General features: G+C 38.9%; 9 protein-coding genes across 20 annotated transcripts; 4 read left to right on the forward strand and 5 right to left on the reverse strand.

Moving 5' to 3' along the window:
- Nucleotides 1–21,312: 21,312 nt before the first annotated feature.
- mrpl19 (mitochondrial ribosomal protein L19) lies at nt 21,313–24,119 on the reverse strand. The gene is made up of 6 exons (XM_004083463.5): nt 23,967–24,119; nt 23,696–23,807; nt 23,399–23,517; nt 22,383–22,517; nt 22,076–22,257; nt 21,313–21,824 (listed from the first exon to the last, which is right to left on the reverse strand). The coding sequence occupies exons 1-6, from the start codon at nt 24,043–24,045 to the stop codon at nt 21,600–21,602; spliced, it is 852 nt and encodes a 283-aa protein (XP_004083511.1). The 5' UTR covers nt 24,046–24,119; the 3' UTR covers nt 21,313–21,599.
- A 419-nt stretch (nt 24,120–24,538) lies between these two features.
- eva1aa (eva-1 homolog A, regulator of programmed cell death a) lies at nt 24,539–84,936 on the forward strand. 2 transcript variants are annotated; one of them, XM_004083462.5, is made up of 8 exons: nt 24,539–24,869; nt 42,505–42,728; nt 43,422–43,545; nt 45,960–46,112; nt 55,119–55,262; nt 79,368–79,502; nt 81,749–81,907; nt 83,090–84,936. In XM_004083462.5, the coding sequence occupies exons 1-8, from the start codon at nt 24,761–24,763 to the stop codon at nt 83,467–83,469; spliced, it is 1,428 nt and encodes a 475-aa protein (XP_004083510.2). In that variant the 5' UTR covers nt 24,539–24,760; the 3' UTR covers nt 83,470–84,936. The 2 variants fall into 2 exon arrangements, with proteins under 2 accessions (XP_004083510.2, XP_078799190.1); XM_078943064.1 differs by lacking the exons at nt 24,539–24,869; nt 42,505–42,728; nt 43,422–43,545; nt 45,960–46,112; nt 55,119–55,262 and adding an exon at nt 61,765–62,256.
- A 311-nt stretch (nt 84,937–85,247) lies between these two features.
- efhc1 (EF-hand domain (C-terminal) containing 1) lies at nt 85,248–89,140 on the forward strand. Of its 6 annotated transcripts, none has more exons than XR_013654157.1 (10): nt 85,248–85,482; nt 86,445–86,675; nt 86,758–87,042; nt 87,152–87,301; nt 87,576–87,756; nt 87,870–88,093; nt 88,183–88,272; nt 88,384–88,584; nt 88,683–88,814; nt 89,038–89,140. XR_013654157.1 is itself a non-coding variant. In XM_020714889.3 (10 exons), the coding sequence occupies exons 1-10, from the start codon at nt 85,417–85,419 to the stop codon at nt 89,076–89,078; spliced, it is 1,608 nt and encodes a 535-aa protein (XP_020570548.1). In that variant the 5' UTR covers nt 85,248–85,416; the 3' UTR covers nt 89,079–89,140. The 6 variants fall into 6 exon arrangements, 5 of the variants coding, with proteins under 5 accessions (XP_020570548.1, XP_020570545.1, XP_078799189.1 ...); XM_020714889.3 differs by having other exon boundaries at nt 88,384–88,591; XM_020714886.3 differs by having other exon boundaries at nt 88,658–88,814.
- A 118-nt stretch (nt 89,141–89,258) lies between these two features.
- On the reverse strand, nt 89,259–95,953 carry tram2 (translocation associated membrane protein 2). The gene is made up of 11 exons (XM_023952842.2): nt 95,727–95,953; nt 93,628–93,691; nt 93,363–93,472; nt 92,509–92,625; nt 92,307–92,365; nt 91,375–91,459; nt 91,144–91,214; nt 90,853–90,957; nt 90,606–90,749; nt 90,029–90,186; nt 89,259–89,908 (listed from the first exon to the last, which is right to left on the reverse strand). Exons 1-11 carry the CDS (start codon nt 95,844–95,846, stop codon nt 89,832–89,834), a joined length of 1,110 nt encoding a protein of 369 aa, XP_023808610.1. The 5' UTR covers nt 95,847–95,953; the 3' UTR covers nt 89,259–89,831.
- A 190-nt stretch (nt 95,954–96,143) lies between these two features.
- xkr5a (XK related 5a) lies at nt 96,144–100,721 on the reverse strand. The gene is made up of 7 exons (XM_004083581.5): nt 100,472–100,721; nt 99,520–99,703; nt 99,178–99,362; nt 98,891–99,103; nt 98,591–98,760; nt 98,299–98,410; nt 96,144–98,199 (listed from the first exon to the last, which is right to left on the reverse strand). The coding sequence occupies exons 1-7, from the start codon at nt 100,605–100,607 to the stop codon at nt 97,253–97,255; spliced, it is 1,947 nt and encodes a 648-aa protein (XP_004083629.1). The 5' UTR covers nt 100,608–100,721; the 3' UTR covers nt 96,144–97,252.
- A 1,702-nt stretch (nt 100,722–102,423) lies between these two features.
- Nucleotides 102,424–109,144, reverse strand: prdm1c (PR domain containing 1c, with ZNF domain). Of its 2 annotated transcripts, none has more exons than XM_011491478.4 (7): nt 108,987–109,144; nt 107,631–107,873; nt 106,622–106,741; nt 105,613–105,865; nt 103,775–104,769; nt 103,519–103,647; nt 102,424–103,384 (listed from the first exon to the last, which is right to left on the reverse strand). In XM_011491478.4, the coding sequence occupies exons 1-7, from the start codon at nt 109,011–109,013 to the stop codon at nt 102,827–102,829; spliced, it is 2,325 nt and encodes a 774-aa protein (XP_011489780.1). In that variant the 5' UTR covers nt 109,014–109,144; the 3' UTR covers nt 102,424–102,826. The 2 variants fall into 2 exon arrangements, with proteins under 2 accessions (XP_011489780.1, NP_001265739.1); NM_001278810.1 differs by having other exon boundaries at nt 106,622–106,744; nt 108,987–109,119.
- An 8,187-nt stretch (nt 109,145–117,331) lies between these two features.
- On the forward strand, nt 117,332–124,729 carry prep (prolyl endopeptidase). Its single transcript, XM_004083459.5, has 14 exons — nt 117,332–117,559; nt 117,816–117,890; nt 118,723–118,856; nt 118,978–119,108; nt 119,195–119,404; nt 119,500–119,621; nt 119,700–119,805; nt 120,226–120,417; nt 120,530–120,727; nt 121,693–121,796; nt 122,821–123,052; nt 123,154–123,285; nt 123,366–123,522; nt 123,901–124,729. The coding sequence occupies exons 1-14, from the start codon at nt 117,431–117,433 to the stop codon at nt 124,193–124,195; spliced, it is 2,217 nt and encodes a 738-aa protein (XP_004083507.1). The 5' UTR covers nt 117,332–117,430; the 3' UTR covers nt 124,196–124,729.
- A 1,223-nt stretch (nt 124,730–125,952) lies between these two features.
- On the forward strand, nt 125,953–149,664 carry lin28b (lin-28 homolog B (C. elegans)). Of its 4 annotated transcripts, XM_078942756.1 has the most exons (6): nt 125,953–126,140; nt 126,267–126,412; nt 126,575–126,724; nt 132,609–132,805; nt 142,486–142,673; nt 144,456–149,664. In XM_078942756.1, exons 3-6 carry the CDS (start codon nt 126,694–126,696, stop codon nt 144,769–144,771), a joined length of 732 nt encoding a protein of 243 aa, XP_078798882.1. In that variant the 5' UTR covers nt 125,953–126,140; nt 126,267–126,412; nt 126,575–126,693; the 3' UTR covers nt 144,772–149,664. The 4 variants fall into 4 exon arrangements, with proteins under 4 accessions (XP_078798882.1, XP_078798881.1, XP_011489891.1 ...); XM_078942755.1 differs by lacking the exon at nt 125,953–126,140 and having other exon boundaries at nt 126,150–126,412; XM_011491589.4 differs by lacking the exon at nt 125,953–126,140 and having other exon boundaries at nt 126,164–126,412; nt 126,546–126,724.
- A 7,388-nt stretch (nt 149,665–157,052) lies between these two features.
- Nucleotides 157,053–225,644, reverse strand: LOC101173029 (glutamate receptor ionotropic, kainate 2). 2 transcript variants are annotated; one of them, XM_004083458.4, is made up of 16 exons: nt 225,053–225,644; nt 205,283–205,450; nt 203,391–203,648; nt 200,890–201,071; nt 196,635–196,688; nt 194,865–195,038; nt 180,439–180,582; nt 179,605–179,712; nt 179,353–179,466; nt 179,043–179,249; nt 177,653–177,876; nt 173,810–173,928; nt 171,908–172,125; nt 170,747–170,972; nt 167,600–167,850; nt 157,053–159,661 (listed from the first exon to the last, which is right to left on the reverse strand). In XM_004083458.4, the coding sequence occupies exons 1-16, from the start codon at nt 225,174–225,176 to the stop codon at nt 159,497–159,499; spliced, it is 2,736 nt and encodes a 911-aa protein (XP_004083506.1). In that variant the 5' UTR covers nt 225,177–225,644; the 3' UTR covers nt 157,053–159,496. The 2 variants fall into 2 exon arrangements, with proteins under 2 accessions (XP_004083506.1, XP_011489889.1); XM_011491587.4 differs by having other exon boundaries at nt 203,385–203,648.
- Between the last annotated feature and the right edge of the window lie 4,263 nt (nt 225,645–229,907).

Consider the following 229,907-nt stretch of genomic DNA (forward strand, 5'->3'; position numbering starts at 1 on the left):
GCCATGAAAAGACCATAAAAAAGCTGAGTGGTGCTGCTGCTGCATACTTGAAAAGCACCATAAGACACCAAACACAAACATGGGAACAAAAACTGAGAACAAAGGTCCTAAACACAACTTAAACAAGGAGTTTTAACCCTTGTGCTATCTTAGATGACCCCACCCTTACTTTGACGTGTTATTCCTACCATGACAAAGGTGGATAAAGGTGGAAAGATTTCATGTAATCCATGGACACCAGTGAGGATCACAAATCATTGAAGAAAAAAGGTTCAGCGCACTGTCTAGTGGGTCTAAATGACCCAACTCCCAACGTTAAAGTGCCCTGGATAGCACAAGCGTTAAAAAACTCTGACAAAAAAAAAAATACATATTTTCAAAATAAAGTCCTTGAGATTATTGCCATACTAGGTTTAGTTGACAAAAAGACATTAGAAAATACTTGAATTAGCTAGTTTTGTGTTGATGTAATCTTGTCTTTCACTCTTTACGGAATACCTTAAATGTTTTAATTTCAAATTGTAAACAAGTGGAAGGTTGTATAACCATAAAAAAGGCTTCAGTGTGCTTGAATTGGCATCAGTGGACAAAAGAAAATATATTAGCTGATATAAAACACCTCCACAAAACGTTCAGCAGATGTTCTTCATATCAATAGTTCTATGCTATGCTTGACAGCTGAGTACTCTTTTTCATTTTTTTCTTAGTTATAATATATTTTTTTTTCTTTCTTCTTCTGCCACTTTAAACAGCACCCCTGGTAAAATGGTGTTTACAGTACAGAGATTCTTTTCACCACCTTTCATAGGGCTTATGGATTTCTTGGATGGATTTAAAACATATCTATATTGGCTTTTCCACACTGTTAGCTATTAGGAATAGTCATTTTTGTCCTCCAAAATTCTGGTAGATTCTCTTTAGATCAAGCCCTTGAAGTGCCTCCTTTGGTTGCAAGGATCTTCTTTGAGCCAATAATAATTAATCAGCCATGAGTTGGTCTGACATGGAAATAAAATGTAACTGATAATCCATTGACAGTGGCAAAGTAAAGCAAAGTCCTGTTATGTGCTGGTTAGAATAATGTTCAGACTGTTTGCATCATGTGGTATGGCTGTTTGAACACACACCTCTAATCTTTCATGCTGTTTATTTGCGAAGTGTTTTTGTTCTCATCATTATCATCATCATCACTTCCAGCACCTTTTGCCATATCCGTTTCCTCAGTACTTCACAGACAAAAGTCATCCAGACAGCATATACGGCCGACCACATTATGGATTTCCTGAGTCACATTCCAGCCAAACAACCCAGCCGACGGATGCCCTTCACAGTGCATGCGTTCCCATCTAACACTGATCCCCACATATATCCCAACATACTTCCGGGACATTTCCGGAAGCCCAGTGGATCACAGAATGGCGGCTCTTCATGTCTCTCAACCAACTGGCTCACATAATCCGGAGCTTTAAGGAGACACAAGGGAATAGCGAAATTCCCTTGGATATCATTCCCATTCTTGCAAATGTTGCTGTCAGCATGGGTAAAAGGCGCTCAGGTTCAGCGGCAACTACATTAATGGGATGGACAGATGTTCAAATCTTTAGGACCTTGTCACCCTTTGGGGTGCCTGAGGTAGTACAGCCTGACAGAAAGCAATCAGTTAGATGTAGAAGAACTGATTCATGTGCTGGGAATTTACAGTAAAGAGCTGCAACGTGAGCAAGCGGAGAAAGATTTGGATGGAGACAAAAACGCAAAGAGCGTGTTGATGGACATAATTTAAAAATAGCTGAGCAAACTAAAATCAATATGACACAGTTTGAAAAAAAAAGACTATTTGAGCATTTTAAAAAGTAAATTCAAATAAACAGTAAAAATGAATGCTTAGAAAGACCAGAACACAATGAGTCACACTGGCAAATGAGTGAGGGGGAAACAGCTGAGAGGTTCTTGAGTTGTATCCCTGGCTCTGATCACGCTTTTATTTTGGCTGAAGAAAACTGATATTTGCTCGCCATTTCACCAATACACACTCGTTCTCTTTTCCTCTCACCCGTCACCCCTCCTCTTGTCTGTCTCTGCCAAGTACTTTATCCTGGGAGGTGATGTGAGTGTTTCCACATGTGGTAGGCCAGTGCTACTAGTTTGGCTTGTAACACTGACTCGACACAAAGCTCCCCTTATTGGAAGACAAGAACTAACAGGAAAGAGGCTGCGATTAACTAATAGCACTTCACTTTAGGTTTAAAAGGTTCTATTAACAAAACAGGTATAATAAGGATGAGCAGAGATGTCAATTTTCCGTGTGTTTTCATCAATTAATTATTATTATTATTAGCAGTAAATTGTAGCATCTACCACATAAGCTTTTACTTCTTTTATTTTACTTAATTTTGAATAAAATACTAAATTTATTACTGTCAAGAAGTAGTGATGTAAAGCCAAGTTCTCAATGCCGTCAGCAACGTGCGTTCAAGTGACAGCTTTCAATGAAAAGTCTATGTAAACATGCATATATGGGTGTTTTGGGCTTCCTTGTTCAAAACATGCGTATTCACACGTGGTACGTTATGACTGTTTTCAGGCTCCACATACAAAATACGACTCCAATGAACGCGTGTTGCCAGTTAAACCCGGTTGAACAGGGACTCAGATTTGTGGATGTATGAATAGAATTATTTTTTACGGACTCAAGGTCCAAAAAAACAAGACTAGAAAAACAAACAGAAATTCATACATAAAAGGTATGATAAATATACACATAAAATGCTGAAAAAACAATTCACTTACAAATCCAAGTAAAAACACAAATTACAACCTTAAAAACTGAAGGGCTTAAAAATATGTTCATACCAGTACTTTCAGACTGGAGACTGATATTAAAGAATGCTGTGCTCTAAATTGCTGAATAATTTCATCTGAGGCATGAAGACATTGTATTAATACATAAAAAAATGTCTTAAAAGAGCATGGAAAGGGTGAACACCAACTAACAACTCACTAGCACTGCACCATATTGGTCTTTTTAATAAAATCTTCAGAGCATCATTACAAGCAACTTGTAACTTTTGCGTGCTAGATGCCCTGTAGTCAATCCACAGGTGTGGCATGTACAAAGCATGATGGCATGTACAAAGCATGAAGCTTGTCTGCTGTACTTTAAATATGTAGTTGTAGAGTTTGATAAGTTAATTATTCTCTATGAGTTCTGGTAACCGCCTGTCCGTCCTGGGGGAGGATCCCTCCGACTTGTGGGCACCCCTGAGATTTCTTCGTTTTTCCTGGAATACGTTTTTTTTAGGAGTTTTTCCTTACCGCAAAGGGGGGTCTAAGGGCAAAGATGTCCAGTTTAGTTTAATCAGTTTGTTAGTTCAATTTAGTATTTTCCTATTGAATTCTATGTTTACATGACCCTTTTGATTTTATGTTTAACTTTTTCAATTACCTATAAGAAGCCCATCGAGACGACTGTTGTTGTGAATTTGGGCTTCACAAATAAAATTGAATTGAATTGAATTCAGCATCATCATCTTCAAGACGATAACTGGAACAGACATTTAAGAGCTCTTGCACACCGGAGCTACTGGGGCTAAAAACCACTAGATCATCCGCATTATCAAATGATTTACTCTAAAACTACCAATCATACACTCGGTATTCCCTGCAGTCAGTTCGTTTGACAAATCATTGACATAGAGATTGAAGAGGACTGGGGACAACATGCCTCCCTGCCTTACCCCATTGCCCACACCAACGGATGATGAAACACTTGGTCCTGCAATTTCAGTATGATAATATTCTTATTCTTACAATATTCTTACAATTAGCCATGGTACCATTGGTGTTTATCAAATGCCTTTGAAGCATCAATAAAACACATAAGCACAGTCGAGTTGCATATACAATACAAATGTCTGTTGCATGTTTAGCTTTAAATCCAAACGTGTTATCACCAGAGCACATAAAATCCTTTAAAATATCTATTAAAATTACCTCAAAAACTTTACACATTGCTTAATGCTATTGGTCTGTAGTTGTTCATATTATCAAGCTTGCCAGTCCTACTTTTTATAACAGACACTACCAGCACAGAACACATAGAATTAGGTAGTACCATGACTCAGGAATCCAGGGAAGCAGATAGCCAGCAAAGGAATGATTCTCAGGGAGCATATTTAAGGTGCTCAGCTGTAATGCGGTCCAAGCACATGATTTATTTTTACAGAGCTTCTTAATAGCTTTAGAGACTTTTTAAAAGCTTATCCCAATGTTTGCATTACCCTGACCCTTCACTTTACTTTTTACACGATTAAATATGGTAACGCCAGAGCTCAGCAATGTTGTCTGCTCCTGAGAGTCCTTTCAATAGTCACTGGTAGTGATATTTTTTAAGTATTAGCAGCTCCCACCCACTTCCAAAAATCAATAGCAATATCATGTAATAGTTTCTCAACCACAGAATTTGCCCTCATGATCTGCTCATTCTTACAATTGAAACAAAGGGCATACTTACACTGAGCATATGTCATTTTTTTGTGCTCAAAAACCGGCCCTTGTCTGAGTTTTCCTGCTACAACCCATGATTTAAATCCATCTCTTGTCTCAGTATGATCATCAGTAACATGATCATTAGATCCTGGTTTAGCTTTTTTGCCTCTTATATTAAAGATTGTGGTAATGTTAACTGTCTTTAAGTAGAGACTTCATAATTTCCCTATACGTGGCACAAAGTTCTTCCCTGTGCTTATCATTGCTACAATAAACTTTACTGCATAAAATAGCATCCTTAGGAAGATTTATATTACTCAGCAATCTGTCAGTACAAGCATAAATGTGCAGAATAGTTTCCTCCTCAGGAAAGGAAGACCACTCTAATTTATCTAGTGTAGACAGCCGATGACTTTCCTCAAAGTTCCCATCTATTATTGGATGGACATTTAATATTAGTATGGATGGTCCTCCTTTTCACTCATGCAGAAGTAAAATTAATAATTGCGATTTTTGCTCAGCCAGAATTATATGACACCAAGTCATTCATTTATTGGAATAAAGCCGTGAAAGAAAAATTCTGGAGCAAGGTTTGTGAGATTTTCACTGCTTCGACACTTTGCACCAAGACTTTTCCATGTAGGTACAAGCGCTGGTATCAGGTGACCATAGCGTGATGACGAAACGCTTAATGCGTGTTACATGCCTGCTGTGATTGCAGCATCAGACCCCAAATGCAGGAGACTGGGCTTGATGGCAAACACTTAAAATATTTGAACGTTGACATGACCAAGGGAGCAGCAAAAAAAAAGGTGACCAAGCTGATAACTTAACAAGTAAGAACTGAAAACCAAACACTTACATACACTGGGGGGCGTTAACACAATCAAGACAGCTGTGGATGATTACTAAAATGAACCTGGAGTGACTGACAGGTGATGACACAAAACAAAACACGACTAAAAACATCACTGAAGCACCTGACCACAGTGCACACAATTTTTTTGAACTGCATACTGCATATAGATTTTTCCAGTTTTGTCTCAATTCCAAGTAAAATGTTTATGGCAGTTCAAAATAAGTTGTATGTGGAGAAGTAAAACATATGGTGAAATAAACACACAACTTGATTTGAGTTGCATAACTGAATCCCATTTTGTTTCTTCAACGCCAACAGCTCCCTTGTCAGCAATGAAATGCAAAAAAAAAAAGTGCTGAGGTTGGAAGGGTGGAGGTGGAAGCAGTTTCCAAATCGTTTACTTAGAAAAAAACAACTTGAATGCTAAGAATTGTACAACTTATTTGGGAAATAAATTTTCTGGCCTCTCGCCTCCACTTTATGCTTGAATGCAAAACTATTTTTGTGCTGTTTGCACAAGAACAAAGGGGAAATAAATTGCTACACATTTAAGACAACGTTTCTACAATTTAAAGTAAAGTAAGTAAATATTTTCATTAGAACAGTTTTAAGAAAAGGTTTATTGGGAAACCATTCAGTTTCTGGCACATATGATTATTTTAACTACCCAAATTTCCACATTTGCATGTTTTAAATTTAAAACAATGTGTTTTTTAACATGTTTGCATGAAAAGTGAATGATCAAACCAATTCTTTTTAATTTTGTGTCAGTTTGTTTTTCCACGTGAAGTTGAAGGATGTTGGTAGGTGGGGGTGGGATGGTGGGGGGGCATTGAAGCCTGTTGAATGTGATGGAAGCTGATCATAGTGGAAGTGGAGCTGCAGGCAAGGAGGAGGGTGATGAAAGAAAGTGAGAGGATAAGAGTCTCTCACACACCCACACACACACACCTTTTATCTGTTGTCTGTTCATGCCTGCCACCGTCACAGTGGGAGGGGGCGGCAGTGGGGGTGCTGGCCTCTGCAGCCTGAGAATGCTAAAGGCTAATCCTACAGGAATGCTCCAGGAATGTGAAAGTTGAGTCAGGGATCGAAGAACAGAGGGGTGGAGAAGAAATGGTTGAAGGAGGGGGTGCCGAGTGAAAAAAAAGGAGGACTTACAGAAAAAGGGCTGCATTCAGAAACAAATAAAATGAAAGAGAAAGAGAGAAGGGTGAGTAGTGGGGGAGTTCAAAATGAGAGGTGGAGAGAGGAGGACTGGCCCAAAGAAAGGAGAAGCTGAGAAAGGAAACAAAGGCGTAGAGACAGATTGGCTGGAGGACTGATTGTAGAGTCTGTTGTTTAGAGATAAACGGTGGGATGCTGTGATGCTTCATTTGAGATTCAAAAACCTGTTACAGAAACAAAACCTAGAAGGTTTTTTTTTTCACTAAAGCATCCTATCCTGCAGGTACACAGAGATGTGATAGTTTCGACAGAGAGTGTGGGAGCTTGTCTTGTCATGAAAGAAGAAGTGAACTTTGTGCAGGCTTTCGTAACAATGGCAGTTAGGCGTCCACTTTGCAGATTACCTGTTTGGATGAGTTAGTACTTGTCCTTGCTTCCTGGTTGCTGCTGAAGATGGCTGTTTGTCTTTAATGCACGTTGACAAAGGCCTTTTTGGCGCATGCTTGAAGCTGAATCTGTATCAACTTAGTGCTGAGTAATACAAATGAAAACATCCAAATCCACCTTCATATTAAGTCAACCAAATCATTATTTATTTAAGAATATTTAAAAAACTTGCAACACCCAGAGGAAACACAAAAATGGAAATTTTCCTACTCAATCCTCAGTTACCTGAGGGCTAGGTGCGCACGTGAATGTTTTAATGTGCAGAGTGAAGAGAAACTGTCAGCGGTGCAGTTCCGTTTTACCCATTGCTTTTTTTTTTCTTTTTCTGTTGGCTCTTGAGCAATTGTAATTACAGTTGCTGTTTCAGTTAAACTTGCTGACAAAACACAGCAAACAGCAGTTCAGAGTCCCAGCTGCTCCCTGTGTGGGTTATGCAAATGTAGGTGTGTTAAAAAGAAGTTATAACTTTCTTTGGTTTGACCTTTTTTTCTTCTAAAGCAGTTTATGCAACGCAAACAAACAGTAAAACATCAAGGAAAAGAGTGTATGGCCGTTTGTTTTCACTAATTGTGACCTGGACCTTCCAGAACTGTGAGAGAGGGGAGCATCACTGTGGCCCCATACTGTACAGTTTGTACATAAAGGTCTTCCTAGATCAAACACGTCTATGATTGATGTTATAACTCGGAATGCAAAACATAGGAAGTTTCATTTGATAAATCCTGTTAAAACGTGTGAGAGACTTTCCACCAACTGTCATCATGCAAATGTTTTTCAAAGGAGTGGGTGGGATGTTATTCGCAAAGTCATGCAAATGTGTGATCAGGTATATAACAGCAAAGATAAAAACAAACAAAAAAAGTACAACCAAAAGTAAAATGATTATGTGTTTTTTTTGTTTTTTAAAGGAAATAGTATTTCAAAGGCAAATCTGCTTTAATGTATTTTGTTTCATTTCTGTGTCTGATTTGCTACTTTGCACACTGTTAACATGCAAAAGGACTTCTAGCACTTTTTCTTCGAAAATGTCCTCAAATCCCAAGATAAAAAAACAAGTGATGCATGCTCCGATAAAAATTCAGTCGTCCATTACCTTTTGTTTCTGTCAATAAAAACAGGGAACAAAATACTACCAACACAAACACAAGTAGAGGAACCGTTAGTGTTGAAATGTTGTGTTCACAAAGGATCATTTGTATATTTTCAAATGTGCATCACCAGCTTTGCATGACTGCCTGTGTGCGTTGGTTGTCTGTCAGGAAGTCTTCTCATCATTAGCCCAGTTGGCTTTGAGGGGTGATGCTGCAGCTGGAACCCTGCCACATGCAAAATAGAAATCACTCAGAAATTCAAGGACAGAATATAAAACAATACCACTGAGAAAGATGGAGACACTGAGTATCAAAGAAAGCAGAATTAGTGATTAAAATGTTCATGTTTGTAGAGTGAGTAAGAGAGGAAGGGAGCAGATGGAAAATGAGTGGCAATGAGAGTTTTTTAAAGGGGGGTGTGTGGGGAGAGACAATGGGACAGACAGGGATGTTGAGAGTCATGCAGTTGGAGGAAGTCCCCCTAATAAAAGCCTTCCTGTCTCCATGAGTGTCCCTGGTCTCTGATGGCTTTTCACCGCAGCCCGCTTGACACCAATTAAACCTTCTCGGGGACTAAATGAGTTCTCCCCCAGAGGAGCCACCAGACAGAGCAGCTTCCTCTGTAGACGGACAATACAAAGATGGACACATACAGCAATAGGAATTGAGAGAAACTTGAGAGAAATCCACCTTAGAGACCCACTGCAAAAAAAAATTGTTTTTGGTGTTTTTAACATGTTCTTGTGGCATTTTCCTCATGATGGAGTGAAATAAATAAAGTAAAAGACTTAGTTGTGACGTAGAAGCTACAACTAGCAGACAACAAGCTCCCTGGTCTGTTCTTTTCTGATGCATCCACTTATATGTCTGTTTCCTCGTCCGAGCTGCTATCTGGCTCTAAACTGTACAGATGGATAGCTCAGGTATTGCTCACCAATTGTGTTGCAGCGATGAAGTTAGGTTGGTAGTGTGGGGGGCTGTGAGATAGTGGGAGATATGCAGATAGGTGATGGGAGTAGAAAAGAAAGGTTTTTAGGTTTTAGCTAAAAACAGCATAATAATAAAGAAAAGACCGTCTTTCGAAATAACTCCAAAGATGATCAGAGTAGAATTTTAACATAAAAAATGTATTTTGCCAAAAAACTAGAACTACACAGGAGATTTCAGAAGTGTTGTAATCTGTGACCCCTCAAGATCCAGGAAGATCCAAGATGATGCGGCTCAGGATAAAGCTTTGGGACAGAGGATTACAGAAAGGTGTAGGATGGGTGGAGGCAGGGGTTAGGCGAATTACAAATTGGGCCCAAATCCTGGGCACAGCATGCCACGCTCCAGGCTTCATGCAGCCCCGCTTCAAAGGACCCTGAAATCTCTCCAGAGCCACTCAGACAAATTATAGTAATAAACAAGTAACTCCCCCAGCACACACAACACACACACAGAGCAAATACACCTCCCAGGGGGAAAACTAACAGGCCAGGATCCCATCACCCTGACGACTGAACTCTGGGAAGCTCAACTCACTGCTGACTGCCAGTTTCCAGCTTTGTTTGTTTGTTTACTCAAAGACGCCAGGGACAACAGCATTGGAGGCTCTCTTCTCAGAGCTCAGACTGAAAGAAGAGGAAAAAAACAAGAGAAAAAAATCTAATTACATGTGATTTTGTGAGACTGTGTATTTGATTAGCGGAGATAAGACAGTCTAAGAGTGGGCTTTAATGACTGACTGGGCTACGGGAAAGCTGGGTGTGCTTTGTCCAAATGTGTCCTTACTGTAAGTCACAAGTGTCTGAAAAACATGACTTTGTCCTCACATTACTCGGCTTCCGAGATGGCAGAGGAAAGCTCGCTTTCATGTCTGTTCTCAAACAATTCAAAGAAAAAACTGCCACCCACCTTCTTTGCATGAGGTGGGGCGCTCACTGAAGACATGTCAGATGCTAAGCACCTCACCTAAGCACCTTTGCAAGTATTTGCTGAGAGCTCTGTTGTAAAACTCAAAGATTTCAGTGTTGAGTTTCCCTCAAACTAAATTATGGCGTCTTCCACTTATGTGCACACTCCGACATTGTTGCAACCAATCTATGGCAATCATAATGGACAAAAATATAAGGAGATAGAAGACAGAACAGGTAGAAGTTTACATCTGCCCTCTAAGGGTGACATCCTACCAAAGGTGAGGAATTTGGCAAGGCCTTAAATCACAAGCATCTACTGTAGTTCACACAGAGCTGCTACAAAAAACAATGGAGGCTTAGGTGAATTAATCTCAAATCTCCCCTTTTGTCTGGTTTAGCGAATAGCAAAGCCAGATAAAAGCTTTCTGCTGCTGGTTCTTCAAGGTCAATCTTTGTGTGACACGTAAACCTCGCTGGATATGCGCCAGAAATTTAGGTGACACAGAGGAAACAAGACGAGGAAGAGAAAGAGGAGGGTGGACCGAAAGGTCCAAGCTTAAATGCTTGAAGCTGCAGGGCAGAGTGGGGGAGCCTCTTCCAGAGATGTTCCTTGACAGATCAATCTCTCTGATATCAGACAGTTACGGGAGGAATGTCAACAGTGCTCACCTCTAACCTCATCTGTGAAAGCGTTACAGTGGAGCAGTGACCCCCTGATTCTCCTTTTGCCGACCTCCGAGCAGCCCTGTTCTAATGGAGATTTTATGGATGGTGTTTCACTTTATAGAGACTTTGGGCCTGACCGGACAGCTCTGGGAGCCAGATGTGTTGCAAAATGAGTCAATTACTTAAGAATGAAGGAGCGCTGAGATGCTTTTCTCAGGTACAGGCATAAAAATCTCAATTAGATTTCACTGAAGGCTGTCATAAAAAACTAGCTGTCAGTGAGTTGAAGAATCCATTTATACTCAGCAGCTGCTTTTGTGAGTTACATCTGACCTCTGTAGAGCTGGATTCAACAAAGCAGCTGAGAACATAAAAAATGTGCTCTTATTTTACATGAAGAACACATTCCTGTGTTTTTTATGTAAAATAAATGCATTTTTATAATACATGATTAAATTTGCACTAGTGTGGGGTTTCAGCAGTTTATATGACATATCACCGTCTGTTTTCAGTAAGATTGGAGTTTGATGATGTCACGATGGCAATCACCATACAGCTAAATGAACCCAGTGCAAACCTATTGCTAGGGTTTGTTTATGTCTCATAGATGGGACAACAAGTCTTTCCAGGTTTGTTCAACAGCTGACGGTTCAACAATCACCTGTCAGTCAAAAAGCCAGTTTGCCATTACTAACAAGTTAGGCGAGATGAGCGAAAGTAAAAGGAACGTAAATAAGAATGCAAAAATGCACATGCAAACGTAAACATATGTTGACCCACAGTGGAAGTTTTTGAAGCCAGACTGTGAAGTTTTTATCATAAATCTGGGTCATTTCAAATTGGAGAGAAGGGGGTCTGACTTACTTGTGTGTAAAGATTATTCTTTTCTTTTTAGAGTGCCTCAATCAAAAAGTTAAAGGCCAACTTCTCTGCTTTTCATTAATTTATGACTAAACATATTTTTTCTATAAAAGTTGCTTTAATCATTTCTACATGAAATAATCTTTTTAATTGATTTTTATTCCAGTCATCACAGTTATTTAAGGTTGGTTACAGCATCCACGTGATAATTGGGTAATTCTACAATAGTTTAAATGACACATTTTTGTTAGTTTAATTCTTTTTCAGAATACCCCAAAACTAATAACCACTCGGTATGAAATTGAGGAAAAACTTTAATTTCTTTAGGCCATCGGACCCAAACTCTGTCCTCTTGGGAGATCATGAAAGAAAAGCATGAGGCAGACAGCAAGTGTGAGACGGTGAAAGGAATGATGGAGAAAGACAGACAGTTTGTGCAGAGAAAGAGGAGGAGATAAAAGGACAAGAAGGAGGCAGAGAGGGAGAAGAAAGATCAAGTGTCAGGTCCACTGTGGTCCATTTTGCCCGGAGACAGCTGCAGCCACAACTGACAAATCCAGAGGGGCCCCGTCCTCTATAGGCACCGGGAAAGCACCGGGAATGATCCAGCCTCTCGGCTCTCCGCTCCCCAGGGAAGTGCTCTCTCTGTCTTTCTTTAGCTTGCACAGACGATGGCGAGAGCAGGGTCACATCCTGCCCCACTTCCAGGGCTTCCACTGTTACCCAACATTCCGCTTTAGCCCACCTTGTGCTCTTGCAAACCCCAAAACAGTGTAAAACCTCTACACACAATCTTCTCACACCCTCCCAAGACCCCCCACCCCCACCGCTGTACTTCCATATGTCCTCTCATAATGATTTGTATGTGTGTGTTAAAGGGATGTGGAGGGGGACGAGGGGGGGACGAGGGGGGGAAGTGTGAACAGCTGTGATGAACTGTCGTCCGGGGCATGATAATATACCCTCGCCATCAAGGCTCTCCAACATCTGTACGTGTAGGTTTCCGAACAGGCCGGTCACAGTGTAAAAGGAGGCCAAGCTTGCTGGAAAATCCTGATACCTGCTGTGTACGTAAAGCAAAGAAGAATAAGGGAAATGACTGCAGCGTAATGCCAAAAAAAGAAGAAAAAAAAATACACGGGGCAGACTCTGGCTTTATGAGTGTAGATTTGGGGCTATAGGACAAACGTGTTGGGAGGAAAAGGGGGAGCAGTGGCTGAAAGGGTGAGAAAGGTATAAGGAGGTTTTGATGTTTGGGAAAGAAGTGGAGCGGGGAGGGGGGGGGGGGGCTGTAATGTATCTATTGAAGTTCAGGCTTCTGTGTTTGATACATTACATCTGTACCCCATTTCCCTCCTTTCTCCCAGCTGTGCACTCTCACGTGTACAGGAACAATAAGACTCTGGATCATAAATTCCTTCTCTTTGCCTCACCTTAGCCATCTAAGTTTTTAGTTGTTTTTTTTTTTTTTTATCTCTACCTCATCAAACCTTTTTGGGTCTATCTTTCAGATCAGATGAATAGCCCCTCCCTTCTTTTTAATATCAAATTGCAAACTTTCATGCACATATAAAATGATAAATTGATTGATATCCAGAGTGCTTTTGGATACCCTTTCATCCCCACCTTGATCCTCTGTCTTCTCAGCCATTACGCTCTGCATGGCGCTTAGTCTAATTCCTCCACCCCCTGCCACCCCCCTGCAACGCAAGAGGATGGAAGTATCAGTTGGCCCCCGCTGGGTTTCACTAGGGTCTGGGTGCACGGTAAATGAAATATGGTAGCTGTCGTATTAGGAAATCTATTGAAGTTAATGAGGGCCGGTGTTCTCAGTGGAGCCACATCTGCTGCTGGTTAGGCGCCAACAGCCCCCCATCCAGACACTACTATGAGGACTGTGGTGGAGAACAAGAGTATTGGTGTGATATCGATAGGGGAAACTGGACCTGGGGTATTGAGTGGTGCTGGCCAGCAGTTGGCCGGGGATACTGGCAAGGAGGCTGAATAGCTGGATGTCTTGACCTCAAGGTAATTTGTAATAGTGGCTGGATTTAGCATCGAGTAATGGATACTTTGCTGTTATCAGAGCGATCAGCTGGCTAAGCTGTAGTAAAACTTAAGAAACTTGCTGCCATAAAAACACAATATCAACCCTGAGGTTCTCCCAGGACGTGTGTTTCAGTTCGTGATGCTGGTCACTTTTACAGATTAAACAATTAAACTGTCATTTATTATTGACTGGTAATGAGCTGTGCAGTGGATCTTTGTAATTGGGTGGTGTGGGCTATTGCAAGGTAATGGGGCGTAGTTTTGAGATGACAGCTCAGATAGAGTATGAGGATGTAGCATTCATTCAAGGATTGACCCTTTGTGAGAAAAGAACTTGACAGGTAAACTTTGTGTGACAGGGCTGACCTTTGCACAGACAGTAGTCAAAGTAGTCAAACACAACAGGGTCAAAGTTTGATTTTGTCGTATGAGTGAAACATGGCAAATTGGCAGCATATTGACAATGCAGGCAAATCTTTTATAGAGCCCATCAACAATTTTCAAGACAAACTTTTCAGCGATGGCTTAACGTAGTTCAGATGAGGTCTTGAGCGATGTGGAATCTACTGGCTGCTGGAGGATTTGTTTTGATTTGAGGCCTGGGTCAAATATTTGCTAATCAGTTTTACTTTTTTTGTTTTAACATGCTTGAAGTTCCAGATGGTAAAGGGGTTACTGCATTAGAGGAGTTCAAAGTGTGTTTGGTGGGCTGTCAGTCTCAACGTTGTAAGTTGATGTTGAACCATTCATTTAGTTCTTCAAATGGTAACTTAAGATAAGAGGGTGAAATGTTTTTATTTTTGTTTTTTTTTAAACATTTTTACATTCTGACTCAAGCAGAAATTGCACAGTTTTATTTTTCCTAACTTATAAAGTGAAAAGGAACCTTTTTTTTTTTTTGCAGAATACTTATTCACTAAGCCTTTTCATTTGTCCAAGATAAATTGAGAGCAAACTTACAATGGGTTACTCCTTCAAAAGAAAAAGATTTGTAATCAATCTTTTGCTGTGGTGGTGAATAAAAAAGATGAAGAAAGGCTTTCTTAACCTCCCATCAGATCATAAAATAACCCACCCATGGTCAGCTTCGGCAGGGGGTCAGAACGCGCTCAAAAGTGTTTGATCATTTATCAGCTACAGTTCAGTTCAGCGGCCATCTCCTCTGCGTCGTCCATCTTCACTGTGAATTCTAAGTATGTGTCATTGCAGTTTGTGTGCTTCAGGCCATTTGTTACTTTCTCAGGGTGAATCCCCATTCATGCTTCGTCAGCATGGACCCAAAGTAGCAGTCTGTGGGTCTCTGTTAGGTCATTAGTGGTCAGCATGCAGGATACCAAAAAGGGAGAAACAATCAGGATTAATCAATTGGTTGGCAAACAGTTGGCTGTTTGTCTAAAACAGTTTTTTTTCAAGGGAGTGTTCATTAAAAATGTTTATCATCTGCAAAATGAGGAAAATGACACGTATCAGGTAAAAATGTTACAAATACATGTAAAACACTTTATTATTTTGTTGAGTGTGATCTTGTGTCACTCTACAAAGACTAATTGTCAGTAATTTGCTCTCTAAATATTTGAAGTAGAAACCAGAAGACTTTGCAAAGCTATTCCTGGTATGAAAGTTTCCTTTCAAAAAGAGGAAAACGAGAGAAAAACATGCAGTTTTTAAAATATGGTGACTGAGTGTTGCAGTATTGAGGATATAACCGAACCTTTTAGGCCAAAGACTATGCCACCATTTGGGCTTATATGGGATCAGACATAACATAAAATGATAAGTTTAAAATCCACCCCAGTATACTTGCATCAAATAATGTGAAAACAATACTTGAAAAAAAAAAGAAGAAACGGGATTGAAAAATGTGTTTATGTCTGTTTTATGCCTGGATATGTACAATTAAGCACAGATTGCATTGCACCCCACCTAGTGGTTACTTGGCGAGCTGACCACTTTCATTTTAAAAAATGCTTCAACATGGAAGTAAAAGGACTGCCCTTTGATTGATAGTTGAAGGTACCGTATATTTAAAGTAGAAGCCTTTTTTAGTTTGGAAGAAATGACCATGTGTTTTATAATGTTCTCCAAACAGATATTAGAAGTACAGCTGCAGGCTTGCAGTTGCAGTTGTCATTTGAATGACCCTCAGGAGTGGATGTGACGATAAAGTAACGTATTTAAACGGAAAGTCATTTGTTTACTTACGTTTGCTGTTGATTCTTTTTGATAAAGAGCACCTGGCAGTTGGCGTCTTATCAAGCTTTCCTTCAACACAAGTTTGCATTTTCAGACACCAGAGAAGGGAGTCACCTCCACAAACATGTTTGTTACCTCACGACATCTTTTATGAGTTTGTTGAACAACTCGCACCCAGGCGTCACAGTAAACCTTGTCTGAGTTTCTTCTAACTCATTGCTTTGTTTCTTGCAATCAAAAGACAAGCAATTACCAAGAAGAGTGTTTTAAAGAGACTGGAAATGAATATGTTTCAGGAAACCTAACATTTTTGGCAGGACACAATCCTCAGCAGTGGGGCTTGGCTGGGAATCAAATGATTGTGTGCCTCAGTTCTCTCTATGAATATCAGGAGCAATTTCAGTAAATTGCCGTTCAGTTGTAGCTTGATAAAATGAACAGAGGCAGTTAGATGAAGTTAGCGATACCCAGTCCCGTGAATGCCTGCTCAGCCTGCAGACTTGGCATCAGATCAAGGTGAATCTGGTGTGAGCGAGGGAATGAAGTAAAGAAAGTGTGTGCGTGCGTTTCCAGCCCTCATTAGAAAACTCCAGTCCTGCGCTCACAGTATGAACACACTCCTCTTTTCCCTTCAGTCTCTGCCTCTCAACTAAATGAGGTTAATAAACTTGAGAGTTTACTACCATCACTAACACCATCCCTCCTCCTTTGCTTTCTCCTTCATCTTTCCCTCCCTACCTCCACCTCTCTCTGCACTTCTGGGCCCGCACTCCTCCACCTCCCCTCTACTCTTAATCCTCCCTCCCTCTTTCATCTCAGCTGAAATGCTTTCTTCCTCTTTTCCTCACCTCTTTTTTATTGTCATTGTTGCAAGGCGAAAGCTCTGGGATTTCCTCCCTCCTTTTCCCAGGACAGAGCAGCAATTACAGCTCAGGAGAGAAGAACACCAGCTGTATGGAGAAAATTAGAGCTGCTGACAAGATCAGCGGAAAGAAAAAGATGAGGGCGCCCCCCAGAGGCAGGGGAGGCAAACTGGAACGACTTTTCAACCAGTTTTTTCAACTCTGTTCAAAACACAAGCATCATTTCAGATCACACTGTTGTTCCGCCGCCAAGTGGAGTAATAGTGACCAAGCAAAAATACAACTCATCATAACCAGCCATGCATTGTGTTTTGACCCGGCCTACCAGTCCAAGGTTTACTGAACACACACTGGCTTTGCAGGATCGAGCAATAAAATGCAAAGAACACATCAAACAGACTTGTGTGTTTTTACCTTGAAGATTGTGTTGAGAGGGACATTGGAAATGTCAGGCATGGTCACAGCCTCAACAGATCAAAACATGTGAAATCAGAGTTAATTTAACTTTCATTTTAATGCTCCTACCTAAAGGCATGTACCAACGGGTAAAGCCTTTTCCATCTGCGTTCATTCTTTATAGTACTATCTGATTATGTAAAATCCAACAGGATTAGCATCAAACAAAAGGTTTAAGAATCAATTTGGGCTCTGATCGGGTCACAGTGTTCAACCCATCACATGACCAAGGGCGACTTGTGTCTGCAGAGCTGCAAACTCCCCCCACAGGTGTTTTTACAGCTCCTACCCAGACTGAAGAACGACACAACAATGCTCTAACTTCACATGAAATCAAACTGCTGCTAAGTCTGCCAAGGACTCTCCAAGGCTCGAGGATAAGGCTGGTGACTCTACTTATTTTACTGGATGTCAACAAATCCCCTAAATGGACCAAAACGAAGACTGGATTACTGTGCCTCTCAGTACTTGTTACCCCCACAGTCTCTCAGTCCCAAAGCCCATACGTTCCAAAGGCCTTATTTAGCTAACTCAATTTAAACAGAAACGCAGAGTCCAAGTGGATATTTATTAAACCTTCCTTTGATTTTAAATTGATCCTGCAGCTAAAAAGCCATGAACGTTTAAAGTGAGTGGTTTTCTTGGAGAAATGCAGATTGGGACTCCTGTTTTCAAGCCTGCAGTTGACTTAAAACAAGTGTGAGAAAGGCAACAGTAAAGAATTTAGTAACAACCAGAAAATACTAAATGCATGAAACTTGTATTGGCTAATTCTTGGATGCTGTCATCAGTCTTTTAGCTGTAAATGTTTTTCTGTTGTGTTTCTTTCTGAAATTGATTGCATCAACAAAGAAGACATAATCCAAATAAAGTAATATGTTTTCAAATAATTTAAAAAAATGAAAAGCAAATAAGCATTTGTTAGATTTTAACAGTCCGGCAAAAGGAAAAAGTGTCATGGACTGGAGTGTTTTCCAATCTTGAATAAAATCTCAATGAAGCAAAATAAGTAACTTTTTTTAGTTACTATGGTTGTGTGTCTTTCTCTCTCACACATAATTCAATATGCATCTTCATAAATGGTCCATGAATTGAATCATAAACATTTTAATTCACCTTGTGGCGATACGATACAGTCCAATATTTTTACCTAAATGGATACAATCTATTTATTTAATATTCATTTGTCATTCAAATCTATATCTGAAAATGTGTTTTAACAGAGAAACGTCTTTCTTTTTCCCTAACTGGCTGCTTTTACAAAATAAAAATGTCTTGATATAAAAAAACAAAAGTCTGAAAAAAACATAGGTTGTGAGCTGAGCTCAGTGAGAAGACATTCTGGCTTTATTGCTAAGCGCCCTGTCCCTGTCCGCCTGCCCCGACCCTCGTTGGTATTTTGACTACTCTGTCAATCCTCTGATGATCTAATGCCTGATATTGACTCCTGCCTGCCTGACCCTGATTTAGCTTTGTGGACATTTAGCTGAGCTAATAAACCTGCTGCATTTGGATCCAGCCGTCTGCCTGTTCTTGTGACAGTTGTGTCAAAAACACTTTGTTTTTGCTGCTTAAAATAAAAAGGGTCAGTAAGAAAAAGTTTTAAATGCCAACGGAATAAGATTGTATCCACTTAGGTAAAAAGAATGGGACTGTATTGTATTTTCGTACTTTTGGTCTTTAAATTATGTTGCTGTCTGCACACACTGCTGCTGTCAGGAGAAAACAAATGCAGCCAATTTAATTCTTTTATGATTTGTTTAGACTAAAAAACAAATCATGATCATCCATCAAGATTTGGATCATGATGATCATATGGATGATCATCATGATCATCCATAAATTATGATACTTCATAGTTCTGATGAAGCGAACGTTTGGATAACTTTTTTTTTTAAATGCACCACTTTGATGTTTTAAACTGAAATGCCCTCTAACCATTGCTGATCATTATTCCAGAGTTTTATAGAGACTTTGATATGTGTGCTTTGCGTCATCTATCAGTTGCTTCCAATGTAACATTTCATAACAGCTGTCACACAGTCAGGTTGTCTGCTTGTGTGTAACAAAGACAGCGAGGGCAGCAGGAGCTCCCATCAGCCCCGTGGGACAGTGGGAGAGGACCAGACGGCCGTGTCATTTCGCTGCAAACATATGGTGAAACTCAAGTGTGTAATTTACCTAGAACTATGGGTGGCCCCTGAGCTGCGCACATACGCAAGCACGCATGCATGTACACACAAGGACAGGGTGTAATTTACCTGGGGCCAATGGGTGGCCCACTATCCCGTTACACTTGTCATACTTGCAGACGGCTCAAACGCGCAGTGAAGCTGATTTCCGCAGACCTGCAGACACAATGCTGGAGATTACAATCAAAAGGCACACAGGACTGAGGTGAACAAGCCGGGATCTGAGTCTGTGGGAGTTGATTCACACCCTGCATCACATCCTTTCCAATTTATCAAACCTGCCCTGTTTCAAAGCTTAAGCTTGCCCTCCTGGGAGAGAGGAGGCTCTGGGAACACCAGCAGAGGGGAGGGAAACAGATCAGAGGAGCGCATCCCTCCCCACATTCCTGCACTGACCTTCACAGTGCTGTGGCACTGTAGCTATCATCAGCCCTCCATGCTTTACTGCTATCAAGACGTGGGATTATACAAACCTGCATGCTCTGTCCCATTTCACAGCAACCGTGAATGGGGCATATCCAGTTTCACATGAGGACTGACAGACCGGCTGCTCCAGACATTTACAGTTGGCCCTGTTTGAGGTGTCTGGCTGTGGTGTAGGCTGATATGATAGCCTGTCTGCAAGTTGCTCAATATGTGTGGTGGGTGTGTGTGTCTGTAAGTGAGGGTGAGCTTGTGTTTGATCTCCTCTTCCAGCCAAGGGGCTTTAACTTCTCTCCAGGTGCAGAAAAGTCAACCTGAGGGCATAGGAGGCACGTACCGAAGAGGCGAAAACCCAGAAAAGCACAGTGGCAGGAAGCGCCCTGCGAGCCGTAACTCAGGCTGCGTAACCGTGCGGCTTAAACGGGTTTACCAGTCCAGTGGTGTTGCCTTGGAATGCCTCTGAAGACCTGGTAATGTGATGTAGGATAAACATTTGTGTTACCGCCTCCTCATGAGAACATCAATCAGTCCAAAACAGAAATACTGAGAGTGAGAAATGAAAAGGTGAAAGGGCCAGCTGGTTCAGTGGGCAGGGTAATGACAATGTGCAGGATGGCCACTTGGAAGCAGATGGAGTTACTTTTCTTTGCTGCAGGTCAGGTCTGACTGAGCAGGGAGTACATTAGCCGGATTAAATCTGCTGCGTACGACACAGCATGGAGGTTCCGACGTGTCTGTTTGACAGGTGCACGAATTCTCCCAGACACTGAAAAGAAAAATCATTAAAAGCAACAGCTTCCCTGTAAAGCTTCACGTGTACACTTCTGTTGTTTTCCTCCATTCCTACTCAAAGGAATCTGTGTGGTCCGTAATGAGCTCAGCAAACATCTGCTACGCCTGCATTAGAGACCCATTTTCTCCGTCTCATCCTGTAATATGGAGAAATTAGAGTGCAGGGACTCTTTCAGTCTGTTTATATACACACACGTTCACAGAGAGCAGACATAACATAAGGAGTCCAAGTGTTTTTATACTACCCAACTGACGCTACAACTTACCATCCCAACGCCACAATTTTCCATCCACAACAGTAAAACACTACCGGGTGTTTCTGCAGTGCGATCTCTGAATGCCAGAGGAACTGCTTCTCTTTTTGAAGATCAGTGTTATGGGCGGCTCCTCTGAGCAGGTTTGTAAAGCAAAGGTCAATCAGAATGGGATAGTAAATTAAAATCCTTCTAACACAAAATAAATTCCTCTTTTTATTTAACCCTTGTGCTATCCTATGACCAAAGCCTTATTTTGACGTGTTATCGCCTACCATGACAAAGGTGGATAAAGGTGAAGAGGAATTCATGTAATCCATGTACGCCAGTGAAGATCACAAATCATTGACGAAAAAAGCGCAGTCTTGTGGGGTCTAGATGACCCAACTTCCAATGTTAAAGTGTCTAGGATAGCACAAGGGTTAAATAACCCAAACTGAAAGAACCTGCAAGGATAAAACCATCTTTGAGGCAGTTATGCAATCACTGAAGTGTACTAAATGGCTGGCAGAACAGTGCCACCTACTGGCAGAAGTCATAAACTTCTCATTTTAGTTTTGGCTTCAAAATGGCATAAAAGCAGAGCAGAAAAACAAAAAACATTCAGAAACGATGAGGATTTATGAATCTGTGTTTATTATCAGTTTAAAAGATAAATTGGAGAGAAGAGTGTACCATGATGTTGGGTGAAAAGATTCAAAGCTCAGACAGTTTGACAGGTATTATATTAAACCCATTGAAAAACATTAAACAAATTGATGGAAAAAATAAAAAACACATGGCAAGAATAAAGAACAATTGTCCACATTTCCTCCTATTGGTTTAAAAAAAACCACTGAAGCTGGTTTTTCAGTCCTTATTACTTTGAGCAAATGGCCAAACTGAAAAGAAAGATGGCTTTCACTTGTTCATCTCCTGCTGGACCTCGGCGAGGATCTGCTCCTCCAGTTTGGAGGTGTCGTACTCCTTCAGCATGTCATACTCCTCCCACGGTTTAGCATACTTCTTCTGCACAAACTCCATCTGTTTCGGTGTCATGCAGAGGTCGAAGCGGATGCCCTGGATGGCGAACTGCGGCCGTTCCCAGTGTTTGGACCACGGCTTTGGACACATTTTTACTTTCAACTGAAAAACAGTGCGAAAAAAAAAATCAAATGTCACATAATATAATTTATAATATTGTCTATTTTAATGTTTCAGAAAAAAAAGGATTAAATAAATACTTATTAAAGGTTTATTAGACTTATTTTCTCATATTGAATCAAGGCTTAAATACTTGTAGGATGAGATTTGCAACAGTTAAATCAATAACAAGGAATGCATTATTTTTCTACAAAAAAAACATCCTAAAACCGGGAGTTTTTTTTCCCTCTTACCTTGTTGACGGGCACCTCTCCAGTTGGGGAGAAAGGCACAGGCTTCATTTCTGGGTCCACTGTGCTGTACTCAGGCAGTGCATCTCTCAGGTACATCAGGTTGGAATCAAGTCTTTTCTCCAATTTCAAGACTTCGATTGTCTGAATGCGAGGGCTGTACAGCTCATAACAGATCTCCACTCCTGCACAACACACACAAATGTTTGACACTTGGAAACACATTGTGTTCAAAAAGAAAAGAAAAACCTAAACATCTCAACTGATTTGATGACAAGTTGAATTTGAGCATAAACTTATTTACACCAACCTTGACCATTAAGTATGTTCCTGAGAACAAATGTTGCACCCAGCCCTCTCCCGCCTCTCTGGATGCAGATTCCAACAAAGCGGTTCGTTTTTCCACTGGCATTGGCATCAGCCATGGTCACTGCAAGGATGCTTCCTGGAGACAGTCAGTATTAGAGGCAGAAATGTCAAGAGTGACTTTGACTCCAGCCACAGCAGACAAGAGAGAACAGAAACAGCTCTTCTTATAAAAGGGTCATACTGCAAACCCAAGAGTAAAAAAAACCCCGCATGTTTGCATGCGTTTGCATGTTCTCCCCGTGCATGCGTGGGTTTTCTCCGGGATCTCCGGCTTCCTCCCATCGTCCAAAAACATGCTTCATAGGTTGATTGGCAACTCTAAATTGTCCATAGGTGTGAGTGTGAGAGCGAATGGATGTGTGATTGAGGATATTCTACCCTGCGACAGACTGGCGACCAGTCCAGGGCATCCCTTGCCTACACCCAAGTGGCCGGGATAGGCTCCGGCAGCCCGTGACCCCGAAAGGGAATAAACGGTAAAGAAGATGAATGAATGAATGTGGCCAACAAGTTGAAAAGTTTCCCCACCCCTGGTCTGGAAAAATGTATCAGTTCCTACATTTCTTGCCCAACCTCCTTACTGGAAGGAGCTCAGAATTGATAGAAGTTGTGTTAAAGAGTAGATTTGAGATTCAGCGTGTGACTCACTCAGGGTCATGTTTCATAATTTCTTCAGATAAAAACAGATCCTTTAACTCAATTTGAGCCTCTTTCCAACCTTTTCTGGTTTAGTACCATGAACTCAGACTTGGAGGAGTTGATTTTCCTCTCAGCTGCTTCACACTCAGATACAAACTACTATGGTGACACCAGGAGGTTATGGCACAATCATGGGGTTCTGTCCTCAAATATAATAAAATATATATTTTTTTTTAAATAAGCCACAAAGCGGAGTGTAACTCTCAAATATTTCCCAGGGAGGCTGATTAGATTTTGCAAATGGGTTTAGTTTCTTACCCACGTAGAATTCAGGAATATTGAGCGCCTTCCTCCTGCGAACCATGTCCCTCCTCTCCATGAAATACTTAAAGGGGTCTGTTCTCCCCCTGGGAGGAATAAACTCTGGACTCAGAAATCTGATGGGAAGAAATCATAACCTAAGCAAAATCTCATATTAAACGCTGGAAACCTAAAATTTGCTTGGATTTATCGTTGTTATTTTATTATGTAAATCACTTTGATGTGCTGTTTAGCAAGAAAAGTGCTTTTTAAACAAAGTTGCATTTGAATTTCTGGGGTCTAGTCGACTCTTACCTTCGCGTTGACGCTGTCGTCTGCGTTTTGTTTATTATAACCGGTTTGGATGGAGGGACGAATTTAGGCGGTTCGTTATTGGCGAAACGAAGCGCAGACGTACACAAAAACCCTGAAAGAAGAAGAAGTTTCAGTATTTACAGACACGTTTTTATGCTAAAGCTGTAATTTTACACCAGGGCTAGCTAGCTTAGTTAGCTTATTACATTCCGTCTAAAAAGACCTTACAAAGATGTGCTGTGAATTTTGGGATATTTGTTTTCAAACTTACTCTCATCTTGAAACGGCAAAGTACGACAAAACTTGATCGAAGTCAAAAGATTTTTGAGCCCTCTCGTGCAGGCTGCCATGATTGACCTTCTGTTGTCACATTACGGAAGCCGCAATAGCTAAAAAAGGTTTCAAGTGCTATTTATTTCCTGTAGTTACACCAAGTGTCCACAAGATGGTGAAATTGTGTTTTCTTTTAGAGGTACGTGTTTAGGTGATTTGATTTTAGATACAAAATTGGACAGAAAAGGCATTTTATATAATCGTAAGTACTAAATTATTAGGAGTTCAGCCAAAAATTACTGCAATTATATTGTTTTTAAGATGGGTTGTTTAATACATATATAGTAAATAAAAATATGAATCTCAGAGTTGCAGTTCTCTTCTTTAATAAAGATGATGTTGTAAGTATATATATATATATTTAATTATTATTATTAACCTTAATGTTCTATTGTAAATATGGTCTAAAATAGACCTAAAAGGGGTTTAGAGATAAAATGCAACTTTGAACACGTTTTGACGCGTGAGCGCGCACGCCCGGATCTTTGGGAATATGCGCGCAGTGGGAGCGTGGCGCCTGCAGGTGGACTGCTTCCTCAACACAACACGCAGTCGGGAATTATTGCAGTGAGTGGACTGACTCCAGCCTCAGAGGACGCTCGATGCCCGTTTCCCAGCAGGACGGTGGGAGGATGAGGTACTGCGACGGCTCATCTCACACTCTTTGCTGCGGCCGCTGCTTCCTGACTTTCTGATGAATTGGAGAAATTCAAAAACTTTGAGGCTTCAAGGATGATCCTCTCAGATGGGACTGTCTCACCCGTCACTTTTGCTCTCCTATCGGGAATAACCTTCTTGCTCATCATCTGCGATCTCACCAAAGGCTCTGCAGACTTGTCAGGTTGGACATTTTTGGTTGATTACATAAAAAAAGTTGCGTTTTTCTTGTCTCATTTAAAACTGACACCGAGTGGTTTTTCCTATTTCCAGCAAACTGTAACTTTTAAATGTGTGTATATAAAGAAACATCTTTAAAGAAATCCCTAGGTGCAGCTTTAAAACTGTCGAAAAGAAGAAATGAAGAGCTGCGTCGCATCCAGCTCTCCTCTTTGGATGGCCTGTGCCTACGGCGTGCTGGAGCATGCACACTCCAATGTTTGCCTCACAAACCGGCTGGCACACCATAAACACGCGGAAAAGACCCGCATTGTGCTTATCTTTTTTGCAGTGACACAGTTTGTGCAGAATGGGGCTCCTCAAACTGTTGGATTTCACAGATTCTCCTAGCTTCCAGCAACGCAAATGTGTCATCCGAATTATATCTCACAACAACTGTATAGTACTCATGAAAAAGCTTTTTTTGAAACGCATGCAGAGAACATTTGGGTTTCTTTAGTGATACCAAATGTGATGGGTCATGGGAAGTGTGGTTTTTATAGATTAAAACAGAAATTACCTGGTAGTCGGGAGGATATGTGTTTATGGATTAAAATTCAGAAAAACTGAACTGAAAAAATGAATTAAATTAATATAAACGTTTGGGAAATTATAGTTCAAAGCAAACTTCTTGCATGTCCTTCCATCATCTATGATTCATTAAAAGTGAAACCATATATAAAAGTCAGATTGAGCAAAACCAACCATCAATGTAAGATTAACCAGAAAACAAATGAAACAAGGTGTTTTTGAAACGTAAGAGTAAACAATGTTTACATTTAACATTTTGAAAGGCAGACATTTTCTCATCCGTATTTTCTCATCGCCTCTTCCAGGTGAGGTAACAGGACAGGATTTTACGTCTGCTACAAATAGCACATTACCAAACAGAGTTGTTTTGTTTTGGGTTCTGCTGAGCCCAGAGCAAGCCTGCAGGTTTTGTTTATGATGCCGTAAAACAGCGAGGGAGCTCTGTTTGACTGTTAATTGGTCTCTAATGGGTCTAATGCTTGGAAGCAGCAGCCTAACAGTATATAGGGAAAGGTGTTAAAGAGCAGATGTATGTTGCATGCCTCTTGCGTTTTTGCGTCCTTGCCACAGCCTAATGAGCTGCTAAAGATCACAGTAAAACCTTCGCATTGTGAGTTTTTAACTCAAAGTGTACGACTGGGGAGATTACTGATTAATTGAGCAAGAAAGGAAAACTGTAAGGCCGGATGATGCCAGATTTCTCCTGCTTGAACCAAGCTTGAAGCTTGATTATGCAAATCGTACATTTGGCGTGGAGTCTGCTTGGATTTTTAATTTGTCATTCACATTTTAAAAGATGCTGCTTTAGAGAGTTGGAGACAAACTCCTGCTTTAGCAGGATGTCAACCTCCGAGGCCTTTTAGAACTGGCTGAATGGAGTTTTGTTTGCTCAGTGCAACAGGCCTGCTGCATCATTATGAATGAAATTGGGCAGAAGCATCTTTTTGTTGCATTCTTTAGCTCTTTTTGTTGCATTCTTCACCAGCTGGAGTCTCCTGGGAGACCTTGATTGACAGCTGCGCAAGTGACAAAAGTGGTCTAGACCCAGTATCGGTCGGTGTCGGGCTTTGTACTGGTGTTCATTCTGTCATTAAAAATGTCCTGATCCTCTCTGATTCCCTCATTGTGAGAATATGTTTGTCAATTTTGCTCTACATCTCCGTTATCTCTGTTAAAGTCTAGGGTTACAGTCAGGCCACTTTCGTTCTGTTTCACCCTCATAAAAGCCCGTGGGCAAAACCCTTTATAATCTCAGTCAATGGGATGAGAGGTTGTGAGGGGCCATGGGGTCAACTGAGGTCAACCCATAGTATCTTGGAGTGTGAGTTATCATCCGTCTTCTTCTTTGTTTGCCTGCTGTTGACCCTCGGCACACACGTTTTTTTAAAGAGAGCAGATCAAAATAAACACTTATTTTTGGCACGAGCAGGGGCCAAACGATGCCTATTCTAATCGTGCAGACTTTCAGTTGTATGGTATTATGACTGAGCCTTATTTATCCTCAGCGCTTGATTAGCTGGGTGTTTCTGTAATACCAGCAGCTCTGAATCCATGGGAGTAACACACACACTGATGTGCAAATCCATATCCTCTGTTACCCACAGGCAAGTCCTGGATTATGGTGCTCCTCAGCTCTACCCTGCCAACCTCTTAGTCTCAATCTGCTTTAACTTTTGAGTATCTTTGGATGAGCGTCACCCACTAAAGGCCATGTGTCCCCCTCGGCCACACTCTGGTCATTTCGCCTCCCTTTTCTCCATGAACACCACAGCTGCTTCTCCTCCTCCACGCCCTTCTGCTGCCTGGACTCCTCCCTGCAGCTTGCCTGATCACTGTTTCTATGTCTGCATTTGTGCCAGGTGAGCTCTGTCTAAACAACTCCTGCCTCCCACTTGTTTTGTCTGCTGAGATGCAGACGGGAGGCAAGGCGGATGGCGAGGACCTGGCATAATGCTGCTTTTCTTTCAACCTGAATGGGCAGCGTGTCGTTTTCAAAGAGAGGATTCAGTGAAGGATGTTTCCCAAAGGAGTGTTGGCTGAAGGCAGCTCACTACACTAAAGGTTTAGATGCTTGTTAAAGTTCAACTTTCAAATCCATCTAATGCTCAGAGTCCATAAATTGTGTAAGAGAGTAGCTGGATTTAAAGTCCCACTCCAATCATCTTTTGATCTCTTTTAAAAGCGTTTTAGCGTTTTTAGCCAAACGAAGAAAGTTTCTGCTGAGCAACAGTAGTTCATTATTCATTTGCCTCTGAGTTGTGTACAGAACTGTGGGCGTGGAACGCCTTTTTCCATCATCCATCTGTTTACACGCTCTCCTGCTAGCTTACAGTCCCTTACAAACCCATCATAGCATTATGGGTGCAACAAAAATGGCAAGCAATATTGGAGCTATCCAGCCGTACAGTTTTGAGCCAGATACAAGCTCATAGGAGGAAAACGAAGACGTACAGGGATCCATTTGCCTGGAAGTGAATTTATTAATATGGAGCGGAGCAGGGAGCAGTTAATTTTCTTTGGAATGGGTCTTTGATTTTAGAATTGGGTTTAGAATTTTCGGTCAGAATTCAATACAAATCTGCTTAGTTTTTGCTTTCATAACCAGAACACTTTCTCTCTGCCCACAATAATTCTTCTCATAACTGCAGCATTGATGAAAATGTAAATCCGACATCTCAGGGATGCTATAAACACATTGTACTCCAGTGAGGTAAGGTGTGCAGAGTGTGTAATTGAAGGTGGAAGTCTGGCCTGGCATGATGGGGATGAAATATGTGAAAGCTCTTCCCTCAGGATACAATGAGCACATAAATAAACACACACTAAAAGCAGAGCCTTACATCGCGGTGGGAAAACCGAGTGGTGTCAGTGGTGAGAGATGAGTGTTTACAACAGGAAGGAAAGCTCATTTTAAGGCAGGCGAACGGAAATGAAGTTATCTCCATCAGCTGTGCTGAACACAGATGCTGGCTCAAAGTCATCCCATAAAGAACTTTTAAGAAATGTTTGTTTCTCAGCTTTTCAAGGATATTACAATGGATCCAACACATTTTTAAAGCACAAAGAATAAAAATAATTTCATAACAGCCTTTCACACTTTTCTTGTGTTAATCAAGTTATGCCAAGAAAAGCTAATCTTCCCTGGCTATACCTATAAAGTAAGAAATCTGGTTAAATAGCCCAGATATGTTCTAAATGTATCTATTTAAATTTGATTCGTCATTGTCCACTTAAAAATTCAACAGATGGCACAAGACCTTGACTAAATTATCAATACTAATGATGAAGGGCAAAACCATTTTTTAAGCTGCCATAAAATTGGACATTCTGACGTAGGTAAGTGTTATTGTGGTTTAACTGTGTTACATCACCATTAGTTTGAAATTAGTGGCATTAGCACCTTTGCCCAGAAAGTTTTTGCTGCAAATCCGACAAATCGCTTCTTCCAGGGATTGAAATACTGCTTGTTGAATGTGAGAAGCTCAGCGGCTTTAAATAACTGAATGAAGCCTTTAAACCATTGAAGAATAGAATAATGAGCATATAGAGATGAAGATCTTGCATTTTTGTCGGCGTCTTTTTATCCGTTTTTTTGTAAAGTACATTGTAGCACAATCATTTATATATGGTACACACACCATTAATCCCTAATATGAAGATCACTCGCTATCTCTTAGAAGTGTAAGATGCATTTATTATATGGCAAGTGAAATTTTTTTTGTTGGTCGAGGGTTTCGGCCGATGGGTCCTTACGTGAATTCGGTTTTGAGCTGTTCAAAATTTTGGGTTGGTAGAGAATTACGCAGTTTATGCATATTTTACGTAGTTCAAACGCAAATATGATGTAATCCTTATGCACTTGTGTGTGATTTTTGTCAGATGCATACGCAAATTTGTAGCTTTCTACAACCGTTCCACGTTTGTGTAACAGACTTTTCATGCATGTACCACTAATACATGTTAGGACATGTAAGACATTTTTACATGTCCTGTAAAAATTATGCAATTGACGCACAAATCACTAATGGCAGCGCAATAATCACGCAAAGTTCCCGTTCTACGATGATTTAAGTTTTCTTTGTGTTGTTTAGCCTTACTTCTTTTAACTTGGTTCATTTTTGATACATCTGTTACATTTTCAAGTAAAAACCACAACTTTTCTCACTTTTTCCACGTATATTCACTTATGATTAATTTTCATCTGTGCAATATGTGTGTAGTGGCTGTGGGACATGGCCTTTAGATCTTGGTGCTATGAAGGTGCAGAGAATTCAGATACAGAGCCTTCCATCTTTTACCTACAGTGGAAATAAAGCTGTGATGTAAAAGTTAGATGAACCACATCAACTTTTACATCACAGAAACGGGTTACTTTTATATTCCCTGCAGATAATGAACATCATGGTTGCCCAATGCTTGTCCTTGTTTTCTTAAAATTTGCATTTTTGATATTCTCATCAGTTGCTCACAAGTGATCCCATCATTTAACAACAAGTCATGATAGCTGGAAAACTAGCAAAATAAGATCTTTTAAAGACCAGGATTGATGACCCCTGATCGACACTGCTGCATGGAAAATGATGGCCTCCTTTAGAAAGACAATGTGTCATGATATAAAGCAGAATAGATTTAGGAGCTTCAAGATCAGAACAAAAATTAGATGCTGACCTTGTCTCCATATTCAAGAGGTCCTAGCAGCAGACATTAAGAGCCAGAATCAGAATTCCTCAACTGGAACCAGAACTCCCCCATATCTAGGGCTACACGATATGAGGAATACTCACGATATGCAATATTGGTGATCAATATTGCAATGACGATATAACTTTTGGTACATGAACAAACAGCATAACAACCAAAAACATAATTTCCTTTTCACTGTAACAGTTTCATTTAAATAGGAGTCAACATAACTTAAATTATACTCCAAATGACCGTCGTCTACATGGGAGGGGAACATCTAATATAAATGGGCTCTACCCGATTGGTCAACAACGTGAAGGCGTCCATCTGATTTCTCAAATGCATAATTGGGTTTATTTGATTAGTTAAATACTTCACGCTGCCATAAGATTGTTTGAGTTCATTTAAGGTTACCATTTATCGCAATTTTCACCATCTTTTGCGATATGCGTATTGATTTCGCGATAGTGATACATTTACAATTTATTGTGCAGGCTTACCCATAAGATAGCTTTTATTTCTTTATTTATTTATAACTCTGAACACTTTTGGGTTAGAGTCTTCTTCTTTCTGCCCTTTACGCCTTGAGATCTTTAGGGCAGCAACAAAATCTATCCATTTCTGACGGTCATGGGCCAAGTTGTAGATGTTTCCCCAGGTGTGTCCAAATTCTTTCAGCTCGGCTTCCACTCTCTGGGACGTGGTCGTTTTCTTTTTCCATCTGGTGTCCGTTGTAGTGCTGTCTTTATGATCGTATTTTCTTCCGTCTTTCGTCAACCATGCTTTCATGTCCAATGCATGTCTAGCATTTTTTGAAGATAATTGTTGACATGTCTTCTTCATTGCAACGGGACAATAGATCTTCAATGGAGATTTTTTGGGGCCAGAAAATTCTTAACATCCTCCTCAAATTTCTGGTGTGAAGGTTGGTTAGAAAAGCAAGTTCTATGATGATGTCAGGTGCCATCTTGTCTGCAGCCAGATCCCTCTCTTCATATTTCCAAGATGTCAGTCTGACTGAGCTTCCCTTGTATGAACTGGATGAACAAGTCCAGCCCTGGAAGGTTCCACTCACTGAACCTTAAAGAAGCTGTTTCTATGGTGCCACATACCAAAGTGCTCATTGAGGGGTCTGCAGGAGTCCATAGTGGATCTGAGCTTTGAAAGCAAAAGAGGAACCAGCGCAATATTTCGGCATAACATTATTCACGTTTGCGTATGTTTGTTGGGCACTGATTTGCCTCTCACCTGTTCTTGGATGTAAAAAAAAAGACTAACCTCATTGACAAAATTTGGGTCTTTCAAGAATTTGAGAAACACTTGAATTTTTCGTCCTGTTGATATAGATGTCATGCTAACTATGGACTGTAGCGATGGTAGCTGTAAAGTCTGATCCACAGAAATGGTTGCTCTGTCAGCATTAAACTCCACCATCATGGATAAAATGAAAGTTCTGACTGAGTGATGACGCTTGCTGGATTTCAAAGATCACTGTAATTTGATGCAAGTTTTTTTTTTAATATAATGTCTCTCTCATTGCTAATTTTGGGGTAAAACTGTCAATTTAAATCCAAGTTACCTACGTAGGCTGAAAAAGAAGACCATCAACTGTGAAGTACTAGATTGTGAATCATGACTTATTCTGTTCAGAAATACTACTCAAAAAGTTAGCCCTTAATGTGATAATCATTATTTTGCATACACTTTCTCCAACACTCAAAACAACCCAAATTACCCAGTGAAGTGTTGAGTTAGATATTTCTCTATAATAATGATTGTTATTGTGGAAAACCGATGGTAAAATCCTATTAAATCATTTACCTGCAGAGATGTATATACTGACATTGCAGGTGTGTGTTTGCACTTGCCCCTTCTTGCACAAAAAGGAGAAGAAGCCTGAAAAAGAATCTTGAGTGGCACGCTGGTATTGCTGCATGCCGCTACTTTGCACAACTTCACATCTGCGTTTCTGTTTAGGAAACATTGTGGGATCCACTTAGAATGCAGCCTCATTTGTCATGTTTGCACAGACTTTACTTAGTGAGAGCAGCGGGCTGAAAGGGACAAACTGAGGGGTAAATTCAGGGGTGAAACTTTGCGGTAGGAGGTCGATTTCTAAATCAGGTGGGTGTACAGCCTACATATGCAGTTAGGTCAAGCTAAACTGAGTCTCCATTACATACACTTTTGCAGAAACTGGTGCACACACCTTTTTGTGCTACTTGAAGAATGTCAACCATGCTTTGATGCCCCTCCTCCTTCCCATTTTTCTGTCTCTTACTCTGTTTCCTTGGAGCTGATTTATGTTTGGTTTAGTAGTCGACAGGTCCCTCTTGATCTTGCTTCCTTTGTAAATTTGTCTCTACCCCCTTGATCCGTCCCACCTTCAATACCTCAAACTGTCTTTGGCATCAGAGAGTGAAAGAAACATTTTGAACTCTGTTGGTTTTTTATAGTTTGATTAAACCCCTTGAGGCTAAAAAGGGAGACAGCAAGGGAGATGTAGAGGTAGGGGAGGTGGGGCACAGAAGGGCCAGTCTGAACAAGGAGGCATTGTGTTGCCCCCCAACTGTGTTGGACTGACAGTCTGCATTACAGCACGCTACACCAGCCTGCTCCCGAGAGCACTGCTAATCTGTTGCTTACAGGCTCTTCTGACCAGTTCAGGTAAGGGGGAGGGAGCAGGCAGGACGCAGGTTTCTCCCCTTTTCTCAGTTTGGTTCTCTCCATTTTTTTTCCCCATTAAAAACAAACAGAATTTATGGTTTTTGATATAAATAAATACGGCCACTGACCACAAAAAAAAAAAAAATCAAGTAAATGTAAAATAACTTTTTTCCTACATTCTAATAAATATCAGACTTTTGAGATTAAAACTAGAAAGTGTAAAAAAAAAGCATTACTTTGAGATTAAAAACCAAACTCCAAGGTCAACGTTAGAATTCTGTGGAATTTAAATGTACGGTAAAAGTCCGAATGAAAGAAAAAATCTGAATCTTGACAGTCAAAGTCAGGATTATAAAGTTAAAACCAGAATTCTGAAAATGAAAACCAAAATTTTAGGGCTATAGTCAGAATTCCTAAAGACAAAGTCTCATATTTAATAAAAAAAAAGTCAAGATACACTAAAAATTCAGAGAGAAAAAAGACAAAATAAGAAAAAGTTCCCTACTGCGTGTCTCTAATCCATTTTCTAAATCAGTTGGTCTCCAGATTTTCACACTATTTATTAATAATTGAAACTTTTCTATATATCTTTAGACTTAAGGCATCCATAATTGGCCTCACTGTGTTCATGCACAGCACACGGTAAGGCAGTTATGTAGATTTCAATGCAGGACATTCAGATCATTTTGAAGCTTTCAATAAGCCAAAAAAAAAAAAATCTCACACGCAGATAAAGCTGGTAGAAAAACTGTTTTTCTATGTCATTTATTTTTAGGTGAGTGGATGGAATAATAGTTTATTTTATGTCACAGGATTTCTAATTAAAGGTGCAGCTTCCAAACAAAAAAAAACTCACAGGAAGGAGTTTTCAAAACAAACTTTGTAAAACATGTTTATTTCATTTCAATGGAAGCTTTCACATTTTATCTCATAATTCCTGCAGTTCTGTTGCCGCTTTGTTGTAAATGGAAAGAGATCTCCCTGGTAAATCCCCTTTGACACGCTGCGGACCATTTTTTGTCCCCCCAGATCTTCAGGGGTTGTTCAATTGCCTGTTTTCACAGAACAAGCCCCTGAGATAAGCTTGTTAATTCCTCCCAAAGCTCAGCCTCGTCCATGCCCACCCACTCCCATGCTTTTTTTCCCCTTCAATGTCTGTTCTTTTCACCACACATGCCTGAACCTCACTAAATGCAGGTTGTTATGCCGATTTTCCATTAGGGCAGATTGCTAGTGCATATAGAGGCATATATAAATTGTATTTTTTTTGTCATCAGTCAATCAGTACTATCCCATCGTTTTCTAAGTTACAAGTTAATCGATTCAAAAATCAATTCAATAAAGTTGAGAACAATTGTAAAATTAAAAAGGTAATTTGGCCCCCTTTTCTTAAATGTTCAACACCTTTGGTTGTTTACAGCTTAGGAAATGCTCAGGATGAAGGCACATCCATGAATGTCAGCATATTTATGCCAAGTTTTGTTCACTTGGTCCAAATCTTTTGTTTCTGCCTATAAATGTTAACTGGGACGAGGCTGTTTGAAGAAGTTCACATCAGAGTAAAGCTCTTATTGGTGCATCTGTGTGGTGTCTGGACTCTGGGTAGCGATGGACAGTCTGTCTGCCACCCAGCTCTTGCTGCCCATAAAAAGCGACCATTAAAATGACAGATGTGTGTCCTCTTTCTCCTCTCTGTGTCTTGCTCTCTGTCACTCTCTGCATCTGCGGGTTTCTACGAGAGTCTGGACACGAACGCAGACATCATCATCATCATCAAGGGTGTTCCCGGAACCTTTGTGCCCCTCGCTCTTTCACCCTTCAACCACCAGTGATAAGAAACACAACACAGATGCTCACAAACCTGGAGTAAAAGTGTCCTCTTGCCACATGGCCTTTGGCCCTTAAGGGTCACCAGGAAAGGGATGTGCTTACAGAGGTCGTGGGAGGGCTTGGTGTGGACACTCTTTTGGCTAAGGGGACTCCCTGGGGGAGTGTTAGCTGGCGCTGTCAAACTTTGAGCACACAGTGATGCTGGCAGATGTTTTATACCCATTAGCCCCTGAGGAAAAGTTTAAACAAGAGATCCACGGGTGGACATCCCCTCGACGGCGGTAGGGGTCCGTTTATGACACTAATCAGAAGTATTAAGTCTGGTCTGGGGTTAAGATGACCGGGTTCTCTTTAACTGTTTGCTTACGCTTCTAAATTGAATCCCCTGATATATTATTTATTTATTTATTTATTATAAAACATCCCACTAGCATCTCTAACATCTCACTCTCTTCTTCTCTCCTTTTTTTAACATCTGGTCCAGCAAGACATCTATACATAATATTGACTACAAACTAGTCAATATTAATTAAGTTAACCTTAACTACAAAAGGTATTTATGCTAATATAGAACTAGTGTGGCAGAATATTCACAGCCCCCTATTGTAACAGTAAAATCTATGCAACACAAGAGGCCTTCAGCTCTTGTTTGTTTGCTCAGCTGCTGGACAGGACAAGTAAAAAAAAAAAACAGAGTCCCCTTTTAGGCTCAACCTCTGAGAAAATTCTCTCTGGTTCTCTTCTCTTTTTTAATTTCCTTACTTATTTCATTTATTAGAGTAATTAAGAAACATTTATACTTTTAAAAGAAGCTATTACCAACAAAAGGGAGAAATGGGTGTGGATCATCCAGCTCTGTTTAATATCTCTATTTTAAATGCTTTCCCAGTGTTTTTTTTATTTTTATGCCATTTTAAGCTCAAATTCAAAAACTTGTGTTGTTTTCTAGGACATAATTTCTGCAGTAGGAATTTGTCTCTGAGTTGTGGGCAGAACTATTATCAAGGAGCAACTCCACCCCCCAACTATCCCTGTTGTGGTGCCGGGAGCTTGTGGTCCACTCAGTGTTTACTGAGTTTACGCTCTTTTTTACAAACGGCTTCGTATCATCTGCTCCTGATTCACAACAATTTAAATAAAGAAATACTCAGAAATTCAAATTTGAGCTTTATTTTCTTTGTATATGTCCTGCATAATCAGAAAAATGCCACAAGAATATGTTAAAAACATTTTTTTTTTTGAGTGGGTCGTTTCACTTTAGCAGCTGAATAGTTTTAATATTCTTGTCAGCGAAGTAATCAGTCTTTCAGAAGTCTGGCACGCTGCTGCTCTTGATTTCATCTGACATAAATAAAAATAAATGAGCTGTAATCAGGAAAGCAGGGGCCAGAGGTGAGTTCGTGTTTATTATTCATGACCAACAGGATGAAGTTGAAGAGCTCCTCCATAGCCCTGTTGATTTATTTCTGTGCGTCTGCCCTGGGAGGAGGAAAGAACGACGCGTGTTTTACTTCCCAAGTTTTAATGACTTCAGCTGCTCAGGCTCCGGCTGGTTTGCAGCCAGTTAAAGGTAGCTATGGTGGTTGAGTTGGCAGCATAGTCATTTTGGGGGGTTCGGTGACCAAGGCGTGTTGATGGAACCAGGTGAGACGCGCCTGCATCGATGTTAAAGACAAAAGGGGGCTGAACGTGTAAGAACTCATTTCTTCACCCCTCCGAACCACAAAATTTCAGTTCACCAATTAATCTAATCTAAACACGAGTTTATGCCTGCAAATGCTGAAAACAGGCTAAATAAGGGGAAAAGAAATTCAGAGCTCCATCATAACCAAATGTGGAAAGTTTTTTTTATAAAGACATACAAAAAGTAAAATTTCACTATCAGCAAATTGTCCATTGCTGACATCATTTTAAGATGACAGGTTGCTTTTTGCACCACATTTGGCTCAATTTGCCATCCCTTATGACCAGTTGATGGCTAATCCTAACCACACCCCAGCTTTAAGCCACATTGGGACTTCAGAAATTAGATGTATTAATGTCAAATGTCTTCCACAAAGCCAACTGGTTCATATCAGATTAAATTGAATTAGAGGTGGTCCTAATAAAGCAGGAAAAGTCACAGTCTAGGCTTCTTTTATAGCAGTGAGTGGTCAGTTTCACAAATTTGCTGTGTAACAGTGTAGTATGATGTCTGTAGAAGAAGCTGAGGCTGGGAAAAGCATAATTATTTATTTTTACATTGTTTAAATTCTATAAATTAACCTTCTATAAAGTCCCTCTATGATAATGTTTTAAAATAATAATATTCACAGTGGTGTTTTAATTAACATTATGAATTTTTTTAACCAAAACCCCACAGCCTTATAAAGCCATATTTCATATTTGCAGACTGTGTTTAAAGTAGTTTTACAGCTCAGTAAAAAAAAGCAAGTTTCTGCATTTTTCCCCAAATTCCTGCACAAAATCCTACATTTTTTAAACTGAGTTACTGTATGTTAGTATTTAAAAAAAAAGGCCTAATTTGGAATTAAACCGCTTTAGTGTTTAGTGTATCTCCATCCCTCCCCTTTAGAGTGATTAACTGAAAAGTAGGCTAATCCAAGACACGCTCATAAAAGTAAGGCTGATGTATTGTAAGCAGAAGAATCTGATGAATTTTAGGAATGCATCATTGGCCTAGAAGCTGAGTGGCTTAACAAGGAGGAGTGTATTTTGGAAAACCGAAGCAAGTAGTTGATTCTTTAATCCGACAGCATTTTCAGTGGGACTGTGATACTCTTGTGGCATGGAAGGAACTCTTGCTCACTTCAAATACTTGTAGGGTTTATAGTCATGACATTTCTCATGGTTTTGAAAATACAAATCATGTTTGGGAAGATTTACCTCACAAGAACACTTGTTGGTCCTACCACCAATATTACCAAAACATTTTCTACCACTAAAGCAATAAAGGGAAGGATTTAAAAAAAAGGAGACTTAAGCATCACAGCAAAAAATATAAATCAATAAATTAAATAAAAAAACACTATTACAGTGGTGTGAGGATGACAGGATGACCACTCTTTATTAAAACTTCAAAAACTACTAGTTTTTGTAACATTTTATTTTATTTTTTTGCTTTACTTCAAATATTGTATTCTGGTGTTTCTCCTTATAAATCACCTTCTAAAACCAAACACTAGATTTTTTATGCATTTTTATCATCCTCTTTATCAAATAAAATTCCTTCGCTACTGCATTGGATCATCCAGTTTCTGGTACATAAAACCTGTTAGCCATTTCTTAGAGCAAGCCATGGTTGAACAGTCATCCTCTGATCGTAGGATTGCAGGCTTGGTTTCCACCTTGCCTGTCCATCTGTCGAAGTGTCCTTGGGCAAGACACTGAAGCCAACATTGCTCTGGTGGTGGAAGTTGGCACCAGTGTTCGGCAGCGGAGCCGCCATCAGTGTGTGAGTGTGTGTGCATGTGTGAATGGGACTGTAACTGTAAAATGCTTTGGGCCTAATCGAAATAAAAAAAGATTACATAAGTGTATGCCATTTGCCGTTTCCAAAAAACAATACTTGCTAAATATTTCACAACAGTCTTTCTTGTATTGAAGCATTTTTAAAATGCTTTTATTTTGGGAAATACCCTTCATTTAAACTCAGTCAATAGGTCCATTCTTCCAAATTGACTTAAACCTTTTTGTAGAATCATCACATATTGAATATATATAACTTAAAGCGTAACACTTTTCTTTTTGTACTTTCTTTTACTGGTTTAAAAATGTAAACACCTGCCATTGCTGTGATTTAATATGTATTTATTTTGCTTTTTATTTGAATTTGGTTCAAGTTTTCTTCTTTTTTAAATTTACGTAAGGGCAAGATGTTTTATTAAAGTAGGATCTAAATGTGCTTAAATTGAAATAAAAATGTTGTCCTGCTCCAATCACGTGCTCTAATTCTAATAAAAAACATACTTAATTTAAGACCTAAAGCCACCAGATCTGGCCTCAAGACTTTCATTACCACAGCTGTAAGAAGCAGATGTCTAAATGTAGAAAGACGTTTTTGTTTTCTGTCTTTTAATACTATTATCATTATTTAGCAAGTTATTAAACAGAATATTAAATCTTTCCAACAGCTATCTTTCTCCATCATTTTTCTTCCTCTTGACTTTTTACCTTCATCTCCACACTACTTGAGCGGTAACCATTTTGCGCTGTCTTTGATGGTAAACCTCAACTTTTCCCAGAAATTACCACTAAAAGGGAATTCCTTCTCGTGCAGCAAGCCTGCAGTTCTGTGTCTTTGAAGCTGTGTTGGTTTCATGGCTATAATTTGCCTAAAATAATACCAATAAAGTTAAAACGCTGTAAATCCTAAATACATAATTTGCCAAGATGAATAACTCCTTTGACATTTCAGTACTCCAAAGACATTTCTTTATCTTTGTAGAAATGTTTACAAGGGTTGTTGCTGACATACTTTAATTGTATTGCAGTTTATTGCTACTTTATTATGATTTTTTCTAAACTGTACATTAAACAGGTAGTTTCGTGGCATCATTTTAAACTATAATCTTATAATAGTCTGCTTTGTTTTACATTGTATGAGTCCCGCAAACTATACAGGTACATAAAGGAGCAAGGAGCTGAATTAGAAGCTGCACTAAAGCAACATTGTAATAACATGTCAGTTATTCCTAATCCTGCAGCACATTCTTCATGCTAAAGGGTTGACCAATGAGAAAAGAGAGCATTTTTCAAAAGGAATGAAAGCCCCCGAGCCTGAATAACACAATGCCATGTGTTACATCTAACCCCTTTTCTTTTTTGGCTTCAACATTACAATAAACTTATTTTAGAATAAATTCTTCAACTCTGTAGACAAATAGAGGAATCAGCAGATAGAAGAGATAGAAGAGGCAGATAATGTTGGTTCACTTTGGGGAACCCCGGTTTCACTTTCAAACTATCTCACCAATATTTTTTAGGCATGGTTGTACCCGCTGAGCTGTAAACTTGGATTCGAAGGTTGGGAGACCTTCTCACACGGTCTTTTACTTTATCATGTTGACACAACACAGCGGCTCATCTCTAATCCCCATCATTCCCTACCCTCATTTGGTCAGACTTTAAGGTCATCTCATGACCGCAGATGAGGAGCTAACATTCACCAGGGCAACTCATTTGTAGCTTTGAGAAGAGTAGGCAGGTTAAGTTAAAATCATGTGACTAATTCCTAACAACCAAAAAGGCACCAGACAAGTGCAGTTGTCCATCTTTGCCTAAAACAGATCGCTTTGTTCCCCCTGTAGTAGAAGAAAGAGATCTGTTTGTACAAGAACAGCTTCCGACTGTCTTTTAAACAAAAAACAAAAACAAAGCAGCAGACAAAATAGGTCTGTGCTCCTGCCGCTTCTTAACAGATCTTGTTAAGAAAGGACTTTGGCCGCACATAAAAATAGTACGACAAGAAAGACGCCTGGGTGTTTTCACGGCATTGTTCAGCCTTTTCTCTTTGAAGGGGAACCTTTCATTGGTTGGAAAGTCTGCACCGGTGCTTCACCTCTGTCTGATTTGATGGCCTTGAAGGAAGGAGGCCTCAGTCAACAGGTAGCACGGAGGCAACAATAGTGATGAACTAGAAGAAAGAGATGGAAGGAGGAGGGTGGAATGGGGAAGACAGATTCTTTAGAAAGCACCTGAGGGTTGGTGTGAGATAATCTGTTTGCCTTTTCCTTGCAGTCCCATTTTTGTTGGGTGGAGCAAGGTGTGCAGAAGTGTTTGTGGTGCTCAAGCTGTTGCACAAGGACGGCTCTCTTCTGAAACGCCCAGTTGGCAAATTACCTCTTCTGTCTAGAGCCCTGTCTGTGTCAATCCTTTCCAAACCTTTCGGCTTCCATGGTGAATTTACGCAGACAAGAGAATGCTGTTTTATGGCACCGGAGCCAGGAACCCTCTGCAGAGAGTGTGATAGTGTTACACCATCACAACACACCCTGTCTTCAAGAGCCAAGCGTGCTTGCTCCAGCCATGTTGTTTTTGTTGATTGGTTATTGTGTGTGTGTGGTCCTGCTGCCATGGGAAATACCAAGTTCCCTCTTCCCTCGTTTGGAATTTGGCAGGCAAAGCAGACGGGGTGTGTTGTTGGAGCATTACTGTTGACAGGAGAATCAATGGACACCACATGATTAAATAATCTTGGTTGTATCAGTGATGTAATACTTAATTTTTTAGGCTAGAATAACAAAAGTGTTCAGAAAATCACTCATGTCGTTGTGTCAAATTTGGATTAAACACAGTCAATTAAGACAGAATAACCCTTTAGTTTGTTTCATTTTTAGCTCCTGATGGACAAACGGCTTTTGGAGAAACACTCTTTTTGTTTTTGTTTGTGTATTAGTGACCTTCTAAAAAGGGACGCATGTCTTGCTCCTTTAATCTGTGACCATGGTGATAGGAGGACAATGTGTGTCCATTTTGTGTGTGTCAGCACAGCTTGTTTGTTACTTCCTCTTTCTTAAAGATGACTGGAAAAAAAGGCAATTGAATCACAGTGTCTCCACTTTATGAGTCTGTCTGAGCTTCAGCGCCTTGACATTTCTACAAGTTTGTTTGTAAAACTCTTACTTGGGACATTTAAGAAGTAGATGTATAACTTAGTTTACAATGTGATAGACCTAAGAGTGTTTGTTGTTCCTTTCAAGCATAACTGCCGTTCTAATTGTTAACTAAGAAGACGAGATTTCCGTATCTCCTCTTCTCTGTTCATGAGTGAATGTGCTAGATAAGCTCTGGGAGACATTTTATGGTCTAAGGTCTTCTGGCAGATGCAGTTTGATTAGAAGGAGAATGCAACACTTTTTTAATACCTCCATTAAGTGTATTTTCCTTCTTCCCTTACTTGCCCCTCACAACCCCAACCTAACTTTAGCTGTGCAACATAAATGACCAGCAATATTGAAGCTATCCAGCTGTACGGTTTTCCGCCAGATGCAAGTTCGGATGAGCAAAAAAGAAGGCGTACATGGATCTAGTCGTTTAAAAGTGGATGCATCTGAAGGAACTGAAGCAGGGAGGTTGTGGTTTGCTGTTGTTGGTTTTTGGTCGCTGCTACAAGCTTTTTCCGACTGCATTTTTTTGTCTGCTCCTGATTCACAACAAATTAAATGGGAAAAGAATACCCAGAAATGTCATTTTAAGCCTAATTTTCTTTATGTACTATGTCCTCCATCTTAAAAAAAAGGCCAAATGAACATATAAACACCCATAACACAATTTTTACACCAGGATAAGAAGGGCAAATGTGTCCCGGAGCAGTTCCTTGACTGTCATGTTTGCTCAACCTTTACATGATTTGGAATTTGTAATTTAGACGAATCTGAAGAATCAAACAACCTTAAGGCTTTCGGTGGCATTTGTCACTCTTTTGTTTACTTTCATTCTCTTATTGCTGAATAGTCTACCTACATTCATACTGTTGCTAAACTACACTAAAAACCAACATACAAATGAGCCGAGACGCCAGAGTTCGCCCGTTTGACTCTCTAGAGTTCAGACGAGCTTCAAACACATGAATTGTACATGTGTTCCAGATCGTATAGGTTAAATATGCCCCTGCAAAAGCATCTTTATAAGGAAGTCAAGTCACTGGGATTTAAAAAAAATCAAACTACATTTGGAAACTCTCAGAATTTCCATGACCATAACAAGAATCCACACGTGTCATATTCTGAGGCAAACAACAACAAAACAATCTAAAAGGTTTGATTTGACTCGTAAATAAAATTTTGAGCTGTAAATTTGTTTTAGAAATTCATGCAATGTGTGTTTTTATCAAGAATATTATGGTATGTTGGACATCAAGGGCTAATGATCCCTTTTCTTTGTTAAAGGCTATCTGTCCACAGTGTTGAAGAACTACACCCAGCAGGCCTGTGACGGTGAATTCCTGTATGTTCACTGCCCGCCCCGGACCACCATCACCATTCAGTCTGCATTCTATGGAAGAAGAGGTTCCTCCGATCTCTCGAGGTGCCCCCAGACCTACCAGGCCCTCCTGCACTCTCATTACTCTCCAGAGAATGATCCATATTGTTCTGTGTCGACAGCACTACAGGTATATCTTTATTCATAAAAGCTTAGTTTTCTTTCAGTTGTGGGTCAGTGTAGTTAGCATGGATCAACAAATATAAAAACAACTGCAAGCAAGTTCTGCTCATTATTTCACAGTATCTTTCAATTCCATGAAAGAGAAAAAAAGGGAAAATTTTCCAGGTTAATTTGAGCCTCACTGATTTTGTAATGGATTGGGTTATTTTTCATCCGACTGTTTTCTCTTCTGTTTTCTAAATCAGTCGAGCTTAGGTTTTATTTTAGAGCGTTCTATCTTAAATAGGAAAATACACATTTATACTATTCAGAATTCATTTTGTCGACTGGTTCTTTTCTGCTAGATTTTTAATGGGATAAAAGAAAAGAAACTAAATTTTGTGCTTTGCTCCAATGATGCCTTATATTTTGAAGCTGAACTGTAATAAATTCTTCCAGCATTCTGGATTTTAGTCAGGGATATTGTTAAGTACTGGAATGTTCTTACCTGGTGAGCTAAAAGATGATGAAACTGGACAAGGGGAGCAGTGCCAGGAAATGAGAGGAGCAGAGCTTTACAGACTTGTACTTACCTTGGCTTTAAGGGGATATAAGCGGCCTGTTTGATGTGACTCAATGTGTACAGGCTTCTGGTCTTACCATTGTTGCTTTAAACCCATGCTTGGTCTCTCTTACTCTATGCTCCTCTTTCCTTCTTTAGAAAATGCTGGATGAATGCCAAGACAGAAGGAGCTGTCAAGCCCTTGTCAGTAGCCGCATGTTTGGGATGGACCAGTGTCCTGGCAGCAGTAAATACCTCATTGTCTGGTACAAATGCCGACCTAGTAAGTCCCAAAGTCTTGAGGTTTTCTGACACTGATGCACAGTTTCTTCTTTTTAATCACTTCTCTATTGTTAGGAAATAAAAATTTAAGGTGAAAGTTTATTTAGATGCAAGAGAAAAAAATAAATTCATGTGCCGTATTTTTTAAACTAAAGGTTGCTCCGCAGTAGAAGTCGCAGAGGCAAAAAAAAAGCATAGTAAAGAAGAAAAAAATCATACCTATGAGTCGCAGTTTTTGGAGAAATTTCTTTAACCAAATATGGAACGAAGAATGGACATTTCATCTTGAACAGGAAATAATATTAACGTAATAGATAACAATATTAGATTGAATACATGTATGTTTCACTACTGTAACTGTATTTGCCTTTAACAGACATAGAAGGATTCGAGCAAGTGTCAAGTATATTAGCGCAACATAGCATAAAGAAGATGCTGACAAGTCAACTTAACTCTTTATATCAATTCAAATTTCTAAATCCATTGAATGCTTGATAATCTGTCACTTTTGACTAACTCCATCGAGGCTGGTGCTTCTTCTTCATTGCTTTTAGTAGCAAATACTGCTGCACACACCTGCAGTGTCTTCTAGCATTGTCATGGGCAAATAACTAATATATGAGCCTAATTTTTAAATCACATATAAGTCGCATCTATAAGTAGAAATCATTCCACTGGCCAAACTATGCAAACAAATTCAACTTATTCTATGAAAAATGCAGTACTGTTATTCTACTCAAACAAAAAGTACAATATTTCTTTTAATCCTTTCTTAACTTTTCGTACTTTAGATTCTTTTTGTGTTTAAATGGATTTTTATAAAGGAAAATAATTTATTCAGAACTTAAAGACATTTGTGTGACGCTAGGGATTTATGTGTTTTTTCATACTCTTCTGGTTAAAAAATGAACAGCTATTTGGACATGTTTTTTTTAAATTATTGCAAAGAATATGGTCAGAAAATGCTAACTCTGTCAGTACTTTGGCCACTTTTAACAGGAACTGATCTTTCTTATATTTGCTATCACTGCTAAAAAAGAGAGACACTAACATTTTTATATATTTATTCATTTAGTTAAGATTTGATATAAGTTGGAAACAAATACATTGATAATCAATCATTTCCATTTTTTAGTCAAAAAGTTGAATTTGCTTCTCTGGTGGAGAAGTGTAAAGAACATATGTTAAAGTTTTTTTTAACATTACTGATGTTAAAAACACAGTTTTAAACTATTGCACACCTGCTGACCTTTTTTATTTTTGCTACAGTACATGCGGTGCTCAAGTCTATGTTCCGTTAAATTCTTCATTTAATTGTGTGTCACCTTATCCTTTTTAGCTCCTTGACCTCTCAAAAAAAAAACTGTGTGCTTCACTGTAGAGGTGAGCCACAGCAGTTCATTAATCTTAGCCAAATTCTTGCATCCATTCCAGGCTCAAGGCTCTGTTGGGCCAAAATGCACTGAGCTGTGTAGGACTTTTCACTGGAGTGACCACAAGTGAGAGTTAATCCACTGATCCCCTCCTGCTTGATTACATTTTTCTTTCTCCTGGGCCAATCAACAGCTCTTTGTTCAATGTCACTTAACCAGGGACTTCTCAGAGGAAGAAAGAAAGGCAGCGTGGGCTCTAAGTGAGGCGAAACGGGCAGATGTCACTGCCTCTGAAAGGAGAGGTGGATGGAGGAGAGAGGAAGTAAAGGAAAACTGAGAGTGTGTGAGAGGGAACAAGAGCGAATCCATCACCAGGAAATATCCTGCCCATATTATCTTCCCTCTCTTTATTTTGCATTCCTCCACACGGATGGACAAACGGCTGCTGCTGTGTTTTTATTTGCAGGCCATTGGAGCTGCTCTCTGCTGTCACCGGTCGCTTTAGCTGGATGTGTTTGAGGAATGCCTCTGCATGGCTCTACACGTCCACCTCTCCCACCCAATGCTTGCATTGAATGAACCTGCGCCCCCCTTTTTTCCTGCACAATATGTTTGATCAATGTCGCATTCACATTTGACCAGTGGCATGACTCTTTGTTTATTAAAGTCCAAACATCTTTTGATTTGTTTTAAACGTTTTGACAGTGGACTTTTAATTATATTTATAATTATGCTGTTTTTAACCAAAACAAAACAAAAAGTTACTATTTAGGACATAGTTTCTGCAGATTATTAGATAGTTGCCTCTGAGCTGTTGGCAGGGTAACAACCCCGCCCCCTTACCCATCACCTATAACTGAGCTATCTTTTTACAAGCTCTGTTTTTGATTTGAATAAATACTCAGAAATGGAGTTTTAATTTTCCTTATATATATATCCCCTATCATGAGAAAAATTCTACAAGATTATGTTAAAAACACAAAAAGCCCAATTTTTCATCATTGAGTATTTCAAAGACATCAACCCTTTTCCCCATTTACAGGTGAATACAAAAGTAAGGTAGCCTGTGAGGAGGACAGGATGAGGCTGAGCTGCAAACAGGGAATGCAGATTGCCATCTACTCTGCCATGTTCGGCCGCACTCAACAGGGCACGCTGGAGTGCCCCCCTCACCACAGGAGAGCCCCCCCAGTAGGTGAGACATCTTCTCACAATTATTCTAAAGTCCCACTCTTTATGACGGTGCTGTATCTGAACATCCAGTTGTGTTAAAATGTAATTTCTGTGCTCCTACATCCAGGAAAGACTGCTTTTTTGGGCTGGTTTGCTGGGGTGTGTGACTTTATGTATTCTGCTAACAAAATTTCACATGGTCCATAACTCTAAAAAGATTTCATGGTGTAATCAAATTTACAAAATTATGGTTGTTTTATTGCAGTTTAAGATTAGATTTTATGCTTTACAAGATAAACTCAGGCTTCTGAAATAAATATGTAGGAGAGTGTCACACCTTCTCAGCTTTTTTGTTCTCAGACATATCATGGTAAGTGAACCAACAAAAAAAAAAAAATATATATATATATATATATATATATATATATATATATATATATATATATATATATATATATATATATATATATATATATATATTAAAATACAAAGATAAAAAGCAAATACACTTTTTTTTGCTGCTGTTGCAAAACATCTTTAATAAAAAACCCAAAAAAGCCAATTAGAAACAGAAAATCCGAGCAAAAAAACATTAATATTTTCATGCATTCTTAAAAATAAATACGTCTGTACGGTTGTCAAAAAAAAAATTGGTTAACATTGTTGTAATCAAATATTCTAAACATTTAAAGCTAAATAAATGGCCAAAATCGCTACAAGAACCTTAATAAGACCTTTGTGACTGGGTTTGAAGTTGGCTTTAAAGGTGGCACACCCCTGACGCAAACACAAAGATCATGAAGTTTGAACTCATGACTGTGTCTTTTTAAAATCAAGGGTTGTTTTTACTTATTCAAATAATGAGAAAAAAATTACACAGTTGACCCTTAGCATTCCAACTAAAAAGTTTTAAAATTTATTAAAATATATATTTTTTCTTTTACTATTAAACTATTGGTGAAATATACATCAATATACAATCTCTACTAGCATCACTACAAGCCTAGAGTGAAACTACATTTGTAGATGTACGTTTAAATATTTTTTTGTGTTTTTGTTTGAGCTTTAACACACATCATGATGTTAAGGTTGAATCCACTGTTTTCTTTCATCATACCTGGTTTTTTTCATTTAAAAAAAACAAAACACTCTAGACATAGTTGCATCAAGCTGAGAAAACATGCAACTATTAAACTGATGAGTTGAACACGCCAAGACTGGAGCACTTCTTAACAACAAATGCCGTCATAATCTCTACCTAAAACATTTTGTTTAACTCACATTTACTTGTCAGGTCGTTCTGCATTGAAACTATTCCTTTTACAGCTCCTTTGCCTTGGAGGCTTAAGAGGAAACCCACACTTGATGCCAGCACTACGAGCATGTTTACACTTTGGTAATTTGATTTTTAAAAGGATATCACTCCCTAAAACTGCCAGATCTTGTCCAGAACACTTGTTTCGATATATAAAACCAGAAAGAAAAAGATACACACAAGCACCCACACATTGCCAGAGGAAGTGGGTGGGATTAAGATATCCGATGTCAAGCTAAGCTTGTTTTGTTTGTGATTTTATAGTGCAAATGCTTCTTTTATGGATGTGTAGCTTTAAACTGATTCTTGGTTCTGAGGATTTTTGTGGTGTTAGGTTTGGATGTGAGAAATATCTAGTGAGTCCATGGATGTCAATTAGAGATTCGTGCATGAAAAATAATGTTCTGATGGAACATAATTGTTGATACAAAAAGGAGGATACTGGTGGAGTAAAAAATGTTGAAACATGTTGCTCTTTCTAGCTTAGTCTTCGATAAAAAACTATTTAAGGATTAGACAAAAGGTTGTTATGGTTAAGGTGAAATGATGGGGAATGCATTACGTCAATGGCAGGTTTCAACTAATGAAAGAAAAACAAGTGTGTGTGTGATTTTGTGTGCATGCACAGAGGCCTCTTTATGGCAGAGTTGTCAGAATGCAGTTGAAGGCTAAGGCGTTGTTAACCTGTGGGTAATCAGAGCCAGATATAAAGAATGGCTTTGTGTGAGTGTGAGTTTACGTGTGTCTCCATTTCTTATTGTACTCATCCTTAGCATTGAAGCAGGATCCTTCCTGGAGGTAAAACTGAAGTGTGGAGATTTTTTCCCTTGTAAATGGATCATGAATGTGCAACACACGGGTTGTGCATTAATCTGACGTGGCTTGTTTTTTTTTTTAGTTTGAAGCTCAGAATCAAATGTGGCAGCTGGTGTCATCGCTGATAAACTTTTTTTTTCTAAAGTCCAGCTCCAATAATCTTTTGATACACATTTAAAAGTGTCCCCAGTGGTGTCTTAAGTATGATTATGTCGTTTTTCAAAATCCAAAAACCTGTGTAATTTTCTGGGACGTAATTTCTGCAGAAGCATGGAGTAAGCCATCCCCCCATTTCCCATCATCCATCTGTCTACAGGCCAGTTTACAGCACCTTACAATTCTAACTAACATTATTGCTGGAGCAAAAATGGCGAGCAATATTGGAGCTATCCAGAAGTACAGTTTGGAGCCAGATTCCAGCTCAGACAAGGAAAACCAAGACGTAAATGGATCTATTTGTCTCTAAGCAAATGCATGGGAATGCACTTGAGCAGGGACTTTGTGACCTAATGATTGCAGCACCTACCTCGATGCTTTTTCCAACTGCAAGCTTTTGTCTGCTCCTGATTCACACAATTTGATACTCAGAATTGCAATTTTGAGCTTAATTTCCTTTTCAAAGGTCTTCCATCATCAGAAAAATGCCACAAGAACATATTAAAAACACCAAAACCATAATTTTGTATTGGTCTATAAAGGAACAATATGTTGAGGTTGTGTGGACTGGTAGGAGTTTTTGCACCACAGCTACCCACAAACCACCTCTGCAGCCTTTTCCAAACAGCCTCATAGAGTGGGATTTTCCCGGGACTTCTTCACCTTTGATGTGGCCTCATTGTCACCAGTAGTAGGAACATAAACGTGTTTAGCTTTCTGTCATATCCTAAAGTTTTTCTTAGTCACAATATACATCAGTTTATTTAGGATCAACTGAGCAATCATGTTCTTTAAAGACTCGAATAAGGTTTTGTTAATCTAATGATCTCCTCCTCCTTGCCAAGCTTCTGATGTATGAGATGTCGACCTTTTCTCTCAGACTCAGTCTCCACCTGCCCAGGTGAACTGTGCCTAATGATGTAGTGAAAGATTGTACAATAGGTTGCTTGTGAGCTAGATTCCCTGCTTAAAATCTTCTTGTAGAGTTTGTTTTGTCCCCTTCAGAGGCCTTTACTGTACTTTAGCTGTTAAGAGGAGCTATCTGATTTCTTGTTAAATCCATAAGCCCTGAAGAGAATCTAACAAACAAAAACCAGCTTTGACACAGACATGTGCTCACGAAAGGAAAACCGCTTTGATCATGTCTCATTTTTTGGTTTGGGTGGGGGTGTGGTGGCATTGGGGTAAATTCTTGGCGGTAGCAGTGAATCCTCAAAGGAAGTGACCTGCCTCCTCTCTTACCTTCCCCAGAAGCATGCACACATTTTAACATCTTAATACCCCTCCTACAGCTCATGCTGGTTCCAAAATAATGTTATTTTCCTTTTGAGGCGGATGTTTTTGTACTGTTTGTGTTTGTTTTAAGCTTAAAACATACTGATCTGTCTTTTAAACCTTTATTTAAGTTGCTTTTACAGCTTTTTAGTGCATCTGCCCTTAAATTAAGAGTAACTTTGATACAAAAATCAAATGTCAGTGCAGTGTTACAGTCAGAAAATTAACAGTTTGGGTTGTTTAAGCTGTGCTACCATACAGGAACATCCCTGTTAAAATTTTGTTGTAACCAAGAATTTGCAACAGCATAACATTGGTTTACAGGTTCAGTAATATCATATGCATATACAGTTGACCATTTATTTTATTGTTTTGCTTCTTTTCTTGGATTATTTGGTGAATGTGCATATGTTTATCTCTTGTGGTAGACATTTAGTCTAGACATGTCCAATTAGTTCAATATCAAGAGGGCCTATACCAAACAAGACATGATGTCAATACTGCAAGCTAACTGGGAAAGAACAGTTTGAATAATTGACAGTAACTTTGGTAAACACGTATTTAGATGTATTTGTTTCTGTGAAGAAATGAAAAGTATACCATCGCAATAAAATGTTCATTGAAGAGTTTGGATTTAATGTTATTAAAATGGTTCAAAGCATGTCAGGCCTAACGGTTGGCCCTCAAAAATTTTCACGTTACCCAATCTGACCCTCTTTGCAAAACTTTTGGATACGCCTGTATATAAGTGTGTTTCTGCAGAAGTGAACCATCATTCAAGGTAAATTTATGACTGTGAGTGTGTGTGGTGGTAAGGAGTAGTGTCAAATTTCTTATAGGAGTCCACAGAAGACACTCAGCATTTCTAGGCCCTTTTATTGTGTCAGCGTCGCGTCTCTGTGACCAAGTTTTGAAGACTCATATCAGTGTACATGCTTGTATAGCGGATGAGTCAAAGTGAAAGAGGAGATGAGTACTTATGACAAGGTTGTCCGGGTATTGTACTGCGATTCCAGGAAAGATGTGCGTGGGCAGAAGGGATTGGGAGGAGTCTTCTGGTTACATCTATATTGTGTGTTCATACCGGCGAGTCTTGAGGGTGGAAAAACATGAGAAACAGCCAACCAGAGCAGATTTATACATGCACATCTTCCAAGGCTACCAACTCCTATCATCGGGGCTCTGGGACAAGTGAAACCCAGCAGTCAGTGTCAAAACACTTGAGATTTTCCTTCATCTGTAATTGTCATGCTTCATCTTCAATTGAGATGATGGTTGCATTTTAAAATAAATCAGTACAATTTGACAAAGCGTTACTCAAACCAGCATTTTCGGTGGCAACAAGCAGGCAGCAAGTTGGGTATTTTGATCGGATGATTGATGTTACAAAAGCTGTGAGCTCAGGTGCTGCTGGTACAGACTATCAGATCAACAGACTTCAAAAGCATGCAAGATATGGAAACAAACATCTGGAACTGATGAGTTCCCCTTACCTGCTGTTGCCTTTTCACTGTGTGTCAGGAGAAACTCAACAGTCTTCCTTTACATCTTGGTTTCAGCGTTTCAGTCATCAGTGAGAGTAGAGCCTTCTATGTGACATCATCCACATTGTTGGACAAGATGTAGACCTACAATGCAGCTCAGAATGGAGCTGTTTGTGCACAGACTATACAGACCTCTACAGATCACCAGATGTAATTTTCACAACTGTGCCTAATGCTGATAAGCTCACGATGGCTGCATCTAGAGATGGATGGTTTCTGATAAGTTAAAAAGATAACCTCAAAGGGAAATACATACGTTTTCCTTAATAAAAACTTTTCGTGGAACCCATCAATGAGATCCTAGTAAAATTGTTCTATCCATCCATCTTCAGAACCCGCTAAGAAAGATCCCGAAAACCTGAATGAATTTAAAAAAAACTATCATTTTTTAACAGTATATTATTATTCATATTTGAGAAATTCTACATGATATTAATAAATAAAAAAAAATCGGAGTTGTGCTTTTGATATTCAAAATTACAAGTCTTTAAGGCATTTATTAGAATAGCTGACTAGAAATAAAACAATTGGTACACAGTTCATTAAAAAAAAAACACGATCATCCTCAGTGATTGCATGTAGATCTTCCTCCAAAATTCCCCCCAAAATAATTTTGTCAGAGTGATAATGTTCTCTGCAAGAAGACTGTCTTGGTTTTTATTCCCCCTTTTAGGGTATTTATACGTTTTAAAGGTTAAGCTACTATGGCAATGTCAAAAGTGGCTTTTTTGACAAACTTGTTGATTTTGTCTCCATGTTTTGTGACTTTCTAGACCCTTTGCAATAATAAACAAATATTTGTTCAGACAATTTTGAGATGTTGTGTTGCATTACTTTATCCCATTGCAGGAGATTAGCAAGCAAGAGTTGAAAGTAAAATAAATTACTAATTTGATTAAAAAATATACTGGAAGTGCTGCAAAAAATATATATGATTTTATGCCCTTTTTCTTCTCTAACAACTTTCGATAAACTAAGTTCAATCTAGCAAATATGGTAATTGCATGAGAAACTTTCCTTTTAATGACTTGGCAATGCAAGGAATAGCCTCACAGTGGGTGTTTGCTGTGTTTTGTTGTAATGTTGCATGTAAAAGTTCTATAGGTAAGTGCTTGTGTTTGTTTCAGAAACGCCTCCCTTTCCTGAGCTGGAGCTTTTCTTGACTCCAGTCCTTCTTTATTCACTATAGTGCTGCTGTTGTTAGACATGTGGAAGACAGAGGGGCGGTTGCACAGTCTGGGGAAAGATTTTGGGGCAAAGGTTAGGGGTAACAGGGGTTATTCATGCCTTTCTCTGTGCGCTTTTGTGCATGCGTGTGTGAGCGAACACGCTGTTCAATGCTTGTCTATGTTAAAACCACTAATGAGAGCCTGGGGAACTCAGGCCTTTGGGAATTCCCTCTAAATAAATGCTGTGTTGGTGGTTGATATGTCAGACATTTCCATGCTCTTGCTTTGCATCTATCAGAATGTGAGGAGTGAAACCCCCCTGCTGTGTTCTTTGAATCCACTACTCAAATTGTGCCTAAAAATAGCTAACAGAATTATTGTTCAGTTTTAAGTATTTTATATTCACTATTTTTTTAAATGACCATATATACCTAAGTTACACCACAAAAAACAACAATAAAATGTGAAAATTCAATTATTTTAATAGTGAAAAGCTAGCAGCTGTAAAACTTACAGGTTTGACATGAATATATCTAATAACCTTAACATTATCACAAATTTATTTTTGATTTATAATGCATTTATTTTGTAATTCTCAAAACATGACATCAAACTGTACGGTTATGAATAAAAAATAAAAGAGGACAGCAAATAACGTTATATCCCTTGCAGATGATCAGGTTTATGGCGGAAACAATACCCTTGTATTCAATGGTTCCTTGGTTTAGGGTACCTGCTGTCTTAATCCGTCCTCAGGATACATTTCTGCATGTGATTCCAGGTAATGTTCATGCGCAGCTGTGATGTATGTAGATCCTTAATAAAGGAGAAAATTGCTGTAATTTGAGTTAGAATGCAGAATATACTATTGACATAACACTTAAATGCAGTTCTGCTGTTTATCTAACCAGTTATGTGTATTTTATTTACACAAGTTGAGCAAAACATGCATGCAAAAACTGGACATAATATTTATTTTATTGTTGAAATCTCTGACTGTTTCCTTGAAATTCCTATTATTTCTTACTACCTAATTTTAGTTAGTACATACTTTTTACACAGAGTTTAATAGTTAGCTTTCCTCTGTTACAGTAAGTTAAGTCTTGATGTTTTTTTTGTTTTTAACAATTTCTCATGTTTAAGTTAAATTATGTTTATGAGGGTTTAAAAGTTAAATTATCCGTTATAAAAAAACAAATGGTCAACTCTATATGCATATGATATCTAGCATTTAGTCCAGCATTACATTTGAGTCTTGCAAAATCCAACACCCTGAAGTAACTTTTCCTGACTATATTCTGTAATTAAAACAAAAGTGATCAAAATACCCTAATAAGACAATGTTGTACTTCTTTTTAAAACAACAACAGTGATGAAGATGCTTTGTCTGTATTAATTTCCCTGCAAACTAAATAAAATACAACAAAATAATGTATAAAAACAGTTATAGTGAGCTGCAATAAAGCACTCCTCATCAAAAATACTTATGGTCCACTCAAGACTTATTTCAAACCGCAGTAACAATGGGAACTGTGCAACCTTTGAGGTGTGCCGATTGTTATCCAGTTTCACCACAGTTTCCCACAGGCTTGCCCCCACTAGATCTTGGCTGGAAATTCCAGTGCGGCGGCCCCTGCTGAGGAGAGCCGGGGTACCCCCATGAAACACAACTAAGTGGGAATTAGAGCTCACACCAAAGAAAACTTCAATGATTGAAGTGAAAAAAATACTGCAACTTAAGTTATTGATATCAACAAGAAAATGACTTTTTACGATGATAAAGAAGAACCAATACAGCTTTACAGAGACTTTCCAGTGTTGAAAACACGCTTGACCACTAGATTACCCTCCTGACGACGCCATCTGACCTTCGACCCGTGCTGTCATTTTTTTGTGGCTTGTTGACATGTGAGCGTGGTCTTAAGCAGCCCTCTTTTTTTTTAATTCAGCTTTTTCTCTCTTGGAGAGTAACCAGGGCTGACCGTGTGGCACCTTAGTGTCCACTTTCAAAGGCTTGTTTTCCTCTGTTGTTATTGTCCTTTAAAAGAAAAGTGAAGGTCTGAAAGGGCACCCATGCAAAACTCATGCATGTACAGATTCTTAAAAGATACAACAGGAAGTTCCTCTTTTTTGGTTTCAAAGTTCACCAGAGGTTAGTTTGAGAAAAAGAGAGGCAAATTTACAAAAACTTTTACATGATGTGTGCATCTTTATTACCCCCCCCCCCTGCTATTTGAATAAAAAGGTATTGATATGTTCAGCAAAGCGTGTTGAGCTTGGCACCAAATGCAGGTCTTATCTCTGCATTCACGCTCTCCAGATGAGTGCTGCCAGTGAAACGTTCCAAAGAAGCTGCCAGGTTCTTAGTGATGATGTATGAGAGGCCCATCCATTACTTTGTCACACACAAACACACACAAACACTCCGGGATGGATCGGGTATCTCTTTAGACAATGTCGGGCCCCAGGAAGCTTTGCTTTTGTGGGTCTGATGGAGACCCAGCACGAGATGGAAGTGAAAGAAAACTTTTGTGGGTGCAAAAACAAAATAGAAAACATTTCATCTGGCAAATATTATTCAATTTAATGATTAATACATATGCTGATGATATCAGTTTGTGCCTGCAGTCTACAACCTTTAAAAAAAACAGCCTTCTCTTCAGTTCTTACCTCTATATTTTGGCAAATAATGGCATTTCTCACTATTTTACATTGAAGTTTCCTCATAAGAGCTATTCTCTTTGATTAAATAGAATGCCAGTCATCAGTGGCCCTGCAGGTCCTCACAGCACGCTGTCAAGGAAAGAAGAGTTGTCTGATCCGAGCCTCCACCAGAGAGTTTGGAGATCCATGTTACCCTGGCATCAAGAAATACCTCAGCGTCATCTACACTTGTGGTGAGTCCGGTCTCTTTATTCTATTTTCTTGCCACCAGGGGGGGATATTTGCTGGCTGATGTACCACAAACCTGCATTAGCAGATAATTGTTTCTTTAGCAGTTCTGTTAAAGTCAAGGAAATATACTACAGTGCTGGTGCTTTTGGAAGCTTGCTGACTTTTTTCCCCCTCTTAAATGAAACTCAAAACTTTTTGTCCCCAAAACTAGTTTTGGCATTTCAAAATAAAATAATTCTGGCAACTACATAAAAAAGGCTATGATGCTCAAACTTTTATTGTTTTTTTATCTTCAGGTTTCTCTTTGATATTTGCGAATAAGGGAGACTGAAGAACTTCCTTCTTTATCCCTTCTTCAGCCCTGGGGTTAATCCTGAACTATCAAGGCTGTAATTCATTGACCGCAGGGTTAAGAAAAGAAGCTCAAACGTTCACACACTTGCATATATATTATCCAGATGCCTCTAGCAACAGGAACGGATCAATCAGCACAGTGGCATGATGTCTCCAACAAAATCACTGGCCCAAGGACCAAAAAATTATACAAGACTCGCTCCAACACTCAACATGTCAGGCAATAATTCAATTCAAATTTTAGACTGGAGATCTTACTTTGTCTTTTGTTGTTGCCTCTGGGCCCACGCAGATTTATCGGTATTCATCCTCTTGCATCATTAAGCTCCAAATGTTATAATTTAGTTTTTCACCACTATGATTTAGTCTTTATCTAAGAAATAAACAGCCATTTCAGGCAAAGATACACAGACAGGTCAGTGGTGTTTATGCAGCCATTAGGCCGGAATCTTTGTCTGACCTCCCTTATCTGGCTCTGATAGCAGAGCATACTATCCTGACGGCTCTGGTGCTGAGCTGGGTTAGTCGGTGTGTTTGTACAGTCAGGCCAGAGAGCGGGAGGATGTGAAGCTGCTAGAACATACAGGGGAGGTCATGTCGTCCAGGAGGAGTGTGCACACTGTGTTCTGATCTCAGAACTTTGAATCTACATCCGTTTGGGTGATGAACATGCAGTCCCTCGTAGCTTTCATGTCAAGAGCAGTGTTCATTGTAAAGGATGCTTTTTCACAGATGTTATAAGATCTACTACAACGAAAATTGTGTTTTTGGTGTGTTCAACATAATCTTGTAGTATTTTTCTGATGATGGTGGCTACAAACTGAGGGGATGTAGGAACTTCAAGATCAAACTGATAAGAACCACAAAGAAAAGTTTCTGTGTGTCGATGTGTGGCACTAAACTTTGGAACGGGTTAAGTAATGAGCTCAAACAATGTTCAAATATCAAAATATTCAAGAAAATGTATAAAGAAACTCTGATTTCAGGATATGAAGATAGGAGTTAATGATCAACAGGTGTTTGAATAATTCCAAATCCATGCGTGAACTTGATTGTGGTGAAATAATCAAAGCTCTTTTAATTACAACCAATGAGTATTAAATAATAATGTGCAATAATGATTACTGAAATGTTTTAATTCGAATCAAGCTATCAATTGCTGTTTGTTTACTTGGTTTGCAATGTGTAGCAATAATTAATGGTTTATTGTGATAATGTGTTCTAATGATAATCAATGATTATAACATATCGGTACCGTTACTGTTTACTGAAATTGTGAATGAATGTTTTCTGAAGATAATCAATCATCAATAGGCACTGGATTTTTTTACTTGAAGAGAATCTTATCTGACCAGAACCGGATTACAAAAACTGTAAAACTATAAAATGAATTAACTCAGTAGGGGTGGGATTATATAAATTTGCTTCTTCCCACTCCTTTTCAAGCAATAAATCAAGCTCTACTTGACTTTAGTTATTGATCACTGTATTTAATTAAGCAAAATGTGATTTAAGTGACTTTTTTGTTTTGTTTTGTTTTATTTTCTGTCTTTTTAAACTCTGCATTTCAACATTTTTGTAATGAGTTTGATAAATATGTTTAATTTCTTTACTGCTTTGACTACAGTGCTTGATATAAATCAATAAATCAAATCAAAATGGAGCACATATATAAAGAAATTTAAGCTTGTTGTATCAGGAGCAGGCAAAAAAATGCAGTCGGAAAAAGCTTCTATGTTGTGACATACATGCTACAATCGACGGTCCACAAGTTTCCTGCTCCGCTCCATTCCGATGCATCCACACGTCTTCGTTTTCCTCGCCTGAGCTGGAATCCAACTGTACGGTTGGATTGCAACCATAATGTTATATTGGGGTTGTAAGCGGCTTTAAGCTAACAGGAGAGCATGTAAACAGATGGATGATGGGAAATGGGGGTGGCTTACTTGTCATCAACAGTTCCACCTACAATTTACAGCCGAATTTTTAATGAACTACTGCAAAAACTATCTCCTGGAAAATAGCATAATCACGATTAAAAAAACACTGTGAAGGCTTTAAAATTGCTCAAAAGAGGATTGAATTGGGTCTTTAGGTGTGTTGTCAAAATGAGTGATCGTTTGCAGCTTTACAAGTTTTTACTTTCTGGCAGAAGTATGGTTTGCCTCAGTGATTATGTGCATATGCATTAGCAGAGTCACTATCAGCCTCAGCTTTCCTGCAATTCATGAAGCCATCAGCTGACAAGCTCCAGCTTCTTCCTCACACAGCCCCAGGGACAGACTCGCTCTTTAGAAAGAACAGAGGAGCAAATGGCTTGGAACCTGCCATCAGTCTCCGTGCAGATTAAACACGCTCCTCACAGCCGCCAACCGCCAGGCCTCATTTAAATCTCCTTCTCCAGGAGGAAGTCCCCTTGATTGTTTGTCATAAAAGCTCCCGCAGGACTTCAGTAGAAATGTAGCTCTAACTTTTTCTTTGTTTTCAAACGCTGACCTGTGCCTGCAGATGTTGACATGAAAACTGACCTTTTACTCTGTTTGCAGGAATCTCAGAACTTAAATAATATGATGCAATGATGTAATATAGAGATGTAATATAAGTGGATTACCCCGCCAGTGTTTTCTGCTGTCGTGCAGTGTTTTGGTTGCCTCACCATGACGGATTTATAGCAACCCGGGGAAAATAAAGTAAGATAAAGACGTATTTCAGGGGTTTCAGGGTTGGATTTTTCTCTGTTGGTTATATATGTGCACCCACATACACACATGCTTGTGACTCCAGCTGTTCGCACACATTTAAGTCGTTTTAGTTTTGCAGACTGGAGGAAGAAAATGTTTGTTTTGGCTTAACTCGCCTCAGTTTTGCCGACTGTGTGGGCAAATAGCGGCTGGCATCCATCATTCCTCCTTGGGATTTTTCAGTGGTTATGTGTGAGCTGCACTACATTCTACAAACATTAAAACAAGTTCAAAGTATCCTTCGACTCATTGGTTGAGAAAATTAGGTTGAGAAAAACCGTTGAAGCAATGCAGCACCACAAAATTCAAAGGGGGCAAAGATTGAATAAAACAAAACGAAGCAACGAGAGGCAGAGAAAAGATGGCCAATAGTAAACCAGGTCCCTGATCCTGATCCAACCAAGAAAGCGTTTTTGGTGTTGGCTTCACTAAGAGATTACCATCTTTTTGAAAACTGAAGTACTTCAACTGCACTAATTACCATCATGCAATATCCTGCAGCGTTTATGTTGGGACAGTTGACAATCCTGTCTATAATAATTAAAGCTTTAGTCACATTCAAACGCTTGGGGTGCTGCAGGTTTTTAGGTTGTCCAGGTCCATGGAGGGGCCGTAGAAAGGAGGGGCTTAAGGGGAGCAAAGGTCTGTCTTTAAGCTTGTGCTGCCACCTCAAGATATGTCATGAAAATCAAACGTACAATTGTCGTGCGTGTGGCAAGTGTATTTGGAAGTATTTGTAAGAATAATGTAAGTGGCACCCACTGATGGGCGTTCAGGAGACATTGAATACACTATTTTATTTAAGTACACACTATTTACCATTGATACAATTGATATTTCTCTGTCTTTTCCTACTGTTTGTCCGCCACATTCAGTTGGAACAAATGTTAAACAAATCTTACTCCAGGGCTTTTTCTTTCACAGCTCTATTCCGACATATGAAAGACTTTGTGTCATATAATTTCGGACAGTCACAAACTACTATTATTCATTTCTTCTCCATGATCAATTTTCGAACGCTTGCCACTTCCTTGAGTTAAAAGGCATGCCATCCATACGTCACTACCAAATCCAAGCCCCTGATTGGTCAAAGTTCAACCTGGTTTAACTTTGAACGTGCTTTCAATTGTTCCGTGTTTTGTAGATTGAGCCCAAAAACAGGCATAGAAATGCATGATCGCGAGAGTTTTGGACAAAGAAACACATGTTGACACACATTGATATAGACTTTTCATTGTAAGTGGCTACTTGAACGCGCAGACGGTGGTGTGATCATAGCTACGTATGTTTGATAATCCATATGCTACAGATTTATCTGATAGTATGATATAACCTGGAGCAATATTTGCAAGATTTGTTCCGCTTCAACATTTCACACTAAGTCTCTTTCAAATGAAGGGGGCAGACCAAATAGCACAAAAAGAAGAGCAAACGCCTCCCTGCCTTCTTCAATGTTAACACCATAAGCTAAACATGCGTTCAAGAATGCGTGCTCAGCCCGTTTTTGAATACTATTCAAATGCCCTGTGTGTACGTAGCTTTAGGTAGACATCTATCCTTAACCTTTAAGTAAAACCTTTTATTTTAATCTAGTGGTCAATCTTAGCTAGACAAACAGATCCAAACCCTGCAAATGGTTAAAACTGGCAAAAAGAAAGCAAGCAGCATTCCACCTGTACACTTCAACTTTATACACCCAGACAACTCAGTAAACAAAGAAAGGAAGTAAAATCTAGATACAGACAGATAATAGCAGGTGAACTGATAAGTGTGAAAGAATGAGAGCCACTTATACTAACTGGCTGTGACTGATTCACTGAGGCTTTCGAAAGCCCTGCTAGATTCATTTGCGAATATTTCAGCGTGCATTCATAAAGGGAACTAGAGCACAAAAGACAATCTTAGCATGTAAGTCTCTTCCTGCCCGTATGTTTGTCCTGCTAACTCAACAGTAGGAACTTTGTTTAAAATCCTTAGTGCCCTTAACGAGACCGAAGGCCATATTAACAATGATGTCTCCTGGAACTGGTGACAAAGAGTCGCTTCAGTAAACTCTCTTAGGTCTGCCTTTCTGCAGCTGCGAGCCAAAGCCACTTATGTCCAAATCACTGTTCCAGCTCTTTCCAGTGGGGAGGAATGTCCTGCATTCAGCTCGCTCTGTCTTCTTTGGGAAAGTAGCATAATAGTGGCATGCTGTCACACAAACATAAAACAAAGTGTTTGTGTAGAGTGAGGCACTGTGCATAAATAGTTTATCCTTTTATTTTTCTATTTTCCTAAATTAGGAACAGCTTCCTTGTTGAGTTTTTAAAAACGTAGTCTGACGTAAATTGTGTTTTTTGGTGTTTTTAACATGTTTTTGTGGCGTATTTCTTCTAAAAGAGAACATATATAAAGAAAATTGAGCTTAAAATTACATTTCAGAGTGCTTTTTTAAATTCAAAACCAGAAGAAATAATTCCTTTGTATAAAGCTTGTAGGTGTAACAAAAAAAAAATATGGAAAGCCAGCTTCCTGCTCTGCTCCATTCTGATACATTTGCTTCTAGACGACTAGACCCATGTACATCTTCCTCGTCTGAGCTGGCATTTGCCTCAAAACTGTATGGCTGGATAACTCCAGTAGTGCTCACCAGTTTTGTTGCAATGGTAATGCTAGGTTGGGATTGTAAGGGGCTGTAAGCTAGAGGGGGAAAAGTGTAAATAGATGGATGATGGGAAGGGGATGGGCCCACTCCATGCCAAAAGTCCCACTCACAACTTAGAGACAAATTTTGGATGTACTGCCGCTCTGCAGAAACTATGTCCTAGAAAACGACAGTTTTTTTGTTGTTGTTAAAAATGTCATAAATTAAAGACTACTGAAAACGCTTTTAAAATATATTAAAAGATGATCAGAGTAGGAGTTTGACTGCAAATAATCTGATCTCTGGATGACTTCATGCTGCCTAATTTAACTGGCTTCACAAACTGTGTACACCACTGTTTCTGAATCCCTCCGTCAAAACAAACACCCTCCCGCGCTCTTGAGTCTGTCGTTTTTGTTTTCATTTGCGTGGAGTTTTGAATCAGATGGAAGGAGCAGATTAATGCGCTCCAGTTTTTGGCTGGTTTCAGTTTTCTTCCCGCGTTCCAGCACAGCAGCGGAGATTAAGAGAGTGGGCAAACTTTGTGTGTGTTTCTGTGTGTATAGAAACACAAAACAGTAAGTGAATGATCCCCTCCAAAAAGCTTCTAAGTATAGTGAACAAGATTTTTGGTGAGACTCAAGGAAAGTTGAATGAAATGATTTCCTGGAGCTATTCATGTTTTTTTGTGTTTAAATACTTTTCATGTCACACACTCATTATACACAGTCCTCCTCCCCTCCTGACTTTTTTCCCTCCCCTTTTACTCCTCTTTGACTGCTCACTCATACAGCAGAGGAGGTGGACACCACACACTTCCCTCTCTGTCCCTCCCCTCGTTGGCGCTCTCTCCTGCTGTCACATTCCAGTTGTTTAAAGCTGGGTTTAACTTTCACTCTCATCGCGAGCAGGGAAGATAGTGGAGCCAAAAAGAGGGGAACTTTTATTCACTTTGTTGAGAGCAAGAAGGAAGAACAACAGAAATTTGGCTTCAAAGTGGGAGTCACCTTAAAGGAGCGTACCTTCTTAAGGGGGCTTTTCTTTTTTTTTCTTTTTTTGTTTGCCCTCTCTCCTTGAGTTTCCTTTTTCTGGTAAGACTCATGGTGGACTGTTTCATGTGAGCCCCTTGTTTTATGGTAAAGCCAGCTCTCCTGGCGGGACAGCGAGGAGGAAGAGGAGGAGGAGCACGAGGGGGTAGTGTTTGACAAGGCAGGCAGCCGCACACAGGCTCAACAACAAGCCTCATTCTTGGATTTTCTTTTCAGCTATGTGTATGTAAGTGTCACCTTCTGACTGAACCTAATGCTGAGTGTCTTTGCTGTGTTTCTGCTGCTTCTTTAGTGTCTGATATCTGAACTTCATCCTCTAAAACTCAGGTTTAAATAAGTTAATCTTGTGTTTTCAGTTGAATTTCAAGTTCATTGTGTTTGCTGCTCAGATTTCTTCTGAAACTGGAATAGTAAAACTGTGTTCAGGAGCTTTAGAGGAAGATTGGAAAAGTTTGCCTCAAAAAAAGGAAGCTGCTGATTCCACATTCTGACACAGGAGTTGAATTTAGAAGGAGCTAGATAAAGGAGATCTGTTCACACAGATAACCACCTTGATGCCTGTCAGCAGTGGTACCCATAATAGCTGCATGTTGTTTGTGTATTGTTGAATGTGACCATACATGGTCAGCATTTTTCCTTAATGAAACAGCTCTATTTGGCAGGAGTTTAACTCTGTCGTAATCAACCACAGAGAGTTTTACAGCAAAATGTCAGGAGCAGAGAACTGTTCACTCAGCAAAGATGACTGCTGAGTCAGGACAACAAACTCCTTACTAAACATGAGTCTTTATTTTCCTTTTAATTCATCATTATGACTTCTAGTTATTGTTAAACTGATGGGACATCAATTTAGACCATTTTGTTTTCAGTGGTTTGTCATTATTAGTATAGATTAACAAGTTTAAAATATGTTAATAATTCATTCATTCATCTTCTAAACCCGTTTTATCCCTCTTGGGGTCACGGGGCTGCCGGAGCCTATCCCGGCCACTCGTGGGTGAAAGCAGGAGACATCCTTGACAGGTTGCCAGTCTGTCGCAGGGCCACACAAATCACACACCCATTCACACTCACATTCACACAAGGGGCAATTTAGAGTAACCAATTAACCTATGAAGCATGTTTTTGGATATGGGGAGGAAGCCGAAGTCCCCAGAAAAAACCCAGAAAAACATGGGAGAACATGCAAACTCCACGCAGAAAGGTCCCCCATTGGTGTTCTGTTCAAGGTCCCCCAGCCGGGACTTGAACCGGAAGCTGTCAGGCAAGAGCACTAACCACTGTGCCCCCATGCAGCCTAATATCTTAATTATGTGGTTCCAATAACATTATTTATTATCAAAATGATGGCTCATAATGAGCACTTAAGCAATTATTCTTTTTTTTTGTGAGAATAAAAAGTCAGGGGAGAATACTTTTTTTCCTGTGTCTTTTTAGAAGTGATCCTTTTTTCAATTTAACTACAAAATTAAAAGTAAAATTTACAACTGATGTTGCCACAAGATACAGCACAAAGAATGTCAAACCATGCAAACAATACAAATATTTATGAATGTTATGATTTTATTATACGAAACGAAAGCAAAGTTTGTACAGATTGTTCTGGATTGGAATCTTTTTAATCCCTCATCTTAAATATTTTCAAGTGTCAATCATTCACCATATCAAATACCTTAAGTTAGATGATGTATCTGTCATGCAAGATTCTTTCCTGGAATCCAGAGTGTGCTTTTGCAGTAACGTCCCCTGCATACATTGGTGCACCATGTGGTCCAATGTATGGAGCCTTGAGAAAATCCAGAGAGCTTCTGAGAACAGACTATGGAGCAGTCAGGGCCTAAACTCCTAAACGACTAAATGTTTTTGGTGACTGGACTTGTTTCTTGCTTACAATCGTTTTAAATATCAGTATTGTTTGATTGCATTATCTCCTAGAAATGCTTTTTTGTTTTGTATTAGTAATGCATCCCTTCTTCATACAATCTAGTAGTTCTGGCTTTTCCATCACAAACCACAAGGAACAATGTGTTATAATTTATGAATTATTCTGTCATGTGTGTTCAAGGAGGAGAGCAATACGCCAAAGTTTGACGGCACACTATGTGAGGTCACTCAAGTTTTCTTGTTGACCGTTCTTATTAGTGCTTAAAAGACGTCTTTGTTTTTCTGCAACTAGCTCGTCGTCTGCTATTTTCTTCCTCTCTGACAGTTTCTTGATAATCTGTGTGGATCTGTGTCCGGCTTTAGATCCCACATAGCAGTTCATTTGTGATTCTGATGACTTCCTGCAGTTTCATTCTCCTCGCTGGGTTTTGCCTCATTTTTACATCCTTTCACCCTTGTTTTAATCAAGTGGTTTTATTTACTTTGTCTAGTCTGACTGGAACCGGCACTGCATCAAGGTTTGGCCTGGTTCTCTGGCCTCTCGCTCTGTGTTTCTGTCAACCTTTGGGTTGGTTTTCAATCCTTTTCTTCTGAGTTCTGTTTTTAAAACACAGCATGCATCCCTAATGGCTTCAACTCTCCTATGGAGGTATTTTCTTTTCCCGTCTTTGTTACACTAAGTTTCCATCCTTTTCTCCATTTTTCCTAATTCTTTAAAAACTATTTGGAGTGCTAAGGGAGGGTGAGTTGTTGCTTTTCATTCTACATCCGATTTTACAATGCCTGCTTCCTGAAAATACAAAAAATACCTTTACTGAAGATAAGACACATACATTTTCTTTGACAATAGGCTAGTTCATATTAAAAGTTGTTAAAAAAAATAAAAAATCTATGATATTCATTTTTTTACCGTGCCATGTCACATGTCATCCTGCATTAATTTAAACTTACTTTTAAAAAATTCAACCAACATTAAAATATTCTGTAAGAATATTTCAGAAATATTTGCTTGCACTACAGTTATGACATATTTGATAAAAACTGAATACAAATTTAAACTCAATAAAAAAAATTTTTTTAAACTGTAAGGAAACACTTAGAAAATGTCATTTAAAACGACAACAGTTACAAAAAAATGTCATTTATTGACTTAAATGGTCACCTGGGGGGAAAATCTCCATCCTGACTATAGAAGACTTTAAACTTTACTCAGAACATGTAATGTTGATTAACTTAGATGTATAAGAAAAACATTATTTTTTAATTAACTTTAAATTATTAGTCACCCTCGAATTAAGATATTTTATAATGCTTCTTTTTTTAATCACTTTGCAGTTATTGAGAGATAATTTGAAACCAAAAGGTCAAGTTTACAATTATCTGTTGGACTAACTCTGTCGTATGGTTAATCAGTTATTAAAATTTTTATGTATAAGCCTTAAACGTTTTTTTTTTAATTCTCAAATTATTTTTGGAAGTAAGATTTAACCATTTTTGCTATCTAGGAGCAGACTTTCCTTGGAAAGTGTAAAGGCAGACAAGGAACAATCCATTAGACGGATGACATCTCATGATATTCATTTTAAAACACTGAAGAAAAAACTGTTGCAGCATTAATGCATCTATTGGATACATTTGAAAGTTGTTGATGTGAATTTGGTTCTACAATTTGTTCATCTTTTTTGCTGGAAGCTCTTTTGTTAGTCCTGCAAAGTTTTTATGTCTTGGCTTAGTCAATTTCTTATTAAAGATTTTCAAACAGCCTTTCTTCAACAATCCACTGAGCGCTCCAATAAAAGTCTGGCAGCAGGAATATTGGGAGCAACGAGCATCTCCATCTTTGAGGAGAGGTTTGCTTCTGAGCATGTGTTTTTACGTCAGGCTGCTTTACGCATTGTAAACATGTGTTTTGGGTTGCATTGCCTCAGTAGTTTCACCACTGCTGTTTTTTCAGGTTTTAAAAATTAGCAGACACGCTTAATGATGTCTGTAGATTTTATAGGCTGGGCTTTCTAAGTGAAGCATCAAATGACTGTCTTCAGATGTACAGCAGCTTTTCAGATGACTGAAATGTTTTATTGCCAGTAACTGAAGATAAAGGTCTTAGCTTCTAAAATTCCACTGCAATAACTTCAAAAGTTGCTGAGAAACCAAAAACATTTAATGTAGATGTTTAATGTAGATGAAGTTTTGATCATGATTTTTAAGATTAGCCTGTATTTTACGACATAAAAACAACCTTTCAGTGGCTGACTTTGACTTTAGTTAGAATTATACAATCACTTCCTGCACAAATGTTGCATCGCTTTGTGCTCATCTTGAGGAAAGACAGTAAACGTTGCCCGAACATCCCATGATCTTCCACAGTCTCTACTTGAGAGCTTTGGAGTGATAAAGATCTGAGAACTGTGGTTAAGGAAAACAGAGGACATGGAGCTGAAGTAAACATGTGACGGATCGTAACCTCAAACAGACAGTCAGTCTGCTTATCAGCATGTCTTCTGTTGAAGGTGGCTCTGCTCAAGATTATATTGATCCTCTATTGTTGCTTTCAGGGTCAAAGGTTATCTGTAATCAGCAACTAATGCTTCATTCCTCTGCTGGAGGCAAAGGCCACGAGCTGCAGGAAGTTATTTCACAAAGCGAGTTTTTGGTGTTTAGTTATCATTGTTTTCTAATCACTGGAAGGAAGGGTTAAAAGATCATTTTGATGTTAATCAATGTGCAAAAATATTATAATTCATATTCAGACAATGTTTATTAAAATCAAGCTTTTAGGTGATTGTAATATTGTTTCCTGAAGACTTTCAAGTTTTTTCCTCCCTTCAGGATGAGTTCAAAGTCAGCCTGTGAACTCCAAGCTGAGCAGTTGAACCATGCTAGACAGCTTTTCAAATCTCTCCGAGACCTCCATCACTCTGATCCTGAGCCAGAGCTCTCTGATCTGTGCTCCAAACACCAGAAGGGCCTCACTCTTCTCCTTCCCTCCAACCGAGAAGGAAGGAATGATAGAGGGAGGGATCACCAGAGCAAAAGCTGGGAGGCACTCTCAATGGCTCTGTTTGGCATACTCCTTTTTTCTCGGCAGGCCATATGTTTCCTGTCTGCAACATGACACCAGTGCCAGATTGGGCTGTGCTGCTATTGAGGTGTGCCTGTACTATTGTGGGGTTTTATGATAAGTTGCCATACTAATACAGCTATTCATTTATGCTACAGTGTGGTTGCGGGTGATTCATGTGCAGCACATTAAGATATCTTTAAACCAAAACACGTGGGAATATATGACTTCCACTGATTCGTACTGAAGAACGCATCATTTTTTTAAGGAATTTCATTTAGCTATTTTGTCAGTCGATTGGTGTTGCCTTTAATACACTAATAACATCAGCAGATCCGCTTTGATAAACTTGGGTCTGTGGCCACTTAAAAGAGTCTGAAACATGATTTGATTAGATTGTGGAGTGATGTCAGTACTAATACAGTTTAACAGCCAAAACAAACTACTAAAAAATTTCAAATTAAACAAGGCCTCCTCTCTCTTTCTGCTTTAGTTTGTAACTTTTGTGCTTAAAGGCACCAATTGTCTGTCAGATCCCCAATTTAAACCAGGCTAGACTAGTTATATCTTTAGCCTGAACTTGAAAATGTACATCCTTTAAAATGTTTTGCATCCAGCTGATGAAAGTAAACAAAGCAAATCGGAAGTGTAGGTAGAAATATTGAAGATTTTCTTACAGAACATAGTTGGCAACTGCGTGTTTTGATCATCTTCCACCTGCATTAATGTGACTATAACCATAAATGCAAATCAATCTGTAGGAGATCTAAAACTCCATTTTATTTTAAACACTCACTGTAATTCAGTGTAATTCATTAATAAATGTATATGATAATAAAGCTTCAACTTTGCTTTATGTCAAGCATTAATGTTTAAACACATTAGAATTGCATTAAGAATAAATACGTCAAATTTGTTTTGGTATTTTTAAATGCCCAAAGAGGAACCAAAGAAAGAAAAAAAAAGAAAAACAATACTTAGAATAATAAGTTTTTTTTGTCTTGTCACCATTTAACAGGACTGAACCATAGGAAGAGGCACTTCTACATATTTAAAAAAAAAAACAGAGAGGAAATTGTATTATATTTAATAAATCCTATTAATGTATCTCACTTTGGTTTTAAACCTTAATAGATTTCTTGACAGGTGCACATCAGTCAGGCCACCCCTTGTTATAACAAAACGCAGTGTTTTTCAACCTTTTCTGAGCCACGGCACACTTTAACCTTAAAAAAAATCCCGCGGCACACCAGCATCAAAAAATTAAAAAAAAAGGAGAAACTCATACTCTGTATTGATCTACAGCCCCTCCACAATCTCACGTGCATTTTTGAGATAATTGTAGCAGAAAAAGCTGGAAACTGCAGCTGTTTTTTTTCTAAAAGGCCAGAGATCGGTTTTCGGAGCTTCATTGTTTTGTTCACTTGTTCCACGCTCTGATATCGGATTCTGTGGAAAGCTACACCGCTAAAGACGAGCTTTAGCTGCTATTTTTTTTAGAACTGAGCGACTTTACGAGCTAAATCGGGACAAGGAAGTGAAGACTTTAACCACTTCTGATTGGTCAGACTGATGACATGTGATTAAGCCTTCAAGAATGATTGGTGGAGACAGTTAAAGGGACGGGACGTTTCCAAAATACAGCCGAAGGTGCAGCTGAATCGCGGTACCTTATCAAAATGTCTTTATTAAAATAAAATAAATGCAAAGAAAAAGTATTTTATGATCTTTTATATTCCTAACTCCTCAGTGTTTTATCAGGGCCTGTTTGGATGAACAGAGAGCTGAAATCATGGAGATGGTAAATGCTTTTAGATCAGTTAATGAAGGCAATTTCCCAAGGCACACTTAACCATCTCTCACGGCACACTAGTGTGCCGCGGCACACTGGTTGAAAAACACTGACTTAACGTATTAGTTCAAAAAACCCTGAACAGAAAAGAAGAAAGGATGGCTCAATATTCCTCACCACACTCACATCATGTCATCTTCAGATGTCTGTGTAGCATGTCTGTCCTGGTTCTTGTGTTTGTACATCCTGTATGTTTGTGTGACTCTGGCTTAAGGCAAATCTTCTCCGAGCATCGGAAGAATTCAAAACTAATCCAGATCAAATTTCCCATTCTGAGTGCCAGCATTAGACCATTTTCTACAATCATTGTGGCTGGAAAGATTTACAGCCCTCCTGGAATGTAAATACTGGACACTGAGAACAGCGTAGTAGGATCTTCTCCCATGGGTCTGCAGTTTGTGCTTAATTTTAGGTCTCGCTGTCAGCTGGAACAATAAAGAAAGATGGACGAACAACTTTTTATCAGCTATACTAAGGGTGAATAGGGCCTGATAGACCATGGAGGATGCCATCTTTACTTGAAATTTGAAGTCCGAAATGTGGAGGAAGGGGCACAAAAGAGCATGAAAACAACTGCAAAAAAAAGTTTTCTGTCTGCTTTAAGTCACCTCCAGTGCTCCAAATGGAAAACTTTGACAGTTTTAAGTGTTTGTCTATGTCTGAAGAGTACTGACGTTCACTTGGCCTTCAGAAAGGCAGCAGGTGTCTGTTTTAAAGACTGTTGTAAAGATGTCTGAAGCCTCCTTTTTGTCTGACTTTCCTCTCACAGGCGGTCCATCTTTGCGCTCTTAACCTCGGGGATGTGCGTCTGCATCTGTTGTGGCTCGGACTGTTTTAAGACCACAGAGATGGAACAAATTTTGGATGGTTTGAGAAATGCAGGACGGGATGCTGCATTTCACTCCCTGCATTTCTCGTCTGGGAGAAATGCAGGGAGTAACACAGGCCAGTCGGATCCCGAAGGTCTTGAGCGGTAGAGATGCTGTAGACACACATTTGGCTCTATAGGTTTTAAGAAACGCTCTGATCATGTTTTGATCTATTGTGAAAGCGTTCCCAGTGGTCTTTTGAATATGATTATGCTGTTTTTAGCCAAAATTTCTTTTTAAAACAGTTTTTTTCCCCCCTAAATATTTTTTGCAGAGCAGCAGAAGTTTATTAGAAATTCAGTTGTGCCTCACCCAGCTCGTACGAGGAACAGACAGACGTACATGGATCTAGTCGTCTACAAGTGGATGCATCAGAATAGAGCAGAGCAGGGAGCTTGTCGCCCGCTCAGCGTCCTTTCCCCAAAATACAAACTTTTAAAAAAATTAATTTTATATCTGCTCCTGATTCACCATAATTTCAATAAAACAATATTCAAAAATGCAATTTTTGTCTTAATTTTCTTTTCATATGTCCTTCATTATGAACTAAAAATATCAAATAAAAAACCAAAAACACCATTTTCATCGGAGTGAGTCTTTAACTATTCATGCGTGCCTGAAGTCTAAATGGGGGGTTGAGATGTGTATAGAGCATTTTCCCTCCTTTTCTGTCTAATCTGTCCTCTGTTCTCCCTTCCTTTTGATCACTAGCAGCTGCTGAGAGTAGACAGTGGTAGCACCTATCTGAAGTCTAATTTTAGAGTTAGCTCCAATAATAGCTGACAGCAGAATCACCGCAAGACTTCTTTTTAATGGCCTGTTTTACTGCCTGGAGGCTGATATCAAGCAATGTCACTCAATACCAAGCTCAAGTCCACTGTTTAGGCTGCAGACTAAACAGTAGGTGTGCATTTTGCACATTTGCGTATGCTTTGTATATTTACAGTGATAAGACAGATGATAGACTGAGGCTGACCCAGACCTTACTGTCATTATCTTTCTCTAGGCCTGACCACTAGTTTAGGCCAACTCTCTGTCAACACTTGGTGAAAAAAATGTCCTCCCTCCCAAACACGGAGAAAAACTTCCACACTGCATTTTGAGCATGATGCTTGGATTATGATACTTCTCTGTCTATGGACTACAGTAAGGTATTACTTAGCTGTAAGACTGTTGGTTGTAATTCACTCTTACTTATGGTGAGCATAATTGTCTGACAATGACAGACTACAGCAGCACCTGTGATAGACAAGTTAAATGTGATCCAGGTGGTAGTGCTTTACCAGAGTCATAAATAATTGAGTGTGATGGTCTGCATCAAATCATAAAGCACATGAGTAAAGACTAAAACAAATTCCCAGAGCAACTCATGAATGGATTCTCTTTTGTTTAAATAAAACAGCTTATGATTTAATCCAGTTCTTCCGGGTGTTTACTGAGAAACAATCTGTTATGGAGAACCAGAACACTGTGACTGTGAGGACATAGAGTCAGTTTCTCAGATATGTTTCTTTCTTTAGCCCTACTTAACTAGCCTAACAAACAGTACAGGTCATTGCAGTGAAGACGTGAGCTAGATTTTAAAAAATCTTTTTACACCTTTGAGTATCCAGTCCTAGAATTGTGTTTTGATAAGAGATAAATAAGGTGTTCATAATATTTAGAAATTCTTTAATTGTTCTGGTAATGTCATACACAAGAGCAGACAAAGAAATGCTGTTTGGAAAAAATCTTATTTATTTCACACAGCATAAGATTTTTTGAACAAAAAAGATTGTTACCCAGCTGGTGACTGGCTTTAAACTGTTCGTCTGGATATAGCTCCAAGACTGCCCGCCATTTTTGCTGAACTACTATTGTTGAGTTGGGGGTGTGAGGGGCTGTAAGCTAGCAGGAGAGCGAGTTATGGGTTGATGGCAAGATGGGGCGGGGTTGCTTTACGCCAGCAGTCCCACCCACAACTCAGAGGTGAACTTCTAATAAAGTATTGTCGCTACGCAGAAAACATGTCAAAGAAAATGACAGGTTTTTTGTCTTTAGCTACAAACAGTACATGATGCACTCTCAGAAGATCTTGTTTGTTGAGGAGGACGATCTAAGTTCATCCACTCATTGTACATAAATACTATGTCACCTCACATAACACAAGGTTTATGTGTGGCTTGATGATCTGTTTGTTCAGATCTTTGGTCTGTCGTCAGTGTTCGACACAAAAACCTTGTCAGGGTTTATTTTTAGGTCAAACGATTGCATGTGGGTGTTATTATTTGTTATTTTTTTCATAAGTGTTTCCCCCAACAATTAAAGGAACTCTATTTATTTACACTGCTAATTGTCTTGCTGAACCATTACATCTACTGAAGTTTGGAAGTCCTTAAGACGCATGAATAAAGCAATAAAAAGAAAAAAATGCAACAATTTGATCATTGTTATTGTTATCCATCATTATTAAAAATACTGTTCTTTTGGTCTTAAATACAATTTCACCTGTGTGTGGTACATTCCTCAGCTCCAAAAACACCTAAGTGCTGATTTTATTAACAGCGTGGTGTGACCAGTTGTTCTCTGAAGCTAAAGATAGCTTCATTGTTTGCAGCGGTCTTGACATATGTCAGAACATGCTTGCTGAATGTTGTTGCCTTGGAGTTTACACCACTCATGTCCCTTTGTCCTTTTCAGTAACAACAAAGTTATTGTCATTTGATGAACTCAGCAGTTCTTTGTCCTCCTGAAATCTCCGCACCCAATTATCTCATGACTCTTTTATGAAGGAGTGACTTTGGTTAGGTGACTTGATTTGATGATTCAGTGCTTTGTACATCCTTGTTGATCCAGTGTTACATCAGACAATAATGAGGCTGTGCTGATTTCAGCAGTGGAGCGGCTTTTCCCACATTTAGCTAACATAGACGTGGAAGTGCCAGCATTAGGGCTGTTTAGCACGTCCTGACAGACAGCAGCAGGCACAACTTGGAATTGAATCACCAGGAGATCAGTTCCCATGTTGGCACAAAGATGAGACTTGGTGTTTCCTAAAACCTGAGTGGGTGAGGTCTGAGGGACAGCCTCAGAACATAGTGCTTTTCTGATTGATTGTGTAAAATCTATTCTGTCACCAAGATCTCTATTTTTGCCACCATGTGAAGGATGCCACTCATGTGTGGACAGGTGCCGTGCACATGCAGTGTTTAAATAGTCCGGACAGCTGGGGTTTTTAAGTTGAACTGACCGCAGTGGTGATGTGAGAGTGTTCCTCTTCTGGTGTTAGAGCATAACTGGGAGTCTGCATACATTTACATCTGAGGGTATCCAACAGCAGAGGGATGTGTGTTTTTGATTAGTAAGCAGTAGTAAGCAGATAAAAAACCCACTGAATGGAAGACGGGGGTCGAGGTAGCCCAAGTGGGGGTCTGAGGTGTTCCACATCATGGAACTATCAGTCTTTGTTTAGACTCCTGCATACCTGAAATCTATTAAAGAATGAAACCTTAGTCCAACCTTCTTGGACACACTTAACCTTGTCAATGTTTCCTCTACTCCTTTTTAAATTCTACAGAACACTACTACTAGATTTGTGCTCCTTCATTTGGAAGAAGTCTTCATTTAGAAGTTTTTGAACTCTTCCAGCCAGTATTTTCTTTCTGCATCTATAAAGAAGACATGTGAAAAATCACATAGGTTGCTGAAACCCTTGGCTTCTTCATTTGTATACTCCAAATGTTGTTTTTAAAAAGCAGAAATTGTAATATGGGTATTAATATCAGGCTACAATGTCAGACTTAGTTTGATTTTTAAATCTTTATTGGTTTTATTCACTTTCACATTGCACTTTAAAGACCAGTTTGAAGTGTTTCTCAGACGTCACACTCAGAGGCAGCCTGTTTATTAGAGTCCTATCAAAACCGGTACTAAACAAGGAAGAAGAAAAATTATTAGATATAACATGTAAACAACTGAAATACCTTACTGACCCATCATCTTTTGAGGTTTTTCAGAGCATTCCAAGTGTTCTTTTAATTAAGGATTATGCTGTTCGTAGCCAAAATTTACTAACCTGCCTTATTTTCTAGGATACTATTCTCTTTTTCCAGCAGCATTTTTTTGTCTGCTCCTGATTCACAACGATTTGAATAAAGATATACTCAGAAATGTCATTTTTAGCTTAATTTTCTTACTATAAAACCTCCATCATCAGAAAATGCTACAAAAAAGATGTTAAAAACACCAAACATATGATTTTCATTGTAGTAGATCTTTAAAACATGTTTTAACCTTTTTTTTTTTATTTCCAGCAGATGTCTTATTTGTTTTTACTAAAACTCAAGTTAGAATTGACGCCTGCCCAGGTGAAGTGGACAGTCAGTGGATTTGAACTCTGGTTCTGACCAAATCATTTTGGTCTAAATTCACTCCAGATAGGGTCCCTTTCAAAAAGATGATATTTTGTAAATATTTTTAGCTGTTAGAGAAGAAAAATTAACTGGCTTTTCATGACAAAGTTGGAAAATATGGGACACAAAAAACTAAAATCAGCAGCTAGCAATGAAAAAGTTTTTGCATATGCCAATTTAAAGTTTTTCTACAATTACCACAGTCCCAGTGGGAGTGACAGAAATATGTAGTAGAACAAGTTGTGGATCACCAGTTCCTTGGGGTTCAAATTCTTAGCAGTTTACATCATCGGTCTGCCTATAGAAGACGAGCCGAGTGTGTTGCATTTGACTTCGGTCAAACACTTTCCCCTTCAGAGAAGCTTACATGTTTATGACCCCATTCGTTTACACAAGGAGGCAGTTAATTTGAAATACAGTGTAAACATTTTCAAATGCAGTAAATGTGTTGTCTTTCCCTTGGTCAGAAGTGCGTACGCCACCAAGCCAAGTAAGTTATTGTCAGCTGGATGCTGTTTGTAATGCGGTAAGGGAGGGAGAGGAGGGAAGCATTCTCAACACCTTCTGCTGCTGCCCTCTTCACCTCTCATGTTATTCTGCAGGAATGCCATTAGCTAAGTGAAAAATGACTGTCTGTCTGTTTTTGTGGGTTCGTGGATGGATTCATGAGGGAGTGGGTGATATCTGTGGGAAGCTGGAACCAAAATACATTATTTGTTTATTTGTTTCAATCGATGCACCTATAAAGATCGTCTGCAAACCTCACAGAGCTTTGACTTTTGTGTGCGTCAAGTGAACGTTGAGCCTTAACGGGGGACTTTAATGTTTTAGTGGACACCAGCTGTGTGCTTATTGAAACCAGACTGCTTTGCAAATGCTTTCTACATCATGCCAGCACATTGTCCCAGGTATTTTTCTTCCAAAATGTGCCATGTCTCTCTAATGAAAACATTTCTTTCCCAAGGGTTTTAACATTCTGGCACCTTTTGCATATGTTTTGGTTTAAATTAAAGACTCGAAAAGGTTGCCTTTGTTAAAGTAAACCATTGGTAGGATTTGTATTTCTATAGTTTACAGTACAGTGGTCCCTCCCAACATCGCTGTTCACCTTTTGCGTTCTCTCTGTTTCATGCAATTTGCATGCTTTTTTTTTTTTGACAACCCATTATCTGCGACTTGATTGGCTGTTGACCTTGTTAATTAATCTCTTGCGTGTCGTATCTCCTGTGTAGAACTGAATAGAAATCCTTAATCACGATCAGATCTTTATTTTCACTCTATAAGACTGGACTTATTGTTGTTCTGCAAAGGTTTGAACTTTGACAGTTTAAGGTAGAAAAAGTTCATGTCTATCTGAGAAATGTGTGTAGTGAGGGGTTTTACAGCCTTAAAACGTCTATTATCTAGCCCAATTTCAACCTAAAATACAGTTTGAAGATAATAAATCTGCCCTCAAAAGGTAAAAAAAAGGAGCCAAAATGTGTGTAGGTTTATTTCTCTTGTGAGGTTTGTGTTTTTTACTCTGAATCTGTAAAAGGAGCCTTTGAAACCAGCCTCAAGAAGGTTGTATAGAGAGTTCTGTAACACAGCAACTACCACCAATATAAATGTGTGTGGATTTGGCTTCAGTTTTGACCCATAATGGGTGAAGTTAAGTGAAAAACGTCTTAAGGAAAGGCCAATATCCAAAATATTACCTTCCCTACAGCCGTCATAAATTCTCATAAATGGTAAAGAATGTTCAAATTAGTGTCCGTGGCTAGATTTGAGCTCAGATAATGTATGATTTAATATTCCTTTTTATCCCTTATGGCTTCCAGCATTTTGTCTCAACTGGGTTCTGCAGTGGTCAGCACATGGCACACTGACACACACTGACACACAGGCACAACTCCGGTTTGCTAATGGAAACAAAGCTGGCCTCTGCCAGTGTAAACATGAACCATTGTTAGCGGGCACTCGTTCCTGCCTCCTACCTTCGTTCCCTGTGGCAGTCCTGGCCTCTGAGATATGCAGCTTTGTTTGGACCAGGTCCTGCTTAGTACGGTTATAATAGGAAATATGGGAATGCACTTGCCCCTGCATTTATGTGACCATGTCATTATAATGAAATCTGTAGGGTGTGATTTATGTGCTTGGTTTCTCTCCCTTGCACCCCTTTTCTATCTTTTACTGGTTCAGTTTAACTACTTGGCTCTTAAAGTGTGGTTTGTGGCCATTCGGTTCCAGAAGATTTTGCCTTTTGACTGTTATTTTTAGGATAGCAGGAATAAATACAATATATTCCATTAGCTTGTCCAAACGAAAAAATTCTGTGAAAAGCACGAAAAACTATTGTTTTGGTAAGCGTAAACAAATTGTGTTACTGTTTTTACATAGTGGACATTTTATGTGTGCACATGATTTTGTTTGCCCCAGTGTGTCAGTTATAGGTCTACCAACTGGAAAAATGTGTGTGTTGGATAGTGTTTGTGCGTCACATCATGGCGTCTCTCTGCTATGACCCTGGGCCACATGTGCAGCCAATTAGGACGAATCAGAAAGCTGTAATCAGGGGGTGGACTTGGGGACAGTGGCAGCGTTTTAGTGGGGGAGTTGTAAGATCTATGATTTGTGTGTCAGACTGATGGAGAAGAGCAAGAGGAGCTGATCTCTTTGTTTACAGCCTTTTTATGCTCTGAAGTAAAGGGAGGGGGTATTCAGTTTTATCTAAGTGGTCCCAAATAAAACAAAGTTTAAGATGCTTGATATTTTTAATATACTGGTATTTGGTTGATTAACTTGTGTGGTTTGCCATTTGAACTAGCGTAACTACATGGTGGTAATACGACAATGTAATTTGCTCCTGCGGTGCCTTCATTGTAGTGTTTTGGAGCAAATAACAAGCTAAATCTGTCTGTCCGGTCATAGCACATGGGTGCATGTGGATTAAAATAGGGAAAAAAAGTTGGGAGCTATAGCCAGTATCACTTAGAAAAGCCCTTCTCTGCTTTGAAAATGGTAGGACCACGTCTGTTTTAAGGTTTCTGGCAGCATCACAAATAAATCAAACTGTTTCCTGTCATAATCCTTAAACTTGCACATGTAAAATCACGGAACTCCTAATGCAACTCACAGACATTTGAGGTTTAACTATTTTTTTTGGCTTAGCTGAACACAATTTGACCAATATGGAAAAGAAATGTTTGACAGATTCAAAAATCAACTGCCTTGATTTTGGTATTTTACCATGTTTGTTCTAAGAACTCATTTGCAGCATTCTTTTATAGAATATCCATGATTGAAATTTTCCATTTTTATTTTTTTATTTTCCTTTCAACAAGCACTTTTTTATTCCTAATTATTTTAATAATTCCAATTGTGTTTGTTTTCCTGTTTTTCTTTTTTAGGTTTAAACATTATTTTAAGTTACACTCTTCGTTTTTTCTGAAGTTTTTTTTAAGTCTGCCGAGTAGCTGATAGTGTAGAAATGTTGTGTTTTTGTGTAGGTGTAAAGGAGAGACTCAAACTAGCCTCTATTGAAAAACATTTAAGTTCTGCATTCATCTCTTTCACCCAAAACCTATTTTAGCTCAGAAAAGTTTCTGTATTCAGCATCAGAAAGGACAATTACAATAAGCTGAAATATATTATTAAGTATTATTTCTGGTGTCCAAGAATGTAAAGAAGTAGCAGAAAGGTCAAAGCACAAACTTCCCAAAAGGGAAATCTGCAAAACTTAGTGGTTGAACAAACTCCTCCAGGTTTTCACCAACTGGAAAACTCATGTGTGTCCAGCACAAAGATAATATCCAGTGAAAGGGCTGTGATGGGGGGCTCTGTTTTGCTCTCGCCACGCTTTGATTGCCTCTTGACTCACTGCCAAAATACAGCTCTTGAAATTTGATCAGCATGTTTATCCGCTGACAAACGCTCCTTTTTTGCCCAAAATGACATGTCACAGCGTTGCTATTAAAAGTACAGATCCAACAAAAAAAAAGAAAAAATGAGGCAGCAAATTTTTCATTATGGTCAGTTTGTTTGTCCAGAGCCCTAAACATAGCGGAGCAACAGATAGCCGGTCATCTGCGGTCGCTCAGAAAGGATGACCGCAACGTTGCCTGGAATCCAAAACTGCATGTGAGCTGACAGGAATGTATAGCCCACTGCATTGTGGGTTTGTGTCTGGGGGAAGGAGTGCAGACTCCCTGACTCACAGGATGCTGTTATGTTAGGGATTGTAGGTGGAGGCCGTTAAACTTTTGGGAATCAGTGGGCCGCATTGGGAAGAGCGTGAGTCACATTTTATCTCACTCACTGAAGCCCTATTTTAACTGTTGTTTAGTGAAAACCCCGTTCAATCTTCATTACAAGCATCTGTTACTATATGTTTAAATAATTTCAACAATCTTCTACATCATGAAAGAGCACAGAAAATTAGGCTCTAACCATTGTAACTATCGCATTTTAGCTCAAATTATTGTAGACCTTTGAAAGTATAATGAAAAAGGTGATAAAGTGGAAATAAGATGGGGGGAAAACTAAAAAGAGGAGAAGAAAGCGGGAGAACAGTTAGAGCCCAGGAAGAGCTTTTATGAGAGCTACAAGAGTGTCAGATAAGACTGAAGGAGAAGAATGATAAGGTGTGATAAGCCTTGAAGGGTGTTGAACTAAAGGAAAAAAGACAAATATTAAAGGAGAAGAAAATCCGCCTTTGATAAAGTCTTTAAAGGCTGAGAGAGAACCACCAATCTACAGAAAGCTAAGAAGCAAAGAAGGAGGAGTAGGAACCGGTGACAGGAAAGTCCTTTGTTTAAGAAAGCTAAAGAGCAGATGACATTAATCTGGAAAGGAAAAATCTAAGATTATTTCTGCCAAAAATTCTGGTTTATTTGGTTTGATTTACTTCTCAAAAAGTCCAGTAAAAACAGATTTTGTTGTTTGTCATGAATAAGTTGTTTCACAAACTATAAAAGTGAATGTACTTTTATATTAAACACTATCAAAAACATTGCTTTTTTTTCCTAAGGGAAAAAAAAGAAAGCTTTAAAAGAAACTTGTCATTATGACTTTTTAGTTGTTTAAACAAAGCTCTAATTATGCCTTTGAATAAGCAAGAGTGTGACATTTAGGAATAAGAATAATTCTGAAATATCAAAAATGCATCATCCTCTTTTACATGTCTAACCTCAAAGTAAAAATGCCAAATATACATTTTCAATACCACATTATGTAATTGTGCTGTAAGATTTTGTTGCATTTCTTACACAAATTAAAACATTTTTTGTGCTTCCTTTAAAGTCCCGAAGAGATTGCTTCAGGAGCCAGGTCCAAGACCACCAGTGTACCCCCTGGAACCAGGCGCCCATGACCCCAACATAGTGGGAGACAGTCCTCCTTACGGGAGCTCAGTCAAAAATCCTGACCCGGACTCAGGTAAACAAAGCACACATAAACAGAGTGTCAAGTGCAGCTTTACAATTCATGTTTGAGGTCTGAGCATTTATATGTTTATCAAAGTGTTTCATAATATCCCAGTGGGGGGAAAAAGAGAAAATGAAACCATGTGAGATTTTAGCGAGGAAGAAAACTCATAGTTTTTTTCAGGAGGGATGCTGGCTTACATCCAACACCATCATTACTCTGCTCAGCCACCGGATCCTCAAATGAATGGGAAGTTAGGAAAGGTGAAGGGCTGAGGCCGTGTTCTGTAGTGCCGACAGCCCTTATCGGATGAGTGGCTTCTCCTCCCTGCACAGACTTTAAACATTCCACCTACAGTTCGTCTGGGAAAAAAAAAGAAGTTCTCATCTCTCATGTGACTGTGGGAGCACTAAAAACAGAGGATTTCAAAGCTCATTTACAAAAGTTTCATTTATAATCATTTGTGGCATTTCCGGTCAGTCAGACTTGAGCTGAGCAGAGATTTAACTAGAGAAGATTCTGAGAATTGAACACAAGAAGTGACCGTCTGCCGCTGACCTGTAATCCAGTAACACCACCATATGTCTCGTCTTGAATTTGCAAAATTTTGTGACACTGAGCTGATGCAAACTCTTGTGGGCAGACTTTGTTTACATCAAACAAATGCAAACTGCTTGTGAGGTCACTTTATTTGCTGTGGGCGGAGTCTTAGTCTGCTTTAGGTTTGCACACACCTATATTCCTCTATGCATTCTCTGTGCATGCTTCATCTTGCTCAGGTCTGCTGGAGCCCTGAGCAGGTTGACGGTCTTGATTTTGCCACTTTGAATCTCCCAGATATCTGTTTATGTCTAAAACAAAGCATGTTTTATCATTAACATAAGCTTATTAAATCAAAAATATGAAATTATTCGGAAAATTATACAAAAAATTGAAGTGTACAGTAGTCCGGGGCTTTTTTGAGCATATTTATTACTTTACAGTTTATGATTTCCCTTTAAAACAGTTTTTCGTGGCAATCCTTGACCTCCATCTTTTTAGTACAACCCCAGCTTCTTTTTAGTTGATATTTTTTATAACAATACACAATAAATCCACAAAGAACCCAAAACTGTATGAAAAACTTTATTTTCAAATAGTACATTTTGTCATTTTTGTAAAATAAGAATGAAAAAAAAAATACTTTATGTTATACAATCAAGGTCAAATGTCTAAAGGCAAATAAAATTGTAAAAGAATAAAATAAAGACAGTCAAAACAATGTGAAAAATGCCTTAAATTAAAAATGAAAAACAGGCAAACTAAACAACATACAGTGTTTCAAGGATTTATTACAAGGGGTATTACAATTGTGTGTCCTGTATGTTTTAAGGCCAAAATTTCAAAGCGGAAACATTTATTTAAACGTACACGTTACATTTTGATTGATAATAGGGCGCCGGTGTCATTCCTGTGTGTTTTGTGATTACCAAACTCACAATGTTGCATTTTAAGGTTTCTGAATGACTTTGTCTGTTCTGCTGTAAATATAATATATATAAGGTAAATATAAGGTTCTCTTTATAACAAAGCTTTTATTCTATTCTGATTTTCTCTGTTTAGATTAAAATTAAAAAAATAATAATTTATTGTAATTCTTTTTAAGTTAAATTGTTTGTAAAACTTAGTAGCTGTTTCTTTACAGATGTACTGTATTAGGGCTATTTTTATGCATTAAAGAGATTAAGGATGAAAATCAGCTGATCGACTCCACACAGCAGCTTTCCCAGGTGGAAACGTTTACCTGCTCAGTGAGCAATTCTTGTCTAAACTACATTTATCAGATTAGAGGAGGCTGACACACCTTAGAGACTGTGTAATTAGAGGTCACTTGTGTGTGTGTGGTAGCTCACCAAAGCTTGCCTGCCTTCATTTACCAAAAATTAAAGGTATAGCAGCCAAAATCCTAGAAGATTTTTTTTCCCATGGGACTCTTTGTCCCTTAATGACCTGAGTCAGACAACGGATGATGAGTTGCTTTTTAGGTCATACATTTTTTTCAGTATTCAACAGAACTAAGATGACTCAGGTTTCTGACAGACATTATAGTGCAATCTTGTTTTCCTGTAAATTACCTCAATCGTTTTTTTGTTTTTGTTTTTTGTTTTCCACCTCACAGCCTCTTTCTGCCTTTTTAAACCTGAAGCTTTCCGGACAGACTGTAGTTTGTTTTGTGTCATTAAACCGCACTTTTCTGACCTTGCAACCATTCTTAACAGAGAAAAACAAATTTGAAGAGACAGAAAAGGGGAAGCCGCAAGAAAAAGAAGGAGAGGATCCAGAGCAGTCACCAGAAATGAACCCCATCGCCAACTCCACCTCTGGAGCCAACATGGCGCTCTTCAGCAACGCACTTGCAGCCTACAATTACATATCAGGTAGGACGTCTTGTAACATCAAAAATGCTTATTGCTTTAAATCCAGCGGTTCAAGGACAATGGAATACGTCCCAATGCCTGAAACATGTGCACACCAATTTTTTGGTATAGATAAAATCCCTCATTTCCCCTATTTTAATTTGCCAGGACTGAAAGGTGGCCAAATGTGGGCTAGAGGAATGTGGATTTAAAAGAGATAGCGGCTGAGTAGACCATAGAGCTCCAAGCAGCTGCTGGAAGAAATTATCTTTCACACATAAAATACTACCTTATGCACAGTTTTTGAACAATCTATAAGTTGAAGTGGTTATTTATATTTTACTTTTTTTTTTTTTTAAACTGTGTTGTTTTTTAGGACACAGTTTCTGCAGGGATTCATTTGAAATTCACCGTGACTGTTGGGGCAGATCAAGCCCACCCTCCATTCCCATCACCCATAACTGAGCAATTTGTTGACACACTCTCCCGGTGGCTTACAGCCCCTCACGCCCCCAGCCTAACATTTGCGGGGCAACAAAAATATTGAAACAATATAGGAGCAATCCAGCCGAACAGTTTTGAGCCAGAGACCAACTTGGACAAGGAGAACGTTGTCAGAACGGAGTGGCCTGCCCACCATATTGTCTACACAATCTTTTTTAAACTGCATTTTTTTTTTCATCTGCTCCACAATTTGAAAAAAGAAGTACTCTGAAATACAAGTTTGCAAGTTTTTGTTGAAAACTTTTGGCAAGTTTTGATCAAGTTTGTTATTATTGAAGGGTTTGAATGAAAGAATTGACTGAGCCGGTTTTCCAGCATGGTTGACTGAGATTGCGAATATAGAAGATGCTGCCGCTGAGTTAAATGTAAACAGCCAGTAAGAGCCAAACCACTGGGATAATGTTGGAATCTTGCTCAAGGCAAGCAAGGCTGCTGGAGCGGAGAGAATCTGGAAGAGTGGATGTAAAGGGGAAAAATGTGCACTTATAGGAAATTAAGCAATCAATACAAAATGAAGGCTATGCTGCAGAAATACCAAACCAGCAAAGCGAGCCAAATAATTAAATATAGATGGTCAAATAGGTTTAAAAAAAATTGAAGATGCAACATCTTTCTTTCTTTTTTGTCTTTCATGAAAAAATCTAATAAATAAAACTTTTCCCTCCATCATTTGTGTCCTTCCACTCTCCCCTGCACTAGACCACCCAGAGAGGGCTGCCTTGTTCTTCGTCTGTGGCGTGTGTTTGGGCCTCTTCCTCACTCTCTTCGCCCTGGTGGTCCAGATCTCCTGTCGCACCGACTGCCAGCCGCGTGAGCGGCCTCCTGCCAAGAAACGTGCGCGTCCCGCCGACTTATCCTCAGATTCCAGTGATTCGGACTCAGACTGGGACACCACCTCGGACCTCTCGGCAAGGAGACACAGACGCTTTGAGCGCACGCTAAACATGAACGTGTTCACGTCAGCCGAAGAGCTGGAGAGAGCTCAGCGGCTGGAGGAAAGAGAGCGAATCATCCGGGAAATCTGGATGAACGGCCAACCGGACATCCCGGGGACACGGAGCCTCAATCGGTATTACTGAGTAATACCTGGAGACTTTTAATGGGAACCTGACTTTAACTGAAATGTTGTACAGAAGGGGAAAGAGACAAACCCAGACTGAGATTCAAAAGCAACAGTTTGACAGTTTTTAGTTGGAAAAATGTTCCCCTCTCTCTGCTGTTTTCAAAGTCCATTTGGGTATCATAAGCTATACCCCCAAAAGTCAAACAATAAGCTTCAACTCTGCATTGTAAGCTTGCCTCTTGGCTCCCGGAAGAAAGAAGTGAAAGACTACACTGACTTACCGGTGACCTCGGCGGGCTTTTGAACTGAGGATTTATGGGTTAATGAACATACACAAGCCTGCAGAGACTACACGGTGACTGAAGGACCAAGGCCTCACAAAGGTCTGTTTTACAGCACACAGGGCAGCTGGAAGAGACTGTGACACTCTGAGCTTCACGCTCACTACCCTCCAGTATTGAAATGTGAACTTTAACAGAGGGGCATTTTTTTTTACCAAAGTGCGCTCGACAATAAGACAGTGTAAGACAATCTTTTCACAGTAGATGTTGCCTTGAGCTCTATAAAAACCAAAAGATGAACACCTTATGCAATATATTTTATTATATTTAATGTTTCATTGATGTTGTGTATTTTTCTTCTCAAGTAAGGTTTTATTATGAGATATTTTTATACTTTGCAAAGGTTGTCTGGCGCCTCAGGGATGCAATCCTAGTGTTTCTGTGTTTGGCTCTTCCTTAGAAAAAGGGGGAGTTGACTGAAATCACATTGTCAGCATTTATAGACAAGAATAGGAGATATAATGTAAAGCACCTCAAAGAGGTTCCCTTTTTATAGTTTAATCCTATTTTTGATAAAGTAATTCAAAGCGGAGAGGCTTTTCTACCCTTTAAGTCGAGTTTATGATTACAACAGTCTTTTTTGATCAACTATAGGACATTTATTTATTAATTGGAATCTCAAATGTATGTAATCTATTTGTGTTCCCTTTAAAGTACTGTCTCTATGCTGATGTGGAGCTTGTGTCAAAACCAGAATGCTTCTGTCGAGTTTAGCACCTGCTATCTACTCTGGCATAAATGTAAATTAATAGAGAACTGCCTGTTTTTACTATAAAAATGCATTTTCAGGTCATCACTTTTCAAGCAATGTCTAAAAGTGGCCTTTATTTAATATGCAGGACGTTGCTTGTGTTTGTCACTGCCATCTGAAGGAAACAACACTACAAAAACGGTAAAACGGCACCAAAATCATGCTATTTGCTGGAGAGATGTGTACATTCTTTTCCAATTTCAAGCAGATATTTTAACACATTAATATTATTTTCCTTATAGAGATTATTCAAATAACCACCTCACCAGAGATGTCTAAAAGGTTTAGTTTGAATATAATGTGTCAGTGATTTTTACCACATGACCAAAATGGATTATGCGCTTGAAATAAACTTCAAAAGGAAAATGTGTTCCAGTGAAAGAAATGAAAAGAGAGTTTGTGTCTTTAATTTCCAAGGTGTAAATGTGAAAAAACAAAAACTGTCTGGACTTTTTAGCTTCGCTCGCCCCCTGGTGGTGCTATTAGGAACTTGACGTTAGTAGTTTAACAAATTAAATAATTTTTTTTTTTTACCGTATTTCCAGATAAAAAATAAACATTTATGAATATGTAATTTACATATTACACAAAAGAAAGATATACAATCTGTAAAGATGAGATGTATTAATTGCTTTCCAAAAGATGCTTGCAAAGTTACGTTTTTTTTGTCAAACTTTATTTAAAACAAACTGCTGCTACGTCACAAGTGCTAACACTAGACGTCGTTACCATAGATACCGTCAAAGCTTCAGTCGCGCGTCCTTCCCTGTAGTTTAACGCCCCAACAAACTGTTTATTTGCGTCGTTAAAAACGACGATTGTGAACTTTTTCTTTCCTGACTAGAGAGTTACGAAGAAATCCCGACCAGAAATGTCTTCTCCGTGGAATAACTATGGTTTGCCATTCCTGCCCGGATATTCATTCCCGGATTACACAGTAAGAGCCGTCATGGTGGATTTAAAAAGGATATAAATTTCCAAAAAAAAAAATTCTCATTTAAAATAGTTTTTTTTTTTTCTTGAAAAGTATCAATAGATCACTAAAAATGTGATTTGCAGATTTGCTTATGTTGGGAAAGAAGTATCTCTATTTTACTAACCGTCATGTTTTCAATTGTTTTTTTTTTATCCTTCTCAATAAATTATTGGGTTACTTGAATTAATTACTTGAATCAAATTAAACTTAACAAGGAAAAGTATATGTATTTATAAGAAAGGATATGAGGCAAGAATGTCAAGGGTTCAGTACTGTTCAGATTCCATCCTTCAGCATTTCTAAGACCCTTCCTCAAAGTGACAAGGTCAAGCAGCAGACATTGAGGAAAAACAAGAGACTGGCAGAGGGCAAAAACAACTCCCCAAAGACCTGGATGGCCGACTACTTATTCAAATGTCACTCAGCAACAGCAGGGAGGCATCAAGAGAGCTATAAAAATAATGGAAATGGTTGCTGGAGCGAGGAGAATTACTCAAAGGCGGCTATTAGGAGCAGTGTTTGAAGCAGATTGGAAAACTGGTGGAGAAGCCGAGATGCATTAAAGCTTGGATTATCAAAGGTTAAATTCATCCAATGTTTTTGTGAACATTTGTTTAATTATTTTTGTTGTGTTTTTAAAGTTAAATAAGCCTATTTCTTTCTAATTAAGGTATGAAAACTCTGCACATTCTAGTTATTTCTGCCAATTGTTATTTTATGTACACAAATGTTTAAATAGAGGAAAAAAGAAGCTTTTCAATTTAACAGAAATAATGTCAGCAGTTTATAAAACAAAACAATATTTTGTAAGTATAAAAAAATCCCTAGAAACCTAATATTTTCAATAGTTTTCTGTTTTTATTTTTATTCAGAGCTTGCATTTATTTCTCTTCAACTTGTTGTTTCATGATTTGCGGTCGCAGAAATCCGCCTTTCATCGACCCCAGACTCTGGACTACAAGAATGGCTATCCTCTGGCTCAGCGCCTCTCCATGGGGATCGGCCAGGAACTTCATTTGTCCGAACAGCTCAGCACAACAGCCCAGCATCTCAGTGATCTTTCCTTTGGGATGCCAGGAGAAGATCCGTATGGCGCTTCTGACCGGAAAGTCTATGAGCCTTTTAAGCCAGTTTATGTGGCTCTGGACAAGAAGGTGTGAACTCAAATTGATAAAAGCATTAATTATTTCCAAATAATTCCCCACATGGTCTATCACCGGCCTGCTTTTTTTTAAGGTGCTGTGCTTCAAGGCATTCTTTAAAGAGGAATTCTTGAATTCCTCTGAAGAATACCGTGTGTGTCCAGTGGTCATCTATTATCACCTGGAGGACGACACTATGACCATTGTGGAGCCCAAAGAGGAAAACTCCGGGTTCGAACACGGAAAGAGGCTCAAACGGCAGAAAATACCAAAGAATGACCACGGAGAGTATTACCTGTGGAAAGACCTCAACATTGGTATGGATCTGAAGGTGTATGGCTTCACATACCACATCACACAGTGTGATGACTTTACAAAGGTACACTACTCTTCTGATTAAGACTTCTTCTCCTTTTGTGTGTCCAGCCATTTTCATTTGTAGATTTCTGTTTCTTTTCCTGCTTGCTTTTCTTCTCTCATTCACACAGGAGTTTATGGAAAGTGAAGGGATCATTTTGAACGAACCAGAGCCAACACCGGAAGATCCTTATATCAAAAAACGCAAAGGCTCACCACAGCCTCACACTCAGCCTTCCACAACTGACAAGCTGCACCAGTTTCTCACCATGGATGGAAAGGTAGAGAATATCCATATTATCTGCTCAGATGTTGCATTGCAATAACAATGACACTTAGAATAACTATAAATAACTTAAAAATGTACTTTTACCCAGTAAGAAAGGAGAAACACTGTTCCATATAATTAGTATTTTTGTTTTCATATTCTTACATTTTCTAGTAGAAAAAAACAGATTTTTAAAAATGTATACTCTCCACATACACTCTCAGTTTAAAGTTAGAAATAAAAACTATTAACCACCAGTCCTGTTCTCGTCTTGTTGTCTATTTTAGGTGCTCAGTTTCTCTGCTCTGGGGGAGGATGTGAACCGTCAGTACACTTTGCCGGTTACCATCCACTATTTCCTCGTTGACGATACTGTGGAGATCAGAGAGGTGGTCTACAAAGGCAGAAGACAGAACCATTTCCCTGTTGTGATGCGCAGAGTGAAAATACCCAAAAAAATGAAATCAGGTAAAGACGTTTTTCCACCATTATATTTCAATCGCCTCACAGAAATGCTCAAACTGATTATAAATGGAACCCGTCACTTGGACAGGACTTCTGTAGTTGTGTTCTTGTTGCAGAAACGTTCCCCACCTGTGTGATGGAGATCTCTCACCTAGATGTAGATGAGTACTACTCCCCCAAAGACTTTCAGCTAGGCCAAACGGTTACACTACTCGCCCGTTCCTTCTTGCTGTGCGACTGTGACGACTTCACCAAAAAGTATTACAAGGAGAACCACCCAGACATGGAAATGAAACCCTTGGAGGTGCCAGAAAAGGTGGACACACCTCAAAAAGAGAAGGTAAGGTTTCAAATATGTACCAACTGCATTAATTATGTACATTTTTATAGGATTTACGATTTTACTATTACTTTATTCACAAACTCCAGTTAAAAATGGCTGCTCCACAGAAGAATCCTCCCAAAGTGGAAAAGAACCTCGAGAATCTCAACAAAGTATTACGCTACAAAGCCAAGCTGGTAAGAAAAATATACGAATTTGTTACTGTTAACTACTAAATTGTTGTTACAATACATCTAATGTACCATTTCTGTTGAAGTCAAATATTCATTACGTTGTTTATTTTTTAGGTGTCTCCATATCCAGAAGACAAAGATCGTTCTTTCATCTTAATGTACTCTCTCTTCAATCAAACAATCAGCATCTTTGAAAAGGGCACGTCCAGTTTTGACTCTGGGTTCTTACTGAGGAACAGACATGTTCCCAAGCCAGGTTCAAGCCAGGAAAACCCAGACTTATACTCACCTGCAGACTTTGCTATTGGAGCCACGGTAGAGGGTATTCATCTCCTTATGGAACATATTCAGTGTCGTATCATTTCATCCAATGTCAAAGTAAAAGTAGTCATTTCTTTTCTTTTTGTCTGTAGTTTTTAGTCACCGCTTCATCCTGACAGATGCTGACCTCTATGTGCTCAAATACCTGGAGTCCATCTCAGACCAGGTCCCATCTCAAACACTGGATTCTCTGCGACAGAAGTTAAGCACTCAATCTAATAATGGTCAGCCCCAGCATTTTAACTGTCAGTAACAGCTTTTTATGGAAGCATTTCTGTCTCATAAAAGCCAATACCATTTCATTTTTGAAAAAGAATTTCTGGTATTGACTTTTATTTTTAATTATGAGAAAGAATTGCTTCCATAGATTTTGACCAGCAGTCAATTTATTTCAGTTTATTTGTAAAAGGAGATTTTTCACTCTCTTTTTCATTCCTCTTCCTTCAGGTGAAGAAGTAAAATCATCTCATGTTTCTCAAGTTTTCTGATCCAAAGACCAGATGTGCTAGGAATTTTGCAAAATGTCTCTAATAAACGAATTGCATCTAAACACTGATATATCTATTCCTTATATTTAGAAATAACTTTTTCCAGAAATTGCATTACTGACCAAAGAACAAGAGCAAAGAAAAAGACCTCAGCTGGTTCAAATACAATTTGAAATCATGTTTGAACAATTGCATTATTTAATAAAGTAATTAATAAACAAATCGGAACAAAAACAAAAATCAGAAATGGAATGGCATGCAGTGTTATCCAACATACTTAATGGAAAGTGATAAGTGACACATGTACAGTTTTACCAGATAGTTCATATCATACCAAAAATTAAAAAATTAAAATAAAAAAATCAGTAACACTTTTCTGCTCCTGTGGACTAAAAAACAGAACACAAAGGCTCAACAGTCCGAGCTGCAACGCTACAGTACTTCAGTTTGAGGATGAACACGCTTATTTAACTATTTTATCACTGCATACAACTGTCTGCTTTATGATGGGATTGCAAGCTGCAAGTATGTTTTACAAATACAAAATACTGATACAATGAGAAGGATAAATGTCTGTTGGGATCAAAGGATTTTCCTTGGATTTCATTTTCCAACATCTGCGACATAGTCCTTGGAACATCGCAGGACATTTTCAGCCAGAAGCTCGACGACCAGCAGCCATCAGCTTCCCTCGGGTGCTGATCGAGAACCTTAGCCACCACTAAGGCAGCTTTTCACGCCAGTCAGAGGATCTTAAAGAGATTTGAGTTTCTTTGTCCGGGGAGAGACTCCATTCTCCGCTTTAAGAACTCCGTTTTCATGGTTACCAACTAACCAAGAGACAAAAAGGAAAAGTCAAAATGCATTTTTAACAAAGCAAGAAGCAGAGTGAGGAAAACAAATGACCAAATAATGTCAGCTCCTTGCTAAATATGGGTGTCCGAACTTACGCGAGTCTCTCTTTAGGGGCCGCAGGGGTTGTTTTGTGGCAGCCTTCTTGCGAACAGCCTGCTCGTGTCGGAGTTCCCTCCAACGCCTTAGCTGGAAGCGGATAAACTTCCACAGCAGCCAGGATTGAGTCAAACACACCAGCAGCAGGACAATCATTCTGAGGGGGGACACCATAAGTGTCACAGTGAGAATTGGAAAGTAGGCCTGACATCATGCCCCAAACGAATGAAATTGCTTTCGATGTCTGGTGTTAGAAGAACAGTCTAACCTGTTAAACTGTTTATGCTACTCTGACTGCTGGCTGTAAGAAGACCAATAAAAAATACATACTTTGAGTTCTGAGAAATTATAGATGTGAAGTGTCAAGTCCAGTTTTATTGCATTGAGGAGCATTTACTGTGACAGCTATCTTTAACTGCAAAAATGGAGTCCAAAGTCATTCCTGTATGTTTACTTAAAAAAAAAAATACTATGCATAAGTCTGAGAGCTACAGAGACTGGGTTTAAAATGAATCCTTATCCACAGACATTGGACTCTTATGCTTTTGGCTGCTGAACCACCAGATTGGGCTTTACCTTATCAGCACAGTGTTGAAGTTGCCCATCTCCAAGTCCAGCCCCTGATTCTCAGCTCGAGCCAAACCAAATCCCACAGAGAGGAACATCAGGGTCAGCGTGGTCATCCGTGTGAACACAAAGCTAACTGCCCACAGGTCAAACCTGCCCAGAACGACACGCCATTCCATCAAAGCAAGGCCTCAAAGTGGGAGACAGACTCGACAAAAAGCCACTAAAATTCAGTAAAGGCATGCAAGCAACTTACATTTTCTGGTGGTTCTCATCAGTAAAGTAGAGGAGTCTGGCGATGTGGAAGCCCAGCTCTGATAAATACTGGAGGAACAGGAGTACCAGACCCACACGAGTCAAGCTATACATGAAGAGAAAAACACGGCAATCAATGAAAATAACAACTTTACTACTAAAATGATGATAAAATGATGTAAAGCGATGAAATCTGAACACTGACAACATTTTTTGTGGATTCAGAAGAATCCCTTCAAATGTATTGATTTTTAAACCACTTATCAACATCAAAGTCCTTTTCTACACTTACTTTAACAAATAGGCTGCAGATATGTGCAGGAGATACAGACAGATGTACTGGAGCTGGCGAGGAATCTCCTCCTTAAAACAAAGCAAAAAAAAATACAAATTCAAATTTTTTTTTGCATTGTGTATTGCAAATACAGAACTTATACAATCCCCACCAAAAGGCTGAACAATAAACAGAGCTTATCAAGTCACGCTCCAGAGCGCCTCCAGTTCCCATGGCCTTTCTACTGACCTTGCGCACTTTCTGGAAGTAGAGCTCTGGCAAGGCATGGAGCCAGTAGGCCAGCTGAGTGAGGTAGAAAAACTTCACCTGAAACCTGGGGAACAAAAAGCACAAGAAGATTAAAAAAAAGGCAATGCAGGTGACATTATCAGCTTTTTCTCCCACTAATTTAATATATTATCTGATTAATTCAAAATCGCTACCACACATCCTGAAACATAAGAGCGTTTGATCTTTAAATGACTTTTTTCTTTTTTTTACAAACAAATGTAGGTAAAAAGTAACGGAAACATAAAAAAAAGTTGAATGATTTAAATGAAAAAACAGTCTTCTGTAGGGTGACATTATGCATGCAAACGATGTATACGCTTTAACAATGAAGTGCAGCTGTGACGTCAATAAAAAATTGTTCATATCGATAAGGGGAAACTTTCTTTGGCAACTCAATTTTCTGTTTTTTGAAAAAGTTTCAGCATCCTCCTCCTAACTTACATTAAAGTCTACCTTAACTGTAATCCACTTGATTGATATGTGCCACTTAAGTCTAATTAAAAATGAGCAATTATAACAAAGGGCATTTTCATTATGAGATGAAGACCAGCAGATATAGAGATCCGTTTGTCAATGTGGAATTAAAACGTGACCGATATTTCCACATGCTGCTTTTGTTCCATTTTGCCCGCTGTTGGCTTTTGTTCTGCACATTTCGAGGGAAAACATAAACATGTAAATGAGTGCAGTTTCCCCGCACAGCTCGCCTCCAGCTGCTCAGATGAAACCCTACAAAGCACATAAAGCGGAAACAGGCTGACTGAAAGTAACATAAGCAGAATCATTTTCTTCTATTTTTGACATATTTTTGACAAGACCTAATAGATGTGCAGCTTTAAAAAAAAAAAAAAAAAAGTGTTCCATTACTCTGAGTGTTAACCAAAATGTACCTAAGATGTGAATGAGGGTAATTCTCCCAAAGGCTGCTGGGATGCAAGATATATCCTTCCTGTGTAAAGAAATAAAGAAAAATGTTATATGGATGGTGGCTTTAATCCTGTGTCTGCTTCCGCAGCACAGATCAGAAAGGAAGTGGTCAATTTGAATCATGGCGACGAGAAAAGAAAAAAAAAAAAAAAAAATCACACTTACGTTTAGGAGAACATAGAAACTCCACACGCTCGACACAAAGTGAAACACACAAAGCTGACCCGACTCATTAAACTTGGTGTTTTTGCTCTTGGAGAGGTGTAGGCGTCGATTCACTTTCTGCAACCAGATCAGAATAGAAAAATAATTAGAAAGGACCTCAAAATATTGCAATTTTTATCTCATATCTTATTGCCATTAAATAGGAAGTGTCACAATAATTTAAGCGGAATTATTTAGGGCCGCTGCTTAAAATAGTTCATCTGTGAACGTTTTCCTCCTTTAGTCCCTTTGGAAACAGTGACGGTGGTTTTAAATTAAAACCTGTTCGATGGCCTACTTCTTAACAATAACAGCTGAAATGGAACACCATGTTTTCTGCATTCACACGCTGTATATATATAAAAAAAAAAAAACTTTTTTGTTCCGTTTTAAGTGTGATTCAAAGTGTCCCACACTGACAGTTTGAATACAAAGTTGAATACAAAGCCCCTGAAGTGAAACAGCTCATTTCCTGGTCTGAGTGAACAGTTTCTACTCAATACTTTCAGTATGAATCACTTTTAGAGGACTAAAGCAGACAAAGAAGCTGTAAAAACGTTTAAATGCAAATCTTCTGCCTCATGGAAAATATATACCTAAGATCAGTATTTATTTTCACCTCATTTTCACTTATAAAATGAGCACAAATTGAAATAAGAATTGTTGGACATGCAAGACTTTACCACCTATTTACAACTAAGACATGTGCTAGCTCATATTTTCTGCTACATTTTATAACCTTTAACCAATATTCTGAAAGCTGCAGTAAAAAAGTCATGTGTTTGATCCCGTGACCACCCAAATAAGACGCTCACGTCAAGAAGGTACTCCTGCACGACAGCGTGGAGGATGATGGTGATGAAGAAGTAGAAGAGAATGGTGGCGCAGTCTTTCCATCCGTACAGATACGTCGTCACCTCTCCCTCTAAGCACACAAAAGGGAGAGAGGGAAACAAACATGTCAGCTGGGATCGGGAGGATGCACACATGCTTTGATCAATCAATGGCAATATTTAAAAAAACAGCAGGGCTGTGGAGGAGAAAAGCATCTTTATTTTAGTTTAACTCTGCATCTCCTACCTGGTGATAATGTTGTGACATTGTACTGAGGCTGAATGAACAATATGGCCGTCTTTGCTGTTGTCTGGAAAAAAAGCAACAAACAAAAAAAAAGCAGGTTGGTGGGATTAAAGAATTCTAGAAAACACTTTTTTTTCTGAAAAGTAATATTCATATGATATACAAACATTTGCTCCAAAAAAACGTCCACTCAACCACAGTTTTTGAAAGCCCTGACTACGTCATATCAATAGTTCTAGGCTGCATATCTAATATGAGGTATAATCTCCTAATGACTAACATTCGGATGAAGATAGAAAGATCGAATGCATCTTCTAAAAAAGTAATTTAAAATGACTCAAACAGTCAAAACTGGCGATAAAAATTAAAAAAAAAGGAAAAATCCACAAGAAAACCTAAAAAAGAAGAACAGACAGGAGAAACAAAGTGAATGTAGGTATAGGTGAGGCCTCAAAGGAAAGTTATTAAATTTAATATTCAAATATAATGCGGAGAAATGTATGTTATATCCATGTCAAGTGCTTTTTAAAGATTGAAAAATATTTACTGAAATGAATTAAAAAGGAACAGAGATGAATAACTGACAATTAAATAAAAAAGAGGTTATCATTTCTGAATAAATTACTGGAAACAAAGGCTTTTTATTGGTTTGTGTCTTATTTGAGTGCAGTCACCTGATCTGACTGTGATGAATGTGAGAAATGTGACAAAATCCTCACTTTGAATACATTTTGATTTGATTTGTTTATTTCAAGCATTAATTGTAGTCAATACAATAAAAAATACACACAGATTTATCAAAATCATTACAGAAAAGATGAAATGCATAGATTAAAAAAACAAACACAAAAACAACAACACACTTAAGTCACATTTGATTAATTAAATAAGATGATCATTAACTAAAGTCAAGGAGAGCTTGATTTATTGCTTGAAAAAGAGTGGGAAGAAGATAATCCCACCCAACTGAATTCATTCATTTTATAGTTGTGCATAGTTTTCCTACATTTATATTAACTTTTTAATTTTCATTCATTTAAAAAAATGCACAGTTTTGCATAAAACATACCAAATAAAAATTATTGGATAAATTACAAATGAGCAAACCTGTTGGCCCTTATAAATGCAACAATAAAGTTTCCATCTATTTAAACTGCAATTTTTCTGGGGGTTTTTTTTGCATTTTATTTTGGAACCAGCAACATTAAGGGGATCCCCCTTTAAAAATCTGCTCCACTTCAGTTGTGTGATCCCAACTAAAATCAGGAGTGACATTTTTAATGCCCACCTGGGATATAACTAAACGTTTCAACAAGATGCGAATTTAATTGAATCGCTGAATCTCAAATTCCTTCGTGGCTAAAAGTGCCTTTAACAACAGCTAAAATAACAACAGCGGCTCAAATATTGAGACGTGGCAGTTAACTAATACCATCAATTTCCCAAGGAATCTGAATCCGCTTCCGTTATGACATTTCAAAATAAAATATCCGAGTTCGCCAACCTTGTTCAGTCCACTCCAGCAACAGAGTGCTTTTAATTTGAATTAAAAGCGGATGTGTTTCCTTTATAGGTATCGATCACTTTACCTTTGGAAGTTAGGACATTTTTACTACTTCTTAGTTTGCTGGAAATGGGACAAAGTATTGTGTGTAAAACATGACTTTTGAGATAACTTTGGTTTTCACACTAGGTTTATTTTGGTGCTTACTGGATTATAGAAAGAGAGTACGATCTCCATGCGGTTAAATTAACCAGAAAAGAGACGAAAATAGTTTTAACCGGTAATGCAATACACGCCTAACGCAGAGTTTCGTTTTCGAGATAAAACTTCTTTAAACTTTGTTGGGCAAAAATTAGTAATTTGTGGGCGAAGATTTATTTTTATTTTTTTTACAAAACTTGCACAAAAAAAGAAAACTGCAGAGCAAGCAAGCAGCGAAAACACCCACGAAAGGCGTAACATCACCAATAAAATGGAACATAAACTGTTTTAAGTCAAGTCTATAGTGCAAAAAGAAAAAGGACCTGCAATCCTAAAGGCAGCTGAGAGAGAGAAGAAGTTCAGAAGAAGAAAAAAGATTCAGAAATCCTCTCACCTCAAACATCAGTCCAATCAAAATGACAATCACCAAACTGAAAACAATATCGGCATGGTTCTGAATTAAGAACTCCTGGCTGAAGAAAGGGTAACTTTTGTTCCTCCGGCGAAATGCCATGTCAACACAGTAAAGTTTTTCCTGTGATTTTAAAAATCACAAATCTTCTTTCTACGAAGTTCAGGAGTTAACTTTCCTGGTAGTTTGCGCATGCGCGGACTCTTAAAGAGGAAGTACCATAAATACCTTCTTTTGGGTCTTTTATGAAAAAAAAAAAGAAACATAGCCGGTTATTCACAGTAATTTTGACTAAAATCCAGCTCTTTCTGATAGCTTTAATACCACCTTTTAAATATCTTTTTTTTCTACTTTTGAAAATTTGACAAATAATTCCCCAAAAGTCAAAAATCTCACTCATTTCCACATGTAACACAGGCTTTTTATTGCTGATTTAAAGCCCCCCGTGGCTTCAAACGTCACAGTTCAAAATGTCTTATAGGCAGTAATTTGGCTGCAAAAAATATTAAACTTCATTTCACTACTTTTTCCATTTTTCAGCCACTGTTTCTCAGCAGAGATGATTTGTGTTTTTTTTGTTTTGTTTTGTTTTTTGTCTTGGTAGCAACAATCAAAACACACAATAAAATCACTACAAATATGTCATAAGCATCTTGTCATTTCATTTTACAGATAAAATCTGAAATCTTCTGTAAATTAGTGCCTGAGAGACAACATTATATTCTTTGTCCAAAAAGAATTTCACATGTACTCCAGCAATTACATGATCAACATGTAAATACAACAAAAACCTGTTTTTCCAGGATAATGTAAGCCCTGTGCAAAGCTGTCAGTTTTATCATACAAAAAATACAGCTTGTTAAAATTTGTAATTCTTTCCTTTCTTTTTTTTCAGATGAAAAATCACAGCATCACAGCAACAGACAAATGATACAGAGGATATTTGTGCTTTTTAGAAGCCAAAAGCTTATTTTAGTTGGTTTAAAGTTCAAAAATGAGAAACTCCAGTTGCTCTTACATCTCAGAAGTTCTCCATTGTAGCATAGCAGCAGGTACTACAGTAATGTTTGGAACCAGAAGCTTCAACATGTGCTTTGATATACCAAAACACCATATGTCTATAAAGGTTTTGCATAAAAATCGTCCTTGAAGTTATGTAACTACAGTCCAGAGGAACCACAGTTCAAACATTTGCACAGTGTGTTTCTAGAGATTTTCTTGCGGCTAAAAAGTAGCATAGCAAAACTTGTGTTCATAATTGTGATCAGTTAGCTCTTAAATTTTCTGCTTGATAAGCTGCAGCTCTTGTTGATTACATTTTTTTGTGTCTTGGATGTATTGGATTCCACTAAAGCGATGCATTAAGATGCATATTTAGACTGTGCTAAATGCATTTTTATTCATATTTGAGGTGGAGGTCTGGCACTGTTTCCTTATACTGAGCAGAGGATGACACTGCTGCTCGGTTAATGTTTTTGTTTCTTACTCCCTGATGCGTCAAGAAAAATCTAGAAGTGATCATCCTCATCCCTTCGAGACATGATGAGCTGCCTCCTTGGACCTGTGAGATGAGGGATGCTGGAAGCAGAGTCCAACACTCCCAAGTCCAATTTAGGAGTTGAAATGCAGCGCTGTCCTACACGTCCCATGAGTCCACGCACATCCCTGTGAAGCGCTGGATCACTAGGGATGGAGTTGAGGCGACCTCCAAGTTCGAGGCTCCCCGTCTCCCGGTCCAAACGGGGGTTACTGGCGCTGCTGGGAGACTGGGGATCAGCACTGAAGTATAATGTTGAACTTGACTCTGTGGGGCAGAAATATGGCTCTGGACTGTCTCCAAACACGGATTTGCCCTCAGGTGAGCTGCGTTTAAAATCTGATACAGGAGACTCCATCGGGCTCTCCATCTCCAGGCTGTCCTCCTCTTCGTCAGGATGTTCGGTCGATGTGGGTTCGCTTATGCTCTGGAACTCATCTTTGCAGTCTGAGAGGGGTGCCAGGCCCTTCCCCTGAGACTCAGAGGTGGAGACGGCCTCACAGCTGCCCCCGGCTGTAATTGTGATGCCTTCGTTGCTTTTAAACTCCTGGTTGTTGTCGTCCATATCAAGGATCGCCGCTGCTCCTCCAGCTCCATATGCCCGGTTGATTTTACCAAGATCTCCCGTTTTCAGAGCCAGACGGATCAAGAGCCAGTGGTGGTGGTAGCAAGGACAGGAGCTGTTGGACCGGCCTTCACAGTTTCCTGGATGCTCAAGCAGAGAACCAGCCACACCCGAAAGGGAAAAGCTGCCGTGGGTTTGGCTGGAAGGAGGGGGCAAGCTTTTGTCTCCAAGAGAGAAGGAGGACTCCCCTTGTTCTATGCATGTGCTCCCCATGTGGTGCCGGCTTGTACCCTGGGAGATCTCAGTGGATTTGGGATGGAGGAACCGGTAATACAGGACCAGGGAGGTGGCACCTAGGGGTATGGACACATAAAGAATTGTTTGCAAGGAAGAAAAACAAATTTCCAATCTACTTCCTGCTTATAAAAAACACTGTGGATAGAATGACTCACCAAGAAGAAAGCAACACAGCACAGAGGTGGGAAGGGTCATATTGTCCCATGATGCTTCACTTAGGAAGTCAGAGGCGGTCAGCAGCAAAGTGGCGTTCTCCACTAACATGAACTAATGTAAAAGAGAAGGTCACACCATCAGTCATCGGCAGATAGTTTTACGTCACTGTAAGCTGAGGACACAAAGGTGAGGATGACACTGCAGAATCTTCAAGCGTGAATGTGTTTTCTGTGTGCTTGCTCAATGACAAAGCTTTAAAAAGAAAAGCTAAAGCTCATTCGAAAGTCTTACAGCATAGAAGCTCGCCATGCGGTAGCGGGAAGGTCCATCCTTGACATTGAGGAAGAGGAAGACATGGACAAGTCCCAGGACACCATTGAAGGCGCGCCAACACCAGGGACCGGTGCAGATATCTGGTTGCTGTGACACCAGCCAGAAGGAGGCCGTGAGCCAATGAAAACCTGAACACAAAATATGACTCCGATCAGTTCTTTTTCTTCGCAAAAAATCTCAGGTCTGATCAAAGGAGCAAATTAATCTGACTCAAAAGCAAACTGAGGAGAAATACTTTGATTGTAAATCTTGGATCACCTGCAACACCGCAGACCCACCAATGGAAGACTCTCGCAAAAAACATGAGGCAGGTCACCCTGGCACCCAGCATGCCTGCCCTCCACACCAGCTGGCACAGCAAGGCTGCAGGAGGCATGGCCAAGTGGCCAGGTCGTATAAGACAGCACGCTCTGCTGTACAGCACCAGTGCCCAGGAAACAGACAGCACGCATAAGCCACAGCAGTATGCCACTGAAGGTTAAAAAGAAGTATTAAACATTGTTTAAATGACCATACTCATCACCGTGCATCTAATATAGGTTTACCTGGCGATGTGATGCCCACGTCGGTGGACACTACAACGTATGCCTGCAGCAGGCTCTGAGGCAGTGTAAGGACAAGAGCCTCTAGAACCCAAAGAGCAGCAACATCTGCCTGCTGCATGACAACAACCCCAAGTTCAGACACGGAGCCTTGCCTGCGCAGAACAGACTTCATGCAATCCCAGAGCCTGCCAGAGGAGGGAGACATACACAACCTTAGAGCACAAATCACTTTACCAATGAGGTCTGATCCTCACTATAGGTCACCAAAGTGTGATTCTCACTGATTTAAATCCTGAATCATTTGTTTTGGTGCCAATCTGTATGAACGTGTGACTATTTTACCTTTTAAAGATGCCCAGGTGTAGGATGTGTATGACAGAGAGATAGCATCGCCTGTCGTCACCATCATCATAGTACCACTTCACACTCAGCAGCTGAACCGCTGTCCCCGGAAGAAAGAGCCCGAGTGTGAGGCCAGCCCACTGCGTCTCCTCGTTCCAAAGGTAAAACCCTATGCAGTAGATCACTGACTCACACAAAACAACAGACACAAACCGGTTTATGAATCCTAAATCATCCCAACCAGCATGTATTTATAAAGACATGTTGACAAATGCAACAAAACAAGGGTCCTGGTGAAATTAAAGTGCGCACGTGTTTCCAAAATATTTCCAAGAGACGAGATCTGAAGCATCTCTTGACCAAAACGTGTTTTCATGCAGCTTTTGAGTCCTTCACCAAAAAGGCCATCAGCACAGCATCTATACAGTGATCTGCAGAACATGGCCCATCCCTGTTCTATCCTGACCTTGCCTGACTGACCTGCAAATTTGCTGCAATGCTTATTTCTCAGCTTACATTTCACACATGTGTATTTATCACATGAATGAAATGTTAGATTGACTTCAGTAATTTTTTCTAATAGGAAAGGGTGTGGGTTGAGTAAAAAAAAAAGGTGGAAGGCATATAATCAATATGTGGAAAAATATAGTAATAGTATTTTTTTGTCCATCATGGGTGACCCCTGGAGGTCCCACAGTCCACCAGGAGTCAGCTGCATCCAGCTCTCACGCCTGTACCACCGCAACCTCTTTGATCCCTCTGATGATGCTGAAAGAGCTCCATCACTAACCAACGCTGTTTCCCCTCTCATCATTACCCCCCCTCCCCCCAAAAAAAACAACAACAAAAAAGCATCATATATTTTACAGGAAAAGGTTGTTTCAGTCGAAATATCATTTTGCACACCAGCAGCCAGGTTAGCATTCCGCTAGGAAAATCTATCCCCACTTACGAGCGCTCCGCTCGGCTACGATAACCAGCGCCGACACGCCGAACAGAACCGCGTGACACCACGCGATCCAGCAGCCGCTCCGCCGGGTGGCGGACGGCATCCTGCGGGCAACCGCTCCAGCAGCGGCGTTTATCATGCTGCGGTTACGTGGGGGGAAAAAAACCCGGCGATACCATCCTGAGCGTCCTCCACCCCGGGAACATCCGCTCCCTTTTTCCTCTTCTCGCGCTGCCAGCCCCCCTGTCAAAAATACGTGACGTCATCGGGAGGCTTAAAGAGGCATCAGCCATGCTTCCGCTCTGATGAAAACATGCACACCTGAAACTGATGCTTCTCATTCTTATCATATTTGATATGGAAATTAAAAAAAAAAAGTTTTTCTGTGTGAGTTTTTAACATGATCTTGTCACATTTTTCAGATGTTAATTTTAAGAAAATTAAGCATAAAATTGCATTTTAGAATATTTATCTATTGAAATCATTGTGAATTAGGAGCAGCCGGAAAATGCAGTTTGAAAAAAAGCTTATGTTTGATGTTGTAAACCTCCTGGTTGGCTTTCTGCTCCAAGCTCATAGGGAAGGGGGGCGGGGTTGCTTCATGCCACATAGGTCTAAGTTGTGGCCAGGTCCTGGCCACAACTTAGAGGTTAAAATTAAAGTCCCATTAGCTGTCACGCACCTATGTGTGTGTGACATTTGTTGTACACATCTGACCCATCCCCGTTGGGGAGCGGTTTGCTGCCAGGAACCATTTGGTGGTTTGGTGATTTAACCCCCCAATCCAACCCCTTGATGCTCAGTGTCAAGCAGGGAGGCATTGGATCTTTGGTATGACTCGACCTGGATTTGAATTCACAGCCTTCCAGACACTTTGCCATAAAGCCACTGAGCTGGTAGAGGTGAATTTCTAATGAACTACTGCCGCTCTGCAGAAAATAGGTTCTAAACGACACTTTTTTAAAATGAATTTGACTAAAAAACAGCCTACAGTAATCATAATTAAAAGACCACTGGGAACACACATAAAAAACCAAACGTTTTTAGAGTGGGACTTCAAGATTTTTTATTTATGTGCAACTTCTTTACCTTCCTCAATTTCTCACTCAGTTCTTTCTCAGTATGTTGGGCCTTATTTTTGTTTAACAGTGAGCCTTCTTTTTAGCAGATGTTTGTTTCTTTCCTTTTTTAAAAACTGTGGGAGTTTTCTTCCTAATTATACATTTACAGCGCTTTTTCAAAATGTTAACTACTAAATAATTAGATACAATCTGTCGGTTGCTTGTACAGACTTTGCCTTTTTCACATGATCTTTGCTTTGTTATAGCGGTGTGTTTCATCCATACTGATCTCATTTCTTCTGTCATCTGTTTTCATCTCGAGATGATGCAGCAGAGCAGCTTGAAGGCACTCTGTGACCTGATCTTCAGTGTATCATCAGCCGTGAGGAGACATGTTCTTTTGTTGTCAACGGTTGGGCACTTTGAACCTTTTGCCACCTGATACCCTTTAAAGTTGTAATGTGAGTATCACAGGAGGTTGCAGCCCAGTCACAGTGTGAGTCTGTCCTTCTACCACAGTGAGGTGTGCAAGATCTGGAGCAGTACTTAACCACACATCTCTACAATGTGCACATTATGCTAAAATGAGAAATTTTATCAATACCTTCCTTAACTAAACATTATAATGTCAGACATTAAACCCAAGAGACGTATTGCTACCTATTGGCGCTGTGTGGTTTGGTATTGTCTTTCCAAATTAATCATATCTTTATTGCTCAGTGTAGTTTTATGTGTTGATACCAACTAGAGGGGACTATTCGAAGACTAATATAAAGGTTTTTCACATAAGCGAAGCATGCTTGCACAAAGGAAGCATAAATGTAATGCACGCACAACTGAGGTTTCCTCTGTGTTGTCACTACCTTTAAGTCCGCTTTCACAACACACATTAAATAGATGCTGTCACTTTAATCAGACAACAAAAATACACACAAAGAAACTCTCAGTCTCACACAGTGAGACCACAATTACATATAATAAATGTTTGGGTATAAATCTTGTTTAGTTGTCATTTCAGCAAAACGGTTCCTGAGATGCAAGAAAAACAGTAAAAAAATATTGCAATTCTGTGCTTTTATACATGTTAGATTAAAATTAGCAAGAGAATAAATAGACACAAAAATGTAGACTACATCAGGCGAGGCTCAGCCTGCTGTTTTGACCTTTTATGATCTGCAGTCCCTTTAATAGGCCAGCCGATCCATGATTGAGGTAAGGCTTTTCTCCGGATAGGGCAGTAATTCACAGCTGTCGAGCTGACCTATAAGGATTATTTGGCCAGATTAACAGGACATCTTTAAGTCTCTGAAACACAGCCGGATTCCAGTTTGATTCTTGAGGGATTCAGACATAAGGGACTAATTCGGTGGAGCTGACCCTCGCAACTCTTTTTTGCCGATTTGCAGAGGCTTAACTCGGTCTCCCCTTCCACTCCCTCCAGGTGACTTAAGACTCCAGTTTGTATCTTCTTTATCAGGTCAAAAATATTCCCCCTCTCCATATCTATCCCTGCTGACAGCACTTCAAGCTGCTCGGCGGCCTCGCTGCTGTCAAATCTTTCTATCTCACAGTTAAACCGATGTAGTTCCTCTGGCGAGTATCTGCAGGAAGCTGAGGGTGAAAGAGGGCAGAAGCCTTGAAGGTGCACCTGCAGGCTGCAGTAGTGGAGAAAGGCACAGGAACAGTGAGGACAGCGGTGGAGTCTCTCCCCAGTGTGCAGGCGTTTGTGGAGCTTGAGGTGGATGAACTGAGTAAACCTGGCTGGGCACAGCTTGCACTGGTAAGGCCTCTCACCGGAGTGAAGCCGAAGGTGGGTCTTCAAGTTGCTCGTGCTGCTGAATCGCTTATGGCACACCTGTTTTAATATTTAGCAGAGGAAAATGTATATGAGAGAAAGTCTTTTGGTACTAGTGTCTGCATTTTTATGGCACGTGCAGAACGTATTGGTCTTCTTCTTGGTTTTTAAAGGAGTTAAATGTGTTGCCTTACTTTGCACTCATGGGGCTTCTCTCCTGTGTGAACCAGGTAGTGTTTTTGCAGGTGTGCCAGCTGAGTGAAGTTTTTGTTGCAGGTCTGACACTTGAATGGGCGCTCTCCACTGTGCACTCGTAAATGAACCTGGAGGCAGCATATTGGAGTTCAGTATTCATGAGGTTTTGCAAAAAACATTTAATGCCAATTAATATCTAAATCTTCTGGATGCCACTTATCTCTAACTTGATTTTTACAATGAAAATGAACTCACCTTGAGGTTGGAAAGTTGTCCGAAGATTTTTTTACAGATGTTACACTCATATCGAATCTTTCCATTCTCTCTAGTAAGGGGGTAAGATAGAGTCTTGTAGCCTATGATTTGCCCCTCTTGCTTGGTCTTCCTTAGGTCCAATGCATCCTCTGTAATGCTTTGAATTGCGGAGGTAGGCTTTGAAGGAAGGCAGCTGGAGGGCGCACCCATGCCTGCTGGTGGAGAACACCCTCCATGTGCGAAAGAGGACAGTGATCCACAGAGTTCAGTGTTGATGGGTGAGATGCCAGCCTTGGAAGGCACCGAATGGTCCATCCCAGCATTGCTTCGAGGTGAACTCTTCAAAACTCTGAGGTCATCAGAGCTACTCCTGAGGTAGGTTGTTCTTTGTGATGTGAGGTCCTTGCTGTCTTTTTGCTCGATTGTTAATTTGAGGTTTGATTTAGAACTGGAAGGCACTTGTGGCAAGCCTTTACAGTCACTCGTTAAAGGGTTTAGAAACATTGCATGGCTGTCAAAAGGAGAGGGGTTAGATGACACAGCAAAGGGAGGTTTCAGTCGATCACTGTATAATGAGTATGAATGAGGTAGAAGACCCAGTGAGTAATGAGGCAATGGAAATGAACCATGCCTGAAGGCAGAGGTAATGTGATCTGGCACATAGGATTCTCGGTAGGCCTGACTGGGCTGCAGAGCAAAGTGAAGGCTTGTGGGTAAAGAAATGCTTAGTGCTTGCCTTTTGGCTGTGGGGGGACTGCAGGGTGGCAGTGGGGGCAGTGGTGCGTATCCATGATTATAGATAGATTCTGAGAAGGGTTGAACTGGGTAAAGGACACTGGGACACAAGGGAAGAACTGCTGGGACGTATATTCGAGAAGAAGAGTCGTCCAGGCAACCGGGGAGGCTCAGCCGGGATTTGGCCGGTTCTTCTCTGAGGATTTCTGAGACGCTGTGGCCTCTTTTACCCGAGGTCTTTTCATGAGCATTGCTCTGTTCTGTTAGACAAACAAACAATAGAGAGAGGATAACAGACATGATTAATTATTATTCATTCAGAAGTTTGCAAAAGGTGTAACACTTAGGCAGATATGCATTTTTACTAGTGTTTTTTTTCTATATCATCAAAACTTTTTAAAAGTAAACAATGGAGCCAGTTCTGATCACAATACAGATTTTTTATATACTTGAAATGGATTACCCACATAATTGGACAGATCTGTTGTGTTGTAAAAGAAGTGGCACACAAAAACAAAATGACCAATAGATTTCACATAGTTCTTCTTGATAAAGTGGAAAATACCTATTTCATTGAGCAACCTATGCACTATACAAATATTACAAGGAATGCTACACATTTTTATAGCATCTAAGCCTTGATATCTTTTCAGAGAAAGTTTCCTCCTAACGAATCACAAAAAGAAGTCAGCTTTTATGACTTACACTATGCTCAACCAAGCCCTAAGCTGACAACAGGTGGATAAAACGAAGAAGCATGTTGTGCATTTCACCTACTTTTGGACAAAGTTAGCACCAATCTACATACAAAAGCAGAAATCTTATCTTTTGTTGCCCCCCCCCCCCCCCCCCTTCCTCCAGATAGCTCAGCTCTTAGTGAACAAATGGCTAACAACCCAGTGAGATACCAATCTGTCAGCGGATCACCTTGTCAGGACGTTTGAGTAGTTACTGAAGGTCTTCCTACCTCTCTTCCTCTTTGAGAGCTAGATAAGGCATCTGAGCCAAGAAACCATCAACACCACCAGTAGAGAATATTTGTGGATACAAAGAAGTATCCCCTCCCCCGCATTTGTAAAATATGGCTCATTATACACACTTACCATTTTTGTTGACCATCGGCTGCTCAAGTGGTAGGTAGTGACAGCGTTGGGCAAATTCAGGGCAGTACCACACCTTGAGCTCCTGGCTTGGCAGAAGTGGCTTAATGCTGAAGAAATAGATGTCCAAGCCACTTTGACATGCTACCAAATTCTGTTCCTCAACGGTACGAGCTGGACTGACGTATCGCATCCAGTTGCTTCGCTCTTCATTTAAACCATCCAGGATGTGGTGTAGGTTCCTCCCCACAAACACCTTAAGCGAGAGAGAACCAGTAAGAGTAGCAAGATAATGCAGTCAGCGATGACACATTCACAAAGTGAGGCAATTATGTCATAGTTTCCTCATGTCTTTATGGTAAATACTGCGCACTGTTTCAGCTGAGATAGGTACTGCATGTGTAACTGGCATGAGAGTCATCTCGAGCTGCAAAAGTAACACTGAACGAGAATGTATCTGTATGACTGGATTGTACCTTTGTGGGTTCTTGTGTTGTGGCTGTTGCACGATTTGGTTGGTGTTGATGGATTTCATGACTGCTGACTATAAACTGCAGGATTGCACAGGAGCGTGTGGGTAATGAAAGATGCCCCAACGCTGCCGATTTGTAACTTCAGAGTTCTGAGTCTTAAAGCCACTTCCTTGCTTAGTCAGTGTGAGAGTGTGAGAATCTGGAGATGTGCGGACATGTGTATGGTGTATTTACTGGCAGCGCTACCACGGCTGAGAGAAGTGGGGAGAGGAGAACCGCTGCGTCACCAAAACCAAACAGCTGTATATGTGTATGTGTGTGTGTTTGTGTGCGTGTGACCTCAAACAAGCACTTTTTTATATGCAGCAGATGCAACTGATTTGCATGAAATAATCCTCTAGCGCTTACATTGATCGCAACTGCTAACCTGCAGTCCAAGCTGCATCTTCAGCTGATCATGCATAATGTGAACTTGTTTAAAAATATACATTCGAGAGGTTAAATGTAGGTATTGAACACAAAAAGTCATTTTTACTCACCCTCCAAAAGTACTTCCTGTTGGCATCTTTTGGCAGAGTGTCATTGGTATAGCGTTCGCCCACAAAGGGGCCAAAGCGTGTCCCTTTGGGGATAAGCTCTTTACTGATGACTCCAAGCACCTGCTTGAAAAAGAGAACACATAAGCGTCAAACAGTTCACTGAAATTCTTTGGAAAGTGTTCAATAATTGATAATAAAAAGGAAAAAAAAAACATTAAGAATTTTGCTTGCTTATGGGCTGAATATCTCACAGCCATTTCCCCTGACCTATCTTTAACATCTTTTCTCCAAACTGAAAAGCTAAACTGAAAGTCTTATTCTGCTACCTGCAGGTGTCAAACTTTCTCCTTTATCTCAACTCCATAGGTTGAAAAAGAGTGGATAAGATGTCATGGTCACACCCCAGCAAGTTAAAAGGCAAAAGCCCTAAGCGATATATGCTCTCTTTGATCTTCGAAGAACAGAAAGACGAGTAAAATCTGTCATTATGGTTTCATAACTTTATCCAGTCAGTTTTACTTTTCATTTTAAAACAAGTATTTCCTCTGAAGTACATTTTTAGTTGAAAATTGCTTTAAAACCTTTATTATCTTAAATCAAGAGAATGAAATTTAGATTTTTGGTCCACAGAGCCATCTTTTCAATTATTAGTGTTGCTTCGCTTTGGCGCAATTTTGTTTTTGTTTGAACAGAAAGAAAGAATTTAGGAGAGCGATAAGTTATACTTTGTCATCAAGCTGAGCCCTGAAGGGCTTGGCTATTGTCTCCATCTCTGCCTTGATGCACACAGCAGAGACAAAAGGCTGAAATTAGACAACAACATGTCAAGTACTTCCTGCCAGAGAATGAATAAGAGGATGGAAGGATGTTGGAGTGACGCAAGAAATCAGCAGGCTGGAGCAACGTAAACAACATGTGCTTAAATTCCTTTGTTTTGTCTTTTTAGTTCACTTTTGATTTATTACTTTTTATCCCAGGTATATCACAAAAATTGGGGGTTCCTACTTACCTCTGGTGGGTTGTGGCACCGTTTTAGGGCAAGGTTTCTTGGTAAAGATCTCTCTGCTCGTGTCTTGCAGCTGTTTTCAGACTCTTCTTCGAAACGATGGTCTTTCACAGTGTAGATGTACTTTTCTTCAAAATCTTTTTCACTCCACAGTGTCATATCTAAATCCTGGTTTTCTGGTATTGGAAAGCCTTCTGGAGATGTCTCAGAGGCTAACATGGCTTTGGTGCATTCACGTGAGGAGGCCTGCAAAAAAAAAAAAAAACATTAACATTACATTGTATGCAAAAAACACCAGAAGTGGTTGACACAACCTATCTCATTTGTGGATGCTCAAATAAAAGCACTAAAAATATGTGGAATTAAAACCCTTTCAAAATCAAACATGAAGAGACAGGACCAAACTGGATCTGCTTGGAATGAAGCATCCGACTTTCCCATCAGCTGCGACAACCGGACAAACAAACTTCAAAAGAGAACCTCCACGCTTACTGCCCCACTGGCCCCACTGTCCCATACATCCTGTCACTTTCTGAATCACAACCCAGGGGCTATGAGGGAGGTTCCTTTGCATATCTGTCCTGGGGCAGGACAACTTTCACAAGGAAACAAGCTCTCCCAGTGAATCAAGCAGACTTCCTCTAAACTGACTGCTACTTGGCCCCCAGCCAGAACTGGGCTCTTATTCTGTCTGTTCATTTCTGCCTCTCCCTCGTCTCTCATACAGATTGTCATTTAACTCAGCGCTGACAAAAGAGACCTGACCGATAGGATCAAAGAAGGGAAACGATAGAAAACTGGCTTCTTTATTAGGCTATCAGCCTGCCATTGAAGGAAAGCCTCTTGCAGTGCTTGTCCAGGACTCCTATGAGCCGTCAGGAATTACATTTAATTCAATCCCCACCACTATGATTCCAGTTTCTGTGATGTTTGCAGAGATAATTTAACCCGCAGCATATTACCCTAAAAGTGAAAGACATGCTTCAATGAATTAAGAAAAGAAAGAGAGACAGATCAGATTTAAGTGTGACGTTTCACATGATTTTCCTCTGAAGTCTCTCGCCACAGCTGACCCGGAATGACTGTCACAAGCGTGACAGCTCACTTTGAAACTCCTGAAACTGGTGACTAAGCAGAAAATGTATTTCTGAAAATCAGAACATGAGTCAAAAGTGCACAGCTGTGGCTCACAGGACAAAGTGTGACAGACTCTAGAAAGCGTATTTTTATCTCACATCTTTTCTGGGTATCCTTGCAAAGAAAAGAAAATAGATAAACCCAAATTCAGTTCCTTTTGAAAAAAAAAATCTAGCCCAAATTAGCACAAGTATTGATATCAGTTTTCTGAGATAGACTTACTGTGAAGCCTTGAGAGGAGCCACACATAAGGCAGGCAGTCTGTGCTCTCCTCTGAGTGTCTGTGAGCAACCAGTGGCTGTTCTGCGTCCTCTGTCTCTGCCCGATCTTACTATCTTGTGTGCAAAAGTGAGACTGACTGCGGAGGAGGGAAGGTGTCTGAGTGTGCAAGAGACAGATACACTCCCTTTCCTCTCATGCTCCCTCCCCTTTTCTCCCCTGATTCTGGAGATTGTTTGTGTGTGTGTCACTGTTTTGCCCCGGGGGCCCAAGTTTTTCTCTGGTACTGGCTGTCACTCAGCTATGTCCGGAACACACAGCCGCATCTTCATTTGCTGACACTCATGCTGTCTGCATGTGGGCGAGAATTAGACATACCTGTGGAGCCCCCGCAAGTCAATGCTGCACCAGTGGGGTGTTACAAGTGAGACCGAAAATGTATGAGCAAGAACGAATTTACAGACTGGAAATTTTAAAAACGGTCATGTGTTTTCTGTTAAAATTGAATCAACTGTATTACTTTGTTCTGAAATTAAGTCTAGAGGCAGACAGATAAACAAAAAGTTATCAGAAATCTGCATTTTTTTTTATTATACATAGTGGAAATATGTCTTTCTTTTACAGTCCAAAAAATTGAAAATAATATGATTTCCCCAGAACTGGACAAAAAATTGCATCATTGTGAATTCAGGTGTTTTTGATATGATCTCAAAATACTTCGGCATTAAAATGAATTTTATATTTCCAAATAAGAACCCAGCCTACAGTGTGTCTACAAACTTTATGAACCTTACAAACTTTTTACCTCAGAGGTATTAAAAGTGTCACATACCCTTTTACATAGAAGTTTGTAAATGATTTCCTTTCAAAGACTTTTTTTGTACAATAAAACACAAATAACCACGGAAAGGTTTGGTCTGAAGACTTTTTAGGAAACTGTCACAAAGAGCTGGTTTGTTAAATTCAAGTGAAAAACACATTTTTTACCTGTGATGTTGTTTAAAAATCACAGTAAATTTTTTTTCTTGACTGAATTCCTCAGAAATAACAATGGCTAAACATAGAACCACAAACCTCACATCCCCTTTTTCTTAAAGTCACTTAAAGAAAATCTGCAAGATGCCAGAACAAAAATGCAAACTTTTCTCTTCATCTGCACAAATGCATATCTTTTGAGGCTTGCCAGGAGGGAAATACTAATGCAGGAAAGACATTTCAGCCATTTACATGAAGAAGAACTAAGGCTGACAGTAAAGAAGCAATAGTTTCACGGAAACTATTGACAAAATAAAAAAAAAACACTTGAACACTTAAGATTACTGAGATTACTCAAAAGGTACTTTACCTCAACAAACAAAAAATAGTTTGAAGGCAACCAACAGAAAAAATATGATCAAAATGCTTACAACTTTTGGGAATATTGTTGGTCTAAAGCTTTATATTGTTTTAATACATATATATGTATATGTATATGTATATAATTCTTTTAGGAGTGTCCTGTCTGAAGTCCATCTAAATGGGGAAGAGACACTGATGACGCTTGATCTTGAAGCACATTCACATCTGTGGCTGTTGTCTGACCTTACACCTCCTTCCTCCTGTCTCTCTTGTTATTTTTCTCCAGAAGCACCGTTTTCATTGGCAGAGCGCCAGTCATTACCAGAATTGCATGAATATAGAGACATGCCATCTATGCGCTTGACACGCGTCCAGCTGCTATGAGCTCAGCAGGGTGACAGCTTGACTCCATTTACTGGCACTTTCAACTTGTTTCACTCTCTCTACCTCAGAATACCTGCCTGGTGGATTGATGTTTGCTGAATTTGGTTCTATTTATGACAGACTTCATAGTTTTTTTGTCTTTTTGACGGTTCCTGTCCCGCTCACCACACCTGTCCAAGCCACTTATCACAACTGCTGACATGAGCCACCATATAATTTAAAATCCTATCCTCTTTTTCTCCTTTTCGCCCTGAGTCATCTCATTCATCACCTTCTATTCAATTCTTCTCTCTTCCAACTCCTCCTCTTCCTGTCCAATGCCTCTATCTGAACCCAACTGACTTTTGTATTACTTAAAGGCTCCCCGTGAATGACAGAATAGGCTGTTGTTGTTTATTACAAGATTCGTCGCAGGATTGCTCTGGTCTATGGTCATGTGTGGGTGTATTTTTCTGAAGGTGCGTTCACCTGGCTGGTTAATTGGACGTTGACATTCTTAGAATTGCAAAATGATGACATGACTTTCCTAGACATGATAATGGCTGCAACAAAAGGACAAAGAACAGTGATTTGTCCCTACAAAGATCAAGAATAACAAGCCTGTTGGCTGACCTTGCTAGTTGTTTGCTGTTTGTACAAGGAAGTACATTTAGGGGAATCATCGGTGTGTTTGTCTCAAACATGCGTGCGTCTGATATTTTCCTTTTCAGAAGGTTGAACAATGGGCTCGATTTTATTTCAACTTTCACTTATCAGCTTTACACTCTTCTCAAAATATTGTTGTATTTGAGGATGAGGCATTTTTACCATCCCTCTTCAGTACACTTGTGTTTTGTAAGAACTGAACCTAAAAGTAGATTGGTAGATTGAACAATTAGTCACCACAGTTTTAAAACTGGAACACAGGAATGTTCCAGCTGACGGTGCCTCTGGGGGCCCCTGCATTCAGCACAGGTTGCTTTAACCCTGCAATTTCCAGACTTAGGTCTGTACCTGCCCCAAGTCATTCCTCGTAAAGGGACTCAAAGCGACAACTCCTTTCTTTTACCTTCCCTCAAAGGATGAGGGCAATGATCTATTTTCTAGTTGCAACTGAATGTTTCCACCCAGCCTCCACTTCTTTCACTTTTTGTTTTTTATGGCACGATCAAGCTTAAACATCTGAAATGTCTGAATGTTTTTTATTATTTGCTGCTGGAGAAGTCAGTCTTCTCTTTTGGTGCATAACCTCCAACTAATGACAGGCAAAAATAAACCTGCTCAATGTATTGCATGTGATATTCCAGGTTTGATCCAGTTTTTAAAGTTTAGGTGTAAATATGAATAGAGAGTGTTACACCTTATCCACCACCTACTTAGTCAATCAGTAGCTATGGATCCCCTGTCAACAAGTCAAGAGTTATTATGGTGGATTCAGGTCAGGGAGGAATGTTGAACCCTACAACAGATGTTGTTTTTAAACCTGACCAAACCACCCACACAGATGAGAGGAAAAAGAGTTTCAGTGCATTCATTAAATTGATTTAAGGGCCTAAATCTGCATCGAAACTCTGATTAAGACAATCATTGAGAAAAACTCATTTGCTGAAACATTGTGGCTGCAAAGTGTCACCAGTATAATGTGCTGAGAAGTGGGCTAAATGTGGTTGACCATTGATTTCATCACATGCAAAAGAGAAAAAAACATCCCTTTTGGGCATTTAAAGGGCTTCCTTTTTCCCACGCATGCTTTTGTCAAATCCAGTTCATTCGACTCTCAACCATCTCAGCTTATGATGATGATTGAGAAGGAAACAAAGAAGTAACTGTCACGACTGCATACTACATAATCTATGAGTTGTTTTACACAATTTCCTTAGATCTGAAGTGATTTTTGAACTAAAAAAATTCCATTAGACCCAAGAAACCTGTCTGCAAAAAATGCTTCTTTCTTTCATTGTTTTGTCTTCCTCCTGATTACGAAGCCAGACAGTTATAATGACCAACAGGAGGATCCGGAAAGGATGCACACAAATTTGTGCAGATAGCAGCTTGTGCAAACAGACAGTCCCTTAAGTGCCTCTGCAAATCGTTAAAAATCCGTGCAAAAATAACACGAAGGCCTTCCTGTATCTCTGGCTGCTGGTCTCAGTCATGGCTCTCAGATTCCTGTCATAATTCTGCGTACTTGCCGTGCAAACAGGCTTGGAAATGATCTGACCTGTCACCTGATAGGGTTTCCCCTAACTCTCCTTCTCTCACATAGATACACATAGTTTATTTCCAAAATAAAGACAGACAGGTAGGCCCTGGATGACTTTTGAACCCATGGATACGTATTCTCATGCACCTATTTCTTTATTGTGTGTGTGTTCTAAACTGGCGCCATTCCCTGAGGTTACTGTAATTGATAGTGTCACGGAGCTCACCTTGACAGTTGTTTAATTATTAAAAGACAGAACTGGAGGTAGTTTTATTCATGAGGAAATCATCCTGAAATAAATATTTTTCAGCAAAGGAAGTGAAAAATGTATGAAAGGAGTCAATCCTTTCCACACTGGTTCACTGTGAAGTATTTTTTCACATTTTTGGACATTTTTAAATGGCACAGAAGTTGAAAACTGGCCAACCTAAGCTTTCAGATGAGCAGCAGGAAGTTTGTGCCTTGAATTCGGTAAGCTGATTTCTATCATTCCAACGTTACTCATAAACATAACAATAACCACCAAGCATGCCTTTCTATAATCCTCATGCGGATTTTATGCTTCAGTTAAACGTTCTTTTGCTTCAAGAGAGCTATGACTAGCATCCTTCGTAAAATGCGGAAATTTACTGCCAGTTGGTGACAACATCACTGACACTCGAAGGAGCCGCTGTGTCTGTCTGTTCATCTCCTTCAGTGCCAGAGACTCATTCACGCTCCCCCCTCAGGACCAGTCAGACAGCCCTGTCCTCCACCTGTCTCTGCTGTCACCCCCTCCCAGTTATTAACAGGGTCCCGGTGCCCCTTTGTAAGTGCACATGTCAACTTCAAAATTACAGGGCGCACTTGCACATGTTTGTTTTGCATTTTTAAAGGGTAATATGTGTCTGCACGCAAACTAAATGTCCATTTTCCCTCCTGCTCACTCGTCCTCCCAGAAAACAAAGCAGGCAAGCTTCAAAGAGACACGATGACGGGCGAGAGCTGCCAAGCAGTGCTGCGTAATGACTAAGAGGAAATAATAAAGTAATTTTCCTGCTGAAGTAAATGTTAAATCCCCTTTCCAAACGTAACTGACATGAGATAGTCCATGTTGATGGCATCTCTGTAAAAATATAATTTGGGCATGTCTGAATCTTTCGGTTTAAAGAGAGCACTGACAAGTTTGACAAGAAGGAAGGGGGTGTGAATTGACCAAAAGACAAAGGTCTATTTTCAGACAGTGACGTCAGCTTTATTCTCTAACGCCATGACTTAGAGGACTGTAAATATGACATAGTGCTTGCACAAGTAATCAAAGACACTCGACACACGATCTTCTTCTTTTTTCTAATCACCCTTTTATCTCTGGTCTTTCAACAAGTTGACTTTGGGTAACTGGAGCACTCTGTGTCTTTTCAACACGATCAGCACAAACAATGAGAAACTCCTGTTCCCCCCCAGGGTGACTGACTGTGTCTCATTGTGGCCTTTATTCCTGTTTTTTCTACTCAATGAAATCAGGCCTTTGTGTCTGAATAGACACTGACAGAACCTTGTTAGTTAGTGCACCGCTGCCTCAAAGTGGAGTGACGCTGTCTGTGGTTGAAAACTGAACCTGTTTTCACAGCTCAGATTTATAATGGCTGTTTTGTAAAGGAGGACTGAAAAAAAAGGGCACCGTCGCATGGATTTAGCATTTCCTATCATTTGTTGCAGCCACCCCATCCATCTTGCATGTGTGGTGTAATTTCCCCACCTGGATCTGCAATAACATCCTGTTGTCTGAGGACATCTGAGGGTTCAGGTTAGACTGCCCCGCTGTTGTCCAGACCCAAGCTAATGATAGCCAGGCAGGAAGCGGCCCCGTGCTATCTCTGTGTTTAACAGCATCTTAATTATTGCTGTGTGTAGTGTCTCTGAACTCCTATTATTTGCTTCAACTCACAAAGACTCAAGCGAACATGTCATCCTGTGTTTTGATTGCCACTTTTATGACACACGAAGAACCAAAAAATAAACTTGAAAAAGTTCAAACTTCACAAAAAAATGGACATTGATATACGAAATGATGTCATTGGACTAAATAAAAATTAAATGAAGCCGGTTAAAGTTGAACACAAACGGCTTTAGGTCACACTTTTTTTTTTACGACACGTGTTGACTAGCTTCAGTATCTTAGAATGAAACTCTGAAACTAACAGCTCAATGGAGAAAAAGGAAGTCACATTTCATCTGTCTGCTGGTGTGCAGACGCCTGACTTTCAGTGTTGCCTCATTCTTTGAAAATATTCTGTGCACATATATTTTTTTCATGTTGCAGCTTAGAGTCATTGTCAAGAAGGAAATGCCTCCAGGTTGAAAACGGTTAATGTACAACTGGCAATAAGAAAAGAGTTTTTGTTTTATTATGTGTAACTACGTTTTAGGAAACATGTTTAAGCTTGTTTTTCTGGGTCTAAAACTGTTCGAGTTATGTAACTCAAAATGAATGCCCAGATTCAACACTTAAAAAGTCTAATTCTATTTATTTACTAATTAATAAAAAATCTATTGTTCATTTTGTGCTGCCAGTGGTTGCTGTCAACATAAATGATCAATTTATGGTAATTTTGCACATAAAAGGGGCCAGAGTCTGGGTTATTCTACATTTTAAATTGACCTACATGCATGGGGAGGAACTGTAATTAAGTTATTTAAGTAACCTGGAAAATTAGGAGGCTGACTGACAAAGCAGAACTCCACAGTTGGAAAATCCCGTGAGCTAAACACATAACATTTAATAACAGCTTTTTTTGGTTTGATAATTTTAGAAAAGTAGGCCAAGAAGAATCAAAATGACCCAAAAATGTGATTAAAATCATAATAAACTTGCACACAATGAGTATTTTTCCCTGCGAGTATCATCTCTGTGAGTGTGGGCCAACGTGTGAAAAGCTTTTGTGCAAATGTAAAAGAGACTGCTGATTGATCAAAAACTCGTGTCACTGAAGCTTTGTGATTTAAAACTGGTTTAACTGGTGACATGAATCTAGAGGTAGTCCAGGTATGAGACAGATCAACGGCTTGCTTTCTGCGTAACTATTTTATGAGGCGGAAAACAAAAAGAAACAAAAGTCCACTGCTTCACAGGAACCGGTCAGAGTGAGGCCATGAAGATTTTTTTGACAGAGATAACCTTGTAGTAAAGCACAACAGGTGGTCGTCCTTTTTTGTCCTTTGGAACGGAGGCAGGTGCTTCCGACGGTTGGGGGGGCAGATCACTTTTGGCCCAGGACAATGCAGCAAAACAAAGGAAAAAGGAGGTGCAATTCATACACCGACATGGCCAGAGCATTCCAGCTCTGTGTCAAATACAGGAAAGCAGGACAGCTCTATGATCAGAAGGTCCACAGTGAAACACGTTCCTTGGAACTGTCATGGGGGGGGGGGGGGGGGGGTCGCTTATCAGTTTGACTTTCTTTTCCATTTTGCAGGAAAAAGTAACCAGAAGGAGACTTCTGTTGTTTATCAAAGAATTATTTTAGGGTCAAGGGGACAGGAAAACATTGAGACCCTGAATAACCCTCAGTATACAAACTTGAGATCCACAAATCTTCTTTTTTGTTATTTATTTTGTGATGCACAAAAAGGGGGGGCATCTTTTTGAGTGCAGTGAATTAAAACCGGCTTGCATGATCAAAGGTTTTGAGTAATTTCCTAATTTTTCCGAAACATTTTTGAAATCAGAGAATAATAGGGAAAAAATGAATTAATAAATACTATTGCTATTTAAAATTTGTTGTGCAGCCATCCACTTGTTTTCCTGACGTTTGCGTGGCATTGCATCGGTCTCGGAAGTCCCTTCATATAATTTAACTGTCTGATTGGCAGAGGTATGCTAGCAATGCATTTCATTTCAGAATGAGCCATTCAGCCTTCTGCAGAAATTAGATCTGCATTGCCATTGGATGATACACAAAAGCTTCAAATCCGAAATGAAACAGCCATGAAAATGGTCATTATAACTTGCCATAGGTTAACTCATCATTAAGGAAGGGCTTTGAAAAGTTACTAGATAGTTCAGAAAATGTAGATTTTATGAAATACCAAAAATGAAATACCTGAAATTTATTTTAGCCTGTCTTTGATTAAGCATTGTGTTAGAAGACACGTTTTTTAGATTGTTTACGGATTTTATTTTGGTTCTAAGTTTTGCCTGGAAACATCAAGAAGCTCCCAGGGGTACACAAAACCTCATTTGACTACTCTAGTGATTTGATGGGGCTCCTTAGAGACCAACAATAATGACCAGATAATCATTAACTAAACAACATTAACTATGTCTGGAGATGGTAAAGATATATTATTTGTAAATGTTAAACAAAGAAAGGTACAATTTCTTTTAAATGTACACCTTTCAACAAAGCGGAGATTCTCAATGATTGCATTACCACGCTTTGCCAAAAGAGGGCGCTGTTAGAAATGTCTTACCCACAAAACAACAAACGCGCTTATCCTTCCGTGTGCTTTGTTGTTTATGAGTGAGCTGGCCATTTCCTCTGACAGAAGCTCCAACAAGTGAATGATTTACAGGATAATTTCAAAAGCCCTTCTAAATACACCGAATCTTCTATATATTTTACGCCATTCCAGAAAGCTAACCTCAAAAATGGCTTTCCAGTATCCGCAGGCTTACCGTGACGAAGCAGTAGTAAGTGATGTGACTCCGCAGCTAGCATAGCATGCTAGGTAGCCGGGAGTGTTTTCATTCATTGAGTTAAAGCGGTTTCTTTGTTAGCATGCTTGTTAATTTAGCAAAGGATAGCAAGTCGACATGTTTTATTGTAATTTGTGTTTCATTACTTATCATTTAACATTTCTGCGTACTGTCTGACTAACTCGATCGACTAGAATATGCTAACTAACTAATTATTTTGACTAAACCTGCTTTGCTTTATTTGTCTTAGGTGGATACCTACCATGGCTCGAAGATACCGGATCCATACAGCTGGTTGGAGGACCCGGATAGTGAAAAAACCCAGGTAACCCTCTAAGATTATTTGTTATTATCTTAATGCAAATGTATTTAGTTTAAATATGGGGGGGTTAAGACTCACTAGGTGGTTACAATTACTTCTTACAAATAATCATGATCACTCATTTACAAACAACATCTATCAACAATGCAAAAGCCAGAGTAAAACCAAAGTAAAACAGAGAGTGAAAGACAAAATTATATCTAAATAAAAAAGCCTTGACCTGATTTTAAAAACACTCTGTAAAGGAGAATGTTCCAAATATTGCTAGGAGCAAAATCTGAAAGCCAAGGTCTCTGGTTTTATTATAGCGGGTTTTGCTGGCACATGAAAAATATTTTAAAAATTGAATATTTTCCACAAATTATTACTATTATTGTCATTTTTTGTATTATTTGGTAGATTCTTGTTTTGTCTGTTTAATAATAATAATAAAAACAATCAACTTTATTTATATAGCACTTTTTGAAATCCAGATTACAAAGTGCTGTACAATTGTTTGCTGTACAGCTGTTTGTTTTTCTTCCATTTTTCTAAAGTTGAAGACTTCACAACCCTCTCAAAAACATTTTTTTACCCTTTTAAAAAAAAAGACAGATAAAAATTACCACTGCTCCCTCTTTAATAATGTTCTCATCCCTTTTCACAATTAGTTTAATGATTCTATAGTTGTTTTAGTGCTTTTATATTATTTCTGTAAGTTTTTTGCAGTAAAAAGGGGAACTGCATGTGTGTTGTCACATTTTAAGTCATCTTTCTTCTGTACCTTTATATTTTTCGAAAACTGCAACAGTAATTATGGCATGGTAATATCGTTTTGTTGTGATTTATCCACCAGGCCTTCGTCAATGCTCAGAACCAGCTGACTTTGCCCTTTTTAGAGGGTTGTGAGGTGCGAGACCTCTTTAAGGAGCGCATGACTGAACTGTATGACTATCCCAAGTATAGCTGTCCTTTCAAACGGGGAAACAGGTGAGAACTTCTTTTATGCCAAGTTTTCATTTCTTCATCGTTCCACTATAAAGAATTACCGGTACATTTCTGTGAATCCTGTGTGATCATTCTAAAATTGTGCTCTGGTTTTGTACGGTAGGTACTTTCACTTCTACAACACAGGTCTTCAGAATCAGAGTGTGATGTATGTTCAGGAGAGTCTAGAGGCAGAACCCACAGTCTTCTTAGATCCAAACACATTTTCTGATGATGGGACTGTAGCTCTGCGAGGTACAAACCCACTTTCCTTTAAATTTAATTACTAGAATTACAGCAACAATTTAAACATTTTTAGATTTTTTTTTGATTATTCCAAGGCTATGCATTCTCTGAGGATGGCGAATATCTAGCGTATGGCACCAGTGCCAGCGGATCCGACTGGGTGGAGATGCGCTTTCTACGTGTTGATGGTGCCCTTCCTCTGGAGGACCACCTGGAGCGGGTCAAGTTTAGCTGCATGTCCTGGACTCATGATGGGAAGGGTCTTTTCTACAACTCCTACCCTGACCAGGAGGGGAAAAGTGACGGTATGTCAGCTTATTGGTCAGACAAATATGAGTCGGCTTATTAACCAAAGGTTGGCCAATTTAAATTGATCATTCTAATGTCTGGCTGTTTTCAGGCACTGAGACTTCCACAAACATTCACCAGAAGCTGTACTATCATCTTTTGGGGACGCCACAGTCTGAGGACATCTTGTGTGCCGAGTTTCCCGACCACCCCAAATGGATGAGTGGTGCAGAGGTATACCGAAACTAAAATTCAACCAATCCCAATAAGGGGCAATCTGGAAATTTGAAATACATTTCTGTATTTTCGCAGGTATCAGATGATGGGCGCTACGTCCTGCTCTCCATCAGAGAGGGCTGTGATCCCGTTAACAGGTTATGGTATTGTGACCTCCAAAAGTCTCCTGAGGGTATTACAGGTACATTTACATTCAAATTTGTGCTTTTAATTAAAGCTAAGCTTGAAAATAGATGTATCAAATTAAAAATAAAAATATAAGATCTGATGTTGATTTATGAAATAAATAATGGCAAAAAGAATTCACGCAAAACCTGATGAACTTTCCTGTTTTTGAATCTGAATTCATAATTTTAATGATAAGTGTTGCCTTTAAGTCAGTTAGTTTTTTTTATAACTAAAATAAAATATTTTGGAGTGAAACCTGGCCATTTGATCAATAATATTTCAAATCCCAGCATCAGGAGTCAGAATGTAAAACTGTGAATTGAACTCAAATCAAATTGGACGTTGGTTAAAGATGTTTAGCCCATATTTGTAACTGTAAACCTATTATTTCTGTATGTCCTCGATACTCAAAACCAGTCTGGTGTCTTCTCAGGGCTTTTGCCATGGGTCAAGTTAATCGACAACTTTGACGCAGAGTACGAATATGTGACCAATGAAGGCACTTTGTTCACTTTCAAAACCAACCTGGACGCCCCGCGTTACCGACTCATCAACATCAACTTTGACTCTCCTGAGCAAACCAACTGGAAGGAGCTCGTCCCTCAGCACGACAAAGACGTCATTGGTGAGCTGGTGGAATACTCGTGTGACCTGGACTACCAAAATAGTAGCATCATTATGCTGCTTCCAGATCCATATTTAAATTCTTCTGCCCCCTTTTCCTGTCGTCCCTGCAGTGTTTGCCACATGTACATACTCCAGCTTTCTGTTCGTGTGTTTCCTCCACGATGTCAAGAACATGTTGAAGATGTACCGCCTGAGCTCAGGGGAGGAGCTGAGGACCTTTCCTCTTGATGTTGGCTCCATTGTGGGTTTTACAGGACGAAAAATAGATTCTGAGATCTTCTACTATTTTACATCTTTTCTGTCTCCAGGTACTAAACTGCAAATATTCTCTTTCATTGAAGAGCAGTTGAATAGTTGAAAACAGCATTTTTTATTCTTTTCTGATTTCTGATTCTTATATTTTGAAAATACTCTGTCTTTTTCTTTTAATAATAATAATTGATACTTTTTTTATCCCACAATGGGGAAATTCTTCTCGGCATTTTGACCCATCCCCTGCGGGGAGCGGTGGGCTGCAGGCTGGCCGCGCTCGGGGGGGCGACAGCTTGGCTGGGGAGGGTGGGGATCGATCCGCCAACCCTTCGGTTGTTGGACGACCTGCTCCACCGCCTGAGCTAACCTGCCGTCCAATATTTAATCTTAATTAGACGAAATGTTTTAGGCTTTATAGTATTCAGGACCATGGACAGCACAACATGCTGATGTGATTATTACCTATTATTAGGAGCAAAGAAACATTGATCTTACCTCAAAGTCTGCTACAGTCCACAGAAAAATGCCATTCCACCCAAGCTATACACAAAAACTTTAAAGCTGCAAAAGCTGACAGCCTTTTGTTGACCTTTGAGTGTGTAGATGTATTAATTTCTAGAGAAGCAGCAAAATATGTCGATAGGGGTCAGGTTTGTTGTTGTTGTTTTGTTGTTACTAGACAAAATGATTTTGCTTTTCACTTAAGAGCTATCTGTGAGTTGCCTGGGAAACTTTAGTGATTTATGAAGTTAAGCTTCCAAACAGAGGAAAAAGTTCATTTTTATAAATCTTTTTTTTCATAAATCTTTTAAAGCCTGACAAATTCAATCTTTTGGATAATGTGATGTTCTCACTTCCAAAATAGTGGTATTTATTTATTGGCTTTTGTTTGAGATTTTAAAACTAAAAGTTTAAAAGAAAAAGATGGAATTAAAACTAAATTAAACTAAATTAAAACTTTTAAAAAGATAAGATTATTGAAACACAACTTATGAAATGCTTTCCTTTTTCTGTATTTTAGCTATCATATACCACTGTGACCTAACAAAGGATCCGCTGCAGCCTCGAGTATTCAGAGAGGTTACCGTCAAAGGATTCAACCCATCCGACTACCAGACCACCCAGGTAAGGATTGCAGCTATGATACTTCTTCTGAAACCTTCATCAAGAATGAAAACGTTACACTGTTACAGTTATTGAATATTCAAACTAAGCACTGGATTATGATTTTATATACGAATGTGACTTGGAAAGTTAAAAGTAAGAAATCAGATTCTCCAGGGGTCAATGTTTAGACTGTAGGGTATGTATATATAATTTTTTTTTTCTGTTTTCATTTATTGCTTCTACAACAGAATCGTCCTTTTATTAATGGAGTTTAGCTTTTCAGCAAAAGCTCTATTCACTTAAAAATAAATAAATAATTGCATACAGAAATGTTCAACAGAAAAGTTTCTATATCCTTTACCTGCATGAACTTTTTCTTAGAAATGGATTTAGTTTTCAATGTAAACTTCTCATCAAATGATGGTTTTGGTCATAAAAGTTGTGAGCTTATTGTAATGTAAAATTCCATTTCCATGTATTTTTAAAGTTTAGGAAACTTTAGGAAAAATTTCCTTTTTTCCCTAAATTATCTCAGTCAAGATGGTTTTAATCGTAATTTAGCATTTACATGATAACATTAAGACTCCCTTCATTTTTTTTTTTTTACTTTGTCATGTGCAACCTAGTCAGAGAAAGTAGGATGTGGATCCACAAAACTGCTGAACCATTTCCTTTTTACAAAGTAATGCTCAACCACAAAAGAGCAAGATGTGAGGAAAAAGCTTATCTCATACCCTGATTAACAGAAGCTGTTTTAACTTTTTAGAGATAATTCTCTTCATGGTCTTGTTGGCTTTAACAAACAATGCTCTCTGAGTGTGTATTCGAAGACTTCCTGGTAAAAAAAAAAAGAGTTAAATTAAAATATATATATATATCTATATATATAGATATAGATAGATCTAGATATATCTATATCTATAGATATAGATATAGATATAGATATAGATATAGATATATATATATGTATTTGTCCTCCTTGGCTGTTCTCTGCCACAAAGATGTATATTTTTCTGAACTCTGCCTTCTGTGTTTTGCTCAGATCTTCTATCCTTCCAAGGACGGCACTCAAATCCCGATGTTTATTGTTCACAAGAAGGGAATCAAATTGGACGGCTCCCATCCGGGTTTTTTGTACGGCTACGGTGGCTTTAACATCTCCATCACACCCAGCTACAGCGTCTCCCGCCTCATCTTTGTCCGACATCTGGGGGGAGTTCTGGCAGTGGCCAACATCCGAGGGGGAGGAGAGTACGGGGAGACCTGGCATAAAGGTCTCAATCCTTTAGGATTTTGAATTGAAACATGTGAAACCAGTTTTTAGTGTTGCTGCAGCTAAAGCCCTTCACATTAATACTTTGCTTTTCTTTTTTAGCTGGTATGCTTGCAAACAAGCAGAATTGCTTCACCGACTTCCAATGTGCAGCTGAATATCTCATAAAGGAGGGCTACACGTCTCCATCCAAGCTGACTATAAATGGAGGCTCTAACGGTGGCCTTCTCGTTGGTATGGATGGTTTGGCAGATGAATAGGGATTGTTAAATAGTTCCAGTCGTTGACTGTGTGGCGTGATGCTCTCCCCTCAGCGGCCTGTGTCAATCAGCGACCTGAACTGTTTGGTTGTGCCGTAGCTCAGGTCGGCGTCATGGACATGCTGAAGTTCCACAAGTTCACCATCGGCCACGCTTGGACCACAGACTTCGGCTGCTCTGAAAACAAACAGCAGTTCGATTGGCTCATCAAGTACGTGCTCTCCAGACCGCATGGCGCTCTTAGAATATAAAATTCATGGGTGTACAAGTCAGCTGCCAGAGTTATTGATTTCATGTCCAGTTTATTTCCTACGTCCTATAACAAAGAAAAACAAATGTCATTAAAACCTAGCAAAAAAAATCTTGGTTTTTAAGCTCATGTCCAGAGAAGAGCATGACAAAACCTCAGATGATTTTTTTTATTATGTTAGAGCTAACTATTTGCTAATAATATTCTCTTTAACTTGAACTTTTCCATAAAATTAGTTACCGGTAATTAAAATTGAGGAGATGCAGACTAACAGTTCCCTTATAGCTAACATTTTTTAGTGTTTTTTTTTCCTCATTTCTTGCTGCCTCTCTTTTCCAGATACTCTCCACTGCATAACATCCGTGTCCCAGAAGGCAGCGGGGTCCAGTACCCTGCCGTTCTGCTGCTCACAGGAGATCACGATGACCGGGTGGTGCCTCTCCACTCCCTTAAATACATCGCCACCCTGCAGCACATTGTGGGCCGCAACCCCAAGCAGACAAATCCCCTGTTCATCCTCGTGGACACGAAGTCGGGTCACGGTGCCGGCAAACCCACCAGCAAAGTCATCCAGGAGGTGGCTGACACGTACGCCTTCATCGCTCGCTGTCTGAACATCTCCTGGGTCAAATAACCTTTTTTTTTTTGTGCTGTTTTTGTTTGTTTCATCCCAAACATTGACATATTTGTAAAAGTATAACTGCTGCCATTACTACACCATTTTTTTCTTTGTTTACTTTTGTCTTTTTAGCCCATCAGTATCTAAACGAAACTATAAAATCACGCAGTTTAAAAAAAGATGCACCGTATTTGTAGTTTTAACATAGGAGCTGCCTTTCTGATTGAGCCATTACTCACGAGGTTTGATCGGTGAAAGGTTAAAGGGTTGTTCCAGCATCTTCTGCAGGCTCCAACTGAACACATTATTTATTATGTACATCGATGTTAAACAATGTTGACATGTAGAATTCTGACAGACAGTATTGCAATGAGTGTGGACGTGATAAAAAAAGAAAGCATTTCATGAATGCATGGAGGGCTTTTGGGAGTGTGATATCAGTCCTTAATGTTTCAGAGTTATGATTTCTACCTCTTGACTTGTGCTTACTGTTTACCTCCTAAAGGGAAACTGAACGAAAAGCCACAATAAATAACTTTTTAAAGAAAAGAATTTCTTCATTCCTAAAGGCAGAATCGGAAAACTTGAATTAAACCAACAATATATGGCTGACTGGGTTTTAAAATACAATATTGGGATATATTTTAAAATATTTTTTTTATATTTGGTTTACACAATCAGGAATTAGTAAACATTTATTGATTGGATAAATACTGACAAAACAAATCATGTTAACAGATTTATTTGAGCCTTTTTTGCATTGATAGCTAACTTATGTGAAGTGTTTCTTAAAGGAATTATACGAACAATGTAAATTTATTTTATTTTGTGGTGCTCGGTGGATCAATTTTTAGTTTATTTTCACACGTATTTAAAATGTTTGTGAACTCTTATTACATGTGGGTCTTTCGTGGAGTATCACATCCATTCAGTTACTGTAAAGCCCGACTTTTTCTTTGTTCCTTGAACGTCCCATTGGACTCTGCTTGGATCCACCTCCCACTTTGAATCCTCGGACCCGCAAATGTTTGACTGCAGGGGGGACAGAAAAGTGGGGAGCACCAATGTGCGCATGAACACGTACGCACAGGTGAGGCGCATGCGTGTCAACGGTAGGTGGCGCTTGGCAGCTAGAGAGATCTGCAACAGCAGTGTCCTTATCTTCCACATAATCCATGCAGTTCCTCTTCATTTCATCCTTTGAACAAGCTGTAAATTTTTAAGCGCAAAAATATATTTTTGAATTTTGGAAAACTAATTTGGAAATTTGAGGGTTTTTTTGTCCAAACTACATATTAAACATCAAACATGTAAAATGTTTAACTTTCATTTAGTATTTATACACAAAAGAAATTGCCTGCTTCTACATAGACACTTTGAAGGAACTATTTTACCTGGCGGAAGACTAATGATCAACTTGAGCTATTTAATCATATTTTTAAAACTTTTCGTTGTCTCTTCCTCATTTTCATGCTTTCACTGTTCAATGCCTTATTCTAATTTTCCAGAAAAGGGAGTGGGGGTAAATCATTTTACCATTCAGCCCCTCCACCTCTCTGTGGGTCACCCTGGGGCCCCTCCTCCTCATTGAAAAGTAGCACTGTCCTAACCGATTGATGGCGTGACTTCCACCCCCCTATCTGCGCTCCGATCAGGTCTTGATAACTGATCTGGAAGCTGCTGCTCTGTGGGGAAGGCTGGCAGAGGGAGGCTGGAGCAGATGTCAGATCAGTGGGGTAAAGTTTGGGGGCATTTATGGGCATCTTACAATATTTCAAAGATGTGTGATTAAAACCTTTTATGTTTGAGCGGGATTTTGATTTGTGGAGTGAAGCGCACATGTTTGCCCCGCAATTAAAAGGCAGAGCTGCGTCATACAGGCTTGTTGGATTCTGCTTGTGGACATGCTATGGGTGGGGGATGTGAAGTATGGATCTCTATCAACAAGGGAGCAGTAGAGGTGGGGAACACTTCAAGCATGTTGGGGGATGCCAGAGATTCCGCATGGTCTAAAGCTCTTTCATTCACTCCAGACGCGTTGCTTGTTTTATTTTTTAATGATATTCCTGCATTTTCCCTATTGCAGTCGCAGTAGTTGAACTTCCAGAGCGTCATCTTAGTCGGTTCGAATCCTAAAGCGCAATGCCTCCGAGCTTGAAGCCTTTTTGTGAGAAGTTGGGAATAGCAGAAATATGCGCTTCATCCAAACCACTTCTGGAGATGACTTTTCAGGTCTGTGGCACGGCCTCGCACCAATCTGTTGGTAGCACGTTTGAACCAAATCTGCCTGGCTCCGGCGCCGCTGCAGCTTGTGTTACAGAGTCACTATAAAATATTCATCCACGGAAAATCTATGATTCCACAGGCGGTCATTTGCCATCATGTGCCACGCAGGTTTCGGTCAGTGAGTCCAAACATGTAATCCAAACTGAAGTCCAGCAGGACCGCTGATCCGTTTTACTTCAGGGACACTTTAAGGGAGGAAACCTTTACTTTTATTCATTCAAACCAAGATGTCCATTTCAACTCCTGCCTCTGATACAGGTGAGTTTCCAAATGTTTTAAACTCTTACCTTCCCCCCTTTTCTGGTAAGAAACTGTGCGTAATGACGCACATCCTCAGCCTTTGTTGACCTGAAATGACCGATGCTTGATGGCGATATGCTGAATTTTCTTTAAATCAAACACAGCAGGTGATGCTGCGTTAAAGATAAGAGCACAGAGTTTAAACGAAGCCGAACATGTGCGGGAACATCCATGAAGGACTAAAAGGGAAATTCTTTAGAGAGTTTTGCAAATGAGAAACATCGGGGAGAAAAAAAGAAGACAACGTTAATTCGGAGAAAAGTGTCGGATTTAAGTGATTTTTAAAGATCTACCAATCCTTGCGAAGCTCCTCTTTAAAGCTACCTTTATGATCGTTAATCGTGACAATTAATAATAATTTAGAAATAAATATATAAATAAACCCCGAGTAAAATACTACTTTAAAGAAATTTAAGAACCTAAAAGTGGTAAAAAATAAAAAGAAAATGATTTTTATTTAAATGAAAAGACCAACCATTTTTTAAAAAGTGATGTATTTCTTTAGATGTTTTTTTTTTCTTTTTCAAGGCGTTTCTCCTTCACTCCACCCCCTAGCGTGACGTCATAGTTCATTGATTTATTTGCGGGTTGTTCACGCCGCGCGCGCCCAAACACACTTTCGAAGTAAAATGCAAGATAAAATAAATCAAATCTAAAAACAAAAAACTGGTAACCGTTTGCTTACTTGTCTAAAGATTTTCTGACTTTTTTCATCTCTCTTTTAATTCCTTCCCCCAGACGAAACTAAACAGACACTCACCTGTTGGTCATGTAGAACTGAAGAAAAAAAAAGAAGGAAAGAAAGCCGATTATTTAAATTTCAGTAAAAAAAATACCAACATAAAAAACGTCGGAACATTTAAATAAAATGCAGAAATAAACATGCCAACAACAAAAAAGTCTCATCTGAGTTCTAAAATGCTTTAGCAGTGATATTTTAAAGACCTTATGAACCTTACATTTAAAGACTAAAGCTTTTTTCGTTGATTCTAAATATTTTCTAACGAAAATTGTGTTTGAAACACAAACAAAACCAAATCTATCTCAATAAAATAACAGTTTTTTTCTTCTTTAGGAAAAAAAACTAGTTTACAAGCAATCTCTTTAAAATCAACACATTGTGGTTGCACATGTGGTCCCACTTATGACTAAAATAATTAGGAGAACGACTTCATTTTGTTTTCAAAACACTTTTTATGCCAAAAAAAACCTGTGAGCTGCTAAAAATACCTCAAAGAGCAGATGATCTGCTTGGCCAGAACTGTTTACTCTTCTCTGTAAAGGGCATAAAAACGAGAAGGATTGGTAGCTGGAATGCATGAAGTAAACGACAAAAAACAACCCCCCCCCCCCTCCAAAAAAAAAAAAAAAAAAAAACTGAAGCAAAAAGGAGAAAAGAGACACGGACTCAATGAACCCTTTGAACTGCATTGACAGCAGCAGTAGAGTAAAGGCAAATTTCCTCTGGGAGCCCACACGGTGAGCAGTGGGGGTTGGGTGGGGGTCAGATGGGGTGATGGAGTCCGAGGTCTGCTCCTAAAGTTGGGATTCCAGCAGCTCGGGAACCTGGATCTGTTCATCTGGAGCTGCAAAAAGCAGATTTCTGCGTGGAGATCAAACTGGCTGCAGTGATTCTTGTGGTCAGAATCAGCAATGGAATCAGATCCAAACCTTGAAATAAAGACCCATCAATCCTGTTATTCAATCATTCATAATAAAAGCTAATTAACTTCAATTACAAAACAAAAACTTTATCTTAAAAAAATCACACTTTTGATGCTAAAATAGAAATTCACATCAAGTGTAAGAAAATTGTCTATTTTCTAATTAATGAAGGATCCAAAAACTTCAAAAAATATATAAAAATAAATAAAACATGGCACCCTTTCCAACTTTCAAATGTTATTTTATCATCCACAATAGATGTAAATTAACACAACAAAACAAGTCGGAACTTATGCAAATCCTCATCGAAGTTTATTGAAAACTTGTACAAATTTAACCATACTCATTTTTAACTTATCAGTGATTTGTTTCCTAGAACTTTATTGGATGCTGCATGAAAGCTTTAAACAAGACTTTTTAATAAAGTATAATCAAACTGAGTTTTAGTGAAAGACATTAGCATTTTAGGAAACATGGTGGAGGCTCATAACTTAAAAAACAAAACAAAAAAAACTTCATACTTAGATATATATTCCAGTTCTTGTGGTTAAAATAGTCAACTAAAATGAACAATATAAATTACCAAAAGAAAAAAAATCAACATTGAAAAAATTGACTTGTGGACTTTATTATTTTTTAAATGATGAATATTTAGAATTGGATCATTGTTTACGTAGCAAAAGTTCTGCCTGAACATTTTTGAAAATCAATCCCTCAGGTTGCTTCTTTTGGCCTATCAAACAGGAAAGGGATAAAACATGACGATTGTTCAAAAGTACTTAAATCATTTTAAAATAAATGCAGTGACGTTAGAGATGTCAGAATACTACGCTGTATCGCTCAATCACTGTTTTCAAAGATTTGATGGATTTATCAAGTATATGCACACAAACAGCTGTTACAATCAAGTGAACTCGGATGAGAAACACCTTCATGATTCTCTAAGAAAGAATCAGTATTAAAAAAGAAAAAAAATAGATTTAGAGTTATGAAACAAAGATGAGCCAAGGTAGACAGTTTGCGTGTAACATCTGAATAAAAAAATGTTTTGATTTGTTTTCCGTTTCCTCTTTAGACTCAATTAAGTCATAAGTGAAGGGGAAAAAATTTGGCAATTACACACTGTTGCATAAATCCAGTCATCTATTCTAATTAGCTATTGCAAATAAGTAAATCCATGATTTTTCTTTTTACCCGAAAAAATTCACATATTGGCAAAATTACTTCTTCCTTAGGATAACAGAAGCCTTTGTTCATCTTTTTTCAAAAAACAAGAATTACAAATTAGAAATTGATAGATTTTCTGAAGTTAGTGGCAAAGACATAAATAAATCAGCTTTAGTACTAGTACATTAGAATGAGAATGTTAAGGAAAAGAAAGAGGAGAATGCTTTAATGAGAGCATCAAATTACATTGTCTGACTTGTTGGTTTCTCTCATAAAAAGATTTAATTTAGTAACTTTTTGATGAAAAATTGGGGGAATCGTATTTTATTTTCATACATGAAGGACTTTGTTTTGGTCCACGATGCATGTAGGTTTTGTAAAAGTATCTTTTGGAACAAAAATACTAAAAGCTATATATCCAAATGGTTTCATATCATTTTGGTGCATGCACCGGTGAGCTGCACGACTGACTTGTTCTAATCAGAAAGCTCCTGTCAGGATATGAGTGAGTGGATAACATCTGACACTGGCATCCAATCCTGTGACCCAAACCCTAATTCTGGGGCGACGGCGGAGGCCTCCACCAAAAGCATCTTCAAAAACAGGCCTTTTCGCGGGGGCTGGGGGCGGATTGGGGGTAGGGGCAAAGTCTGTGAATTCCGGAGGGTGGGCTCTCCTGGGCTGGTGGGTGGAGATACAGGCTTGTTGTTTCATTCCTACAATGTGTTTTCCCTTTTTTCTCCCCTTACAACCGGGAATAACCCCCTTGAAGAAACGTTCCACCAGCTTGAGGTGTGAGATAAAAGTGGGAGTTTCTCAAGCAGCAGATTATTTTTCAGGCTTGTTGTCGAGTGGCCTTGAGAAGCCTCGGCTATTTTTCCCTGCATGATTGAGGACGCTGAACAAGCGCGAACACTTTTAGGTGGAATTTGTGCAAACCTAATGCAGGAAAAAAGTTAATAATTATGTGAAGTTTATGCAACAATGACTATAGGAATTACATAATCTTTCACTTTGTCTAAAATACTTTCCGTCCTCTTCTAGCGCTTATTTTATTTATCATATTTTCTTCTTTTATGATGCACATGAAGAAAATAAGTGCATCTATATTGTATTTTGGGGACATATTGACAGAAATCCCCAGATTGAGTGCCTCAAAGCAAAAAATTAGATGTCCGGATGATAAAGGAGGCACAACTGACAGTTTTCAGGTTTGTTTTCCTGGGTTTCCACTCACATTCCAAAGCTGTGAGTTCAGTTCTCCTCTGGTTCCTAGGGATGCTGGGAGGTCACTGGTTGTATGTGAGGAACGTGTGTTTCAAGAAAAATGCTTGTGCTTTGTGTTACACTCCTTATGGGTGCTAGTTTTAGCTTCAGGTGATGTTTTCCTATCATGGCTGCTTGTTGTGCATTTTAGATGCTCATTTGGGGGTTTGAAACAGACTCAGGGAATGTGTAAAAATGAGAAACAAAGAAGAAAAATTACAGATAAAAATATAAAGAAATAATATAGCTATTTTTGGAACATTTGGAGAAGTTTTTCAAATGCATAAAAAAAGTTTTTTTTGTGGCATTTAATTAGATTAGTAAACAATCTGAAAAGAAAACAGAAAAAGATCATTTGTGAGTACCCTTTTTGGTCAAGGATAGAAACTTCATTTGGGGAATTATGCATGCAGAAAAAATATTTTTGCATCACTTTTGTGCAAATTTGTTGACGAATACGTGAAAATGTGTTGTTCCAAGTCAACAAGGGTTCCATTTTTCCAACCAGAACGCTCAAGACTGGAAGATTTCTCTCAAATCTGCTTGAGAATCGCGGAACTGCTGCGCTTTGGGGTGTTTTTTTTATAACCATTCTAATGTCTTGATTCATTAGATCCATGTTTTTCCTGTTTCACTTTATTAACCCACATGACTCGTTAAAGCGTAATTTAATCCCATCTAATCATCAAATCTAATCTTAGCGCGTAATGGCTTCATGCGGCCATGGCAGCGGCAGATGCAAACTCCCATCGTGGTGATTATATTTCTTCATGATCTGTGGCGGATGTTGGTGCGAGTTCGGTTCTCCTTTTTTCTTCTTTCGCGGGAGCAGAAATTAGCAGCAAGAAAGAAAAGCATGTAATTGACTGAGTCACGTGTTCCCACTACGAGAACGGGCACAGCCAGGACGAGAGCGAATGGGAGCGAAGGAGGAGGGGAGGGGGGCACAGAGGTGGTGTGAGTGAGGAAGGGTGTTGAAGGAAAGAGAGAAAGACATGACAAAAATACCAAAAGGCAGAAAGCACGCCGTACCGTACCATGCGAGCGAATTTGGTGACCGATAGGATCGAGGATGTCGGATTGATGGTGCCAGCCGCAGCCCGCTTTCGCAGAGAACGCCTCTCTATTGCAACTTGGGCGCAGAGGGTCCGCGGGGAAACATGGCCGAAGGTTATTCTGAAATTATGTTTTTTTATGTTTTCCTCCGAATTCGAAGTGAAAAGAAGGAATGTGCTGCTTGGTTGTTGTTTTTTTGTGTTATAATTGGGAGAAAAAAGCCCGAACCGCCCCTCGCCGAGCACCGTTTCAAACCATGTTTGGCTGCGTAAAGATACGCGCATTGTTCCGAGTACGCGAGCTGCTGAGGGCTGTAGGAAAGCCCGGGGGAACCATGTGTACACCTGCCCGTACAGCCGGTAACTCTGACTGTAGATGCGGCAGGAAAACTCCACAAGTTCGGCACCCACGCACAACTTGACCCCCCCCCCCCCCCCCCCCCCGCCTCCCAATCTGTCACGGAGATCCAACTTTTCTTTTTGTTTTGTTTTGTTTTATTGTGGGGACGTCGCTCGCTGCGCACCACGCGTCCCGGATTGTTTTTACGTAGAGTCGAAAATACGAATTTTCCACCGTCCGTGAACTTCGCTCTGAGGGTGGAGGGGATTCCCCCCACGCGTCCCGGAGAGGTCGTGCAGAACCCAGTGATCAGGGAGGCTCGGTTGGTCTAACGCGCTTCTTCTTCCAGGAGGGCCGGCGAAAGGTGGAGGAGTCAGAGAGGAGCCCGCTAAAGCTGCCGAGCAGGAGGACAGGACTCGACCTCAGGTCCTGTCCGGGTCCGGGTTCTGCAAGTGGTTCAACGTCCGGATGGGTTTTGGATTTATCTCAATGACCAACAGTGAGGGGAGCCCAGTGGAGCCTCCTCTGGATGTGTTCGTCCACCAAGTAAGTTCAAACACAAAAGCAGCACACATCCTTGTGTGTGTGTGTGTGTGTGTGTGTGTAGTTCTCAGAACTGGGCCCATCCATGCCTTCAAGGGCCCTCAGTTCCGACCAAAGCAGCAGTAAGGGGTGACTTTTGTATCATCTGGATGTTTTGTGTTGCTCAACAAGTTGCTGTGTAATCTGAGGTTGTCCAATGCTTAGAAAAAGAAAAAGTGTTTCCTCTTTGGACCATCAGCTCTCCCCTCCCCTCCCCTCCCCTGCCTCCCTCTGCACTGCTGGGGGACTGGAAGCAGTGCTGTGTGACTGCCTGCAGCAGAGCCTGACATCCAACCAGCTAACAGATTCAAACGTTTCCCCTTTCTGGCTTTTTAGAAGCTTCTGTTTGTTTTTCTATGTAGAGTTTATTTATCAGAGGCCTCTATTTCTACTTATTCCATAGCAAACAATAAGCAGCAAGATCTTCTCCTCCAGCTCCTCTTCTTCTCACATAATGTTTGATTCCATGAAGTGGCTGTGACAAAAACAGGGAGCAGCATTTCTTCTCACCGTTTTCTGTTTTGCAGACTCAGGGGAGATGTACTGAACACGAGGGGTCATGTTGGTTTTAAGAACAGAGGGAATCACTGATTATTAACTTGGATATTGGAATTATATAGATTGTAATTGACTCAAATATTTGGAATTTTGCATTTTAAAGTTGTATAAGAAAAATTGAAGAAACAAATTGCTGCATAAGTTCTTTAACTAGTTCTATGACTTCATGTTCTGTATGATTTCTTGTTTACTATACAATTACCGGTATGAATCCCATTGAGATGCATGTTGTTGTAATATTGGGCTATATAAATAAAATTGATTTGAATTTAAGGTAACTGATTAAATGCAGTATTTTTGAGTATTTAATGAATTTAATGTCAAAAACACAGAAAATAAATACTTATGTGCATGTATAATTTGAATACTTTTAGGATTAAATCTTTTTTTTCTCTCTCAGCCAAATTCATTATAAATAAAAATAAATTCCTTAAATCTCAAAAGTACTTATTCCATTAACCCTATTAGGGTTTTATTATCATCATAATCAATGCAACATTTTTATTAACCAAGAAAGAAACTGTTGATATGTACATTTTATCTGTTAATATTGTGTTTCAAGCAAAAAAAGAAAAAAAAAATCTCAAAGGAACTAACAGAAGCTGAAAGGATGCAAAGACTTTGAAATATTTAATCAACTTAATACCTGCAGGTGTGGTCAGTGATAACATCATCACTTAGATTTATAATAACCTTTATTATCTTTTTAAAAATTCATTTAATGAGACTATCTTCTTAGAATTCAGTTTTTTTTGTAGGATTTAGAGCAGAAAAGCAATACAGAAGAGCATTAGGGACAGGTAAAATAAATGCAAGCAAGTTGCAAACTGCACATGTATTTCATTTATTCACTATCAAGCAGCCTTTTTTCAGCTTTATATTTCCAAATATGATTTATTTGATCTTTTTTTGTTAAGTCTACTGCAAAAGTTGGGGTAATATATAGATAAAAAGTACCTTTTTTATTTTTAGAGGCTTAAAACGCTTATGAGTTTTTGTCAACATTTGTTTGTGCATGTCAACAGATACAGTTGTAGCTGCATCATTGTGCTGCTATGTTGTGATTCATTCGACTAAACGCACCGCATCCAAGTAACAGCGTCCCTGCTTGCCAGGGATGCTGTGGAGGTGGCTTAGGCCAAGGAGCTGAGCTGCAAAACACTCAAACTGTGCAGATTTATTTATTTTGAAGGGGATGCAGGAAAAAAAATGCAGCAATTTGTTGTAACTTTCGATCTCAAAATCCAAAAACATTCAAAATATAAAAAGTTTTTACCTCAAAGCCAAGTTTGACTTTTAGTCTAAAAGATTCAATTAGGCAATAAACAAATAAAAACAAATAACTGTATTTAAATAAAACGGCAACATTTTAAAGTAGATCCATTACAAATACACACATTGAGGATGTGATTTAATTAATTCAATATCCATTGATTTTTCTTTCAGATTTTTTCTCAAAAGCCAATTCAGTTTAACAATTTGAAACTTTTCACAGAACTAGTTATTTATTCTAAATTAATTATAGTAATTAAATGTTGCCTGCCTACACTAATAAGGTTTTTTATGCCTTGCATGGTGGCGAACAAACAGACCCACTTTAATAAAATGATGTTTGTTGTGTTTTAATGTGATTTTCTGATGATGGAGGACTTGGAGGGAGAAAATTAAGTTTAAGAAGAAATGACACAGAGAAATGCTTACTAAACTGAATTTTTTTAAAGAAAATTGTGTAGTTGGTTTTTTCAAAAACAATGTAATATTTTAGTTATTGACTATTGAAACTATTTGGAAATACTTTGAGTGTCTAAAATAATTGAAAGACTATAATTAATTACTGAGAGATAATTTTTTAATGCATGGTGACACATGCACTGCATTTTTCTACGTGGCACACTTTGCTGCTTCACATTTATATTAAAAAATGCAGTTTGCTATTCATAGGCAAAAACACCAGTATTTAACAAATCACCTGTTTGCAATGGTGCAGTTACATCCCAGTGTTGTGTTTACATGGATACAGCTGTCCTAGTTAACAAAGGGAAGAGGACACGCATTTAGAAGCAAATCATCGTACTCAATGCAAAACAGCTCATTTCTTTTGCATGGATTCACATACACCCTCATTAAGGCAGCCACTCATTTTCTTTGGCTGCTCCTCCTTCTCTGCCTCTTCTGCCTGCAGCCCCAAAGCTATTTAGATAGTATTTCCAGGTGCAGTGGGAGATGTTCGCATTTTGAAAAATTGAATTAAAATCTGTCAGTTAGGTTCCAACCCGGCGGGAGCATCTGCGATTTTGATAATAAAAAAGAATTTCTGGATGTAGATTCAGAGGCTGGATGGACAGAAAAGTCTTCAATGTGTGTTTATGGAGCAAGGTTTGCTCTCAGGAGGAGAAGGAAGGATCTATACCTTAAATAAATGAGGAAAAAAAAGGGGTAAGAACGAAGGAGAGGGGAATATGGGAAAGGAGGGTAGAGAGGAGGAGTTTCCTCGAGAGAGAGAGAGGGGGGGGGGGGGGGGGGGATGTGGGAAAATACATGTGGGTGAGGGGTGGTCGGAGGAGGGAGGGCGCTAGCGGTGGTCGAGGAGGAGAAAGAAACATAAGTGAGAGGTCGGAAAAGGCGAGTGAATGGAGGAGGTGTGTGAGGGTCTCCACCCGACCACGAGTTCTCTTCCTTGGAGGCCTCAACGTCAGAACCCCCTACTGATGACCTCCTCTGAGGACGGACGGGAGAGTAACTCAGCATCTTGATGCTTCTAGAATCAACTGCTTCTCTACCTGGAGGGAGAGTTTTTAGTGTTGGGGACATCTGGGTGGCATTTTTTGTTTTTTTTGTTTTACCAATAACGTATTGCCCTTTTAGTGTGTCTGTATCAACTCGTTGTAAGATATTCCGAGTGTGTGCGTTCACGTTCAAGAGAGTGTATGTTTTGTGTTGTGAGGTTAAAGTGGGCCCCTAGTGAGATTAACCTCTGGTCCGTGTCACCGTTTGGCATGCAAGCCCCACCCAACGCTGCCTTCCAGATAGCCAGTATCCAGCTTTGTGTCTCCTGCTGCCACGCAGACACACACACACACACACACACACACACACACACACACACCAGCACCGACCCTCTCCTCTGTATGTCCAAGAGGGGGTGGGGGGAGGAAAAAAAGCAAACGAAGAAGAAGAAAGACTAGTCATGTGACTGCCTTTTGAGGAGCTGGCCACATACAGCGGAGATGATAATTGGTAATTGGAATGGAGGCATAGCAGAAAGCAGGGCAGGGCTACAAACAAACCGCAGTTCATTTAAAACACAAAGAGAGCAGCTGCCGTGGTCATGTGAGGAAAAAGGTAATAGTGGATGTTTAAACCTCTGTCCAATGATCAAATAAAAAAAATGGCTTTAATTGAAGTTGTTCAATCGATGAAATAACTAGTTTCATGTTTAGTTTTTTAAATCTTACTATTTGACACAAAATTTCTACATCTTCCTATTGTTTGGGTCTTTGGAAGACAACAAAAATCATTTTTTATTTTTTAAAAACAGTTAGATAATTAAAAAAATAGCTTTTAAGGAAGCAATTAAGAATCCAGAAAACATAATTAACTGATACGCAGGTTTACAGGAAATTCTAAGCGTCTAAATGTGCAACCATTTTCTCATTTAAGAAAGCATTTTGCTCTAAAACAATGTTCATTGTTGTTTATGAACCACAAAAAAAGGCTATCATACTTATCAACTTGTGGAAGATTAAACAAAAAATAAAGTACTAAATAAAATGAGAAAAAGTCGGGGAAAAAAATCAATCATGTAAATTGGCCTGAAAGATATTTGCGCGTCAAAATTATGTTTTTAGATCTAAGAATTTTCTTATAATTGCATTTTTAAAGGATACAAATCAAGGAATAAGTCGTGAGTCGCGCGTCTGTTTTGAATGATGGCTGAGGTTGTGGGTTTTATCACCAGTCACCTCTGTGAGGTTCATTTCCCCTCCCATGCTGATAAACGTAGCAAGATGATCTAGTGCTTCCTTTTCTAGATCAAATATTTGCCCCAGTCAGAACCAGGGGGTGTTGGAAGTTGTTAATTTGAGGCAGGGGGAAACATGGAGGCCTTTAAGTGTTTGATGGGGGCTGGGCTAGGTTCAAGGGTCAGGGCTGCTAATGACAAGCGTGTTGAGGACAGCTCGGGTGCCATGAGAGCGCCGCTTTAATGGTTTTCCATCTCATGCATGCATTTCTCATGGTTTTCTCGTCCTGAGTTAGGTTTTGAGCCGCATCCGTCTTTTCAGATCTCGCTCGGCTTTGTCCATTTAGCATTTCCTGTTTATAAAAAGCTCCTTAATGGCCCCAGAGAACACAGTGACCGCAGTCGCTGTTGCTCTCACCTCAACAAAGGTGAGATGGGTGGAAAATTGGCTGCGCTGCACCTCATGGGCCGCCTCTGATTTAAAGCCTGCCATAATTAGCCATTCAATAGCTGGTGGTCGCCACTTAGAGTGGAGGATGGTGGGTCTCCATCCCCTCACATTACAGTTTCCTGTATTGATTGCTGGGCCTGGTGATGACGAAGGCCGCCTGATGAAAAGGAGCGCTATTTCTATCCAGGATGTCAGTCCATATTGATTCCCGACTCCTTCCTACACACACACCAAGTCACACACATGTAGAAATGTAGAGATATGTTCCTGAAGAGACAATCAGACCTTTTCGAGGGGGTGCTGGTATCGGTTTCTCAAATTTTTTTTTTTTTTTGACTGCAGAAGCAGCTTGGAGCCCAGTAAGCCATAGGCTGGAGTGTTCACACCGCAGAGCCCAGGAGCTGACCCATAAGATTCCTGGTCCGATTTTTATCCTCTTAACCCCAAGTCAAGGGAATGGAACATGTCTACTATTCGTTGCCTTACCTATCTGAATATTACTACATATTAATACATATACTACATATTTCCACCTTCGGTTTGTCTCCTGTGTTCTGCATTTTTCCTGTATTTCTCCTACACACTGCTAAAACAGGGCAAGAGTCAAAATTTGGAAAAATCTTTTTTAAATAATGGTCTGATAAAGAATTTTTTTAAATCTAGTCATTAAAATATATTTTTTTCCATGATATGATTATTTACTATAGAAAATAAAACAATTTGACTTAAAACAAGGACCTTTTTGGTTTTCTTAAGATTCCATTGCTGCAGTGAAGCTGTGCCCTTTCCTGGCCTTTTTTGCGTAAACCGAAACGGGTCAGAACACCCGCCAAGTCACTTGAGAGGAGGAGACTCTGGTTACAGGTTCAGATCCTTTTACTAGATTTCTGTCTCATTTTTGCTCCTTCACAAAGTCACACGGACACTGAAAAACACCAAATCTCACCAAGTATTTTTGTCTTGCATATTTACATATTTCCTCTATCAATTCCATCTGTAATGCTGCAACATTGAAATATTCCCATTGTGAGAAAAATAAGGGCTTTAAACGATATCTCAAATAAAACAAGTTTTATTTTCATTTGACATTCTGCTGCTGAAGTTTTATCTGCGAATGTACATTGAGTTATTTCAAATACTTGATTGATTAAGGAAAACTTGACCTAAAACATACCGGTAAATGTATTTAACAACAGCAGGACTGAACATGATCATTTTAAAGACATTTTTTCTTAAAGGAAAAAATAAATTGGATGTTTGTAGTGCTTAAGATAGAATATATTTTGGAGGAAAGTGTATAAATATATATTTCCAATTGCTGAAGCAATCAAATATAAATTAAATCTTCACAGTTAATTTCAATATTTAATTTTGTCCAAAAAAAAGCAGAACATAGCATCTTATTTCAAGACATATTACCAAGACAAATTCTAATTCTATTGGTGGGTTTTTTATTCATAACAAGGAAAAATACATCTTGTATTCTAAACTTGAGTAACTTGAGATGGACATTTTTTCAAGCGATTTTTGTTAGTTGTCGCCACGTTTTTCTTTAAGATCAAATGTTGCCTTGCATTACTGCATAACAAAAGGGGTTGTGTGTCTTTTTTTAAGTGATGCATTGTGGGTATTTAGGCATTTAAAACCGTTAAAATGCCTAAATGGGGGATGGGGGGGGCTGCTGACTCAAGCCACTCAACTTTAACCCGGAGAGACTAGATGCTTGTGAACAGAAGACATGAGAGGGAAAGGAAATCCTCTTGCACCGCGGTCATCATCAATATTCAAAATGCATTGTGTTTTGTGGGGGATGGGAAGAATATTTTGTTTGCTTTCCACTCATTTCTGCTGTATGATTGCCTTCAGGCCATATTTGATGGTTTAATGATGGTTAAAAAAATAAAATCAATTGGCATTTTAATTCAATTGACCCAGACTCAGAGCGCTGCAAATAATGTCAGACATCGGGTTCTGCTTCTTGCACGTCCGATCAACTTAATGATTGAGTCTCAGGATGTGTTGTTCCTGCAGCACAGAGCTTTCAAAGGATCTTTCCTGGCTGCCACAAACTCGGCTTTTGACTCACCTCATCATCCCTCCTGTTTAATTCCCACTCTTGTATCTGGGGTGCAAAAATCATTTATCTTGCTCATTTTCTCTCCCAGATTTTCTTCCATTCCTTTAAGCCAAATCCAATACCCGAATGTCCGAAATGGATGATTTCCTCCACCAGCGATTGACGGCTCACGAAGCGGTCTTATCGGCTCTGAAACTGCAGGGAGAGAAGGCAAGAAACAAGGGGAAGTGCAGACATGCGCAAAAAAATAACAGCTCAAATATTGTTTGACAAAAGAAACAAAAAAAAAAGAGGAAACATTCTTGAAATAAATTCAAATATTCATCTTATTTGAGATACTTTTGATTTAAGTTCTTCTACATTAAATCAATGAAATGCTTTTAGCAGTTCGGCTGGCGTTGAAAACATTTTTAAATGTATACATTAGCTGAAATAAAAAAAAGAAAGTATAACCTTAAAAAATGAAATTAATTCTCAATAGTTTTTCAATTCATGCCCAAATGTTTTGCTCTTTTAAAGATTTTTGGAGTTTATGAGTGAATGGACAGAAAATCCAGCATTTGCAGTAAAAAAAAAAAAGTGAAATTATTTTTAATTTAAAATGTTAACAAAAAAGAGTAAAAATGATCTGGTTAAAAGGGTGCTGAAAAAGTAAAGGTAAATTAAATAAAAATGTTACTTTGAAAACAGCTTTTGTAATATTTTTTCTTCTATATAACCTTTACCTTATCTATTACTTACTTTTTTTATTATGCAGTCAGATTAAAATGTAAAATAAATTGGATATCAAACCATTCTAGTGTAATTTTACCTATCTCCTTATTGCAGTTTTTCTTAAAAGATAAATGTAGGCCAAATGTAAGAAGTTTTAAAAAAGAGATAAACATTCAAATATCATTTATTATTATTATTTTATTGTTTGATTTTTACAATTTTCTTTTTATTTTCATCTTAAATGTCTGATTTTCTTTTTACAGTGTTCCTAGATAGCCTTCAGAGTTCAGTGAGTTGAAAGACTATTCTTAGTTTGTAATTAATCCTCTTCATCACTTCTGTATTCAGTCCTTTTTCTCCTACATTCATTTGTGTCCACCAAGCTCCTATAGGGTCTCTATACCTTCTAACTGCGATTGATTCAAGGAGCAAGAATCTGCTGCTGAGCATTTTTTTTTCTTTTTCCACGTTTTCACATCTGATTTGTTCAGATCATTGTTCCTCCGTCTCCTACACATATGTCTCCGCAGGAGGTGGTGCTTTTTCCGATTGCCGGGGCGTTATTTAAAGATTTTGATGTAAAGGAGGTTGTAGGCTTGCTCTGCACATTTCACGCTTGTGTGGGTGTGTTTACCTACGCCGAGATCCGAAGGGCTCGCTGCGATTCACGAAGGTCAAGGATGCAGTGCCTGCCGGCCATCCATTCTGCTGCATCAAGAAGACATAAATCACTGTCCTGCGGTTATGTAGCATCTCAAATTCCGATCATGGAACTAAAATGTTCGATTTGTGTGTGTATGCCTCGACTACCATAATCATAATGATCGGCGTGAAGCTTTTTGCTTGTTTTTGGTTCTTGTTTGAGGCCGATGCACTCTTAGAAACTCAGAAAAATCCGAAACAATCTCTTCCTATTACACAATTCCATGTTTTCCATATAAAATTAATAATATTTATTTCTAATTATTTATTCGATTGTGAGACGCCTTTTTGAAAACGATCCCTCGAAAGGGTCCAGAGGCAGAGGTTGTGAATCAATGACGATGCAAAGAAAAGAAAAAGGAGAGACTGGCCGTAGCACTTAAGTGTTTCTGCCCTACAGAGGGAGTAGGAAGTGGTGTTTCTGCAGAAGTAGATAAAGAGGCAATACCAAGGACACGCTGCGCGATAAATCGTGCTGTGCACAAACACGACAGTTTGTGGAAACCACATCCAGTCAATCAATCTAGCGCTTTCATAGTATGCCCTCGTCTTCCCCTGTTCATTATAAATGATGTCACTTATGTGTTTTTTTTTCATTTAATTAGAGCTAACATAGAGTGTTATTTGGGCGAAGGGGCTGCTGTTAGTTCATAGATCACTGATATGTCTTGACTGCTTAATATTTTACGTCCTAAATTTACTCCAGAGGTTAGTGTCGTCAACAACGCGGATGCTTCAGCTTCTACAAAGTGAATAAAAGACATTCAGCTGCAGCTTTTTTTACACTGAACTCCAGGCTGTTTCTGCTCAAGGCAGGGGGTTATTGTTCCTCACTTTTATAAAGATGATGATCAGGCGACCAGTACTGCAGTCTTTTTATGATGGTGCCACAAAGAAAAGGAGAAAAAAGACATAAAAAGCCGTAGTTGGATGGGAAAAGGTAAAATGCATCTACAAACCATGGCTTATCAAACCTGCTTAAGCCTAGAATTTCTAATTAATATTTTTGTTTTGTAAGTTTTGTATTTACTGTGAAGTATTCTGATTTTTTTTATTTTTTGGAAAATTATTGTTCATTTTTAAAGTTAAATCGAAGACTTTTTTTCTCGCACATCATGAAAAATTGGGCCATAAATACAAAACTTATACTTGTTTTGTTTTTCTAAATATCTTTCCAACAGAGTAAACTGGTGATGGAGGGTTTCCGGAGCTTGAAAGAGGGTGAGCAGGTGGAGTTCACCTATAAGAAGTCTTCTAAGGGCCTGGAGTCGCTGCGGGTGACGGGGCCCGGCGGAGGACCCTGTGTGGGCAGCGAAAGGAGACCAAAAGGGAAAGTCCCACTCCAGAAACGTAAACCAAAGGGAGACCGGTGAGAATCCTAAACAGTTTTCCTCAAATAAAACGGTGAAATTACTCATTAATAGTGGGTGCCAAGACTTGGTTCTCAAAATTCAGAGCTGCTTTGCAGAAAAGGAAGATATTAACCTACTCAATCATGGCTGTTGCCATGGTTATTGTGCATCCTAATACGAATAGGGCACTTCGCCTGCTATACCAATCAACTTGCTGCATTTACATTAAAGACGGCGTTAGCACAAGTGCGAGCTGGACCAATGAGCTTGTCAGATGTTAAGTTCTCTGTGGAATATTTGAAGGCTCGAATCTTCCAGAAGCAGCCATATGGAGCTGCCAGGAAACACCTGGCGGTCAAAGCAAAGAAGGTGTTTGTGCATCTCAGCTGAAAGAGAAGGGCTTCATTAAACGTGTAACCATCGCCGCCAGGTAGAGTTGATTAGATGCTGCTGGAAAGAAACGGCATAATTTTAGAAGGGATTTGCATTAAAGAATCCAGCAACTTTTTTTTGCTTCATTAGTACATGTTTGTATAAAGCAGCACTGTTGGAGTTTTTTTTTAATGATCCGTCAGCAAATCTTTTTTCTAGAAAAAAGGGGGAAAACAAAGCATATGTGCCGAGGCTCCTGGATGCTTCAACACAACTGAATAATTCAGTTTATTTGAGATGATGATCCAGTAAAAGGTCAAGTGTCTAACTTCTAACGTGGTTTTAGTATCAGAGATGGCCTTGACGTCATCTGTCTTTGTGAGCGGGCTCAGAGGCTTCAGTTTCACTTCAGTCAGCTATCCTCCAGTGACCCCTGCTGGTGGGTCTGTGCTATTACACTCTAAGGAACATTAATTCATTTAAAATCACTCTAGAAAAAGGAATACCAGCCTTAAGAAGTGGCCGAATTCTTTTATTTTTTATATTAAGTACATTTTATTTTATATTTAATAATCTGTAGTCTTTTCAAAATCTTTCAGAATAGTTCAATTAACAAAGAAAGTTATCTGGTTTTCGAACATTTAAAAACACATGATGTATTTGGACAAGCAATAAAAAAAAATCATGTCCAAGAAACAAATCAAACAACGTTAGCTAATATTTATGAAAATACAAGTCTTTTATTAAATGTGGAAGCTGTTATTTTACATTTCCTTTTCTATCTTTTTTTTTATGATTTAACATTTTAATACATCTCTTTATATTATATATTAGAAATATTTTGCAGACAGTGTTTTAGAAATATATATTTATAAAATAATCAGAAAATTGATGAGTGACTGTATTCTGCAAATAAACCTGTAAAATAAAAGAAGAATATGACCAGAAGTGTTTTATAGGTTTTATAAGATAATAAGAAACCATGCCATATCTTATTGTTATTATAGCAATGCAGCTATTTTTCTTATATATTAAATACCTTTAAGAGTGAATTAATCTATGTTTATTACACTGTTTTCAAAAGAAGTGTCAATGTCAGGGGATTTTTCACTCTTTCAGGCACTTATTTAATACAAATGTATACTTTTTAAATAGCAAATTCAGATAAAATCAGATTAATAACGTAGAAAATTAGTTTCATAACAGCTTATTTCTGTAAAAAATTTAAATGAAAATATTCTTTAAAAAAGGATTGTCTTTTATTATAAAACAGATCAAATAGATGTTGTTTAAAGAGCCCAGATGTTTTTATTAATTTGACAGAAATTAAATGCTGTTGTTTTTGATTCTGAGGCTAAACTTTGGTCTGGCGTCTCCTCACATGGTCTCCATTTTATTAAATGAATTCTGTCTCTGGGCTTTTGCAGCTGTTACAACTGTGGAGGTCTGGATCACCATGCCAAGGAGTGTGGGCTGCCCCCCCAGCCAAAGAAATGCCACTACTGCCAGAGCATCACGCACATGATGGCTCAGTGTCCACACAAGCCGCTGGCCCCCTCCGCCCTAGGCCCTCAGGACCCACATGCGTCTACCTCGGCTTCCAGCCCAGGGCCCAGGCCCTACCTCAGCCTCCCAGAGGAGGAGGAGCGCTCTGGCTCGTCTCCCCAGGAGGGTTGCTCCTTTTCCCTCGAGGAGCCCCACATACACCGCGGCTCCCGAACGCAGAGGAGGAAGAAATCATGAATATAGTCCACAGAGGTGACTCAATCCATACCTTACTTCTGACCCACTCAATCAAGGTTACCTGAAGACCCCCAAATCTACCTCACCTGTGAAGAAAATGGGAGGTCTTTACTTCTTCTCTTTGATTTTGTTGTTTTACTAACCAGCGCAGCTATGGCAACGATCAGCGGGATTCAGACATGTGTGAATGTGTGCGACTAACTCGCAGTCATCAAGTGCAGCTATGGCAACCGTCGCTGGAATGGTGACTGCAGGACATATCTGATTCCTGTTTCAAATTTTGCAGTTCGAGGATGGAACAATATAGTGTGAGGCCAGCGTTGATGACTGTTTTTTTTTCTTCCTTTTCTCCTCGTTCCCCATTGAATCATGGTGAAAGCTTTTTTCTCTAATGATGTTGCAGATTTAAAGCCACAAGTATAAATCCATAGGTGCAATCGTTCTGAAAAATCACGATTACATCTTTTAGATGCACATTGAAGCTCATTTTAACAAGGATTAGAGGAGCTTGAGACCCTCCAAATGATAATCCATACCCATCGGACTGTTAGCCTAGCTTCTAAAGAGCTTTGGGGACACTTAATGAATTCCAAAGGGATCTTTTTAAAAAAAAAAAAAAGCCAGTGAGCTGCATGAGAAAGATCTGTTATTTTGAAACACTCAATAATACTTCTTACATGGAAAAATTGGACAAACTGATTGTCAAAGAGCACAATTAAAATGAAAATATAATAAAGGAACTAGGAATAAGAGTTAAAGCAAGTAATCCCTCATTTTTTATCATAGATAAGACACATCTCATAAAAGATGACAAATAATCCATCTAGATCATAGTTAATTAATAATAGTACTTAATATATATATGTAAAGTTGCAAAATATAAAATAAAATTTATGCCCTCTAAGTAATATATCTATGAATAGAAATAGGACTTAAGTGCATAGCCTTGTTCATGTGCATGGGACGTCCTATTATGTAAAAACTTCTTCTATTTAAAGTTTTTATCCAAGACAAATCCTTTTTTTTTCTTCCCAGATATTCAATTCTTCTTATTCATTAAAAAAACCCTAAACAGTATAAACAGCACCATAGCTGCTTTTCTTACATAATACCTCCGGCTTTTCCTCTGTGTTTCCTCTCCACATGTGTTTTAGACTAAACCATACGTCTCCTCTTCTATCTGTGCCTAGAGTTTGACAGTCAGCAGCAGCCGGCTTTCGCTCTGCCCGCTTTAGACTCACTGGAAAAATGAGAAGGATAAAAAAAAATGAACGGAGAGGGGAGAAATAATAAAGATTGAGTGCGTTGGTTTGATATAACTTGAATCCCAAGCATGGCTTTAGTGGCACTTATTTGTGACCTAACACCTTTTTCTCTGACCATACTGAATGTGAAAAAAGCTTATTTGAAGTAGACTCCTCTGGAAATTGAGCTGCTTATGAGAAGTTATGAGAAATCATAATCAGATCTTTTTTTTCTTCTTAAACTTCAGTAGACAAGCAACTTTTTTGATATATGGGTGTGTCGAAAAGTTTGTCTTGCAGACGATAACTTGCTGAAGTGCTTGCTATCCTTGCTCTTTCAGAATAAGAGGCACTTATTGCTGAAAGTACAAAAATTGTCTTCTTTTTTTTTAACAGTCTTTCGATTGTGTGCCTGCGTAAAAAAATCAAATCTCAACAATGCAACAATGCAGCATGACAGAAAAAATAAGTGAATGACCAAACCACAGAGGGAGCACAACCCTTGCTCAAATCTCTATGGAAACATCTTTTTTGTATAATGTATTTTTTACATTTTTACACACAATTCCTCTCAGGATGATAAAATGTTCTCAGGGAATTAACCCCCAAAAAGTGTATATTATTCTTTTGGGAATCATCCACTGACTCACTTAGCACACTCTGTTCAGCGATGGTATGCATGTAACCGTGTTCATGTACTGACACTAGCAACTACCTCTTGAGTTATACATAGTCATGCATTTCTGTTTGTGTATTTTTTCTTTTTTTTCATGGATGAGCTGTGTTTTGAACTGCAGGTCTGCATTACATGTTGTGCGAGATGTTCCCCAGTGTTGCCACAGACTTCCTGGTTTTCCTCACCAGATCTAAGGAGTGTCTTTTTTCTGCTAAACTGTTTTTTTTTTTTTTTTTTTTGGTTTACAGCAAAGCCTACCTCATGTGCCCACTTCTTCCTCCATAAAACTTTGTGCACCTCCCCACTGGTTCACAGAACCCCACTGGTTCTCATGCAGCTGCTTCTTGGTGTCACACAGCAGTTCAGGCTAACCAGCAGCATGCAACTTGTTACTCCATCATTTTTGACACTCATCTATCATTGCTGTTTTATTCAGGCTAATCAGTAGTTAGCCTGAAAAGTAACAATGTGTTAAGGTGGACATTTTTTGCCCTTTCATTGTCACACGTGTTTCTAATTGTTGGTTAGGTTTTAACTACATTTATAACCACTCGATTGTCTAAATCGAAGAGGAAAAGTGCATCTCTGTGTTTATTTTATTTTATTTTTTCACCTTTTACCAAATAGATGCGGTCTTCTTTCTAGACTTTTCTGGATCTTTTTACAGCTTAAGATAATCACAAGTTGTGTGACTCTTGGATAACAAGCCTTCTCAGTGCACACAAACTTATGTAGTGTAGAAAGTCATAGTTATTAGCACCTATCATGAAAAACAAGAATGTTTTGTACAGTTGATTAAATAATTTGTGTAATTCTTAAAAACATGTTTATACAGAATAGTATTTACATAGTACTTAAAACAGAAGAGGTTAAAGAATAACTTGCATTTGATCACAGTATTACAGTTCTAAGTGGACTGAGAGGATTCCACTACAAACTATTGAGTTAAAAACGGACATAGATTTTTTTTTTCAGCGTATAAATTGCTTTACTTTTTTATTAATGACTGATTTTATGGACTTCAGGGTTTAACACTACAAAACAATTGAATACAAACCCTAACATTGTATCAGAAAGTATCACAGGAAGTTAGAACAAATATTTGCATTTGCATTAATATCCTTATCCACATCTCTTACTAATCAAAGTGTGAACAAAATCCCCATGCGAACGAAAAAAAAAAAGTCAAAGTAGTCTTGCAGGCACCAATCAGCCCATTCAAAAAGAAAAACTTTATTAGCTGCTGTTTACAAATCATAAAATGTGAAAACTTTCCTTTCTAATAGATTCAGAGCAGAAATCTCACCTACAGAGATTACAATCAAAAGGTGCCCCCTTTAATGTGGCATATTACATTATAGAGAAAATTCTTATGTATGAGGAATGTCATATATAATTCAGTTTTTTTAATTTGAGCATTTATTAGATACAATAATAAACAAAATAATGATTCATTTAACTTTATTACCAATTTTTCTGTTTCTTTGGCAGTTTTTATCAAAAGACTTTTAATGCAAGTTACAGTTTTGCTCAGTTTTGAACACTAGTTATGTGAAAACTCGTAACAAAGCAGGATTAGCTTTGAAGTTTAATGAGAAATTAATTGATATGAATTTGTTTGGGTTTATGTGTAACTTGAGGTGAACAATGACTTTGTGATTCCGAACAGATTAGGGAAATGAACAAGGACAGCTCATTTAATTTAGGTTCAAATTAAAAATACAGGACAAATAGGTTCCCAGCTTTTTTAATTAAATTAAGTGTTTTGTAGAAGTTTGTGGTTAATGCAACTGCAAGTCTAAAGCAAGTAAACTAATAAGGGTCCCTCTTTACAGACAACCGTTACGCTACGCTTTTTGATCGATTGATTTGATTGATACATAAAAGATAATCAAATATTTTTGATGATTTTTATTTCCCCTAAATACCCTAACAGGAAATAAATATTTAAAAAAACAAAATAAAACAAATGAGAACCTTCCTTATCAATTTATTTTCAAGGGGACAGTCTAAAGGAAATGCTTTCTGAATTGCAATAAATTTTCCTGCAGTTTCATTTAAAGGCTGCTGTTTATTCCTTAAGAAATGACCTGTATTTACCTCAGCTGTATGGCAATATTCTCATGTATTGTGGAAATCCCAATTTGACCAAATAAGGCCTTCTTCTGCTTTTGACAAATTGACAAAATAAGTTGGGAGGGACAAATCCAAAAACCAGGAAGTTTTCTTTTCAATTCTGCCTGGGTTTTATGATAATCCAAGTGTTATAAAAACAATCAGAATGTAAAATAAGTGAAGAAAAAGTCTTAAGAATGCATGCGTTTTTCCAACAAAAAACGAAAGCTATATATTTGGACATCTGAATCAGACAGAGAAGGAAAGCTGAAATGCCTTTGGAGACAGACAGAATGTACTATGCCACGTTCCTGGTTAGGGAAACCTCAGCAGTCAGACTCACTGTTTTCTCCTGTGGTTGATCAGAGGATGACTGCAGACAGACTGGAGCTCACATACCTCAAACTGCTGCTTTTGACTGCAGCTCTGTGCTTTGCCTTGACTGTAAAAACAATGTAATCTAGGGGACAAAGATTTGTTGTGTTTATTCTTTTTCTTTAAGTGAAGAACATTCTTGGGACCTACATATTTCCGACTAAAAGGAGATACTGTACTTTGTTAGCCTCACATTTTCCATGTTTGCTTTGTCGATTTTATTGTGGCCTTAGAGGGTTTTCTGTGATTTTTTTTGTTTGTTTTTTGTTTGTTTTTTTGCGAGTTTGTATAGAGCCAAGCACTGATCGCTTTTAAATGGAGAAATGTTCTTTTATGTTCATATCACTTATTAATTTAGCCTCAGTATATGTGTCCTGCTTTTTGTATTATTTCTGTGAACTTTGGATTTTTAAATGTCTTAAACTTGATTGGAAAATGAAACTATTATATTGGCATTAAATGATGTATGATTACTAAAAGAAATGGATTATTGTGTCGCATTTAAAAGGCTGTAAATACAAGAATTTGTTTTAAGTACTTGGAAAAAATTCACAAGATCTGGTATAAATTCAATGTAATTAAAACATCACTACTAAAAGAAGTGTATTCATGTATCTGAAAGTTGATGAAATTGAATGACCAATTAAAAATATTTAAAATTTAAATTAGATTATTTTGTAATGCTAAAGCATAAGTAAAAATCAATAGACTGCAAAATTATTAATCCTTACATAGTTAAATACAAAAAACTGGAACATAAAAATGACTTAAAACTTAATCATTGTATTTTAAATAACATTTCTTTAGTTGTCTACTCATACATAAACTTTAGAATAATGTTTATTAAAACAATTTTCACAGTTGTTTTGCACAAGATTTTAAGGAAAAACATTTCATGACTTAATTTAGGCATTTTTTATATCAAATCAAATCCCCATTTATAGACTTTTCATACCTTTTAACACAAAGGGCAGTACACTAGACTAAATATAAAAAAAGCAAATGCATTCATGAAATGGAGACAAACAGTTTGACTATTACTTTTTATAATTAAAAAAAATGATCATAAATAAATAAAAATCAATGATTTTTTTAATTTATTTTTTGTTATAGGACTACATGAGATAATGGAGCATGTATGAATTTTAAATATGATGTAATAATAATAATATAGTAGTCTGAGATTAGAAATACGTTTTTATTATCTTAGAAAAGAAACAAGTCATTAAATGTGAAAACAAAATAATTTAAAAACTGCTTCTTCGTTTTTTTTGTGACTGATACTTTTTTTCTCCACACGGGGGCAACCTAGTGATACTAAACCCTGATTCTCCCTCAGGCCTGTGAAGGGCAGCCAAAACAGATTAATCACCTCAACACATCTGAGTCACCAAGACACTGGTGTTTCTTCACTGCCCTCTCTCTGTTGTCCTGCTCTTCTTCAACAGCATCGAGCCGCCTGTTTTATAACCAGCATTCTCCTCCTGTTAAGTACACCCAGGCTTTGAGGCTTCCATTTGTTTGCACTTTCCCTGATTTACTTACCATTTTTCTCCTGCAAAGCCCGTCTTTTCAAATATTCAATTTGTTGAAATGTCTTTGTGAAGGTCACCCATTTCTATGTGATAATAGAAGGAAGTGGCGATAAGGAGACGGGAGAATTGCAGGATAAGCGGCGGGCCTTCGCTGCAGCTATAACAGCAAAGGTGTTTTTTTTTTTAAGATGAGAGGGGCAGTGTGCAGGCCAACAAGAGGGCTAAAAACACCTTCTCTACTGTTTTCCCTATCCTTCATCCCTAAACTGCATGTTGACCTTTGTACCACTGCCTCCAGGCTGTATGCTTTAACCTTTCCAGTGAGATAGAGGGGGCTCTTGCACAAGGGGATGGAAGATGGATCACAACTGCTGTATGTTAATGTGACAGACAACAATACACACCGGCATTCATGCACTGTTTAAAGCCATGTCTTTTCTCACAGAAGCCTTCTCATCCCTCATGCGCACACTTGTACACGGATGCAGACAGCCTCCATAAAGATGTTCTCAGCATCAGCACTCTGGACTATTATATCTACTAGCACACCCTGAATTATTCATCCGTCATTAAAATGCACTACGAGTAATGATAGCTGGGAGTATGTTGCAGGGTATTCTTTTTCTTGAGTAAAACACAGGGGTCATTAGGAGTCATTTCTGGTCAATTTTGTATGATCAACCATGCTCCAGAGAAAGGCAGACAAAAAAAATTCCCATTTACTTTCTGTGCATTGGGAATTCATGTTGAAAGAGATCAAAGGGGACAGACAAAGAGATGAGGGAATCGACATCTTCTTGTCTCCATTTGGCTCCCTGTGAGGGGAGGAAAATTGCTTTAAAGCTGATACCTTGATGAAAGAAAAGGCATTATGCCTGATGTATTCCTCCAGAGGTGGAATCAACAGTATGAATGACTCAAAGGCAGATGGAGAGGGGAGAAACTGAGCATTTGTTTGAGAGAAACTAATGTGGGATTTTGGAGTGGAATGTGGGTACTGTTTGACAGCGGCGAACAAAACATGATTCCCCTGTCAGGAGAAGTGGTGGGTTCCACGCTCAACACTGTTATTTCCGTCGTGTGCACAAGTGGCACATTAGATGTCATCAGGCAGTGAGCTAATTTGCAATATCGGTCCAGGGATTTTATCAAACTGAGCACCAACAGCCAATCCGCGCTAAAAAAAAAATGTGATCTTGTGTCACAAACAGCGTTTTCTTTCCCCTGCCAAACAGGTTTTCTGCCAAACAGGAAATAACCAGAAGACCAGCACTGTTATTTCCCTGACAGAGCTGTCAAAGCATCTAGCCTACCATGCTAGTTACACACCAAGCAAATAGAAATGAAAACACTGTCAGTGAAAAGACTCATGGGGTAACGGAGATGCCAGGAGCAGGGTGAATCACTTAGCAATCTGTGCTCCTCCATTCTGCAGCTGCCACCCACCACCACACATCTGCCACTGGGAAAAAAAAACCAACGAAAACCAAATGAAACACATGACACAAAAGATCACTTCTTCAAATTGAAATTTATTTACCTTCTAAACATATTTTGTGTCCTGGGAGCGCCCACGTGACTGGAAGATACCTGCATGCAGGTGGTGAATACCTGTGAACATATGTTTTCTTATGCTGAAATCATTCCCTAATCTAAGTCAGATGAAATTATGTGTGTTGGGTCAGCAGCTCTGCCAATTTGTTTCGTGTAAAGGTTGCTCTGATTTGCATTTTTATGCTTAACTTACCATAACTTTAAATAATCAGGACCTGATGGGTCCGGCTGACTTCTGGATTTTGGCATCATCACTGCAGCACCTTGACCCTTTCCCTTCTCCTGTTCTATGACCCAGTTTTGGCTGAGCTTTGATAAGACCTCACATTTGAACACTATATGTGGTCAACTCAAAGACAACAACCAGATCTTCTGAGAGCAAAACAGAACCGTCTGTGATGCAACAGTGAGGCTTCCAGGTTTAAAAAGTTGATTTTTGTGTTTAATTAAGATCTTTCTAAATAAATACAAAAGTTAAGATTTGATTTAAGTTTGAATTCAAAGGCATACATACCAGAGATTCACAAAAACCAAGATGATGTTTTTTGTGAGCAGAGCCATGTTGGATTTTACATTTTACAGAGCTTTGGATAGTAAAAATGCAACACTAAATGCCAAATGCCAGCATTATCAACCTAAAAAGTTTGTTAATTTTTTTTCTGCATTCTGCATTTTTTCATTGGTCGAAACCAATGTTAATCCCTTCATGCCATTAGTTGATATTTTACAGCGTAGGCCAGTACACAGGCACCCCCCACCCCATTAGTCACAACTGAATTTTGTTTGTCCATGTCAACTTGATACAAAAGACATCTAACACTATATATCAATTTCTACTTCAGAGAAGAAAAATCCGTTAATTTCTGATTAAATAAGGTTTCGTAACCATAGAGTTGTAGTAAATGGTAAATATTTATCTTTAATACTATCTAAAGATTTATGAAAAGTCCATTGATATGAAGAAAAGAAATGAAAATTAAACTTCAGACATGCAGGCTCAAAATGAACCCACTTTCACGTAAAATCCCCAGTTAACTAAGTAATGACTTATCTGAAGTTATTTGTCCCGTTAAAGGGTAAATGGCGTATACTTATACAGTGCTTTTCTACCTTCTACCCAAAGCGTTTTACAGTCACACTCCCATTCACCCATGCACACACACATTCACACACTTGTGATTAACAGCTCAAAACCAACCCAGCTCATTAGTGTTGAAGCAGACACGAGTCATGACATGCTAAGGGTTCCCACCAATGTTACAAGTAAAGGTAGAGCAAACTTTTAGAAGACAATAAAAGCATAAAAAATAAACAAGGATGTTAATTGCAACATTTAGGCCTACTTCAGTTTTAGTCAATGACCACAAAAATTAAGGCTGTTGACTTTATTGTGGCAGGTAGAACTAGAAAATTTGCATCTCTAGCTATGAAGACATACCCTTTTCTTTATCTCGCTTCTCCTCTTCTTTTCCTTTTTTGTAAATGGAGCATCAGAGGGCTTTGACCTTTTTTGTCCATCTTTCTGGCATTTTGGTGCTTTATAATAAACATCTTCACCAAAGTTGTCAACTAAACCAATTTTCCCCTTTGGTGAAATCGTTATGTGTTCCCTATGTTTATTTGGCCATGTAACACAAAAGTTGACAAAATGCAGAATTTTACAAAATGCAGAATTCTATATACCGGGGTACCTTTTTATATTACATTTGATATATTTTAGAATGTCATGGTATGACTGATTTTAATTTTTTTATAAAGTAGATTTCTCACCTTTCTCCCCCATCTGTCTACTTAATTTGGGAGAGACCCCTAGTTAACCCTTGTGCTATCTTAGATGACCCCACCCTTACATTGACATGTTATTCCTACCATGACAAAGGTGGATAAAGGTGGAACGATTTCACGTAATCCATGGACACCAGTGAAGATCACAAATCATTAAAGAAAAAAGGTTCAGCACACTGTCTAGTGGGTCTAGATGATAGACCCAACTCCCAATGTTAAAGTGCCTAGGATAGCACAAGGGTTACACTGATTCCCTCCACCCATCCCCGTTTTCTTTACCTTTCCAGTGCCCTTTTTAGCCAACAGGAATGCGTAGCGCACAGCTGTATGGAGTTGCAGGGGGCGCCGATTTGCTGGTTTCAGGCTGTTCCGAGCACTGTGATATAAAAAAAAAGAAAACCATAGCGGCACAGATTTTTTTTCCCCAGGCGCTGAGCCAGCGCCCCCTTTAAATTAGTGCCCCGGGCAACCACCCGTACCTAAAACCCCTACTGGCATTGACCCACGATTAAATGCAGGACTCCAGCTTGAATGGAAAAACTATATAGAAGAAATTGTATTAAAAAAAAACTGTCCAAGCCTCAGCGCTTTTTTTGGACATAGTTTCTGCAGAGCGACAGGAGCTCATTAGAAATTTGCCTCAGAGTTGTGGGTGTGACATTGAGCAAGCAGCAACCCCGGCTCTGCCTTCCCCTTCCTGTTGCAGAACGGAGCGGACGGTTTCTACGTCACAAATAAAGTCTTTTTCAAACAAAAGTTCTTTGTTAGTAACTAATTCACAACGATTTCAATAGTAAAAAGCTCAAAAATGCAATTTTGAGCTTAATTTCCTAATTTATGTTCTCAATCATCAGAAAAATGTCATACAAACACATACAATGTCAACACGTAAATATGCAAAAAACACATTGGAGTGAGTCTTTAAATTTGGGCTAACAGTTACTTTGGTTAAAGGTTTAGCCTGAGTAACTTTAGCTATAAAATTACACGCGTCAAAAATAAATACACGTTACATATAAAAATGTTGATCCTTTCATGTGCAAAACCAAATTTAAGCCGAAAAAAAGGCTGTATTACCATGGTAAATATTTGTATGAATGTACTAACTTGTCCCAAAAGCCAAGTTCCGTGATTAGGGTTTGGGCCCCCGGGCACCCGCCCTCGACTGCCACCCAAACAACATTGCACTGGCCCCTTTTGAGGTCTCCTACGGGTGGTGGGCCCATGGGAGGGTGGTCCCACGTTGCTCTTTGGGGCTGTGCCTGACCGGGGCCCATGGGAAAAAGCCCGGTCACCAGGCACTCGCCTGCAAGCAATCCCCGGGCCTGGCTCCAGAGTGGGGCCCCGGTGACGACAATCCGAGCGACGTAATCGGGTCCTTGTTGATTCTTTTCATTAGGGGGTTCTGAACCGCTCTTTGTCTGGCTCGTCACCCAGGACCTGTCTGCCATGGGAGACTTTACCAGGGGGTTAAGCCCCAGACAGCTTAGCTCCTGGGATCACTCAAGCTCTCAAACTCCCCCACCACGTTAAGGTGGCGGTTCACGGGGGAGCCATCTCTCGGTGGATGGAGTGTCCCTGCCCCAGGTGGAGGAGTTTAAATACCTTGGGGTCTTGTTCACAAGTGAGGGAAGACCGGAGCGTGAGACTGAAAGGCGGATAGGAGCGGCGTCCGTAGTTATGCGGTCGCTGTATCAGTCCGTTGTGGTGAAGAGAGAGCTGAGCCAAAAAGAAAAGCTCTCAATTTACCGGTCGATCTTCGTTCCAATACTCACCTATGGTCATGAGCCATGGGTCATGATCCGGATGCCTCTGGAGAGGGGTTCCGGGCATGTCCCACTGGGCGGAGGCCCCGGGGAAGACCCAGGACACGCTGGAGAAACTACGTCTCTCGGCTGCCTGGGAACGCCTCGGGGTCCCCCCAAAGGAGCTGGAGAAAGTGGCTGGGGCGAGGGAAGTCTGGGGATCTCTGCTTAGACTGCTGCCCCTGCGACAGCAGGGATAAGCGGAGGAAGATGGATGGATGGATGTACTTACTTCTGACATTACACTTTAAGGTGCCAGTCATGCATGAACCCCCTTTTTTGTTTTAAATCAACTCATTTATTTATTTATTCTTTTAGTCTTTTTTCCATATACATTTAAATTTAAAACCTTAAATGTATCTGTCCTCTTTCAAAAATCCTGACTATTGCTGTAATGACTCAACGATTAGTTTTTTTCTTTTTTAAATAAAGGTTTATGAACTGCTGCTTCTTCAAAGGATGAAAAAAAATCTGAGTAGACTTACATGATTTTAATCTGGAATCATGAATTATTAATATGACAGGAAAATGAGAAAAGGGTTTTTTTTTCTCCATGAAATCACTCTTGACAGGCATTATTAGCTTATAATATCTATGTGAAACCCAAAGTCACATTCAGGGAGAAATACTCCGTCCACGGCGCAATCACGGCCATCAACTGGCAAATGAACAAGATGTTATCCGAGGATACCTTCCCAATGACGACTCAGGAAAAGGAGGAATGGGACTTAATATGATGGAAATAAGTGTGACACTCTAAATGGTCTCTGCTGAACGCACTGACGCATGCTTTGACCTTCCCTGTCACTGTGGAGGGTGAACAGGGAGGCCACTTGTGTTGTGGCGGTGAGCTCCAGCTGCAGAGACTTTTCCATTGTTGCTCAAACAGCCGGCTGTGGAGAATGAACAAAGAAAGATCAGAGAGGGAGGTGTGGAACATTGCTAGGTCATTCTGCCAGCATCATGAGAATGCTGCACCGACGTGAGGTGATTCCAAGTGTGGTATTTATGACTGTGCTCAGAAACTGCACACCGTTCAGTGAGACAACACAAGCAACAGTTTGGTGTTCATTCATAGTTTGTTGGACACAAGCCATTTATAAAACGCATTTTTTGGAATGTAATGCACTCAAAAGTTATCTTTTTAAAATATTGTCATGTATGGAGTTTTAGGAAAACTATGAGACAAATACAGAAGTAAGACATTTTTATTGACCTTCTTGTAAAAGCTTGCATCACTATAATTTTCCATAAACTCACATTTTTATTTTAACAACCAAGCCTTTGGACATGGATCTGGTGAATATCTCCACTTGCACCACTAGGTTTAGGTAGATGAAAAATGACAAGCCACAATGGCAGAACATATTAAAGTATAGCATCTTTCCCCGTCAATTTCTACTGGCTCAAATGCATCTTTTTTTATTCTTTTTTGTATTCTGAAACCCTGTAATAACGCTTAAAAATGACTAACTGGGCCAATACAAGAGCAATGGGTGCAGTGTCTTATCAAGTTTGCTTGCCATTTAAAAAGAAAACCAAAACTTACATGGAGTCAATAGCAAGACTTATAAGGACCAAAGGTGTTTGAGTGAAGAGAATACACATCTGGAGACAAGTAGCAGTTATAATCTTCCCTCGGCCCACGTTCTGTCATTACCATCGTGCCCTAAAGTCCATCAAGCCCACTTGAGGATATACAAGTGAAGCTCACACTGGCTTTCAAGCTAAGGTGCAACATGGAACATAAAAGCACTTTGAGCTCCTAATGATCCAAACATCAGATATACTGCAGCTGCACTGTTTCATACATTCAAAAGCTGCCCATCATTACCACTGGCCTCTGAGGTTGTTTTGATAGAGTGCTAGAAGCAATTAGAAACATCAACCAGTGCAACACGAGTTAGTTTTGATGCAAACTTCTAGTTGCAAAATATATATTTTTGTATTCCAGTGTTATTGTATCTATGCAACCTGACACAGATTGTTTAAAAAAATGTTTCTTGAGGTTGGTTTGCATTGGAAATATGGCTTTAATGATACCCCTGCTGTACTGATACTATTATTTGTGGATCTAGGCCAATAAATCAGTCAGGCCAATTTAATGGCTGGGAGCTTGTAGCAGATTTATTGGCATAGATGCATACAGTAAAAGTCAGCTGAAAAGAGCAGAAATGCCAAATTAGGTTTGTGGTATTTCAAGAAGTGCTGTCTTTTCATCAATTAATATGAAAAGATTGTATTTTCAAAAAAAAGATCTTACCAGTAATAACATATTTGTATCTGTTTTAACTTAGATTAATAAATAGTTTTCTTTTTAAAACTGCAACTTTTTGAACTTGACACTTAAAATGTCATTGTGGTATAAGAGGGCTACATAGCTCCAGTTAAACACATTTCTATTCCACACCAGCAAAATTTGCATGCTTTCTCATGTCTTTCATGTTGACTCATCCGAGCTACGGTTAGTTACCCACACTTGCTGTCCGTAAGACTTTACTGACGGAGCACCAGTTTCCATAATGAGTCACTGGATTTTTCTACTTTTAGCATCACCTCGTTCACAGCTCCGTCACTCTCAACCACCAATGTCCACTACATTGTCCCCAGACAGTATGTACAGCTTGGCCCCCGTGAGACTGGCAGACAAAAGACTGAATCTCTGATTGATGACAGAAGTGAACCCCACACAGCAGAGCCTGAGCCCGTTGTCAGAGTCTGAGGGCTGAGTCGGTATCTGCTACATATTTTGTCCACAGGAGGGGCTACTATGATACAAAGTAATACAAAACTTCTTATTCTTGTACAAAAGAAACAAACAGTTCCGTAGAAAGTCTGCATGTTGAACAACTGATAGATATAGACCGAAAACTGCAGAAAGTTTGTGTGGACAGACATGTTTGAAGGACTGGACAGTTTACATTGCTTGTTTGAAACATATTAGGCATGGTTGAAGTTCTTTACAATGGCAGAACTTTGGCACAAGAGAGGCAACACAGAAGAAATGATAAGTATTTAACAAGATGATCGGCATAGATGATCGCAAACTAAATATTACTTTTATACATCAGTTCATTAAAAACCATGGGGCACTCGTTACTGCTCCCTTTATGAAGGTGTAAGATTAGTGTTTGGTCAAAATATCTGTGGAAAACTGGAGGGAAGGGATCTACTGGGTCACACACATGAAGGTAAAAAAAAGGGGGGGGGGCTTTTGACATCAACAGAAAAAGTACTACTGGTGTTACTTCAAAAACTGAGTTTTTCCTTCTGCACAAGTGTTAAAGTGACAAAATGAGTGTATATCTGCTATTTTTTTATTTGAAGAGTGTTTGATAGAGTTCTCACATATGGTGTGGAGCAAAAAAAAAACATGTTTTAGCTTTCAATTTACAGATTTGACCAACCCAGACCAGAGAAGCCTTCATCTTCAGCCCCTTTCGAAGTGTCACAGTGGGGTGACCCTGCTCCGTTATTTTTATTTCCACAGGAAACATCTGTCTACTTAAACTTGTGGGTGCTAAAGGAGTCCTGTTGTTACTGCTAACTTGTGCCTGTCGTTAAGTCAGCATTAACTCCCCTTGTCTCCCCTTCATGGCTTTCACCAGGGGGATTTGCTCAGGGGACGGTAAGCGTTCATGCCATGGTTTCCTTTCCCGGGAGTCTTCTGTCGTTGAACGTGTGCATGTTAATGACCTCCTCTGTTTTGACAATGACAGGCGGCTGGGGCTTTTGCTTGAGACGTCGTTGGCACTTCAGAGATACACGCAGCTCGTCCATCATGGCGCTGCAGAATGATCGCTGTGCAAGGATAGAAAAAGCATCACAGTTAAGGCTGGAGCCACTCTGGACAGATTTAACCAAACGGTTTTGCTTCAAGCTTAAAGCGGACACTTTGCCTTAGTAAAACTACCACTAGGGGGCACACACTGTATCTGAATGTTATAGTGATCTAAGCCAGGGGTGCTCACACTTTTTCAACATGGGAGCTACTTTTGAAATGAACTTAGAGGCAAATTTGAAAGTGAATGAGGCAATTATTTTTAATTAAATTGATAAATTTAGATTAATTTGTAAGATTAAAAACATGTTTAAAAAGTTCCTCTGTCACTTTTCCCTCAGTAGCTTGGCTTGGACCTTTCTTCTGACAACAGAAACCTTCCGTTTACATTCTGTTTGAGATTCTTTTTGGGGGACTGACCTCAGGCCAGTTGAGAACAAATAAGGCACCTTCTTCGTTCAGGAGTCTGATGCTGAAAGCTCACACCTTTCTGAAATTTAGGAGGAGGAAAAACTCAATGGCTATATGTCCACATTCCCTTGGGACTATCTATAGTGTCCTGGATTTTAAAAGTAATTAGGACACCATGTTCACTTTTTTTTTCTATACAGAAAATAGGATGTCACAGATTTCCTAAAGTAAAAACCTAATAAATATGAACATTTTATGGAAACTATTTATGAATCAACTGTGTTCTGATGATTTAAACTTGAGGATTTATAAGCGATAAATTAAAAAAGATTTTTTTCACCTGAAAAATAGTTACCAAACGTTTTAGTCTATGTTCAGGAATTTGGTGAGAAGAAACTTCTGGGAAACTTCTTGGGCACTGTATTTTAGAATAGTAGATTTAGACAGCTCTACAAAATAGTGAACACACTACATAGTGTACTAGTGAAGAGTGAAGGTATTTGAACACAAGCCATATCTGCTAGTGGAGCGTGGGGCTCAGTGTAGCTGAACAGGTATGTGCAGAGATGTGTATAATCTTTGATTGGCTGTTCTGCATGTCAATCAAGTGATGTACCGACAAAAAAGAATAGTTGGCTAATGGCAATTTCTAATAAAAAATAAAAAAATCTAAATATTTTTAAGGCACACTATCTACCTTGGTTGATCTTGTATTGGGCACCTCTGATCTACAAAAACCTCATGTTCTAAATGAGGATCATAAAGCAATAAAAACTATATTTCGGTTTATGTTTTTATGACTCTGTGAGCAACAACTTCTATGACAGCCAATAGAATTGCAGCATATTTTTAAAAAAATGAAAAACATATATATTTGTAGCCGTTTTATAAATGTTGTTTGGAGAGTTTGCTTAGGAAAGGTTAGGAAAAAAAAACCTCAGAAATTGCAAAAATGTTACTGGAGTGAGGATTTTCACAGAAGCTGATGGAAAAAGTCAACAACAGAAAAATTCCTTCATGCTGCCTGCAGTGTGCATTACTATTAAAATAGTTTGTTTACATGCTGTAATTTTGTGAATTGTTTTCCTCATCCTACACTGCACATGAACTATCAAAAATATGATAGCTGACAATTTTGTATCTACTTTCTGTTTTATTAAGGACAATGAGTTATTTGGAGTCAGATTGATGATGTGTGCTGGGGTAAACACATTCAGTGATAATTAATAATATATTCTTCATGAGTGGCACAAAATTTGTTTAAACAACACTTTTCACTTAAAGTGCTTATTCTTTTTTGACCACTTACAGGGTTATATTCTATTTTTTGGTAAATGTTACAGGTTGAAACTCTTTAAATGGCTCTCCATAACAGTAAGGATTTGTGACTCAGAATTGATTTATGAAATCACTTAATGGTGTGGGACCCGCATACTTGTCAGATGTACTTGTGGTACAAAAACCCAGCAGGATTCTGAGATCTGCAGGAAGCAATCAGCTGGTAGAACATGGAATCAGAACCAAACAGAGAGAGGCAGCTTTCAACTGCTATGCTGTGCACAGATGGAACCAGATTCCTACTGAGCTCAGATGTTCCATAACCATATTTATATATATATAAGTCCTAACTTAAAACTTTTTCCTTTTTTCTAATGCCTTTCTTTGAGGCTGCATAACTGCTGCTTCATTTAATGTACTGTACTTCTATTTATTTCTCACTTTTTATCTTTCAGATTTAATTTTGTTATACTTTTATCTCATTTTCCTGCATGCTGCAAAGCTTTGGCACTTTTGCAAAGCAGTTTAAATTGCCTCTGCGAACAGAAGGTGTTTTACAAATAAAGAGGCTTTGCTTTCATTTTGTTGCAACTGTGCCTTGTTTCTCATTAGATTTCTTTATTTGGCAGAAATTTACAACCTGGAATTACCAGTTGTTTAGCCGCATTATTATGTTACAGTTTAAGTCTTGGGTTTTGGTTTCCTCCTGTTTAATTAAAGACCCACTCCAGTGAATACTGTTTTTTTGGTGTTTTTAACATGTAATAGTTGCATTTTTCTGATGATGGAGGACATATAATAAAAAGATTTAGGTTCAATATTGCATTTCTGAGTATTTCTTAATTCAAATTGTGAATCAGAAGAAAAGAATGCTCGCTGCTCTGACCTCTATGCAACTGGGAGGGGAGGGGAGGGGGGGGGGGTTGCTCCAGCCTATGGTCCCGCCCATAACTCAGAGGTGAATTTCTAATTAACTACTGCCGCTCTGCAGACATTAAGTCTTAGGAAAGGCTAAAATCATTTTAGCCGTAATTAAAAGACAACTGGGAACACTTTTTAAAAAGGCTCAAAAGATGATCAGAATGACTCTTTGGTTCGGTCTTCTTGGTTTTGTTTGTCTGGATATTTTAGTTTCGGATAATCTTCTTGGTTTTTTGTTTAATCATTTTTTCATTTTGTCATGTTTAGGTCACATTTTAGTTGAAGTCTTGAGTCAAGGTTTTGTTTTTTTTCATTCTAATTTTTGTTCTTTTGGTGAATGGCTCCAGTCTGCTGCATTTGACTCCTCCAACAGCAGTCGCCATTACAGATTTGGATCTCGCAGAAAAAGTTTTACAACATGAAAAATCTGATTTAATGTTTAATTATGAGTTCTGATTAAATACTAGGGAAATAATTATACAAAAAGAAATGAATCAATTATTAACTCATTATTAGCTGAACTAATTATTAGTTCCATAATATAATTGGATTAAGAGTTAGCAATTAAACAAACAATCGAGTCGCGCTAAGAGCATGATTGTATCCCCTAATTGACTTTTTTTTTAAAATAATTTGCTTCATCTTTTTTATTAATGCTGCAACTTGTTTTAGTTTTTAAAATGTCTTTTTTTTAGGAAGTGATTGCATTTATAAATATATATTAGTTAGTTTAATGAGCAGGTGGAATATTTTTCATTACTTTGATCAGTTTTCATCTCCTTTTCTTGGACAGTTTGAGCTCCTGTTGGGAGAACTCATCGAAAACAGACCCCATCTTTGGCTGTAATGTTGCAAGCATCAAGGGTGGTGGTCTCCTCAATCATGCTGTAGATTTGTTGCAGTGCAGGTTGCAGTGTTGGTAAAAAATAGGGTGTGAACATGTAGTGATCCCTGTTGGGATTTGAAATAGAGTCTCCCAGCAGTCTATGTCCTGCCTATCTAACAGCTTGCAGGTTGCAAATCATGTATCCTTGTGTATGTTTTTCATGTTGCTGTTGCTTCATAGTCCAAGGATGAAGGTTTTTTTTTTTTTACAATGACAGTTATTTAATTTTTTTTAAACGAGTTAATCGTTGTATATTGTTCATTAATTGAATGCTGTTTAAGATTTTCTTTTACATAACAAAAATGTTGAGATTGTGGCAGGTTTTGTTCAGAAATTCTGTTTTCTCTACACATTTGAGGGACTTCAAACCTATAAACAAAACAAAATGTGAACATCCGCCTTGGAAAGTTGCATTAACTTCCTGCAGAAAAACTCATAGTAAAGAAAATTCAATTTTAGCAATGTAGCAATAGCTACACAACTGAAACACTTATTTAACTGCTTCTTGTGGCAACTCACACTTTTTATCTATAAATGTGCAAATGGGGATTTCCAGTGACAAAACACACATTTTGAATGGTGTAAGGAAAACCTAGTGTACATATTTTACACACTAAAAGAATTAAACAACTGTACTGAAATGGATTAATTCCTGTACAGAGTCAAAAGTATCCTAATGTAAATAAAATTTAGGATTTTCAACTTGAAATCAAAATTAGGGAAACTGCAAAAACATAAAAATACAATTTTGTTAAAAGAAAAAGCCACAATTGTTATTGAGTTAACTTGAAAATGACAAAATTATTGATAAATAAAAATTTACGTTAAAATTAACCATCTATCCATCCACTACTGTTGGGCGATGGTAGGTTCACCCTTAACCGGTCGCCTGACGCCTGCAGGGCCACAAACACTCGGTCAGACACACTCATGTGAACACCTGTGGGAAAGTTAGAGTGACCAATTAACCCATGAAGCATATTTTTGACTGTGGGAGGAAGCTGGAGTGCCTGGTGAAAACCCACACATGCACAGGGAGAACATACAAACTCCAAACAGAAAGCTTCCAGACAGGATTCAAACCACACCTTCTCACTGTGCGGTGAGAGCACAACCACTGAAAACTAGAAAATTACTTTTGAACAGATTATTAATAGTAACCGAAACATTTAGTTGCATAACTTGCATGCTTTTGGTCAATATCATGATAAAAAACATAAGATCAAGCTCGCAGGTAGCAACTAAAGCTCCAGAAAGCCTGAGAGTCTCAATCCAGTTATATTTTTATCTCTTTTAAAAGTGTTCCTAGAGGTCTTTAAATAATTATTGACATTTTTAGGCAACATTTTTTTTAAACTGTCGATATCTAGGACATAGTTTCTGCAGAGCGGCAGTAATTTATCAGAAATTCACCTCCTAAGTTGTGGCCAGAATATGCCTGCACTCATTTCCCAGCAGGGTCGCAGTTTTAATCCTAATTTTTTCGTATATCTCTTACATCATGAGAAAATGCTACAAGAACGTGTTAAAAACACCCAAAACACAATTTTCATCGGAGTGGGTCTTTAATAGTCCTGAAAGGTCACCCTGCACAGACTCAGGACACCTCATGCTAAATGCAGCAAAGCAGCCTCAGAACAGAACCAAGTCTCCGTCATGCTACGTGTAGAAATAGTGTTCTTTCCTGCAAAGTGTGTTAAATGTACCGAATGTAAGACCATCTCTAAGGATCCCCAGACACCTGGTGACTTTACGACCTGTGTCTCAGAATTACACAAAGACCTCAAAGTGCTCAGAAATAGACGTAAAAGAAGGAATTTGTGGAACTCCACACATGTGGAACCCAGAGTGAGAATCCGGAGGCGGTGAATTTTAATGTTATTAAGAAACAGTTTTGCTTTAAAATTGCTATTTAATGTTGTCATTTTGCTTTTTGCCGAGATGTTAATCTGGCGAAAAGAAAAGTGTTCTTAGAAATTGATTTATGCGTTAGAGGACAAAATATCTACAACAGATTTTTATAGGTGACCTGAAAAATAGTGCCGTAGTGAAAAAAAACGTCTTCAATGCCCGGATTATTAATTATGTGGCATGGAGTGCTGCAAAATGTCAACATGCTTTATCATTGAGTCCAGTTTCCATACATTCCTGATTATGCAAAATGTGACTCCAATTAACAGAGAGATGGTTTAAAAATGGAAGAAAAAGATTAAAGAACTTGTTTTTTCTTGTGTTCACGTGTAATATAGTTATCTCAGATGCAATGACTTTAGATTTTTGTTGCTCTTCTTTTAATTCATCAGGATTTTGAATTCAATTTATCTTCTCCAAGGGAGCATTTTAAGAAAAACAGAGGTAGTGAAAAAGGAAACAAGACAAAAAAATCACAATAGAAAATTTGTTGTTTAGAGGAAGTGACAGGGAGTAAAAGAAGACTCGTTTCAATGCAAATTTGCAGTATCTTGGCAGCTCACTAAGTCTTGACATTTGCAAAAAACCTTGAATATTATATTGCACCCTACTGTTCTTGATTATTATTGGAAAACAAATATATAAAGTACGTGGAAAAAAAGCCTTTTGCAATAGGGTAACATTCAATAAGAGCACTGTAGGAGAGTTTTGAAACAATTGTATGATAAAACCCATTTGGCACAGCAAAATGAATTTTATTATGTCTACAAATAAGACACAGATCCCCTTTCCCAGAGATATGAACAAAGAAATTGAATTCTATATAGAATTTCACATAACTTCCTTGTAAATGAGCATTGGTTAAATTGACACTAATTTGAAAATCTTCAAACAGACATGCTGTATCATTCACAATGCAAAAAACCTTGTTTAGAATCAAATGCTCAAATAACTGATAAAAACTTTTAGTTTTTTTATGCAAATGTGTAACAGTCAAATCAGAAGCAATCAGTGATTAGGCTAAGAAAAGATAAATGTGATTTCATCAAACATGTTCTGTGTATTTTCAGCTAGATTTCCTCTTTTTTATTGTCAGTTCTAACATTTTAAGCATCCAATTTATTTTGTTTTCTCGTGGAAACAAATTGATTCACATGATTACAACAGGATTTGATCAGTTCAACTTGACTAGATTAAAAAATTATTAAAAAAATGTTTTGCATTGCCATCAAAATCCAATTTTGTAAGTTGATAAAAGACTGCATCTTTAACTTTAGGTTTAAAGAGAACATTCATATGAAACCTAAACAATGAAAACTCACAAAGAATCTTTAATTTTTATGCCTTAAAATGAGCATTAGAAACAGCTTTAAAAAACAATTGATATTACCGTATAATATCTAAGTAAAATTTTCTTTTTAAACCTGCAGGCTTATTGAAATTTTTAAGAAAAAAAAACACAGAAAGAATAGAGACATCTCTGAGAAAAGAAAAAAAAGAGGAAAAGCAGTAGAAATCATTGACAGTTTATGATACATTCGGGCTATGTCAGGCTGAAGTATTCCATTGACTAATGCTTACTTCAAAGTTACATTTAAGAAAAAATCTCTGGTACAATTTCAAAGTAATGATTTTCCCACGAAAGCTTGTTGCATTTTCCTGCCTGAAGCAATAACAACATACAGTGACTCTATACTGACAGAGACTGTAATGACTAATTTTATAGCCTGCTGCAACAATTTAATTTCCCTAAGGGGATCAATAAAGTATTTTTGAATTGAACCAAATTGAACTGGATACAATAAGACATGATGAGGGATGAGGGAGCAGCTATAAGCCCAGGTCTAAAATGATAAAACTGTAGTTAGAGATGAAAGTCTCAAACCTGTCTTTAGTGGAACTGTGTTTGATGAGATTTAAACCTTTCTTACAGTGTGACTTCAATTTTTTATACGTCTGGGCTTAAAATGACCTTAAAGACAACGCCCCCCTAAAAAAAAAACACTAAAAAAATCGTTGTTTATTTTTTTGCATATTTGCACTTTAAAAAATCAGTCATGCTTATATTTTCCTAAAAAGATAATTTTAATTGCAATAGCAACAAAAAATAAGACTTCACTGCTAATTTCTGCAACCGACTGACTGCAACTTCCTCAAACGTTTTCCCTTTAAACCCAGTTGGCACGTGCTGTATTCATTTGTACCACAGATATGAAGCATGACACATTGCAGTACTCAACCCCATGTTTATTCTGATGCTCCTGATGCATATTCATGAGTGATTAAGTGTGAAATAAGCCTTTTTTCTACTTTGTACTTTGCCTATTTACCATTTTATTTAAATTGGGCCAAGATATGTTAATTAAACAGCAAATTCAGCATAATGATGGTAAGTTAATTCAAAAAAACTCTGCAATGAGAAATTCAATTAACAGTTTGACTCGGTTTGCGTCCCCCAAATTTATATTGAATGAGATATTTTGTGCTTGAAACATCACGGGTGCTTGTATTTGCAGCAATAGGTTAGGTAAAACCTTTTCTTTCAACATACCTTTTCCAGTTGGGCATTCTGCTTGGACTTGTACAGAACCTCGCCTACAGCAACAAACACCGAGAGCACCAGTCCAGCAGCAAGCACGATGAAAATGCCCCCGATGTTCTGTACACCCAGAGCGCTGGCCTCTTTGCTTTCCTCCTCAGGACAGCCATTGCCTCTCCACCACTTCTCCTTCATCATGTGCAGCTTTCCTTCCTCTTGCAGCTGCAGAATTGCTATTGTGATCTTGTCTCTGTACGGAGAGCCTGCAGATGCAAAAACATGAGACTGGTGGAAAATAGCCAACAGTTGGTGGAAATAAAGAGGGGTTTTGCCTAATATAGATGCTGATGTGTTGGTGGGTGTATGAAACACGTTGATGCTTGCATGCGATCACATAACCTGTCATGTTATTGTTGGATTCTTAAAAGGGAGTTTTTGTAAGTCCCTTTTCAAATCCCGCTAATCCTTATTTTCGCAGAGTGATTCCAAAATTCTCACACTTCTCTGCAGAGTGGGAATTATGATGCTCAGAGAGCTGGCAACAATCATCCAGCTTTGTGCAGCAGAGCTGCCGTTGATTTTGACAATTAGCTGCCGCTTGCACCCGCTTTCAGAAAACATAAATTGTGCCTATAAACAGAAGAGCCCATGTGGGGTGAACATTACATGGTTGTATATGTTTGGGATTACGCAGTACGTGGGTGCTGAAGATAGTTTCTCTGTCATTGCATGTGGATATTGAGAAAAAGAAGTGAAATCCACAGAAAGCAGAGAAGTGCCAGAATTAGTGACATTAGAGCGCGGCTGGATGCCTGCGTGATCAAAGCAGCAATAATCATGGCAGAGTAGGGGCGTGCTTTTTCCTATCCATATTGTGTCACAACATATACTCCATCAAGTCAAAGTGCATACTCTGCCTCAGCCAGGCCAAGAGAGACTTACAGTTATTGAGAGGACTGGTGTTTGCACTGCTTTAAGGGCTTGTTAGTGTGTTTAAGTGATTACAAACTCATCCATAATGAATCCTGGATGTACATTTACATTTGAGGCGCTTGGCGTTACTGCTTACAAAATGTGTTGTAAAAAAAACATGCAACAAATGCGTTTATCAATCACATTTTTATTCAGGCTTAATTTGGATTATTTTACAAACAACATTCGGGCTCCAAAAAGGGAAACGAGCTGAATCCCAGGCAGTGCGCGCTTCCACTCGCTTTCATCCGGTTTTGCCTGTGAGAACGTTTTTGCTCATTCTGTCTGTGTCTCATCTATCATTTAGCTATCACCATCCATCACCCTTTCATCTTCAAGATTCTGTGTATTTCCACTGACAAAAGGGACGTCGGAACAAAACTGAAAACACAAGGTGTGACGGATTTTTTCTTTGGCAGCATGTTCCCCCTTCTTTTTTTTGCCTTATAAATAATGCTTTTGTGGAAGCGCACCTCTGCTGCTGCACTCTGAGACGATAACCTACACTTTTGCTCGTTAAGCATGTATATATGTACCGCTCTTAAAACACACTCCTATAAGTATAAAGCATGTGAGCAGCATACCCCTTCTTCATTTAAAGATAAGAGATATTTCAAGTATCCGAGTCCCCTGATTCCAGCTACTCTCATATTTCAAATGATTAATGATGGTCTAACAAAACAGGCCTTGGATAAATGCTAATAGGATGGGTCCTTAGAGAGGAGGATATGGGGAGTGGAGTCTGGGTAAATGGAAAATCGCTGTGCCTGACACACTGTGCATATACAACTACCTGACAGATATCCTACACCAGAAGACATCCATCATTCTTACAGTCTGGCCTCAAGTATTAGGGTGATCACTGTTTAAGTCAATATATGTGAATGACATATTTGCGTTTTGGGGAAAAAGACATTTGAAAGCTGACAAGAACTAAAAGGTTAGGCTTTGGTTTAATGGTGCAAAAAGTCTTGTGAGAAATGAAATGCGGTGTAGCAGTGAAACGCTGCACCACAAAGGTGGGTGTGAAGCCTTAGGTCTATGGGACAAGGGCTCAAGGACAAAACCACCATTAAAAAAAATACTCTTACTCTCCCACGATTGCTTTTGGCATGAAAAGTGAAATCATTTTGAGCTAATGAAGTTAAGACCTTTTCTGTCGCCGAGGAAACATTCTGCCGGCTCTAATTTGCTTGTTGAGCAATGAACATCAAGATGGAAAAAAAAGAAACGTGTTTCTGGGCAGCAATAGCTTTAAGAGTGGGCGTTTTAATTACTAACTTTTATGGATTTGAACACTAAACAGCTTATCACAAAGTTAAATTGGATTTGCGAAAACACTGGGAAGGGAAAAAGGGGAATTGATCCATGTCTTTGCTTCTATATGTAAATTTTAAAGCCATCGTAAAGTTTTTCATCACCTATAGAGACAAGCGGCTGTTTTTACAGGAATGACAGTTCCATCATCCCCATAGGCTCATAATTGCTCTTGAATCAGCAGCAGAAGTGTGTTTTTCTCTATAATATTCAATGCACTGAAGACCTGTCAGCTGGCAATACTTCTTGAAACTTGAGATAGTTTCAGTCAGGTCGCTCAGCTTCAGTAAATTGTTGCTTTAATTTATTTTGGATGCAGCCTCTCTGCGTCATCCCCAGATTATATGATGGTTTTGATTAGGGCTGAGTTGTGGGAGAGCTGTAAACAGGTGTAAGTGCTCATCGCATTCTCTCTGAAGAGCTTTTTAGTTGTGATTTAATGACCAAAAACATCTCAGAACAGAGTAAGTCAAAGGGAATTACACCGCCTCTGCTTTCAAGTTGCTCCATGTTTCTAATGCTTCGCACTCCCTGCCTTGCCTTCTGTGACCCCCAAGTAGAACGAAGAAAAAAGATTCATCTTTGATTTTTCTTTTGCTTTTTGGGAAAATCTTTGAGATTAGAGACAAAACTCGCTTCTTCAGGCTATGGGCTGCTGGCACATTTCTCCCATAAATTCTGCCTTTCAGTCATTTACTTTTTTACTAAGTTAAACCTCTTAGATCCTGCTCTGTTGAAACATTAAACCTATCATCAATCAATAGTGGTTTACACCGTCATTTATCATCCACTCCATGTTCTGTTGAAGATGTAATAATAGCATCTCTCTGACCTAAATAACACAGTAAGGAACACTGTGGTGTGACTTACCCATAGGTGTTCCCACTCCATAGGCTCTGGAGTCGATGAGGCCTCCGATCTGTGTGAGGTTGCAGTTGCGCTGCGTGACAAACTCAATGGTGGTGGACTCCATGAGAAAAGCATAGTCGGAGGTCAGGACACGTTGGATGCCCTCCTCCACATTCTTAACCATCACAGACTGCCTCCTGCTGTTCATAAACTCCCACATCTTGTCATAGGTGGAGATTTTTGTTTTCTGTACAAAAGCAAAGCAAAAACTCAGGAAAGACACAGAAGGGGTGGATTTTACTTCTATTTTTCAGCTTGTTTTTCCTCACAAAATAGCTACTTTTTAATATTTTACTAAAGCAGTAGAATTTTTAGGAGTTTTCTAAAATGAGATTATTTCATTTTTGTAAGGATTTGTCTTCAAGGCTACTTGTGGTTTTTATAACATGCGTTCACATTATGCAATTACTGATCACGTCTTCAGGCAAACTTCATCATTCAGAGTTTATATTTTAGTTATTAATTATCACCTTATATTTTTAAATACTTCTGTTTTCTTATGTTTACCATGGCAAATGTGTGTGTCTGATTAGTCTGAAACAATTGAAGATTTTGGAAATCCATTTAAAACTCTTAATTCAAAGAGGCTGCTCTTATATAGAGATAGAGATATCTATCTCTATATATATGTATCTATATAAATACATATATAGATGTATATATGAGAAAATGTCATAAGAACATGTTAAAAACACTCAAAACTTCATTTTATGGAGTGAGCATTTAAAAAGCTAATTTTTCTTATCAAACAGACAAATTCCTAACATGGTGTTGGCTTTGGAGCTGAACCACAGAAACATGACATCACTCACATATATCTAACCCTCACAGAGGAGCCCAAACTTAATGCATATTGCTTTACCATTAATCTGTTTCCTAAATGGGACAACAATTCACTAAATGGAAATCATTCTCTATTAGATAAGGCTTGGGACTGGCGCTCAGGGCTACATTCATTAAGAAAATGTTTGTTGAAGTCATGAGTCAACGTCTATCAAGGGATTCCTATTTGTTCTACTGACATACTGGTGTCTCAAGCAGCCACAAAACTGCTCTGCATGAACAACTAGTTAGATTTAGGACTTTGAAAATGAAACTTCCGCATTTGGCAGACCCGGCTACCTTGAAAAATGTCATTGTTGCACCGTCTTCCACCACCCCATACGGGATTTTAGTTTGTTTAGCCAGGTCGTCAGCAGAGTCTATCGGTGACTCCATCCTCTCCACCGTGAGGAAGGCAGCCAAGTTAGCTGTATATGAGGAAATGATGATGAGGGTGAAGAACCACCAGATGCCTCCCACTATTCGAGTTGACAGGGCCTTGGGCATGAGCTCCGAGCCTAAGGTGAAGGAGGTGGCAGGAGAGAATGTCACGCAAAAAAACACATATACCTGCACAAATAGAAACAGATTTTAGAGCCGGATTTTAATTTCAGCATGTAAACCATTACAATTTTATTTGGGTAAATGTAGCTTTAGGACGATCTCTGTTTTCAGTTATGACAGACAAGCTGGTGACTTTAAAGGTGAGGCCACTTGAGATTCTTCTATAAACAAGATCATTTCAAACAAGTAAATGATGCTGTCTCAGTCAAAGTGAACGATTTCACTAATGCAAGAGACACTGGATAGCTGCCTTAAACATCTGCTGGGAACAAGGTGTTTGCATAAATCAATTATTTTAAATCAAACTAAGTCAGTATTGATTGTTCAGAAGAGTGTGGAGTGAAAGTGAAAGGCTGTTTGGGCCAGAGAGTCATGTACTCAAGGTAACCTCACATCCTGACTCCATACCCCACTGATCTTGAGGTGCTGATGAACCAATAGCAAGAGAAGAGGAAGCAGAACATCATTAAAGGGTATCACTGCTAGCGGTGAATGTTTAGCCTAAGTTATGAAGCAAACCCGTTGGAAAAATAGAAAAAGGTTGCGTATTTCAGCCATGCAAACATGCAGACAGGAACAGGGAGTGATCTGTCCAGATGTGCTGACAGAAAAACATAAATTCTTGGGGTGTCAAGAGATTTAATCCAGTTTTTAAAAATTTCACGGTTTAGTAAAATACCGAGACGTGGGATTTGATAGATAAGGAAGTCAATGCACAGATATATATTCTCCCATTTGGTTTCACAGCGGAGGAGTAATTCCTTTGTGCTGTAAATAGTGTGCTAATCCTTCTGGGACATTTTGTACGAGATGACAGCACTGCACTGTGAAGCAGACGTAACGGGAACTGATCAAAAGCCTTCTCATTTTGTAGTTACCATTTCCTGCACTATGATTAAATTCAAGAAAAATATGTCAGTTTCCACTTTAAGTGCAGTTACACATGTTTTGATTGTATTTCCCTGAAGGAAGCACAGATTTTTTCCCTCTCTGCTCTTTAAGGAGAATACAGCTCCAGCACTGTTTTTGCAGCCTTTTCTGTGGCTTCTATTTCAGTCGGATGAAGCGTCCCAATCCAGTTGGCACAAGTGTACATTAATTGATCGAATAGTTACCCTAACAAAACATGGTTCCAGACAGACATTTAACCTCCATCTTTCTTGACCACATGAAAAAGGGGCTTTTTTTAAAACTTGTAAGCCAACCTTGGGAGGCTACTCTGTTATTTCACTGTTGTTATTGGCAATGCAAACAGAGGAAAAGCTCTTGAAAGCATGCAGCTCTTGGCTGAACTCCATAGTGGAATATCCTCTGGGAGTTCCCACAAGTATTTGGTCTGATAGCCCCTGAAGTAAATCTCATTTTGCTGGAGTGACATAAAGGTTATAAATCAATCTCTTTCATATTCACAATTCTTATTTGGGGATTTATTTGTAGCTTTTGCTCGGTGCAACAGCGTTTATTAAAAAAAAAAAAAAAGAAGAAAAATAGGACATTAACTCCTGGACCTTCAGTTCAGAGTTCTCTTCTCATTGCCACTGGCTTGGATTAAAAAAAAAATATCAGCTCTAAAGGACAGTGGGGTATAGAGAGCTTCAGCTCCACCAAGCAACTGTAGCCGCAGGCTGAGGTAACTACCTTGCTGCATGAGAGCCCCAACTCCAAACCAGAAACTATTCAGCAGCGTAAAATTGTTTTCCACTACATCCGAGTCTGGGTTGCATGGATGGGGGTTGTACCACTCGTAAGGGCTAAACCTATAAGGAAAAAAAGCAGAAAGACAACACAAGTCAGCACAAAACAAACATTTTTTTTTTGCTGGCGCAGATTAAACAGCTGATAAAACGTAACTTTAATAAACAAAGCAAATGTATGAATGGAATTGTGGCCTTCTGATCAGAGAGCCTGCAAAAACCACAGCGAATCATTTATGCTTTTGCTGAAATCACTTTATCGGCATATTCAAATGCCATCAGTTTATTTGTAAGAGCAGATCAATAGAATGGAATAACACTGTCAGGAGCAATAATGTCCCTGTGCGTGATGATCTTTGGAGCTCGATTTCGATTTACTTACTCTGAAGCTCTTTAAAGTTTCTCCCAGCAACTGCAACGGCTGTTAATCTAAACCACATCCTCCGTAAAATGTTATTTTTTTGCTCCAGACTAATTTATCTTTCCCTTTTTTTGTGCTTTTTTTCAGAGTCAGGTCTTTTCCTGGTAGCTTTTTCTTATTTCTTACCCTTCCTTTGCACACTCACCTCATTCTGTACCATTTCCATCTCAGCAGCTTTCAAAGCATCCTACCTCCAGCTGTTTGCTTTCTCTATCAGCATTTGACGTTTACCCACTTCTATCTATTTGCTGCCTGCCTTAGCCCATTCTCACTGTCTTTGGGTCAGTTGTGGACATTTCTAATTTATTATCCTAAGCAAAAGTGGCACAGCATTAGAGTGAGGTGATTGGGCTTGTGTTAAGCATAAGGAACAGATTGAGTTAGTGTTGAAGTGGCTGATGTAGAGAACATTGTTCATGCACAGTTGAGGGCTCTGTCAGGTACTTCTGTTGAGGAGCTTTTCTCCAAGTTAGTGCATGCTAATAAGCCTGCGGGCAGTCTTAAGGGCTTAGACTATGTAAAAATGTGACACCAATTTGTCAACAGAGACTGTTTGTGATGCACAGGAACAGATATGTGCTCTTAGTCTTTGCAGGAGTATTTACTGGCATTACAGCTTGCCTTAACACCCAACTAATTGCTAGTATAACATTAAGAAGGGTGGCAAACACAAAAAAAAATCAATCAGGTCGATGTATGAAGTTTAGATCTTTGGGGGAAATACAAGCAAATGAGGTCAGAAACCGTGATGCTCAGTAATTAGTGGGAAATATAATGAAACGCAGAAGATCAACTCTTCCTCAGGTGACTGAGAATGTCAGTGCAGGACGTGACCAGACTGTGTCAGCAAGAAAAGTCCATTGACAATTACACAGGGTGGGGTATAATTGTGAGGTTGGAGAGCACAAACCTCTCATTACACAGATGAATGAACATTTAAGGCTGCGATTGTGCAAAAATAAAAAAAAAGAGCAGAAAAATAAATAAAAATACACAGACGGTGGCTCACATAGATGTGGAAAAGGGTGATTTTTTTTCTGTGAGTCATCCTTCACAATGAAATAGAATAAGCCTGCCTGATGTGGGAGTTTGTTGTTGGCATGCTTTTGGGTCACCTTGTCCTTTCAGAGGGAAGGATCACAGCAAGTCAACATGGATTTCTTCAGAGAGACAGCTATCCTTTTCCATTTAATACATTTGTTTTTCTGTTGTACTTCACATCCTTCCTCTACCTTTGCTGAATTATTTTTTTACTTTTCAACATCAAATTTTGTCTGTGTGACGAATAAAGCCTGCAATCAATGCAAAGAGGAACTTTTTATTGAAATCATCTTGTTTGCGGTCTAATTAAACGTATTATTTCACAGGCGTCGTGAAGGTGGCAACATATCTGTCACATTGCTCTCCTTTTACAGCTCTTTGCCTCGCTGTCCCCTCGAGGAATCATCTATGTGGACATGGCCGTGATGACACACTATAATTCTTCCTGTCAACAACAACAGGATGCCTGATTTACTGGAATGTCAATGAGCTCTGTCTCCTTGGAACCACAGGCAACTCTAATGGCACAATGGCCTTGTGGAAGTGTGTGGGAGAAATGATGTGTGTGTGTGCACCTACGTGTGTGTTTCTATTTATGTCTGGGTACATCAGTGCCTCAAAATGTTTCCACAAATGCTTTTATAGTTATTTGTGTGTGTGTTTCTGTAGTTGCAATTGTGAATCAATCCTTTTCAAAGTCAAATATATTCCGTGGTTGTTCACAGTCGCTGCGTGCAGCTAAAGCAGATTGAGGCTGACATGTGATGTATGTAGGCGGCAAGGTTGTGGGTGTAGATCTATACAACGCACACTTGATTGGATTGTGTTTGTTCCTCTCAGCATCCATATTGTGTACAGGCCTGATGCCTCCTCTGTTTGACCTTTGCCTGCAGCTGGTCTGTAAGTCGTGTGTTGCACGCCGATCTCCAGGAAGAAAGGGAAGTGGGACATGCAGATGTAAGGTCACCTCCTCACCACGAGCTCGGGGGACAGGTCGTATTGCACTCTGAATTCTAAAATAACTCGCTATGCCTTTAACTCTGCCATGTTCCTGTGTGTCCTCCTCTTTGCTTCTCCCACCAACACAAACACAAACCATGGGTTCCCCATTAACAGTCTGTGGGATTCAATTGCTATATCTGTCTTTACAGATTGTTTGACTTTCCCTTCAAGGCTAAGTTAAAAAAAAAAGTCTGTATTGCGAAGAGGTTAAAACTCCCAGGCACCAGGAGCTTGGAGCATGCAATAATGCACCGCAAATATATTTAGATGAGTGTTTGCGTTCTCTTTTGTAATCTCAGAGAATGCCATTTGTTGTTGATAAAGAGGGTAATCAATTCAGCCACAAACGGGGCTGGCAGAAACCCCTGAGTGAAGTGCAATTCTCTGGAGGCTAAAATGAGATGGCTTTGTCAAAAAGATAAAGGCGAAAAAACGAGGAAAAGACAAAGGGGGGAATGTGTTTAAGAATTGACTTAAACATGTGAATCCCTAGTGAGTTTCAGGTAATTTCATTCGCCAAAATAGAGACTTTATGAGCTTATTATACACATGAATAACCTGTATGTAAACAAAATGATCTGTTGGTGGCAGTTTTTATGGGAAAACCAGCTCAGAGAAATGTAGGGAAGAATTCATATTTTCAAGCACACTCCATTCATTGACACTGTGTAGAAAAGGACTGAGTCACTTTGCAATTTAATGCTAATTACTTACCCTAACCAAGTGCGGAAGCAAAGAGCTAAAGATATACATTTGCATATTCTGAACTTACTTAGGTGACAGTTGCTGCTTTCTTCTCCAGTGATCATTTTGCCGATAACATTTTCTAAAAACGTGCAATAAACCCAAACCTCTGGGGATGAAAGACGAGGTTGAGCCCTGGGGTTAGCATACATTAGACTGCGTCAGTCATGCACGGAGCATTTCAGGCAGATAGGTTCAGCAAAACAGTGTAACAAGAACTGTAGGTTATGCATTCATTATAGCTGATTATGAGACATTTGGCAGCTGGCCTTACAGTTGAAGATGCGTATGCAAATGTATTCTCCTCTCTGAATACACTGAACCACTGTAGACCTTTTATTCCCTCTTTATTCAAAAGAATCTTAATCATGCCTGTGAAGCAAAAACAATGTGTTGGTCTGAAGCATGCAATGGTATTTTCAGTTAAATGTTTGCTTTGACTGATATTTATTCCCATGACTAACTTATATGACAATAACAAGGCCTGTGGCAAGATGGGAAGAAGCAACAGCTGCATGTTAGTATGAGCAATCAGGTAGTTAGGTGGGGAAGGAAAGCAGGAGAGGGTTGACATGTTACCTGGCTATGACAAACAGCACACAACTGACACCCAAGCAAGCCAGCAGAATATACATCCAGATATCGGGTGAGAGGGGGTTGAGGAAGGAGAAGACTCCCGGGTTGGTGCCGTTGGGCTTGCGGTACAGGATACTTATCCCCAGAGTCATGAAGGGCTTTGAGAAGTCAATGACCTTCTCCCTGACGTAGGTGATGGCCAGAGGAGCAACTGCAAGGTCTGCTTTCTGCAAAGAGATGATAGCGGTGGCATTGAGTGGGAGAAATGCATCGCAGTCCACTAGATCGGAAAAAAATTAATATCTGATTTATGTTGACAACTGATCCTGTCAATATGTACAGGAGGAGGGAAATGATGTCGAGGAGAAAATGACTAGTTTCATTACTTCTGCCAGAATAGCAGGTAGGAGGCTGAGATTTTCCGCAAATTATAGGTTATATGTCTGATCCTTCTTATGTGAAGCCAAAGGTGAGTCATTGAGGCAACAATCTTGGGATTAGATTAATCTGTGACGAATTAACCCCATGTCCCCCTGAACATAACATTAGCCTTCTGAGCTGCTGAGCATTTGCTCTGAAGTATTTTTGCATAATCCTTCCAAGACATATCTTCATCTTCGGCTGCTTTTCCTGTTTTAGTTTTTTGCTTAATTTAAAATCTTCACAATATTATTTCTTCATTTTAATATTTATAAGACAAATTTCCTCTACATTAATCTTTATCTGAATGGATTTTTTCTTCCTAAAACCCCCAGACCTATGCAACAAAGAGTTGTAAAAGTAGTACTTAAAGTTGAGGCAAAGACACTGAAACTACAAACAAAGTTTCATATTTTCTTCAGATTTGCCTGTTATTAAAAGTTTCCATTTAAAAAAACGTTTCTTTCATAACTGTTTTTATGTTTTAGGCTAATTTACAAAAAAGTGGCAAGAAGTGGTAAAAAACAATTATTCCTGTTTTTTTTTTATGTGTGTGTTATCTACTACTGCAATTACCCATTTGCCCATCAAGATTAATGGTTCGTATCACAGATTCTCTGGGACTAAGTGCAAGAGAGGATGGTGCGGCAAGGAAGGAAAAGGCAAAAAGCGGCTGAGAGAACAAGGGGAAAACGATTCATAGCAGAAAGAAGAAGAAGAAGAAAGCTCTGGGGTTTTTTGCATCATTTTTTGGTATTGTAATCTCATCTTAAAAAAGGCAAAAATAAAAAATAAAAAACAGACATGATCCTACCTTCCTTATAAAATAGCTATGTTTTTAATAAAATACTAAAGAAGGGAGAATATTTTAGTCTGTTTTGACAGAGTTGCGAATTTAATGATGAAAACAAAACAGAAATTTTTGTTTGTGTATAAAAATTTGATGTAAAATCCCTGGTGGTTGTTGACTCACATGGTCCATTAGCTCCCGCACCATGCCGTTCCACTGGCCTGTGCTCTCATCCAGCGCTCCATACTTCCCATCTTCCACTAGTCGCAGCTCGTAACGGAAGCCCAGGATGCCAGAGAGTTCCCTCAGCAGGTCGATACAGTAACCCTCGAATCGGTCGTTTCCATACAGAGGCTTGTCAGATTTCTTAAACATCACATATGGCTCCTCCTGTATGGGGGGGAAACAAGCTGCTGCAGATATCTGTGTGCTTTGTAATGGATATTTTTGTGTGTATTTGTCGGCTTGTGTGTTTTCTTTCAGCCGTGTCTACCAGTATGGTGGATACACGCAGGGATTTGTTAGCCAGAGAGTCAGTGATGTTCGATGTCTTGCTTTTGTGAGTCTCTGTCATATTGAGTCCACTGGGAGGATCCCAAGTTCCAATCTGCTGAAACAAGCCAGTGTTAAGTCGATATCACCTGTCGTACAGCAAATTAAGCACTTCAAAGTATCAAGACCAATATTTTGTTTTTTAGGCCTAAAGCTCCGAAGTCGCAGAGCAACAGCTCTAATAATCGCACACCTTTTCCAGCCCTTCTTCCTTCAGACTAATGACATCCAGGTCGAAATCTGTTCTCAGTCCATTGCTCTTGTTGAATAGAACACGTCCTGTCAAACCATCCCAGTGTGCCTAAGAAGAGAAATGCACACTTTAAAATCCATAAACTTGTGTTCATTAACAGCATCAGCCTAGCTGGTATAAACGTTATTATTATTTCTTTTTCTCTGGGATTAATTCCATCTGGCCCTCTCCTCATTGCTGTTTCCAGCAAAATAACAAGAAACAACAGAGTAGCAAGAACAGAAGCAGGTTTGACAGGTAAGAGTTCATTATGCATGTGGTTCATTGGGCTTGAAGTTTCACATCAAAGCCACGGGAGGAACAGACGGGCGTGAAGAGCGATAGCAGACACAGGAGGGGGAGGAAGCACCGGCTACAACAATGGCTCATTCCGAAAATTACCTGCAATGATACCATCCACAGAATGAAAGAGCTTTGTAGAACAAAGCAAATGGCTGACCCTGACTGGAGTTAAGGAGACACACAGAGGCTTTGATATAAACACAGGAGATAAGCACACAGAAAACGTCGGGTATGGAGGATGTAACATCCAGAAATAAATACAGTGGCTGCAGATAATGCAGCACTTATTTAGATTCCATCGACACCGAGATTCAAGTTTGAGAAGTTTATGAGATTTAATTCACTTTAATTGACAATCCCGTGGTTTTATTTGCTGTGAAAATTCATCTAGTAGTAATATTAAGGAAGCAACTGAGTCGTTATGCACACACAGCTAAGGATTCATGGGGTCAAAGGTCAAGAGGAGATATGATTGCGGTGACGGCTGTGCACCTCTTTGATGAGGTTGATGAAGCGGCCTCCGAAGCGCCATGGTTTGTGACGGTTGCACTGCAGAGAGCTGACGGTGATCTGCTGAGACTGCTGCACCGCCACCGCCACCACGTGCACGGCGTCGTACATCAGAGCCGCATCCGTCTGCAAGCACAACAGAAATATTATCAGACTTCTGGACGCCTTTTTTTTCCCCTTTTCCTCCCATCCTTCACCTGAGGAGGCACATAAAGAATTCAAAAACAGTCTTGTGCATTTTTTAAAGGGTGTGAATGAGGAGTGTTGCCATCTCTAAATGCCCTGAACAAATCACACTGCATCTCGGCCTGTTAGTGGATATATCCGACCAACGTCTGAGGCAATCAGAAAGTTGTGGATGGGAGTGTTTTTCAGTGGAAGGCTGGCCTGTCAGTGTGAAGACTAATGGATCCTGATGGGTGAGCCTGTTTTCCAGAGGGAGGAAGCGTGAATCAGGCACCAGTGGAGACACGACAGCTCTCACTCCACATAGTAGCACAGAGCAGAAAAAAATGACTGGAATCCACGCTTCACCGCATATAGAAAATAAAAAAATACCCATGACAGCCATCCACGCAAACCTCAGAAATAAGTCATCAAAGGGAGTAAATGTTCAAGCTTAAATTTTGGATTTTTGTGCGCGAAGGGTTTCTTTAACAGCTCCAGCCGGCACACACAGACCGTTTTTTATGCTTCGGACTTAAAGACATGCTGCATTTTCTCAGGTCAACACTTCACAGCTCAACTCAGATCCCCTTTTTATGGTCTCACACAGGCTCAAATACTCTGCCTTATTTGACAAGTGGATGACCAACCTTCAAGAGAGTAGGAAAATTACTTAAAGTGTATGTGGCCACATTATAGAATCTCTGTGGGTGTGCAGGAGACAATAAGCTGGCCTGCTGCTCAGCTCATATCGGTTTCCTATGTTCCTTCCATAGGTGCACTGAGGCATCCATTTTGCCCATGTGGCAGAAAAAAAAGATGTATAGTGGGTTTGGAAGGGGCAAAAGTGTGCTCTATTGTGCATTGTGCTCGTGCTTTATTAGTGTTGACAGGCAAAGTGCATCAATAAATCTTACATTCAGCTGTGAAGAAAGAGTAAATTGAGGACAGAAAGCAGGGGATGGAGCTTATGTGTGGTCACAGTGGTGAGAAGATCCGTTTTTAGCCCGTCCTCCCCGGTTCTGTGGTGCTTTTGGAGTTGGTGGCTACTGATGTCAAAGGCAACTGGAGATCACAGAGTGGGAGACATCTCTGCACTCTTTCATCCCTTCTGCTTTGAGAGGAGAGACACATCTGCTCTCTGAGCCAACAGTATCTGAGCCGGGTAAAAAAGAAACCTTGAATATCAATAAAAGTTGCTTATTGCACCAATATAAATCTTAAATTAGGAGATTTGCTATGTTTGTTTATGCATTTTTTTACCAATTAAAATGTGCAGTTGAATTTGTCAGTCATTGAGCCTTTTGTTCATCCATCAGCAGATGGGGCACATTTAAAAAAAACATTGTTTTCTTTTCATAACTAAAGCATCTCTATAAAATTAGCATAAAAAAGTCTTTTATTCTAGTTTTGCTTGCGACCTGTCAGCTTTTCTCCACCCCTCGCGATTCCTTTTAAGTCTAAATCCCCATCAAAATCTCATTATTTCATCTACTGTGTGCATCGGACTTTCAGTTAATCCCTTTGATTCCAAATATATTTCCTGAAAAAAGGCTCTTCTGGGAATGCGAAGATGACAACTTGTTTGTTAAAAAAAGAACTGTCTCAAAGTTCAGCTTGAAAGCGTATTTTTAGTTCACTTTTAATATTGAAATTTGCCTTAGTGTAAAATCCAACTAAACTCTTAAACATGTCATGTGTGAAAGCAGGCTGCTCATCATTTCATGAAATCCTTGCATAGAAATCTGTGCCAAATGCAATTTTTGTTTTTCTGCTTTAAAAGATGAATAATTTAAACCATGGATTTGCAATTAAATACAACAAGAAGGGCTTGAGTCCTATTTTCTCTTTTAAAACCAATAGTTTAACTGTGTTTCAACACTATTCCAGATATTTCAGAGACATTAAATATTATGAAATCCCAAAAAAGACAAGAGCTTCTTTTGATATTTTCAGAGAACTGGAGACAAGCTGTGATCACAGAACAGACACATGCTGCTCAAGCAGAGTTGAAATACACGCAAAAACCCCTGATCATCCAAAGATTGTGGGCTATGCTTTTCCCCCATTTCACACAATCCGCTATAGTTTAGGCTTTCAAAAGCAACAGGCATGATCGATGACAACAAGCAGCCTCTGAAACAAACTATTCAAAGAAAACCAAAGGCTGTGAATCACCACGCACCAATCTAATGAGACAACGTCAGGATGAGTCTAATCAAAATAAGATATCACACTGCATCCTTTACAAATTGCTTCAAGCTGCATAAAAAATGTTTGCCCGACTATTTAATGACTCAAACAAACCGATCATTCATTTTTCAATTGATACATAGATACAAAAACACCATAAACAAATCAATAATCAGGAGTATATGGCACATCAAAATAAATATAAAACGTCTTGTAACTACCAGAAAGGCAAATTTGCCATTTGTAGAGGACATTTCTAAACCTGAATATCTCCTAACCACTGCATACTACTGAATTACTTCCTTTTGTATCTTCAGAGAGCATTTGGTGCTTTTCATTGATACTAAATGTGAAGGGTTGGGCTCTGGTAATTGTAGTTTTTGCAGGATGAAAAAAAAATTGAGTGAACAAATTTTTGGAACTGCAGTTACACCCTCCACCAGAGGGGGCGGTAATTTAATAGAAACAACATCACAAAAATTAGCCTGAATCCAAACTGCTTTCTTACCCCTCTGGCTTATCTCTATTGCTCCAATTGCAGAGGCATTTGGAGCTGTAGCGGTGTCCAAACTTGATTTTATAAGGGGGAGCAGTTGCGACTTAGGGCTGGGTATCCCTTTGCCTTTAGAGGGATCCACGTTGTTAAAGGAAAAGCATTTCTTCTTGTGTATTCTGAAGCACAGAAGTTTACATTTAAGTGTAGGTCATTACTTTTTGTTTTTTGTCATATTGTCATATTGTTGTGTATTTTCCAAGCACAGGCACCTGTGCTTTAACCTAGATGACCAGCAACTATCGATGATGTCATTGAGTGGTAGTAACGTCTGGATTTGTAGACACGATTTTTCCATAACTCTCCGCTTGGAGGGCGAAATTTAGGAGTAGGGAGAAGCTGTAGGGGTATGTAATGAATTTGGACTCGACCTTACTGTACTGTTAAAATATATATAGTTAGATTAAAAAAAATGTTTCAAACATGTTGGCACTGCATTGTGTGAGTTTCAATTTTCATCGCACAAGTTTATAAAGACAATTCAAATGAAAAGTGCAATAAAAAACAGTGAGCATACGTTTTATTGATTTCGTGAATATCTTTAGCAAAAAACACACCAACAGGTTATTTTTGATCAATTATTATGTTTTAATATGTAACGTTTCAAGGTCGAAGTGCTATCAAAAATGAACCAAGACTTCTTCCTCTTTCGGCTTCTCCCATCAGGGGTCGCCACAGCGAACAAGTCGCATGGTATATTTGGCAATGTTTTACGCCGGATGCCCTTCCTGACGCAACCTTCTCAAACCGGGCTTGGAACCGGCACAAAGGTAGAGAAGGGAACAGGGAGCAGCCCGGAGTCGAACCCTGGTTTCACGGATGGAAGGCGCCGCAAACCAGCACGAGCTAAACCAGCTCCCCAAAAAAAAAATGAACCAAGACTAAACTGTGAAATCCCTTTTTGTCTAATTTTGAGTAAATGTGTGTCACGTGTCTTTAAAGATAACAAAATTTACAACTAATTATTTTCATTTGCCTTTGGAAAATAGTAGAACTTATTTTTTCCCAGACAAATCGGTTTATGTGAGACCTCCATTATGGATGAGCCAAGGTAAGGATATAAATATGCAAGCTGTGTTGTTTGCTCTCTGATGGCCCCTCCCAAAATGAATTCACTGATTGCTTCATCAGCCTCGTAGCAGGATGGCTTTATATAACCATATCAGTTTCCATTTTCATTCAAGCATCCCCTGCAAATATTTTTCCCATGTTTTAACTTTACGTGGCTGTGATGAATCATTTTGTCTGTTTTAAAATGATTTACAAGGCAAAGATCTCTTTTCTACTTTGAAGCAGAACAATTGCTCAAAATCCCCAATGATGGAAACAAAAGGAGGCTGGCATCAAGTGGAAGCAGAGATTGGAGGAGAAAATATGAAATGATGGCTCACGGCTCTGGCAGATTGCATTCAATTTAAAAACAATCCAGGAGCAATCTTGATATTTATTACAGAGCCAAGCAAAGGTCCTGTGGGGTGCTTTAAAAGCTTTAAGTGGAATCAATTTTGCACCTTTGGGACACTGAGACAGAAAGGGTGGAGGGTTTCAAAGAAGTGACCCTAAACCTTGGTATTCTTCTCCGGTGTGTCTACCTTTAAGCACCCGCATGACCATCTGAAATTATAGTCCTTTCTTGGTTGGTAAATATACCATTCAAAAGACCATTTTCCCTCTTGTAACGACTCATCTTTTCCTGCCTTGATGTCTTTGTGCACCTTTGCATTTCACCCCCCCTCTCATAAATGCGATACGTGAGGTGTGTGCAGATATGAAAACACACGCAGAAACCAGCAAACAAGACGTGTGCGCACTCCGGCGAGCTCTGACAACCTCTAAAGTGCGAGCTGTTCACGCGCACGCCTCATTTGTTGCACACCGTTTTCTCATTTAAAACAAGTGAACCTCACTGCAGTGGGGCTTTATGTGTATTTTCATAAAAACCTTGCCTTTTTGCTGCATAAACATTCACACCAGCTCCCGTCTGTCTGGAAAAAAAGACAGTCCAGCACCCGGAAAAATGACACATTTCTTTCTGCTGTCACCTCCTGGCAGACAGATGTTCTCTCTCAGGCTTTCCTCCACAGACACAAACATATATAGCATCTCAGTCGATGATGGACATGCATTCTGGCTGCAGATGTGCTCCGCTGTTTATTCATTTCATCTACATATGATTAATTCTTATGAGATAAGCACAGATCTGTTATTCACCAAGCATCACTGGGCTGCAGCTACGAGGCACACGATAACAACAGACACACTACCACTCAGAGATTATTCACTGCAACAAAAACACATCCCTGCAGCATTGCCACCAGCATGAGAGCTTCAGAATCAGCGGGAGAGGCGGAAGCTCTTTGTTTTCTCGGAGCTGGAGTCACTCTGCCTTCAGATCACAGATGGACCCATGGGGTTTAGATGATTTGATTGAAGAGAGAGGTAATAATTAATTTCATTTCATAGTTTAGATGTACTGAGCTGCTTCAGTGAGCAGTCGCTGCAATTAATTTTAGTTTTAAGATTATTTTAATCGCTGAATCTTTAGTGTTTACACGGATGAGTGACAAACTTTATTTACTTCATTTGCTAAGAGGTTTAGCATGGACGCTGGTAGGTAGTATATGAACATTATATATGCAAATTTTCATGCACTCTGTCTGATAAAAGTGAAAAAAAATTAAAGCACTTTCACTTCAGAATGATTGCGAAAAAAGGTTAAGTTATAGTGATTTTTAAATATTAAATTCAAATCAACCATTAAACAATGAAACACCATCAAAGCAGGACTGAGGAAAAACGATGAGAAAAGCATCAGGAACAACAGCATCGCTACTAAATTAGAGCCAGATGTTGTGTCGTTATCTACAATGATGAGGCAGAGATGAAATGTCGTCAGAGATGAGTCGGACTGATCCCACATTCATTCGGTGCAACGCTCCAATGTTTTCAGCTGCAAGATGAATGATGAGCTCACAACCAGATGGTCCTAAAGAGTCATGATCTCAAAATGTCTGACTCAGTCTGACATTGCACAGACGCAGAAAGACACAGAAGCAGACCAGACATTTTATAATGAAGCAGATCAAAAAGTGAAGCCAGGTCCTTGAAGTGTAAAACTGCTAAGGGTCACGTCATGCAGGCTCCAAAACATCTCTGTCTCCAATATAGTGCACAGAGATCCGTCAACCCCTTTCTGAAGTCCTAAGTCGATCTTTTCCTCAGGCTATTATTACATCTAATAAGTTCAATCCTTTTGACCAATTTATTTTTATTTTTAGGGCTCATTTTTTGTGAGAAACCAAACAATTATCTCAGTGCGAGCCTTCGGTACTTTAAGAAGAGAAATACACAAAAGCCTATCCACAGCGTTGCTGCCCTTTTTAAAAACTATTCCAACATTTGAGAAATATTAGACATGAAAGAGATTTATGTTCGAGGCCATGAGTGGCTCTGCTGACATGCTGGGAGTCTGTGGGAGTGATTGACAGCAATGTGGAGGACACAGAGGAGGCTCTTTTGTTGGTGAGCTCCAGTCACTGGCACATTGCTTTTATTGTTGTTTATTGTTGAAGGAGTAGTCAATACATCCCCCTCTGACATTTTTGCTGTTCATGAGTTCTTTAAATCAATTTTTTGGTTCAGTGAATATGTGTATTGTTGCTTTGTTAGGTGGACTAACAGCTCTTCTGGATATTTTGATACCCACTTTTTTCTTTGTAACTAAATGTTTTCTTAAGGATTTTTTTTAATTCTAAATGCTTCTTACGAGTGATATCATTTGCTTTAAGCAAACATGTCATCCTTCATCACATTTAAAAGGAGTCTTTGATTGCCTGTGTGCTCATTTCCATCCTCAGTGACTATTTTTAAGGGCTTTAATGTATTTATAGTCAGTATCATCTTTTCTACCTGTCAACTGCAGAGCCACGGACACCACAGCTGCGCTGTTTTTAGATCAATGCGTCGTATCTTTGACACATCTCTCCAAAACACTAGTATAGAGTTAACAACACTTGAATCACAGCATTCTGGCTGCACTTGATGTACCACATCCACCTACAACAGCATAATTGGCCTTCCAGCTGTAACTACGCCATTACGAACTGTATAATTATTCAGTCCTGTCATGTAACATTATCCACGAAAAGCTGCCAAAAAAAGCAGAAACACTCCCTTTTAATGCAGTCATAATTTTATTGTTGCCTATATAAATGACCTAAAGTTTAGACTGGGTTATATATCGTTATGAATGCAGCTGTGATGAGATTTTGAGCTTATGTGTCCACTTATTTTTTGGCATGGATGGGCATCATGAGACCCAGGATGATGAGACTGAAACTCTGCGTTGACATTTGTGCAAATATTAATTCCAGGCACAGTAATGAAAAATGAAAGCTGGAAAAACATTGAAAAGTGACATTTGTGATTTATTGGAGACATTATGGTGGTTTCAGATCCTCTAGCAGAAAAAAGGGAATGGGCAGTGTCAATTCATTTTTGTTAGATACTGAAAGACGGCACGATTTACTGCCTTCTCTTTTCTCGACTTTTCCCACTCAGTTTTTCCTCTTTTGTTCCTGAATATGCTCTGCTGGAGTCCCTCATGCTTTCACCCCCATGCCTTCCTCCCTTTTATCCCCTTTGTGGACCCGCTGCCTTCCCCAGCTGCTCTCTGCAGTGTCTCTCTGAGCTGTGTGTGAGTATTGCTTAGAGTGTGGATATAGAGTATGGCAGCCTTTGCCAGTGCTGTCACTGTTACTTTTCTGCATTTTGTATTAGAGGTTTAATCCCTTTCTCATATTGCATTTTCACTTCGTGAAGCAGCACAGAGGCCCTGCTGTATAAAAAAAAAAAAAAAAAAAAAACTCAAGCGCTTTGTCATGGGAACAGTTTCTGCCAACAAGGACCTCTCGGTAACAAATTCTTCGATAGCGGCTGGATTTATGTGGAAGCGCATTTAAGGCTTCATTGTAAATTTAAAAACACTTTTAAGTGGGATAAAGAACTATCCTGCTGAGATTTTTGCTGGGATGAAGAGGGTACTCTGAGGGTGATAGCAGAAATCAGTTTAATGTATGTGCATGTACTTGAAATAGAATGGCAAGTGTTATTAAAGCATCCTCATGACACAAAGAATACCCTATTGATGTTAAATATACTCCAACAATCTGCTTTTTTCCTTGTCTAAGTCAGTGGTTTTTAACTTTTTATGCAAAAAGGGCCATTTGAGCCAGTTTCATACTGACAGAAACCCAAAAGGAGCTGCAAAATCCCACTTAACCATTTAAAAATACATATTTTATTTCTGTTTTAGTGGCCATTAAGTTAGTCATTTATGAAATATAATGTTAAACAATAAAAAAAATACAATAGTTTATATATTTCCCTAGTTTAACTTCTTTACTTTTGACAGCAGCACTTGCTGTGCAAAATCCTTTCAAAATAAAATACATCCTGTGTCAAATAAGCTCCTCCTTCTGACATTTTCTATGATTTCCTTTTTCGCCGTTTACCATCAAATATAAACATGACATTCGTAGTGTAGAGTCCAAATATATATAAATAAACATGTAAATGGCATCTGATTATGGTGTTCTAATAATATACAATCCGCTGACTTTTTACCCAGAATCTGGACTGGATCAAAAGACAGGTGACTGCTTATACAAGCTTGCACGAAAACCATTAAAGTAACTTAAAATTATATTAGATAATGAAATGATTAAACATTTATAATCACAAAAATATGTTTAAAAGAAAGCAGTGCCTAAGAGCTGAAACAAAAAAGACTGTGATTGCTAGGAGCGGTGGTGTCCCACCAAGCCCCTCAGGCAACACCATGCAGAGTCCACCCTAATTATCACCATGCTGCCTAACCTACATCTGATTAAATAGCTGTTTAACATGATGGCCCAGCCTCATATTTTTAATCAGTCTCCAACCAGGTTTAGTTTGAGGGGCTAGCAGGAGGGGGGGTGGCTCAGCAGGTATTTATTTCCCCCTCAGCTCATCATCTCACTTCAAAATTTGATGAGTGACTAAACTTTTACAGCTCAAACCTGTTGTAAACAGGTCAGGGGAAGGATTCTGGATATTATAAGTCAGTTTAGGACTGTGGGCTTCGTTTGTGATGAATTCAGAGCTGCATAGGAGGCTGGTTGAAGAGCTAAACAGGCCTTTGAAATGAAACTCACCATCTGGTGAGCTCGGGTGGCCAGAGAACACAAGATAACAGAGGAGGCAGGGGAAGGATGTAAGCAGTGCACAGGGAGTCCCCATTTAATTCTTAGTGTAAACAATACAGACAGTGTTAATTACATGTGGTTCACTGCCTAGCAGTGGGCAATTTGGACGATTTATTCCAAAAAAGAGGAAGATATATACATGAAAGTGTGTGTATGAGTGTGTGTGTTATGTGCCTTAAAGGACAATGGAATGACACGGCATCCCAAGGACAGCTGATATCTCTGAGCCTCGACACAGAGCCCCCGCTGCATTAACCTCGCAGGGCCGATTGTCCGATACTGATCTGATCAAAGTTGTAGACTCTGATTAGGAAAGCTCTTGTGGTTTAACCAATCTTCATGCTGACATGGCATCCGTTGCTGTTGAGAGGTGTCTTGCATGCATTTTGTATTATTTATGATGTTTAACTTTTTAAATACTGATTGTGTCATTTCATTTTTAACAATTTCTGTTGGACTCATTTCTCTTTTACACTCTTTTCTTTTTTGATCTAGGGATTTGTAACGGAATAACAATGTACAAATGAGACACAGCAGTAAACTGTAAGGGAGCAAAGGCAACGTAAAAAATGATAATAAATCCTCTTTTTTTTTATCCCTCCTCTCCCCTTCACTTGTTCTCACCCACAAAAGGCTTCTATGGACCGAGGCAGCGGCGGTGCTAATAATGTTGATGCTGTGCCAAGCCCAGCTGGTGATGCCCAGCACAGGGCATCGAGTGTCTGCTCTCCACAGTTGCTGTCTTTAAAAGGCTCTCTCCTCTGCCAAGTGGGATCAGAGGGAGGGAGATCACACTGCTGTAATGGGTGCAACCAACCTGTGAACCTGTGTGGAGCTCATTACGTTAGCTTCATCCGTCATATACCCAATACATAATTGAAGCACCACATTATTCCATGTAGCTCAAAAAAGGTTGGCTTGTCAAGAGCTGGAGAACAGGTTGTAATGGCAGCTAATTAGAAGCAGACTCATATTGAATGTCAAAAAAAAAAAAAAAAAGCACACGATGGTTGCTTGATGGTTATTTTTTGTCATTTCTGTTATACAGTTTCTTGGAATATGTGCTTTGAATGGGCTAATCGATTTGCGGAGTACACCGAACAGGTATGAATCAGTGCCTGAGTATGCGGACCGTTCCAAACGTATATGCAGGATGGAAACTACAAAGCAGTTTCAGAGGAGTGACAAACAAGCTGCAGCATGTGTTGTCTATTCACCCCCATCCTGACTGAAGAGCACCTAATTTATCTCAACACTCACACTGAGGACCCTCATTTGGTTGAAGTGTTGTATGAATGAAGTGTCCTGGGAGAGGTATTCATGAGTCGTAATTCTCTTCCTATTATCAGATTCCAGGCAACTGTGCACTAAAACAAATCTGAGCCAAGTCCTCTCCTGCAGAGGAGCCATCAAACTGGGAAGTAAATCAGATTTTTTATTTTTATTTTTTCAAACTCAGCGTGTTTTGTGCTCACATGCATGACAGTACAAACATGTACGTAAAAGCACACAATAAATACTGCAGTATATAGCTGCCACCTTAGCAGGTTCCTCCATCCTGCACTCTCTGTGGGTGTCTACCACTCTGCTCCCAGCAGTGCTTATTAATGCAGCTAGTCTGTTTTCTCCCCTCACTCCCTCCACTATCTCTCACCTCTCTACCCCTCGGCATATCTCAGCAAACCTGCTGCCTTCCTTTTTCCTTTCATCCTCCATTCCTACTGTCCCTAATTTGAGTCCAAATGGAATGGAGGATGCCCAGGAAGGGGAGGCGTAGTTTATTTTTGCTTTGCGCAATGTGTCAAAATTACGATGTAAGAAATTATAGTAGCAAACACAGCTTGAAAGAGTGAGTAAATCAACATGGACAAGATATCCGCTTTCCATCTGCATAGCAGTTTTTAAGAATTTTCAAAATATCTCTCCATCTTGTACACCCAAGCAGAATAAGTCTGACAAAAGTAAAGGAATGGAGAGTTTATATTTCACTTTTACTTAATTTATTAGGTTTAGTTAAAAATTCCTCCTACAACGTCCCACATGTGTCAAAGGAGAACCCCCAACACAAACACATCTGCCTCTCTTTTATTAAGAGTCATTATTCTGAGCGATAACACTAGAATTTTCATTTGTGTTGATGACACTGGAGATGATCCAGCTCTCTGTGGTGGTAATTACAGCTCAGTGAAATGTGGACATCAATGAAACGATGCAGAGGTGGAGAAAAACCAGACCTAAAGCTTCCCACAGGGGTAAAAAAAAACATTTTTTTCCCTCAATATGTCTTGGCAAATACCTGACTCAAATTTACTCTACTAGAAGATAGTACATCCAGAAAACAGTAGCACATTTGGCAAAAATATGAATAATAATAACTTTGTGTAAATACAGTTTTTGTTTTTTAGTCAAGCAGTTATTTAAAAAGAAAATGCCCAGAGCTATGATGAAAATAAGAAGGCTGAATGGCAGCAAACTGTTTTCAGGTAGTTATTTCCTTCAGTTCTAATGTAGACAAAAATAAGCAAGAGAACCACTGGTGTGATCGACAAAAGGTTCAATCAAAGCCTCAAGTTTATCTGCAAAGGGATTATGAGGAGCACTCTGCACAAATATGAGCTTTATTTCAACATACAACACAAAAATCTGCAGTGCAGATGGAAAACAAGCTACTAAATAGAGTTTATCATATCAATAACTCTTTTGCTGCAATTAAGGTAAGGTAAATATGGAGTTAACAAGATTTTACCGTAATAACAGCAGCAAGTGTTAGCTCTTTAAAACAGAATGGATAATGGTTATAAAAACACGTTGTGGTGGACTAAATCTCTGTCTGCGATCCTCTCAGTTGCCGTCATGAACACCACTAAAAAAAATCATTGGTTTGCTCTCACAGCAGCGATGTTGTGAAACTGCAGAAACCCTCCTGATAAAAAACAGAATGATACCTGGTGATGCCTTGATTCTCGCCAAAGGGGGTGATACTAATTACTGCACACGTCAAGCATCCAAAGGTTTTACTTCAGGCACTTCTGTGAATTTCAAAACTCTAATTGACAGAAATCAAATTTGGCTTAAAATGTAAAGTTGACTTTATCCTATTTATATTTAACTGAGTCTCTTTTGGAAACCCATTCACCTCGTTATCAGTCAAAATTCTCTACTTTTTTTTCTCTGACTTGTAGAAATCAACAACATATATACTAACATAAAGCCAGACTAATTAGCATCCTTCTGTTTATATTCCTCCGCGTCATTGGCATCACTCACAAACAGATGCAGGAGGCAGGCATGAGGCATCTTTGTGGATGCAGGCAGGCTCGCCCGGTCCGACAAAGAACTTCTTATTATTCTTCCTTGCCTGAGACAATATTCGGCCTCACCCGTGGCCCTGAATGTCAGTGTGATTGTGCACCACCCTGCATTAACAAATGCCTCATGGCGTGAGAAAACCATTCTCCTCTTAATGCCAGTAACATCCCCACCCCATACCTTTCTTCTTTTCTTCTCCTCCTCCCCATCAAAGCTCCCCTGCTGCAGTCCCTTTCACCTTCGACAACCCTCCTCTACTTCAAGCCATCTCAGTCAATCAATCCCTCACAAAATCACAAGGTGACACGCAAGGTGTTGTCCTGGTAACCATTGCTACACAACTGTTGCCTGGTCACCGAGCTCAGACAAGCCGAGAGCCCAGCATGCATGTGTGCTGCAGAGTCTAGGAACAAGACATCTGAGAGAAGTGGTGAAAGGCTGGAGGGAGGGTTGAGGGTGAGAAGGTCATGCACTCACTGCTGCAGTCCGCCCTGTGTTTTATTTAATGGTACCACCAAGGTGGACTCTCTGACCACTGTTCTGCAGCAAAAATATCAGAGACGTGGAAAAAAAAAAGTTGCCTTACTGGTACTGTTGCAATAATAAAAAAAAGGATGTATAAATCAGATGTTTGACATTTATTAAACTGAACTGTTCCTCTTCATATTTATCATATCAATAAATGAGTCTTCCTTTTTTGTTCACGCAGTAGGCACTTTGTTCACTCATTATTTGGAACCATCTTGGGGGGAAACACTCCGAAGACTCAAATACATCAGATCTGGGGCTTATAAATAGAACACTCTAATGAAGCACTTTATCAAGCATGCTAGACCTCCTATTTATTATTGAAGTATTTCTAGTTCACTGAGATATGTATATACATATAACATACGAGCTGACAACATGATTCATGTGATGCTAATTAATCATTTCAGCATTCATTATAAAAATTCATTAATTTCAAGGAAACGAGGCAACCTCTGTCCATTAATCTTTTTATATACAAAATTGTTTTTTAGGCATCTTTAGAAAGCACTCACAGATAATTAAGATTTTTTTTTTTTTTATATTTACAGTTTTTTACTTTTCTGACAATATTTTGTATATAGACATAGGTAGGTCTATCTTGCCGTTGTCTCTTTGATCATATCTAAAGGAGAATTAAGGATGAGATTGATATACTGTATGAATAGATGGCATGCGCTGTGTCTAATTCAAAGGCTTGTCTGTAAGCCTTTCGTAAAACGACACATCCTAAATTACACAGATATATCACACTAAATCTTTAATCTGCCAAGAAAAACAGAAAGGCTGCCTGAAAGAAAGGAGGTGGGAGTGGGCGGGGGGGTTGTTTGTCTCCAAGGAAGGCGCTGAGCAGGAGGTGAAGTAAATCCACTGTTTACAACAACAGACCCAAAGAGGGACCTTGACTGCCCATGACGAGCTACATTCCCTTTTTCACTTTCAAATCACCTTTTCCCCGGGTTTTCTGGATGCCATCCTAAAAAACCAAGGCCGTAATTTTCATCCAATTTGCTCTCCGTCTCTGCATGAACACTGACAGATTGTCATATTTTGGCCACACTCCCAGAGGAGAGTTGGGAGAGGCAGGAGGGCAGATAAACGGCTATCACCATTCACACCGGCTCATTACTGAGCATTTAGACGCAGGAACACAGGCTCAGAAACTGCATGCAGAGGGCATTTAAACTGCTCCTGCACCCTCCCCAGGAGTCCCGCACCATTAAGCTCATGATTGACAACTCAGACTCACCCAATCTCCCCTTTGAAATAAGTGCAATCAAATCCAAACAAACTGCCTGCAGCATAAACCAGTCATGGCGACTGACTTTGCTCATACGAGTGCAAACAAATGAATACGGATCCATATTTATGTGGATACACACAAAACATATTACACAAGACAGGTTCAAGCTTACTGTCATGAATCCATCCAGCAGGCCCGAGTCCGGCTTGGGTGGCGCTTGTAGCCGCTCCATTGACCACTTCTCAATGATGGACGACACCTGAGAGTTTTCTGTGTTGAGGATGCGGAAACCCGTCATGTTGACTCCACTAAAGCGATACGGTTCCATGTCAAGGGCGAAGAGGTCCTGGAAGCAAATTAATAGCATTTTAATTACTTTGATATCAAAACAAAAGTCCGTGTTTGAAGGTTTTCTTATGACAGAATTAAGACAGATCAGTTGTGTAACTACTCCAGCCTAAAACTGTGAGTTGCAATGGGTGGCTGAGTGCAATCCAGAAGTTATTTCATCTCATAGTGAGCCAGTGGCCTTGATTAAGGCAAGACTTTCAAGGTTACAGGCAGGCTTTTGGTGAATTGCCATCTATCATGTGGAAGTAAAAGGACAACCCAATTGTCCTGCATACAGCATATTTGGCATCAAACCAGCCAGAATTCTCTGGTAGGCAGCAACACAGTTGTGCAGCAGCAGGGGAGGAGTGCAGAATGGGGGTGCTGTGGTCAATATTTGCTGTTCTGAAAGCAGCACGGATGGCTTGGTACCAGTACACAGCAGTTCAGGCCAGAGCGATAGCGCCCTTTCTGCCAAATGCCGGCTGGTCCTAGAATAGGCATGTTTCCATCCGGACGGGGAACAGCATGCTACTTAAACACAGCAAAAAATTACCATTCTCTTTCCTTTCTCAATGACATACCTGCTGTCAGGGATTCTCCTTTCATCTAGGTCTCACATTTGTGTGGATGCACTCTGGACAGTGTCCAGCCCTCTCAGTTTTCTCCAACTTTTTCCTCAGCCCTTCCAGTCCTTCACAGCTTTTTTTTTGGAGCCATAATGGTTCAGATGAGTGAAGGTGTCATCTCTTCAGAGTTATCATCAGAGCTCTCAGTTTTCTGTTCTCTGCACTCAGTGAGGATGTGACGCTTTTCATGTGGAGCGTAGAAGCAAGCACTCTTTGTTGTTGCGACATCAAAGAAGTTTGGAGAACTTCAGTGGCAGCCAAGAGTCAAAATGAAAAATCTCCACCTGCTTTTGTCTCTTCTCCCAGGGCTGTGGTCACCCAGGTGACGGAACACAACAGTGACTCTAAAAATAAGCTACTGTGTGTAAAGTTTACATAAACTGGCAATGTTAGAGTCTGGATTTTTGTGAGAGTGTGTGCATGCTTTTTATGGTAAATTTCAGGTCAAGACATGAACGAACAAAATAAAATAAAACTGCTATTAGCTGAATAAAGTCAGTTTAAAACTACCAATGAATATAATGTTTGCTCAACAGTAAGGAAACATTACTTTGGCTGTATTTTAAAACCGTTCCCAGTGATCTTTTAATTATGAATATGCCATTTTTAACCAAAATCTAAAAACCTGTGCCTTGGATGTAGTTTCTGCAAAGCAGCAGGAGTTTGCCAGAAATATTTCTCTGAGTTGTGGGCAGGACTACTGGCGCAGAGCAATACCGCCCCCCTTCCCCTCCCCGTTGCAGAGCAAAAAGGGGGCAGGGAATTAGTGGCCTAACCGTCTTTTCTACAGCCCTTTTTTAAACAGCAATCTTTTCTGCTCCTGATTCACAATGAAGTAAATAAAGATATGATCAGAAATCTAATTTTGAGCTTAATTCTTCAGAAAAATGCCACAAGATCGAGTCAAGAACACCACAACACACTCTTTACAGCTAAGAGTCTAAAGTTTAAATAAAAGGCAAAAAGGAAATCTGTTTACTCACCAGAGTGGTAAAAATATAATGGTAGTATTCAGTCATCATTCCCATGGCGAGAGCCTGTAAGGAGACAGCAGGAAATAAATTTAAAACTTATCCTACAGTTAAAATCCCCCACTGAGAGCACGTTGATTAAAATAATTATTCATTTTCTATTTAATCAAATCTTCGACACCGCCCTAGACGACTGCTCCAAAATAAACTGTCACACAATTTTGTAAAAGTTCACAAAAACAAAAACGTTACCGTTTTTCTGACACAGATGGTCTCATTTTTGCCCAAATGCTCTGCCAAGATTTTAAAGAAACCATTTACCTAACCAATCAAATTGATAAACAAATAAGGTGCCGCAAGAAACCTCACTTCTTTAGTCTATTTAGAGAAAAAATTAACAATGTTTCACACGATATGTGTTGTTTACAATGATGCAAATGTGTTTTTTTTTCAACAGTTCCCTCATTGTGTGAACAATAGCTTCAGTGGCCGAACATAAACAATAAACTTTGATGGGAACGTCGCAGGAACACCTTCTACACCTACACTGAAAGCGTGCTTTATGTTTAAAAATTTATTTTACACAGTCTGCTTTAACTGGCTCTTGTCCTTCACACATTTTTCAATTATTTCATTTTGAGTGTGGAAAAGTACATAAACATATGATTCTATTTTTGATTTAGTGTGCTCAAATGTGTTATTTTTCTGCAATGAGGGCTAGTATGTACTCACACTCCATAACGACATGCACCCCTTGAGATAAATTACCATAAATTTTTGTTTTTAGTTCTTCACTTAATAATATATTAAGCACTCTGCCTACCAGTAATTTTTACTCAAACTTTATACAAACCGAGTTGACTACTGCGTTTATGGTTCCTCAGTTCATAAATTAGCTCATTGGTGCTATTTATGAATTTAAACTTTATGCTAATTTTTCTGTGACTTATGTCTGGTGTTGGTTCTATTGCAGAAGTGGGCTTCATTTTTGTCAGGGGACCTTACGGACCTAGGCAAAAGTAATCAACTATTGTTAAGTTTATTTCAATTAATGAAAGAATTGAATTTTTTTGTTTTGAATCATTGACAATATGCAGTGATGTGCAGTAATGGTTTGGCAGGTAAGGCTGTGCCTCACTTGCAAAATATAGTTTTAAAAATACACTAAATATACAAAATGAATGAAAATATATAAAAAATATTAAATAATAAAAGATAACAAACAAATACTATTTTTGGACATGTCAATTCTATGATTACTTTTTTCTGTGTGAGTTTTCAACATTTCTTTGGTTAAAAAGAAGTGAATTTACGCATTTCCTGTTCAAATACATGAGAAAACGGCAAAAGAGGCCCCGGCAGCGTGCCTGATTGGAGAGCTGTGGCCATTTAGCCCGATTCAGGCCAGTCAATCTTCTGATGTTATCTGGTTCCTACATCCCGCAAAACAATTGGTCACTGAATTGACTTTCTTTAAAGGTCGAAGTAAAATCTTTTTTCATAGGTGACATCACGCACATTTGGTCAAATTTTCATTTTCATTCAATGTTTTGAATATGTAATGTCCCAGTGTTAAATTACTGTCAAAATATGTCACTGGGTCACAGGTATAAATATCAAGTCATGAAATATTAAATCAACAAAGTGTGCGTGCATACTTAGGACCCTACCATAGGAAAATGTCAGATAATAAAGACACCTTAGTTACAGTTTACATGTTTCACAATTGACTTTATTATTTGTTAAAATTGCCTCATTTTATTGATATCTAGTTAATGTAGATTAAGAGTTACAACAAATGCTCTCAAACCTCCATGTTGCAGCAGTGACATCATAAATAATAGACCCTGCATTTTAATGAACACTGGTCCTTTACAATAATATAATTAAACCACATTTCGGGATGTGTAAAAAAAGCTGAAACTAAACAGCTCTTTCCATATGCCATATGCAAAAAAGATAAAATCAGAAATGGGGTAAGAAAATGGTAATACAGACCGAAGTTTAATGACTCTATAAGTATTTAATGCATTGTTGACGGTAATTTAACAGAGTAATTTAACTTTATATTTAAGACAAAGAGTTCGTATTTGATTTTTTTGTTTTGATTTTAAATGGTTTATTTCAAGCAATTAAGTACAAATAATACACAACAGCAATATAATCATCAGTTATACATTGCTTGAAAGTGAGTGGAAGGAAGCGAACTTATATAATCCCACCCCGTTATACTGTAACCATTTTATTACATGATTTATCAATATCCGGTTCCCAGTTTTTATCAGACAGAATTAAAAATCATAAGATATCGATAAAGCACATGACAAAGATGAATTACTTAATTATTATGTAAAAAATAACTATTTTATAAATCAACTTGGCAAATGCAGATCAGTCATCTGAAATATATGCAGATTATGTTACTTATAATAGCCATTCATATGAATAAAACATAATACTATATCAGTAAAGTAGACACAACACTGTTTCAGGAATTTTCATAGCAAAATTTCATCAAGTATCAAAAGTTAAAAACATGTGCAAAATGATGCTACATTAGGAAAGATTTTTGAATCAATTTATCAATTTTTGGAGAAAGTGAAGTAATATCATTAAAAATCAATCAAATTAACAATTTTCAATAAGTGATTAATCATTTGTTTTACTTTTTTTTATTTTATTTTTTTTTATAATAAAGTAATGCTGTAGGGGAAAAGTAAAAAGAGTCCATAACTATTCAAAACAAAGATAAATTGTATTTTCAAAAGACATCTTAAATGTAAGACTAAATGTTGAATTCATCATTGTTTTCTAAATAGTAGTTTGTACAAATCTTTGTCATTGAGCATGTTTGTATTTTGACAGTTATCTTACCCCATATTGGAACTCAAAGGAACTTAAACACGTACAGTGTGATGCCATTCTTTGGAATGTGCAATCAAGCACTTGACCTTCAGCTTGGCCCTTTCAATGACATCTCATCATCACATCCTCTATGTTCCAGTCAGGTCTAAGTATCATCATCTTTTGTTGTCCATTGTAAGAAAATAAAAAATAAAAATATATATATATTCATATATATACCTGGAGAACTGTCACTGGGTCACAGGTCATGTATATATATATATATATATATACACACACACACACACACACGAATATGTTAAATGAAATGGGTAGCAATAAGTCACATTTGCATTTTATAAGTGTGTTCTCCTTGGCTTTTACTTTAATAGCCAGATGAACATAAAAAGTCCCACAAAGGATTTTACTAGTCTAATAACTTTCTTTGTTTGTACCATTTATATTAGTCAAACTGTAACTGTTGTCAGAAAATCATACCAGGATGTGAAGTTTTAATAGTTTGAAACACAATAATTCGTAAATGATTGTTTTTATTCCTAAATTTTCTTTCCTCCTTATACTTGGATAATTCAATTAGATTTTACTTTTACTTAATAGTTTATTTCAAAGTAAAAGTACTCCAAGGTAAACTTGACAGTGACATTCTTTCGAATACGTAACTCTTTAACCGTTTATGCAATTAACTTAATTCCATCGGATTTAGAAGTTGAGAACAAAAAAATTTGTTTCCACTTTGACTTTTTTGTTTAATTTTGATTGTCTTTACTTATGTCTAAAACAACAATAATAAATTCCTGATATGAATAATTGTCAGTTTGGTGCAGTGACCAATACCGTTTCAAGGATCTCAAAGGTGCAATATTCTTTCATGTTCAATAGGAGCTGCAGAAACCCTCATAAATAATGTGCTTCCACTAAATGAACTCCAAATGCCTGTGAGCAAAGTTAGACTTTCTAATAAAAAAAGAAACTTTATTGTACCATGGAGAGCATCCATGAGGATGGGTCAGTATTCAGGATTTAATATTCTGAATGGAAATTAAAAATGCACAAAGTAGAAATCATTTGCATCAGTGCTTAACAAGAGAAAGAGTAATAAAAGGGGCGCATATGAGCTTATTGTTTCGGCACTTATACATAATGAATGAACAAAGACTCTTTATGAAAGGAAGTTATGTAAATTTTTGGACTCTAGGTAACTTGGTTTTAATTACATTTAGGAAACATTATGGTAAAATGTCTCATTTTAATTACAAATGTTCCTTGAACTTAGCTTCACTTAGTATTCCCAAAGTGAATTTTAGGGCGATCACATGGAACCAAAACGAGTTTATACCAAGTACCTGCTTATGCTCTGTGGGTTTAGCCTAGGATGTGTCTTAGCTCATTAAAGTAGCCTCACCTGTTTCAGGATCCAGGCAGCCATCTCATGTCCACAATCAAAGATGACGTGGAACTCCTTTGCCTTCTTCATCTCCTTCAGAAGTGGTTTGGCGTCCTTGGTCTCTGTGGGCAGCTGTCGGATCTTCAAACGAATGTTGTATCGTGACGGTGCCTTGATCAGCTCCTGCAGTCGAATGAGACCTGGGGACAAAGAGGGTGCACATAGCATGAAAGAGGAATTTTAAAGATGCTGCAACAGCGTGTTTGATCTGAGGCCATTTTGAAATGTCTCTGGTTTCAAGGATGCCATAAAAACCATCTGGAATCTGGTTTTCTTAACAGTGTAAGACTCGTATGCATGCCATTCTAATCCACAGTCTATTGATCCTCCCACTCAGTCTTGGCAAGCAAACAGACTGCCACAGACCTATCAATAGAATGTTAAACTCAGCCAACACATCGCTCTCTTTTATACAATACCAAAAGCACAAAAGTGAAAGAACCTCAGTCTGAAGCATCCTACATGAACTTCCAATCTGACAGAAGTCCCCAAAATGTTGATTTGCTCTTGTATTCCACGACACCACATAGAAGAACTGAATAGGTTCAATTTTATCCTGATGGAAAGCCATGGTCAATCCTGCCTCCTCACACACACTTTAGATGTGTTCTGATAAGAGCGCCTCTGTTTGCCCAGCTTGTACTTTCCCTCAGGGAGCCTGGCTTCGCCGTCACATATTGAGCTACAATCTTCACCTTTCATTTCTCGACCACACGCTCAGGTAGAAAGCTCTCCGGGAGATACTGTGATGAGATTACAATGAGTTTCTCCCTCAGTAAAGAACTTCAGAGTCCAGGGATGAAAGGGGCTGGATTGATGGGAGAGATGATTACTTGTCATAGGTATAAAAATGGATGGAGCAGAGAGGATAGTTTGAGAGGGAACTGGAGAGATAGGATTTTTTTTTCTTTTTGCACCACTTTAAGATAGCTCAGCCTATTTTTTATTTTGAAACGAAGTGCTGTGTGAGCAGTTTAATGGTCTTACTGTGAGTGGGGCTTGGTCTCCCCGAGGCCTATAGAAAAATTGGTGTGAAATAGATACATGCAGGTCCTGTTGTGAAAAGGACCACAGCAGGGAAGAATACTGAACTACCAAGAGCTGTCCTCAGGTAATCCCAAAAGATCCCTACTCTGGGGCATGTCTGCGTCTTCCTCCTTTTGTTCATACTGACACATAGGGAGGTGTTAAGCAAGGAGAGAAAAAAATCTGTCAAGGGAACTCAGCATTTGGGAAACACTGTCAGTGTAGATGTTTGTGAGCTCCGGCTAATGCCTTCAGACTTTCCCCCTGGATCTTCTAACGGTCGTGTGTGAATATTTTATCTACTCCGATAGTTTTTCCTGCCAGCCGTCAGATAGGCTCCAATCAGCAGTGCAGGGCCCTGGAGCGTGAGGTTGTGTGATTACAGCCTGAGCGCAAGTGGAAACGGAGGGAAGAGGGGAAGCAATGCGGCTTTGCAGCTGTCACACTTTTCAGGGCGTCAGGTGTCTTACAGCAGAAAAGCTCCACAGAGGAGGCCCAAACTGCTCCTATAGGGATAGAGGCGAAAGGTCATCTCTCCATGTCTCCCTGGGATGGTTTCAGGGAGATTGAGGGTGTTAACAGACTGAGCTCAGAGGCAGGAATTGAAGAGAGGTCAAACTGATGAGTCAGAATGATGTGGCAACTGGGACGAGCAGCGAGATGTAATTTTCAGATCAACATTGGGTGCTAGAATTCAACGGTGTTTACTGACATGTACACCAAAGATGTGGAGACATTTGATGACAAAAGGTATTATACAGTCAAACAAAAGTATCCTTTCATGGATATTTAGTGGTGAGTGAGCTCATAAGACTAACCTGCGATAAATGTGAATCCACTTACAGCATAGCAACATTTAGGCATCACCCACGTCTTGCTGAATGCTTCATAAAATACAGGCAAGCATTTGAGTGTGGGTATCTTCTTTGGAGTGATTACACTTTAGCTCATAAAAACATCAGCTAAAATACAGCTGGCCTTTAAAATATGAACTGTGAGCCACTCCGCAAAGTTACAGGAGGGACGACATGGCTCACAAACTCACTTGATAGCCACCCTCACTCATCAAGTGTCTCTGTGTTGTAAATGGCTGTCGTCAGCCCCCACATACTACAGTCCTGCATTGCATTAATCTGAAGAGACATTGGGTCATCCCGGGCAATGTGGTTTGCTTTTTTTTCCTTGCTGCACTCACTCTTCTGAAAGACTGACATGAGCAGCACCTGGAGGACTCAGGCAGAACAGTAAGCTATTGATTTCTGAATTAACTTGACAGGTTACAAAGAGTTCGCTAGACTCCGGACACTACCACAATGCTTTGAAGCTCACCGGATTCACCCCCTTTTTTTACCTGTTAAATCTTACAGTTATTTTTTTTTTTTGCAACAGCAACATTTGTCATGCACAAAAACGCAGAGATGTTATACCTGTACCTGTGCTGTCGTCATAGACCACAGTGACGGTTCTCCACTTGAAGAAATGCACAAGGTCAAGGATGGCTCTACTGAGAGAGGAGAAGTCAGGGAACAAGCTGACATAGTATGAGTCCCTGTTGTCTGACACTTGATGCTTCCACTTGGTCTGGATGTGGGGCACTCCTAAAGCATTGCAGATGGACTGGACTGCGTTGGCCGAAGAGCTGTGCGAGGGGCCAAAGATGGCCGCCACTCCGAGGGAAAGCTGATCACATGCTAGTGAGGGAGAGAAAAAAAAAGCATGCAGTCAGATTTTTATCGCGGTAAAATGTGCAGATGATTTATGATATTATTGATCCCTAACATACAGTGGCCCTGAAGTCCAAATTACCAACAAATCACTAAACATATTAAAGATCCCAACGGCAACTAAAGAACCAAAACAAACAATATAAGATGACATTACATTTGAGAAATTGAAACAAAATTACAGAAACCAAAACACAATTCCAAAAAAATAATACATTTTGGGAAAACAAATGTAATTTGAAAGACAAAACTAAATGCTGTACTACAGGACATGGTTGGAAGCTTGCTGATATTGGTCCATCACTTCAACCAAAAGTTATTTGGCATGAAGCGATAATGGATTTGCTCTGTACTAATCATAGCTTTTTTTTTTAGTCTGTGGACATTGACATTTAAAAAATATAGTACCTAGCTTTTCCGGTTTCTCATTGTTTTTCGTTTTTTAGCATTTCATTTTGATTCCTGGAAATTACTTTTGTTTTCTGAAGCATTCAAATTTTTTGGAACTGTGTTTTGGTTTATGGAATTTTATTTTGATTTCTACAATGTAAAGTTTTTTTTCAATATTTGTTCTGCTTTTTTAAATGTTGTGATTTCAAATATGTTTTCGCATTAAGAGGTTTGTTGTCGTGATTTGCACTTCGGACTTACAAAAATGGTTCTGGACTTTTAAAATCATAACTGTTTGTCAGCTTTATTTTTCCAAAAGCTTTTACTTTATAAGCACAGATGTAATTCTGTCGATAGCTTTAAAAGGAGTTCAGACTGACCTTAACCCTTTTACACAAGACCTTTAACTTCAGTGTTTATATTCGACTAACATAACTCTTCAACTGTTTATGCATTTAACGTAATTCCAATGGATTCGAATTGACGAAAAGCTGCCTTACACTAATACGCTTCACTTTTCAATAATGAAGTACTTACTTAATCTATGTAAATTAGCTGATTCTATTGTGGAAAAAACATCTTTGCACCGTTATGCAACACTTTTTGTTAATAATGTGTTGTATATCAGTGCAAAGTGTGTCAGAAACAGCTGATTCATATTGATTGCTTAAACGAATGAAGAGTCACGGTTTATCAAAGAGGGACTTAGTTGTCGCCAGTGACATCTCTAGTTTTAAAGGGTTAATTATTTTTACAATCAAATCTGACCACACAGCATTTAGTATGTTTTTTTTATTACTCATCTATTTTAAGCAAAACCCAAAGAAATAGTTGCTTTTATAACCCTGGTTAGTTGATATATCTCACAGAATATATTTTAGATAAAACCACTTTAGAGGGAAATATTTTTAAAGCCACCGACAGATAGGTAATGGCCATTTTGGACATTTTTTGCCACATGACTTTCCAATAATCCTGTCAGTGGTGATATATCATAGCACTTTATTTTCAAAATGCATGCGCAGATAAAATAGAATATTTTTTTGAGGCAGTATGCAAAGGAGTGCAAAGATTTGAGTCATAAAATAAGTTAGCAGGCACTCTAATGATGTCTGAATGACCTGCTGTGAAGGACCATTTCACAGAAGTGTGATGAACAGCATATTAAAGTAAAGTGCAGTCGAACGCCCTTCCCATGCTTCCGCACTCACCTTTCCGGGAGGCCTCGAAGCTGTCAAAGATGTTTATTCTCTGGATGTCATAGGTCAGTGTGGTGTTGGGGAGCAATGTGCGGTTTCTGTTGATTGTGTTCAAGGCAAATTTGAAGGCTAGTTCCTCTGCTCCAGAGGGGCCGCTCTCGATCGATTCAAAGATTCCCCCTGTGAGTAAAAAAAATAAAAAAAATAATAAGATAATGAGACCTCTGAATGCCCCTTTTAGATAGCTGTAATTGCAACAGATTCCTTAACTCAGGCCAAATTCAACGGAACAGTCGATATGATGCAGGCAATTACAGCACAAGCAGTGCTATCATTTCAATCTCTTAAATTCATATTATTGAGGCTATTGTGTTCGCAGAACACAGCTCGATCAGACTCTGTCATGAAGCAGCTTTGTACTGTGCACAGAACATTTGGATCTCAGCTTATTTGCATTCTGTGGCAGTAATCTGTGTAATTACAGGCAATTAGTTGCATTAGGTGGTGAGTTCAGGGGAGGTTGCCCTTCTTTAACTTCCTCACTCAGCTTTGACAGAAAGGTTCGCTCTTCCGTTTTGTTCCATTGATTGCAATGATTGTCAAATAAGAGCCTGGAAAATAAGGCTTGACAAGGGAGAAGGAAAGGTAGAAATGAAAGCATAATGATAGAGCAAAGAATAAGCGCCACAGGACAGTTGACAAATGGTGCATGGAAGGGACTGAAACACAGACAAAGAGGGGGAGGGGGTCAGTCATATAATAGATTTAAAATCTTTCTGGCATTTCCACGTATTTTAATTAAGCAGTAATCCATTCTGCATCATAATTGACTGTTGCAAAAATGGAAATTTATTTTAATGGTATAATAATATTGTGCCCACAAAAATTTCAAATCTTCATTTTATTTATTAAAAATGCCTTAAAACACCCTCAACTAAGATAAAAGCAATCTAAAACAGATTATCACTATCTCATTTTATTGTGGGACATATAAATTACAGCTGTAAAGTAAAGTGCTGTCAACAGCAGACAGCTTCTTCCTGAAATGTCAGCTATTCTGGAATGAACAAAAAACAATTTAAGATCCAGATGTTCCATCAATGCAGCAATTGAAGCCATCTATATTAAATGTGTTTCATTAATGATTATACAAAATCTTACTTACACCTATTCATTAAAGCAAACATTAAGACTGAGCACTAACAAATCGCATTTGAACATTTGTAAAGTGTTGAAAATGATTGTTTGGTTCTCTAATGTACAGGAATGCATAAATACTTCATGACCAAATGAGGTCAGGGAGACTTTAATGAATCTGTCAAGCGTTTAAACAACTGAAACAGCTGCAGAATTAAGCAAATATACTCAATTATCAAAGCAGAACAGTTGAAAAGCTGGGACACCTTGGAAACTAACCAAATCTTAAGGAGATTTTAGCAAACTCCAACTTAAAAGAGAATATTTAAGAGGAAAACAAATAAAATGGCAGAGCTTCCTCTGAGAAAACTGAGAGCTGAGTTCAGGGGGTCCGTCAGCGGATCCTTTCCCTTCCGAAGGGCAAAGAGCTTTTGGTGTAATTAAATTCAGCTGGAAAATATTTAAGTCTGTTTATTGATTCAATTAGAAAACAGGAAGTCTGAAAAGGCAAAAGACAAAGAGAGTGACAGTTTTAAAAGACGGAAGGTGCAGAGCAAGATAGCAGTATAGTAATAGACAGCAGCTATAAATAGTATGCAGTCATAGAGGGAAGTGATAGTAAATGAGTGCAGGAGGGCAAAAGAGATGTCATTAACCCAGGGAAGAGAGATTTATCACTGTCACCACAGTGGAGTGATATATTGTAGTCTTTTAATTCTTTTTTATGGTAGTTTTATTTATATAAAAACTCACTGGTGCCCTGAGCGGAGGAGGGCGTCGAGGGTAGGATAAGAGCAGGGTTCTGAAAACACAGACATGCAGGCTTTGTCCTCCATTGTAATACCCACTGTGCTATAATAATGCGTTTTCATGTGTTGGCCTCCTTCTATGAACAAATGTGATGTGACTGCTATTTGTGGCATTTAATCATCCAAAATAGACAAATCATCTTTAAAAATAACAATTTTAAATTGCCAACACTGAAAAATGACAGGAATTATGTCAGTTCAAGGGAAACTATTATGCTGAGCACATGTCCACAAACATACACAAACAGTAAAAATCAAGTTTTAAATCATGCATGGGGATTTTTTTTTGTTCCGTCATTTTTTTCATTTCTATTTTTTAGAAGAAAAACATATAGGCTAAATTTGATATATCATGAAGGCAAACCATTAAAAAAAAGCTTTTTAAATTTTGTCTTGATATGCAATATATGCATTTTGTTAATCTTTACTTTTTAGGAGAATGGAAATTTTAGTGTTGTGCAAACTGATGAATCTGACATTTCATCCCAAGAGGACATTATGCACCTCTGAGAAGACTGCCACCCCTGTTGGGTTCCTTGTATATTCCTCCTGATTAAAGTCTAATAATATTCACTCAATCATCTGTCTACCTATCATCCTCGTTCTTGCTTTTGTGGCCAGTCTGATTGCAGGTGAGTGAGTGAGAGCCAAGATAATCACCAAGTGTATGTGTGCGTCTTTGTGCGTTTCTTCCTGTGTGAGTTATGGAATCACCATCATTGGCATCCATGTGAATTACGGTGCAAATGAAAGCTCGGAGTGAGTTATGAGCTGGATAATCATCCTGATGAGAAAAAACAGGCCAGCTGATCTAAGGGACCCTGAGTGTGCTTGAATACATTTGCATGTGTGTGCGTGTCAAAAAGCAAGTGCCAGAAAGTCAGTGTTTATTAAACTCCATTTTAAAGTTTCTTCATGGTTGAAATATTTAATTTTTTTATTGAAAAATAAGAAATAACATTGTAATTGCCTGGCTTTATATTCCTCAGATATCAGGTTAATTCATTATGTGTAAACAGAAGTTATTTCTTTAGTCACAGTCCAGCCTTGAATTTTATTTTCTGCAAAATATTCTTCTGTTGTGTGAAATGATAAAAGCCAAGGCCATATTTTTGAGGCTTCTGAGCACTTTCAGAACTGAAAGTACTCCTGAAAGAAAATGACTTCATAAAAGCATATAAATGCAAATACAGCCTGTTCTCTACTCAAGGATTCTGTATATAATAGGAGATGAAGCTAGACATGTTGCCATAGCAACTCAATTATGCTATGTGTATGAAGCATGAGCTGTTGTGGAATATCAGCAGCTGATTGGTGGAGGAGGGGTGTTGTGACATCCTAAACGACTTGTCTCTGTGACTAATGGCCGGTAGTGCAGTTGCAGGATGGCAGTGGGCTACCATGGCAACCAGTGAGCAAACCCTCTTTCTACGGCAAGTGGCCCAGGTATGCTCCTGGTTCTTAAGTTAGGCTTTTGGACTTCCACCATTGCAGCCCAATCCCATGGCCTGTTTCTGTCTCCCTTCATCTCTCAGCTAGTGAGCATCAGCACTCCGAGCCAATGTGCAGGAGGCAAAAGTGATGGAAACGCTCCATAAATATCGCTGAAATTCCCGGTGGGAGGGCTCCCCGGCATGTTTGGCGGTGAATGGGACATGATGCATGAAGGCCTGCATAGGGTTTACGCCCCTGGTCATTAATCTGAAGCCCCCCTTGGTAGAATAGTGGAGTGACCTTCTTATGGTGCACAGAAGCCAATTCTCTCATCACCTGAAGATCCCTTGACTTCTATTTAGAGAATGAAAAACATCCGGGACACTCGGCCGTGCAATTAAATAACTAAAGGTATAGTCACGTGCACTCAAACAGGGGTGGACTCAGGTGCTGGGGGTTTCTGGGTTGTCCGGGACCGTGAAGTGTTATAGAGAGGAGCAGCTGATTCAAGGAGCATCTTAAGTGGAGCACAGGTGTGCCTTACAAATCGCTTGAGGCTTGAATGGTCACTGCTGAAAATAGTATATGATTGTTGTGCATGCGATAATTGAATCATGAAGTATTTGTGACACACTTATGACGTACAGGTGACGCTGTCACAGTGCCCTAACGCTCCATTCTAGTTGTTAGTAAAGCATTACTCACAACTGTCCTAATGACTATATGGGCTGTCTGCGGACGGAAAATGGGCAAACCTGTACAGGACATACTGGTGGACCGCCCTTTTACATGAACAGCACTTATGGGCCTCTTGCGCAATCTGCACGATTTGGGAGGGGTCCAAAAAATGAAAAATCTGTACAACACACCTGCATCCTACTTCACCCCTACTTTACCCTTGCATGCATGGGAAATGGCCAATACTTGAATAGCGCTTTTCCACCTTCCTCGAAGGCCCAAAGCGCTTTACAGTCCCATTCACCAATTCACACACACATTCACACACTGATGGGGGCTCCACTGCCGAACACTGGCGCCAACCTTCCACTAGGGGCAAGGTGGGAATCAGTGTCGTACCCAACAACACTTCGATATATGGGTGGGCAATGTGTGAATCAAACCTGCAATATTCAGATCAGAGGTCGATCGCCCTACCACGGTTGCATGTTGTACAAGTTTTCGCTTTTGCTTGCAGGATGCCTGCAGAAAAATGTGCATTTTTGCTCCATGAGCTCATGAAGTGGTCTTCAACCTTGATATTTTGTGTGGGCCCCATACACGTTTGACATATTTTCACCCCTAGACAGCCTGTAAGTAGCCGCAAGGGCAGTTGTGACCAAGCCATTAAACATTAGTGCACTCTGTATAAAATATGTTATATCTAGATCACTTGTTCATACGAGTTTATGAATTAAGTTTAATACGTTTTTACTAGCCTTTAAATAATTGCTTTATTTTAATAGTCTTTTATTTTGATAAATTTACATTTAAACAATTAAGGATGCTTTTTGCAACTCTATCGGTTTTTGAGTATGATTTAAAAATAATAAGTTGTGCTCAATAATATATTTGCTAGATATCTATTTAAAACAAAAGTCAACAATATAAAGGCATTTATGAACTAATAAGCAATTGAAGACATTTTGCAAGAACAGTCTAAATTTTAGATGATATTTAAAATGAAATGTTCCAAAAAATTGAACTAGGAGTGTATGTGTAAGACTAAAACTGATAAAATTTGACTATCATAAAATGTATTTTAGACCAAAAAGTTGCAAAAAAAATAGTTGATATCTCTAAAAGTCCGAGTTATTTTTCCAAATCGGCACAATCAAAAATAAATAAATTCAACAAGTCTCAAGAGGATGAAAATCCACAATCAGTCGAGCAGCAGCTGACACACTGTGGAAAGGGTTATTAAACTTGAGATTATTTCCACATTGTTTTCTCCAGAGTAGAATGAATCCTGTCACTTTAAAGGTTTCTGACACTGGAGTACTCTCACCTGCCACTGCTGGTCACCATGCCTCAGGCTGACTCACACACTCCTGACTAGAGACCAAACACACAAAAATGCAAGGGATGAACTGTCTCTAAAAAAAAAAAAAATCAGTTGTTTATGAAGCAATTGAAAAAAAAAAACAATAATGCAAACATTAAACTTCAACTCTTAATGGCACCAGAGTTTACCTGCCATCAGTATGGTGATTGGCTTGTCCATTCTCTCAAGATCGATATCACCAGTCTTAAAACTCACACTTACATACTTCTTAATTAGTAATGTGTGCCTGGATGTCATTCATGACCCACCTCCAAGTGGGAAGCCAGTGATCATATAACATGTATTAAATCTAAGCACTGGCAACAGATGTGCTAATTTACCAGGCTCTCAATTTATAATAATGTGCCAGCTCCCTCCTCAAAATATGTGCTAATTTGCAAAGGCTCATTGTGGATGTGCTAAACCACCGGCTGACATTTTGTGTGCTAATTTGTCAAGCAGGGACCCCTTTTTGGTATTAATTGTGCCAAACTGTGAGTACACTTCCACAGCCCTTGAATTGCTGAATTCCTCCATGACTTGTGTCTGCTGGCACTTTCCAAGCTCTCTGCTGCTCTCGAATTGCAAATGCAACTGAAAGGAAATGCCAGCCACTGTGAAAATAAGATGCATGAGCAGAGAGGGCTCACACTTGGCTACTTGCAGACAAACACATTTCACAAAAATAAAGGCGTGCTTCTGAGATTAGACAAGCTCTTCGAAGTTAGAAAAAAGAGCAGATTGTTTGTGAAGATCACCAATGCATTTGAACAAACAGGAAGATAAGGTCAACGGGTGATTTTATTATAACTGTTTGTTGTGTGAAAATGCATTCTTTTGCCGGGATATTGCACTGTGTTGTTTGTCTTTTTACAGCTGCAATGAAAACACACCTACATGTTTCTCACCATTAAAAGGAAAGCAGAGCTCTCGGTGTCAGAACACATTCACACCGACTATAAGTACCTTTTGGCAGTTCCCTGCTGGAAAAGAAATAATAATCACTCAACGGTTTGCAGCATATAGCTCCCTTTAGGGCTACTAGAAATAATAATTTCAAGGTCTGTAAAACTTCAAATTATGTTTTCATTGAATGGAATAATTAAAAATTAATTGTATTAATAACTGAAGATTCGGTTAATACATAATAGCTCTGTAATAGTAAATTCTGGTATGCCTAAAATGTCAAAATAGTAAATAGTTGGGCTTGCCTTTTGTTAAAGACCCACTCTGATCAAAATGGTGTTTTTCTTATTTTTAACATGATAAGACAACTAAGCCTAAAATTAAATTTCTGAGTATTTCTTGACCCAAATCATTGTGAATCAGGAGCAGAACAAAAAGACAAGTTGTGACGTAGAAAATACAGTCAATGGGCTACATGAATCATCCACTTGTATGATAAGGAATTGGATTTAACTTATGCACATTCACACACCAGTGGAACCACACTGGAGGGTGAGGTGTCTTGCCCAAGGACACGACAACAGTTGGCTGGTGGGGGCAGGGTTTGAACCGTCAACCCTCTGATCATTAAACAACATGCTCAACCGCCTGAGCCACTGCTGCCCCTAGACATTTATCCATGTGGTATTTGCCAATCGAGCCGCCTACAATACAGAGGCAAATTTCAAATGAACTATTGCCGCTCTGCAGAAACTACGGTATATCCTAGAAACCGACACAAGATTTTAGATTTGGGCTAAAAACGGCATAATCATAAATAAAAGATCACTGCGAATGCTTTGAGAAATTATTAGTCTAATTTGATCATACCTGTACCTCCATACTGGCATTGTTTTTGCATAAATTCATTGTAAATTAATTCTTTTCACTTTCTTCACATCTCCTTGAGTCTTTGCATGTCTCACTCCCAACAACACGGAGTCCCTCCTGATTTATGTAATGCACTAATGGTCTTTCAGTTGGCTTTGTATTTTGTTGCAATGCACAGAAAAATATAAGTGCGTGTGTTTGGTGTGGTGTATTTGTGTGTGTGTGTGTGTGTGGGGGGGGGGGGGTCTGTAAACATAGCAAAAATTCAGCTGAATCCATTCCAGAGCAGGCTGCTCACAGAAGCTGCTCACGGATTTAGGATTGTTGGCAAATTTTGCTTCACCATGAGTTTTGTTTCTGAAACAGCACTAACAAACCCACCTTTTACAGCAATGTTGAGCAATGTATTTTGAAAAATAAACTGTATCCACAGTAAAAAAGTTTCTTCTGTCCTTCACTACAGCTGAAGGACAATCTGACAGATTCCAAAAAGGGGGATGTTCCTTGAAGCAGCTCAGCAGAAACTTTCACATTAACTTGATGAATGCAGAGATCCCCGACCTCACTCCACGCTTAACTGTGTTTATTGTGATTATTTAACATCATTGCAAGATAATTATCTCAAAACTCATGAGATGCCTTCTGTAAATTTCTTTTAACATCAGTTTATTAGTCAATTACAATATGGTGACTTGTCTTTTTGTTTTGTTTTTTGTTTTTAAAAAGCTTGTGTTTATTTCTGCTTCTGATCTACAAACCCGAAGAAAAGCACATAGAGAAAAAAAACCTGACATTGGCTTCAATATAACAAAAAGAAGCAGAAAAAAACTGTTTCCTGTGAATTATTTAACAGTGCTTTAAAGAAACCAGTCGAACTTCTATTAACTTTTCTTTTTTAAATGCAAATAGTTCTTAAATGTTAAACTTATGTTCCGTGGGGTACTTTAGAAACTTGTCTTCTCAGTGTTTGACAGTTTTCCCTTTTTCTCTGACTGTGTTAAAATTTTTTCTGATCTGTCATAAAATATGCACGATTTCATTTTGGAAATAATATTTATATAAATAACTAATTTCATAAATTTAGGAACATGATGTTTGTCACAAAAATATGTAAATGTAGGATTAAAGTTTCATGAACATAAAATTGCAGCTTTGAAATGAACACATGATCAGGGGAAAAATCCTCTGACCACATGTGACACAAGTGACTTTCATAAAGCGAAGGTTGATGACCTGTCTTAAGTGCATTCTACCTCTGGCCTGTTGACAACCGAGACAGACAGTAACACCCTCAAACACCCCCCCACCAAAAAAAAAAAAAAGGAAAAAACAGATGAATGGATGGTGGGGGCTTTATGAGCCATGGAGAGCTCACATCTGCTTAATTTTCATAAATCCACATAAATGCGATTACTCCAAAAACTCCAGGCACAAGGTCATACAAATCTTTTAAATTATACAATTCTCAAAAGTGCGGTTGAAAGCTTTTTCGGTTTGAACAGAAAACATGGGAATTGGTTCTAATATATAGACTAAACCTCAGGAAGTGAGAAGCATCATTTGTTTAATACATTGCTTTGTATTGCTTTATGACTCACTTGCCATTTCTGCCTTTACTCCATTTCCTTACTCCTACATCAAAACCACAAACAGACACTGCAGCCTTTTCTTTCTCTCAGGCAAGAGCACATCTCACGGTGGCCTCTGCAGGTGACAGATGGCAACCTCACAGCGCTGCTCACTGTAAACTGAGTTTTAATCAAGCCTAAGCACATGTGAGAAATGCTAATTATTCACTGCAGGCTAAGAGAGTCCAGCTTGGAGAACGTTGCGAGTACGCATGTGGATCAGTGGTTTATAATCACTTTCCCCATCGCGATAAAACCACCATTAATCGCTGCACAGCTGACAAATACTAAGTGTCACAGGATGGACAGTCTCAAGTGCCCTGGGATCCTTTAGACCTCAGGCTGCACTGCTCAACAAAGTAAATACGGATAAAAACTTGACTAACGGTAATCTTGGAGAAGTGAAAACACAAACAGGCTATAAGAGCAACACATTTAGATTTTCATCCTAATATCAATTGGTGATATTCAGATTCCCTTGGAATTCCTTTTTACTCCAAGTTGAATTTTAAAACAGTACAAAAAAATCTTCACCTTTTATAGAATGTAAAAGACACAGGCACAGAACTGACAAAAAGTTCAAATTATAATGTTGCAATTAGGTCAGAGCAAATTATATGAGACCCTATTGTCCTCTTTGCTCCCTTCTCTGCTCTCATTCTAATTCTCAATGTTATTCTACACATTAGAATGGCCCTGTATTACACTCTTCCCATTAAAATTTGGAACAAAATGACTGTAAAATTAGACTTTCTTTCTTGTAGAGGGGCAGATCTTATCTGCCGTCAGAACCAAAGGTCAAGAATTAATTCAGGAGGAAGCTCTTTAACTATCACAGTAGGGTTTCATATGGAGAAAAGATAAATGAAATATACAGCTTTTTTTAAATCTGATTAGAGAGGAGTCAATTCACACTGCATGTATGTATATTCACGTTTTTTCTGAAATAGCAAAGACTCAAAAGCTTTAAAATTAAGACAACAGAATCCATTTTTATCTGTATTATCTTATTAAGATGATGGTGGGCGTACGTCTGAGGAGGTAAGGTCTGCTCATGCTGTCATCTGAAGAGAGATAGAGTGCACCCCAGACAGGGTGTCGGTCCATCACAAGACCACACAGGGACAGGCAACTGTGCACTCCCTTTTTCACACCTGCATGCGATTTAAAATCAGCTTTCAGCCTAAAGTGCACATTTTATGACTGCAGGTGGGAGCTGTGGTGCATGGAGGAAAAAAAAAATAACACCACACACAAGCACAGAAGGAAGATAAAGCCTCTGAGCCCAAACTCTACACAGAAGGGCCCCAACAGGGATTTGAACCAGGAACATTCCTGCTGTGAAGTGGCAACGCTAAACCAAACAAAAAAGAAAGAAAAAAACTAGACACAAAATTAAAACATACAAGAAGACAGTCAAACCCCACAATGTCTGCATTATTCAACTGTGGAGGTATTTAGTGGTGGAATTGTTGGAAAAGATGAATTAGTTATAAGTAAAAGGAAAAGAAATCTTAGTTGTCTGACAGGACATGTATTCAAAATATATGCTCACGAATCATCTTTCCTTGTCGCAACAACACAGCCCTTGAGGCAAGCAGTTTGGAAGTAAAAGCACAAAATGTATGCTGCTAATTAATAATAAAACATTGCTTTCATTTAGCCAAAGCCTTTCTTTTTAGATCAATCATACTGCCAAAAACTTTCTTTTTCATCTTCTGATTTTTTGTGCTCACACAGAACACACTCTCTTAAAAGAAGACATTAAAAACATTTTTCTGACTTCATTATTCAAAGTAGGTTTGAAAGTAATAAAGACAGTACTTATGATGATAATGCACTGAGCATGGAGCAAAGCGCATTAACAGCATATCTTAAGCAAATACCATCAACGATAAGGCCAGCAGCCTTGCTGATTTAAAAAAAAAAAGAATTGGAAAACTTAAAAAGTAAGAAGGACTTAAAAAAATAGAGTTTATCTGCATAACTGCTGTGAAACTTAAGCTTGAATGAAAAAAAAAAATACTGTTTCTGACGGTGAAATCTGTCTCTCAAAAATTTTTACCTTCCCTCCAAGTCACAGGAGATGCAGAAAAATATATTTTACCAGGTGGTGTTTTTCTTTCTTTTTTATGTAACTGTTGCAACAATCACCAAACTGTAAAAACTTCACAAATTTCACTATGTCCCCTTTATTTTTACATGCATTTACATTGTTAGGATTAAACTTTATGTTATAATTAAAGGTTGGTTAAACTTATTTTACACATAAAATACCAGTCAAACTGGTTTCTTATTTTTAAAAACTTTGTCTTAGGAAGTGCTCAAAAATAATTGTTTTTACCTGAATAAATGCCCTCATGGTCAGCAATTTAGTCTTTGTACTAAAAAATGTTAATAAACCATCAAAATAAATAGAATTTTAAGTATAAAAACTTGCCTTTCTTCACTTTATTTTCATTTCACGAAAATGATAAATGACATCTTTAATGTTTATTTTTTTAAATTTTATTTTGGAAAATGGAATGATATCAATAACCCTTTTTTGAGTGAAATCAAGAATCTTTTCGAGAGTAAGTCCAATTAAGAAAAAGGATCTTAAAAATGATGAGAATTTAAGGTTTTTTGTTGTTGTTTTTTTCTGAAAAGACAAAAAGACGGCAGAGGAAAACCCATCAGGATTGTATTTTATTTCTCAATTTGTTGTTGTTTCATGTCATCATGATTCACATTATCTGGATGAGTACATTTATTCAATGTTTTTCTTTTTTTTTCTTTGCACTAAATCTGCTTTAAATGTTTTTTAATGGCCTTTTTGGGCCCTGAAGACTTAACTGTTTCCCAGTTTTATGCATCATCATTATCCAGCTGCAGCTGGACACATTAAAAGTATTCAGGATAGTTTTAATTACTGTAGCAAATCAAAGGGCAAAAAATCCTGTAAATTTCAAATGCTCACGTATGAAAGGTTGCAAAGAAATAACAAAAATATATAAATACATGGCAAACTAGAAAACAATGAATTTTAAGAAAGTTTAAAAAAAACATATTTGTATTCTTTTGTCTTGCAAGAAAAATAATCTCATCAAGAAAGTTTTTCTTTTTTTAACTTGTCCTGTCCAACATCTGAACAAGCAGATGAGAGCTTAAGGTGTTTTGTGTTGGACAGATTTTACTGTAATAATAGGGGTTTATGGACCCTTTGACAAACAAAGTGTATATTTGTTTAAACTCCTTTTGTATTTGAGGCCAAGCTTTATTAACAATAATTATGTTTATATGCATTCCTTTTTGGACCGGATGGAAAAAAGAAGAAAGAGGGAGAGTTGATAAATATACATATACAGAGTCATAGCATAAGAGTGTCATAAGTAAATTACATAAGTTATTGCTCACATTTAAGGAAGTTTTCCTCTTGTAAAATCATTTTAGTTCAAGAAAATGTGTCTTAATACCTAGAGTTTATTTCCTAAAATAAGATTCTTGTTAAGACCATCTTTCTTACCCATTATTTGCTGAAATAAAATCTGTCAACGTGATAAGAATTTTGGACTTATGTAAAGGGGCCTGTTTTGCAGTGCAGTGTATGAAAATAAGTCTTTAAAATAATGTCTTTAGTGTGTTTGTCAAACCAAGCCTCCCCTCCCTGTAGTACATTAGCAGACTAAAGTCAAAGGTGAGACTTTTTATACTTTATATAAAAAAAATTAGATTGAAGACAAAAGAAAGATAAAATAGAGGGAGAGTGAAAGAGCTTTAAGGCAGGGGTCTGCAACCTTTAACACCTAAAGAGCCATCCGGGTCGATTTCTTACTGTCCACAACTCAGAAGGAGCCGCAAAGTCTCTCTTCATCCTTTACAGGAAACAAAAATAAAAACACTACTTTGCGTAAATATAACTATTACGATCAAAATAAATAAACTATTGTTTGTTTGTTGTAAATAAAACATAGAAATAGTTTACAACTTTTGACAAAGGTTCACATGACTTTCTTTCACAATAAAAGACCCCCTGTATCTATCTATCTATCTATCTATCTATCTATCTATCTATCTATCTATCTATCTATCTATCTATCTATCTATCTATCTATCTATCTATCTATCTATCTATCTATCTATCTATCTATCTATCTATCTATCTATCTATCTATCTATAATGCACAATTTATTTATCGCTGTTGGTTTATCTCCGCCAAAAAACAAAAGAGTGTAACGAGGTGTAAGAAAAAAGCAACAAAACAAATTAATAAGTCCAAATTGGAGAGGTGATTGAAGTGCACTGTACTATCTCATCACAGTGTGTGAGATGGGTTCAGAAATCAACAGTGGACCTGCAAGCGTGATGGAAATTGGAGTGGAAAGATGGGAGTTTGGAAATCTAAAATGAATAGAGCTTTGAATGTGAAGGAAAGTGAGGACGCTGGAAGAGGTGGGGCACAAAGAAATAGATGAGTGAAAGAAACAACAAGGGAGAAATCAGGAATAAAAGAGGTCACTGGAGGCAGATAAAAGACACTCAATTAAAAGCCTGAATGAATGGCCCATTAGACCTGAACGGACACCTGCACCCCCGTGCTCTCACACTCCTGCAAGGCAGGAAAATGTCAGGAAAATGCTTTGGGTTCATCTGCCTCCCATGTTGTGAAGAAGTTAGCTGATAATCAGAGCTGCGGGTCCTCGTTGCTGCAAAGGTGTGCCATCTTTTTACCCACTGAAAACGCAGAGGCTGTGGCACAGCAGTGCAGATGGAAATAAATGAAAGGCTTGGATAGCCAGGGGCATGCAGGTAAAATAATATAATGGAGCTCTTCAAATATTCGCGCACGCATTATTGTTATTTTATTTTAGTAATATATTACTCAAGACTAAAAGGGGGAGAAACAATAACGACGGAATTGGCAGAGACTCAATCAGTCTGATCTGCTGACTACTATATTTCACAGCCTCTTTGATTCCGTCACACCCTGATGGGTAGCAGATTTCAAGCCTTGCCTCAATTGAATAAAACTGATGGCCAGGGTGGGTATAGATGACAAGTAACTGTGTGAGAGAAATTGAGCTGATTGGCTTCATTATGTCTTTTCAAAATCTTAAAACTGATTGCACAAGATTGGAAAATCAATCCCTCCGTCGAGCAGCGATGCTTCTGTGCGAGTGGCCGGACATCAGGAGGAACAAAAGTTTGGAGCATCAACTGAAGCTCCGTAAAATAATTTCCCAAGCTTAAAGAAACCCTTTCAGGCTATTTAATTACACTTAGCAAATGCCATCCGCTGGCTCCTCCACCAATAGTTCATTAACCCACGTGTTTCTAATCTCACTTTACCATTCGCTAATTTCTATAAAACAAAAAAGCAACACGCAGAAGTTGTTGGAGGAAAAAAATGAGAAGAACGCCTGAAACAATCAATTTAGCACTACAGGGGAGATATGTTCTATGCAGCCCTGGTACTTTGGGGACAAAAGAATGCCATGCTTTTTCGAAAATGTAATTTTAAGTAATCCTGCTTCAATGTGTCCCCCAACAGAGACAATTTCTCCCCACGTGTCCTTTCTCCACATGCAGAGATGTTCTAACTTCAGAGAAGCTTTGCTGCCAATGAGAGTCCAATTTTTAGCCCGTCTTTTTTTATCCTTTAGCTCCAAGCTTTTTACTAATTTTTTCACTGCTGGCAGCTAATAAAAGCGCCTTATTGAACATGCATTTATCCCATGGTGTTCACACTGGACTGTTGCTACCAGATACTAGTACATGTCCGCCACCTACACTTGGACTTGCAGCGAAATGTCAAAGTGGTGCAAATATTACAAAACTTGTTTCAGGTTTTTTCTTTAACAGCTCTATTTCGACATATGAGTCCCTATCTGGACAATCTTTAACCTTTTAACGCATGTTTAATCGATGCGCGTCTTGTACGTAGAGTCCAAAAATGGTCAAAGAACACGTGAACGCAGACGGCTGAAACGCACATACAGTTTACGCACGTTTACATGGACTTTACTTTAACATACACAGCTGAGGGAAGTGTTGATGCAGATAAAGACTTACATTACTGTGCTTGAAAAGATCTTTACTTGGTCGTGTGGCTGCACTAAACTTTTGAATGGTGCACCTTACAGAACAAAAGAAAAACTTTAAAAAGTGCACTTTGAAACCACAGGGTGAAGGAACTTAAGAACAAAAGGTTGTCGCTGACCACTTTACGTGCATTCATCTACATGGAACCTCACAGCAGACCAGCATTTCTGTTCCAATTAGAGCAATAAATCCTTTCAAAACAAAGTACCGACAGGACAGGTTTTGTTCTTTCTATTAAGCAGAGACTTTACAGTTAATTACCACAGTTTAGCTGCTTATTACTGTACCCTCACATTTGATGCAAAGCATGTCATTTTGTTTCAATAAACTAAACAAGATTGGGATTTTAAAAAAAAAAAAGTAAAATCCAGCGGTGTTGGCTTGTAATATTTATGCCATTGCAGCAGCCTAGTTTATAGACAGTATAAAAGCATGCTTATTTTACACTTTTACTAATCTTTTTGGCTCATGTTAACACAGATCAGAACCTGCAATAAACAAAGGGGAGTATGAAAAGTTCTACTTTGCTTATTTGCTTTGCACACATTTTCCTACTTTTTTTTTTTTTTACTATTGCTTTTAGCAATGCCAACATATTGATTTCCATTAATTCTTACCATTTTACACTCTACTGGAGGTTGAGACAACCCACTAATAAAGGCTAATAAAAACACATTTTGGGTTCAGTTCTTCAAGGGAAACCACAAGGACGTTTGTGTTCCCATTATGTTTCCTTTCTCTAAGAGCTTTTTCATGCATATCTCATAGTTGCAGGCAAGTTATCAGCTTTGCTAATACGATGCTGCTGACATTTATTCAGAGATTCAGTGCATGACTCCTGGCCTCCCACAGCATTTCCCCAGCACACTTCACTCTCCTTTCTGTCTCTCCTCACAAAAGCCATCAGAAAATGGTAATAAAAGACCACAACCGAGTGTGGGCCGAGAGTGGACTGCTCTGAGGCAAGCTAATCTATCTTTACTCAGAATCTTCTGGCCTCAACACTCACTGTTGTTCTTCTCACTCACACTTTGCACGAACTCCCTCTTTCTTCTTTTCTCTAACAAACACTCTTGTTTTCTGACACCTCTCTGTGACATCAAATTTTCCTCGTTTTCCCTTGAAGCCACTGTGAGAAGGACGGTGCTGCTTGTATTAAAATATGCAAAGAATCATGTGAGTGCTTTCAGCTCTGACCTTCAGTCAGCTTTGAGCCACACAACCAAGCAGGAAGACATGCTGCAGGGCTCCTCTCGAGGGACTGTTTTGGAGAACAATTACACATATAACCTTTAACCCTTGCTGGAGAAATTGCATGTGACAATAACAAAGAATGAAAGGCTGTAGATAATGAAAGAATGACAAACAAAAAAAGAAGAAAACTGAAATTTTCTTTGATTTGCAACAATAAAAATTGTCCCTCACACTGGGGACTGTGTATCCTGCAACAAGGTCAGTCAGTTCAAACCTCCTTATATGTAAATAATCTTTTAAAATGTTGCTTGCAAATCTCCCAAACTGACTCAACTCTGAGCACAGCAAGAAAAACTAATTTCATACCTCACAGATATTTGCCATTTTAAAATGGCAAGAAATCTGTACCCCGAATTAATCAACATCGAGTTTTTTGTAACGGAGGCATGACAGCGAGACCTTCAAAGACTCAGGACTGTAAACATGTTTTAGAAATCCATCTAGATAGTTCCCTGCTTCAAGCCCATGTGTGGTGCTGCATGCTAATGTAAGACAGATCTCCTCTTTGTTCTTGAAACCCACAGTGGGTATTTTTAAACCATGAAAATTATTTTCCAGCAGAGATAGTTTCACATTTCTATAAGCTAAAGTGAAGCCAAGTGACACATGAATATTATAAGCAGCTTTGTGTGTATTTAAATGTGTTTGCAATGAACGGGCTGGCAACAGGCCAAGGCACAGACTGATCCGCAATTCCTGCAATCCTGAACTGAACTCAAAATAATTCAGGATGGCAGAACGCAAAAGCAAATCAAGTCAATTAACTAATAACTTCACTTGAATTTGTTTCTGATTCTTCTGCATGTTCTCGACATCTTTATAATTTCACCACACCATAACAAAGTTGGGAAAAGTTTAATATGAGATATGCAATAAAGTGTTTGTTTGTGAAGAGAGGAAGATAAAATTTACTTTATCCGCATGCTATACTGAAAAAACATAAACAAAGCCAGGAAATAAACAAACAGTCTGAGCATCTCTGAGTCAACAGTGCTTTCAGCAGCCCAGGGAAATGCTGCATCTGCCAATGATGTTTGCAGATGGCAGAGATGATTCTGTCACTCACAGCCACAAACTACTTTAGGACCCAAAAAAGGGCATTTTTATTTTTTTAATATTTCCTTCTGTGTGTGACAGAAAGTTGCAAAAAAAACAAAAAAAAAAACACATGCGTCTATACATACTGATGCCATTTCCTGGAAAGGGATAACATCTTCATCATGATCACTTTAGCCAACCAGCTAGCAAACAGCAGATGCTTTGGAATTGATTACCACCCCAAATTTCCATTTCTCTGAAAGTTCCCAATCAAGAATAGGGAACAGCTTTTGCTGGTCTCATTTTATTTCATTACTGTCATTTTTTTAGGATTTTCAAATGGTAAAAGCAAGCCAAACCCAATTAACTTAATACATTATTCATCCCCGTTTTTTTACATGCTCACTTCACAGGTGGAGCTGAAGTAGAGGATTTTATTCTTTGTTATTCAGCTCTCTAAGAAGATGGATGGTAAAAAAGAGGATCTACTCCCGAGAGACCCTTTACAGTAAACTCCATGGGCTCCATTTCTGTTTCTAACAAAATGATTTACATGGAGGATTTATGAATGAGAGAATCTGAATGCAATGACAAATTTTTATGTGGAAATTCTGACACATTTTTTCCCCTGACCTGGTGCTCCTTAGAGGTTTTTCCCCCTCATTTCTCTGCAGTACTTGTCACTCTGTGCGTTGAGTTTGATGCTGTGAATACAAAAGGCTGACTATGCTGTGGTGTTACAGTGTATGTCAGTGTGTAAAGGTCTCGGGCTGACAGGAGAACAACGCTTGTACATTGTGAGCCGGCTGTCTGGGCAGAATGGAGGCAAGAAAGGAACAGACGGACCCAAGGGAGCTGACCTCCTCATTTAGGCAGACTCCAGCAGAGATTAGATGCTGAGTAAGCACATCCTGTAAAACAGGAAACGCTCTGGGATAGGAACCAATGGGCTTCAATTTTTCTCAAGACACACCTGCGCACATACAGTACATGTTGTCTCTGACAATCAGATTATTTAGAGTATTTTAAACTGAAAAGTGTAATTTCTTCAATGTTTGGAACAAGAATATAAAATTGCAGATACTTCAGTAAAGAAAATATTGAGGATAAGAATTCAAAGACACGAGGTGTTCCACTGAGCCATAAAAAGTGAGCTCAGCCTCTCTCATGAGTCACAGGCTGTGCCCGTCGCTGTCCGTGGTCCTGAACTACAGCTCCGTTTCTGTTTGCGCAACTGGATCAAAATAAGAAGCCTTTAATGATCCATGTAATCAATTCCAACTTGAAGAATGCAAAAACCAAATCTCGCAATAAACTGTTTCATCTCCATGTGTCATTTCTTCTCTTTCTTGGTCATGTTCGTCTGACAGACCACCCCGAAATGTTTGATTCAGACCTACGAAAAACATTGAAAATCAAGCGTGTGATTGATAAAACAGTTTACACGCGCTGTCTGTGAGCAGCAGCCGCGGCCATTTTCCCTTGAAAGTGTGAAACAATACATCTCATGCTGCACTTTATCTGCATGAGGAAGTCTGCACTCGTGCAGAGAGTTTCCAGTTGGCCAAAAATTAATGAATACGCCGGGCGTCTGTCAGACAATGTGTGAGACTGGAAAGCGCTCTTCCGAGTGAGGATGCAGAAGCAAGACAACCACATCTCGTTGCCATAGCGGCGGCTCGCGCGCACGCAATCTGACTTTTAAGCAGGACCCACGGGAGAACTGGGGTTTGTAGGATATGTTGTCAACTGTTGATGACATCCACTGTCGTGGGATCGGATGGGGGTTGTCAATCTAAGTTTTATATTTTTTTAATTCCTCGCAGAGCGACAGGAGCAGCCACCCTGTGACGGATCTAATTAAGCAGCAGAAGGAACCACAAGAGACCGGGATTGCGTGGCATCACGCAGAAACAGGCGCTAATTGCACCATTTTGAAGTTATGAACCATTACGCGCTTGGTGTAATCAGCAATAATTACAGACTATCAGCGTTTAGCAGACAATTTTTTTCCATGTAATTCTTGAAAATAACTTTGACTACCAAGGCACAGCCTCTATAAGTTAGTTATGACAGTTAATTGGCTTTTGGAGAACCCAGAAAGTCCTGGAAAGTGTTGAAAAACTTCAATAACAAGACAAAAATCACACAGATGTGATCATTTAGCTGGCGTCGGGTTATCGTTACTCTCTTCTGAGGTTTTATCAATATGATAACATTTGAAGAGACTCCCCAGCTTCATTTGCTTTCCATAAACTGTTGCACACTTGACTTGCTCATTTACTCGTGGTTGCAGCTCCAGCCTCTTGGAGTTACTATGGCAATCGTTTCAACTTGGAAGGGAAAAACCATCCATCCTTGATGGACTTACACTCTGGAAAATAAAAGCACTGCAACGCTTTGTGGTGATTTAAAGACATCCGCGTAAATGCCTGAGCACGCAAACCGACACCTCATGAGAAAACCAAACACTTTGCCAACTCCGGAGAAGCGAAACGACGCACGGGACAAAACGGCATTAGAACCGGATTTTACACAGAATACTCGAGCAGAATCAAGAAATAGATGGTTGTTGGAACATACCGAATCTTAAAACGTGTGGCATCCCGTGAATGTAACCAAGAAAAAGCAGCAGAAGCGGGATCAGCCTGAGGTTGGTCTTGAAAACGACACTGGTTATCATCAGATGATGGGAGGTAATCTTCATGTTGTTTTTTAGAACAAAAGCTCAGTGGCTAATCCCCCCGGTGCGCGGGGTCAATCCCCCAATAATTCTTCTACTGCTGTTGGGCAAGGCAGGGTGACGGCGGCCCTGGATGCGCAAGATCACGGCATGGTCACTTGCGCTTTCCTTAAATCCATTAGCAGTCCCAGCATGATGCTTTCCCGTCTCCTTCTTCCTGTTCACTGCGCCAACAAACAGCAATCCTCGGGCTCGAGAGACTGTGGGACATCCATGTCGAAAGGTATGGATCCAGCGGAGACGGGGGAACCCGAGCTCGGGCTTTCGGTGAGCAGCGGGAGAGGAAGTGGAAGCAGATGATACAGCAGCGACACAGCAGCCTGCTATGAGGCTCTCTGGTTTGCTTGCACTCCCATTATACTGCACTGCTGCACAGGCTCTGACGTCGAGCCAAGGTTTGTATTGTGGACGCGCAGCACAGAGAAGAACAGTGGAGTGAGAAAGAGAGGAAGGATGGAGGGATGACGGATGAGATAGCTTGTAGATGAAAAGCCAAGCAAAAAGACAGTGGTGACAGAAAAATATGTGGTTAGGAGGAAATTGATAATGAAATAACCCACGTTTGTTTACAGCAGATTCAATATTATCCTTAAATAACTCGGTGTTAATTCTTCTGAGGGTTTGTAATTGAGGTATTTGAGGATAAATCTCACAAAAAAGGCAAAACTTTTGAGACAACCCCCCATAAAAACACGTTTTGTTTACAAAAGTAACAGGTATTCTTAAAATACGACACACCACTTGAAAACCCATTCATTCTCAATGACCTCATCATTGTCTCACACTAAAACTATTTTTTTTCTTGAAAAAAAAGGTACTTTATCTAAAGAGAATCCAAAGTTATAAATATTTTTTTTGCTAATGTTCCCATTATAGGTGAACATTAACAGGGTATAAAGGTCGTCTTATATGAGGTCCCTTTGGCAAAAAGTGGTTTATTTAAGTGTACTACAAGCTTGGTCCACACTGAAAAAAGTAAACAATTTCAGTCATCAGTTTAATGTGTTTTTCCTCATTGCAGTAATGAAAAAAATAATCATTTGTGTCTGACCTACTAAAAGTGAGGCAGTATACTTGAAGTTTAGTTCATATATGTCATGATTGCTATAGGGGACAGACCCAGGCGACTGAACCCGGAAGGAAACACAGGAGAATAAGATGGTAAGTAAATTAGTTTATTTTCCTGAAAGAGGATTCGAGGGCGAGTATGTATAAGGAGCGTGGGCGGCGTGGAGATTATGGCTTGGTGAATGGGAGCTTAGGCTGGGAGTCGTGGCGTGGTTGGAGGTCTTGGCGTGGCTTGGAGTCTCTGGATAGTCAGCGAGGATCAGGCTGCTCTTGAAGAAGTGTGACTCAGGTGAACACTCGTGGTCAATAGTCCTGTAGGCGAGGCGTAGAAACAAGATTATTGAGGAGCAAAAACACAAGCGCATTGAATACTTTAGTGACCAGACTAAGCACCATAAGGGGCAACGAACTGGCGATGAATGCTGGAGCTGGATCTCCTTAAGTAGGCTGGTAGGTGATGAGGTGAGTGTTCACAGCTGGTCCAAATCAGGAAGCAGAGCAGAGAGGGGAGGGGGAGGCACCATGACAATATATGTGGTCTATAGAGTTTATTCTTGCACTCAAGGAAACTCAAAGTGTACTACTTTTTGCTAAGTGTGACCTAATCATTGTGTTTTACAGTAACAAAAAATCCTGTTTCATAGTGTATATAATTTTTGAAAACTTTGGACTTTTATCAAGAAAACCCAATGTTAGAAAAAACGTTTTTTTAGCTTATGTTCCCATCATAGCTGGACATTAACTGGGTCCAAAAGTTGTCGTACATAGGTTCCCCGTAGCAAAAAGTATTGTATTTAAGTGTACTACAAGTATACTTAGTCCACACTAAAAGTGAGGCAGTATACTTAAAGTTTCTTTTTATGTTGTAAACTTAACGTGTTCCATTTTAGTTTTAAGAAGTATTCGATTAGTATACTTTCGACATGTAGCGGTTCATCATAACAACGACTTGATCATAATTTTTGGTCAACAATATAATTCATAGTAGAATTTGATTCATTTTGAACGATCCGATTCACTGACCTAAAACCGATCCAGGACATCTTTAGCCAAAAATTCAACCAGTGGGACTCAGAGGTAAATACACGAACAGTGCAGGTGACGTTTTCCAGATTACTTGTATTTCTTTCAAGACAATTAAGTGTAAATAAATGTGTACAAACAAACAGGTGAACAGGAATAAATGGCAAATCGTGTCACATTTTAGCTACCTAAAGTTCACCCATATCTTTTCCACATTAAAATAAAACAAACAGAACATTATTAGTAAACCACACTGAATGGCCACGGTCTTCATGTTTCCACACATTAGACTGTAATGATGTTTGATCAATTTTTGCTCCCTTAACATGTGTTGTCTGCTGTGAGGTCACTAGGTCATTTTTATGTTTTAGTAAAATAAACATATTGACCCTCAGTGTAAATGGTATTTTCCAATCTTCTTCCACTTTCGGCTTCTCCCATCAGGGGTCGCCACAGCGAACAAGTCGCATGGTAAATTTGGCAATGTTTTACGCCGGATGCCCTTCCTGACGCAACCTTCTCAAACCGGGCTTGGACCGGCAGAGGTAGAGAAGGGAACAGGGAGCAGCCCGGAGTCGAACCCGGGTTTCACGGACGGAAGGCGCCGCAAACCAGCACGAGCTAAACTGGCTCCCTGTAAATGGTATTTTCCAATATTGGCGTGAAATATTCATTTAATTAAAAAAGAAACGTTATAGTGGTGTAGAATAATTTGATTAACAACTTGCCTGAGACAGACTGATCTGGTGGGATCATAGAAAAAAAAAAAATTGATTCCTCGATTTAGTGGATTAATCGTTACACCCCTTTACAGGTACATTGTCTATAGTGTACCCCCTGTACTTATTCTTAAGTATACTTAATAAAATAAACTTCTACTTTTTACTAAGGCTCACTTTGAGTCAGTTGCTAAAAAAAAGTCTAATTGAGAAATTTGCCATGAACACAAAAAAAATGAAATGAAAAGTTTAGTGCTCATGCAGTATCACTTACAGTATATCTCAAACTTGACAACAAATACATAAACATAAACATGGTAAATGCAATGAAGCCCCCACCTAATTTAATATAAAAAAATTATTTCAGTCAGAATCTGCAGAGCTTTGTCGATTACTGTTCTTCCAATTCTCTGTTTGGTGATGCCATGAGTGTAGCCTTCACTGCCCAAAAGGTCACACAAACAACAAATCCTTTCAGCAACACAGACAGAAGATGAGAGAACTGGAAGAGGAAGATGGCAAAGAACATTGCCAAAAGTTTCCCAATAATGTTACAATCTGATCACTAAGACTCAAGGACCTGCTAGATATGTGACAAACAAACTAGCAGAAAAAAAAAGTGTGTGAGAATTTGGGAGAGCATCTGCCATTACAATAATCCTGAGCCTACAGTATCTGTAGATTTCCTATTTTATATGTATATGTGTATATATACACATATACATATACATAAACATTAAATATAAATACATTTGCATAAAAAATTATGCAAATTACAATTGACCTTTATGCATAAGTCTTGCTTTATTTTTTATGCTCAAGACTCATTTAAAAGTCAAAGTCAACTTTATTTGACTTAATTTCCGATAATAATTCTGTATTGGTATTGTTTAACATGTTCTTATGGCATTTTTGTAATGATTGAGGACATATTTAAAGAAAAAAGTATTTCTTTATTCATTTTGATTTAGGAGAAGACAAAAAAAACTCTGTTTGAAAAAGGGTATTTTTCATGTATAAAATACGCTGGGCAGTCCATAAGCATTCTGCTCTGCTGCATTCAGATGAGTCTACTTGCAGACAAATAGATTCATCTACGTCTTTATTTTAAGCGTCAGAACTGGCATCTGGCTCAAAACTGTACAGCTGGATAGCTCCAATCTTCCTCACCATTTTTGTTGTACTAGTAGTGATGGGTTGTAAGCTAGCGGGATAGTGTGTTGCAAGAATGATTCCATTAACAGCAACGAGAAGGGCACAGGTAGCGTGGTTGCTCTGCACCAACAGTTCTACTTACAACTCAGAGGCAATGAACTACTACTGCTCTGCAGAAACTATGTCCTAGAAAATGAAAGTTTTTTTTATGGCTAAAACGGCAAAATCATAATTGAATGACCACTGGGAACGCTTTTAATAGATCAAAAGGTGATCGGAGAGGGTCTTTAAGTGGAGGAGGGTCACTAAATAGTATAGTGGTGCATGCTAGACCATGCTTGAAACAAGGGTAATTTGCACTTTTACTCTGCATAACAAATTTGTTGCTCTTTGTTTAGTGATGAGGACACAAACTAAAGGAATAAAACCTTGCCAAAAGTCAGCACAGAGAACTGAAGGTTTTTAGTCCACACCTGAGAATTTTAGTTGTTTCAAGGAAACAATTTGTGTAAAAAGTAGCATATTGATCCACATTAAACACAAGTCAAATGTAAAAATGTGAGACAATTGAAGAAGATTTGATTTTGGTTGGCGTTTTTTTTTCCCCAAAAGTCATTTTTCATGCCAACAATGAGAGAAGAGTAGGATGGAATTAATTAAAATAATCAGACACAAAATTCCATAATACCAGCTAAAGCTGCTGGGAGGCTTGAATATGTAACCTATGCAA

The sequence above is a fragment of the Oryzias latipes genome, chromosome 24 (assembly GCF_053564925.1).
Source record: "Oryzias latipes strain Hd-rR chromosome 24, Olatipes_Hd-rR_3.1".
NCBI lineage: Eukaryota > Metazoa > Chordata > Actinopteri > Beloniformes > Adrianichthyidae > Oryzias > Oryzias latipes.

Bases quoted from the DNA above. Each gene is read 5' to 3' on its own strand.
- mrpl19 (XM_004083463.5), bottom strand. From the start codon at position 24,045: ATGGCAGCCTGCACGAGAGGGCTCAAAAATCTTTTGACTTCGATCAAG. The intron at 23,808-23,966 runs GTAAGTTTGAAA...TTCTTCTTTCAG, and splicing joins TTTGCCGTTTCAAGATGAGA to GGTTTTTGTGTACGTCTGCG. The intron at 23,518-23,695 runs GTAAGAGTCGAC...TCTTCCCATCAG, and splicing joins ACGACAGCGTCAACGCGAAG to ATTTCTGAGTCCAGAGTTTA.
- eva1aa (XM_004083462.5), top strand. From the start codon at position 24,761: ATGATCCTCTCAGATGGGACTGTCTCACCCGTCACTTTTGCTCTCCTA. The intron at 55,263-79,367 runs GTGAGTCCGGTC...CTTCCTTTAAAG, and splicing joins CAGCGTCATCTACACTTGTG to TCCCGAAGAGATTGCTTCAG. The intron at 79,503-81,748 runs GTAAACAAAGCA...CATTCTTAACAG, and splicing joins AAATCCTGACCCGGACTCAG to AGAAAAACAAATTTGAAGAG.
- efhc1 (XM_020714886.3), top strand. From the start codon at position 85,417: ATGTCTTCTCCGTGGAATAACTATGGTTTGCCATTCCTGCCCGGATAT. The intron at 88,094-88,182 runs GTAAGGTTTCAA...CACAAACTCCAG, and splicing joins ACACACCTCAAAAAGAGAAG to TTAAAAATGGCTGCTCCACA. The intron at 88,815-89,037 runs GTCAGCCCCAGC...CTCTTCCTTCAG, and splicing joins AAGCACTCAATCTAATAATG to GTGAAGAAGTAAAATCATCT.
- tram2 (XM_023952842.2), bottom strand. From the start codon at position 95,846: ATGGCATTTCGCCGGAGGAACAAAAGTTACCCTTTCTTCAGCCAGGAG. The intron at 93,473-93,627 runs GTAGGAGATGCA...TTGTGTGCTTAG, and splicing joins TGTCACAACATTATCACCAG to AGGGAGAGGTGACGACGTAT. The intron at 91,460-92,306 runs GTACATTTTGGT...TTTGTTCCCCAG, and splicing joins TACCCTCATTCACATCTTAG to GTTTCAGGTGAAGTTTTTCT.
- xkr5a (XM_004083581.5), bottom strand. From the start codon at position 100,607: ATGATAAACGCCGCTGCTGGAGCGGTTGCCCGCAGGATGCCGTCCGCC. The intron at 99,363-99,519 runs GTAAAATAGTCA...CTCCTCTGGCAG, and splicing joins CACCTGGGCATCTTTAAAAG to GCTCTGGGATTGCATGAAGT. The intron at 98,411-98,590 runs GTAAGACTTTCG...CTTTTACATTAG, and splicing joins GCATGGCGAGCTTCTATGCT to TTCATGTTAGTGGAGAACGC.
- prdm1c (NM_001278810.1), bottom strand. From the start codon at position 109,013: ATGTGTGGCTCCTCTCAAGGCTTCACA. The intron at 106,745-107,630 runs GTAAGTAGGAAC...CTCTTTTTCAAG, and splicing joins GGTGCCACAACCCACCAGAG to CAGGTGCTTGGAGTCATCAG. The intron at 105,866-106,621 runs GTGAGTAAAAAT...CTCTCGCTTAAG, and splicing joins ACAGGAAGTACTTTTGGAGG to GTGTTTGTGGGGAGGAACCT.
- prep (XM_004083459.5), top strand. From the start codon at position 117,431: ATGATTTACAGGATAATTTCAAAAGCCCTTCTAAATACACCGAATCTT. The intron at 119,806-120,225 runs GTACATTTACAT...GTGTCTTCTCAG, and splicing joins GTCTCCTGAGGGTATTACAG to GGCTTTTGCCATGGGTCAAG. The intron at 123,286-123,365 runs GTATGGATGGTT...CTCTCCCCTCAG, and splicing joins TAACGGTGGCCTTCTCGTTG to CGGCCTGTGTCAATCAGCGA.
- lin28b (XM_078942756.1), top strand. From the start codon at position 126,694: ATGTCCATTTCAACTCCTGCCTCTGATACAG. The intron at 132,806-142,485 runs GTAAGTTCAAAC...TCTTTCCAACAG, and splicing joins TGGATGTGTTCGTCCACCAA to AGTAAACTGGTGATGGAGGG. The intron at 142,674-144,455 runs GTGAGAATCCTA...GGGCTTTTGCAG, and splicing joins CGTAAACCAAAGGGAGACCG to CTGTTACAACTGTGGAGGTC.
- LOC101173029 (XM_011491587.4), bottom strand. From the start codon at position 225,176: ATGAAGATTACCTCCCATCATCTGATGATAACCAGTGTCGTTTTCAAG. The intron at 205,451-225,052 runs GTATGTTCCAAC...TTTTACTCACAG, and splicing joins GCCACACGTTTTAAGATTCG to GGGGAATCTTTGAATCGATC. The intron at 167,851-170,746 runs GTAAGTCACACC...TTGCATCTGCAG, and splicing joins TGGAGTGGGAACACCTATGG to GCTCTCCGTACAGAGACAAG.